General features: G+C 38.3%; 10 protein-coding genes across 10 annotated transcripts; 6 read left to right on the top strand and 4 right to left on the bottom strand.

The window, feature by feature from the left end:
• Positions 1-12,219: 12,219 nt before the first annotated feature.
• Positions 12,220-22,875, bottom strand: LOC140242567 (3-oxoacyl-[acyl-carrier-protein] reductase FabG-like). Its single transcript, XM_072322310.1, has 9 exons — positions 22,778-22,875; positions 20,909-21,042; positions 20,292-20,384; positions 19,519-19,604; positions 18,279-18,372; positions 17,447-17,516; positions 16,055-16,091; positions 13,623-13,686; positions 12,220-13,132 (listed from the first exon to the last, which is right to left on the bottom strand). Exons 1-9 carry the CDS (start codon positions 22,821-22,823, stop codon positions 12,974-12,976), a joined length of 783 nt encoding a protein of 260 aa, XP_072178411.1. The 5' UTR covers positions 22,824-22,875; the 3' UTR covers positions 12,220-12,973.
• A 29,967-nt stretch (positions 22,876-52,842) lies between these two features.
• On the bottom strand, positions 52,843-93,654 carry LOC140242876 (zinc finger C4H2 domain-containing protein-like). The gene is made up of 5 exons (XM_072322622.1): positions 93,593-93,654; positions 61,946-62,117; positions 58,477-58,649; positions 54,226-54,409; positions 52,843-53,495 (listed from the first exon to the last, which is right to left on the bottom strand). Exons 1-5 carry the CDS (start codon positions 93,652-93,654, stop codon positions 53,382-53,384), a joined length of 705 nt encoding a protein of 234 aa, XP_072178723.1. The 3' UTR covers positions 52,843-53,381.
• A 364-nt stretch (positions 93,655-94,018) lies between these two features.
• Positions 94,019-133,871, top strand: LOC140242750 (DNA mismatch repair protein Msh2-like). Its single transcript, XM_072322508.1, has 21 exons — positions 94,019-94,131; positions 96,166-96,215; positions 101,385-101,420; positions 102,928-103,015; positions 104,979-105,124; positions 111,568-111,765; positions 112,430-112,649; positions 116,020-116,078; positions 117,717-117,837; positions 118,929-119,042; positions 119,800-120,053; positions 121,520-121,634; positions 123,291-123,436; positions 124,408-124,579; positions 125,187-125,250; positions 125,682-125,904; positions 126,847-127,014; positions 127,456-127,547; positions 128,495-128,649; positions 129,948-130,132; positions 130,804-133,871. Exons 1-21 carry the CDS (start codon positions 94,098-94,100, stop codon positions 130,963-130,965), a joined length of 2,802 nt encoding a protein of 933 aa, XP_072178609.1. The 5' UTR covers positions 94,019-94,097; the 3' UTR covers positions 130,966-133,871.
• A 3,688-nt stretch (positions 133,872-137,559) lies between these two features.
• LOC140242757 (3-oxoacyl-[acyl-carrier-protein] reductase FabG-like) lies at positions 137,560-148,022 on the top strand. Its single transcript, XM_072322516.1, has 9 exons — positions 137,560-137,605; positions 139,258-139,391; positions 142,016-142,108; positions 143,547-143,632; positions 144,630-144,723; positions 145,304-145,373; positions 146,249-146,285; positions 147,146-147,209; positions 147,864-148,022. Exons 1-9 carry the CDS (start codon positions 137,560-137,562, stop codon positions 148,020-148,022), a joined length of 783 nt encoding a protein of 260 aa, XP_072178617.1.
• Positions 148,023-158,352: 10,330 nt separating this feature from the next.
• On the bottom strand, positions 158,353-177,517 carry LOC140242344 (uncharacterized). The gene is made up of 11 exons (XM_072322080.1): positions 177,297-177,517; positions 175,259-175,365; positions 174,136-174,196; positions 172,437-172,515; positions 170,121-170,182; positions 169,087-169,486; positions 168,858-169,022; positions 168,513-168,701; positions 167,120-167,406; positions 161,573-162,876; positions 158,353-160,094 (listed from the first exon to the last, which is right to left on the bottom strand). The coding sequence occupies exons 1-11, from the start codon at positions 177,337-177,339 to the stop codon at positions 159,987-159,989; spliced, it is 2,805 nt and encodes a 934-aa protein (XP_072178181.1). The 5' UTR covers positions 177,340-177,517; the 3' UTR covers positions 158,353-159,986.
• Positions 177,518-182,013: 4,496 nt separating this feature from the next.
• On the top strand, positions 182,014-202,637 carry LOC140242791 (peroxisomal targeting signal 2 receptor-like). Its single transcript, XM_072322548.1, has 7 exons — positions 182,014-182,218; positions 182,908-183,101; positions 197,126-197,327; positions 198,332-198,441; positions 200,198-200,311; positions 201,372-201,527; positions 202,494-202,637. The coding sequence occupies exons 1-7, from the start codon at positions 182,101-182,103 to the stop codon at positions 202,563-202,565; spliced, it is 966 nt and encodes a 321-aa protein (XP_072178649.1). The 5' UTR covers positions 182,014-182,100; the 3' UTR covers positions 202,566-202,637.
• On the top strand, positions 185,835-191,717 carry LOC140242847 (uncharacterized). Its single transcript, XM_072322598.1, has one exon. It carries the CDS (start codon positions 185,835-185,837, stop codon positions 191,715-191,717), a length of 5,883 nt encoding a protein of 1,960 aa, XP_072178699.1.
• Positions 202,638-232,154: 29,517 nt separating the features above from the next.
• Positions 232,155-241,861, top strand: LOC140242740 (glutathione S-transferase alpha-4-like). The gene is made up of 6 exons (XM_072322499.1): positions 232,155-232,244; positions 233,799-233,850; positions 235,748-235,880; positions 236,643-236,790; positions 237,393-237,530; positions 241,733-241,861. Exons 1-6 carry the CDS (start codon positions 232,155-232,157, stop codon positions 241,859-241,861), a joined length of 690 nt encoding a protein of 229 aa, XP_072178600.1.
• A 2,416-nt stretch (positions 241,862-244,277) lies between these two features.
• On the bottom strand, positions 244,278-252,307 carry LOC140242263 (uncharacterized). Its single transcript, XM_072322007.1, has 4 exons — positions 252,147-252,307; positions 251,342-251,526; positions 249,219-249,361; positions 244,278-246,782 (listed from the first exon to the last, which is right to left on the bottom strand). The coding sequence occupies exons 2-4, from the start codon at positions 251,515-251,517 to the stop codon at positions 246,652-246,654; spliced, it is 450 nt and encodes a 149-aa protein (XP_072178108.1). The 5' UTR covers positions 251,518-251,526; positions 252,147-252,307; the 3' UTR covers positions 244,278-246,651.
• A 2,785-nt stretch (positions 252,308-255,092) lies between these two features.
• Positions 255,093-288,025, top strand: LOC140242543 (WD and tetratricopeptide repeats protein 1-like). Its single transcript, XM_072322283.1, has 15 exons — positions 255,093-255,202; positions 258,819-258,938; positions 264,983-265,066; positions 267,646-267,692; positions 268,995-269,106; positions 270,511-270,698; positions 271,395-271,531; positions 273,169-273,336; positions 276,137-276,358; positions 277,058-277,277; positions 278,687-278,863; positions 279,768-280,003; positions 284,099-284,276; positions 284,874-285,066; positions 287,673-288,025. The coding sequence occupies exons 2-15, from the start codon at positions 258,885-258,887 to the stop codon at positions 287,853-287,855; spliced, it is 2,199 nt and encodes a 732-aa protein (XP_072178384.1). The 5' UTR covers positions 255,093-255,202; positions 258,819-258,884; the 3' UTR covers positions 287,856-288,025.
• The last annotated feature ends 333 nt before the right edge of the window (positions 288,026-288,358 follow it).

Below are 288,358 nucleotides of genomic sequence, written 5' to 3'. Positions count from 1 at the left end.
AGAAAAGAGACAAAAATGAAAGCGATGGAAATAGGCATGACTGGAAATTACAAACACTTCTCCTGTGTCTGTATACATTCCTCCGGACGTGGAATCCGAGCAACACAGTAGGGAACAAATAAGATCCGTCCTTTATTGCAAGGTTCTTTATTACTGAAATGTAGAAATGAATTAAATACGGAAACTTTCATATCTTAATTGGCGTCACGAGAATGTCCTGAAAGAGGTGGGGAAAAAAATCACAAATCACGATTACAAAACTGATCTTTATATATATATATATATATATATATATATAGAGAGAGAGAGAGAGAGAGAGAGAGAGAGAGAGGGAGAGAGAGGGGGGGGGGGGGAGAGAGAGAGAGTTACTCCTTCAAGCAGATTTTCCAAGCATGCAAAGTACGTACTGTTAGCTGGTGTAAGTGATAATTTCCAGAGCTCTCTACACAGATTACTTCCTTGATTTAAATTTATGTTTTGTATCTGAAGGCTACTAGTCATGGCCGGCGGAATGGGGGGGGGGGGGGCAGCGGGGCTGGCCCTCCCTTTTTTTTTGTGCACCATACAAAGGAATACATAAGGTGTCATCACTTTGCCCCCCCCCCCCACTGTTTGTTTTTTTTTAAACTCGGAAGTACGTAAGTGGAACTAGAAAGAAATAGAGATCTTGAAGTGTGAGTTTTTCCGCTGAAGACCCGTTGATTTGTTTGTTTGTTTGTTTGTTTGTTTGTTGTTTTTTTTTTTTTGCTTGTCAACTGAAGAAACCAACAAGTCGAAGGGGAGACATGCATGAGCTGATGATCTTTTTTGTCAAAACTGAAGATATTAGGAAATACATTGTATATGCTTATCAAAAGGGAAAAGGATTTAAAGTATGGGGATGCATATATTTTGATGCCTCGCCGGAGGCATTATCTTTTCGGTTGTCCGACCGTCGGTAATCAATTTTGTAGACAGCGAAACTGAACTAGCTGTTTGAGGTTTCTTTATGAAACTTGGTATATGCAATTCTTATGTGTGAGTGGACGAAATCGTGTCTATCAACTTTTTGGTGCACATGCTCAAAGTCAAAGGTTAAGATCAATTTCTCACAAATCTTTCCCCCATATCTATGAAATGCCTGAAGATATTTTCTTGAAAATTATTTGATTATTCTCTGGAAAAATTGTAGGTTATGGCAGGGGTCAAAGGTCAAAGGTTATGTCAAAATGCTACAATTTAACTTCCTTCTCCATATCTCGGAAATGGCTCAAGGTATATTATCGTTAAATTTAGTAAATATATGCACGTACTGCCTGAAAGTGATTTAATATCGTGGGATTTCTGGTCATGGGGTCAAAGGTCAAGGGTCAAACATCAGATTAAAATACTAAAATTCTACTATGCTGAAATTACACCTTTTCACCTTTGCAGATTACTCAATGTATAATCTTAAAACTAGGTAACGCTACACGCATTACTGCACAATGATTCTCTATACATGGAAACATTTTGGCCGTGGGGTCAGAGGTCAACGGAAAATGTTCAAATGCAACAGTTTTTCTCCCATATTAAAAAAAAAAACAAACTAGAAGATATAATCAATAGAAAGCATTGTCATGAAAACGGAAGTTACCATGCAGTTAATGATTATTTCAAGAATTGTGGGCCAGAGTCTACGGCAAGAGTCAAAGGTCAAGTGAAAAAAAATCAAATCCGAATACCAGTTATCAAATAATTTAGCTCTCCATCCAAATAAAACTAGTTCAAGGAAAGTAAACTCTCAGCACTCTTGTGAAACATGTCATTTAATTTCTTTTTCAATATATATATATATATATATATATATATATATATATATATATATTGTGGAACTACCATCCCAACGTGTCCACTCGCACTCTTTAGAGCAGCTGCTTGGAAAAACCATGCATTGACCATGCAGTGACAACAAAATCGACGTTACCATATATAAATCTGAAAATATAACTATGTCAGATCAAAGTTCAAGCAATTACACAGTTATGCAGGACGTACACAATTTTTGGCTCTCTCTCTTTGGGGGTAATACTTTCTTTTTCCGTTTGAATTTCATTTTTTCTTAACTATTTTTTTTTGCGTTCAAGCATATGTCATACTAAACTGTCTATACACAAACTGTCTAGCATAGGCATGATTACTATAGGGCAATACTAGCATCATCTCTGAAAAGAGATGATAATAATTTTTTTATTTATTTATTTATTTATTTATTTATTTATTTATTTACTTACTTATTCATTCATTCAGTCATGATACGCGTCCCAGCAATACTTATTTTTCTACATCTGATCACTAAAACCGAAACTGTTTCGCTGTTTAGATTTTCCGGACCAGTTAACAAGTTAATTAGCATGAAAAGAAACAGTACGTTTTATAGGCAAAAGAATGAAAGTTTGATCAAATAGGAGGGACGTTTATGAAATTGTGAAGCTCTCTCAATTGCACAAAAAAGGTTCTCGAACAGTTTATATGAATATGATGAGTGAGTTAATGACGTCATCACCTCAAAAAAAAAAATTATTTTCCATTGATTTTGTACACAAAACTACCGAAAAGTTTTGATTGCTTTGAAAGTGTTGAAATGTACGTTATTCTTGGCTGATAAGTTCAAATTGATATTTGATTAATTATCAGCCAGATATGTAAGGGTTTGAGACTTTGTCCCTATGCATTTGAACAAAAAATAAAAGTAGAAATGTGAACAGTTTTGTTAAAAGAATATAAAGAAAATTTTGATGGGATGACATCAACTTTAATAATCATTTGGAAATTCAAATTGACGGCTCAAGAATTGTGAAAATTACCAATTTTTCATCGTTTCGTACCTTTTTTATTCTTACCCGATTTTAATCAAATCTAAACTGTATTATATTAATACTACTCCAGAATTTCCCTTTAAAAGGAGTCATCCAAGTCTTTTTTTTAACTTCATTACACGTACTTTCATTCACGCAGTCGTCCAACGCAATGCGCATGCCATCCGCAGTGCTTAAAATTCTTCCCTCCCCCAATTTTGAGTTTTGTGCAAGGATTTGTCACTTTTCATCTAAGATTATTTCCTTTTCTAGTCCAAAATGATACGTTTCAAACCCAACTCAAGACTTCTTCTCACTTTTCCCCCTTGTTGCTACAAGATTACCTTGAAAAAGGCTTTGCAGGGTTTTTATAGCTATACGTCGTCAAGTCAGTGTCCGATGTGTTGAACATTGTCAATTTACTTTCTCTCCTCGTATTCGGTGAACACTTTTTTATGCCTTATTATGGTTTTCACGAGCAGCCATTGCAGCATATAATTTATATAGGCCTGCAAGATATGCTTTTAGCCTCCTTCCATTTTTCCGCATTTTCAACATTATTCAGTAAGTATCATACATTTAAGCTTCTCTGTTTCTTGTGTTATACAATGTATATCATATCTCGATATAACGAACACGGTCATAACGAAATTCCCCATACAAAAAAGCAAAAAACAAAAATAAGGTTCACAAATCATCTATACATCTCTATATGCTTTCCTAATACGCTAAAACCAAAACGAAAGAAAACTGCCGGTCCAGAGGACTTCGCTACAATGGGAGTGGCCTGTACTGCTTCTTTTTAGCATGATTATGTTTGTACACCCATGTTCTTGATTGAAAATTAGTAATAATTGAAATGAATGAAATAAAAAAAAATTTGCATTGGTACGGAAACGCAGCAGGACGGAAAGTTTGGCTATCGTGCTTGTAAAACAGTATTGCTTACTTGTTTGTTTTCAACACGGCTAAGAACTCGCATTCAGGCCCGAGGCTGTTTTTCACCACGTCATAACATGCTTACATAAATCAACAAAGATTTTTAAAAAATGCAATTTTACAATGGTGACGAATCTAAACCAAAATGAACGTATGCAAATGGATACATTAAACTTGACATTTATTGCTAAATCATTCAGAAAAAACTACACATTCAGCAACATGGGAAAATATAGGATTAGAAAAAAAAAAACATCACTGGAACAGTGAAACGTAACCCATAAACATAAAGAAAAGGAACGAAGCCATAGTAAAGACTAAGTGTTCGGTTACAACTCAAGAACAAAGACAGAAAATACATGCTTTTTATAGGGTCGAGAATTGTGTCTCCTTTCAGGTTTTCTCTGGTAAATTGTTGAACAATTGAGCCTTTAAGTGTGTGTGCGTGTGTGTGTTTATCTTTTTGATTTTTGTTCATTTGGAACGCCGAAACTCCGACGCGAAAAAAAAAAATACTATTGGTGACAAACTAGGAAAATGTGGAACAGTTCTCCTCTTCACCATGTTCACTACTTTCTTAGACAAGCACGTTTTTCTCACCGATTTGTCACCTTGTCACCGTTGGTGACTCATTATTACGTCATGACCGCAAAAGTCACGTGTCTCTATGACGTGTTCAGTGCCTGGCACTGGGTTTCCCCAAGGATACCTCCTTGGTTTCCCATGGCATGACACTTTTAACCACAACCCTCTGTGCACAATCAACACATGTATAGGCTATAACCTCAGTTCAATTCTGAGTGTGGTGACAAAATTAGTCACCTTCAATTACTGGAACTATTGAACAAGAGAGCGATAGAGTCGACGGGAGGTTTAAGAATTGCGTATTTATTAACGTCAGAGAAAAAATAAAACATCAACAACTTACAACATATAAGTACTGTAGCAGTTTTAGGAAATAAAGAAAGACCCTGCCCTCATAACTTGTGGGCTTTTGAAGTTAAGATTCTTAACCATTTCATGCCACTATGGAAATGGATGGAAACTCTAAACAGCAGTTTGTGATACCACTAACAACGAAAGAATACACAGACATAATGATACGAAAAGAACTTCAGAAATTATTCACCCTGTGTCGACGCAGGACACAGTTGCTATACCCAGATGAGGAGAGCAGTGGCGGATCCAGAAAGGGGGGGGGGGGGGTGGGGACGCACCGGGAGCGCGCCCCCTCTTTCTGGTGAGATAATGAGAAACCTCTTATGAAATATGAAAGAGCATGCAATTCCATGAGGAATTCAATGCTTATTTGATGAAAATTGGTTTTGAAATGGCCGAGATATCCAAGGCAGAGCGATTCTAATAAAGTGTGGGACCCACCTTTAATTACGATCGCTTTGTTTTACCTTGTTTTTGGATGTTTCAGTCATTCCAGACCCGATTTTTATCGAATAAACTTTGAATTCCTCTTTAAATAGTATGCTCTGTACTATTTCTTAAGTGTTTTCTTGGTATCTCGCAAAAAGTTTAAAACCTTTATTTACGTCGATGTAGGGCAATTTGTCAATCAGTTGCAATGAAAACATCTCGACGAAGAATTTCATGAATTTGAATAATAAAAGCAGTACCCGCTGCATGCTACTGTATAAGGATTACAACCAACACTTGCTGTCGGGCGAAAGCTCGGTGGTCTGGTTGAGATGACGCCTGTCCGGTGATCAGGAGGTCACGGATTCGAATCCTGCTTGAGTATGTACGCCCATGATTTTTTTATCATGGCTTCTACTAAAACACTGATCAATTAAGTGCTTATTTACGTCGATGTAGGGAAATTTGTCAATCAGTTGCAATGAAAACATCTCGACGGAAGAATTCCATGAATTTGAATAATAAAAGCAGTACCTGCTGCATGCTAAAAGGATTACAACCAACACTTGCTGTCGGGCGAAAGCTCGGTGGTCTAGTTGAGATGATGCCTGTCCGGTGATCAGAAGGTCGTGGGTTCGAATCCTGCTCGAGTATGTACGCCCGTGATTTTTTATCATGGCTACTACTAAAACACTGATCAACTAAGTGCTTATTTATGTCGATGTAGGGCAATTTGTCAATCAGTTGCAGTTCATGATTAGCTGTATGATACCAGTACATTTAAAAGAATTAAGAAAAAACTAGATATATCGCTACGGCGACTGATATGCCTCCGCCATAATGCATGGTTTTCCTAATAGGTCTACAGTACAATGTCTTGACAATGTGTGATGACAGTTTCACACAATTGGCAAAATATTAAAATGACAGGTTTGCCACAAATGTGCTGAATGTTCACTTTCCTAGAACTAGGTTCAATTGGATGAATTATTCAAATGTCAGAGTGCAGGTATTTGGGGAACTGATGATTTTTACTTGACTTTTGACCCTTTTATAAGTTTATGCATTGAGTAATTTTCAAGGTATTGAGAAAAAGTATAATTTCAGTATCAAATGGGAAAATAGCATTATTTAAACCTGGTCTTTGACCTTTGACCTCACAGTTCCACAGAGAATCACTGTTAGGTAGAACATGCATAAATATGTAAGTTTCATGATGATACCTTGAGTTACTTTCGAGATATGGAGGAAAAAGTGCAATTTAGCACTTTCACTTGACCTTTTACCTTTTGACCTTTGACCTTTTGGCAAGAAACTTCCCCAAAAATATATATTGGGTAATACATGCCATACATCAAGTTTTAAAAAACACCTTCAGGCATATTGCATTTTAAGGAAAGTAATGATATTTTGAGGAGTTGACCTTGACCGTTGACCCCCCTGACCATTGAACCATGACCCCCAACTTCCCTAGATAATCACTGCCCATCGGTACAAGCATATATACTAAGTTCCACGAAGATACCTTGAACCATTTGCGAGATATGGAGAAAAACATGAAATTTCAATTTTTTTTCACAAAATAACCTGTGACCTTTGACCTTTGACCCAGTGACCCTAAAATCCACACAAAGTATTAATCCCCAAGGATATACCCTCATACCAAGTTTGATGTAAAACCACCACAAGGTTCTTGAGATATCGACAAAAACAAAACGGGACGGACGGACGGACGGACGGACGTACGGACGGACGGACGGACGGACGTACGGACGTACGGACGGACGGACGACCCGAAAACATAATGCCTCCGGCCACTTCGTTGCGGAGGCATAATAAAAATAAAGCTTTGGAACAACCTAACAGAGTGGACTCAATTGATGGAGAACGTGGGTACGTGTACAACATTGTGATAACAAACTAATTTTTCTTGTCAAGAAGTTCATACATGTATTTTCTTTAAACCCTGATATGACGAAAATCTTAATATATGGCCTAACAAGATTATTTCACTAGTGCCAAAGTGTATTTCATAGTTTGAGGTCACTGTGTTCACCTTAAGAGGCCTACCTCCTACAAATGCACAATATCAAATTACCTGAATTCTTGGTAGATAACGACTATTTCCATCACCCTTCTGATCCTTACATTTCCCAACTTTTTCCTGCTGCTAAGTGCTAGATCTTGCTCATCTGACCAACTTCCTTCCTGCTCTTACATTTCTAAGTATCTCTTGAAATCAGTCCCTAATTAAATATATAGGACTTTCAAGATATGCAGTCGTGCACGAACGAGCACCAGTTGTAAATAATCATCTTCAATACTATTATCATTACTGTGGTCACGTTTTCAACCACAGACTCCGACATAGGATCGAATTGCATTGTACTTCATTGCATCTCCATTAGTTCATAACAAGAAAGACACCTACTAAGCCAGGTACCTTCTCGAGAATTTAGAGAATTCATACTAGTATTGGGGAAGCAGTCTGACCACAAGCTTAATTCAGACCTGGCTTGATTTTGCTACCAGCATTATCACTTTGTCATCATAAATATACACCTAGTCATTTCATTGTATATCATATATCTGAGAAAGACCAGATCAAACAGATTGAACTTATCAAATGCACACAAAATCAGACAAAGATTTAACCCCCTTCCCCTGGAAAAAAAAAGGAAAACAAATCAAAAGAAACATTGCTAATTTGAAAGAGAAACATATTTTGAAGTACCGTGCAGTCCCATTATAACGAACATGGTTATAACGAAATTCTGTATAACGAAGTAAAAGTTCGGGTTTCAACATTATCCACTTGATGTATTTTTATTGCTTATTTGTTCACTTATAACGAAATTTGGATATTACGTAAGAAAACTTCCCATCCCGAGGACATAGTTGTAAGGCGAGTCCACTGTATGTTGCAAATTTAAGAATCGGTTTCAAATCTAGCCATAAAGAGGCTTTCTTTCTTTCTTTCTTTCTTTTTTTTGCAACTGAAAGAAACAATTGTTATACTAGTATAAGCAAATATTGGCACGAATGAAACAGGGTATTACTTTAGTAAATGAAACATAAATATTGACTAGTGACAGTTTTAATACAGTGAATACATGTATCTAGCATCAAACCAAGGAAATTTGGTCTCTTGAACATGATGGGTTAATTGTACATGTAGAAACATTTTACAGATGAGAAGCTAAACTGAAGTCATTGCAGTGTCAGTAACCTTGTCTCATAAGCATGTAAAATATCCTTATTCAAATGCAATCTGTGCTGCAGAAACGAAATTACATTTCATACTCTGAAGTCACTTCACATTAACGGCCAGGTTTCTGGAAGGCTAATCGGTTTGTGTAATAGGGCCTACAATAAAAGTATGTAATCTCAAAGAGCTCTATCAGTACATTTAGCAGAAGTCTGACGGTTAATAAGACTGGAGCCTGCATTCAGGCCAGTGCATTATGACAGATATCCCAGCACTTCCCTTGTCTCCATTACATTTATATGAACTCTGCAGTTAGCACAAGTAGGAGACTATCTCTTTTGTAATACATTGCTGAAACTCCCCTTTGTTCATGGTAGTGTACAAACGAGAATGATTTCTGATTACCGTACATGACCTTGGGTTCTGCCTCTTTATGAAACAGTTTTCCTGTAAAATGTGTAATCCTCTTTGTACCGTAAATTCTACAATGTACATAGTGACTGAATATGACAGATTGTACATTACACAGTGCATAACAAACAGGCATTGACACATAATTACTTCTCTCCTAAAACAACTTAAACCCCTACCATATTTGCTCACTGGATACGAGTTGGGTGTACATGTATATGCCTGCAATTCCAAACTAGGTCCTTATCCTGGAATACATGGTGGTGAGTCTATAGCTCAGTCAGTAGCGCATCTGTCTTTGACCCACGCGACACGAGTCTCACTGAGCAATGTAAGTTGTGTCTAATCATACCGTCCCCTCTAGCAAGAGGCAAAACACTCTGTCCCTCAGACACGGCATAACATGGAGAACCAATTTAACGTGTGAGAGAGTCACATGTGAGAGAGTCACAACTCATGCAAGCAAAAGATCCAGCTTCATTCGTTCATCACAATTCATTTGCTTTTCAAGATAGACTCTCAACACTTGAAACAAATTGCAATTGCTTGTTATGAGTTCCTTCACTAATTGTATTTCTTTTCTATGCATTCGTTCATGTTGGGTATATTGGCGGTGTGGTCTGTAACTGATCAGAGATACAAGCGTGTAGTGAATATTCGTACATGTACCTGTACCTGTACTGAAAAAAAAAAAAAAAAAAAAAAAAAATGTCTAAAATGTCATGATATTGTACAAGATTTCATTTTAAGAGGTGTTACGAGCTATATTTGAGATACACTGTATATTGTCAAGAAGAGTTTGTGATGTAGTCGAAACACAAGTTGCATTGGTGACGTGCAAGTGAAGGGTACATGGACAGAGGATAGGCCTTCAATGTTTTAGCAAACTTCTGTGAAATTTTTGTTCGTATCCATTTTCAATAGATCAAATTGTAGTGTAAGAGATGCACTTTTTTCTTTCTGAACATTTATTTTTTTTCAGTTCTCATGGTTGACGAGTGGTCCTGAAATGATTTCAGTCAACGGAAGGAATCTAAGACCATCTCTAAGCAATGTTTGTAATACAAGTCAGATCATTTTTTAATTAAAAAAAAACCAAAGAATTGTACAATAAAAAAAATGCAAAGATACAATTAGGATATGTTTTTATTTCATGTTTTATCATAAGTGAGTTGGATTTGCCAAGGAAGATAACACAGTACAGCATTCAAAATAACATAAAAGCCATTTTACATCGTAGTGGCCACACCACATACCATCATGTGAAAAGGTACATGTACAACTGCAAAGGGCCAGAAATCTCATCACGTCCAATTTGGACATTGACTTAAACAGGCCTACATTTTCAAGTATCTCTTGAAATCAATCCCTATTCAAATATGAAGCAGTTTACAGATATGCCGCAAGAAACATCAACAAAGTTCCATGAAACGAGAAGTTGTTTTGAGGAAAATACATACTAGTACTGGATCTGTACTTGTACTTATGACCGAACATGCTGTGTGCAGAGTAAAAGAGTTGGACTCATTCAATTCAATAGTAGCCTACTAATTGTAGTCTTCATTTACATTTCATTTCATCCTACATTTCTAAACAGAGCAATGTTACTGTCATTTGGTTGAAGATGGTCTTTATATAACAAATGCCCAACGAAGAGAAATTCTTCGTATTGGTGAGATTTGCATATCCGGTCATAATACAATGAATACAAAATGTATAATATATGTATTCCCATTAGATGGTTAACCGATGTCTTTTCCACTCTCTTTCACCCTCTTCTCTGTTTTGATTTCTGATCCTTCATTCTTCCTTACATTTTTTGTCTCTATCTCTATATTTTCTTTTTCCTCTAAATCCCATTTTCTTTCTTTTCATTCTTTCTTGCCTGAGCTTTTGCCTTAAACGTTTGTTTGACGTACAGTGCCACTCAAATAGTTCACGGCAGTATCAAAAGTGCCTACTCACATGTTTTACTCAGAAATGTTCATGATTAGTTGTACGATACTAGTACATTTGTAAAAAAAAATAAATAAATAAATAAATAAATCATTGCTTTGGAACAACCTAACAGAGCGGACTCAAATGATGGAGAACTTGGGTACATGTACAATACTGTGATAACAAACTCACTTTTCTTGTCAGAAACTTAATATTTTCTTTAAACCCTGATATGACGGAAATCTTGATACATCAAGATTATTTCACTATTGCCAAAGTGCATAGTTTGAGGTCACTGTGTTCACTTACACAGGCCTACCTCCTACAAATGCACAATATCAAATTACCTGAATTCTTGGAAGATAATGACTTTTTGCATCACCCTTCTGATCCTTACATTTCCCAACTTTTTCCTGTTGCTAAGTGCTAGATCTTGCTCATCTGACCAACTTCCTTCCTGCTCTTACATTTCTAAGTATCTCTTGCAATCAGTCCCTAATTAAATATATAGGACTTTCAAGATAATATGCAGCCATGTCTCACGTACGAGCACCAGTTGTAAATAATCATCTTCAATACTATTATCATTACTGTGGTCACGTTTTCAACCACAGACTCCGACACAGGATCGAATTGCATTGTACTGAATTGAATCTCCATTTTAGTTCATAACAACACGAGGAAGACACCTATAAAGCCACTTACATTCTCGAGAACACAATTTAGAGAATTCATATTAGAATTCAGCCAGTAGTCTTAACACAAGCTTAATTCAGACCTGGGTTGATTTTGACATGAACATTACCATTTTGTTTTCATTAAATATGCATCTAGTCATTTCATTTCAAACCTTATACCTGAGAAAGACCAGATCAAACAGATGAAACTCATTAAATGTATACAAAACCAGAAAAAGATTTACCCCCCACCCCAGAGGAAAAAAGAGAACATTTTCAACAACAAAAAAAACCAAACATTGCTAATTTGAAAGAGAAAAATATTTCGTAATATGTTGCAAATTCAAGAATCAGTTTCAAATAGCTTACCATCAAGGGACATTTAGAAATTTTTGCAACTGAAAGAAAAAACTTTTATATAAGCAAATACTGTCACAAATGAAAGAATATTACTCTACCTAATGGAAACATAAATATTGAATAGTGGCAGTTTTAATAAAATGAATACATGTATTTAGCATCAAACCAAGGAAATCTGGTTTCTTGAACATGATGGATTAATTGTACATGTAGAAACATTTTATAGATGAGAGGCTAAACTGAAGTCATTGCACTGTCAGTAACCTTGTCTCATAAGCATGCAAAATGCCCTTTTTTCAAATGCAATCTGTGCTGCAGAATAAAAAAAAAACATTTTATACTATGAAGTCATTGTACATTAACTGCCAGGTTACTTTTTCTGGAAGGCAAGTCTCTCATATTTAGAGGGGGGGGGACGCATGGGGTGCCTGCCCTCTCTTAATTCTTTTTTTTTTTTTTTTTTTTTTTTGTAAAACAGAAGACATAAAAAAAAAAATGGTGGCACATGCATCCCCCCCTTAATTTTGTAAAGGTGACTCCTCTTTCTGGAATTCCTGGATTCGCCCCTGAAGATCATACAGTACAACTACAGTGCATAACTTCTCTCCAAAAACAACTTACACTGTACAACCCTAGCACACTCTCGATTGTTGCAGTGAGTTTGGTGTATATCTGCGATTTCAAACCAAGTCCTCACACTGGAATATAGTGATTATGTGTTTACTGCAGTCGTGCAGTTTTGATCTTGTTTCTTTTTAGTAACACATAGAACTGTATACAGTGTATTATCTTTTTGTTCAGCATCATGACAGGTAATAGTCTAAGCATACTTGATCACACAAGCTGGTGGGGGGGGGGGGGGTGGCAAACGGTTTGCTCTCTTTGCTACTTATTACGTTGCCATTCATTCGATTACAGCATAGTTCTGTGTCAAAGTAGACAACTGGACGCAATTGGTCACCTCAGCTGGATGATACGCTGTACTCCAAAAAACGACATGGCATCACATACAAATAAGTATCCAAAGCTCACTTTGCTTTCCCAGGACCCAGCTAACAGATTCTTTGTTGTTTCACATCAAGCAGGCACATGCAACACATCAAACCTCCAAAATCTCCCAAGACGAGCTTCTGATGAGATTATGTCATCCTCCGTCCTTCCAATACATAACTCCATTGCTTCCCTCATGGCACAAAAAAATTTGACAAAATGGCTGGCAGCACACATAGCTTTTGTTTTGCTCTGTTTTGCACTCCTTATCGTGGACACATAGCATGTCTGCCGCCATCTGCAGGCAAGGTGACTCCGGTGACAAAGGAGGAGGCGTCAGAAGCAAGAAAGGCGATGCACTCAGCTATCTCCTCAGGCTGTGCTGGGCGCCCCAGGGCATGCGTCGTTTTGCTCCTTTCCAAGAACTGATCATTGAGTGCAAAGAAAAAACATACAGTAATGCGGTGTGAATGACACTGAACAAACTTTCTTTTGAATAATCAAAGAAAAAGAAAACAAAAGAACTCAGGATGCCTTGCTCGCATAAGTACAAGAGACTGAACATATATAGAATTATGATGAAGCAATACTAATAACCAGATAATTGTATACCCATTTAACAAGAATTTGAAAGAAAACCACATAAATATGAAGAAACAATAACAAACACAGAAATGCTATCCTTAAAATGAATATGTCATATACACTTTGTGGCTGCTCTTTAAGATATTTGGGAGTATGTGTGGAAAAGAAAAATAGGTCATGCAAAAATGAAGACTATATCACAGATGGGGAGGGAAAAGAGAGTCTTCCTATTATATTTGACGTCTATCAAAATCCATGGATTTGGTGTTGTGAAAGATTAGGACCATCACCCTCTCCTACTTGTTCTGTCCTCTTCCAGAGTTTACTCACACTGGTGTAGGCTTCTTCACTGAGACCACCTCTCTTCTGGAGCTCGGTGATGGTGACTCCAGGGCTGGGGGGAGGAGGATGGTTTCAGAGAGACACACCCATTTATAAGCGGTGCTTTACTATAGACCAGGAGTGATTTATTACATCATCATCATCAGGATCACACCTCATCATCGACAGTGACACAAAAATGACAATATCTTAAAGGTCCTGTTTACCTTTGGGAGCAGTGATTATAAATATGCATATGTGTAGGTCTGTTGTTTCAAAAAACATTCTACCATCAAATTTTTGCAATAAAGCCTAAAATATAAGGAGACATCAGTATTTTTCTCATAAAACCATAACTGCAGAAGGTTTAGTGTGGAAACATTTTCATTATAACTGCAGCATTGTTCACATTTTGTGTATTTAACAATACTTAACATTGATTATATGGATTCAAATTCTTAAAGTGGTTGTTTCTACCCCCAGCTCATAATTTAGAACTATTTTAAAGCACTAATGCTGGGTTTTTGTTTCTTCTGCAAATGGTAAATTATGCCTTTAAACATACCAATGATTACTCCCACCTTTTGATTACTCTATTATGTGGACTAAAACACAAGAATCATGTACTCAGCATATCACTTTTTCTCCATCTAGTAACTCTTTATGTGCCATGGTGAAAACCCCCTGTTTGCCACATTATTCTGAGACACGAAGGTAGTCATGATTTGAGAAAGAATTCTGTTTTTCCAATTTGTATAACTTCTACAAATTTCTGATAATAGTGAGCAAAGTTAAAGAGGAATTCACATGTCAAACTTTGCTTCTATATACCATGTATAACAATTCTATTTTCAATTTTTCTTTTGAATAACCAGTTGCTACATTACTGTAAAGGCATGACTTTTGCACATAAAATAGTAACAGAAACTTAGAATGTACACGCAAATCTAGTTGGGAACACTGCTTGATAGTCAATCACCACATAGAATGCAAGCCGTATGTGAGAGGAACAAAAGCGCGAGAAACGCTTTGATTGTACCGCGGGATTAGCGATTTATCGATCGGTTTTGGCGGCTTTGTTTGTTGAGCAGAACATGCGTAGTTGGCAGGCCGTCGACTGAGCCGGACGTGCGAACGCGGCACATAAAGAGTTGATAGTCTATCCCATCGCACCTGCTCATTGATGACACTGTACTCCCTAATAGATCTCCACACTATTCTTCATTGCCTGCCTTCATGCATACAGAAGTTACAAGTAACCTTGGTACTCCTGGAGGCTCTTTCAAAACTCTTCATGTGCCACGTTCGCACATCCAATGCAGTCGACAGCGTGCAAACTTCGCATATTCTGCTCATACCCACAAACCCACCCAAACTAATCGAAAAGTCCCCAATTGCCGCAGTACAAAGAAAGCTTTTCTCCCGCTTCCGTTCGTCTGACATATAGCTTGAATTTTATGTGGTGAGTGACTATCACACAGTGTTATCTGTTAAATTTGCGCGGAAATTCTAAGTTTCTAAGCCATGCCTTTACAGTACTGTAGCTACCGGTCATTTTAAAGAAAAACAATCATCGATCTGTCATACAATTTTCATCAAAGCAAAGCTTGGCATTTTCTGTACAACTTTGCTTACTACATGTCCAATTTAACAGAAATCTAAATAGAAGTTACATAGATTTGAAAAACAGAATGTTTTCTCAAATCATAACTACGTTGGTGTCTCAGAATAATGTGGCACACAGGGGGTTCACAACATGGCACATACATTGTACATTGTAAAGAGTTAATACAGGTGAACCCCGTTATGACCCTCACAGATATGACAAGATTTGTAAGTATGAGAGGAAATTTCTGGAAAAAATTATCATTATTGCCCCTACTTACTTTGTCTGTCCTCATCACATCTTGTTGAGATTAGAAAATTATTGTGGTCTCTCCTATCTTGTTATAACTATAGGTTGCTATCTCTCCTTGTCCCGACAAAGGAATATTTGAGCCGCTTTGATTTTGAAATGATGATTGCCCACTGAGATGCATGTCTACACATTAGTATCTCCCTGGTTGCTTTTTGGAATGTCTCTCATTCTAACACATAAATATTAGCAGCTCTCGAGTAGAATCAAGAGAAGTGATTTTCTTTAGGCAAAACTGTTCTTGACATAAATTCTGACGAGATAAAATCTTCTTAATCTTCACTGTTCAAATAAGATTTTCATTTTCCCTGAGCACAAAACACATTTTCTGTCATACAGAGCAGTGGCATTTAGCAGGCTCTTGTCATTGAAATTTCCCACTGTCCACATTGATTTATACAGCATTCTTTTTTACTTCACATCTTCCTGCCTAACATCAGAACTCCGTTGCAATAATTTTCCAAACTAGTCATTAGCACTCGCCATCTAACAAGATATATTAAGTGTGCATTGAAGGGGTTCTTACTTCACAGAATTGACACGGACTCCCTTTGCTGCCAAATCTGTGAAAAAAAAGGAGAAGAAAAAAGAACAGAGGAGGATTAGATGTTGGCATGAGCCTAACTACACAGATGAAAAAAAAAAATGTGTTTGCTATTCCATTTTCAACAGTCACATCTGTGAAGAAGACTTATCCTATAAAGCAGTTCACTGACATAACATTATGCAAATAATTCACAGATGAAAGTGTGTTAGTGGAGACGTACATTGTAGCACAATCTACGCATTTATAGCTGTGCAACATGCATGAGGCTGAGTCAAGTTCATGTTGCCCAATACTGTAAATACTATAAATATCCATATTTTCATGCAATTAATTTTTCGCGCAGAGCGGCTCAAAAATATATTTGTGGGTTCTTGAATTCGCACTGTGCAATTGTCAACCCATTCATGATATGCAGAGAAAATTGTGAAGGTATTTTGGCAGGTTTAGAATATGTGCTAGCTAAAAGTAGAACAAAGAATTGAAATTCACCTTTGTACCACAAAAATTTCACATCTTCACTAACATTTTTATGCATTATATGCTTTATAAAATGGGTTTATGGACTATGATATCAGCTGCTAAAACCCTGTATTGTAATACCATGAGGCTGCTCTTTGATTGGTAGTGCAGACGACCATGTGAATCAAAGCAATCAGTAATCTGCTACAAGATAACATGCTGCTGTGAAGTTATAAATATATAAATGCTCTTTTTGTCACACATTTTGCACTCACGTGCATTAGCCAAAAGAAAAAAAAATGAATTTATACAGAGAGCATACATGACTCATTTAAGCACTTTAGATTGGCTACATTCATAAACCCATTACTAGTACATAAAATGCATTAAAGGGGATGGCTAGTAACTGATCAGTGGTAATCAGTGGGAATACTGGGGATGATTGTTCCAATTCTTGTGGGATTCATTTAAGATTACATTATATATCTATTGTTGAGTGAAAATTATTTGCTTCAGAACGGTCTCATATTCAAGTAATGTGTAGTTTAATGCCCCGTCACTGTACAGGCATGCTAACCTGGAAACATTAAACTGCACATTACTTGAATATTAGACCATTTTGAAGCAAATGATTTTCACACAACAATAGATATATAATGTACAACCTGTACTCTTAAATGAATCTCACAAGGATTGGAACAATCATTCCCCAGCATTCCCACTGATTCCCACTGATCAGTTACTAGCCCTCCACTTTAATGACAGTAGCCGTGGTGAGCAAGTAGCATTCTCATAATTCATCGAAGAGACTTCACAGTAGAAACAAGATCGTGCATTTCAAACTTTAAAAACAACCAACCAAGCAAAAAAAAAAAAAAAGGAAAAAAAAAGAGAGAAAGGATTGTAACTTACCAAGAGCACAGCATCGTGTTAACTGATCCAGGGCTGATTTGGACACACAATAACTCAGCACACCTGGGAACTGAACAGAAACAAATCGCTGCAATTAGTACTCCAAGAATGAAGATTACAGTGATTACAAGGAACTCTCCTTATAAAGAAGTCCTCCGGACCACAAGTTTTCCATCGTTATATCGAATTAATAGTCAAAAGGTAAAGTGTGCGAGAGGTATAATTTTGGGACCTGAATTTTGACTTTGTTGCAACGAGAATGTTGCTATAACGGTGTTCGTTACAACAGAAGTGCACGATGTAACAACAACAGTGACAACAATAATGATGATGATGATGATAATAATGATATAATCACAATAACAATAATTATCATAATAACAATAATGAAATTGAACTGGTACCCCACATTCTTCCTATGGAGAAAAATCCACGGCCAGAGTCATGCAATATAAGATTAATATACATACATTTGGATTCCACATCTAACCATACCATGTTGAAATACAAGCAACTTTTTATAATAAAGCATGAGATTGGCCCAAAACTTGCATACCGGGTAGTCAAGTATTTACTTATGTCAGCTATGACTTGTAATTTTCTCTTTTCAAATTAACTGTCACTGTCATTTTTATTTCTCCATTTGTAAATGTAACATTGCAATTTCTAGCTGTATTTTTCTTTCTTTTCACTTCGACTCTAGTGCCAGCAAAAAAACTTCTATGGCCAGACTGCAGTTAGTTTAGAATGACTCTTGACCCTAGGACCATACTTATTTCTTTACATTGAATTCAATCACTGTTTTTCAATGAGCTGTTGATTTGATTCTTACAGATCTGATGCCGTTGACACTGGACACATTGACTATGTTGCCTCTGGTTTTCAAAAGATGAGGAACAGCCAATGTTGTGAGATGGAAGACAGACCTTTGAAAGTGAAGTAAGAGAGAAACATTTTCCCTCATATTATTATAAACTTTGTTTTATGGTAAGTTTATGATGGTAAGGTACTGAAAAAACTTTGTTTTAATTGCAGTAAAAATGTTAATTTTTCGATTATTATCATTATAATTATCATTATTATAATTAGTAGTAGTACTAGTAGTAGTAGTAGTATGGTAATAATAATAGCAGTAGTAGTAGTAGTAATGTCTTTATACTTTTCTTCTCAAACATACTGTAAAACCACAAAATTCATTTGGTAGGCGCAGGTTCTTTTCATTTTATTGTCAACTTTACGTTTGTATTGATATCTCGGTCCCGTTGCATAAAACTTTTTTAGCAACCTTAAAAAATTCAGGTTGGGATTTGCCCAACCTGAATTTTTTAAGGTTGCTAACCTAAGAATGTAAAATCCGTTGCATAAAAACTCTGGTTGGGAGCTTCCAACCGGAATTTTGTGATTTCAACCGGAAAAAAATCCGGTTGGAGTTTTATGCAACGGGCCTCTTATATAACTTAGGGCAGGAAAACTAATACCAGTAACACAGTAATAATGATACAAATGACAGTTGCAAGATATCATATCAAAACTTTGAGTACAAATCAGTCAAAAGCGCATACTGTTATTACTGCATAGCAATGGTCTTGACAAACTTTGAAGTTATATGAACATCTTTCTCATGCATAATTCGTTTCACAGTTCCACAAAGTTGTTGTTGTTGTTGTTTTGTTTTTTTTTTTGGGGGGGGGGGGTTATCTACACACATACAGAAAGACATATAAGAAATAAATCATATATTCTCTTCTTTCTATCTCTTTTTTTTTGGGGGGGGGGGGGGCAGCAATGCAAGGAGAATGTAACTAATTGTCTGCATCAGTTATCATTGAACATTTATTTACAAAATTAGCTGAGTCACAGAAAGACATCAAGTTTGTCAAACACCAGGGGCCCATTTCGCTGAGCAGTTTGTACTATTGCAATAATTGTGGTCACCATGGCAACTACATGTACTAGAAAACAAGCAATCAAATGTGAGCATTCACAATTTTCCTGTGGCTACTGTGGTGATAGGAATTTGCAACAATTGTAGATCTCCCTGAGAAACAGGCACAAGATTTGAGACTACCCACCTCACATTGACATTCATCATGGTGTCAAAGTCCTCCAGACTGGTGGTTTCTATGGAACCCAAAGAAATGATGCCTGCGTTGTTCACCTGCATGGAATCATTGGAGCACAAAGCATCAGTCAACTTTTGTACAGAATGGCCATTGAAATCCAATTGGCAAAAAATACAGACGCAGCCTCATCTTAAATCAGTTCTTCTTAAGCGACAATTCAGCATGTGATGCACTACTGACTGTAGCAACTGAAGTTACTTATCAGACAAATTGTTGACAGATTGACTTGAGACACATGTGTAGGACTTACACATTATAACTAGCTTACTGATTTTTTTTTTTTTTCAATTGGTGTACAATTTTTCAACTCCAGTTGTTTTATTTATTTCATTTTATTTCATTTTTATTCTATTCTATTTTTTTTTATTTATTTATTTATTTTTATTTTTTTACTTTTTTTTTTGGAGGGGGGGTTGGCTTTCGTTTGGCCTTTTTTTTTCTTTTCTTTTTTTTTCTTCTGTTTCTTAAACAACCTATAGCACCATTGTCACCAGAACAAGGTGCCTTTACAAAATTAAAGGTGGCTCACACAACCCCCCCCCCTCCTGTTTTTTTTTTTTCTTTTTATTTCTTTTGTCTAGTTTACAAAAATAAAGAGGTGGCGCGCACACCCTGTGTGCCCCCCTCTGGATCCGCCACCGATATTTTGTATATGCATGCACAATTTCATTCATACGTTTAAAAAAAAATTGGTACTAGCTGGAAGATGAAAAGCTATTTACCAAGATGTCCAACTGTCCATATTTCTGCACACACTGATCCACCAGGTTCCTTCTGTAAACCTCATCTGTCAGATTGCCAGTAACTGTCAGAGGCTGACAAAGAGGAATACACCGAGTATAAAGATAGGACATCACAACATAATATCACAACCACTTCTACAAAAACAGGTACTGCACCAGCTATAAAATCAGAACCATCCATGATACAGGCTAAGCGGTAAAGAGATGATCCTCAATCAACATAGTATATATGACTTTGTCAACTATGAACATCTTTCTGCCAAAAAACAATTTAAAACATAAAACAAATAAAAAAAAATGTGGTTTCCTACAGACCTAGTACCCCAGAAGCCACATTGCAGATATGTACGTATAGGACTATATTTTCAATGTACTTTCCCCTTACCCCCTTTTTCCTAATGCTCTCTAGTACCAGAGAAAAAGATCCATGGTCTAGATGACACCAATGTTTATTGTGTCCATTTACAACAAAGTAAAAGGCACTGTCAGTAGTTTGGTCCCATCCTCTCAATGTGACAAGTAAGTTTTATTGCGAGAATAGGAACATATTTATTCAATACATGTATGACAATAAAAATATCTTGAATTGATCTCACCTCTTCAGCTCCATTCTCTTTGCAGGAATCTCGAGTTTGCAGCAGGTTGTTCTCCTTCCTACCAGCCAGAGTGAGCTTAGCTCCCAGCTTGGCAAAAAGAACGCTTGTTGCTGCCCCAATTCCTGAGCTGGCTCCTGTTTCATCATCACCATCATTTAATGACAAGAGTATTATTAGTCATATCAATGAACATCTCTAGAATTAGCCCGACCAGACGCTGTTAATACGCTACGCGAATACAGCGTCTGACCAACGAGCGGGCACCTACAAAGTGGGGAACCACAACACAACTACAAAACTTATGAAAATTTATACGTTCTTTATAAACAATGTACACGTTACCAAACGTTACTCACCTTAAGTGCATGCTTGTATTACAGAAGGTTCGTAAGTCCATTGAGAGCCCTCGTGATAAGTCCGTGGAACCAAAAAATGATACTTTCTGGCGGATTCCCTAACACCGTCAGGGTTCATCGTTGCAGAATTCAAAATGGCGCCTTGATCTCTGCGGAAATCTTTTGCGTGCGTGCGATGCGCTGCTTGAGTGTTGGTGTAGCAGCACGGTCGACAGCGCGACCTTTTGAAAGGGCATTCAGATCATGTGACCTCCCGGATATTGGAAATGGCCTGGCGTGAAAGACGATGTACCGTTCGTGAACCGTTCACACATGCTGCATATAACCATCATTTTAGGTAAGTTATCAAATCTAAATTTCAATATTCATAGCATAGATATGAAGTCTCATTATCATTTTGTTCGTCAGATGAGTTTGAAGTGACAAAAAAATGATCTAAAGTATCAAAATTCAATCCGATCGCATGCTATCGTTGGACCCTCTTCGTGTTTGGAGCTTCGTTGGTACAGCCCTGTCGCGCTACGTATGTACAGCGGCGACTGGGCTGTGTATAGTTACTCTAGAATATGCATTAATACACATTACTCTACATCCACTATTAATACATCTAGATACATCATACATAATATTTTGTGCAAACCAAAGTGCTGCAGCTAGACCTAGGGCCTAGATCTGGGTCTACACTGTGTACAGACAGTGTTCTATGCCTGGGATGGAGGTCATGCAAAGTCAAATTACACACACACACAAACACTCTGTTAATAGTATAGTGTTTAAATAGACTGTTAACACATACATGTACTATGTAGGGTATTTAGTATACGTAGGCCTACAGTACCGGTACCAAAAGTTCTAGGGTATCTACATCCAAACAAAGCCAAAGAACAATGTACTGACAAAAGGAGAAACATAAAGATTGTTTCTTCATTATCTTTAATTGTATGCTTATTTGAAGAGTTTGCTACTACTTTCAAGACCCGATGTCAAGTAAAATGATTTGCCCTGCAACGTTAAACCAAGTGGAGGGATGGATCCATTGATCCAGGGATCACTCCTTGCTGTACTCAGTCATGCATGAAATTCATATTTTCCACTGCAGTGCAGGTGCAAAGCCTTTTTATAATGAACTGAGAAGGCCTGCCACAAAAATGATGCGAAACGGTTAAAGTCTAACGTGCATATCACCGCTTTTCGCCTTTTGGTAAATTTTAATGCAAAAAAAAAAAAAAATGGCTTAGGCACAATGACGCTTTGAAGTAATTGAATTGCCGTGATTTGAACTGCACGGCCTGCAGTGATTGCCCTGCGCCGGAGATTTTCCACACACGTGTGCTCAGTCCCATCTTATTCAAATATCTGTGGGTTCACTCGGAAGCCGAAGATAGTCGCCACGCCACTGATTGTGAAATGCAAACCTGAAACCTCTGAAAACGATGACGATAAGGAAATCTACTGAAACCGTGAAGTGGCAGTCAAAATGTCTTTTAATACCCAAGCTTAGAATGACTCTTACCTGTAATAATCGCGACTTTCCCCGATAGAGACGTGACAGAAGCCATTGTGACTGCAACACTGAACAATCGGCTTGACTTGGATCACATGCATGCTTACCTACACTAGCTGCGCTGCTGCTGCATATGCGCTGGCGGCGATCGACGTAACCGCGCGCGGCGGCCGCCCTGCTGGCAGGGCAGCTCAAGAAGAAGATGCGCTGGAAGAAGCGTTGTGCCAGGCGGGGAGGCGGGCAGACTTCTTGGCTTTGAATGTCAAGATTAAAGCAATGGTCCTGTTCCTGTTTATGTGGCGTATCAGAATGTTATTTGCTAGTATTTGCAGAATACTTGATGAAATTGTGTTGAGGAAGGATAGTATCAACATCCATGATGGTTCGTTTCACATTACAGTGTAAAATAGATGAGAAAATTACGAATTTAGTACATAGTAATTTGCTGCAAGAAGGCAAAATCTTTCCAACATCTATCAGGATGACCGTTACCTACAGAGCGCCACCTGCCGTTTCCATTGCAATACGATACTGTCTTTGCGTTTTGCGAGCCAAACTCCAGCCACCACTCCTTCCATTCCACGAAGGCGAAGCGACATGCCCTCCTGACCCCTTGACCGAAACACATCTATTTTTAGGCCTTCCTAAGGTTACACTCTGCGAGCTCCCCAAGGACTCTCGGCAGAATCTCTCTCCCCTTCTCCCAACTCTCGCCGTTCAGGCCTACACACACCACTTCTCCCAACTCTCGCCGTTCAGGCCTACACACACCAGAGAGACACACACAATACCCAATGCCCAGCCACTTGCTTCATTCAAAGTGTACGGTGGAACACACACCGGTATCGTAACCCCATTGAACGTGTTGGGTCGCCGATACCAGTACCCCTACCTACCTGGTTATGGAAATGATCCAAATGTCTAGTCATGTACAGCTCCATCCATTGAATACTATGTATTCACGGTTGTGCCATTGGGTACTAAACTTTGTGAGTCCGAAGAAAGTTGGCACCGACTGTAGATATTTCACGTATGTCTGTACTTGAGAACCACCGGCATCAACGATTTTATCATCTATTCGAACATGAAAGTTTGAAGACTAGATACACGTGTACTAGCTACTACACACATAGAGAAAAAAAGATCCTAGATGGATTTCGATTGAATTTTTGATGTTCAAATCGCCAGCGCAGAGATACGTTTATACATGTATTTACATGACTGTCTTGACATAGGCTTGATCAGCGCATGTGAGGCACTATTGAATAATCGCGACCATAGTCACCCTATAATTCTTTCGGACACAATTCCCAAAAGTAGGAAAAAACTCGGTAACTTCCGATTTTTTTGGAAGACATTTCAGAAAGTATCCAAACAGATAGACGACGCCAATGATATTTGAAACGCTACACCTATATTGCAGGCTGCAGCTTCACACAGAACATGAAACGATATAGTTTGCATCAAGATTTCAACCTCCAAATGAGCCAAAATACATTAGTATAGACACTACATCTTTATAGAAATTAATTGTGAAGTTACAGCCCCCCCCCCCAAAAAAAAAAAAAAAATATGCTGGGGTGAAATTCAGGCAATCTATCGTCCGCTCATTTATTATCATTTTTAAAATCAAAATTTACCGCATACACTCACCTCCCGTTACAACTGCCGAAAAAAAAAGCTAACGAGCGGATATTTGTTTACGTGAATGACCCATGCATATTACGGGCAGGTATCACGGAGTACCTCCTTGGTATCACCAGGGAGGTGCTCACCTCCCTGGTATCACAACGTTTTGTACGTGAAGTATTTATAGAATATAATAAAGACAACACTTGGTTTCTTATCATCAAACGATTATTATAGATTTAGTGTTAATTTACTGTTACGGAACTATATTGTGGCAAAGTCTGTATTGTCAATCACGTCATGAATAATATGACTTACCTGCTTGACAAATGGTTCATTCTGCTTTACTCTGCTTAGCGCGTGTAAACAAAATAAGTAAACACGTACCGAACGCGATGTGATGAATCATTTGAATCAAAAATATTTTAATCAGAATTATTTTTGGTACAACCCCCTCAGTGACTTGGTTACATATTTATGTTGTATTATACTTCATGGAAACTTCTAGTTAGAATGCTATATATAATATCAATTGTCAGGTTTTTGTCACCGATGGGATCGTATGTTTTGTTCAGTTTTGTTATAATTATAGTGGCCGAGATTTCACTGATTTCACTGTGCATAGCATACAAACTGACTTGCCCATGCCATGGATCGAGCTACGAGAGCTCCATCGCCGATATTGACAGAATGGAGTTATGGTTCACATTACACAAATCTTACTGAGCGTTATATTGTTATAAAGTTTATACATTGTTTAACAATGTATACGTTGGAGGCGATGTGATAGAACCATATACAAGTTTCGGTACGGAGGAATCAACAATGTTTTAATCAAATAATTTTTAGTAAGACCCCCTGAAAGACATTTTATTTGATTCTATATTTAGGTTCATTAATTATTCTTTATGGAAATGTCGTGTTACCATTTCAAATCAATGATAGCTTTTGTTACCAATCGTATAATTCGAGGCCGAGATTTTTGTTTTATACGTGAATGACCCATATTACGGGCAGGTATCGTACGTAGTACCTCCTTGGTATCACAACGTATACGTGAAGTATTTATAGAATATAATAAAGACAACACTTGGTTTCTTATCATCAAACGATGATTATAGATTTAGTGTTAATTTAATGTTACGGAACTATTTTGGCAAAGTCCATCACCCCTTCGAGAGTGAATATTTTCACTCGATTTTTTTTTTTTTTTTTTTTTTTTTTTTTTTTTTTTTTTTTTTAAGAGAGCCTATGTTTGATAATAATGAGTTATGCGACATAATTGTCATTTGAAAATCAACGACACTGCAATTACCGGCAGTACTTGAGTTTCTGAAATTCAAAGTTTTTTCTTAATCATGTCTTCTTAAAGATGGAAATAAAGAAATTAATAATTATTATATTGAATTGAATTAGAGAAGGAAAATATACACCATTTATTGGCTGGTTCCTTGATTTGGACTGCCAAATCGGTATATTTAGCAACTAAGGGTCATCTCTATAGGTATGTTGATATTTCAATCTCACTGCTGCTTCTGAACTGTATGAAATTCATGTCCGAAATCATGCGACAAAATAGTAACAATACACGTTTGTATGAATGAAATCACTTTTTCTTATAGCTGTGTCTGATACACATACAGTCACTTCCCCGTTACAACTGCCGAAAAAAAAAATAAGAGCGGGGATTTGTTTACGTGAATGATCCATATTACGACCAGGTTTCGTACGAAACGGTTTGTACGTGAAGTATTCATGGAATATAATACAGACAACACTTGGTTTCTTATCATCAAACGATGGTTATAGATTTTGTGTTAATTTACTGTTACGGAACTATTGTGGCAAAGTCTGTATTGTCAATCACGTCATGAATAATATGACTTACCTGCTTGACAAATGGTTCATTCTGCTTTATTCTGCTTAGCGCGTGTAAACAAAATAAGTAAACACGTACCGAACGCGATGTGATGAATCATTTGAATCAAAAATATTTTAAACAGAATTATTTTTGGTACAACCCCCTCAGTGACTTGGTTACATATTTATGTTGTATTATACTTCATGGAAACTTCTGGTTAGGATGCTATATATAATATCAATTGTCAGGTTTTTGTCACCGATGGGATCGTATGTTTTGTTCAGAATAATTATACTGGCCGAAATTTCACTGATTTCACTGTGCATAGCATGCAAACTGACTTGCCCATGTTTAGTGGATCGAGCTACAATAGAGCTCCGATGTATACCTATATACAAGTAAATTCGACAGGATCATGCTGGAACATTCAACTCCCTAGCAGTTATCATGATGTACATCTCTCAAACACCCCACAGTGAAATTCGACTGCAAAACTCGAAATATATTGACAGAATGGAGTCATGGTTCATATTACACAAATCTTACTGAGCGTTGTATATTATATTGTTATAAACAACGTATACATTGGAGGCGATGTGATGATCCATAAAAGTTTCGGTACGGAGAAATCAACAATGTTTTAATCAAACAATCTTTAGTAAGACACCCTGAAAGACATTTTATATGATTCTGTATTTAGGTTTACATTATTCTATAATAATATGGAAATGTCGTGTTACAATTTCAAATCAATGATAGCTTTTTATGATACCTATATACTCACGTATGAAACAAGGTGTCTTGGCTCATCTGCAGGTTGAAATCTTGGCTGTATATGGAAGAGTGCTGTTCGTTATTCCGAGGGTTCTTTATTCCGAAGGTTCGTTATTCCGAAGGTTCCTTAATCCGAAACACACAAATTCCCTATACCTAGAGGTTGGTTAATCTGAAAATGAAAAAGGGTTCGTTAATCCGAACATTTTCCTAGCGATATTCGGAAGGTTCGCTATTCCGAAGATTTTGTTAATCCGAAAATGAAATTCGGAATAACGAACCTTCGGAATAACGAAACTTCGGACTGAAGAGCCTTCGGAATAACGAACCTTCGGAATAACGTGCTGTAACCGTATGGAAGACGATGCCGTCAAGCGAAAACTCTTGTCAATTTATCTCCACAAGCAAAATCTATAACATGCAGTGACCATCATATATACATTATCACAAACAGTGTTTGACAGTGTTCATACAGAGATGTTTGTACATGTGTATTTCAGTGTTGTAAATTTTGAACACCGCTTGTATATTCGCGTGTCTTTTCCCATTCTTCAGAATAGAACTGGAAATTTGAGTAATTTCGAGACAGTTTTACACATATATATATATATAATATATATATATATATATATATATATATATATATATATATATATATGTATATATAATACTTGTATACATGTACCTACGTAAACCACACCACATAATTTTTTTTTTCAATCACAATTCTGAGAGTGCTAAACAATGTATCTTGTTTGATATGGAAAGGTAAGTAGTTAAGAAACAAACCTTATAATAAATAATGATAAATCTGTTGATCTTATATACAAAAACATTGTAATATATAAAAAAATGCGTGTATTATGGTAAATAATTTTCACATATATGTAGTATAAAAATATAACGATAGGCCTACAGACTGCAGCAATTCTCTTTAAATAATAGCAAGACTCTTTTGGGCTATTTTGGAGGGGAAAACTATAAAGTATCAACATGGAGACAATTCGCAAACCATAATACAGATGAGACATTGGTGTGAACTATAGATACATGTATCATTTTATAGATTTTGTATACATCACATCCACCTCATTTTGGGCATACACAGATACATAGATGTAAAAGACAGTGTACCAAAATTTTGTGTAGGAATAAGATGTCAATATATTCCTGAAAATACGCCTGTCCGGAGATCAGGAGGTCGTAGGTTTGAATTCTTCTCGATTATGTACATCCGTGATTTATTTTGTCAAAGATACTTCAAAAACACTGATCAGATTTCTAATGCTTATAAACGTCGATGTATAAAAGGCAATTTCTCAATCGGATGCAGTAAGACGAGGGCTGAAAATGTGCGGCAGTACACCTCCCCGACCATGGATTACATTCAAATCTTTTCCGACAATTCTGATGTAAAAACTGAAACAAAACACCACGGTAAGCCTGAAACTAAGGTCAGAAAGAGAGAGAGAGAGAGAGAGGGAGGGGATATCTTTCCATTCACAGTTCCTTGCTGAAACATGAGGTCGACAAAGCTGTGAACTTGACGAACATAACAAAACAAGGTTGATCTTGTCAAGGATTATAAACTCGGTTCTAGTTTAGTTCAGTCTAGTTTTATTCACCATCATTCCAGTACAATGAAGTGCAATAAAAAGACACTAAAAAATAATTGAATTAAAAAATAAATAAATAAGAACAAACCAAGAAGAGTTGATCTTGAAGGTGAACCCTATATACATATTTTCATATGCTTTATATTCCCTGGAAGAGCATTTCAATTGTGGTTAATCAAGTTCCCTCGATTGTTTACAGTTAGTTAGTTTCTCATCAGTGTATAACGTTTATCTTGCAAGTGCTCTGGATCGGCATCTCGCTTTATAATTATCCCTCTTGAAGCTAACCGAGCTAACCAGTATCAACGATTATTGCACATTATGACCTCGGACAGAACCGGAGATGGTGATATCGGACCGTACATACCAACATTTCAAGGGAAATGTAAGTACAATTACAAAACGAAGTGTCAATCACTTTTCAAAATGAATATTTCTGTGATTATTCTTATCAACTCGTATAACAGCTAATGAGGCCAACGTGGTTGCGTGAAGTAATCAATGCACTTAACTTTTTTTTTTTTCATCAGTCACAAACACGCAGTTCGTGGTATTAAAAAAAGATCGAGGCTAACTCCTGGAATTGGTATTGCTGCTTGAAATTGTTGCCTTTGTTGTTACCGTTTTTTATACCATTGTAATGATTATCATGAATACTGTACTATTATCATCATCACAAATAACTTCATTCTCTGTATAAGTTGTCATCACAAACCTCCTGAGAACCTCTGTTTTGATTGAGGAGAAAATATGTTTTGTCAAGATTATTTTGACGATGCTCATAACGTCAGAGTACGTGGAATCCGTTCCAGTTAGTGCTAATGCTATCGACCACGTTATCTGATATCATTTGGCTCCCAGCCATTAGCCTCTTCACGATTCGCGAGATATAGGCATATATAGCACACATACAAAAAAAAAAACAAAACAAAAAAAAAAACCACCAATGACCAGTAACAGGAACAACAACGATGGCGAGACATAATACTAATAATGTGAATATTATACAAAAACGAATTACACTGAGAATACTGAGCAGTAACATGTGAATTATCATTATCTTCGGTTCGACAGTGTTCTTCCCAGTCGTATTCAATATACGTGTATCACCTATAATAATTCCACGTCAAGCATATCGCTGTGCTTGAAAGCGCAGATTTAAACTTCTCTCTGCCATTATTTCAAAGAGGTGCGAACATTGCCTGTTTGTTAATATCAAAATTTACATACTTACCGATGTAATAGATTATTTATAAGAAACTTACGGTCGATCCACATATTTGCAAAGAAAATTCATACAGGGATAATTCACAGGGATAATACATTGTATGAGAAAAGGAAGAGAGAAAATATACCTTCGACATAAAAAAGGAAATGTCTGAAAATCAAGCTTATCCGAGGTACTAAAAAGGACAGATTACGAACATCTTGTGGGAATTTACCAGCAGGCCTGTACAGCGTTTTGCACTACCAAAGAAATTATTAACCAGCATACATATAAACATGTGTGTATACAATGTGTGAACTAATGATTGATCGTCGAGTCAATGTTTTTACTGTTTGAACATCACAGTACAGTGTAAATTAGGCCCTACGTCCGTGTGACGGGGGATGGGCATTCAGGGTAATATCTTTGGAGTGACTGTTGCGTAGGGTATACTGAGTATAATATTATTATTTTGCATCGTAATTTGTTGTTTTGTTGAATATGACAAGGGCAATAATAAACAAACATACAGCCTAAATAAAATAAACATGAAAAATAAGTGAAAACGCGCTGGCATTCATTACCCATCTATACACGCCTATAGGGGGATTCACACGTATACAAATTACTGGGTAACAAAACGAGAAATTTGTAACCCGCTAGTAAACTGAGTTCTTTGCACGAGTGGACAAAAACCCAACAAATAAGCGCGGTCAGCATCGCAATGCTAAACCCAAGAAATCTTGCTGTTATTATTAGCGCGCTAATCTTTGGCCCGCAGATACGTGTGAACGGTCAACCACAAAAACTCGAATCTTTCATATCCCATCATTCATAGCGCACGCCACAACAGTTTGCACTCGACAATGTATGTGAGGTTCAAGAACAATGCTTGTAGTTTTATCAATTTATCGATAGGCAATTAGCGGGTTACTAGTATTTCTGTGAGGGAGAAAGGCTGCAAAAATAAAAACAGGCAAATAAAGAAACACACAAAAAACCCAACAAACTCTAGTCTCCGAGCGCATACCAACCAATTAATTTGGAGCGTGTCAATTAACGGTTTCAATAAAAAACAAAGAAAGCAAAACAAAACAAAATAAAAACTCGAGTTTCGGGGAGCTTGGTAACCCGCTATATTATGGTACGTACAAACGCGGCTACTAAGTAACACTCGTAGGCCTTATACGTACAATTTCCTTCATAATACCCTATCAGTACAATGATACAACATGCGCTTGTTCACCCGGATCGTTCGCATTCATTAATATCATGCATGTATTGATATTGTGTTTACTATTTTTCCATTCTGTAGAATACCTACGCGCCATTAGCCGGATCTACTACCCATCATTCCTTTCATAGCGGGATGATGACAGGAAGCATTTTTTTTTTTTTTTTGACACAGTTCTCCGATGGAACCGTCAAAATAATTATTATAAACTGTTCAGAAGTTCGGTGGTCTGATTTCATTTTCAGAGGTCCCGAGAAACCACTAAAGTGCCATTTGAGATGTAGAGTATCCATCCAGCCTACTTCTTGTTATGATGAAAGTGTAAAAGGAAAAGACATTGGTTGCATTCATAACCGACAATCTATGAAAAATTATACACACATTGTTCCCAGGATGAATCCCTTTGAGAAAAAAAAAATACATCTGAAGATTTTTTTTTTTTTCTCAGAAGGGATTCATCCGGGGAACATAACCATAACATCCTAAAAAGTTTATCTTTCCCTTCTGTAGAATATCTACGCGCCATTAGCCGGATCCACACGTATAACAACATGGCGGGATGACGACCCAGGATGACGATTGAACTCCACATCTCGAGATGTTTCCCCCTCTTCACGCGTTTGCATATACCGACAATATTTACGCAGCTGTCACACAGTAGTGTGATGTTGTCATTTACCCGTTATTGTGATGCTCGCTTGAATGATGGAGTATAAAATCTGGAGATTAGTAAAGTATTTTCGGTCAACCGTTTACGCGGTCACCGGGAGCAAATCAGCGCACTATTTCAGAAATCAAGTGCAAGATTTTTTTTTTTTTTTTTTTTTTTTTGTACCGTCGCGATGCTGATCGCGCAAATTAGTGGGATTTTGTGTGCACATGTGCAAAAATCTCGAAATTACGATGGCCATGTAAATCTCGAGATTTGTATCCAGCTTTTTGGTATACGCGCGAACCCTAATAGTGGCTCTTGTGTTTGTGGGGATATAGTTGTGTGCAAAACTTAGAACAATGTACAGTACACTGTATTAAAAAAAAAAATACGACCTAATAGTACACCATGATCTAGTCTACTGCCGATTCCACAGCAGAGTAGACTACCAAAGAAACTGTTCACACAGTTTGAACAACCACCGTGGATACTCGCTGTGATGCCATCAACGTCGTTCCCCAATGTTCAACTCTTCAGACAGGTGGGCTGTGGGTAGCAGCGGGCCAGATGGAATGACAGGCCTCGGGCTACATGGTTTTCGCCAGGAACGTTCAGGCTGTGAAGGGGCTCGGCCGAACTTCGGAGAGGTGGAGGAAGAAACTTTTCAGGAGCAAGACAGATGGATAAAGCGACTGTCTCTGGCGATACTTCGTGGCCGGGCATAGAAAATCGGCATGTCCGAACCTCTCCAATTCTTTTGGTGTTTTTTTTTTTTTTTGTTTTGTTTTGGTTGAACACATCTGCCTGTGTAATAAAGAACAAAACAGAAACATTTTCATATATAATTTTATTACCATGGTTCCATGAATAGACATTTTCTTCAACTAATATACGATTCAATCGCACATCCTCTAGTTTATGTACCAGAGTAAAATGATATTCACACAATGCCTTTCATTCTGACTAATAAGAAATTCGCGGAATAAAAATAAGCGTCATATAGGCCGATATAGGCCTTACGCGTTTTCACAATCTACAGACAAAAAACAAAAACAAAACAAAATAAAACAAAAACACAAATACACATGCACACACACAATGCGAAAAAGAACAGGTCATGTTTGTTTATATATTTACTAGAATAACATTACCTTTGGTGACTGTCTTCCAATGCGCATTCCTGTCTTTTCTCGATTTGCTCCTGAGATCTATAAAAAAATTGATACAGTGGAATGAAAGATTCATTCTTTTTTCACGCGTGAACGTATATTGAAAGAGTAACGTCGGGTATAATACAACGTATCTCATTGACTACCATGATTCATCGCAATATCCCGCGTTCCCTGTTAATGGAATCAATTGAGTTTTCACAGCTTAATTCCGAGACAAACTTCAGTTTTATTTATTTATTTATTTATTTTTGGTGTCCTGTTCGTATCGCTTACAAAAACGTTCAATTCGAATTTTGATGGCCCGAAAAAAGAAATGAATCGTGGCCTACCAATGAAAGGAAGCATTTTTTTTTTTCGACACAGTTCTCCGATGGAACCGTCAAAATAATTATATAAACTGTTTAGAAGTTTGGTGGTCTGATTTCATTTTCAGAGGTCCCGAGAAACCACTAAAGTGCCATTTGAGATGTAGAGTATCCATAGCCTACTTCTTGTTATGATGAAAGTGTAAAAGGAAAAGACATTGGTTGCATTCATAACCGACAATCTATGAAAAATTATACACACATTGTTCCCAGGATGAATCCCTTTTGAGAAAAAAAATACATCTGAAGATTATTTTTTTTTTCTTCTCAGAAGGGATTCATCCGGGGAACATAATCATAACATCCTAAAAAGTTTTAGAACCTGACATCAAGCTGCTCCCACTGACTGTGATAACAAATTATGAAATGGAATTATGCAACCTGCAAATCATCTTATAGCTTGTCAAATTAAAAAAAAAATCATATTTCCATCTATTATAACTTTCATATTATTCAGCACACTTCAAAGAAAAGGGCATATCAAAGCAAACAGCAATTCATCATGATGGATCTATGTACAATATGTATACGATCTACATAGATGGACAAAACTGACACAGTGAATGAACAACCTACAGTCTTCTACGTCAATTTAACAATTAACAAACAGTAATTGAAGAGCTTTGAAAACAAAAGCAGACAAATCAAAATACATATAAAAAAGTATATAGGATACTACGCAGAGAAAATTGAATGAAAATGATACGCAAACACACGCACATAATCATGATGCATCGGACCACTGAACCTCCGCCAAACGGCCATGTTAGTCGTTATGTTGCAGGTATTGTATACTTCATTTTTATGATTATGATATGACAGATTAATTACATCATAAGGCTGAGCTATGTAATATGATGTAGAAACGGTTATTATAAATAGGGGCTACTCAAAGGTAGGGAAAAGAAAATGACACGACGAGGGTGTAATGCTGCCGCGCCATTGTGTTCCCCTGTTTCTGATACTACCTAGTAGTACAGTGTAGATCATCCCCTTCCAAATCTCATGTAAACTATACTCGACAGAAATTATAATCACCCCTCCCCATTCTCTTTGGGCACATATTATTCACTTTTAGAATTAATAACGAACATTCCTTCATTTTTGACTAACGAATCTCCTTTTTGGAATAACGAGCTTTATTTCGTTTTCGGATCGATACACATAATCTTGAGAATACTATGGACGCTTCAGAATAAGGAAATTTATTTCATTTTCAGATCAACGAACCCTCGGCATAAGGGACCCTACTTCATTCTCGTTTTGCCGATTACTCCTTGCGAAATTCATTATTTAGAAATCTATTTTTCTGAACTTTTTACACGCAAAAAACCTTGAAAATCAAGGTGAAAAAATAAACTAATCAAGTCTTTTGTGGGTCGTCCTACATACATCTTTTCTAGCAGGCACAGGATATTCTTCACGAGATAAACTTCAAGCTCTCACATCATGCACTTATACGGATAAAGATGGGTCGGACTGACTAACTTCTACACTCAATGCCTGTATACACAGTACTCACTTTTTCACTCAGGACATCGCGAGCTGGGGTCGGTAGATCCAGGTGTCGCGTCGGTTCATTTCTACGGGATGAAGGCATGCATCTTGTCCAGTTTCAATAATCGCGATCCCTTCGTTGTCCCTTACGCCTCATTTCGAAAGGTTCTACTATATTCTTTTGCGAGATTTCTGGGTCGGAGACGTATGTATACCTCGTCTTGCAAAACCTAATTGTTTTAGTTGCTCTCGAGTCGCGTCGGAATCCGTAGAGCTCTATACGCAGCATCACACCGAGGAAAGGAGACTATGTGCCCTCAAGTAAACAAACGGAACGACGCGACGGCTGATATACATGTATAGCGCAGTGCGATCACAGAACTCCACACACACGCGACGTGCATACAGTTCTGCAAATGTGCCATGAACCCCCATGATTACGCAATATTCCCACGCCGCGCCGTCTCTCTCCCAAATTCACGGAGGTGAAAAGGTCATCCTCCCAGACCAAGCCGTGCGGTACACATCGCTCTCGTGTGCGGAAGATAACGGTTGAAAAAGCCCAAGCCCAATGTAGTCAAATTCAAACGGTAGAGGGAGGTAAGGTCGTATCACAGGGAAAGTGTGGGACCCACACTTTTAATCGGACGACGTATTTTTGCATTTCTCAGCCATTTCTAGACCAATTTTTGTCAAACAAACTTTGAATTCCCCATAAATTTCAATGCTCTTTCATATTTCATAAGTAGTTTCTCATTATCTTGCCAAAAAATTTCATCCCGACGTGCCATCATCAACCAGAACAGGACCTCCCCTTTTTAAAACCCTCGAGTCGTCACCACATTTTATAGACGTGTACACACGTGTACAGTTGTGTGTGTGTGTGTGTGTGTGTGGGGGGGGGGGGGGGGCAAAACTTCTACATGTAATTTGCAGATAAAAGATGTTTACAGCAATTTTGATTATAGTGATGAGGATAAAGATGATGAGGGTAAATATGCATTACCTTACAGGTGAAACACTAATATCACTGCCTGAAGTTCTTATGGTGCCATTTACGCCTACACCCATTTACAACTTTTAACTCCGAAATAAATTACTGGTATAGGCCTACATATGAATTTTGCCAACAGGAATATAAATATATCCGCACTTAGTAGTAAGTTTTTTCATTCTTTGATTATGTTGTTGTTTATTGAAAGAGTGACAAAGTTCAAAGTTTAGAAATAAAGCCGTACCGGCCGTCTTACAGTGGACTCGTTCCAACGAAGCTAATTCTCGGGACCGGCAGTTTTCTTTCGTTATATTGAAATTTCGTTATAACCGAACAAATAAACAATTAAAAATTCATATAGAGTTGATAATGTGACGGCATGAATTTTCACTTCGTTGTAACCCGAATTTCGTTATAACCGTGTTCGTTATAACGGGAGTGCATCGTAATAAAAATTGTATACTGGAGTATGCAAAGGAAGAAAAGAAAAAGCTGCCGCATAGGGGGATATTTAGGTGAACGTTATGAGAATATTCAAAGTAGGCACGTCAAAGGTAAATTTAGCAAAACAACACGGTAAGACGGTGATCCTCTCCCCCCGACCCCCCCCCCCCCCCCCCCTCCGGCGGGATGTCAAAATATGATGAAGAAAGCAGTGTATAATATGTCAGGAATCATATATGGTATTGTTATTTCTTTTAAATCTTGACGATATCTCCAAGGCCAGGAGTTCACGGTTAGCGCATTATTGTAGTGTCTCATTATTTTGACCCATATACACCACGGACTTCCAGATAACATGGAAATGTTTTGTGATGACGTATTCTTTGCTGAAGCTTGCTATCTTTGCTGAATAAACCTCTTTTAAGACCTTAGCAATATCGAACCTATACTGTAGTATCTTATTTTCGGAATTATGAACCTTTGGAATTACGTTTTATAGAGTACTTCTTTCATTTTTAGATTAACGATTAAGGAACCTTCGGGAAAACGAACTGTAACCGGTTTTATTACGGCTAGATTTATAGTTATATTTCTCTTAATCTGCAAAATCGGTATCTATTTTTACGACATGAAAGTGGGGAAGGGGCAATTTGTCAATCGGTTTCAACAGCTATACATCCGTGGCCTGACACAAGAATAATTAATTTGAGTGGATACTCAGTACCCGCGCTGCTAAAAGGGATCAAATCCAGCATTTGTTATGATCAGGCGGCCAAGCTCTGTAGTCTAGTGGATATGACGCCTGTCTGATAGCAGTCATCACTCATCAGGAGGTAGTACCGGTTCGAATCCCATCCGAGTGTAAGAGTAAAATTTTTGTCACGGCTACCCCTTTCTAACACGGCAGGGTGCGCCCCGCTGGATCCGCCACTGAGTGGTGTTTGTTTATGTCGATAACGGGCAATATGTCAATCAGAGTGGTACAAGGAATGATATATAGCCAGTGATATAGTCATTAATGATATCAGTGATATACAATCAGTGATATAATATATATATATATATATATATTTATATATATATATATATATATATATATATATATATATATATATATATATATATATATATATAATTATGTAATATTATGGAAGTTACAAAATTAATAACACCCCCCCCCCCAAAAAAAAGGAAAGAGTTACAGTGATAAGGGCCTACATCATGTTCTATCAGCTCATATCAAAATAACTATTTCCGTATATGTATGACTATCATGATTGTCAATTTAACAAATTAATGCTTATGATTTTCATCATCATTATTATTCTGTTCAAATTTAATGCGACAATAAATAACCCTGACAATGTCAAAAGGAACAGCAAGCAAAGGCTTAATTATTGGTTGTCTTATGTATCTGGCACGAGGGCCCGGTGCACAGTGAAGATCAAGATAATGATAATTCAAGGGTGCATAGAATGTATGTACCCCGTATGCGCAGTCATGTTGCTTTAAAGCCCTTTTCAAATATCTTTCTTCAAGTAACTTTACCGCTATCGGACAAAAAAAAAAAAAAAAGAAGGAATAACGACATAGTATAATAATGTACGAAATCATGCATTGTCTTTGTATGCGATTATCATTAAACCCATTACACCACTTTCATTTTGTTCGATTGGTTCTTCTGTTTGGACTCCAGACCTTGGAGAACACAAGAGATGAGCAGATTGATAACAGATAATACTACAATGTACCCACCAGACACAAGACCGAGAAAATCCCGTGCCCGTCACCAGTTTAAAAGAAACTCTAGGTTTGGAAATGTTGTATTGTGTACTTGTGATACTGAACAAAATCTAGTTTTGCGAACACTATTCAAATTGCCAATGATTTTCTTTTAATTCGTGTATTTGAGGTCATCTGGAGTCAAATATCACTTTGAAAATGAAATGTCCTCATTGCCACCAAATATATACCTCATTACTCATCTTGCAGTGTTATATTTTTTATAAGTAAAATCTAAATATGCCGTTTCTGCGCGTGTCGTAAAGTTACAGTGACCTGAAATGTCCATATAGATTTACTAATGCACTTTCTACCTATAAGACACGAAGTTTGTAAACTTTGCTGTGATAAGTTTAGTGGCCGGAAATACAAATGTATGGTAGTGCCCTGAAATGAAATGAAACACAACAGTCTAGTTTGAGTCTTAATGAGTGCCCGTTTGGGCAACCAAATTGTCTTTTTGAAAATTTGGTTGCCCGCGACATCATTGTTTTAGTGGCCCCGGACCACCTCTGATATCGAGCACTGCTTTAAAACATGACTAATGGGCCAGTCACAAATCAGTTGCGATGCGTCGGCGATGGGTAAAACCCGGGAAATTTTAACAAAATCTTGAGACAGATCTCACGATTTTGCACCCGTCGGAGGCGCTCTCCGGACGCCTGCGGCTTGTCGCAGATTTTTTAGGCATCGCCACACCAGTCGCGGTCCCTAACTTTGAACTTAAAATTGCAAGATTGCTCGCAAGATTTTTCACCCATTTTTGGCATCCCAGACACAATATCCGATGACCTACGATGCCCTCCGATTAATCGGAGGCGTCCTCCGAATAATCTGAGACTAGTCGCAAGATTCTGTGTGGGATTGGAAATTCAGGTTGAGATTCAATGTCTGCGAGTAGTCTCCGGCGCCCTCCGACTGAATCGGAGGCGCCCTGCGACGATTCGTATGCTTTCTGTGATTGTCTCCGACGATTCGTACGGTGGAATCGTAGTAAATCGCCGTGTATATAAGGGCGCCTCCTTTTCCCCCACATTATACCCAGGGGGAAAAAATTAAAAGAAAAGACGATCGCAGATATCGTCTCCGATCGCCTCCGATGCAATCGGAGGCGATCGGAGGCTAATCCCACGATTTTTCGACAAAACCGGGTCAAAATCCTTGAAAAAATCTCAGACAATGTGACTGCTCCACTTTTATTAGGATTATTGCTAGGATAGTTCAAGGATTCTTTATTTTCTACGACGACCCCCGGCCAAAACTAATCCCCGACAGATCGCCGACATTGTGACTGGGCCATTACATTTTTCTTTTCTTTTTCTTTTTTTTTAACACCATGGTTATAGCTTTACTTATAGTGTAATGTGTGTGCTGTGTATATAGGATTGTGTGTGATGGGATGGGACTGATTTTCCCCATTTCTTTTTAATGTCATCCAACATACCTAATGTAATTATTCAAAAATAAATTAACCTTTTTTATCTGAATGGTAACAAAGCGACAAGGCCAAAGCATCCCCTCCCGTATAACCCCCCACCACCACCACCACCATCTCTTCCTTCCCACCGCCCTCTCACCTCACATCACATGGCACCCTGCTCACATCAAAATCTATGCATGATATATAGGTATACCATTAAAGTCCATCTGCAGAAATACTTGAGGACAATATACTAAGTAGATAACGATTCATTCGAGTCAAATCATGGCTACAGCCAATAGCAATTGGTGTTAGTTTGTTTGTATTTCTTTTTTTTTTTCAAGTCCGCTTTGTTTGGAGGATAGTTCATAAAGTCATAGAATAAAGCCACTAAGGTCCTTTTAAATGTTTATCTGCTAGTAGGGATATGCTCAGAAATCTCTTGGAGTGAAACAAGCCTGAGGTCCCTGTAGGTCGTTCCAGCTGTGCCATGTTCAGTCATCGGTGGTCTTGCGACAGGAAAAGTACCTCTGCACCTTTTGTCTGTAACTCTTCTTCAGAATCAAGAATATCACGGCGTTCATCCATGCGTTCACCTGTGGGGGCCAGGTGTCAAAAAGGCGAAGGGTCAGAGGAATCCCGTCAGGATGTATAAGCAAGTAGGATTCAATGATGCTGAATGGAAGCCAGCAAAGGCTGAAGGAGCCGGTGACGATGATCATCAAGGCGATAGACTTGGTCCCCGTTGCTCTGCGGTGTTTGATTGGTGGAACATTTTCACCGGGACGCCGGAAGCCGTGCTCAGCATCTGGCGTTGTTGGCGCCATAACCGCATGCTGAATCTTACGCACGTGCCTGAATGCCACGCGCACGATTTGAACATAGCCGACACTGAGAAGCACGGCCGGTATCCAGAAAAAGAAGGCAAATGTGGATACCGTAAATGCTACGTGTCCCCTCGGCAAGTTGACAGAGCACATGTGTGTCTCTTGAAACGTGACTATACCGTCAACATGACAAACGATTATAAGAAAGATCAGCAAAAACACAAGCGTCATCGAGGCAAATCCTGACACCAATTTCAGAGCTCGTCGCTCCGTCACCCACTGACGGTATTTCAGTGGCTTGAATACTGCAAGAAAACGATCCACATTTAGAAATAGGAAGAGACATGACGAAGAGACGGGAGTGATGATAATCAACAATCCGTGCATCATGGGCGTTGCACGCGATCTTTCCGAATATCCATTTTCTCAGAACGGCTGATGGCACCAAAGGCAAGAGTGTGATAGCTACCAATAAGTCGGTGATCGAAAGACTCACATAGAGCACCTTTTCGACATCGCTGATGTCGTTAAGCTTAGGGAGGACGACCAAGTTTACCACATTACAAATAAACGTCAGCAAAATATTCACCACCACACCAGATGCATACACCATTGATATCATAGAAGCACCCGAACTGCTCGTCAAATCTACTTCTGTTAGGTTTGCCATACTAAAGGAAAACTTCATATCCAGCCGAGATTTATGGCGGTATAGGCATCGCTGGTGTCGAATGGAGCAACTACTATAGTTTCGCTTTTCTTAATTTATCTACAGGAAGAGATGTACAATCTTTGTGTTGTTGAAAGGTTGACAAGAGTGGCCTGTGATCTCTTCTCATCTGTGGAACACTGCAAACTGGCTGAAATCTTCTATATTAGAATTATCATTATCAACTGCGATCGTGACATAGTGTTTTTGTAATGTATACACTTATCACACAGTCACTATTCGCTCGTACTCCTATGTATGACAGCGCTTATCATTTCGAAGTTTATTAGATGGCGGGTAAGAGTGTCAAACAGCGCGTTATTGGGGTTATCGGTTGGGGTGGGGGAGGTTGCTTGTTGTGGCAGCAGATTAATAACCCCGCCTGTCAAATTTGATAACGTGCCTTTCATCTTTGCTTGTTGCTTTAAGGTTCGTTAGAAGCTAAGACACGGGAGGATCACTATTTCCGTCTTGATGATTGGCAGAGGAAATCAGAAACTCGTTATCAAATTATCATTTCGTGTTCACAAGAGAGTTCAGTACATGTATTTTCAGCTTGAAGAAAGTATAACGACTGACAAATGACTGAGATCTTAAGTCTATCACGAAGGATAAATTAAACCGATGTGTGGACCTCTCTGAAAACCAGCCTTTGGCTGAAGAGGGTGTTCCACTCCATGAGTGACAAGTAATAATTGAATTGAATTGAATTGATTTGAATTCAATTCAATTCAATTCAATTCAATTTAATTCAATAAATTGAATTGAATTAAACTGAAATGAATTTAATTCAATTCAATTCAATTCAATTCAATTCAAGAGTAACCAATCAAGACCAGCAATGCATTGAAAAAGAAAATCATGAAAACATACACACAGAGACACAGCTACACAGACACACACAGACACAGACACACACACAAGAAACTATACACATACCCAAAAAAAAAAAAAAAAAAAAAATCCTTCATACATCACGGATGCCGGGCATCACTCTCATTTTGTTATTTTCTTCAGCTTGCATCGTTGTAAACACTGCAAGATAGGTAAAGTTTATATCTTGGCATGTTGTTTTCACTTACATTGCTTTCCTATTCATGGCGCAATACAAACATTCGAGCAACTATGTTTAGATGTCATCACCTAGCTGATAAAATAACTATGAAAGAAAAAGTCACACGTTACTGGTGATACATTACTTTCGAAGACGTTATTATTGTCAATGGCCACCACCATAAGTATTCATGGTTCTTAGCGTACACGACATGACATGGTGGGGCATGAAAAAAAAAAGACAAAATAAAGATAAAGTTGTCGCTTATTATGAAGAGTTAATTTTGTTCCTTTCTTATTAAGCATGCACCGAACAGTTCAGTGGCGGATCCAGAGGGGGGGGGGGGGGGGGGCGCAACCGGCGCACACCCCCCCCCCAATTATTTTTCGTTAAAAACAAAAGAAATAAAAAGAAAAAAATGAAATGAAACCCGGAAGTGGCACCAGAAATATTAGTTGCGCCCCCCCCCCCTCCCCTTTACAGAATTCCTGGATCCGCCCCTGCAGTTTCACAAAGTTTTCTCTGTGGCACAACATGTTATGTGCTTTAATATCTGTCAAATCCATGTAATTGCGTGAACAAATTTGCTTGCTGCTTCTCCCGGGAATATTTGGTCATCACTGTGATTAAACTGATGAGTACTGACAAATGAATCGCAATCAAGTCGTATGAGGCAGTCTGTCTGTGAATTTATACCTGCTCGTGTAATGAGAATTATCCATGAGAGTCTGTCAAGTTCATGTCAAGTCTTCTCATTAAAAGATTGACACTTCACGTTTCTGTGTGTATGCGTGTCGGTCTCATGTGTGTGTTTGTGTGGGTGTGTGTGTGTTTATGTGTGTGTTTGTGTGTTGATTTGTTTACAGTGTATGTGTGTTCTTTTGCAGAGGGATAGCAGCACTTCACGACGTCATGAGGTCTTTCAGATTAATGTCTACTTTTGGCTGTATTTTTTGTAATTCATTAGTTTGAAATGTAATGAAATGACTGTTATAATCCTACATGAGCATCATCACTGTTTTTATTTTGTTTGAATTTCTACCACTAGTTAACTGCTGTGACTATAGGAACGGGTCGGAACTCTACCAGTCATTAATCAACCCCTCCCTCATTATAACCTTTTGTCGCATGGCGCTCACTCGCCATTTAAATTGCATATACTTCAAAATGACAAGCGCTGTCATTGGTGGTGAAAGGTAAAACCACGTGACAACAGGGATATGTCAAGATAACAAGTAATTCGTGAAAGTGTTAAATAATGTTATATATGTCAAAATGAGGAGAGATCACTGATTATCTTTTCATCAGCATCAACGTTTAACATCTCTTCCATTCATTACGAAAAGCTGACTCCAGCAGTTTCACCACTCGGCACCTGCAAAGAATACCACCATTTAAATCTCTTGTAGATATGAAGCTTCCCTTCAGTATGGCAAACCTCACGGAAGAAGATTTGGCGAGCAGTTCGGATGCTTCTATGGTATCAATGGTGTATGCATCGGGTGTGGTGGTGAATATTTTGCTGACGTTCATCTGTAACGCGGTAAACTTGGTCGTTGTTCCAAAGCTGAACGACATCAAGGATACAGAAAAGGTTTTCTACCTTAGTCTTTCGATCACTGACCTGTTGGTTGGTATCACACTCTTGCCTCTGGTGCCATCGGCTGTTACGAGAAAATGGATATTTGGAAAATTTGCGTGCAACGTCCATGGAATATTAATGACCATCGTTCCCATCTGTTCTACGTGCGTCTTCGTATTTCTAAATTTGGATCGTTTCGTCGCTATATTTCAGCCAATGAAATACCACCAGTTGGTAACAAAACGACGTGCTGTGATGTTGTTATCAGGATTCGCGTTGATGGTATTTACTTTTCTTCTAATCTGTGTTACATTCGTCTCCCATTTTGATGGTATCATCGTCTTTCAATCAGAGACATTAGTGTGCTCTGTCGTCTTGTCTAGAGGAAAGGTAGCCTTTGTGCTAACCACATTCGCCTTCTCTTTCTGGCTACCGGCTGTGCTTCTCCTTGTCGGATACATTCAAATCGTGCGCGTAGCGTGGCAGCATGTGCGTAAGATTCACCAAGCGGTAACTGCGCCCAAAACGCCAGATGCTGAGCGCGGTGCCCGGCGTCCCAGTGAAAATATTCCACCGGTCAAACAACGTAGAGCAACGGGGACGAAGTCTATCGCCTTAATGGTCGTCGTGACGGGCTCCTTCAGCCTTTGCTGGCTTCCATTCAGCATCATTGAATCGTACTTGCTTATACATCCTGACGAGATTCCTACGGCCCTACGTCTTTTTGCCCACTGGTTGCCACAAACGAGCTCTTGGAGGAACGCAGTGACATTCTTGGTTCTTAAGAAGAGTTACAGACAGATGGTGCAGAGGTGCTTTTCCTGCCGCCAGCGTACCAGTGACTGATCATGCCATAGAGAGCAACGTAAAGACACCCCTATAGGTGGTTTCACTTCTGGAGATTGCTGAACCTCTCTCAAGCAGACAAGCATGTATAGTTGCCTTGATATAGTACGAATGAATTTATGAACCATTTCCGAACAAATACGAACTTGAAACAATTTGGACAAACAGACCAAAATGATTTCTAATCACTATTCCTAATCATGATTTGATTCAAATCTGCAGTCATCAAGTCCAAAGTATAATAGAAGGTAGTGTGGAATTATAACAATGATTGTGACATTCATACTAGGTGCTACAAAAAAACATTTCCCACTTTTGATCCTTAATAGTTCAAAAACTATACATCCGATAACACTGACATTGATATGTAGAATAGCTGAATAGTGTACAATTTTGTTGGAGGCAATTTCAAAATAAAAGCATGATTCAGTTTCATTAAATTAAACATTGATTTTTCAGTTAGGTTTCAGATTTTGCTCTATTTTCAACCCTCTGTACAAAACTTTAACTTTGCACAGAAGTCAATTGGTGTGTATGGGAGTGTGTATAGTTGACACCCAGACAATGATCCTGGAAAATGAGCAGGATTTAAATGCTCCATTTTATTTTATTACTGTTCATGAGGAATTCCGCTTTCACAACTAGTCTTTATTCATTCTGAAATGTGGTGTATGCAAGCACATGGAAACATATGCCCGAATTCACGAAGGTGGTACAAATGAAACCATGGTTTAAACCATGGACAAAAACCATGGAGCGCCAAGTGTCGCATGGAATATTTCGTTACGAAATCAGTCATTTCGTCGATGAAATGATTATTTTGTAACGAAATGACAACATTTTGAAACTAAATGAATATTTCGTCCACGAAATGATAATTTCGTTATAAACAAAACCGTCATTTTGTCGACGAAATGACCAATTTCGTAACGAAATATTCCGCGCGACACTTGGCGCTCCATGGTTTTTGTCCATGGTTTAAACCATGGTTTCATTTGTACCACCTTCTTGAATTCGGGCCATTGTGCTTACTTTTTTTTTTCATGTGCATGCATTTCACCCTTTGCCATGAATTCAGACTATAGCAGTGCCCAGGGCAATCCATCATGAATGATTAAGAAAGCATTCATGTGCCTTGGAGCAGAGCTCTGAACAGGTGGTATCCATGTCCATTGTTCACGGTCATTGTAAGTACACACTCACACACACATCATTATTTCCTACGTAAAGTTCAGGTTTTGCACAGGGGGTAAAATTTTGACCAAAATCTGGAACCTAACTTTGAAATTAATCATGGATTTCATGAAACTGATATAGATTTTCATATTCAAATCACCTCCAACTAAATTGTACACTATTCAGCTATTACCCATATCAATGACAGCCTTATCTGATATATAGTTTTCGAACTATCAACCATTAAAAGTGGGAATCTTTTTTTTTTTTTTTTTTTTTTTTGGTAACACCTACTACAACAATATTCACATTCAGAAGGGTACACGCTAATTATGGAAATGATAAACACTATAATCAGAATCAGAATACCAGGTAATCGTTTTCACAATCATTATTATCAATGTACTTAGTAGTCGTTACCGTTACTGATTATCATCGCCATTTATCATAATGTAATTGTGAAAATATCAATTGGACAAAGACTTAATAGTCCATAACAAATAAGGATTTGGTGAATTGGGAATTCAAATTCAAGCGTCATCGGGTTGGAATAATAATAATCACCGGCAACGTGTTTCCAAGGAGAGTTGGTAGCTGTCTAGGATTGAAGTCAAGGTTTTTTTTTTCTCTCCCCCTCTTTTATTTTCTCTCTGTTCTTTGTTAGTTTGTGCAGGCCCGCTTGTAGCGTGTGTATGTGTGCGTGTGTGTCAACTTCTTTTCTGAGGACCTACCTCTCCCCCCCCCCCCCCCATGATGCTTTTCTGTAGGTTACCCAACACATTATCCAATTTTGAATTGTATTCAATTTCACTCTTTATACGAGCTCTCAGAATTTTGGTCACTATTGTTTGATGTGCAGGTGTATGTCGGGGTTTTGATTTGTAATATAGAAAATCGAGAATGAAATAAAATAAAGTCATCATGAAGTCAGACACCTCGGCAATGCACTTTCGTTTGCTCTCAACATGCGCCAAATGTTCGTAAGAATGTCTCAAGAAGTACGCGAAGAGTTTGCGGATATGTCGTAAAATGATCGGACGAACTTCGCTGCTTTCGCGAAACGTACACGATACACACTCCAAACTGTCAGGACCTGTTTGGGGTTTCACATACGTTTCGCAAAAACACCGCGCACGTCTTTAGTAGGTCGTGTGCATATGACGAAGCTTTCAATATATTTTCGTCGAGAACAAATCAGAGCAAATCACGACCTATGATGATACTGAATTAACCTCTTTTTTTATTATTATTCCTGCCAAGCTAAAAACGACATCCGCGAATAGTTGATGACGCTTCCGAATTATTGCGCCGATTTGGTGATCTTTTGCAGACTAAGATAGTATACTAGTGCTGGAATTTGCGATTTTTCGACTTTCGCACCCGTCGTAAATCGTTCGCGAGTTCATTTTGCCCTTCGTAAGACAATCGTATTGGCATCTCTTCAAACCGTTCGTCTTTACTACGTGCCATCGGGCATTTTTCGCCCCACGAAGATAATACGAAGGAAACAAAAAGCTGCCCTATGTCTTAAAGAAGAACGCGACCGCGATAAGGCTTTCCTAAGGCTGGGGCCACACTGTCCTGAAATGATAATGCAATCAAATGAATATGGAATTTTCAATTTCTCGCGATGTTAGCCCCGAACTCGGCTAAAAACCGATCAAAATCCAGGCGTCACACTGTCCCGAAGTTCAGCAAAGATCATTGACACATCTTTAAAAGAATTGTTCCAATTCGGCTCTGATCGTACATAAACATCTGGTTATTCATGAGGGCATCTGAAAGCATGGAGTTTCTGAGGTTGCTAACAAAATATCGTACTTACTTTGGCTTTTGATCAGCTCTTCACAAAGTTTGGGGTTAACTTCGCCTAAACTTTAAAATGCTTTATTCGTATGACCATCTTGTGTCAAGTTAAGGACAGTGTGACGCCAGCTACGTCACATGGTGTGGATTTGCCCCCAAAACATGCACCAAACTTTCATGAGAATGTCTCAAAAAGTACGCGAACAGTTTGCGGATATGTCGTAGAATAATAGGAAGAACTTCGCGGATTTCGCGAAACAAACGCGAGACAATCTACGAACGGTCGGGATCTGTTTGGGGTTTCACGAAGATTTTGCAAACATCGCGCACGCCTTGTGAAGGTCTTTCGCATATGACGAGGCTCGCAAGATATTTTCGAGAGCAGATTACGAGCAAACCACCACCCAATTTGCGGAAACCGATCGCAAGAAATTTCTTCTTCTTCTTTTTCTTCTTCTTTTTCTTCTTCTTCTTCAAATTACCACCAAACCCCTGCTCCGGTTTGGCGATCTGTTGCCGAATAGAATGCTAATGTTGGACTTTGCCATGTATTCGACGTTCGCACCCGTCGCAAATCGATCACTTGCTCAGAAAAAAATCAGCTCTTCAGTTGCATACAACTGTCTAGACACATTTTAAGTGCACTCCCGTTATAACAAACACGGTCATAACGAAATTCCGGTTACAACGAAGTAAACATTCACGCCGCAACGTTATCCACTGTACGTACTTTTATTTGTTCGGTTATAACGAAATTTCGATATAACGAAAGAAAACTGGCGGTCCCGGGAGTCCACTATATAAGTAATACATGTATTGCATTTTTGATGCCTTTAATTGTGTAGGCCTCAATTCCCTTTCGTGAAACTACTCATAATGAAGTTACTGTCTACACCTATACCTGCATATCTAATTTTTCGGTCAGCGTGTGCTCAGACTCTCTTCCTCCCATCCATATACCCCTCTTTTCTTTGTCGCCTGTTCATCTATCTCGCCTTCCGAACACTGTCTGTATCTATATCTACTTCTAATGGCACTTTCTTTCTGCCGCCTTCCAGTGCACTTGCTCCATTTGCAAAGTTCGCATCTGAACAGACACATAATCCGAACAACGATCTACACAATCTTCTACGTAAATCCTGTTTACCACCAAGTCCGTTTTCCCAGACTCGTTTCTACCCCATCTGACCCTCTCCCTCTCTATCCCTCTTGATCCATTAATACGACTTCTTCCTCTACGTGTTACGGTGTTTTTCTTCCTCCTCTCTTCCTCATCCTGTCTTTCAGGGGGGCATTTCATGAAGTATTTTGGTCGGTTATTTCTCTGACAAACTGTTAAAAGCTACTGAAATCCTTGCATCTGACTGGTTGAGAGAAAATTCGTCCGACAAATTTGTCGGACAAAATGCTTCATGAAATGCCCCCCAGATTTTCCTCTCTGCCTCCTGCTCTTATACACCACTCAGTCCGTAAAATTAATTTCAAAATTCCACCTGCGAAGTGTACATGTACATGAAATCAGCTGAAAAACCAACCAAATCTATTTCCTCATTACTATTTACAATATTTTATCAAGGACTCTCACACAGATTGATGCACAGATAACGATGAAGAGAAATACATTTTAGACTCTATGGTTAAAATACGAACATAATATGCTACATTTATTGACTTCAAACAAGCAGGCGTTTTTTGTTTGTCCATATATTGCACAATTCAGCATAGCAGTTAGTCTTATCAGAGATCATCATGTATGCAAACTGAGGTAATAAAAGAATGCATTTTACACACACTCAAACAAACAATTTTCTTCTGAAGTTTTATATGACACTGCCTCAATATAACTGGGGGGAAAAAAAGGAAAGAATCTACTTTTCTTGGTCACGCATGACGATACATTGACATTTGAAAACGTTGATCAAAGAAATATCAATAATGCAGCCATTCAATACGGAGCCAAACATTAATATACTGTACATTGAAAGAAAATTGTGAAAACAGCTTTCAAGAGGTAAAGAATATATGGAATTAAAGTACATGTTCTTTCCAGCAGATTTTTAAATTGTACAATGTATTGTCCATCTTTATTCAATTTTTTACATGTGAACGCTTGAACTCGGAGAGATTGTGAAGTGCGTTTGTCACTTTCCTACTTCATACAGGAATTTTCTACATATTTAGTAAAATTGGTCACTGAATTTTCTACCACCCCCCCCCCCCACAAAAAAAAAGAAAAAAAAAAAAGAAGGCAATCATGATAATTCCCTCTCCTTGCAATATCCGAAATGACCAAGATAGCAACTGACATGTGGGGAAAATACCCTTCTAGAACTCAACTGAAAGGTACTGGGTGATTCTCTGCATGGGTGCCCTCCTACCCCCCCCCCCCCCCCACAAAAAAAAAAGAAAAAAAGGGAAAGTAATTTTCCTTCAGATTCGATCAACAGCTTTTCAACTTCAAGACAACCCTTTGATGACACCATATTTGAAAGAACATTATTGAAGATATGAAAACAAATGCAAATACTATTTGCAGACAATGAACATGCACAATAACAATCCCCTTTTAAATTGAACTGCCTCTGGATGATTCTAAATCTACTAAATATGTATATTATGAATATATAGTTTGCCTTACTGAATTTGCCTCGCATGCTCCTGATGCCGTGAGATTTGCATGTTCTAACCAGAAATCAGGTACCGAAGCACGCATTTCAAACATGTCATTATTTGCACAAGTACCAATAGTTGACTTAACCCATTCCATACTGAATTCTGAAATGCCCATAAATTTAACATGCGGGCCACCAGGTTCCTGTACGGAACAGGTTAAGTTTGGCTAAACCCACTATGCGACAAACACTTCATCACCTCCTCCCTGCACCATACTCCACCAAATGAGGGTGCTGCAACTAACAGCAGCACAATTTTTTTTTTTTTTTTTTTTTTGATTTGACACTCTCTTACTATGAGAAGGATCTACAATCCGTGACAGAGGTGGGGGGGGGGGGGGGTGAAGGGGGAGAAATTGGTGCTAACGAGCCGATTAGACTCAGTTCGATCAGATACTGCACAAGGTTTCCTTCATTAAACTGTTTCTTCATTAACCTGCACTATGCTGCACACAAAGGCCGCATTAAACGTGCTTTCTTGCTCATATTGTCTAGTTTTACAGAACTATTGTTGCCAAAAGGTTACAGTATTTTGCTCTGATCAGACACTTGACACTTTACATTGTGATGGAAAAATCAGAAAATGTTTTGCTGTCTCTGACATCTATGGTGTGCAGGAAAAAAAAAATCAATAAATAAATATACATAACTACAACATGAATTTTTTCATCCATCATATCAGATATTCCATGTATGTACAGTTACAGGAATCATCTCCCAAGAATAATATATTTACAACAGATGGTAGCCTTCTATGTACATGAAAATAGTATTTACAAAATTTACATGTCATATTTCAGAATCAACTGTTTGACTGTAGCCCAAAACAGCTCTAGAGCATCAGAGCAAGCTCCAATATAATTCTTTTCCAGCATGATATAAAACCCTTGATTTATATACGTGTGCATGCACAGTTTGGATCTGGTGACACGTACAGTACCATGTCCTGAATCAAAATCTAACAAGGAATGCATCAATATCTGGAATAAAAAGGAAACCAACTTTGGCACCATTGTCATACATCAGGTCAAATATATCTAATATCTTTTAAACACTTTCTAGCCCTCTACTTTAAACCTAATTCATTCTGCTTTAGTTTTGGTTGAGATTGGGGATACAGATTTAACTTTCTGTGAGATAATTAGAAACCACTTATATGAAATATTAAAGAGCATACAATTCTAAAAGGAATTCAAAGTTCTTTAATGTATTTGAAGACAATTGGTTTTGAAATGACCAAGATATCCAAAATCAGTAAAACAAAGTGGACCTAATAAAAGGTGGGTCCCAATATAAGTCACTTCAAAACCAATTTTCATCAAATAAATTTTGAATTCCTCTTAGAATTAAAAGTGGGTTTTTTCCAATTTCATAGGAGGTTTCTCAGTATTTCTTTGAAAAGTTGGAAACTTGATATCTCACCCTAACCAAAACTATACCATCTCTTTAACTGGCATATCAAAATCATCTACAACCATTTGCAGCAACAATATATCTCATGTCTTACCTCAAACTCTCAATGGATTTAGCTCTGTGAGATATAAGCGTAATTCCATGGAATTCAGTTTGTCATCTTTAATGTTCAATACGCCTAAACACTGATATGAGACTATAATGCTAACTAAATGGTTGCCAAAATATGGAAGCTACTGAGGAAAGTCCATGGGAACTTAAGAAGAAACCAATCTTGAAGGGTAGGGGTAATATTTGGATATGATTCTACATTGACACCAACAGTATATCATCTATTAATATATGGATCAGAGCAGTGCTTCTCGGACAGAACTCTGCAACCCATGTACTGCAAAGTTCTTGTTATCACAGGACAGATATCGAAGGGGGGGGGGGAGAGAAGTATCACTTGTGCAAAATTCCATCATAATTCTTTCACTATACATGCTTCCTTGCTAAGTTTGGTTTGACTTTGTCTCCCTAGTTTTCATCACTATATTTCACTGCTTACACTCTTGTGAATGTATTGATGTAGTTTGCTATCATATTACCATCAAAACTTGCCTGTGTCGGTTTGCATTTTTATAACGAACAGAAACATTGTGGCGAAACAATAATTTTTGACTGACTCCATTAAAAAATGTAAACTGCACATTTTTCTTTTTAACCTGCGGAGAATGTCAATTGCAAGATGAGGCCAACCCCACTTTCCCACAGGGGGTTGAATTTTAAGGCCTAATTAAAATTGACAATCACTCTTCCAAAATCTTGTCTCATAATCATACATGGAAGTCTATAAACAAGAAAAGGAGTTTCAAAAACTTGTAAGAGGCTCTTTATATTTATCTATCTTGGAACATGACTGATGTTTTACTAGTTTATTTATGAGTCCCAATTTAAAGCCATTCAGTCAATGAGGTGAGTTGTTGTATACACATAAATGGCTTCATTATTAATGCAGCTTTTTTCAACAATTTTACTGCTGAAGTTTGACTAGGACATGGGCCGCGTTCACGTGTCTGTCCAATTCAGTTAATCCACGATGATTAAATGAAACTGTTTAAAGAAAAAAATAAAACTGTTTATGTAACACTTTCACCAAAAGGTTATTTTGATATTCACCTGGTAACAAAGTTCCTTATTTTCATTATTCTATTCATATTTTCCTTCATTTTCCTTCATTTCCTTTCTTTTAACCCGTTGAGGACGAGTCCCGAGTATACTCGGGCAGGTGTCCATGGGAAATGCGTGTTGTAGCAAAATCAGGTCAGTCTTCAATGGGGTAATTTATTTCACCTAATTGTAAATTTAACAACATGCTAAAATATTAACTCAAAACCAGCATGAATGTGACGTGCAGGCGTGCTTTTCTCTGTTCATTACAGTACTCCCTGATTACAAATTCAACTATTCATGAAATTGCTGGAAAGTCCCAATTGGTGAAAATCAGATTTGCTGAATATGTGGTTTTTGCACTATCACCTTTCTCTGAACATATTTCATTTGTGTAAAGAAAAAGAAAAGAGAAATGAGATTGAAGAGAATGGCAGCTACAGGCAAGCTTCACCTGATAACAGAATCAGGTTGATCAATACTGTTTGTTTTAGCCAGTACTGTTTAAAGCTCCCCTGAAAACAATCTGTATGCACTCAGTGGTGGCAGTAATCACAGAGTACAAGATTCATAGGCTTTCTTTGGTCATGAACAAACATAAGCAGAAATAAAAATAGAAGGAAAGAAAAGGAAAAACATAATGAATAACTGTACAGTAGGACCAAGTTAGACCATTCCTTTCCATTGGTCCAGGACATCTATCTATCTAGCAGAACCCCAACCAGTCCCTCATTGCTCATGTTTTCTCTTGGTCTTCTTTGGGTTCCTGGACCTGCTCTTGGCCTTGCAGAGAGGGCAGATGGGGGCATTTCTGTGGATCTGCTGGTGACATGACAGACAATTCTGGGAGAGAAAGAAAGGACAATGTGATCAGTAAATACTATAATTATCATTAAAGGATGGTATACTTCTGGTATAGATGGGATTCAGGTTTTAACTTTGCACAAGATAATTAAAAAATTCTCATATGTAATATCAAAGAGCATACAATTCTGAGAGGAATCTGTTTGAAATCTGTTTGAAATGGCTGAGATATCGAGAAACAAAGAGGCCCTAATAATAAAAGGTGGTTCCCACCTTTTATTTGGACCACTTTGTTTCATGTTGTTTCACTTTGTTTCACGTTGTCCCTTTAATGTGCACTTTAGAATCAAATCACTACAATTAAGGAGCAGACATATGGGGAGAGGAATCCCAAAAGACAGTGCTAAATATGTTCAGGCTTACAGACTAACTTCGGCAACTAACATACTCTTTGTAAAGACAAACACAAAGAAAAAAAAAACCCAACTAATACCCTGTACCAACAGAGGGAATTAATCCTAGCTCATAATGGAAAGATTGAAAGCCTTGCAACCTTTTTCGCAACTCTTGACTGACACAAGTTTAGTAATTATGGCACACTGACCATCATCATGTACATGATTCCTGGGGGAAAAAAAACAGAATACAAAAGAAATACACTGATATTAATGTTCCCTCATGAATGATAATTTGTTCTACTTTAGCAGTCGATGGGCTTTTTACATACAAAGCAACATTTTCTGAAGGAAAGGTACTGGGGACCACTCACTTTCATGGGCGGTGGCTGCTGTTTGAACGGTGGGGGAGGAGCATGCATCTCTTTGCTGTGACTGGTTCCCGGGACCTGGAGGGGTGTGGGCTGTTCCAAGGGGAGTGGCATGGCAGGGTTGCTAGGTGACGGAGGATCTTTCTTCTCCTGGTCCTGCCATTCTGCTCTCCTCTTCCTAAGTAACCTGCAAAATTGCAAAAACAGAGAAATACTTCAAAGGTGAGAAAAGTACTTCCACAAAAAAAAGTCTAAGAAACAACATTGCCACAATTTATCACTGGATGTCATTACAACAACTGTAAGTTCTAACCCCTGAGGACAGCCTGATTTTGCTTTAACACATATTTCCCATAGACACCTGCCCAAGTATACTTGCAACTAGTCTTTTTATAATCTTCTTTTCAATCGATCCCTATCTTATTTGTATATTTTATATTCATACTTTATTTCAGTCACAGAATTATCAAATTCCTCTGAATCCCAGTATTTCTCACTAATCATCAAATTTACAACACATTTCAGGGAAATCAATATTGATATTACTCTTTCAAACTCACAAATCGGTATGTTCTTTCTCTGCTTTATGCAGAAATAACAAAACTAACCAGTCTGAAATGGTCCTTCTCCAAAGTAGGATGCCAAGCAAAAGTTCAGTTGCCAATTTGAAAACGACAAGACTATAATTTCTGCAGTAAAATTGTCCCAGGAATTAACAGAATGAGCACAACTCTGAACATTCTCTCAGAAGAGTGCTCACCCTAATACATTATGATACTCTCGACAAGGCTAAAGGCAAGCATAAACTGCTCTAGATATTTAGATGCTCTCAGTCAGGAATGTGGGGCTCAAGAAAGTGATTAATTATCATCATTAATTTAATCACTACATCATAAACTTCTCTCATCCATGAAATATGTGAATGCTGACATGACCTACTCTCTTAAAATTTGTTTTCACTACAGAGATGATGATGATAATACATGATTACTTTTGATTTTATCATCACTTTTATTATCACTATCAGCATTCTACTTTGCTGAAGTTCACAAATCCACCATACCAAAGGGAAAAAGTCCTCATAAGTTAAAAGTGGAAAGCACTGGAAAGTGGAATGCTCGTCTTCCTCACATAACAACCGGCAGGTTTTTACAATATGGCATTCACCTTGGTATCATTGCTCTTATCCAAAGAGTAAGAGGAAAATACTGACAAGAACATAAGTAAGGGACTATGATTTTTCTAACAGCCTTGTCCAAGATGATGTTATCAGAGCAATACCCCCTGATAAAATAGTCAGCAGAAGAACAATAACTGTTCTTCCACTGGAGTATCGCAAGGTGAATAGAATAGTAGGTTCACAATAAATGAGGAGTGCTTCAAATGCAAGTGACATCACAATCATGTGACCAAGATAACAAAGGGCTATTAAAGGACAATGCCAACAATAAAAACAACGGTATCAAAACAGTGATAATGATAAAAGTAAAGGTAGTAATGTCGTAACTTCAACATTACTGCTGAAAGTTATGATGATGATAATGATGATAACAATGATAATAATAATAATAATAATAATAATAACAATAATAATAATAATAACAATAATAATAATAATAACAACAATAATAATGAAACATTGATATGTTTAGAGCAATAAAATATGATTAAGTTCAAGATAGAGCATCATCATCATCCTCAACATACAATGCATACCTGCCAACCCTGAGACTTAATAAATCTGAACAAACAAAGAAAAATCATTAAAAAATCTGAACTTTCATGAATTTCATTTACTTTACTACTACTACTTTACTTTAAAAAATCAGAACATACTGAAATGAATGCATTTTCTCTCAGTGAAAAATCTGAATATTCAGATTAAAACTGAACAGTTGGCGGGTATGGAATTAATGAAGTACACATACCTTGTACTCCCCTTTCTTATAAGCAAGCTGTGCTACATTAGCACGATCAAGATGGCAGGAGTCATCCCTGGATACATACCAAACGGTTCACTGGCATTTTAAAGACTTTGAATTTCGCCAAATTCCTCAATATGTCATTGATTAGTTGTTTTACATTGAGTCAGTGCTTTTAGTCTTTAAATTAAGTCACTTTCTGAATGTACCTTCCCACAATATTATTCATGCTCTGTACAGACAGCATGTACAATCACACTCCCATGATCTTCATCATCGGTTTGGAGATTGTACAAATTTGAGGGGAAAAAAGAACAACCTAACCTGTCAATATGCAAGTTTACCGTATACAAGCCTGTACAATCATGTTGTTCAGCTACATACGAGGAAACAGACTGGCTCAATTAGCATTTCTAAATGCTTCACACACTCTGCGATACGCCTCGAAAACATGAGTGCATCTGCAAGAAACTACATGTATTGCTTACATTGAATACTTGCCTTGCTTTTTATACTATTCAAGGGAGGACTCTTCACACTCCGATCATGGCTTACACTTAGAAAAGCCGGCAGGTACTTAAAGCTCTTTGGAAACTGGAGGAGTTGGATAATATGAGCTTTAGGTACTCAAAATACTAATTGGTTGCAAACGCTGCATTGTTTGTCTTCATGATGGAAGGAAAAGGGTGGCAAAACCAGTTTATCTTTTTATACTTTTAAAGGGGAATTTCGGATCAGTAAAGAATTACTGTGAAAAGAAAGTAAAATTTCACAAGCACAACAGTGGAAATTTGATCACAATTGCATGAAAATTATGGATGCTATGAAATTTTAAACATTAGCCAACTTTTTCAAAAGAGTTCTTGAGCAGTTGATATCCAAATAAGTGAGCTGATGATGTCATCACCTCAGTTTTCCATTGATCATATGCAAAAAAGAAAAAGAAGAAAAAAAGATGAAAATTCAAGCAAGAAGTACAAAGCATGAAGTTATTCCTGGCTAAGGACTTCACATTAATGATCAGTCAGATAAATATGCAGTGCATTCCAATTCTAACGAACACGGTGATAATGAAATTCCGGCTACAGTGAAGAAAAAATTCAGGCCGCAACATTATCCTTTCTATGCTTTTCATTGTTTTAATCAGAATTTTTATTGTTTTTTTTTTTTATTGTTTTAGTCAGGATTTTTCTTGATTGTAAATTGGCAGAATGATGTGAGGGATGGATGACTGTGGATGTAAAGTGCTGTCAAAACTGAAATAATGAAAACATATGTACAATACTTATATATGTGACCTCCCAGCTCAAAACCCACAAAACGTAGACTAAAATGAATTTCTACTTTTCTACTACAGTAAGTTTAAAACAGTTGTAGTATGCTTCAAGTTTTCAAATGATAACATGTTTAGATTGCACCATCCAAATCCATTCAAAAGGGGATTGAAATAAATTGTAAAAGAGTGAGGAGGAGTAGTTTCATAGAAAAGGGAGAAAATAGGATTAAAAGATAAGGGTCACTCAGACGTGCTGTGCAGAAGTGTCAATGAAGACAGGTTCTACAATTTCCCAGTGAAAATAGTGCCTTTCAAAAAAATACAAATTGGCCGAGATAAACTGATAATATCTCAATTTTGATTTTGTTTTAAAGGTAGGGAATCCCATTTGCATGCCTTAAATGAAGAGTTGTATAAATGCAGTGGTATGTTGAAGAGAGTATCATTTTAGAAACTCCCATAAAGTATTGAAAGTGGAAGGTAACATTTAGTACAGTTTCATTGACCGTTAGATTTTGAATCGAATTTTTTTCGGGGCTCACCGTAAATTCCAAAACATTACTAGGCTACCTTTGCATACCCATGCAGTGCATGTGTTTCCATCATGTATATTTTGTGAAGAAAGTTCATCAAAACTTACAAACATTTCTATATACATTCTTGCCACACACTCTATATGTTATTACATCAGCTCTTATACTTTTAGATTTGTGTTTATAGATTAAAAAAATACAGAAGACTGCAACAAAAAGGCTTAAGTGTGGCTGACACACAGAACTACTGAGTAGTTGAGTTTTGTGCATTATTCAAATTGCAGATAACTGTTGACTTCCAAATTTCTCAGCAGTGGCCTAAACAAGTCCCCTGAGGTTCATATTTAATGTTTTGCTGCATTTTGGGAGGTCTGTAAAAGGTATCCCCTATCTTTAATAAACAAGCAAAATAGTTTCAAAATGATAGAACACATCAATTCCATGACAAAACAAACAAACAAAATTCATTGGAAGAAAACAAGCATCCTTCCATTCAAGATCACCACCACACACAGAGACTTACTCTGGGTCCAGCCTTTGGTCATCCTCGGTCAGTTCTGGAACCCGGTCGAGGCCGATGGACATTCTCTGTGCATTGATCTGCTCCTTGAGACAGACATACTCCTGGTACATCTTCCACGCTGCCTCAAAGGACTTGTTGCGATCGCCCTCCGTATTTTTGATGACGCTCTCAATCTGTGCAAATAACAAGATGTGGTGACATACTCATTTAACTAAAACACATCAATGAAAGTTGAGCAAAATCAGACAATCAGTTAAAAAAAAAAATCACTTCCAAAATATGTATACTTTTAATGTAGAATAAAGATTTACGGAATTTCTTCTATACTTTGTCTTTATTATCATTCTACCTTTGTGACAAAGGTTGAAAGTTTTTTTTTTTTTTTTAAGTTTTAGGTGACACCATCACTGGATGAGAAGATTACTTCAGTTCATGACATCACATACAATGTACACAGTATGAAAAATGATAGTTACAGTAATAAGAAAATAAAGAGAATTCCACAACCTTTATTTTTTTTTTGGGGGGGGGGGGGCGGGGGAATGAAAAGTACACATTCCCCTGACTTGTTACTGACACACATTTAACAGGTATGTCAAGGGTGTTTAGTAATCCCCTGTCTTTTTTGCAAGAGGTAAGTCAAATGCTCTTTCATAAAGCCAAAAACTGAAAATATATTGAATGTTGAACAAAATCCAAGGATGATAATAGTACACTGTACCTCCTCGTGGATGATATGTTGCTGATAATGGCTGAATATCAAATAACTCAAATCTGGATCAATAATTAATGAATTTAACTTTAAGCTGCATCTGCCTCATTATCAATGTTTCCTGATAAAACACAACTTGGAGCAGAATAATCAAAATGTAAAATGTACGAATTCAGATAATCATGATTATACTTCGTTATATTTTTATATATTATGTACATTCTAAGGGGGGATTTGCAAAAACATTAAAGGACAAGTTCACCTTCATTAACATAAGGATTGAGAAAATGCAGCAATATTAGTAGAACACATCAGTGAAAGTTTGAGGAAAATTTGACAATCGATGCAAAAGTTATGAATTTTTAAAACTTTTGTGTTGAAACCGCTGGATGAAGAGACTACTAAGGCTCGTGATGTCATATGAGTACAACAGTATAAAGAAAATGTAAAGAAAATTCAACATATTTTCACTTTTTTCGCATAATAAAAGAGCACTTGACTTGCCTCTTTCTAAAGGCAATGGGAATAATATTACCCATAACATATGTCAGTAACGAGTCAAGGGAATGTGTACTTTTTTCAAAAGATGAAATTTTGCAAAATTCTCTTTATATTTTCCTTATATTGTTGTATGCATGTGACATCATACACTGCAGTAATCTTCTCATCAAGCGGTGACTGCACAAAAACTTCAAAAATTCATAACTTTTGAACAGATTGTCCGATTTTCCTCAAACTTTCAATGATGTGTTCTACTCATATTGCTACATTCTCTCAATCCTTATGTTTATGAAGGTGAACTTGTCCTTTAATGTGGCTTCAGCTTGAGAAAAATATTATTGAACACTCAGTGATTGTTTGGAAAATATTGGACAATTTGTGTACTGCCCTCTCTAGATGGGAACTCTTCAACAATTTATAGTGATGTCACGAAGGTAGAATGATAATAAAGATAAAATATAGAAGAAATTTCATTAATCTTTATTCTACATTAAAAGTATACATTTTTTTTGAAGTGGTATTACAATATGTACATGCAAACATTAATACTTTTCTCCTTGCTTTCTGAGGGAGTGAAAAGGGCAACATTTTTTGTGTCCTAACAAATGAAATTTAATGAAATTTAATGAAATTTCTTTCATACATCTATGTGTCCCTTCCAATTCACCACTGAAACATCACCAACTGTTGTCAAGTCCCTATCTAGGTAGGGAATGTAACAAAAAACTTTGGCATTCATAAACATGAACAGATTGCCTGACTTTCCTCAGTTTCACTGCGTTTCACTAATCTGTCTGCATTGCTTGATGCCACGTCAAGATGGGGAGGTTTACTTTTTTTTCTGAGACCAAAGTTGCATGGATGAATAAAACTTAGGCTGGCGCAGCATTATTGTGAGGTCAACTTGTACAATATTGTAAACAGTGTGGCATACATGACACAAAGGTGGGGTGCATACAAAACTTACTGTATAGCAAAGAGCATGTTTCAGTAAAATTGCTTCTTTGAATTGATAGTAGAGTTATAGACAGAGAAATGTCTATACTCCGCTGGTGTGCAACTGCATATCTTACGTTGTTATCATTATCAGTAAAAGAGAATATTCCCTCTAGAAATAAATGGGGTCCTTACAAAAGAAGAAACAAACAAACTTTAATTTCTTAGTAGTATTAATCCCCCGTTTCCCTGCTATTGTTTTATAGGATATTCCAGAATCCAAAATGAATCCCTGTGATTCTTTACGACTTAACAACTTCAGGTAAAAAGCGAGCATGAAAGTAATTCAAGCTTCTCAACAATGCGTCTGTAAAAATCTAACCAGACAGGTACAAAGTAACTGCTGCAAAGGCACAGTAACAAAAGCACAAAAACAAGTGTAGCACATCCATGTTTCAAAGGACACCCCCCCCCCCCACAGAAAAAAAAAATAAACAAAGAAAAATAAAAAAAAACACACACACACACACAAAAAAAGAATCTATCTGACTTTATCTTCTTCACTTCTCTCTCTTATAGCCACGATGATTCTCCCATCTTCCACCCCCCTTTCCTCTCTCCTCAATGCTGCATCCTTCTCCTCCCGATGATTTCCAAACCCTTTGCCTGATTCTCACTCTATTCTTCCCTACAACTCTCCCTGTCTCCTATTTTCTCGTCTCCGCTGGTGCAACTTCAACTTCCAGCTCACTGCTGCCCCTCGACTGTCACTGTTTGGCTCCCTTACATTCTCCCTATGTTGCTTCTCTCCTCTTAAAAGGCTCTTCTTTTGCCGAGCAACGGTCCCTGCAAGGTCTAAATATATACACATGGTGATACTGCAAAACTCTCTTCCCCTAAAGCACATGGGCTCTGCAAGGAAGTCACATTAGCTGTGGTAACACTGGCAAAAACATATTTTCAAAGTTTTGTCAGTGTGACTGCAAACTTCCTGAAAACTTCTTGCATTAACTTCCTGCTCCAGCTACTGAAAAATTTTGCCAACCCCTGCCAATCTTCTAAAAGTTTGTGCAGTCTGAACGCTCACAACTGAAACTTCTTGAAGTTTGTCATGGGACACAAACACCACCTGTTTGCAGGTGGGGCCTCCGAAGTGCACGCTCAACAGGATGTACATGAGTGCATTGTTTCATCACAATCATCAGCTGTCTTCAATGTGACAAATGTACACCAGTGACCCTAACATCGAGAATTTAAAGAAGTTTAATCAGTGTGACCACGGGCTATGGGGTTGGGGGGGGGGGGGAGGGGGATCATTACCGTGTTGATATCCGAGTGGATCTGGCGGAGTTCCTCGACATGGGCCAGCCTCTCCTGGTTCAGCAGCTCCAGCTCGTTGCGGTACTCCTTCAGCCGCTCCTCCTCTTTCTCCGCCTCCTGCATGTCCACCAGAAGTCGACCTTTCATCTTCTCCAGGTGGACTGTCTGTGACCTGATGGACGGACAATTGATCAATAAACTGATATCCAGTTCATATCTAATGCATACCCAGCACCTGTCCTCCATGAACAATTACACACTATACTTTGTCCTTTTTTTGGGGGGGGATTAAATTGTGTGGACATACTAAACAGCTGTGTGGTCTCCACTTGCAGTGGATTGAAAATCTTCACACAATGAAGAGTAAACTCTTCCTAAAAGTAGAACTCTGTTCCTAGTATCCGGAAAGTTTGCCAGAGGCTTGCACAACAAAGAACATGTATATAGGTGTACTGAGTGCAAATCTTGACTGCCTTGAGGGTCATGGCTAAAATGATTTGCCTAGAGGTGATTTCTCAGGGCATACACATGTAGCACTGTTGAGAAATTCAAGAGGCCAAACAGTTTTAACTGTGATCCCCATATCGGATCCCACTAATTTAACCCTAACTAGGCCGGGCTATTCAGGTAGATGATAGAGCCGGGGGGGGGCCTCCCAGGCCCCCCCTCCGGATCTCGGCCGTCGACCGCGCGATCGCGATGAAAATTGGCACACGCATTGCCTATGATGTAATCTAAAGTACCATGAAGTTAATTTTTTCAAAAATTATCATTTACACTAAATTATGCTAATTTATGCATAATGATGCATGAAATCAGACAATTTGGTATAAATCACTAAATAAAGCTCAAAACAGGCACATTTTTTGTGTAAATATTCTTTTTAGTGTCCTTAGCAAATGTAAGAGAAAAAAATTGCGCAATCAGAAAAAATTTCCTAAGTATTTTATTGTTTTTTGAATTTCTTATGTATTTCTTTGTTTTTTCGACTTTATGTTTTTCATTGTTTTTTCGATGAAATTTGTCTGTGACATTGTTCCGAACAAGAAAATGCGTTATTAATTGATTTTAATCAATAAAACCCAAAAATAATCATGCTTTTATGAAATTTGCCTGGAAACACAGTTTGCATTGAAATTGTACACAAATTCACGTTTTTGAGCAATTTTTGGTCTGACATGCACGTGCATATTTATGTGCAACTTTGAAACCGCACACCCGGGCATCGCAAATTTGGTGTCAAAAGATGCGGGAGACTCGAAAGAAAAAAGTCATGAAACGTCGCGGCAATAGCTTCTCGCGATAGCGATTCATCGCGCGAAACGTCGAGGGGGGGGCCTCGGAGGCCCCCCCCGGCCTAGTTAGGGTTAAGATATATATTCATGCTATTAAGGTACTGAAATGACCTTGTCATGTTACCAGTCTCTTAGCTGGCTGCCAGGCAGTATAACAAAAACTAGTGACTGCCCCTTTGACCAATATCAAAATTGTGGATTTATCAATTGGGTTATATTGAACAACTAATATTTTAGTGTTAAGGAAGAGATAATTTGAGTATGAACAAAGTGGATTACTACCCTCCGAGTGGGAAAAATCAAAGTAAAAAGTGCATCAGGATAAAAATCAATCAGTTACTGAGAGAAACATTCTCGTTAAAAAAGAAAGTATCTATATAGCAATTGCTACTCTGGTCAAGACAGCTATAGCCAAACACAATGTACATGGCAAGCAGCCTGAAATTCAACGATTGCAAAAAACATCCCAGACTTAATTTACCAAGTCTGGTTTAACTACAGCTCAGGTATTCTTCAAGACAGACAAAAAAAAACCCTTCCCTCCTATAAATCCTAGTGTATCTACCATGTGTCATGTTAACAACACCTTCAGGCTATAGTTACGTTCAGACGGCAGACCCTAACCTCGAGGTTAGGAAACCTCGAGGTTTAGCTCTTGCCCCCTAACTACGACGTGTGTCCACATGACGAATCTTAACCTCGAGGTTAAGCTTCTGCCCCCCCCCCCCCCCCCCCCCGTAACTACGAGTGGGTCCCACTTGATGTTAAAACCACAAAACCGAAAGTTTCAGCCCACACTGCTAACAAGGCGTCTATTTATTCTTTAGTTCAACCCTGTCGGACTCGCTTACAGGTACTCTTTTTCTCTGTCATGGTATGCAGAGATAGCACTGCACTGATGACTTTATGCCTTTATGAAGACATTCGTCGAAAACATTTTTTTTTTTTTTAGCGTCGGAGAAGAATATAGAATACAGTAGCGAGTTTGACGTGTTCAGTTTCAGAGATCAAGCGCATGGGAAGAAAAGATGATGTTGTTGTGTCGTGCGTCATAGGTTTTTCACGTGTAGTGTATTTGTGGTGTACGTTTGGGAGGTTGACCCGGAAGCAGAGGGAAATTGTGGGGGATGGAGTTTACGGCGAGGTCACTCTTAACTTCGAGTTCGTTGTTTTTTGTGTCCACACGGTGCTTAACTACGAGTGGGGACCCCCCCCCCCCCCCCGCGGCTCGTGGTTAGAGCGCTAACCATAAGATTTCTCGTGGCTCGAAACATCGAGCAAACCTCGAGGTTTGCTAACTACGAGTGCGTCTTCACGGTCCCTAACTACAAGCTCTAACCTCGAAGTTTCCTAACTTCGAGGTTAAGGGCTCCCGTCTGAACGTAACTTATATGATGTCAACTCCTGGTTGCTCAAACTACCATACAAGTTGTATGTGTTAAGTGACTTCACACGTGCACACAATGTAAACAGTGCATCTCTATGCAAGATTGCCCAAAACTATTGAAACACCCCAATTTTCTCGTTTGCTTTGCACAGAATAAAAAAGTGATCAGTCAATCCCTTCAAAATATTTTTTCTCCATCAGTGTACTTTGGATGTATTGAGGATACATTGTACATCAATGCAAATTTTCTTAGGTAGGCAAAATCTATTAAAAAATATAAACTTTTTAATAGCACCCGATCAAATGAAGGATTTAAATTTACTTTATAGGAACAATGATCAATGCAGCTTCTTAACTTTTTTTTTTTTTCAATGCATTAGATAATTGACATGACTTGTTCAACAAATCTCTCTGAACTTTTGATAATAGTTAATACTGACTTTGTTTTAAACCATTCTCTTGGAGTTTTGTGTGCCAAGTTACTTTTTTAATAAAATTGTTCCTTGGCCTCATAATTACCTCCAATGTCGATAGGAATATTAACACAGTAATCATTTTCTACCATGGTTTTATATGCAAAGAAGTGTATTCATGCTGTTTTTCTCAGTGTCCTCTGAATGTGCAGTTCTAAAAACATGTAAAGATAAACACATCAAACAACATAAATTTAACGCAGATTCGAAATAAGTTACCTTTTCAGCAAACATGGCGAAAGAATCCATGCACACACAAAACATGACAAACATTTTTATGTATGATTTAATTGTACAGTACTGTACTTCTTAGCAAAACCAAGTCTACATGAATTCAATTCAGCAAAAATATTTTCTAAGCTTAAAAGATGAAAAGAAAGGTATGACCACATGCAGATAATCATACATTCTACCCATTTGGAACTTAAATGGCTCAGGATGTCTTGATCCTAGCAAACATTACACTGTTGCACAAATATGCCTGTAACAAATCTTCACAATACTAGTATCACTTGTAAATCAATTAAATAATATCCACACATCTTTCAGGTGCATATCCTTACAACAAAACTCCGTCAAGTCTGCAATGGCACTGCACATGAAAGAAAACGACAAGAAAACACCCCCACAAAATTAAGAGAAAGCCAGACACTGACAGTGTGTTTTTAAAGTTACAATTATTGTAGTAGTCCTCCTTTGTAAAACATTCTAAAGTGTAACTCTAAACCATGTGTATGATGACTTTTAATAAATAGAGTAAAATTGAACAAGCAGAATCGCAGAGGTTTCAGCAAAATTGGACGCAAAGTAAAAAGTGATGGAGACTTTCATGTTTTCTTCAAATAAATGCAAGTATGGAAAGAGCCAATAATCAAATCATCCATCTCACAATCCTCCTTCGGTCTGTACACAAACATATTACCAGAATCATATTCTTACAGCTCTGTAAATGATTAATGATTAAAACTGTCAGCTGAAGTATGTGTTTGTAACTATTAAACTAATTTCACTGAATGGTGAAAACTTAAGAATTTAAGAACTTTCATTTTTTGGTGTAATTTTGAGATGAACCTCTACAATTCTGCTCATTCAAGTTTTCTCCACTCATTATCACCAACTTCAACATGGAATGGAAACTCCCTATAAGACAAACCCTTTACATGAAATTGGTCTTAGCAATAAATGTTGTCCTCATTTATTCTTGGTATTAACACCGTATTTAACAAGATTTCTCTGCTTTTTTGAATTTCCTAAAGACCATATCTTTTAGTGGACTTACCAGGTCGATGTAAGCAACAAGTTAATTATTCCCCATTTAAAAAATGTGTGGGATCACAGGGCTTTTCACTAAGGATCTCATAATCCCTATTCTTGGACAATACCTAGAATGACATCCTGGCAGATTGCAGAACAAAGCAATTCAGGGGAACTGCTGATTGGCGAACAGGGTGTAGAAAGGCAAATGAGGGAGGCATATATACCCTTACAGCACTTTGCAACACTCCTTTCAAGCTCATAACATCATAGCCACAACACAAGTATTCTATCTAAATGTTGCAAATCTGGAAGATGTCTTAAAGTTTCAGCAAAATTGTATTTATTTTTTTCTTCAATGATGCTTTTGTCTGGAATTCACTCTTTGAAGGAACTAACTCTCCTTGAAAGGAATCCATACATTACCTGTTGCTAGGCAAAAGTATAAAGAGTTGAAATCAAACGCCACATCTTCAATGTCCCATTTTCAAATACAACCAAATGAACTACAGGACATGCAATATGGCTATTTGTCCAATAAAGTATTACTGAAATTTTGTGCAGGATTGTTACCATGGTAACAAGACACCAAGAAAAAAAAAAGTCATCACAAGAAGAAAAAGAAAAAATGTGAAGGGTTTGGCAGCACTACAAAGGAGAGACAGAATGTGTGATAATAAAATAACAGATTTCTTTAAATCTGGATGCTACAATGGCCGACGACTCACATACTGGATAGGTGCCTATTTAATGCTATTACACTCAATTGTCTCTGAAAGTGTTCTGAAATACATTATACAGATCCCTGATTTCCATAATATGAGAGATGTCAGTTTGTATTTGCTTGATTACTTTTTTGTTGTTGGTTTGTTTGTTTGTTTGTTTTTGTATGTTCTTTGGTTGTTGTTTTTTTTTTTTTTGAGAGAGAGAAGCTTCTACTATGATGAGAAGAGTTGCAATGAGACAGATCAATGAGATTTTGAACTTAATGAGATGACTCTAGCATGCTATAGCAGTCTAAATGTCAGTAGGCCTACATCATCTACTGCATAACATGCCATATGCTTCATGAGTACATGTATATTTTGTGAACTGGGACTCGAGACAATTTTGGGAGTGGTTGAATTCATGACTGAAAACCACATTAAACATGAAGTGTCATCCCTTTTCGAGAGAAAAGTTAGGAACTTTCCATCTAGGATCTATGTTATGGGAGGCAATTCATCTTGAGAATATAGGTACTAGCAGACTCTCAAAATTAGTGACAACGACATCACTTTTCCTCTTAAAAAGTGGAAATAAAGTCATTGCAAAATATCCAGCAAATACAGCTTGTAGTCATACTACATGAGCACACACTGTATTTTCAGTAAGTCTGCTTGAGAGCCATCCATCTCAAAACTGAGGCCTACTATAAAGTCCACACACAAACCTTTTTAGATTTAATTTAAATCAGAGGCAGCACTAAATGCAAGCACTTTATTTTATTGGATATTAACCATAAGACCATGTACTGTACAGCCGGTGTATTGGCTGTAATAATAACTGAATTAAAAAAAAAAAAAACACAGGGGAAAAGGTTCATGAAAAACAACAGATGTTACCTAGTAACATCTGCTCATTAAGAAAAAAAAAACAATAGAATCCAGAGATATCTTGGACAATCAAACAAGCACACAAATCAGAAAAAGAAAGTCAGGAATATTAAGAAGATATTTTCCTACCAGCCGCATCCATTCTGCCACCCTTACCTCAAAACATTGTCAAGTAAGTGAAAGCTCATCTTGCTACTAAGAAGTCGCCAGCGCTGAAAGAGAACAATTGGAAAATGGTCGGCAGGAAATCACACGAGCAATGCAAGCAGCGAGTGGGACATCCAATAATCATTTCTCCTTCAGAGGGGAAACACTCCCACGACAGGACACGACGTAGGATCGGCGTCGCAACAAGAGATATCGCAAGACTGCACTCCACGTCCGAAGAGCGGATGCTTGTCCAGTGGAGAGAGAAGGCGCTGTGCATGTGGTATGAGGGAGTGGAAACAAAAATCTACACTGCACTGCTTTTCCCCCTTACCTTAGAATATTTTCCAGCGACTTCATGTTCATCGTGTTCCTTGCTACACTTTCGGCTGAACTGAGCATGCCACGTTCCTTCTCTCCCCCTCTCTCTCTCTCTCTATTCCCTCCCGCTTTTGCACTCTTCAAAAATCACTTTAGGCCGACAAGCCACTTAGGCCCCCTCTTACCCACTCAAGTAGTTGCTCTGAAGTATTACTCCCCCCCCCCCCCCCCTCCTTTTTTTTTTTTTTTCTCCAGTATGCTGATAATTCCTTTCTGTACATACAACCCTTATAGACAAGAGGCACACGAAGTGGGAGGAGCTAGTGACTAGAAAGAAATCTGGCTGGCTGGCTGCATTGACTTTGATAGTCTGCGCCCATCAGACCCTATACGGATTCAGACAAGAAAGGGATTAAGTTTGTATTAGAGGTGGATACCCCCAGACAATGACTGCTCAATTGACTCAATTAAAGGCAGGCGGCTAGCCTAGATTGTCCCCGAATAACTGTGCTATTGAAGACTCTCATGCAGATCGAGGGAGAGAGAGAGAGCAAAAGACAAATGAGACTGAAGAAACTTTGCAGACAGTAGAGGACTGGTATAGAACTGATCAGCAAGAAATATGTTAAATGAGAAGTAATGACCCTTTGAATGTTGACAAATTACTTAACTTTCACCATCGTTAGTTTTTTTTTTTCTCATCAGCACTATCATTAGCATTATTGAAATTTATAACCATTCTTGACTTATCATTAAAGAACAACAAATTCAAATTATTCCCAACCCCCTAAAAAGGAAAAACACAAAAATGGAAGATCTTCTTTTAATATGGCAAAATTTACATGATAGCTATTCCACTTGTACAGCATATGGACTTCCAGCACATCTGAAAGCATTAAAATTAAACCAAAAAAAAAAAAGAAGAAAAAAATTAGGAATTAAATATTTCTGAATCTAGGATGAGTTTTATGGCAGGGGAACAGCAGTCCATAGTTACTCTGTTGCCAACACGTTAGTTGCAGACACGCAATATCATCATTGTCATGGGCATCTAGTCATTTTGAGTCTTGTATAGACAGACTACAGCTCAAGCGCAACAGTGGGTAAAGCGGGGTACTGAAGGAGCGAATACAGGACGTACGTAAGTAGAACTGCGTTTTACAGGCTGCTCCATGTGTACACACAAGAGGAACACGCAGGCGCGTGGCAAACGGAATTGTCAGAGGGCACGAGGAGAAGGAACAGTGGATTCAAATTTGCCCGGAGGCCAGAATAATTGATGGAGGTGTTATCCGCCTGATTGGGGGGCATTTAGTTCTGCGTAGTTGGCTGGGCTGAGAACCTAGCCTCCTGGCCCACTGGCTTAACCCCCACAGCCCTCACAAATTGTATCCAATGAATTCTCCCCCTCCCTCCCTCTATCTATCTTTGTGTCTCTTTATCTCTATCTCTTCATCTTTGTCACTTTATCTCTCCCTCTCTCTCTCTCTCTGTCTCTTTATATCTTTCTCTGTCTCTTTCTAATATCTCTCTCTCTCTCTCTCTCTTCATCTCTGTCTCTGTATCTCTCTTTCTGTCTCTCTCTCTCTATCTCTCCATCTACTATGTCTCTTTACGTGTATCTCTCCATTTATCTCCATCTCTTCATCTAGGTCTCTTTTTCTCTCTTTTGGTCTCTGTATTTCTATCAAAGACGCTTAACTAATAAGACACGAAAGTGCGCGCTAATCCTGTACAAAACAAATGGACAGCGCGCGGTCCTCAAGCGTATACGCACATCACCTGAGACGCGCTGCCTTGACGCTTGATAAACAGCAGCTCTGCAGCGACTTCAGGTGATGTGTGTCTTTGCCTGAGACGCGCTGTCTTTGAAGATGTTGTTGTTGTTTATCAAGCGTCTTTGACTGTGAGATCATGTTGTTGCCAAATTTTACCTCCACGAAATAATCCTTATTACTCTAAAATCTCGTTCTTCAAAATAATCCCCTTAATCGAAAAAAAGCTACGACTATAATTTTTAAATCTTTTTAAGATAATAAAAATACCACTACCTTTTGAAATGAGTGATGTTCCTAGGTGTACTGAGTTTGTACTTAGCTCTCTTTTGTATCGTCATGTAGGGTAGCCATTTTGTGTCCATTTTTATCGCGCGCCTTCGTATCTTGTTATCTACTATCTTTGATTTCTATCTTTCATCTCTGTCTCTTTATCTCTTCATCTATATCTTTATCTCTGTATAGAGAAAGTTGTCCATGTGTTGGTGTGATAATATCATCAAAAATAAAACTGAAAATTTGTGTGCCAAAATAAACTGTTGGTGATTACAGTGCGAAGTTGGTTTCAGTTTTATTTTTGATGATTTTATCTCTGTGTAAACATATAATCTTTCTGTTTCACAGACACTGACACACACAAACCCTATTACATGTGAAAGATACTTTCATCTGTATCATATGTCATAGACTGCTCTACACTGCTTGTTGATGACTGCCAATGTTTCATTTACTCAAAAGAAAAAAAATAAGAAAGAAGTTACATTATTTTTTTATGAAGTATTTGTGAACATATTAAAGAACACTGATCACCACTACACCTTCTTGCATGGAGTTGTACACATGTAAATTTCCTGACTTTTATTTTAAATTCCCTTTTTCAAAATTATGAGAATCAGCAAGCAGCATGGGCTTTGATCATACTGTGCCTCTGCAAATTCCTTCTCATTCTCTTTAAGAATATAAAACTAGAGGTGACGATACAGTTATTGAATGCAAGAGAATATTGTAAAGCAGAGGGGTGAAGGTTGAGGTGTGAATTTTCTTCAATTTGGTTCCACCTTTGTAGAGGGAGACAAATTGAAGAAAATTCACACCTCAATACAGTTATTGTTATCATTCATTTCTATGAGTGCTGCGTTGTTAATCTTCAAATGCTTCACATGAGACATACTAAACAAGCATGCCAATGGCTACAAAATGTAGAACAGAAGAACTAGATGTCCACCCTAGTTTTACACATAATTACATGGCAGCCTCATGTCATCTTTTTCCCCCTCTCTCTTTGGCACAGAATGGTGCAGTATTTTTGTACTTAATGTGAGCTTCAGGGCCATTGCCATACATTCTAAGAACTGTTTGACTCCAATTTCTTCTCCTGTACAATACAACTGATATCATCTAGTTGGGCCTTCACTCCATCACTTGTGCAATGCTATTATATCCCCTTCAGGCCTCACTGAAATATATTAGGTGACAGGATGGTACATAAAATGCACCTTCATTACACTCCATGAAACACCTATAAGGACAATCTAGACAGTGGAATGAAACCACCAATTATCTTGTCTGACCCCAAAAGCAAGCCAGACTATCAAAGAGACTTGCACAGCAAAACAAAAGGCTTTCAGAGTACAGTAACTGCCATTTTAAAGCTAAGAGAACAATAAATAACTGCCAACCTAAACAGCTGGGGGTGAGGATAACAATAGGGTACCAAGGATTAAGGATTAGATACCTGGTACACCTTAGGTGTGATAATCCCTTGGATAAATCTGTGAAACTTGGCCTCTACTCTGGAGGAAAAGTTTCAAAACCACTGTGAAGTAGGGTGTAATTCTCCTTATCCATATGATAGCGAGACAGGGGTATTAAAGAACTAGACATCAAGCAAGGTTATACTGGGAAATAATGACCAATTACTTTGATGCGAAAGTGCCAAAATAAATCTCATGTAAAATAATCACTTGATTTGATTGAAATATCCTCATCTACTTTGACGGAAGTAGTCAAAAGGCGCCTAAGCATTTTGTTGAAAATACAATGACATATTTTATATAGAGAATACTCAAATATTTTTCATGGAAATGGTTCAAGCAATGCATCAACTACTCCAGTGTTCTGTGAATTAAAAAAAAAAAAATCAATGGAAATATGCCAAGATGTTTGCTGAAAAATGTTGTCATTATAGTCCGACCTCTCCTATCCGGACATGTTGGGACCGCCGCTCATCCGGACAAGGGATTTGGCCGGATACGAGAGACTCAATGTTTAATGCACGCAGCTACCTACCCAATGGTAGCTACATGCACATGTATTAGTTTTATAAACGTGAACATGTCACGTCCTTGTCAGCTGGTCTGTACCATGCCCTGATATAATGAAAAGGTTTCTGTCCATGTTCTTGCGGTGATCAGTAGGGATAGTATACGTCTGAATGCATGTTATTTAGATGAAATTTAGATGTTAATGTATGTTAATCATGTTTGGAATGATATGTAATTATGTGAGTTTGTGTAGGAATTTTTATTTGAATTTGAAATCCCTAAGGTTTCCCGTAATTATCAGATTGGGAAAAAAATTCACGCCGAGATCGCACCCGGATAATAGAGAGATTCGTATAAAGGGAGGCCGGATAGGAGAGGTCGGACTGTATTTGATTAAAAATTTTCACATCAAATACATGTAGTAGCAAAGCATCCGGGAACATTTCAAATGTAAAGGTAAAATATTTTGTTTGAAAATGCTCCAATAATTTCATTGAAATTTCTCAGATAATTAATCAGAAATCCTGAAAGCATTTTGATGAATAACGCTAAAAGTATTTTATTGGAAAGTGTGGAGATGATTTCACAGCCAATACTGAAACACTTTACATTTCTAATTACCGTGAATAGAAGCAACTAAATGTGTGCCCTGAAAGTCATCACTATTGAATCTTCACTTAATATATTTACAGAATAATTATTTACCAGTACTTGGCAGCATGAGTTTTGATGTGTTTTAATGAAAGAGCGATAATGGATGTAACCAATGGTAGGCAAGGTAGCAGAGGTCATGATGTCAACAAATGTCCCTACAACACTCAAAAAACGCTTAAAAATAGTACAGAAAATCAGATTTTACATGTAGGTTGATGATTTTAAAAAGTATCAGAATTCCCCCAATAGTCACCATTTCTAGGGTACTTTAATTTTGCAACACAGCAGACATTTAATGCCAAGGAGACACCTTTTTTCCCTCAGACTTTCATAAAAAATAAAGCAAAATCAACTTCACATTTAAATTCACATGTCAGGGAGACACTTGCAGCCCTTTGACATTTTTAGCCAACAAAATTTGCATAGATGGTTGCTATCAATAACACTATTTCCTGATAATATAGATCTGGAAATCAACTCATAACACTCCCATTTACTAGCCAGTCAAAAATATAAATAAAATCAGGTTTTAGGTTGATAATTTACCAAGTATTTTAATTCCCCTAATAGGCACCATTTCTAGGGTATCATTGACACAGAGCAATCATTCAATGCAAAGGACCAATCTTTTCTTTTTCTCAGACTTTATATCTATTAAAAAACAAAGTAGAATAAACTAAATTCATAGATGTGCAACATGTCAGTAAGACACTTGTGGCCCTATGACATTATCATTCAGTTTTACAATGTAATTTGCATGCATGGTTGCTATAATTAATGCAGCTATTTCCTTAAGGTATATGAAATTTAAAATTCCACAGGTTTCTCACTTATCTCTACAACTATTTCATTTCATATTGCAACCAACTTGAACATGCCGTTGAAAAGCACTTTGAAGAGGCTCGTTCTGCTCATCGTTGGAAACGATGAGCAGAAAATTTACCTCATAAACATCTCAATGCAGACATGATAAAAACGATTTTCTTCTCTTTTTTACTATGCTCAATCTCGCAGAGGTGTTATTCTAAAGGGTTCAGCCATATTTACACAAAATGCTGCCCATCAATATATGAAATGATGTCTGCATAGCTGCCGTGGAAATAAGCGAGTGCAACAAAATATGGCTACAAAGCACCTTCCTTCCCCAATCATCTGGGCAGGGCAGAAACCGAGACATGTGTTCTGTTCACTCGGGCAGCAGAGATTTACTCGGTTGATACTGTATTGAACACGGCATATCAACCCAAGAGTTCCGCTTCGGCCTATCCATCTTTTGAGAAAATAATCCCCAAATTTCATTTTAAAAAAAACCCCACAAATTACCAGAAGGGAGGGAACAGAGAGAGTGAGAGCGAGAGAGCGGGGGAGAGAGAGAGAGTAGATTAAAAACGTGAATTTGACTGGTGTGTACAAAGCTTCTTGAAAATGAGAATGATTTGGTTTCTGCCTCCCTGCAGAGCTTCTCTCTTGATTGATTTTTCTCCCTTTTTTTTAAACCGGTTTCTTCTATTTCTCTCTCTTTTACTTTATCCCTTTCACATCTACTCTCCTTGTTGCATTCTGACCATGCTCCAGTTATATTGGGGAGGAACAGTGATCTAAAACACCTAGTTCTCTCCTAATTTGTGTATGTGTGCGTGATTTTTCTTCACTTTTTTTTTTTTGCCCTCGCCTGTAATTGAAACAGTCCACTTCCACTACCAGAGCTGTGGGAAATGCACAAGTGTTTAAACAGGTTCAGACGATGATTTCGTGCATGATGTATCACCATGTTGTGTTTATAATGGTGGTTATAGACCTTCCAGTCAATGCAGATTAAAAGAGAGATTTAAAGAAGAGATAAGAAAAAGGGAAGAAAGACTTTACAGAGAGAAAGGAAGCCAGCAAGCTACTGTGAGAAGAAAAGGAAGAAAATGGGAACATTTCCAAAGCAACAATAACTCCATATCACCGCCTGTAAAATGTTTGATTTCTTCAGGTCATCACATTAGCATCTCTAATCGCAGCAATTTTCCAATGCAATTGCACGCTTTACTCTACATAACAATTGATGACTTGATCTATCCCTTTCATGTAAATTGGCACTTTTGTCTTCTATCAAACGGATTCATTTATATTTTAGCAAATTGTATGAAAGACAAAATGTTTACTCTTGCTGCCTGTCCATAATTTTTCAGTCTGTCCATGAATAACTGTTACTAGGACCTCTCTATTCTTTGTCATCCATGACTACCTACGTGCATCAATATGATTGCATGCATCAGGTCAACTACCGACTCGATCAAAACCTGCCCAACTTGTCAGATGCATTTCATGAATTTCACTCCCTCCTCCACACCCGACGGTGGGAATTGGACAGCCCGAAAAATTGTGTCATAACCGTCCGTCGGTGGCTGGCGCGGAAGCCCCGAGAGTGTCGTTGGCGCGAGTCTCATTTCGGTGCATCTTCAGCTTTATTCCTTCATCTGCCATGGCCCTCCCCGAGGAGGGAGACCTGCAAAGAAGAAAAAATGGCAAACTCTGCGCCGGTGGCGAAAAGTGCAGCTCAGCAACTGCTCGCGTCCCGCATCTCCATCTTTTCCCTCCGTCCACGGGTGTACTCATGACAGCGGAGATGATGTTAAATGGAGAGGAGTAGATGCGAGGTAATCGGTAACATATAATTGCCTCACCACTCCTATTACACCCTCCGACGATTTCACGTTCTGCGGGACGGTAACACTAAACCATCCCTTAACAGATCGCGTTAAACTTCCACGACTCAGCGCGTTTTGGTTATTCAAAAGACATTCCGTGGTGTTGATTCTTCTGTAGCGTGTGTCATCTACTCTCCCTCTCTCTCTTTCATCTCTCTCTCTCTCCTCTTTCTCTTTTTCCCATACTTTTTTTTATCCTCCTTGTATCCAGGCACAACGGCTCTACAAGGAAGTAATTTAAGAAATTTGCACAGAAATGCCAGATAATTAACATCTTGATTGAAAATGTGTATCTGGGGAAGGCGAGATGTTATCTTGTCGATGGCGGAACGATTTCGTTAGCACTGTGTTGTTCCTTGTCGGCGAGCGTGGTTTTGGCAGGCCATTAGATCCTGATGCCTCGGGCCAGAATACAAAGGAGGAGCAAGTGAACTGTTCCATCAAATGGCCCGTGTTTGTCCAAAACTGTGCGGAAAAAACATCTCGAGGGAACAATCGTATGCAAAGAAGAAAAAAAAAACGAGGACATAAAGAAACGTCGAGGAACGCTTAAATACAAAGTTTGGGAAGAAAAAAAGAAAGTAGGGAGAAGAAGAAGAAGACGGGAGAAGGGAGAGGCAATGATGGATGGTCCTCATTTGCTAGTAAAAATGAAAAATATCAAGTATACATCTTAGAGACTCTGCGGGGAAGTGGGAGTGAAGGATCTTGCTGAGCGTAAAACAAAAGGGAAGAGGGACAGTGCAGCAGTTACTTGTGGCCGGGAAGAGGCCGTCATTTCCATCTGGGTTAACAGGATCTGTAAGACAATGCGCAAGAAGTTAATTTCTTCCTCAGGCAAAGGCGGATTTTCGAAAACAAGACTTCAGTCAGATTTGTTGAAACTGATGCCAAAGAGACAGGTAGAGAGAGAAGTGAAATGGGAAAGCGGGTGGGGGGGGGGGGGGGAAGGTGAGTGACGGAAAAGGTGAGAAGAGATACAGCAAGAGAGAGAGAGAGAGAGAGACGGAGGCAGCAAAATAGGAGAGGGAACTAACTACAAGTGGACAGGTATCAGAACAAAACAGAACTCAAATTCTTTGAGGCATGGAGTGAAAAGTGATGGTAACTTACAAGAGGGACAATAGCGGAACAAACAGACAAACTGCATGAGCAGCTACTAGGGGTAGTATCGATACAATACTAATAAAAATCTGTCTTCAGAAATACATATAAATATGCACAAGTGCAGGCAGTATTTTCCGATCTATCAAATAAGAAACAATGCCGGCATTTTCTGTTCTGTACAACTGTGCAAAGGCTGTGAAACATGCTTGTATTCATTTTTTCCACATCATTACATTTTCAATCATACTCAAAACAGTGAATAATTGTTTGGTTTTTTTTTTTTTTAATTCCTAGTCTGTTTCTATTACAGGCTTTTGAAATATGGAAAATTACTAGCTTTGCATTTTCACTGAAAAGTACTGCTGGTCATAACCACCCCTGGAGGTAAACTAGGAGAGGCCTCACAACTCTCCCATTCATGGTAAGAAAAAGATCTTAGAATTGTGCTTTTCATTAGTGATTTAGCAACAAAACAACTCCCATTTCCAACGAGGCATCAGTACCTGCTTATATTCAAGACTATTATAATTAGACAGAAATGATGTAAACTTTTTTCTTTGTTTCAGCTGTTCGATAAAACAATTATTCTTGGATACATTTTGCTTCACAGAATGTTATTACCAGGCTAACCCGAATACAATACAATTAAGGCAAGTCCAATTAATGTGTAATATGCCCTTCCCATGAGGCTTAGAGTGCTTTGAAAATTGCAGAATGGAAGATTTCGTCGCCGGTCACATGAACCGACGAATCCCTCAGGTTTGCGTAAGAATGACAATTCGAGAAAATCGCGTTTGAAGTTAACCCATTTTTGACTTATGGTTGCTACACTTTCATGTCTATAATTTCCAATTATTTTTGTAGTACATCAGACTTCAATTCTTGCTCTAACTTGTGAAGTTTTTATCGAATTGTATTGTTAACAAATAAGCGGGAAATCATCAAAGAGCTGCATGCATGTATTTTTGGTCTGCAAAGAACGTTGTCATTTTCCATGTGTGTGCGTACATTGAGCATTGTCATTGTCAACGCATGTATTACATAGTACATTGTACGCGCACTGTGCGCGCGGTCAATGAACTGTTGAATCTCAAAAACTACACGCAAGTCAATGCGCACTGATTCGTCGGTTCGGTGACCGCGCGTACTAGTACGCGCGGTCACCGAACCGTCGAATCGCCTGATTGTTTAACACACGCGTCTATGGGGAAAACAAATAATTTTCACAAATGGAATTACATACTTCTACAAAAGTGATAACTACGTAAAAATTACTCCGAATTACACACTGAGAATTTCAGAATATGTAGTATGGAATGTCTACTATCGAAATGAGTGAAAATCTCAAAATCGAAAATTTGACCCAAAATCGAGTGATTCGTCTGTTCGTGTGACCGGCGACGATTTACACACAGAATTCAGAGTAAATGAGAATCATTGGAACACCATTCAAAATAGAATAGGCTGAAGACACTCTGCTTTTTAAAGATCTATGGAATATGAATCATACATCAGTTATACACCACAAAGGAAATGAAAGACCATGTTTGATGTGACTAGATCTCTATCTACATTTGTACATTGTACATCATACTGTACAGCATGGAACATGCACAATGTACCTCATACCTGGTACCCTCTTGCTTAATTTGATACTGTGTGCATGATGCTGTTCAATGCAACGGCTGTGACAATAAGATACTGATAGCCTCATTGTACGATGCAAAAAACTCATAACATCACATTGTGTAATATGCATATTCCGTCCCTTTGCACTTTTTGATGCGCTGTTACTGTTTCAGGAAAATGAAACACCGATGTGGACCAGATTTGCACAGCTGCTGTCCCGGGCGGTTATCATTACTATCTCACGTTTACAGATATTTAATCTCTGCAAACACTGCCCCTGCTTGAAAGGAACACAGACCGTTACAAATATTGCACAGAAAAAAAAGTTTAAATGCAATTAATTCATCTGCACACAATATTCCCGGAGGTTTGTACTTTTTGTTCAATATTTGCTGTCTAGCTGTTCTGTGTTCAAACTATCAATACTTGACACCTTCATGCGATATGACCTTGTGATATTGGCTCGTGATGACTCCCTTTTATATTAGGGAGATGATGATTGGATGGTAACAGCAACCCAAGTTCAGGCAAACTTTTGCCATTAATTGTGAACCAGATGTTCCGAGGATGATATGCATATATGAAGGTGAAGATGGAAATATCAAGGCACTCTTTTTATGCTGTTAATTCTCTTGATGTGTGCCTTTTTATCGAGTAGTTAAGAAAAACACTTAGAAATCTATTTGATAGCTGGTCACATGGTTTCCAAGAAGACACTAGATTCTATAGGCAGGGCTTAATGTTAACAGTGGTGGCCCAGCAGCCCAGACCATTAAGAATTTATGTCTGGCCACCAAATTTCCAAAAAAGAAAGGTTTACTTTTGGTGGCCTGATTGGGCAACTTTGTAAGACTCTAATAAACAAAACCACACACACAAATAAACAAGAGACCCGTGGGTCTAGCGCTCACCCGAGTATCGCAAGTTCACCTTTCACGCAGTCACTAATCTAAATTATTCACAGCTCTACTAAAATTTGACCAGGCATTCTCAAGTAGAAGATGAAAATGTACAATAAGGGCCCAAATTTTTTAAGATTCCTTAATTTGGGGGGATTGGGGCCCCCTGGGGCCCCCTGGGGCCCTCTGGGTGGGGCATGGTGCCCATTTTGATAAATTGAGATCCTGACCCCCTGGGGATGCTACCTGCCAAGTTTGATGAAAATCCATCATAAGGTTTTCAGGAAGAAGATGAAAATGTACAATTCAGGCCCCCATTTGGACCTTCCCAACTCCCCCCCCCCCCCCCCCCCCAAGAGGGGCACCCCTGGATCTGCTATGAACAAACTTGAAACTACAGTCATTAATGTACTCACTCATAGTATTATCTTAGCTCTATAACTTCTGATTCTAGAGACGATTTTTAAAGATTCCTTCATTTTGGGGGGTTTGGGCCCCCTGGGGGTCCCCTGGGTGGGGCATGGTGCCCATTTTAATGAATTGAGATCCTAACCCCCTAGGGATGCTACCTGCCAAGTTTGGTGAAAATGGGTCATGGGGTTCTCAAGAAGATGAAAATGTACAATTTAGGCCCCGTTAGGACCCCTCCCCACCCCCCTCCCCAGGGTCCCGAGGGGGGCACCCCTGATTCTGCCATGAACAAACTTGAAACTACAGTCATCAATGTACTAACTCATAGTATTAACTTAGCTCTATCACTTCTGGTTCTAGAGAAGAAGATTTTTACAGATTCCTTAATTTTGGGGGGTTTGGGAACTTTAAGCTTCTTGTATGTGTTTCCCATTTCAGAATCAATTTTAAAATGAGCACTGGATAAGCTCTGAAAATTATTCAACCAACAGAAATCATTATGTTTGAAGAACAAATGGATCAAATGATATGGTTTTGTTTACACTACAATAATAATAAATACTTGAAATTTAGATAAAACATTAGGATGTCTAACCACATGAATATGATCTTTGGGACTTTATGAATTCAAAAAGTAGACTTTTCCACTTCTGAGGTAATCTTCTCAATAATGCTTTTAGAATGTATATCTACAGTATGCTGTGGGATCAACAATGGAAGCAGAGACAGGATGTTTCTAGCAAATGCTGTTAGTAATGCGATATCTCATTCAGTGGGAAACCTGTCTGGAAGTTTACAACTGCATAATGATGTGTGTGTAATGCCATTTGGAAAATTGATTCATTATTTCGTTATTATCAAGGCTTTCAATTTTTATCAGTTCTCTTTGCTTTGCTCTAGACAGTACTTTTTTATATGTTTGTTTATTTTGGCTTTCAAACAATAAGAGTTGCATGCCGGTTTTCATCCTTTACCTACTTGCATGCACTAGCAGTCAAATATAATTTTTTTTTTTACTAAAAAAAAAAAAAAAAGAGTGATTAATTACTCAAGGATATTTCTAAATCAAAAAATACTTGTTGTACTCCTAACAGTGCATTGATCCCTCTTTCTTTTGCTCAACAAGTGCTTTGTTTGATCATCTCAAACTTTATACCAAAAAATAATTTTCATAATTTATCAATAAAAATCAATAGATATGCTCTACACAGAAATATTCTCCAGGTGCATACACTTGCAGTTTCACAAGTGTACACCATAATGAATATTGACAGATATGATTATTACCATTGATTTTCAAGGAAGATACTTTCCCCATTGATTTTCAAGGAAGATACTTTCCCCACCAATCATTAGCATGCATTTCCAATAGAGTTTACTGGGCAAGAGTGAAACAGACTGTTCCAACCAGGTAGGTGGAAAGGAGACCTTTCACCTTTCCATTCCAACTAAACCCTATCACTGCCTGAGGCATGGCATCTGTGTACATAATTAGCAATGAGAGTTTGAGACAGTAGTTCTGTTTAGATTAACCGTAATTCTTTTTTTTTTTAAATAAAAGTTGTAACATTCTCCTTCTCCCCCACCCCACCCCAAAGAAACCACACAAATATATCCGAAGGGGTGGAGGGGAGCCATATTCTCAGTTTTGCATGAAGTACAGCACTGCAGAGACCCTTGTCTACAGTGTAGTGACTGCATCCATCCATTTCATAAAGTCTAGCCTTGACAATTAAAAACCACTTTAATTTTGTTGAACATGACACAAGACAGCTTTCATACTAGTGCTACAAGTCCCCTGTGAATGCAATGAAATGTTCATTAAGCTTGTCTAAAGCACTCAGCCATCAATTAACTTGTCTACAAGTCAGTGCATTCTTTTTTGGTCTTAAGTGGGATGCAAACAAAGGCACCCAACAAAGATTGACCAAGAGAGTATTTTATGATCAAGACGCTAGCAAAGTCCCCTTTCACAGGTGTGAAACTCAGGTTTAACCAAGTGTGAAGACTCCAGGAAGACTTGATCGTTACAGGTGAGGATATGGAACATGTACTACAGCAAGTACAATAGTCTACTGAGGGCAGACTGATTTTGCTACAACACGCATTTCCCATAGACACCTGCCTGAATATACTCGGGACTCGTCTTCAACAGGATAGTGATGGCACGTGTGTGTCAATGTGGCATGTGTGCCATGTAGGGGAGGAATACCATGGTACAGTGGAAGTCACAGACATGAAAATTAAGGATTAAAAGAAGTTTTATGTTCAAAGGCAAGCACCCCTGCCTAAACACCCAAGTAGTAATGTGCTGTTACAATTTCCTGTGACAAAAGGGTGGGTCCATTGGGTAGTAGCAATAATAATGCAGCTATTTGGATGTTTTATCTCACATACCAAATTTGTACCAGGACACACATCTTATCAACAATCTAATGTAACTTTTAAAGTGAGGCAGTCCTCACAAATTTGAAAAAAAAATATGTTGTTGTTGGTACCTCTAATGAACTACTTTCACCAAAAACAGACATTCAAATCACCAAATAAGCTCGTAAATTTTGGTTGAAAAAGTGTGAAACTGCATGGTGAATATGCTAATGAGCAAGTCTTGGTGGAGAGTCAGACGTCACCGAGGCACAACTCTTCCCAGCCGTGTTCTGCTTGTTATGCGTATGCTCCCTAGTTACCCGGATGCATAAAGAAGGCGATGGCTACTAGTATTTGACATTGTTTTTACGTACTGTGTGTACATGTATTGTGTATTGTATATTCGTACAGTACACATGTGGACGGTACAACTAGATCTACGGTAGATACCCCGGTTTGCCCTTCGCGCGTTTTCAGTCTATCACTGTACAGCTAGCTGCAGCCCTGTCGCCGCGTATGCAGTTAGCTGTTTATGTTCTCTACTACGTACGTACGAAGAAACGGTTCTAAACATTTATTTACTCTAGAGGGGCGACCGCATTCGGCGGCGTCTGGTCGGGCTATCTTTCATCATGCCGTTGTGTCAAGCAGTATTTTGCTCGAATCGTAGAGAAAATTTCCAAGGAAAATCGCTTTTTCTATCCCAGACCCAAAAAAGGATCATGAAAGGTGCGCTGTATGGCTGAGAAATCTTACAATAGAGTCAAACATAAAAACTTACAAGGATTCTCGATATCGTGTCGTAACATTAGGTCTATGCGAGGACCATTTTGAGAAGCATTGTTTTGACGGGGACAGGCAGGCTGTGGCCCTTGGTTGGGCAAGTCCAAGATAACGCGCGCGTTACGTATGGGACATTCAGAGACTTTTATGACCTGAAAAATAGTGTTAATGGCCTTTGATCATATTGAACTTTTTCATGGTGATTGATATCTAGGAGAAGTATAATCATGTAAAAAATGGAGCAAAATGACCTTCACAATTATATTCTAGAAGAGAAAATATGTGCTGTTACGTATGGGACCAGAAAAATGTTTTTTTGAACATTTTTTTCAACCTCAAAACTCTCTGAAAGTATTTTATTCTACAACTTGTAACTCACTGTGATGAAGTCATGTACACTCAAGATTATGAGAGGTACCTTGGTAAGTTTCATGTCATGAGGCAAAAAGCTCTAATTACAGGTTTTAATTAAAGACAGACATGACGTGTTACGTATGGGACAGTTACATATGGGACACTTTGTCCCCCATTCGTTTCAGTGTGTGGAGAACCATGTTTATGGGTATTTTGCATAATTATTGAAGTAAAATCAGGTGAAACTACTCAATACTGATCCAGATTGTCAAGGAAACAATATTCCCCAAATATTTACCATCATAATCATATTCAATCATATCTTTATATTCTTATGACCAACCTGAGTATGCATGCCCTTTGTCCCCCATTCGTTTAGTGTGTGGAGAACCATGTTTATGGGTATTTTGCAAAATAATTTTGCAAAATACCAATAAACAAATTTTTGCATAATTATTGAGGTAGAATCAGTTGAAATTACTCAAATACTGATCCAAATTGTCAAGTGAACAATATTCCCCAAATATTTACAATCATAATCTTTAATCATATTCTATATTTTTATGACCAACCCGGGTATGTATGCACTGTATTTTTATCAGGATAGTCACTACTAAAAATTGAATAGTAAAGTGTTTACAGTACTTCCATTGATGAAGGACAGTTTGCCAAATCAGTTTCAATAAAAACAACTTGACACAAGAAATATGAATTTTCATAAATATGCAATACCTGCTGCATGGAACCCCAGTAATCGTGTAGATGATGTCTGTCTAACAATCAGGTCATTGATTCGAGTCACATCTCAGTATGTATACCCATGATTTTTGTTGTGGCTACTACTGAAAACTGAATAAGGACAATTTGTTTATCACTCGCAATTAAAAAAAAAAAATTATTCAAAAAACACTAATTTGAAGTACAACATCTTCATTATCATCACATACATGTGTTATACAATGCTACAACGTAGCTAGAGCTCTACATTGAGTGGTGAACATTACCCAATCTACTAGTAGTTGAACTGCAATTTTTCAATCTGCTTGTATATATAACATTCCATTTCAGTACCCTTTAAATCAGAGGTCTCTACTTATCAAGGGACTGTATAGTTCTGGTTCAGATGGGAATTCTGATTTCAACTTTTCCAAGATAATTAGCACTTCTTTTATGAAATATTTAAATAGCATACAATTCTAAGAGGAATTCAAAGTTAACATGACAAAAATCTGTTTTGAAATGGCTGAGATATCCAGAAACATGGTGTCCTAACAAAAGGTGGGTCACATTTATCATTAGGACCACTTCATTTTACTTTGTATTTGTTTATTTTTTTATATCTCAGCCATTTCAAATTGGATCTCCATCAAATAAACTTTGAATTTCTCTACTCTGAGATTTGTATGCTCTCTAATAATTCATATAATTGGTTTCCAATCATCTTGTAAAATTTTGAAAACTGAATCCCCATTTCTACAAAAACTATACCATCCCTTTAATGCTGATTTTCATTGTGTATTTTGCCATCTCCCCCTCCCCCTTTCTGAAAATTGTTCAGTCAAGTACATGTATTGTTTCAAGTGTCTATAACTCAAAAGTAGCTGCAAAGTTGGAATGCTTTCTTCAGGATGATTGACCATTTGTGTACTGAGAGACCCTCCCAGCTACACACATAGCTACATGCATTCACATGCAATATGTATGATGATGTCCCATACGTAACACATTTGTCCCATATGTAACATTATTTAATTCCCTAATAAAAAATATTTCTTTTACTATTTTTTCTTCTTTCTATGGTATTTAACTTCTCTAAACAATAAATTAGAACTTTCCAAAAGGGCATTCAAATAACCTTAGAAATTTCAGAGTAAACCTAAAAAAATGACCTCAATTTGTTTTGGGACATCTCATGATAGGACACAAGCTAATTTACATAATTATTTGCATAATCCCTAAATTTTCATACCAAGTTAAACTACTTGATGAACTTCTTATGTCCACATATTAATCAAATATCATTTGCTTTCCTTTGAATAAATATGAATTTTTATAAATGTCCCATACGTAACGCTGTATTTCACATTTATGCAAATGAAACCCTTGAAATTTGCATAAATTTATCATTTTTTCCTCCATGGAAATCAAAACTTCAACTCATAAGCTTCAAAATGATACCAAACATGTCAATATTGAGCAAAGATGAAATTTTGCCTTCTGAGGGGACCTTATCTTGGACTTGCCCGGTTATAAACTGAGAAAACTCCTGGGGGGTGTTTCATGAAGGTTTGTCGGCGCTGACAACTTGAATCACCATAGTAACAGTCAGTGACCAGAGCATCTCAGCCAATCAAAACCAAGGATTTTGCTGAAATTGGCTGACAAGCGTTGATGAAACACCCCCCAGAAGCTAGATGCAATCCCGACCATATTTGCTCATATGAGTTATAAAACAGAAACATCTCAAACATCGACTTGGAAGAGAACCGAGGAAAGGAAGCGTAGAGAGGTAAGGAAAGTGACTAGCTATTTTTCATTTAGGCCTGATGGTGGGGCTGCAATGCCACTGCCAGTGCCGACTGGACCTGCATGGCAAAGTGGGGTGAAATCATATCCCTGCGTCCCCCTGTTTTTACCCTGCCCGGTAGAAGTCATATTCGTTTGATATCTGAGTACTTACGGAAATATTGAGATAGAAACAATATTTTCTTCATGAAGAATTTGAGTCTCTTATCCCCAGGTAATGTTTGGTTTGAACGCCAAACTCAGTTAGACTGAGTATGATAAGAACGCGCGCGAGAGTGGTTTGTACGCAAAGAAGCATGCATCACAGACGGAAGCTCGAAAAGGACTGTGCCTATTTGATGGTATATTTGATTTTGAAATATCTAATTAAAATTCATGTTTACAATTTTATTTTATATTAATGATAGGTAGATAAGCTTGAAATATTTTGTTTAAAATAATAAAACCATGTATTATTGTCACATTTTATGACAAAATCATATACGATCATTTTGAAAACTTAAATTGGTTTTCTGAGGCACGACTGCCAACTTGGTGAGTTGGGCATCACTGGCGTTGCACCTTTTTGCAGGCTCTTACACGATCGCTTGTAGGAATTATTTTTCAAAAATCGCGTACAGAGACAGTGTTTGATTTCCACACATATAAACTGGTGAAAGGTTACATTTTTTTACTCTTCTTAATTATCAGTACAGCGAAAATTCTCAGGACTGCCTCCCTTTAAAGGATGAGCAGCCAACACATCCAATGAGTGATTTTCACCTCCACACAAAGGTCTAGACTCTGTAATATGAGTTTAACATGTGCTTACCACATAAATTACTTCCTTTTTAGCATGCCGAGAAGAAGTGATGCAATCACTATCAGACAGGAGTCTCGGGATCAAAACTGCTCTTGCTTACACAGACTAGTTGCAATAATACCAAAGATGAGTACACGTGTACAACTGTTCTCCTTCTTGAGATCTCCAAGCAACTGAGGCTAACAACTCCAGCCAAAAGTACTAAGATATCCAGAACTTTGGATCAACTTGATAGCCCACTCACTTCTGATAGTTTGTGTGAGAGTCAAAGTCTTGAGCACATGCACTGTGTATGTGACTTCACTTGAACACTAAATGTTCTTTTTAACTTCAACTGTTGACAATTACCCCATTTGTTCAGCAAAACTTTTGTAAACCCACCAATACGTCATGGGTTAACCCGTTGAGGACGAGTCTCGAGTATACTCCGCCAAGTGTCTACGGGAATTGCATGTTGTAGCAAAATCGGTCCATCTTCAATGGGTTAATCTAATGCAACTTTCAGATGAATGGCTGTCCCAAAGTTGACGAGATATCAGTGGGATTAACCTGTTGAGGACGGTTTGATTTTGCTACAACACGCATTTCCCATAGACACCTGCCCGAGTATACTCGGGACTCATTCTCAAGGGGTTAAAGGATTCCTCTGAATGGAAAAGTGGCATCGTGTACTTGTGCCACTACCAATGAAAGTGGCAATAAATACCAGCCTATCACACCACGCTAACAGAAAGGGTTGACGGGGAAGCAATGGGGAGCATTTCCTGATAGCAGCAGTGTTGTGGATCTCAATGGCAAAGCCATGCATGCGTGCATGCTGGAGCCACTTTATATTGGAGTTGGTGAGAGCTTCTTGACAAACTCAAAGCTGAAAGCTTCTTCTGGTTTGACGTTCAGCAAAACTGCGTGATACTTCTCAAAATTCCAAAGAACTTTAATTATCTCAGAACCGTGAAGTTGCTCTGATAAATTTTCAGTCTATTTTATGATCAACGGTCATTTGTTTTCTGCTTGTAAAAGACACAATGATTCCTTTATCGAACATAAGCTACATGTACGTATGTATCGCATTCAACCAAGCAACACACACACACACACACACACACAGCATGCCTTTTGCACATCGGCACACACACAGTTGGTATGTATGGATTATACAGAACATGGATTATCATTGTAAGTAGCAGAGTGACTGATTATGGTACAGGGTAAAGGAAACTGGAATATATACAAATTATGTTTACAAACCAAAGGAAAATGAAAATGCTTTAAGAAAACACATATGTAACTAGAAATGTCGCTTTGGCGACTGGTATGCCTCCGCCATAATGCATGATTTTCCCAATAGGTCTAGATAGTACATGTGGACAATGTGTGATTACATTTTCACAAAATTGGCAAAATATTGAAATGACAAGTTTGTCACAAATGTGTTGAATGTTCACCTTCCTTGACCTAGGTTTAATTGGATGAATAGGAGAGCATGTATCTAGGGATTTAAGGACTAAACTTGACTTTGACCCATTCATACATTTAGGCATTGAGTAATTTTCAAGGTATAGGTGTGGAGAAAAAGGGCAATTTCTGAATTGAATAGTAAATTGTTACCATTTTCATCTGGCCCTTGACCCTGAAATTCATAAGATAATCACTTTCAGGTAGAACATGCATGATATGTACTAAGTTTCAAGATAACTTGAGCCACTTCGAGATATGGAGGAAAAAGTTAGTTCAGCACTTTCACTTGTTCTTTGACCTTTTGACCTTTGAGGCAAAAAAAGAAGAAAAAAAACTTTCCAGAGAATTTCTATTAGGTTACACATGCATACACCAAGTGTAAAAAAATAATAACCCTGCTGGCATTGCATAAATATGAGGGAAATAGTAAAATTTTGAAGTGTTGCACTTGACCTTTGACCCCTGACCTTTGACCCCATGAACTCTACATTCTCTAGATAATCACTTCCAGTCAGTACATGTATATGTTCCATGAAGATACAGATTCCAAGGCACGGAGAAAAAAAAAGAAGTTTTGATATTTTTAATTGACCTTTTGACCTTTGACCTTTGAACTCATGACCCAAACTTTCACCAGAGAATCTTAATTGGGTAATACATATGTATACACTAAGTTTCAAGAAAATATCTTCAGGCATTGAATAGATATGGCGAAAATAGTGAAATTTCATGTATTTGACCCTGACCTTTTGACCTTTGACCTTTGACCTCATGACGCAAACTTTCACCAGAGAATCTTAATTGGGTATTACATGTATACACTAAGTTTCAAGAAAATATCTTCAGGCATTCAATAGATATGGTGGAAATAGTGAAATTTTATGTATTTGACCTTGACCTTTTGACCTTTGACCTTGAGCATGTGCACCCAAAAGTTGATAGGCACAACTTCACCCCCTAATACACATACATGCCAAGTTTCATTAGGATACCTCAACAGGTTTTGATAGTTACCTTATCCACAAAATTCATTACGGACGGACGGACGGACAACCCGAAAACATAATGCCTCCGGCACCACTTCGTGGCGGAGGCATAAAAATCATTTACCATATTTATGGATGTGTGACATTTTTTTTTAAATTGTATTTTGTATCAAATCATATCACAAACATAACCAAATCATTTACAAATGATTTGTAATGATTAGAAAAACATATGAATAAAACACGAAAAAGAAAGGAAAAAGGGTGACAAGACGTTGAAAATAACCTCCAATATCTAATAAGCAATACACGTACGTGTACCAAGCCACCGACACAACAAATAGACTGCATACATAAACTTAAACAACTAACACAAAAAAGGGTTCTTCAAACTGACACCGTACTGGCAGCCCTAAACTAAAAATTAAAGGAAAACAAAACCTCAATCTATCAAGGGTCAATGAAATCAGGACACACTCCACTTGCTGAAACACATATTCGATGCACTAATACCACACATTAAAACCAACCCTACTTCTCGAACTCTGAACTCGTATTCAAACACAAACAAACATTCAATTGTAGAGCACGTCCTGACCCCAGTGACCCAAGGGGGAGAGAAAAAATAATTTATGGGCCCAGAATTTGTAGCTAATGTAGGCCTTGTCAAGGCCAAAGCAATAGTGTTACTCCCACTGGAAAATCACGGTGGCATGGTACTGTACAAGTATAATCTGTATTTCATACAATGCACTGCACAAAATATATCAATCAAACATAACTTTAAAGCAATACAAAAAAAAAGATACTAAGACTTTAAGAGGAAGACAAACTACAATGTAGCTTCTACATTAAAATCATAAACTGAATCTCCATTTTCCAAAATGCTTAGGGAGCTTATTGTTCTTCTTAGCCAAGTAATATTATATTTCCTTTTGTTTGGTAACAAATGATTTAAAGGCAGTCACATTTAAGTAACTCATTTTTAAATTTGCAAACATATATGTAACATTTCACCAATAAAATATAAGATATGTTACAAATTTGTCTTTAGAAACACCAAAAAGTTTTTCAAAATTTGTAAAAATGAAACTGGCATCATAATGTTGCAGTCATAAATCTTTAAAAGGCTTTCCAAATAGAAGAGACCTTGTCACACTCACAAAATAGGTGGACCATAGTTTCTTCTTCTCTATCACAAAAAAAAAAAAAAAAACACAGTTTGGTTAATCTTTCCGATTAATTTTATGCAAAAATCCATTCAAAGCTATGGATTTATGAAATATTTTAAAATAAAATGAATGTAGCCTAGTGTCAATTGTACAAAGAGAATTATTTTTAAATGTATATCTTCCCATATGATGTCCACAGGGACTGCTATTTTTTTTTTTCCAATAATCATATCTTTTATCAGGATGATATTGAACATTCATTAGTTTATAAGCGTGAGACGGTACTTTTCTTGTAGCAATCAACTTTGTAATTAAATATCTTGAACAAAATTTTGACTCTGGCGTGCATAGTGTCAATGTTTTGTCCAACAAAAAAGTGACTGAGAGGTGCATCAAAAACCATGTTACATGCATGGTCATCCAAAAACAACCATTACACACCCATGTCCAGGGGTAGTGGGGTGGGACTTTAAATTGACAATGGTGCATTATAATTGATTGGCGTACTATCACAATGTAGTGATGGAGTTCAAGCTGTTGACGTCCAATCTGGAGTGCCACAAGGGTCAGTCTTTGGGCCAACCCTTTTCCTGGTGTATATTAATGACATCTGTGATGAGATCTCTTCACCAGTCTGGCTCTTTGCTGATGATTGTGTGGTATACAGATGCATCAGATCGAAGGATGATCAGGATCTCCTCCAAAAAGACCTTTTAACCCTAACAAAATGGGTAGAGATATGGGACATGGCCTTCAACATCAAGAAGTGTGCACACATGGCCATCACCCTCAAGCGTAAACCAATGGCATGCTCCTACACCATGCAGAGACAAGAGGTACAAAAGACAAAATCCTACACGTACATAGGTGTCATGATTACCAACGACTCGAGTTGGGGTGTACACACGCAGAAAACCCAGGCTAAGGTCTCCAGAACCCTTGGCATCATTCCGAGAACTCTAGGCAAATGTGACAAGAAGTTGAAGGTAGCTGCATAAAACCAACTCGTCACACCTCAGCTTGAGTACGCAACTTGCACTTTGAATCCACAAACCCAGAAAGACAGCCTGATTATCCAAAACATATCCAGCACCATGCAGCCTGGTTTGTGTTCCAAAACAACTCAAGGGAATCCAGTGTCAGTTCTTTGCTCTCTTCTCTCGGCTGGGATACACTACAGCATCGTCGCATCCTCCATCAGTGCGAGAAGTTGAAAAAGATCCATTTTATGGTTTTGTCAACATAGCCATGCAAGAAGAAATGAGCATAGCGCAAAACAACACAAGGAACCACAACCTGTCACATTACAAACCATACTCCAGAGTCAACTGCCACCTTTACAGCTGTTACCCCAGAGCCATAAGAATTTGGAACACTCTCCCTGCCAAAGTAGTAACACCAGTTACTTTGATGACCTTTATAGGGGTGCAGCCCTACCTGTCATTACACAAATGGCGCCGCCCCCTACCCTCAAGATGCTGCATTGAGATGCACGATCTGCACGGAGCACCTGCACCTGTGGTACAATTTACAGCCGCACTGGAGCTCACATCACCACAGGCACATGCTACAGTACATTGCACAGCACAGCCCTCTCCAGGACAGCCAGCACCTTCGCTTTTGGGAGAGTACTCATTCAATGTTCAAGGTTTCTAGGTTATATACCTACATTGTACATGTTGAGACTTGGCTGCATACAACACATGTGAACATACATGTGCATTTGAAGTTTGTTGTGCATTCTCTCAAAGATTACCTAGCCATGTGTTTTGTGCGATTGTTTTTTTTTTTCTTTGTTTTGTTTTGTTTGTTTGTTTTTAATGATTGTACATGTACAGCAGCTTGCAGCTATGCAGGGTATGCATGGCATGGTAGTACTATCTAGCCGCACATGTGCCAGCATTGCTGCTGCTGCTGCCAGCCATCAATCATGAAATCAGAACGGACACAACCTTTGGAAGTTGGGATAGAAACATAGACACCAAGATCTTGCAGTTTGAAAAGCAAACAAATATCTAGGACAAGACCCCCCCCCCCCCAAAAAAAAGGGGAAAAAAAGATGAGAATGAATGGACACCATTTTAAGAAAACAAAGACTCAAAGTTGTCTATAGAATGTAAAACGAAAAATCAGGTTAAAAATTTTCATTGTAATGGCGGCGCGGTGTCTGATGGACACTACTGGATTGCGTGTTGATGTGGCTGTATGCGGATGCAGCCGTAAATTTTATATATTTTCATACTCCCATCAGCAGGCTACATCTACGGTAACTACATGCAGCCGCTGTCGCGAAAGACAGCGGCTGCACCTCTATTCCTTCGCAGACGTTGTCATTTTCCAGTGTGGTTGTGCGACTCCTTCATGAATATCTTTATTAATCGTGGAAAACTAAAATACAAGGAATTATCATAATCTATGATAATCATTCAATAATCGGTATGCGATTTTTTGTTTAATTACATCAAAAACTCACCGAAATCTGTGGCTGAAATCGGGTCTGTAAATGTCCTTATTGCTTCACTCCTCATCTGCGTGTTATTTGAATGGCATTCACTTTCGTATACTCGTACTACAACGTACAACGTAGGTAGTCGGAGAGGCGCCCTCTAGCTCTCCGACTACTTACGTTGTACGTTGTAGTATACGAGAGTGAATGTCATTCAAATAACACGCAGATGAGGAGTGAAGCAATAAGGACGTTTACAGACCCGATTTCAGCCACAGATTTCGGTGAGTTTTTGACGTAATTAAACAAAAAATCGCATACCGATTATTGAATGATTATCATAAATTACAATAATTCCTTGTATTTTAGTTTTCCACGATTAATAAAGATATTCATGAAGGAGTCGCACAACCACACTGGAAAATGACAACGTCTGCGAAGGAATAGAGGTGCAGCCGCTGTCTTTCGCGACAGCGGCTTATGTAGCTACATCTACGGATACTCCACAGTCACACAAACCCCGGGGCGCTCCTTCACACAGTTTACTGTGCAAGTGCCCTGAGTCAACAGAGTAGTGTCTCGTACGACAAAAAAAAAAGAAAAAGAAACACAAATTTAACGCACGCCGAGAGGCTAACTAGGTTACAGTACCCTAAAAGATGTTACATGAACTAACATAACATAGACCGCCGCGTGTGGGACTAAACAATCTCGCTACACTACAGTCAGAGCTGAGGCTGTAAACATGATAACGAAACGTAGCAGGGAAGCTCTTTTGCGTTTGTATACCAAGGGCCCTTGTGATTCTGATTGAAAAAAAGAGGGGAACATCAGCATGGCACTCACCGAATTTCCTTTATTTGCGTTAACTTATTCATGACAGACGTCACATCATCTGCTGATTCCATGATATCCAGCTCAATCACTTACGTTGCACATTCTGTGTGATGTGATATGTGATGATTGAGGATAGCTGCCGCGAAACGGAACCGTGCATGTTGTACCCTGGATGGTAGAGCTCAACCATTCCAAAAAAGGGGATAAGTAGTGTAAAATTAAGAAATGTGCTTACATCTACAAGGTATAACAGTAGAAAATGTAATAAAAATCCATCATATCATAAGCAAAATTTGTTTACATTGATTCTGCTATTGTAATCACTATTTTCTTTCAGTTTTTATATATATATATGTTGCAAATTGTGTATAATAATTACACTTTATTTTAATGGAATAGTCTAAAAGAGCACGTGTGTGTCACTTCGTTCGCGCCATTGGATTGAAAAACCAAAACATTATAAACCGAGCGGACTGGATGTCTAAATTTTCTGATACTCAACTGCTTGATTATCATGGCACTGCAGTCAACTCATCAACTTTCTCTTGGTAAGTTCGTATGTACGTAGAACAGAAATATGAAACAGTGATTGCGAGATTGTGTTGTTATCTAGATGGAATTGATGCTCCCGGTGATCCCGTGCACACACAGTGTCGGGGGGTGTGCTGGTGCTTTTGACCGGAGCAGATCAGGGGAGCTCAGCGGTGGTGCGGTGCGGGTCGTCGCTGGTGCACATGGTGCCATCTAGGCATGCTGCCCCGGGATGGTGCAGATGTGCGTATGTGTGGTCCACCCGCGCCCGCGGCCCGCTTGCTTCTACTCACACAAACATTTTGTGATTGATAAAACTCACAAGTATTATTAGTTTAGCACTGCGCTGATATCCAGATATTTGCTAGCATTTGGCATTTGCTATAATGGTGCTCTTTTGTCAGGGTGCATATCATTTACCTGTATTCAGTTTGGTGAAGATTGGTGGCGTGACACGACGTGCGTGCTCCTTCAGTGTTCAGCTGCGACAATCACTGACAATTGCTCCAGTCTTTTGCTCTAATATTTTCTCCAACGTTCTAAGGTCAGGGACCATTGAGGACTTGACATTGGGTTACAAAATGGTCCTCAAAGGGTTTAGGGTTATGATAGGGTTTTGCTTTTCCAGGTTTAGTTTGATGTGACGATTAGTGTTATGTTTGTGGGTAGGTTTAACCCCGGGGCCCTCCTTCTCGTTCACACAGTTTTGTACTTTTACTGTCGGAGTGCCCCGAGTCAACAGGGTGGTATCTCAGAATGATGAAAAAAGAAATGCAAATTTAAGCCCCTCTTAAAGTGTCCTATTTTACCAGCAAATGGCTGACAGAGTTGTATACATTATTATAACATACCAGGGGGATGATACATAAACTCACCATGTATTGAGTTTCTGAGAGAAAATTTGTGTTGATGTGTAGCCTAGGTAGGGCTAACTTAACTGCGACCAGCCCCAACGTGCAGCGTTGGGGCTGCGCCGTTTTCGCATTCAGATCTTAATGTTGTACAAAACGGGTGCCGTTGCGGCGCTATATTTCCTTAATTTTTCAACAAAAACTACTAGGAATACTTACATGGGTCGATTAAACCTAAATGATTCAAATCGGCGACTTTTTGATGCATTTCGTTGCTTATGATGCAGAAAATGTTGTCTTATAAGGCAAATTGTCTTCAGCTCGCCGATGCTCACTAACGTTGCATGCTAGCCTTTGGCAATTAAGGCCCTCTCGCTGTAACGGACGAGCGAACGGACGAGCGAAGCGAGTCGCGCTACCTTACTCGGCTGGGCTCTCTACACCACGCAGCGAGAGGGCCTTGACAAAAGGCTACGTATTACTCGCTACATGCGCAGATGCTTAATAAATACACGTTCAAAATGGTAGCACGGCTCTCCCACTAGGGCAGGCCGCTTACTCCTAAAAAATGTGGAAAATTTTGCAGTTTCCAGATAAATTCGTGAAAAGAACCAAGGCAATGGGGTAATGTGTATTTCATTTTTTATTGTCACTGTGTTTATGATAGAAATTTACCCATGATTTACAAGTGTACTCGTGAAGTCGCCGTATGTGGCAATAGGGAGTTGTTCGTGGTTCTCACTTTAGCGAAACTGCGAGGTAGCCGCCAGGACCCCGCCGCATAGCGGCGCGGTCTCCGGGGCTAGGGTTAACTGTGTCCCCTTCTACATGTACAGTGTATAACGAGGGGAACTCGGCATTGTTGCAGATCTAGGTATCAATGTCATCATTATTGTACCAGTACAGATGTATAGTCATAGTATTGCTCTCACTTTTAGTAGTAGCAGTAGAAACATTTCCACTGGAGCAATGCTGATTGTGGTGATGACATGAATGTGTAGTATTTTTTAATGTTATTGCCATATACATGAAAGTTATTCTGACAGTACTGTTATCAAAATCATCCTCAGGAGAAGTCATAATCAGAATTTTATAAGCAGTAGCAGTCGTGTCTTGATGATTTAATTGCTGTTCCTTGTATCAGAAGTTATAAACACTTTTATCTGTATATCATTCCCCCCCCCCCCCCCCCCATGACAGATGCATCTCAGGAGCAAGGTTTCATCGCTTTTCTTCGTTCAATGCCAGAGGCAAGTACAATGTGTATATTATGTAGATTATGAAATTGTAATCACAGCCTACACTGTATGTTGGATTTGACATTGAATTCCTCTGCACAACAATTTTAACAAGTACCAGTTTTGCCAGTTACCAGTCACAAAAAAAAAATAAAGAATTAGATAAATACATGGGTGTAAATTTTTGTGAGACTTGGTTTAAAAGAACTAAATGAGTGAAATTATATTTTTATTGATTAAACTCAGAGACACAAACATTTATGTTGCAAAAACTTGTAGGAAGTTGTATTTAGAGATACCAGAAAAAGAAAAAATATATATATTTATGTAGGATTTAAAGGGTGTGTACAGTTCTGGTCGAGGTGAGGATTTGGCTTTTAATGTTTTGCGAGATATTCAGAAACCACTCTATGAGATGTCAAAGTGCATGCAATTCTAAAGGGTATCAAAAGTTTATTTGATGAAAATCGGTTTTGAAGTGGCTAAGGTATCCAAAAACAAGGTGAAACAGAGAGATCCTAATAAAAGGCGTGGCCTTTCACCTTTTATTATTATCACTTTTTTGGATATCTCCGCCATTTGAAAACCAATTTTCATCAAAAAAACATTGAATCCTTCTTAAAATTACATGCTCTTTCATATTTCATAACAGGTTTCTCATTATATTACTTATGAATGTTCAAAAACATGAATCCCTACCTCAACCAGTACATTACAATCCCTCAAGTTGAAACATTTGAGCAAGACAGTGACTTTTGTTAGTATTTCAAGTATGTGTTATGAATACAGGTATTCGATCTACTTGACTCAAATTGGCATTGAATACAAACTGATTTAATATTGATAATTATAGCCATGACTATGTAGAGCCTTGTTGAGAATTGAAATCCTGTTTGATGTTTGGACATGACTTAATTTAGGGAAACTGTCTTGCAGTGAAGTTTACAGAAGACAAGAATTCCGCTTAACAACTACGATGTGAGCATCTAAAAAAAAATCAGGATCATTTTCGTTGTGAGTACGCATTGTGGCATAGTGGATAAGACTCCTGACTCCCTACCAGACGATGCGAGTTTGATTCCCACCCGGTGCTTTCGTTCCTGGACAAGATATTTTACCCACCATGTCCCTCTTGACCCAGGTGTATAAATGGGTACCTGGCAAAGCTAGGGTACCAATAATGGCAGGGCCCTCTGGTAGAGCAATAGGTAGGCAATACATGTACTGAAGAGGCTACCCTGGATAAAGAATGCTATTACGAGTGGCTAGATTTACACTCATGGAGTACAGTAATGAACTGAGAATTTGTACACATGCACGTAGCATTCATGTTGGGATCAGAGTTGATATTTTAGCATGTTAAATTCCCTAGCACCTGACTCTCAGAATTTGCGGAAAGAGAACCCTCACAAAATGTCTGGCATATGCAGTAAGTAAATCTGTGTGAAATAAAAAATAATTGTACTAAAATTTGCAAGTCTGTAAGATAAAACAAACAGACATTTGAATCTCTTAAAATGTGTTTTCAATTTCAAAGGTAGTTATAAAAATTATAGTTTCAGCAGTTAACCTGTTGAGGATGAGTCCCGAGTATAGTCGGGCAAGTGTCTAGATGAGAAATGCGTGTTGTAGCAAAATCAGCCTGTCCTCAATGGGTTAAGAGGCTTTTTAGCTCCCAATTTCTTCTTTGAGACTCTTTTATGAACAAAATGAGTAAGGGGTGTTTTTTGTCAAATTTTATTTATATATTTCCTACATCAGATGTAGCGATATGGATGCCTAATACATTTTCCTCAATTTTCCCTTTGAAAATTACATTTCTACAGCAAACATTAGTTGTTGGTTTTGGGTTGTTTTTATGCCTCCGCCACGAAGTGGTGCCGGAGGCATTATGTTTTCGGGTTGTCCGTCCGTCCGTCCTTCCGTCCGTCCGTCCGTCCGTCCGTCCTTCCGTCCGTCCGTAATGAATTTTGTGGACAAGGTAACTATCAAAACCTGTGGAGGTATCCTAATGAAACTTGGCATGTATGTGTATTACTGGGTGAAGTTGTGCCTATCAACTTTTGGGTGCACATGCTCGAGGTCAAAGGTCAAAAGGTCAAGGTCAAATACATAAAATTTCACTATTTCCACCATATCTATTGAATGCCTGAAGATATTTTCTTGAAACTTAGTGTATACATGTATTACCCAATTAAGATTCTCTGGTGAAAGTTTGCGTCATGAGGTCAAAGGTCAAAGGTCAGAAGGTCAGGGTCAAATACATGAAATTTCACTATTTTCGCCATATATATTGAATGCCTGAAGATATTTTCTTGAAACTTAGTGTATACATGTATTACCCAATTAAGATTCTCTGGTGAAAGTTTGGGTCATGAGGTCAAAGGTCAAAGGTCAAAAGGTCAAGTAAAAATATCAAAACTTCTTTTTTTTCTCGGTGCCTTGGAAAATTGTTCAAGGTATCTTCATGGAACATAGTATATACATGTACTGACTTGAAGTGCTTATCTAGAGAATGTACATTTGTAGGGTTCATGGGGTCAAAGGTCAGGGGTCAAAGGTCAAGTGCAACACTTCAAATTTTTACTATTTCCCTCATATTTATGCAATGCCAGCAGGGTTATTATTTTTTTACACTTGGTGTATGCATGTGTAACCTAATAGAAATTCTCTGGAAAGTTTTTATGCCTCCGCCACGAAGTGGTGCCGGAGGCATTATGTTTTCGGGTTGTCCGTCCGTCCGTCCGTACGTACGTCCGTCCGCTTTCGTTTACGCGATAACTTGAGTAATATTTACTGGAATTTTACCAAACTTGGTCCAAGTATGAAGTATGATGGGGCAATTATTTGATTAGATTTTGGGTGAATTCGGCTGAAGGTCAAAGGTCAAAGGTCAAATCATGAAATTGTATCCGTTTACGCGATAACTCAAGACTGGATGGAGCAAATTTCACCAAACTTTGTTGGAGGATGATGTATGATGGGACAATTACTTGATTAGTTTTTCAGTGAAATCGGACAGAGGTCAAAGGTCAAAGATCAAGGTCAAATCCTAAAATTTATCTGTTTACGTGATACATGTAACTCAAAACTGGATGAAGCAGCTTTCACCAAACTTGGTCCAAGGATGATGTATGATGGGACAATTAGTTGAGTAGATTTTAGTGACATTGGCAAGAGGTCAAAGGTCAAAAGGTCAAGGTCAAATGCTACAAATGTTGCAATTTCCCCCATATCTATGCAATGCCTGAAGGTATTTTCTTGAAACTTGGTGTGGACATGTACTACTGCATAAAGATTCTCCAGAGAGAGTTTCATGTCATAAGGTCAAAGGTCAAAAGGTCAAAGGTTAGGTGAAAATGTTGCAATATTACTTTTCTCTCAAATGCTTCAATGTATCTTCGTGGAACTTGGTACATATGCATGTACTGTCTGGCAGGGATTATCTAGGGAATTTAGGGGTCATGGGTCAATAGTCAGGGGGTCAAAGGTCAAGGTCAACTCCTCAAAATTTTACTATTTCCCTCATATACTAGTATATGCAATACTTGCATTATTAGTTTCAAAACTTAATACATGCATTACCTAATGGAGATTCTCCATGAAATTTCCAGCCAGAAGGTCAAAGGTTAAGGGTCAAAGGCCAGGTTTCAATGCCCCCCCCCCCAAGAAAAAAAAATCTATTTTGTACCGTCATCACACTCTTTCTTCGTACCTTGGAAATTACTCATTGCATAAACTTTCCCAAAATTCCCCAAATATGTGTACCTGCACTCTTAGAAAATTATAGCAAACCCAGTTCAAGACATTTCTGACAAACCTGTCATTTCAATATTTTGCCAGTTATGTGAAACTGTCATGCATCACACATTGTGAAGACATTGTACTATACGCCTATTGGGAGAATCATGCATTATGGCGGAGGCATCAGTCGCCATAGCGACATTTCTAGTTTTTTTTCTTTTTTTGCCTCAAAGGTCAAAAGGTCAAAGATCAAGTGAAAGTGCTGAACTAACTTTTTCCTCCATATCTCGAAGTGGCTCAAGTTATCTTGAAACTTAGTACATATCATGCATGTTTTTTCTGAAAGTGATTATCTTATGAATTTTAGGGTCAAGGGCCAGGTGAAAATGGTAACAATTTACTATTCAATTCAGAAATTGCACTTTTTCTCCACACCTGTACCTTGAAAATTACTCAATGCCTAAATGTATGAATGGGTCAAAGTCAAGTTAAAGTCCTTAAATCCCTAGATACATGCTCTCCTATTCATCCAATTAAACCTAGGTCAAGGAAGGTGAACTTTCAACACATTTGTGACAAACTTGTCATTTCAATATTTTGCCAATTTTGTGAAAATGTAATCACACATTGTCCACATGTACTATCTAGACCTATTGGGAAAATCATGCATTATGGCGGAGGCATACCAGTCGCCAAAGCGACATTTCTAGTTTTTCCATGTGATTGCTGTAACTACAATTCAACATTCCTGGACATGTACAATGTAATATGCCCAGCTTTTATTAGCTCATTTGAGCTGAACGGCTCAAAGGAGCTATTTGCAATTGTTCACTGTCCAATGTCCGTCGTCCATCGTCCATCATGTGTTTTTCGTTGTGCATGTGAAACTTTTTCACATTCTCATTGTCTTTGTGAAAACAGGGAGCAGGATATTGACGAAAGTTGGCATGAATAAGTGGGATCATAGTTTTTACCTAGTACATGTATGATGGTGGTGCCTCCAGGTGCCCCTCAGGTGGGGCCCAAATGCCCCAAAGTAACACATTTTCTTGGGTATTTTGTTGTCGTTGTTGTATCTTTTTTTCTGAAAAACCAGGGAGCTAGCTGGATTTTGACCAAACTTGGCAGGAATCAGCAAAGGGAGGTAATCGTCATTTGTACAAATGGTAGTTGTGCCCCTGGGGAACACCAAAGGTAGGGCCCAAATGCCAGACATTAGGTGGGTTTTGCTCAAGATTTCAAAAAAAAAAAAAAAATTAAGTTGCCTCAGGTACACTGTCACGAAGGCAAAAATGCTACACGGGTGAGTGCTAGACCCACTAGTCTTTTGTTGCAAGCCCTAGCAGTTTTCCATTACCTACAGGTATGTGAGAATGATATGCATCTGGGAATCCAAAGAAAAACTGCGTGATGATTTTCACCTTTGTTCCTTTTCAGAAACCGGAGACAACGTTCAGAGTGTTTGACAGAACGGTATGATAGTCCTTTTCCACTGGCTCTATGCATTTTGTAATGGAAGCATTCAGTGCACCAATATTGTGTTGTTTTTTTTTCTGTGTCATTTGCTTTCCATTTGAATGATTTTGATAGAATTTTGTTAGATTTGTGTCACCTATCACATGCTGCAGTTATTTATATCGCTTGTCGGTCAGTTATGGAAACTTATTTGAAATTCTTCTGCTTTTGGTGGCTTGAAACTCTTCACTTAAAAGTAGTGATATGCAAGCTTTGTCAACTGCGTTTGATATGAGCAAACTCCAGCAGTGGACTGCCTTTTTCTTTTCTTTTTTTAAACTCTATTGATAGCCACCCACCCCAAAGACTTGACCTTCCGTTACCGTGATCATCCCCTTTACCCCCCTCCCCCACAACCACCACCCGAAGAGGATAACGCTGCAAATGATCTGTGTCTCTCCTGACCAAGCGTAACTCCCTCCCTCCATCCCAGATGCCTCCGACTTCCACTCCGGTGTCCTCCCAAATCGCTGTCTCTTAATTGATATAGCTGGAGGGGATGTTGTATGGATTCCGCTCCGCGGATTGTGACACCAAGATGGATTTAAATTGCGCATCCCACGTGCGACCAAAAGTGGTTACTGTAACCGGTGTCGTGTCCACGTCCCGATTTGTTTCCCAGCAAACCCTCCAGGCTAGAGTGATTCCACTTGCAAATTGAAGTAGTTTGTTTTGTTTTGTTTTTCTCCCTAAATCTCTTCTTCTTTTTTTAATATTTCATATACATTTCGCCCCACTCCTGCTCACACTTTCTCCCTCTCTGTGCATTTCTATTACATTCAGTTTGTCAAACTTTCTTTGCTTATTTTTTTTTGTTTAGTTTCTTTCATTTTCCAGTCTTTGTTTTCAAATGACTTGATTGACATACACTGTAGGTATTCAAAAGTAAAAATTGCCCTTTCTGTCACAAGAGAGGTGGAAAGAATTCTTAGCGATGTGTTGTACAGAGTAGATTATTAATCATATTATGAGACTCACCTGGTTGCCAACGTGAGATAGCTGTCAACAACATCAGATGTAACAAGTGGATCTGAGATCAGGCTGTTGATTGTGTGTGCTAAAAACACTGCTCTAAAAAAAACAAAAACAAAAATGATGATAATACAGTGTATCAATAGTGATCAATCAAATATTTTGCTGCAATATTTCAATCATGATATGTTTCAAAGTGACAAATTTTAGGTAATTGTTGACATTTGCGTAATTGAAATTGTACAGACATAGTGGCTGGAATTACTAAAATAAGTTAAGATAAAAGACCCCGGATGAGTACATGTATGTACATAGGCTGCTATGGATGTGCATTTATTGCTTGGGTTACTTTATTTTTGGTTTTATTTCATTTTTGTCATACAGTACAGTGAACATGTGCTTAGTCTTCAGATAAATCATTAAAAGCACAATGTGCATACATGCAATTTTATTTCACTTTTTGAAAATGTATATTTGCATTTTTCTTGGAAAGGATTATTACACTGTTCATGGACAGGATGCTGTCTTCGCTGCAAAAGAAGTTTTCAAGACACACGGTGTTATCAAATACCTTGGATCAGGTATGCAGGACATCACATTCTTTCTAAAATGTTTACAGGGTCCCTCTTCTATCCCTTTATGTAGCTCCCACTATCTCTGTATTATGGAAATTTACAATTATAGTCATTGTTTCTGTGCAAAACAACTGTATGTGATGTCATTTTACATTCTGTGTTCACTGACAGTGCTTTCATTGTGTATTTATTATATACAGCTGTATCCTTGAAAATGTATTAGAAAAAGGCCTCCCCCCCCCCCCCCTTTTTATGCCTCCGCCACGAAGTGGTGCCGGAGGCATTATGTTTTCGGGTTGTCCGTCCGTCCGTCCGTACGTCCGTCCGTCCGTCCGTACGTCCGTCCGCTTTCGTTTACGCGATAACTTGAGTAATATTGACTTGAATTCTACCAAACTTGGTCCAAGTATAAAGTATGATGGGGCAATTAGTTGATTAGATTTTGGGTGAAATCCGCCAAAGGTCAAAGGTCAAAGGTCAAGGTCAAATCATGAAATTGTATCCGTTTACGCGATAACTCAAGACTGGATCGAGCAAATTTCACCAAACTTTGTCGGAGGATGATGTATGATGGGACAATTACTTGATTAGTTTTTTAGCGAAATCGGACTGAGGTCAAAGGTCAAAGATCAAGGTCAAATCCTGAAATTTATCTGTTTACGTGATAACTCAAAACGGGATCAAGCAGCTTTCACCAAATTTGGTCCAAGGATGATGTATGATGGGACAATTAGTTGAGTAGATTTTAGTGACATTGACAAGAGGTCAAAGGTCAAAAGGTCAAGGTCAAATGCTAAAAATGCTGCTATTTCCCCCAATATCTATGCAATGCCCTAAGGTATTTTCTTGAAACTTGGTGTAGACATGTACTACTGCATAAAGATTCTCCAGAGAGAGTTTCATGTCATAAGGTCAAAGGTCAAAAGGTCAAAGGTTAGGTGAAAATGTTGTATATCACTTTTCTCACAAATGGTTCAATTCGATGTATCTTCATGGAACGTGGTACATATGCATGTACTGACTGGCAGAGATTATCTAGGGAATTTAGGGGTCAAAGGTCAATAGTCATGGGGTCAAAGGTCAAGGTCAACTCCTCAATATTTTACTATTTCCCTCATATGTTAGTGTATGAAATGCTTGCATTATTAGTTTTCAAACTTAATATATACATGCATTACCTAATGGAGATTCTCCAGGAAATTTCCAGCAAGAATGTCAAAGGTCAAAGGTTAAGGGTCAAAGGCCAGGTTTCAATGCCCTCCCCCCCCCCCCAAAAAAAAAAAAAAAAAAAAATCTATTTTGTACAGTAATTACACTCTGTCTTTCATACCTTGGAAATTACTCAATGCATAAACTTATATAAAATGGTCCGTCAGAATTCAAGTAAAAATTCTCAATTCCCCCAATATGTGTACCTGCACTCTTCGACAATTATAGCAAACCCAGTTCAAGGAAAGTGAACATTCAAGTCATTTCTGACAAACCTGTCATATCAATATTTTACCAGTTATGTGAAACTGTCATGGATCACACATTGTGAAGACATTGTACTATACGCCTATTGGGAGAATCATGCATTATGGCGGAGGCATCAGTCGCCGTAGCGACATTTCTAGTTCATATTATCAAGTAATGAGATGGGTCCTGTGGTTCTAAAGTTTAAATATTGGAATACTTTCACCAGCAGTATGTTTCTTTTTCATTTTCATTTTTTTTTTTCGGCGGGATGGTTTGTATCAAATTTTCAGTCCTTATTTGAAATTCAGCTTGGTATTAAAATGGTGTTTGCACTATATTGAATTTGCCATGTTCGTTTACACCATGCATTTGTGCTTCAGTTTTATCAATTTAGTGAGGCTAGGTAGCCCAGTTATCAACATTTCCACTTTTAAGCTTCGTCTTCATAACTTCAATAAAAAAAAAATGTTTTACTCTGTATATTCATTCTTTTTTTCCTTGTATGAACAAGGGTCAAACAAAATTGAGTCTGTCGTCCTCAGTAAGATGAACTTTGAGTCAGTGGTGCGGGATCTCCTACTAGTCCGACAGTACCGGGTTGAGGTCTACTCCAACCAGGCCACTGGTAAAGGGAACAACTGGACACTATCCTACAAGGTCAGATTGCTGTTATTGTGATTTGTCCCTTTAGAAAAAAAAAAAAAAATTAAAAAAAATAATTGAATCTTACTTACTTTTTGAAGTATAGTTTGTTCTTCATCCGTAAAAAGAAAAACAAACACAATCACATGTTCTTTACAACAGAGAACTTAGTATCACTGATTAAAGTGAAAACAAAGTTCTGGTAAGGGCTTGAGAACCCGTCTGGCACCATTTCATATTTGCTTGCAATATATCGAAAGAGTCTACAATTTACAAAGAAACTTACCTGGCTGACGCGGTTTGCCGGAATGATGAGTCATTTTGGAGTATTTTGAGAAAAAACATAAAAGTCTGAAAACCGACTTTTATTCCAGTTAACTCCAGACTAACTTGGTCTCAGGGAGAACTTGACCCTATTTCAGACAATTTACACGCAGTTCGTGATCGCCTTATTCTACTGTATAATACCAAATGAGCCCTAACTGAACAGACAGGAAAGTGCGTGCTAATCCTGTACAAAGCAAATGGACAGCGCGGTCCTCAAGCCTATACGCACATCACCTCAGTTGCTGAGATGCGCGGTCTTTGAAGTTTTTGTTGTTCAGTGTTTATCAAGCGTCATTGATTGTTTTTAGAGGTGCTTGATAGGCGCACACTAATTTTGCATGCGCGCCAAAGAGGTTTTGATGCGCGTGTTGTAACAACTCAGACCATTATAGTCTGGGTGCCAGAGGCTGAACCTTGTTTTACCGTCCACCCAATGTTTTTTGATGGTTATAGCCTATTTCGGGAGTGCTGAATCCGAATCTGGATGATGCAACTCTTGCATCCTTGAGGGTTTTGAAATATTCAAGATGGCCGCCAAAATGGCCACCAAAACCGAAAATTCCCACGTATTTCCTTCTAAAAGGTGTGAAATTGAAAATAATTGATGATTCTCCCTAGTTGGAAGGTGCTGAATCCGAATCTGGATGATGCAACTCATGCATCCATGAATTCTTTGAGATATTCAAGATGGCCGCCAAAATGGCCGCCAATTAAAACTGGAAATTCCCATGTATTTCCTTCTAAATGTTGAGAAATTAAAAACAATTGATAGTTTTACCCTATTTCGAGGGTGCTGAATCCGAATCTGGATGATGCAACTCTTGCATCCATGAAGTTTTTGAGATATTCAAGATGGCCCCAAAATGGCCGCCAATTAAAACCGAAAATTCTCACGTATTTCCTTCTAAAAGGTGTGAAATTGAAAATAATTGATGGTTTTACCTTATTTCGAGGGTGCTGAATCTGAATCTGGATGATGCAACTCCTGCATCCTTGAGGGTTTTGAGATATTCAAGATGGCCGCCAAAATGGCCACCAAAACCGAAAATTCCCACGTATTTCCTTCTAAAAGGTGTGAAATTGAAAATAATTGATGATTCTCCCTAGTTGGAAGGTGCTGAATCCGAATCTGGATGATGCAACTCATGCATCCATGAATTCTTTGAGATATTCAAGATGGCCGCCAAAATGGCCACCAATTAAAACTGGAAATTCCCATGTATTTCCTTCTAAATGTTGAGAAATTAAAAACAATTGATAGTTTTACCCTATTTCGAGGGTGCTGAATCCGAATCTGGATGATGCAACTCTTGCATCCATGAAGTTTTTGAGATATTCAAGATGGCCCCAAAATGGCCGCCAATTAAAACCGAAAATTCTCACGTATTTCCTTCTAAAAGGTGTGAAATTGAAAATAATTGATGGTTTTACCTTATTTCGAGGGTGCTGAATCTGAATCTGGATGATGCAACTCCTGCATCCTTGAGGGTTTTGAGATATTCAAGATGGCCGCCAAAATGGCCACCAAAACCGAAAATTCCCACGTATTTCCTTCTAAAAGGTGTGAAATTGAAAATAATTGATGATTCTCCCTAGTTGGAAGGTGCTGAATCCGAATCTGGATGATGCAACTCATGCATCCATGAATTCTTTGAGATATTCAAGATGGCCGCCAAAATGGCCGCCAATTAAAACTGGAAATTCCCATGTATTTCCTTCTAAATGTTGAGAAATTAAAAACAATTGATAGTTTTACCCTATTTCGAGGGTGCTGAATCCGAATCTGGATGATGCAACTCTTGCATCCATGAAGTTTTTGAGATATTCAAGATGGCCCCAAAATGGCCGCCAATTAAAACCGAAAATTCTCACGTATTTCCTTCTAAAAGGTGTGAAATTGAAAATAATTGATGGTTTTACCTTATTTCGAGGGTGATGAATCTGAATCTGGATGATGCAACTCCTGCATCCTTGAGGGTTTTGATATATTCAAGATGGCCGCCAAAATGGCCACCAAAACCGAAAATTCCCACGTATTTCCTTCTAAAAGGTGTGAAATTGAAAATAATTGATGATTCTCCCTAGTTGGAAGGTGCTGAATCCGAATCTGGATGATGCAACTCATGCATCCATGAATTCTTTGAGATATTCAAGATGGCCGCCAAAATGGCCGCCAATTAAAACTGGAAATTCCCATGTATTTCCTTCTAAATGTTGAGAAATTAAAAACAATTGATAGTTTTACCCTATTTCGAGGGTGCTGAATCCGAATCTGGATGATGCAACTCTTGCATCCATGAAGTTTTTGAGATATTCAAGATGGCCCCAAAATGGCCGCCAATTAAAACCGAAAATTCTCACGTATTTCCTTCTAAAAGGTGTGAAATTGAAAATAATTGATGGTTTTACCCTATTTCGAGGGTGCTGAATCAGAATCTAGATGTTGCAACTCCTGCATTGTTGAAGATTTTGAGATATTCAATATGGCCGTTAAAATGGCCGCCCAAAACGGAAGTTCCCATGTATTTCCTTCTAAATGGTGACAATTTGAAAGCAATTGGTGGTTTTTATCTTATTTTGAGTGTGCTGAATCCGAAGCTCAGGATACAACTCTTGCATCCTTAAGGGTTTTGAGATGATAAAGATGGTCGCCAAAAATGACCACCAAAGTCGGAAATTCATATGCAGACCCCCTATTTCCTTCTAAATGGTGTAAAATATAAAACAGTTGGTGGTTTTACACTATTTTGAGTTTGCTGAATTTGAAGCTCCAGGATACAGCTCTACCTTCCTCGAAGGTTTTGAGATAATAAAGATGGTCAAAAACGAAAATTTCCATGTAAGCCCTATATTACCTTCTAAATGGTGTAAAATTGAAAACAATTGGCGATTTTACTCTATTTCGAGGGTGCTGAATCCGAACCTGGTTGATGCAACTTTCGTATTCTTTTTTTAAGGGTTTGGAGATGTCCAAGATGACCGCCAAAATAACTGTCAAAAATTGGTAAATTTTAGGCCCTATTCAGCACCCTCGAAACTTGGTTGTTGAAGTTCGTCCATTCTTTAGGGTTTTTAGACGTCCGAGATGACAGCCAAAATAAGTGGCAGAAATTCCAGTGTTAATATATTTTTTCTTAATGGTAAAAATTAAAAATAAATTGATGGTCTTACCCTATTTCGAGGGTGCTGAAGGTCTTTGAAGGTTTTCGGACATCTATAAATGTCCTGTATGAACGGAAACTCCTTAACATTTTCTTATACTGAAATGGTGAAGTATTGTGCTCTAACGGGAAGCGGGGGATTAAACCCATGCAGGGTGAAAAGCAATAATTCGTATTCTTAAATTCAACTCAGCTGAGCGAATTTGTCAAATCAGCCAAAAGTTATTGACATCCAAAATGCTTGTCACAATAGTATTGTAATATACTGAGATATTCTGATATGTCTCAAACGGAACTTTAACACGTACTGGAAAAAAAGAAGTGATATTGACATCATACTGAAACGTACAAACACATAAGAAAGATACAACTGAAAATTGTTAGAAAATAATGCTTGTGGTCGCCAATAATATGGCTCCACAGATGTGAAGTTAATCCTTTTCGACTATCAATAGAGTAAAATTAAATTATGGCATATTGGTATTTGGTGTTGAAACTTGTCTTGTATTCTGACGAGTCTCGCCTCGTATTCTTATAAAACTTGTCGCATATTCTGATTAGGTCATTGGAAATGGTTGCATGCATGACCACTATAGTAGATATCAATAAGGGTAATTTTAAAAGCACTCTGCGCGATTATGATATTCGTAAGTACTGGATTATCAATTATTACCTTCCATGTTGTCGTTTGTTTTTTTATTCAGTTTTTTTTTTTCACGGCGCGTTACCTGTGATTTGTCCGTCCCCTCGTGTGTGTTTGTAATAGATTATATATACATATATATTATATATATATATATATATATATATATATATATATATATATACACATATACACATACATAATGTTACATCGTATTGAAGAAAAAATTGAATCATAACTATAAAAATGTCCCACTCATGTCTTCAACAATGTCATCAAGACCACCAATATAAACCACATAACCAATTTGAGTGTTCATGGATGAAGAGATTAAAACTGCTCATGGATTAAGACAGGTAATGTTGGGTAATTTCAGTACACTTCTCTGGCATCACTATCACAATATGATTTAGATGAACATGTCTTGTCCATTTGTTGTTAGTGTTCAAAACTTATCCATTAGAAGAGGAAACAGTGTAATCTTGCAATTATTCAACCGCATCTGTAGTCTTGAAGGGTTCATTGCTGGCACACTTGTATCGTACCAACTAAAAGATATCCGGCAGAGCTGGTTTCACTGTATATACAGCAAGTTCAAACTGTGCCATTGACGAAAACCTGAAATCTTTCAGTCAAAAAAAAAAAATGGGGTAAAGCCATCAACTGTTATCAATTTCTCACCATTTATAAGAAGGAAATACATTAGAGTTTCCGTTTCGGCGGCCATTTTGGCGGCCATCTTGACTATCTCGAGGTGCATCATCCAGATTCGGATTCAGCACCCTCGAAATAGGGTAAAACCATCAATTGTTTTCTATTTCTCACCATTTAAAAGCTAATACATAGAAATTTCCGGTTTTGATTGGCGGCCATTTTGGCGGCCATCTTGAATATCTCAATACCCTCAAGGATGCAAAGTTTGCATCACCCAGAGTCGGATTCAACACCCTAGAAATAGGGTAGATCCATCAATTGTTTTCAATTTCTCACCAATTAGAAGGAAATACATGGGAATTTCCGGTTTTAATTGGCGGCCATTTTAGCGGCCATCTTGAATATCTCAAAACCCTCAAGGATGCAAGAGTTGCATCATCCAGATTCGGATTCAGCACCCTCGAAATAGGGTATAACCATCAATTGTTTTCAATATCTCACCATTTAGAAGGAAATACGTGGGAATTTCCAGTTTTGGCGGCCAATTTGGCGGCCATCTTGAATATTTCACAACCCTCAAGGATGCAAGAGTTGTATCATCCAGATTCGGATTCAGCATCCTCGAAATAGGGTAAAACCATCAATCGTTTTCAATATCTCACCATTTAGAAATAAATATGTGGGAATTTCCGGTTTTGGCGGCCATTTTGACGGCCATCTTAAATATCTCAAAACCCTCAGGGATGCAAGAGTTGCATCATCCAGATTCGGATTCAGCACCCCCGAAATAGGGTAAAACCATCAAAAAACATTGGGTGGACGGTAAAACAAGGTTAGGCCCAAAAAGTGGCTTTGGCACCCAGACTATTACTCCGAGTAGCCAGAACGCAAAGCGCTACAACGTAGTTTATACAGGCCGCTCCCATAGAACATCACTGTACAATCCAGAGGGACAACCAATATAACTCAGCCCGCCGTCAAAGCAAGGCCGAGTTATCCCCGAGTCCGAGTTTAGCCTGACCCCGTTCGGGTAAGTTCTGAGATTGAACCTTTTTGGTTTATATTTCGCATTTTCGTCATTACCCATCGAATATCTTGTTATTACAGCTTTATTCCGCACATTTCCTAGACATACGTTCACATTTGGGAGCGAAATTTGACAACTTTTACAGGCGTACCAGAACTTTGTTTGGGCTTTAAAAGTTTTATACACCACGTGGATGAACGAGTCATTAGTGCATCACACGTTCAACTCTTATGTTTAGATATAGAATGCTGATGCATGTATATTTTGATCATTGATGAAGTAGGCATGATGTTAAATGTTTTATCATCTGGACAGGCACATAGAGTATGTGATACTGTCTGATAACATCTACACAATTGAGTCTTTAACATTTTAGGAATGTCACTGTACTTTATACAGTGCACCAGACCAGTCAGGCAGTATGCTGATGAACCACAGGTTGGACTGTATTTCAAGTGAAGAAGCAGAATTTGTCATGAAAAATGTGTATTAAAAAAAAAAAGAATCCTGATAATGAAGGCTCGCATCACCCACTACCTGATGTGTTTCTATTCAGGAAAAATCTGTTGTGTTTAAATACCTGCATCACCTCAAATTTTTATCATTCAGTAAAAACATGCTCGTTGTCTAACAAATTCCTCTCCAGGCCTCACCTGGAAACCTGACCCAGTTTGAGGAGATCCTCTTTGGCCACAATGACATGTCGACCTCGGCCTCGGTCATCGCAGTCAAAGTGGGCGGGGAGAGTGGACAAAGGGTCGTCGGGGTCGGGTACGCCGACGCCACCCTCAGAGAGCTGGGCGTGTCTGAGTTTGCCGACAACGACCAGTTTTCAAATCTGGAGGTGAGTGGGAAAATTGGAGCTTATTTCTGCCGACTTGAAAAAGTAAGGCTTCTGTATCACAAGTTCAAGAGGATGAATATGATGTCTTCAGCTGTCATGAAAAGTGTTCAGGGAATTTAGCCTTGCTGGAAATAAAAGAGAGAAAAAAGTAGGAACTGTAATAAGAAAATATCAGAAAAATCAGAAATTCAGTGGCACTTTGTGGGTACTTGTTGAAGAATCAACAAAGTTTTCTCTGTACTTATTCAGATATCGGGAGTATTTTAAGCCGTTGAGGATAGGCTTATTTTGCTGTAACACTTATTTCCCATAGACACCTGCCCAAGTATACTAGGGACTAGTCTGCAGTGGGTTAATACCCAGAACACACTGCAGGCATGATCAAAATTGTCCTGTACCACATTTATGAGATTGACTCTTGTGTATGACATGCAATGGGCTATAGAAAAAAAAACAAAAAACAAACAAACAAACAAACAAATATTCCCCTGAAAACAGCAGGAACGTTCATGGTTCTATGTTTCTGTGGCAGGGAGGCCAGGCATTGCTTTCTTGTTTCCTTGAATGATTCAGAGATTGTATCCTGGAGGACTTGTATTAATCAACTTGTAATGAAATTGATGAGTGAAAGAAAAAGGTTTTGTTGGTTTACTTTGTGTCCCAGGCACTCATGGTCCAGTTGGGCCCCAGAGAATGTCTGCTGCCCTCTGGTGGCGACCCCAACAACCCCGAGTTTGCCAAGCTGAGGCAGGTGGTGCAGCGAGGTGGTGTGCTCCTCACAGACAGGAAGAAGGCAGACTTTGGTACCAAGGACATCGTGCAGGACCTCAATCGGTTACTGAAGGCAGGCAGGAATGAGGAGCAGATCAATGCTGCAGCCCTACGTGAGTAGATCGCCCTGTACAGTCAGAAACATTCACAAGAAAGTTGAAACATTATAGGAGGACATACACTTTGATGGCCTGAAAGTGAAATAAGATTTGGTTTTCGTTTCACTGTTGTGTAAAGATAATTATTGTTTTCATAGTACACCTGCAAAAATAAAAAGACAACAAATCCATATACAGTCAAACCTGCTTTAGCAGTCACTTTTCTGTAAACATCATTTCTCTCCTGCAAGTGTTTGTTACTGTTCATATTGTTCTTAAACCTGTTTATAAAGATGTCTTTAAATGAAAAGCACAAATTATAGACATTTTCCCCCTGAACAACATACAGTCAACTTCGGATACCTCAAATTCGTCGGGACCGAAGAAAATGGTTCGAGGTACGTGAAATTCGAGGTACGCGAAATTCGAGGTACGCGTACGTACGTCAAATTTTCTTTGACTTATCCGACGTTTATCGATGTTCAACATGGTATCTGTTATAGTGCCTACCGATTGTTTGCATGCTTGTCAATTGGAATTGAATCGACTTTTATGTGAATGAATTGAATGAAAATCGGAATTGAAATCAAAATGTCAGAAATGAAGATTTTGGTGGCCCTATCGCGCCACCAAAAAAAGTCGGATGCTTGCCTTTACTTTTGAAAATGAACAGCGGTAACAATCGGCTCCGTAAGATACTAAAATAAATGTCGGATGTTTGCTCATACTTTTGGAAATGAAAAACGATAAGACTCAGCTCCGTATGGTGCTAAAACTAACGTCAGATATTTGATTTTGCGTTCGGAAATGATTAAGGACAACATTCGGCTCCGGAAGACGCTGAAATAAATGTCGAATATTTGCTTTGACGTTCGGAAATGAAAATCAATATTCAACTCCGTACGATGGTTAGATAAGTGTCGAATGTTTCCTTATACTTTCGAAAGGAAATAACAATAACATTCGGCTCCGGAAGATGCTGAAATAAATGTCAGATGATCGCTTTTATGTTCGGAAGTTCCAGTAACATTCTGCTCCATACGATGCTAAAATAGCTGTCTGATGTTTGCTTTTAAATTTCGAAATGAATAACAGTAACATTCAGTTGCGTTCATTGGTAAAATTAATGTTTGATGTTTGCTTTGACGTTCGGAAATGAGTAACAATAACATTCAACTCCTTACGATGATAAAATAAATGCTGGATGTTTGCTTTTACGATCGAAAGTAAATGGCAATGACATTCAGCTCCGGAAGATGCTAAAATACATATTGCTTTTACGTTTGGCATGTTTGAAAGTGAATAGCAGTAATATTCTGCCCCATATGATACTAAAAAAAAGTATTGGATATTTGCTATTACATTTCGAAATGAATAACGGTAATATTCAGCTACGTTTGATGGTAAAATAAACGTCTGATGTCAGCTTCGACGTTCAAAAATGAAAAACAGTAACATTCGGCTCCGTACGATGATAAAATAATATTGTCAGAATGATTCATTTAACTTTCGGAAGTGGACAGCAGTAAAATTCGGCTCCGTACGATGATAAAATAAATGTCTTATGTTTGAAATGAATAACGGTAATATTCTGCTTCGTACGATGCAAAAATAAATGACAGATTGTTGCTTTTACATTTGGAAATGATTAACGGTATTAATCCGCTCAGTTAGATGCTGAAACAAATAGCGGATGTTTGCTTTCACGTTTGGAAATGGATAAGGATAGCATTCACCTCCGGAAGATGCTAAAATGAATGTCGGTTGTTTGCTTTTACATTTAAAAATGATTAACGGTAATATTCGGCTCCGTAAGGTGCTAACAGACTAATAAATGTTGGATGATTGCTTTTACAATAAGAAATGAATAACGGTAACTTTCGGCTCTTTACAATTCTAAAACAAATGTCGGATGCTAACAGATGTCGGCAAATGCTCCCACTTTTTCATTTCAAACGTAAGTTTTGACCTCCTAAATTTTTAGGTATCAACTTTTATAATAATCTATACGCCTATTTGCTAAATCTTAAAACACAAAATAAGATGATTGGATTTTCTGATTTTAATTTCGAGTAAATTCGACCACCAAAAAATAAAAATCAGTGATACTGGTGGCCCGATAAAAGTATTATGGAGCCCTGTCTATTCTATTCTTCATTATGCTCGGCCTATACTTCCACATCATATTCCACAATATTTTCATAATCGCATTGCTGGAAAAAAAATCAGTGCTTGCGTTCTCGGGGAAGAATAAATGAAACATACTTCGTGAAAGGCAAAAAAATAAAAGTTAAAAAAGGGCACTACGCAGGAGATCGATGTTTGGACAGTGGACCGTGATTAATGCCAAAGATATAACTGATGTCAACACCCAACACCTACGCAGGTGCGCCACGACGGTTTAGAAATCTACGCGCGCGGTATGACTACTAGTATCATGATCAAGAATTAAAACACAGTGGTTAAAGAAAAGAAGACGATGGGCAGAGCGTAGTGCTATCGTAAGCACTCCATTGGCAAGGGTGCTATGTGCATACCGTGTACGTATGTAGGTAGGTGTTGGGGATTTTTCTTGTCAGCTGTGTACCGGGTATTTCTTTGGGCGCGCGATTGTTCTGGTCGGGAATATTTACAGTCGAGTGTGAAAAGATTTGTGACGTCTTCTTCGCTGTCCACGCGCGCTTAATCGGAGATGCTGAGTGATGTTGCAATTCGATTCGAGCTACATGCTGGGAAAAACAATCAGTTAATTAAGATCGGGGCAGTAGATTTCACTTCGAGGTAACCGAACTTCGAGTTATTTCTTCGAGCTACGCGAATTTTAATACACGCAAACTCCATAGGAACAATCGGGACTTTCATTTTGCCCCCGAGGTAAGTGATATTCGGCTTATCCGACGTCGAGGTATCCGAAGTTGACTGTATTTCCTTTTTCCAAATTCCCACAGATTTGATGGTCGATAATGAATACAGTGGTTAATGTTAACAGGTACCCGCAAATTACAAGCAAGCCCGAAAAAGGAATTGTTAGAATCAATACAGCCTAGCACACAAATTTTATGATGATGTAAAAGACGGTTGTTAAATATGAAAAGTTTGATCACAAAAAGAGTTAACTTCATTCTTGTAAATTTGAGATATTTGCGATTAAGCCTGCTAAAAAGCAAAATGATAAAAAAAATGATATGGGACTTTTTGATAATAACTGCAAGGATTGTTCTACATTTGCATAATGGCTGTAAGCGAGGTATCATTACAAAAGTTTTATTTCACTCTACTTGATTATGGACTTTTAAACTGTTTGAAAATGGCACTTAATCTTTTTTGCCATCAACCTCTTCTTACTGAAAAACATTTTTCATTTCTTCCCATTTGATGTTTCCAGCTGAGATGGAGAAAACGAATGCCATGAGTGCGGTATCAGCTCTCATCAAGTACATGGAGGTGAGGTTGTCAGCGTCACTCTTTCACCCATACACGTACATGAGCATTGATTGTCCTGGGAGGTGTCAAGTTAACTCTTTATGTGCCATGGTTGAAACCCCCTCTGTGCCACATTAATCTGAGACAACAACGTAGTCATGTTTTGAGAAAACATTCTGTTTTTCAAATCTATGTAACTTCTCTACGGAATTCTGTTAAGCTGGACATGTAGTGAGCAGAGTTGTAGAGAAAATGAGAAGCTTTGCTTTAATGAAAATTGTATGACAAATCGATGATTGTTTTTCTTTGAAATGACCAGTAGCTACATTACTATACAGGCATGACTTTTGCACATAAAACAGTGACAGAAACTTAAAAATTTACACGCAAATCTACTAGGGAACAACGTTTGATAGTCAATCACCACATAAAATACAAGCTATATGTTGAGAGGAGCGGAAGCGCGAGAAAAGATTCCATTGTACTGCGGCATTTGAGCAGAATATGCGAAGTTGGCACGCCGTTGACTGAGTCGGAAGTGCAAACGTGGCACATAAGAGTTAGGAACCTTTATCAGAAATAGATTTAAAAGGGGCCTGAGCTTTTGACCCTAGCAGAATCTTTGTCAGAGGCAAAATGTCAAATATGTAGGGAAAACAAGCACATACATGTAATATATGTACTAAATGCAACAAGCACACTATGAGAAGGGGTAGGGACACATAAGAAAGAAAACAATAGTGTTAGATTGAGGATTCAAAGGCAGGGAGCTAAACAGGTATTCAAAGGCAGGGGGATTAGAACAAGGGGGAGGGGGGTGAACAGACAGAAGGCAGAGGTGGGCCCACAGAACTCTAGACACAGAGTGTAGAGTTCTGTGGGTGGGCCAGTGATAATCCCAGGGATCATAGCAGAATCTTTGTCAGAGGCAAAATGTCAAATATGTAGGGAAAACAAGCACATACATGTAATATATGTACTACATGCAACAAGCACACTATGAGAAGGGGTAGGGACACATAAGAAAGAAAACAATAGTGTTAGATTTAGGATTCAAAGGCAGGGAGCTAAACAGGCATTCAAAGGCAGGGGGATTAGAACAAGGGGGGGGGGGGGGGTGAACAGACAAAAGGCAGAGGTGGGCCCACAGAACTCTAGACACAGAGTGTAGAGTTCTGTGGGTGGGCCAGTGATAATCCCATGGATCATAGGGATGAAGATGAATAGGGAGGCAACATCAAACAAGATACGGATCCACACCGCCGAGCGCCATGGTTGGTTTAAGAGAACCTTTTTTTTTTTTCTTCTTCTTCTACAGGTTTAGACTCATAGATAAAAGCTCATCTGGTCAATATTTAGCTACATGTATCTCATGTCAAATAATAGAATTTCAATGTTTTGCCCATTTTGTAAGATTTCATATTACAATCCATGGAAAATCAGAGCATTTGTAATGTAGCATTCATTCCTCATCACCAGGCAAAGTGGCAAGTATGATTTCAGTCATGACGAACACTATGAGTCCAGTCAGTTCATGAGTATTGGACACTGTAGAAACTAGCAGGACCAACTAGAGAGGGCGCACTGCACTTCAGATGCGATTTATAGACAGAGTACCTTCACATGGTTTCATCCTCCCTTTTATCATTTTCTCCACAGCTGCTCGGAGATGAGACAAACTTTGGTCAGTTCAAGCTGAAGACCTTTGACCTGACCCAGTACATGAAGTTGGACTCAGCAGCAGTGAGGGCTCTCAATCTTCTGACGACTGGTTCGGACAGTGAGTACAGGTTGACAGCTGGTCTCTGTGCACATTTTCTGACTCGTCATTAAAGCTACCATTGTCAAAAAAGGAAGAAGAGATACCTTGACTACTGCAAAACCAGAAATATTTGAGTGCATTTTAATTTCTTTAATTTTGAGAAATTGAAATGAAAAGGACTCTAGAGACATTAAGTTGGAACTTAATGCTTTATGATGGATAGAGGGACTTCACTTGGAGAATGTTGTCTTGATGTATGTTATGTGTTCTTATGACTTGATTTAGGAAACTTTCACAGTGGCCAAAAGGAGGTTAGATTGAGCGTGTCGGGTGCAAATTTTGACAGCTTGCAAGGTTACAAACTTGAAATCCTGCATCCCATTGAATGTGCCATGGTACAAGTTGGCCAAAATTGCATCTGATGAGAATTCAGTCCTGATGCAACTGAAGGAATGAATCAAGATTTTTAAGGAAGAAAGAAATACTGTAAAGCATGATATATTGGCAGCATGAAATTTGTGCCAATTGGAGCCAATGGCCTGGCTTTTTCACAGCATGAAATTTTTGTGAAATGCCACTGGCATTCAATGCATATACTGTAAAAGTGGAAATTTTCGCGCATTTCGCGCAACCAGAAGCTAGTGCAAAAATAAAAGCACGCGAATACATGTATTTTTGCGTGCCATATGTTCCAGTGGTTGATGTCTTGATTCCACGGAATAAAAAACACGCGAAACTCTTCTACCCCGGCCAAGCGCGAAAAATTAGTCGCGCGAAAATATCCGCTTTTACAGTGCTATAAACAAGAACTTTTGTGTGCATTTTAATTTTGCAAATCTTGGCTCTTGCAAAATTCACTAAATCAAAATGGACATGATAATTTCTGGTTTTACAGTAAGCATTCACTGCTGCATGATTATCATGAAACACAGTGTTTACATTTGGAGTGCTACTTCATAATTATCTTGTTACAAGATGAGGAGTTGATAGCATAAGTTGATGGTTAAGGAGTTGATAACATAGCAAACCTATGCATCCATACGATTGTGTGAAAAGTGTACATGTCTGAACGTGCTCTTGATTTATTCCTTCAATATTTACCTTGGAAGATGCCACACGTGGAGTGAGTCTCCTGAACCTGCTCAACAAGTGCAAGACAGCCCAGGGACAGAGACTGCTCAGCCAGTGGATTAAACAGCCGCTGCTCGACAAGAATAAGATTGGTGAGAACTTGCAGAAGATTCAAATTCAAACATCGATGTAGGGCCATTTGTCAATCAGTTGCAGCAGAAGATTGTTACAAAAATGAATTTGGATTGCTGTTGTTTATAGGATGGCCTAAGACTCTAGACACTGTACACTAAAAAATCATTGGCACTAGAAATTTCTTGAATATTGCATTCAACTAAATTTCGTGAACATAACAATGGGCACATGTTTTAGGAAGTATAACATTTTATGTAAAACGACTCTTTTCCAGAATATTAGAAAAAACTTGGCCCAACACAAAAATTTCCACCTTTACCATCGTAAATATTCTCTTTGAAAGGAATTCTTTGGGAGGGGGTGGGGGAATCCCAGAAGTAGTTCTTCAGCACAAAAACAAAATGTTACGCAGAAAATAAATGTCCAAATTGTCAGATTTCAGCTAAACTGTGAAATGAATAGTAAATTGCCCATCAAAAATCAACTTCTAACTACAAATAGCAACTGGTAACAGTAGTAAATAAACTGCAAGCAAGACATTTTTGTATATTTTCACAGTGAGAGACTTTTTTTTAAAAGTACATATCCATGGCATTTCAGGAATGGTGATGACTCCCAAAGGATAGGCTAAAAAGATTTCTGCAGTCTGTAAACTAGATCACCTCAATATGTCGTGCATAGAGATATGCATCTAGTCATGTTCATGACAGGGACACAGTGAAATGGTGCTAATGTTTAGTCTGTTTGTTTGTTTTTTCCCCCTTTGTTTATCAGAGGAGAGACTTGATTTAGTGGAAATCTTCTTCACCGATCTCGAGTTGAGGCAGACGCTGCAAGACGAGCCGCTGAAGAGGATACCAGACTTCCAGCGGCTGGCCAAGAAATTCCAGCGCAAGAAGGCCACCTTGCAGGATTGCTATCGGGTGTACCAGGCAATCGACTACCTGCCGAACCTCATTGAGGTGGTCGAGAAACACGACGGCGCCAAGGCCAACCTGCTGAGGGAAGTGTTCACAAACCCACTCAAGGTGTGTTGATCCATGGATGCATGTCGGTAGCGCACAAAGGGCATTGAGGTAGCACATCTGCCTTGCAGTTAAATGGCTTGGGTTCAATTCCCAGTGAGTCTGGCTGAGCAATGTTGTTAAATGGCTTGGGTTCAATTCCCAGTGAGTCTGGCTGAGCAGTGTTGTGTGTAATCATTTCATCCCCTCTAGTAAAAGGCAAAAACACACTGTCTTTTGGATAGGACACCGAGGAGGATCCACGTGCGGGGGAGTCATGACTCATGCACATATTAACCCGTTGAGGACGAGTCCCGAGTATACTCGGGCAAGCGTCTATGGGAAATGCGTGTTGTAGCAAAATCAAACCGTCCTCAACGGGTTAAAATCCCTCTTCACTTCCTCTTAAAGAGAGAAAAGTGGTTTATAGCACATACCTACACCAGAAAAGGGGCGAATGATACCAACATCTCATAATTCGCCCCAGATGAATTACAACTTTCAGTAAATGGCATCAACCAAGCCCATCGTGTCACACAAAGAAAGACATTAGCACACAGCTCACTCCGAACTTCATGTACAGTGGACTCCCGTTATAACGAAGTCCTCGGGACTAGCAGTTTTCTCTCATTATATCGAAATTTTGTTATAACCGAACAGATAAACAATAAAAATACATAATGTGGGTAACATTTGGCCTGAATTTTGATTTTGTTGTAACCGGGAATTCGTTATAACTGTGTTCGTTATAACGGGAGTGCACTGTGTATAGGATCTGTCACTTGTTTCTTTTCCCCCCTGAATTACTACCAATTGGCACACACAATACCAAAGCATTGTATGCACTATCCCCTGGCACAGAAAAAGCTAGGTGTCAATGAGGAACACATGTATACTGCAGACATGTCTGGACACATTACTCCTTGCTTGGTTGATCTCTTCAGACATTAGAGATTTTTATATGGAATGTTGACTCTGGGGGGAAAAAAAAAACAGTGAAAGATTTGATATGCATTTGTTTGAGCATTTTTTGTTACAGATTTAATCGTCGCTGGGGCGACAAGACCGCGTATCTCAAAAATGTCAAATGTTCAGGAGAGCCAAAAAACATGGTGGCCAAAGCACTATACTGAATGGGATAGCCGTTCCTTTGACATGCCGTGGTGGCTTCATTTTTGGGGTAAGACAGCTGGGATTTGGACATGACATCACTTAACCGATTATTTGACCACTAATGCAAAAAAGTCATTTTCACCAAAATTTGAGATACAAGGTCTTGTCACCCCAGCGACGTACGTAATGTTTCTCTCTCTCTCTCTCTCTCTCTCTCTCTCTCTCTCTCAAAAAAAAAAAAGGAATTAGTATGAAATATTTTTCTTAAGGATAGAAAGTTGCCTATACATAAATTCCAAGTCAGGAGCATTTGGTGGTACAGACTGTGTGATGAAAATTATTATAATTATTATTATTATTTCATGCATATGTTCTAGGAGCTCCTGATGGACTTCTCCAAGTTCCAGGAAATGGTGGAGACGACCCTTGACCTACAGCAGGTGGAGAATCATGAGTTCCTCATCAAACCGAACTTTGACGAGAACCTCATGAGTGAGTCACGTGACATTGACACAGCCACTTTGAAAGTCCATGTTCTTATCGTTGAAATTTTAGTACCTTTCTTCCATTTGATGAATCTGATATCTCCATTTGCTCTTAACCTCTTTAACGACGGGTCCTGAATATACTCATGCAGGTGCATGTCTATGGGAAATGCGTGTTGTAACAAAATCAACGGGTCTTCAGCGGGTTAAAGGGTTACACAAATGAAAAGTTTGTTCCTTTTCTTTCACCTTTTTTTTTTTGTTTCCAAGTGAAAGCCATAATCATTAAATATTTGTACAAAAGGACAAAAAATATAATTTATTATAATGATAGGTGCCTCAATTTCAGGTTAAAAATCTATCAGCTAGTGATGGAGCACACAAGCTAAGATTGACTGCAATTAAATTGCTTGTACAGAGTATGTCAAAAGAAACAGGTGTCTTATTATTTAGCCTTTTCTTTGCCACAATATGTTTTGATGTTATAGAAAGGGAGGAGAATATTGTAGGGGATATTGAAACACGGTAAGAAATACTCCTGTTCAGTGAAATTATGAGCAAACAATGTTCACTGCAGGAGGCCCTTCATGAGAACATGAGTTGTGCAAATCCCATATTAACAGTTGACCTCAGCTTGGTTGAATCCAAAGCGACTACAAGAAAATCCTTCAATTTTCTTGAATTTCACCTCACAAAATAGAATTAATACATGTTTAGATCCTTCTGTGGTAGAATATTTCTTTGAATTAGCCACTTTTTCGGCTCAAGAGAGGTCAACATAGGCAAGATTAACCGTAGTTGTAGGAGAATCTAGTGTGTAGCATCTATAAAGATGACACTCCACTTTGTTCACCATCTTGTCACATGACATTCTTCACCGTCTTGTCACATGACATTCTCCACCGTCTTGTCACCTGACATTCTCCACCATCTTGTCACATGACATTTGCCATCATCTTGTCACCAAGTTATTCAAGTGATTTCATGGTACCGATACATCTTATAATATAGCATTTTTGTTATTCAAACACTGCGAGATTTGTATGCAGTCTGGTTTGTGCGATATCTATGTGGTTCATTAGTTTATTACTCATCGATTTTTCGTACTGGTGTAATTTTAGTTGGTCAAGACAAACAAATCCGTTCTCCGTGTAAAATTATATGCCTATGAACTCGGGAACCTACAGTTTTACAAGCTTTAAAGCTTTTATGTAGGCCCCATCATATTTCTTATACTTACTAGAGACATTTTCATACAAAGTGACCATGTACATTTGTGTCAAGTATATTTTCTTTTTCTTTTTCTTCTACAATCAAAAGACATGATTGTATATATTTTGTACTCTTGTTTTGTCAATAATTTTGTAATGTCATCATTGAGAAAATGGAAATATGAAATAAATTTGAACTTGAACTTGAACTTGAACTTGAACATGACATTCTTTACTGTCTTGTCAAATGACATTCTACCACCTTTTCACATGATGTTCTTCACCATCTTGTCACCTGACATTCTTAACCATCTTGTCACATGACATTCTCCATCATCTTGTCACATGACATTCTTCACCATCTTGTCACATGACGTTCTTCACCATCTTGTCACCTGACATTTTTCACCGTCTTTTCACATGACGTTCTTCACCATCTTGTCACATGACAGCTCTGAGAACGAGGATGGACGAGCTGGAGGAGGACATCAAGGCCCAGATAAACCGTGCCGCCCGGGACCTGGGACTGGAGGCCCACAAGACCATCAAGCTGGAGTCCAATTCCCAGCTGGGCTACTTCTTCCGGGTCACAAGGAAGGTGAGTTGGGAAGGATGGAAAGGGGACATAACAGAATATGTGTCATTGAGAAGAGATAAAAGCAGCCTAGATATCGAGCAAGATGAAGACACACTTGTAGATATTTATAGAAGCACTCTCATCTGTAAAGTCAAGCTCACTTAAAGGTAGGGAATCCCATTTGCTGATTTGCATGCCTTAAATGAAGAATTGTATAAACACAGTGGTATGTTGAAGAGAGTATCATTTTAGAAACTCCCATAAAGTATTGAAAGTGGAAGGTAACATTTAGTACATTTTTATTGACCGTTAGATTTTGAATTGAATTCTTTTCGGGGCTCACCGTAAATTCCAGTACATTACTAGGCTACCTTTGCAGACCCATGCACTGCATGTGTGTCCATCATGTATATTTTGTGAACAAAGTTCATCAAAACTTACAAACATTTCTATATACATTCTTGCCACACACTCTATATGTTATTACATCAGCTCTTATACTTTTAGATTTGTGTTTATCGATAAAAAAAATACAGAAGACTGCAACAAAAAGGCTTAAGTGTGGCTGGCACACAGAACTACCGAGTAGTTGAGTTTTGTGCATTATTCAAATTGTAGATAACTGTTGACTTCCAAATTTCTCAGCAGTGGCCTAAACAAGTCCCCTGAGGTTCATATTTAATGTTTTGCTGCATTTTGGGAGTTCTGTAAAAGGTATCCCCTACCTTTAAATTTGAGGGAGAAAGGTTTGCGGTGACACCATGCGTACGTAGTCCTAGCAGGGAACTTTGCTTGTTAGAAGAAGAGCCTCGAAAGAGGAGAGTTGAGGAGGGAAGTGACTTAGGGAAAGTGTATGAAAGGCAAATCACTTTTTATTGATTTGTCATCATAATATGTATCTTTAATACTCTATGTAGTCAGCCCCATCTTTATTGCATTCAGAGTTTGAAACTGGCACCATAAACATTTTGATCTTGTCCTGCCATCTTCAGGAAGAGAAGGCACTGAGGAACAACAGCAGGTACTCTACCATAGACACAAACAAAAATGGAGTCCGCTTCACAAATTCGAAACTCCGTGGCTTGAACGAAGAGCACATGGCAGCAAGGGACGAGTACAATGAAACACAGAAGGCTGTCGTGGAGGAAATAGTCGGCATCGCAGGTGGGTTGCCGTGGCAATCAAGCATTTGCAATTGTTCCCCACCATTGGGGATAGCAACTGTTCAAAATAAACCTTTTGGTGTGTCACTAGCAGATTAGATCAACATAATATGAAGAGGAGTCCATTCAAACAAAATGAAGGATGCAGAAATACAAATGCTTTCAACAATCTGACATTGTGCACAACATCACAGATAACATTGTTTTATGCCAAATGTTGAGCTTATCTGGATAAATTGATAAATAATGTTCACAGCCTCATGCAATTTAGTCTAAGCATCATTGTACATACTTTTTCCTTTTCTGTGCTTTTGTACACAGGTTTGTTACGTTTTTGCCAGTGTCGCCATGATAGACATTATTGAGGGTATATCATACATAAGTTATCTATTACAATGTATATGTACAATAATATACTGTTAAACTACCTATTTTGCTTGCTATGTAAATCATTTGATTTCGAATGGTATGATGCTCCTTGTACCCTAACTTGTGTGTGGAGTTGGCTTCCTATATATAATTAACATGAAAACTTAGAAAAAAGAAATCAATTTTATCTTCAGTGTAAGACTCATATTTTCCCTAAAATGTTTTGTTTGTATGAACAGCGGGATATGTGGAGCCGATGTTGAGCTTGAATGATGTCACAGCTCAGCTGGATGTCCTGGTGAGGTAAGTTTATAATCATGATGTCATGTTGCTTATCTATTTTTGTCAGTTGTCACCAATATGGTAGTCATCAGTGGCAGTCACAGTAATGCAACTTTAGTATCGTTGGAGGACATTTCCTTGTCATGTGAGGGAGAAAAACAAAAACTATGAAAGAAATAGGACCTTCACGATTGTCTTGTTATATCAGGCATCTCGCTGTATCCGACATCATTATAACAAGGTTCCCCCGAAATAACAAATATGGTCATACAATATAGTCAGTACAGTGCTGATCTATGAAAGCAATCATGCATTAGCTTTATGATGAAGTGCATTTTTTAGGGAAACCACACTGGACTAAGATTAAACAGAGCCTGAAACCAAATGTTTTTAGTTTGAAGCTTTTATTCCATTCAAATTCCTATGAAGTACTTCCTTTCTATGTTCCTCAGCTTTGCCCATGTGTCGGCCAGCGCGCCGATCTCCTACGTGCGTCCCACACTGAGGGCACAGGGGGAGGGCCTAATGAGACTGGAGCAGTCACGCCACCCCTGCCTGGAGGTGCTCGACGACGTGGCCTTCATTCCAAACGACGTCGCCTTCGAGCGCGAGAAGCAGATGTTCCACATCATCACTGGCCCAAACATGGGAGGGAAGTCCACCTTCATCCGTCAGGTAGGAACGACATCTTGTCCAGAGTGGCAACAGAGCTATTTAGAGTTCAAAGACTCACTTTTAATACCACAAAGATCCCATCAGTGCTATGAAGTTCCATGAGTCACTTGTAAAGACTTTGTAAGACATTGCACCATGTCAGTTATGAGACTGTGGTAACTGCAGGTAGCCTACTCTTGAAAGAATAGTATCAAACTGTATATTCTCTTCAAGAAGCAAGGGAAGCTTCAAGCAACAACAAGGGGCTAAGATAAACTGTCAAAAATTAGAATTATCAATACCAGGAGGCATTTTAATCACCCAATGAGCACACCTCAGAAGTTCTCCTTGTTTCAAGGTTGCCTTATAAAGATATGTTAAGTGTTCTATCCGAGAAAGCACAGAAAGTATTGTCTTTATTCAGTGAACAATGAGAGTGATCATGATTACAATCGCTGACTCTGCTTGAAGAGGACGGAGAAGAAACTACATTTAGCTATATGTTATTCACTAATTGCCAACAACCATGTCAAATTTTGTTAATTTCTGAATTGTTAACAATAACTGTATGTTTTACTACTCTTCCTCACAACATCTATAAGTATCCTAGGTATTAATGTATGGTATTATGGTATCTAATCATCTACAAATGTTTAGACTATTTGTCCTTTATATTTGAACCTGGCCAAAAAGATATAATGAGTGTCTACATACAAAATTCTTTGCTATTGTGCACCTGGGCAATGTACATTGATGTGCTGTTCCCTCTTCTAAAGTATTCAATCATAGTACAGTCATCATCTTTTTAGCGTGATTTTTTTTCCTGACAAATCGTCATTGGCTAATAGACGGAATGAAAACAAGCTGATATGGCAGATACAAGAGTAGAGTGGAGAAAGTGGGATGTACAGTCTACCTATTGCCGGACTAAATTTCTGAGGCTCCGTCTTTATACCGTTTCAGGTGGGTGTGGTGGTACTCATGGCCCAGGTGGGCTGCTTCGTGCCCTGTCAGGCGGCCGAGGTGTCCATCGTGGACTGCATCCTGGCCCGGGTCGGGGCCGGCGACTGCCAGCTCAAGGGAGTCTCCACCTTCATGGCTGAGATGTTGGAGACAGCATCAATTCTGAGGGTAGATAATTGTGATTGTACTGCATTGTTGAGTATTGTGCTTTTTAACCCGTTGAGGATGAGGCCAGAGTATAGTCAGGCAGGTGTCTATGGGAAATGTGTGTTGTAGCAAAATCAGCCCATCCTCAACAGGTTAATGTACAGTGATGACAAAGTTTGGGAATTCCGAGATATTTCATAGTCGGAACAGTCATGAATGTTGAGGGTAATGGATTTTGTTGAAAGCCATAAGCAGTTGGTGATGGTGCATTATTGTAGACAAAATGTTGTGGTTGACCTGTTTTAGACAATGGGAATATTAGCATTAATCTGTTCCATCTCTGCAGAAGAATTTAGGGGATACTGCTTTGTCCCTCAACCTACAAAAGAACACATCTTGTGAAATGCAAATTGTGATTCTTTTTCTTTAGCTTTCTCTTTTGTCTGTCTGCACTCATTTCAGTCAGCCACCAACAACTCCCTTATCATCATAGATGAACTCGGGCGTGGTACTTCAACATATGATGGTTTTGGGCTTGCCTGGGCAATTTCAGAGTAAGTGCAAATTCTTTGTGAAGATTGCTCCTGCATTTTTGTACTTCATTTGCATTGAAAATAATTTTAAAAAGCGATCACCTTTTGACCCTGATGAAGATTCAAACATTGAAGCCAATCAAATAGTAATATGAGATGGTTTTCGTGAAAAGGAATGGATTTTGTTATTGGTTCACAACTTGTAAATGTGATGCTTTAGCTACCTCAAGTACAGATTTGAAAGTCTATGAATATTTTAATAGTTTGAAACTTTCTGTCTTTTATGAAGCAAGTACTTAGTATTGAATCTATATATTGCTTTTGGCTGTCCGAAAACATGCATGCTCAACTGTATTTAAGCTGCATGCCAGTTTTTCCAAATATGCATTTCTCTGGGGGCAAGCTTTCTTACCACTTCTTTGGTAGGTTTTATGAAATAAATGCGGGACAAATTATGTGGCATAGCAGAGTATGGAGAATACTAGTATGAAAATATCCATATCAGGAAATCATTGCAACTGTATCTGTTTTTCATGTTAACAAGTCTCATATGCATTGTGCTACATCAATCATTGAAATTAGGAGATTAGATTTCTGAAGTTCTTACCAATTTTTCTGTTTGTTTACGCTTGTTTGTAGAATATGATATATTTCAAGCTGAGCGCCACAGTACAATTGACATTCATGTAGTTACGATAACATAATTTCTAGCCTAGGTATCACTGCTATTGTAGCTCTTCTGCAGTTTCAAATTGAATTTCCTTAACCATGAACTTCAGAACATATTGAATGTGTAGCAAAAAAAAAAAAAAAAAAAAAAAATATGCTGCTGAAAACTGCTTATCCAATAGTGGCGAGCCAATATTGAATGTAGTAGATCATTAGTCTATAAGAGCAGTAGCTTTCACAGATCTGTCCCATATAAACTGTATGCTGACTGTTTAAAAAGCAAATTCTGCATTCCGTAGGTATATAGCCACCAAGATATGTGGATTCTGCCTGTTTGCCACCCACTTCCACGAGTTGACTGCCCTGGCTGACGTCGTCTCTACAGTCAACAATCTCCACGTGACCGCTCTGACTGCGGACGGACAGCTCACACTGCTGTACAAGGTCAAGCCAGGTCAGTCCAGCCAAACTCAAATCTTTACTTGTCGGCGCAGGAAGAACTTTTCATTTGCTTGGCAGAATGAGAGGTGTTTTTTAAAGAGATTGAGGTTCTAGATTTTCTGTAAAAAAAGATCATTTATCAAATTTATCAAAGTGTATTTCTCACTCCTTTCTAATATATGAACTATTCCCACAGTATATTAGAAGTCCACTACTGGGAAACCCTGTTGTAACAAACTTGCTTACAATGAGGTACTGCTTGTATCGAGATGAATTCACCGATCTTGGTTTACCATTTCTATACTTTGCTGCTATCTTTTTTTATCTCTAGTATGTTTACAAGGAGATAATAGATATAAAGAGGTAAAACTGGTTGTCCTGGCAACCTTTTCATCACATGGTTTCCATGCATTTTTCAAGGCTAAGGGGAAAAATGGTTAGTCAAAGGTTAGTGTGGTATCATTACTGGTGGATGTAGTGTCTGACAGGTGTTGGTGAGTGTATGTGATAAAACCTTTAAAGGGACTGTACAGTACTGGTTGAGGTGGGGATTCATGTTTTGAACATTCCTGAGTGAGATAATGAGAAACCTCTTATGAAATATGAAAGAGCATGTAATTTTAAGAAGGATTCAATGTTTATTTGATGAAAATTGGTTTTCAAATGGCTGACATATCCAATAAAGTGATAATGATAAAAGGCAAAAGGCCACGCCTTTTGTTAGGATCTCTTTGTTTCACCTTGTTTTTGGATATCTCACCTATTTCAAAACCGATTTTCATCAAATAAACTTTTGATGCCCCTTAGAATTGCATGCTCTGTGACATCTCATAGAGTGGTTTCTGAATATCTTGCAAAAAATTAAAAGCTAAATCCTCACCTCAACCAGAACTGTACACACCCTGTGTTCTTTCACAGTGTATGGTGTAGGATTGTGTCATAATGATGTATAATGTAGGTGTATGGAAGAAACACTGAAATGGCCTGCATTTTCGCAGAATGTAAGCCTTAGCTACATGTAGCTAATACCCAAGTCACACTGTGTTCTCTCATGAAGTGTGATTTGTGTTATAAAAGCTGTAACTGCCACATTGTCCATGGTGTATGATGCCGGTACACTGTATGTCTCATAAAATTCCTGACTGCTCTTTATTTCTCAGTGTAAGATGTGTGTTAGTGTTAAATCTGCATCCGTAACGCGTGAAACACCTCAATTTGTGTTGTGTTTTCTCATTATATGCGTAAGATACACTGCAGATATGTGAGTTAAGCATCCCACTGTACTGTGATATCTCGCCGTACATGATGCAGGTGTGTGTGACCAGAGTTTTGGGATCCATGTGGCCGAGCTGGCCCACTTCCCTCAGAAGGTCGTAGACTTTGCCAAGGAGAAGGCCGCAGAGCTGGAGGACTACCAGAGCATCGCGTCGTCATCGGCAACCAGCATGGAGGGTCTGGATGAGCCGACAGCGAAGAGACGGAGGCAAGACAAGCAGGTGAAGGTTTTCCCTGTACATGATGGCTGTGTTCACACTCTAGATTTTGTATCTTTGGGAAGAGCTTTTGTATCTTGACCCGTTGAGGACAAGTCCCGAGTATACTCGGGCAAGTGTCTATGGGAAATGTGTGTTGTAGCAAAATCAGTCCGTCCTCAGTGGGTTAAGAATGTTAAGTTTTCAAGAAAATTGATGGGAGGAATTTTCTTGCAAGAATGCGCACTTCACCTATTCTGGCAAGAAAATTGAAAATGCCAGAAACTTTCCTGAGATTTTGTGAAAACATTGCTTACAAAAATTCCATTTAACTTGTTTTTACACTGTCTATTTTCCAGAAGATTTGCTCAGTGCGAGTGGGACTTACATGGTTTTATGATTTAGGAACAATTGAGGTGGTGTCTAGAATGCTTACTTGGAAACTAAGTCTAGATGTAGTATCTTAAATGAGATGGTGCATGTAGGAATCCAATAGAAGAAAACTTATATTCTATGCTACTGTACTGTAAGTACCAGGTATTCAAAAGCTTTTCTCATCTCAACCTGCTGCATGCCATAATCTTTAGTGCAAAAATATCTTAAATGGCATGGTACATCACAGTCAAAATCAGCATTATTTTACTCTTTATATAATGCTCGCTTTTATCCATTTTTTGTTTTTGTTTTTTCTGTAGGAGGGTGAGGTGATCATCCAGGACTTTGTGTCAAAGGTCAAGAAGCTGCCAATCGACCAGCTGTCCGAGGATGAGCTGGCAAAGCATCTCGAGGCTCTTAAAGACGAAGTGTCGGCGAAAGGCAACCCTTACATCCAGGACCTGCTCAGTCGTGGAACATAGAGGGCAGTGTCACATTCTTTAATAGTGTGGGGGTTTTACAGAAGTTCAGCATGTTTGTGAAAGAATGAGGAGAAATTGAAACTTGTTAGATTCACTTAAACTCCCTCTGTTCTTTTCTTCTTCTTCTTTTGCATATTGCTATGAACATCCACTTTCGACAGATGGTGCATTTGTGTCCCACCTGAAGGCTTCAGTAATGCAGTACTTGATTGTAAATACATCTCTTGTACTTTGGTAATGAATGTAAAGCAAATGTGACCCGCTACAACAAAAGGATGCGAAAGTCGGGGTGGGACAATTTTCTGAAAATGGTATGACATTAGGCCCTTACTCTTCTACTTTAATTTCATATACAGCACAACCCATAAAAGTACTCGCTAGCAGAGATATCGATGATTTTATTAGCACATGTCAAGTGGTTGAAGAAATCAGAGTTAAGAGAAAAACGCCTTCAAAGTTTTCCTTCCGACGCTATTATGATCAAGGGGAGGCAAGACAGTTTTCACCGCTTGACAATAGAAGGCATGCTCCGCTAGCGACCTCCGCGATGTTCATTCAAGCTTAGCGCCAGCGGTCTACGCACGACCAATCAGTAATCAGGATGCCACTCACTGACCAATAAGATCACTCCCTCGTTGCTAGGGGCGGAGTCTAGCTGCAGCGCTAAATCCAAACCTTCTGACACATTTCTGTTACGTTGAAAGTCGGAAATCATGGCCTAGAAAAACGCTGATTTCTTGCCTTTCCTTTAATCATTTAGCTTCAAAATTTCGGCAGATGATAGACAAAACATTAGACTACAAAATTATGCCAAAAACAGAAATTCGATTGTTTTGACCAATTTTGATGATGTGACGTCAAACTCGATTTTCTCGGCTCAGCCGTCAGCGACTTTAGGATCCTTTTGTTGTAGCGGGTCACAAATAGTCATAGTGTTTAACATTATGTAACATATGTGCCAAATTTGTGTGTGTATGTAGTGTGTGTGATACGGAGAAAGGCTGTCTTCTGAAGGCAAGGAAAATGTTAATGGATTACACTCTACACTGTACATGTATAGTGAGGTACCCACGCCTTGTCAGGGGCCCGAATATCATCACCCTGCATAAGATTGCTACAAGCGCACTGAACAAAAATTTACTCCCTGGCCTGTGTTCAGTACGCTTGAAACTTTGCAGGGTTACCACAACCAAAGAATTTAAGGTGAAAGCCAAACGGTTTTTCTTGAAAATCTTACATTTATGTAAGGAATATGTGTACATGTTATCAGTATCATCACGGTCACCCGCACATGTCTTTTACATGCTTTGTCTGTGGGAGAAGCGGGGTGGCAGGTGCGGGCCCCTTCCTTACAATTGTAGCGCACATGAATTCTGCATCGTTCACGTTTGACAATGATAGCTGCAAATTCCAGTATTGATCATTGAACTTGTGGTTCCACTTGAATCTTCAGCATTTTTCCTTTATGTTAGTGGGATTTCCTACAATTTCAGTAACATAGTGTGATTGAAACATGCATAAACATTAACGATGAAGAGGTGCAGGTCACTCAAGCATACCAGTAATTATTTGAAGATGCGACAGAGACATAAGTAATATCAGTAATGCCATTATTAATAGTGCTAACCAAAATATAATGATAACACTGTTGATAACATGAGGTGGTTTTAATGATGGAAAAGTTTCTTTCTTTTTTTCCTTTATTTTCTTAAAAGCACTGTTACAGAACATCATTACAACACTTTGCTATTTCTATGGACTTTATACAGGACCCGTGTAGTTCTTGTAACCAAATGACTGATTATCACATTTTTCTTGGAACAGCACTCTAACTGCTAAAGACTATTTATAATCCAAGTAAATCCCTTCCATCCAAACAAATTGTTTGTCACTTTGTTAAAAAATGTTATGAGAGCAAATTTCTTGCATACAGATATTACAATTCAGTGACTGTAAAACTGAGAAGATAAGAGTTGTATACCAGGTACCTAGTATTCTTTTTAAACATGAGTCCTTAACTCTTTCCCATGTACAGTAAAGTGATTTCTACAGAAAATCAAAAAGGAGAAATGTCTTAGCATCTTAACATATTATGTTTTGATATTTTTAGGAATCAAGGAGAAATGAAATCTTAAATTTCCGTACTGACGTGTTGATGATAATTGAAAAACCTTGCCAGAGAAGTTTCAAACATACAACAGTGGATTCTCATTAGAACAAAGTGGAGTTGGACTAGGGGAATTGCTTTTTTTTTTCAAATACAGGGAAACCTTGTTTTAACAAGCTGCTGGGGAGCACTGAATTTTTTCTCGTTAATATTGGGTATCTTGTAATACAATGTATCATGGACTTGCAAAATGACCTTGTTTCAGATACAATGTACCTTGCTACAGTGCACTCCTGTTAAAACGAAGACGGTTATAACGAAGTTCCGGTTACAACGAAGTCAAAATTCAGGCCACAACATTATCCGCTCTATGTATTTCTATTGTTTATTTGTTTCAGTTATGACTAAATTTCAATATAACAAAAGATAGCTGCCAGTCCCAAGGACTTCGTTATAACAGGAGTCCACTGTATGTCTGACCTCATTAAAACAAGGTTCCGCTGTACAGTGAACCCTGAATGTGCTCAAGAACCTCAAAAGAGCCACACACACACACCTGTGGGGTTACATCTCTAAAAGCAATTCTCGGGAATAAGGGATTGTGTCATATGTTGCACACGTTAGCATGTGTACATGCAATTAATGTGTACATTTAAAAACCATTTACCCTCGGTATTCTCTAAGATCCTTGTCTTTACCTCAGTATTTCGATTTGCATGTTAATCACCAACAGTATATGTTTACATTACCTTGATTTGTAAAGCATCACAATGTAATAAATTTTTTCTAACAAAACTCAGAGAAGAGTATATCGCGTGTCCTGTTGTCATTGCACCACTCAATCTCTAAGACTGAATTCACATCTGAGATATGAAATATATAGTAAGTGCTATATTTAATTGTGGATTATCTCCTTCCAGTTGGTTTTATTATTCCTGTTTCTTGCCTTGTTCTTCTTTTTCTTTTTTTTAATTCTTTCTTCTTCCTCAGTTTTTTTTTTTCTTTTACAAACTGTACTTCTCTTTCTCATCTTCTTCTACAGTACTTCTTAAAGGAGACCTCCGGATGATTTTGAAAATTTTACATTTGAACATATATAAGTTAGTTATACTGGGTACAGAGTTTCAGGATTTATGACGATTGGGATGAAAAATAAGAATGTTTTCGAGGTTTATAACAAATTGCAATGAACAAGGATTATGACATGGCAGCCTCACCATAAGAATGCATGAGATGTGGCTCAAGGAAGCAGCTCAAAAGAAGAAGGCATGCATAGATTACACACAGGTGAGCTTGCAAGCATGCGGTATTGTAATGGAATGACACTGCTACATTTCTGAGATATGTGAGGCTCCTATGTCATCTTTGTTCAGTGTAATTTGTTTAAGGTTTTTGGAAGTGCTGTTTCTCTGCTCAAGAACCACAATAAATTCTACAAATCTATACATGAAGCTGTTGATTTATGTACTACATGATGTGAAATTATGAAAATCGTCCGGAATGCCCCTTTAATGTTCTTCTCTCAATTCTTCTTCTTTATAGTCATCTTGGGCATGCTTTGCATGGCAAGACCTAATTAAACAGGGCATGTTGATGCTGTGTTAGGGGAAATGGATTGGAGTGGTAGAGCAGGTCACTATCCATTGTGATCAGAACATCCCAAGAGCTATTCAATTCTTATGCATTAACAAAGTGCCTACTACATGTATTGACTCTCTATTGACTTGTGCAACTTCACTCAATAGTGAAGTTGCATGAGCCAAAAAAAACGCCTCGCTCAAAGCCCCTTCCACGCACACACGCACGCACACACAATAATTATATGTATACATATATTTCCATGCATTCATGTACGTGCACACACACACACACACACACACACAATCAGTTGTGTTGAATATCAGATAAGTTGGAAGAAGAGAATTCAGTCCCTTGCACTTGAAATGCGAACAGTAAAAATTAAAAGCTCGAGTCGAGGTGGCGGCAGCCGCTTCCCGTAAATTTCACAATGCACCTTTTCCCTGGCACTGCATCGAGAGCTACATACAACCATGGAGCTACGCCCAAATGCGCCCTCCTTTTTTCATTGAGTTATATGTGTCTGTTTTGACCATGTTTGACTAAAACCAGTCCCAACTGAAAGCCTTGGGAGTTGTTTTATTTTGTTTTGTTTTAATGGGTGTGTGTTCGTGCGCCACCATGAAGTGTGACGTTCAACATTAATTTTGTATGGAGTTATTTTTTCGTGCCTTACTCGTTGATTCTTATCATAAATTCAGTGGCGCCCTGATGGTTGGGCTGATCATTGGTGGGTAATGTGGGCAAGCAAGTGTGGTATATATGTATATATATGTACAGTCAAGGAGCTTTTGAAGCTCCTTGATACAGTCAACCTCGCGTAAGTCGACATAATTGGGACTGAGCAAAACACGTCGACTTACGCGAATGTCGACTTACGCGTAAGTCGACATTTTGTCGACTTATAATTGAAAACTAATTTCCCCTGTACAGAGTAAGATTCGGATCACGATGCGGATCTCTACCCAAATATTACTCCTTTTGCCGCCAAAACATGCCTACTGACATCAGCAACGAAAATGTTTTAGTTCATGCATAACTTTCGCGCGAGTTAGTAACGACAACGCATAATCCCGAATCTCTAGAGAGATTTTGAGAGAGCGGGATCGGAAACCTAGGCCCGTTTCTAGACACTTTACGTTTTAAACTTAATATGAAATATCAAACGCAAATTCCCCAAAATTGCATTATACTTTGCGATTTAAATTCAAGTGCGTTGCTGCGAAGATATGCGAGTGATTTCGCATGAGTCTGTCGAGATAATTTTTCAGTGCCGACTGAGTTGAAATATGTGTGATTTTCCTTCCGTAAGTCGCCATATTTGTTTTGCTTAAATTTCTATTGCCATACTCTGAAAATGAATTGTTCTCACGCTCCGGTACGCAACATTACCGCTCTGTACGGCGCGGGCCCGTCTGAAATAAAAAGAAGAAGAAAAGTTTGTTCATCAGAAAATGACATCTTTCGGATTAATGACCTTCGTAAAAACAAACCTCTTTCCATTGTCGGACTACTTTTAACTTTAGACTGAAATTTAAACCTTTGGCATAGCGAACTTTAACAATAATTCGTTATCATTTTTTCATTGACATTTCGTGAAGCAGCATGCGTTTCGGTAGTTTGAAACGTGTAAATGTTGCGATGTTTTTCCCCTGCAAGTGCAGACTAAGTTCGGTCACGGCGAAAGTTCCGTTACAAGATAACAATATTTTCAACAATAACGCACTCCCGTAAATTTGTATGCGTTTAAACGCAGTTTCTAGTTTCGAACAGAAACCGCAAGTCTTTTCTGCAACGCTCTTGCGTTTTAAATACAGCGTTGCTTGTGACTTGATGGATTTGCATTTGATTTTTAGAGTTGCGTTTAAACGCAATGGAGTTTAAATTTCATACAATTTTCTAGTTTCGTATGATTATCAAACGCAAGTCTTTTCAGCATTCCGTGTGATTTGATGGACTTGCATTTGATTTTCAGAGCTGCGTTTAATTTTTAATTTTGCTTACGAAATAAAAAATAATGCAAGTCTTTTCAACAATAACACACTTCCGTAGATGTTTAGAGATGCGTTAAAACGCAGTTTCTTATAGTTTAGTACAAAAACCGCAAGTGCTCTCTGCAACGCTCTTGCGTTTAAATACAGCGTTGCGTGTGATTTGATGGACTTGCATTTGATTTTTAGAGTTGCGTTTAAACGCAATTGAGTTAAAAAAAAAAAGTTCCCTACAATATTCTAGTTTCGTATAATTATCAAACGCAAGACTTTTCAGCGTTACGTGTGATTTGATGGACTTACATTTGATTTCCAGAGTTGCGTTTGATTTTTAATTTTGCTTACGAAATAAAAAATAATGCAAGTGTTTTCAACAATAACACACTTCCGTAGATGTTCAGAGATGCGTTTAACCGCAGTTTCTTATAATTTCGTACAAAAACCGCAAGTGTCAATATTAAAAGCAAGAATTGTACATCTATGGACCGAAAATCGTAAAATATTGATCTTGCAGCATGGGGGAGGGAGTAAAACAGCAAACAAAAACTGTGTTCCTTACAGAAAAGGAATGAATGATAAATAAATTTAGCTGAAAATCATGATTTCCTACTTTGGGGTATTTTTTAATGAACTCGTTTACTGTCGCGCGCAGTCGAGCGTGCCGCATACTGAGCGGATCGAGGGACCAAGCGAGCTACATGAATGGTACTCGCCCGTTTTCTGACGCCGTGCATGTACAGTTCTTCGACACACTACATTGATTAGTTACATGCTAGACAGATCAGGCTGAAGTGAATCCGCAGGAAGCTGCTTCACACTCACCTCTAAATCGGAGCACTTGGGTTGTCCTCATCCAACCAGTCTGTCGTTTGCTACATTTTTGCTTTCTCAAATAATTTGCGTTATTAACAGGACCCAATGGCTTCTCCCATCTCGTTGGCAGGAAAAGTCGCTATCATCACCGGTAAGACCCTATCTCGTCCGCTCTCTTTCTATTGATATTTTCCACTCTTCTTGATTCTATTTTATACGTCTGTGATCTTTCCTTATCTTATACTTCGAGAATCATATCAAACATCTTATTAAGATGCCTGATCAGAATCACGGCATTACTGTAGGGCCTATAGTTTTGTTAGTCACCAGTGTTCTTAGAGGGAAGGGGAGGGGACACACTAGTAGAGTCAATCAAACAAACAATCAAGTAAACGAGAGAATATTAATGACCGCCAAATTGTATTACTTTTGACCGATAAACACGAAATATGCGCTGCAAAACGGATAAGATTTCAACCAAAGTTTCAATACATCTCCAACATAATAAGGTATTATACAGTTATGAACAAGAGTCTAATCAAATAGTGTTTTGACTGAGACAAATTCCATTCCATTCACATATATTTAATGCACAATGCCATTCACAAATATATCCTAATATGGAGTAAAAATTGGAAAAGCTAGCTGCATTATCAAACAAGAAATACGTGTTGTCTTTACTGCACACCTATAGGCCTATACTTGACGCAGTGGCGCTCATTTTAGTTAGTTTATACACAAAGAAACATTGATGGATATTATACCAGACCTTCTCAGCTCTAAACCGCTGTCAACACGTGGCCAGTTCTCAGATGACAAATCGATGACCGCGCTAGCTTAGAATAGGCCGAGAATCGGATACCGGTGCACGAGATGAAAGGATGATAATCGATTTTTTACTCTAACCCCGCGAACTTTCAAGCATGTTTAAAAGTCTTGTTTAAAGGAAAGAGTGGAGTAATGAAAGAAAGTGATCAGCTGGTAGGACAATGTTTCATGCTAGCTGTTCTCCCACGCGAACAGCGCTCTTTGACCATGTGTACAATATTTTTTTTTAATCTATAAAACGACTTCGATACATCCTCAGACAAGCTTATAAATTTCTGATGAAGCAATGCCTTCTCGTAGTGTACATTTCCACTTTATGTTTCCCTTGAATAGATACTACCCCCTTTCTTTCACTTGCCTTTGTTCTTTTCATACTCGCTGTTTCTGTGTGTGCTTTCGAGTTCATTTGATTGTGTGTGTGTGTGTGTGTGTGCGTGTGTTTGTGTGTGTGTGTGTGTGTGTGTGTGTGTGTGTGTGTGTGAGTGTTGTGTGTATTTGTGTGTGATTTGGGGGGACGAAACCATTACAATTATCATTTTAGATTGCTCTTTTGTAATATCTTTTAGGATTTATTCTCGAGATTTAAAAAAAAAAAATCTAATTGTTGATAGAGTGTATAATGAATTTCAAAGCAATTTTCGTTTTTCATCATCACTAACCTTGTACGTTGAGTACTTGTTTGTCTCATAAATTGTTAACTTATTTGCCATAGGAGAGAAAGAGAGAGATCAAAACTAAAAACAACCACACATAACAGTCGAATTCCTAACATCCATACTGCCTATATGTGTATTATTTTAACGACATGCACAGAACATACAAAAATATTCATATTGAGAAAGAAAAAAAAAAGATATTACAGAGAGATAGAGAGAGAGAAAGGAGGAGATAAAAGAGATACTTATGTGCATAATGTAATTGACGCATTTAGTACGTCATTACACAAGTACATATCATGTCATAATGTATCCGCAGGAGCAAGCTCTGGAATTGGGGCTGCTACCAGTGTCCTGTTCTCGAAGCTCGGTGCGAAGTTGGCCCTGTCTGGGCGAAACGCTGACAATCTGAAGGAGACGAGTGACTCTTGTAAAGAGTGCTGTCAGGAAGAGGTAATCATGATTTGTGTTACCATCATATTATTGTATGTATTTGTGTAATGTAATACTGATGATGATGATAATAATAATAATCATAATCATAATCATCATAATGATAATAATCATCATCATCATCATCATCATCATCATCATCATCATCATAACAATACATTTATATAGCGCATTTTCCATAAACGTACATGTTCAAATGCGCTTTACTAGTGGATTATTAACATTATAAGTGAGTCTCCTCTATTATTACCTAAAAATACCACGAAATGATCGAGGCATGCATTTAGTTGTGTACAGGTGTGTGTGTGCTCGCGAGACAATGAGCCTATATACTAATAATGACAAGGCATTATGTTGCAGGATGCCAACTGGATTAGTTGAAGCTTTCGACACTTGGTCGTCTTCAGCTTTATTGTTTGTACACAAACATAGTGTAGTAATAATAATAAAAAGTAACCATAATATACCGAGATGCATGCATGGGATAGAAAGATTGAACATAACATGAAATAATTTGTCACGATTATATTACAGTATGATGTAATAACGCTTATGATATTGTTACCGGAGTCTTGTGTGCAGTTATAAAAGTTAATTAGAATAATGTTCCCACTGTTATAACCTCAACACACGTCGGTATAGCACAGAGCAATGTGTACTGTATAGATAGCTTTTCATAATCACCCATGCAGCCTACTTTTCATCAGTTATTGATATGGGTAAGAAAGCAACACACAAAAACGTTTGCAGCGATAGTATTATGGTCGTCTGTAGATTATTGATAATCATCATATTAAACCCCCAGCAGCACATACATTCCTGATCACTGCGTTCCCGGATACTCTACGTTCTCCATCCAAATCTGCGACTTTATCGCCAAACTCTGCGAGTTTATCGGCGAGTTTATCGCCAAACTCGCGATCTGGGATTTAGTATACAATAAGAAAGCGCCCTTTTCTCTCTCCCAGTGCAGCCATCTCTCATTCTCTCTCTCTCTCTCTCTCTCTCTCTCTCTCTCTCTCTGTCTGTCTGTCTAGCTATCTATCTATCTACCTATCTATCTATCTATCTATCTATCTATCTATCTATCTATTAGATCATTATCTCTATCTATATCAATCAATCTATCTATCTATCTATCTATCTATCTATCTATCTATCTATCTATTAGATCATTTCTCTATCTATATCAATCAATCTATCTATCTATCTATCTATCCATCTCTCTCTATCTGTTTATATCTGTCTCTCTCCCTTCCACTCCCTCTTCCGAACCTGTATCTCTCCCTCGATCTTCATGCTCTTTCGTATAAGTTGCCCATAGTCCACGTCCCTGTTTAATCAATATTATTTGCTTCTTCTTTCACTACCTGATTACATAGAAATCTTAGAACATGGTTTTTTATACTGTACAAAGATTCAAGCCTGTGAAGAATCGCATGGTGTACCCATATTCAGAAACCCAGCAACAACAAATCAAAGCGAAATGGCCATGCAGCGTGGAACATCCGGATTCTAGGATGCGTTTATTTGAAACTCGAGAAAGTGGAATAACGTTCGGCGTTAGTGATACATTGTATTTACCCGAGAAGTATAACCGTGGGTTTGGATTAGTGTGTGTGTGTGTGTTTGTGTGTGCGCGCGCGCGTGGGTAGGCATGACATACTGCTATATATAAAAAAATACTGCTGTATTTTATCAACAACAAAAAAAAAAATACTGTTGTAGGACAACTAACAAAAGAAATTCTGAGGATAATGGTCCCACAACTGCAAACAATAGATTTTGGCGTTATTTAGTATACGTTTGTGGGACGAACTTACTGTGGGTGTCCTACAAGAGTATGCTGTGACAAGAATGTGTGTGTTTGTGTGTGTGTGTGTGTGTGTGTGTGTGTGTGTGTGTGTGTGTGTGTGTGTGTGTGTGTGTGTAAATTTCTTTGGACGAGACATCGAGACATAGGGGAAAAAATGGCGCCCGCGACATATTCGATGTACCAGCCTTATTTTCAACATGGCATATCAAGTTCTGTAAAGGGATGGCGCCTATAGTTTTCGAGTGCCTGCATTGCCATAAGATAAGGATGGTAATACAGATATGTTAATATAACCGATATGGTTGTATTGATCTCACGAATACTACAGACAGGACTATGGTTAATGTGCAAAGAGTAAGGCTTTATATAATACATTACTGTACTGATTTATGTAACAATAATGACTGTGATTGTTCATGATAATAGCAATGGTCATAACCTTAGAGGATAATTACCATTTCACCGTTCTTCTGTATCTTCTCAAATTGTATTCAAATTGTATTCAGTACAAATGTTTTCATTTATCTCGTTTACAAAATATCTAACAAATGCCGTACGGTTAGCAGGAATGCATCGTATATATTGCTTGTCAAAATGTATGCAGTAGATAGGTTGACTCAAAACAGTGAGTGCGATCGGCAACATACTACTGGCAAGGCATTCGCATTTCCCCATCCAAACACACAGATTCTTTTTAATTTGTTAGTTGCAGTGAATATCCGTGAGTAGTCTTTACTGAAGTACATTGTATTCTAACTCTCCATCTATCTCCATCTCTCTCTCTCTCTCTCTCTCTCTCTCTCTCTAGCCATTGATAGTCGTCGGTGACGTCACGGCTGAAGGCAGTCGACGGGACCTAATCGATCGCACAGTGGATAAGTTTGGAAAAATCGATATCTTGGTGAGTACATGGACCAGCTTGAAAACTTCGTAAGGGCTGCAAAACTATATCATTACATGTATAAAGCATAAGGCGGGTATATCCCCGTGGGGTGTGTTGAGTGTTGATTGGAACAAAAAAAAAAATCCCATGTAGCGTTGTGCACGCTGTCCAAATGGGTCATCCTACGAGTCCGACACCCACGAGTCATACGACTCACGAGCTCGACATTGGAAAAAACGTTCATGAGTCAAACAGCCCACGAGTCATGCAGCACATGCGCTCGACACTATAGGCAAATAACAGCCACGAGTCCGACAGTAGGAAAACAAGGCCAACTAGTCAGACACTAGGCAGGAAAAGACCCATAAGCCTGACACTATGCAAACGAGGTCAACGAGTACAGCACTAAACGAAAAAGGTCCATGTGATCGACACTGCGTACATGTAACTGCGTGATGTAACTAGTGTCGGACTCGTGGGCCTTGTTTGCCTAGTGTCGAGCTCGTGGGATGTATGACTCGTGCATGGTATCGGAATCGTGGCGTGCACCCGTCCAAAGTCCCTGGATTAAGGCTCCGTAAGGGGATGGTGTCACTCAGTGGACAAGAACACAGAATCTTGATCTCACCGGTTCGTTCTTGCAGTCAGTGGTTGTGCCTTCTGGAAAGACACTTTAAACTCATCGCCTTGTTATTTGGAGGGGACGTTAATTTGTCGGTCCCACGATTGCTTGCTTTTAAAATCAAAAATCAAATCTGAAAAAAAAAATCATAGATAATAAAACACCGAAATAAGCAAAGTCTTAAACAAAATAGCAATATAGGCAATTTTCTTTATTTCTCTTTCCCTCTTGTTTACTTCTATTAAATGTCTTGTCAGAAAGAATCATCAGGTCAGCAGGTGGCAAGAGGGCTGACATGTGCGCCCCGCTTGCGACATGACACATTATAATAATTAAAGAAAATTTGGAAATTGAATAGTATTGACATGCGGAATATTATATGAAAATGATGCTTTGATGTCAGTTCAAGTCATCCGACACTTTCATTTTGCATATTCAATGCCTTGTATAGTTCACGTGACGTGAAGTCATGTCCATTATTATCCCTGATGTGTCATTACACTTTAATTCATAGGCCCAATGTCCTTGCTGAAAGAAGTCTGGATACTTTTGATTGATTTCCTTTATAATATACTGCTCATTAACGTAATTACTCCAATGTTTAGTTATTTTCTGATTAATCCATGTCTCCTTACAAGTGCGTATGAAATAAGAGACATGGATAACAATGGAGCCAATAGATCAATAAGAACAAGAATGTTAAGCATCAATGCCCAGACTCATGAAAAGTTGATTATTTCAAATACTGTAAATTCGACATGCGAGCGATTTGTGTGTGTGTGTGTGTGTGTGTGTTATCCTTGCATTTACAAATATGTTTCTTCCCACGTTTAGATTAATAATGCGGGTATACTCACCACCGGAAACATTGAAAACACGACTCTTGAAGCCTACGACAACATAATGGATACAAATGTTAGGTAAGCTTGCATCGTTCTCTCAACGTCCCTTGATGGTGAAATATGCAGAATTTGTGACGATTATGTGGTGATGATAAATCTTTTTGATCAGTTATGATCAGAAAAACTCAGTGAGTGTGGAATGAAACGGAGGATTTCACACCCATTTCTGGTGATGTTTTATACTTGCGGGTAGATGCAAAATTGAAGTCGTATTGCAAAGATTTGCTCAAGAATTTCTATAATCAGAAATTTCAGAGAGCGTGTTAATCAACAAAAGAAGAACTAAAATGTTTCATTTTGAAAGCCTTGAAATCCCATGAGAACTGGAAAAGGCACATCGGCTTTACGCAAGGAAGGTCGATGGAAACGAAGGTCAATATATTGACACCGAGGGGAGATGATTGTCTGTTCTGATACGATATCAAACACAGTGAATGATAGGTCAGACAGAGTCCACGTTTGGTACTCATTCAGATAGTTAAATGCTTTTCATTCATTCTCGTGTCATGATTATGTCGCGTCATTGAGATCAAAGAGTTATAATAGCGATCTGCTGATGTTTGTATATAGTCATTTTGCTGCAGGGGCGAACGAGGTAAATATAATTCGCTAACTGTGTGTATGTTAATGTGTGTGTGTGTGTGTGTGTGTGCGCGTGTTATTTATGCTGTTTATGTTGAAGAGAGATTATTTGCAGTATGAGTTGAAAAATGGATTTGTTGTGTTTTGAATTGTATTTGTATTGTTTTTGTTTTTGTTCATATATTACACCCAGAATGAGTTGATTCATGAATGATTTGAATGAAATCAATAAATATCAAGGAAAAACAAAAAAAAATGTGCAAGTAAAGGTAAACGCTGTGCCGAATGGCACTTTCAAAGTCATAATGTCTTCCGTTGCTTCCTGATTAATTTTGTGTGGCTATATTGCTTCTTAATCCACTGGTAATGGACCAATCACTTCAAACTTTAATCAAATTGTACACTGTTTTATGATGTGTCCTGCCTGGCATAGGTCTGTCTTTCACCTGACCGCCCTGGCCGTTCCTCACCTCATTCAAACGAAGGGGAGCATCGTCAATCTATCCAGCATCACCGGCATCAAAGCGGTATGTTAAACCTGCATGGTGTCATTTTCATCTGTCGCCAATCGGCTTTGTCAAGTTACATTTCTATCCCTTACGTAGTTTCATTCACCATAGTCTATTTATACGAGTATATGTGTGGAGGGATCGGTGAGTGTGTGGTTTTCCACACAGTTATAATCAAGTATCAATGGTGAGTAAGTGTTTCAAATGTTAATACACTCTATTAGTGAACGTTATTTCCCGATTGTTGGTAATCACCTACTGTATAATGTTGGGCTATATACGAAAAAGAAAAAAGACAGGTTGCGAATATTGTAGTTGTTTTCCTGTCATATTGACACTTTTCAATAAGTGAGGCTGTCAGCATATACAAAAGATGACGAAATATTGTATCATAGTAAGAACACCGTCATACGAATGATCTACTCAGCTATTTAGCACATACAATAATTATAGCGACAAAGGCATCCACGTTGTATACATATGCACGGCATACGAGATAAGAGGAAGTTTCCTAATTTGCCCTCCTCCCTGAATGCCCTGTATATCCGTGTATGTATAATGTCCATATAAATGTTGTTTTATTTTCCCTCATTTCTAGTTTTCTGGATTACTGGGCTACTGTTTGTCAAAGGCAGCTATCGACCAAATGACCAGATGTGTTTCACTCGGTAATGATTGAAAGTTTACATGGAAGGCAGTGGCCTCTATCATTGTATGCTCGTCTTGACAGTACTATACTCCTTCTTTGTAATTCATACATGAAAATATTAGAGTAATAAACTGGAACTGAGCTATAATGTCCAACAGGCGATTCCTCTAACTTTTTTTCTCAGATGATTAAAAATGATGTAGGTGAAATGACATCGGAATTCGCTCGAAGGACGAGGAGTGAAGAACTGCCGATGTTATGTAATTAATCTTTCTCAACGAGTTACCAAAATCATGTCGTGAAGAAAGAAGAACCTGAAGAGTTTGAATGCAAAAAAAAAAAACCCCAACGATAAACGCCATTGTCAATGTTTTTTTTATAGGTCATCATCAAATGCAGAAAGTTAAATCTTATCTTTACTCGTTACACTGCAAGAAACATTTTTGAAGATATAGCAATTATCATATAATAACAATCTTAATTATGTTCTGTTTTTCGGCAGCGTTAATCTCAAATACCCCAAGTTGATAAAAATGGATATATCGTTTGTTTTGTTTTTATTTGAAATATTTCAATTAGCGCTTTCTTTTCCCGTAAGGCGTACTCATGCTGCTTCTTGACTACTCAAACATCATCGCCTGAGTGTAATTTTTAATCATATTTTTGCTATGTTGATTACAGTGTATTTATAAATAAGTCTTGTAAACTGGGGCACAATATAACGGTCTCTGTGGTAAATTACTATGTTATTAGTATTATAACTCCTTTGATTTGGACATATTTTATTAATATGTACATAATATTTTCGAACAGACATTATGTACTATCATTGCTTTCATTCTTGGTATAATCTTACTAAACATCCCTTTTTCTTCTTGTTTTGTTATTCTCCAGACCTGGCTCCGAAGGGAGTGAGAGTCAATGCAATCAAGTAAGTTTGTCGAGATGAAAGGAGTGAGAGTGATTACAGTCTAGTATGTTAGTCAGTGTGAAGGGAGGAAAAGTCATTTCTGTAAAGTAAGTTAGTCAATGTGAAGGGAGTAAGAGTCATTTCTGTTAAGTAAGTTAGTCAATATATATGAAGGGAGTAAGAGTCATCATAGTCGAGTAAGTTAGTCACTGTGGAAGGGAGTAAGAGGCATTGTAGTCAAATAAGTTAGTCAATGTGGACTTAGGTAGGGAGTAAGGGTCACTACTGACAAGAAGGTTTGTCAGTGTTGATAGAGTATGACTCACTAGTGAAGTATAAGCTTGTCAGTGTTTTTTTTTTTTTTGTGTGTGTGTGTGCAACAATCTGAATGTCCATCTAACCATCTATCCTATCTATTTATATACATGTATATCGTTCTATTGATCTGTCTTTCTCGTTATATCTCCATCTATCTACCTACTTACTTACCCATTTTACCATTGACCGTGCATTCTTTACCTTCAAATCATAATCAGTTCATGTTTATCCTTTTGCCTATCAGTCTTCCAATTAAAATAACAGGTAGCTATACAATAACGGACAATGAAGTAAATATTCGCGGCACGTACATGTACGTGTTTCTGGATCTTGCATTTCCAAAATGTTTTACTAGTCAGAAATGATCTACAAATTAAAAACAAAATGGTGAGAGTTCGTGCATCATAAAGTGTCAGTCATGATTCAAATCTGTAACCTATGTCTCCACAACCATTTCTTCATATGGTTGCTCTGAGAAACACTTTTATACAGACAAACAATATTCCTTCAGGTGACTGTGTGTAACCTTTCATTCTTTGTCCTGTTTTGTACTTTCATAACAGCCCTGGTGTGATAGTCACGAACTTGCACAAGCGAGGAGGTCTAAGTGAAGAGGCATATGCTACGGTAAGACAATATTTCACTAAACTCTCGCCTTTGATATTACGTAGTATGGATGATATTTCAACATTGTCTTTCCAACATTTACTATTGCAATTGAAGAGTTTGTTTGCAAAATCCGATAAGTCCATATTTGCCAAATGGAGATATTTGCGATTAAAGGTCAAGAAAAATAAAGAGAATAATAAGAAAATATTTGCTTCTTTTGACCATTACTTCAAAAATATACCTTTATTATGTAGTGACCAATATATCATTTAAAAGGTATTATTTTGTACTTTATGACAGAGATCGTACTTCAAAATCTTCAATAATGGACTTATCGGTTTTTGCAAACAAACCCTTCAATTTTTATTGACTATTTTGTGGAGCTGTTTTGGAGTACCAAACTTTGCTTTCCGTAGAAATGCAATTTGATTTTCTTTTTGGATGCGCTTTAAATATTTTGATTTTGATCGTGTGACAAAGTTAAATTTCCCTGTCATGTGTTTAAAAAGCAATTGGACGAAACATAGAAATGAAGTAAAATCAAATGAAAGGAAATTCAATGAAATTCAGTGAAATGAAATGCTAGGTCTATACTCTATATTGAAGTCTAACTTATTATGACACTTTGAATACTGATAAGTCGCATATTGTCTTGTTATGTTTTGTTTTCAGTTTCTCGAGAATTGTAAGGCCTCCCACCCGCTCGGTCGTCCTGGCGACGTAGAAGAAGTGGCCAATACCATCGCTTTCTTGGCTTCAGATGCTTCCTCCTTCATTACTGGCGTCTCATTACCAATAGATGGCGGCAGACACAACCTTTGCCCACGATAAAGATACTAAACTTGCATTGCCTGAATGTGTGTGTGCGTGTGTGTCTTTATTGTTGTTATCATTATTTTGTCACTTTTTGTAAGAACATCATTGCTTCATCCCAAAGCGGTAAAGCATCTATTCTCAATTTTTTTTTTTTTTTTTGTTATTTGAATTTATTTGGCGTTTATCATTCCTCGAGGAATATTTACATTCCTCGAGGAATATGAAATCTATTCTCAAGATTGTAGACAATGTAGTCTTTAGTTCAGTCGTCCTTTAAAAACTTAACATCTCATCCAGAATCACACACATGTATATCTCTATCATGCTCGTTGAATTTTAAGCACAATTATCTAATGAAACAGCCAATATGAAAGATGATTATAAAATCAAAATCAAAATACAGCCCTCAAAAATATAATCAAATTCCAACCTAAACCAATAAAACAAAATGGTATTTATTGCGGTCATGAAAGGGCTGCGTAAAAGGACTGAAATGGAATCTTTAGCACATTATTCATTTTTCAGCAGCCACGGATTTGATAACAGAGACAATGTTATTTTCCGAACATAAGGTGTGCATGGGTTTTACATTTTGTGTTAAAGAATAACAATCGTGAATTATAAGAATTACAACTTTGTTTAACGCACCTTCCTCATTTTACGACGATAAAACAACAATGTTGTTAACGATGTCAAGGGATGGAAGCAAAAACCATTTTTGAAGGATAAGTCCATTTTTGAAGATTTTGAAGTACGATCTCTGTCATAAAGTACAAAATAATACCTTTTAAATTATATATTGGTTACTACTTATAAATGTACATTTCGGAAGTTATGGTCAAAAGAAGCAAAAAATTTCTTATTATTCTCTTTATTTTTCTTGACCTTTAATCGCAAATATCTCCATTTGGCAAATATGGACTTATCGGTTTTTGCAAACAAACTCCAGTAACTTTTACCGTGTGGAATCGGAAGAATAGAGTATAAAATAATTCTCTTAGTGGGCTAGGACTTGAGTTTTCTCTTACACATTCACGTAGGTTAATGTTTTTGATTAGTCATCTAGGTATGATGTGAAAGTAGTGTAGCACTAAAGTATCCACCATTTCTTCATTGTTGTTTTAAGTATTTTAGATAAGAGTAGATAACTGCATTCCATGTATTTTTAGAACTTTTTCTTTTCTTTTTCGATTTTCATTTGAACTGTGAGAATCTTACTTACTGTGAAGTGATAGCAGACTAGCTTTACACGTATCTACGACCTACAGTTTACATCTGATATAGGAAGCTCTGTATATTTCTTGCAACTTATTTTTCTAAGAAACGAAACTATTTTGAGGATCTGATTTGCGTATATTTTTCAGAGTGTGTCGTAATATAGTAGGATTCGTTCATGTAAGAATTTTTTTTTGCATGTTAATAGCACAATATTTTATTCATGTTTACATTTCTTCAGGGAGGTGAGGTAACTCACCTCCCTGATTTCTTGTTGTCCTCGAGATTATGAGAGATGGATTATTCGTCGATGATCTATGTTCTATATGGATGCCGCAGAAACGGCTGGGGACCCCACCCCCAAAACAACAGCAAACAAACAAACATATAAGGCAAAGCACAATATCTCCTCTTTCTCATTTCTGTGGTCCTGTGCAAGTCAATTCAAACAGCATGTGCACATACAGCAATCAGTACAATGTTTTACATGTATGAACCAAACAATGGGATCTCTATACTAGGGACATAAGCTCCAAACATATCATTCCTCAGAAATGACCCAAGTCAACAAACACATTCGTGAGCGTAACAACGAAAAACGGGAAAACAACAAAGCATGGCGACAATCATACATTTTACCTGTGCCGCATCAGTCATGTCACAGTGAGAGATAATTTAAAAAGCGAAGTGAATGTCTGCCTATAGTTGCACACCGTGCACAGTGTATACTGTAAATAAATGTCAGGTAGTGTTATTTCTCTCTTCTTTCGTTTTTTTTTTTTTCTTGTAATGGCCGTGTTATCACTGCACAGTATTCAAAATATGCATGTATCATGTTCCAGCTGCACTATCAATCTAAAGGTTCCAATAAATGGTAAATTTACGATTTTCACTCTCATGGCCGAGGCTTGTCTTTCCAACCTGATGGTGCTAAACTATTAACTTTCAAAACAAATGCAAACAATACTACTTACACAAAGTTGTCACTTTCTGATTATGTGCGTGTGAGTGTGTGTGTGTGTGTGTGTGCTACGCGTGTGTGTATTATTCACGATAAATTTGCTGAAGTTGTCTCTCCTACACCAATCTTCTCTGGGAGTATGGAGTAAAATACCCAATATGCGGCAGGGTGCCTAATTCTGGCAGGGGCACTTTCATTCATCAATATAAAACAGCTCTAGCGCATGAACATAATGTGTACTTAGTCCCACAAAATACACAAGCAGGAGTTACTCATAAGTGTTATCGGAAGTGACACCTGATTGGGCCTTTCAATCAATGAATGAAACGACCATTGCCGCAAATAGGCATCCTGTACTCTAGGCCTATTTATAATTAAACACGCTCAGTGCACGAGATGGCCAGCAGTGGTGTATTGGTATATCCAGACATAAATCATGCTGATGTCTAACTAGTGATCCACTCATCCATTTCTTCTTATTTTTAAAGGTTTCAGTTTTTCCTTTCATAACTAGCTGTTAAAAAAAAAAAAAAAAAATTAATGAAATACTGTGCGAAATTACAATGCTTACATATCTTTTTTATATATGGCAATTTTGAACTATTTTGGACTATATGTAGGCCTATATATTGTAAATGTATATACACAACTGTAGGCCCTATACATGTACACAGACACAGATAAGCACACACACACACACACGCATATATATAATAGATAGATAGATAGATAGAGTAACCATGAAAACCATCTACATTTGCAATTTTTTGCCAAGGCTATTACGGCACATACATCTTGTATTTGTATAACCTCAATACAAAGTTTCAATGAGTCTTACTCTGTAACTGTAGACAGAGAGTTGCAGAATCTGTGAAAGTTATGAATTAAATATGAGGCAAGGCGATAAGGTAAGGCTCCACACTAACTTTTTTGGGGGGTGGCCCAATGGGGCCACCAAAATCATCAATTTCAAATTTTTGGTGGCCCGTGAGAAAAATTTGGTGGCCCGGAAAAAAAAAAACGAAAAAAAAATTAAAAGTCTGGGTTTTTTTTTAATGAGTCACACACTCACTGCATGCATTTATGCATTTCCGGCGCAAAAAGTTAAGAATTTATTGACATACAGTGTACTTTTCAAAAAATATTGGTGGCCCAAGGCGGGCCACCAAATTTGCCCTTTTTTTTTATTTGGTGGCCCGACTTTCATTTTTGGCGGCCCCGGGCCACTGGGCCACCGTTAGTGTCGAGCCCTGGATAAGGTATGCTTTCTTACCATATTAAAGCAAAATACAAACACATGTACAACATTCCATCTCTCACACAATCGAGCAATACAAATATTAAAAAGGATGCAAATACGTCAAATAGGTGAGAAATAATCATGTAATCATGTATTTCATGAAGGTGTACATTAAATACTTGTTTATACATTGAACACTGCCTTTTTCATCATTCAGTGGACAATCTGATTCAGAATCTATACTGAATTATCTCTGATGTCTTGAGAGAATAGGGATATAAAATACAAAATTCAGTTACAGAGCAACAGCTAATAGCTGACAAAATTAAGATATTGTGCATTTTTTTTTAATTAAAGGCAAATTTTATGTGCATGTAGATTTAGTATTTCTAAACGAATTCCCATACTGGGTCATTGCAAATACAATGTACTCCACAGTTGACCCTACACATGCCCTCAATGGCGGTGGCAGCCATTTTCAAACAGCTGACGGCTAAAGTAATTGTCCTTTACTTTTCAAAACAATTCTGCAATGAATTGTGAAACAATATAGAAGGTCCAACTAATTATGCGACACAAGTTTTATCAGGTGCTTTGAATCCCTTTCAAAACGACAAATCGTGGGTTCGTTGCTGAAAGAGTTTTAGACTGTAAGAAGCTGAACAAAAACAATCCCACAGACATCTTTCCTTTTGCCAACTAAAACTGACTGGACGCTGCTCGCCAAGAAGAGACTTGAGATCAACTCACATGTCCGTTAAACAGACAAACGGAGACATTAGTATACATGTATTGTGGCTGTCGTTACTACGCAGAAAATTTGGTAAAATGTTATCATCACAAAACACAGTCGTAGAGCAGAAAAGAGAGCACTGTTTCATGAATGTGTTGAAAGCAAGCGCACAATATCCAAAAACGTGGACATATTAAGGATGAAAAGGTCAACAGTGTCCGATGTTGCATCCCATTCCACCGTAGAGACTCCGGGTTCTGATGCTGCAAGAGCAGCTACAAGTGGCAGCGCATGTTGCCTTGATGTGGAAGAGGGAGAGGCAATAGGGATGCCACGACCAAGGAGATGGCGGGTTCGCCCATGGATCGAAACGCTATTCCAAGCGTTACAGCATGAATTAAGCGGGGATTATGTCGGATACATCCAAATTGACCCTGAGCTCTTCACCGAGCTCCTGCTCCGAGTGACCCCTTGTAACTACGGGACCAAGGTCAGAGTCTTCATTTCTACCATAATAAATGCTTGGTTTTGCTTTATTTATGCTTGTCTTATCATTTTAGGAATATTAATTAATCCAGCAATATTAATGTCTCTATCTTACTTACCTTTAGCTTGCTTATTTTTGAGATATGGCACATTATTGCATTGGTATTCAATAGCAGTATACTGTGCTAGTTTGAGCACCCTTAGTTAAGAAAAGGGAATGGTTTATAAGTGAAAATCATGCCAACGGACTTGCCATTTTAATGTATTATGTTTCAGGAGTCACCACCCTATGGAGCCTGGCGTGAAGCTGGCCATCACCCTTCGCTTCTTGGCGACGGGGAGCAGTTATAGGTTCCTCCCCTACGACTTTCCGGATGGCACACAACAGCACACCCATGGAAGACACGGAGGAGATAATTATGTTCACCATGCCCTCAACAAGGGATGAGTGGAAAACTGTCACCCGCCAGTTTGGAACGCACTGGAACTTTCACCACTGTTGTGGAGCTATCGACGGGAAACACATCGCCATCAAGAAACCCATGAAAAGTGGATCGCTCTATTACAACTACATTAGCGCTTCTTTTCAATGGTGCCCCTGGCCGTCGTGGATGACAACTATTTCTTCTTGTGGTGCAAGGTGGGGGTTAACGGCTCCTCCTCAGATGCGGGTGTGTTCAACCAGTCCACCCTGGGGGGAGGGAGGGGGGCACTGGAGGACAACACCATTCGATTCCCAGCATCGGATCCACTTCCAGACAATGAGCAGGATTTTCCCTACTTCATCGTGGGAGATGATGCCTTTCCCCTGAGAAAGTAACTCATGAAGGGCCCACCAAAGTTTAGCTACTGCACTGCAGACCATTCTAAATATGTCTATTTAACATATCTCCTAGTGCACGACATGAAGAGAAAACAGTGGAAGTCAAAGAATAGAGAAATTATGATAATCGACAACAAACCAGTCCCCAGTTTCACTCCTGGGCAACTGTGACGAACTGGAGTTACAAAATAATGATTATGATGTGTTGGTATTTGTTTGTTCCTTGCGACATAGCTGCACAATGTATAAGTATGCTCTCTAATCGAGGAAGGTGAAATAACTCGCCTCCGTGCTCTAACAGAAGTCAGAGCTAGCTACTAGTAGGTTCTATACGATCTTATAATCATAAACTATCCTACATGGGCCAATTTTCATCTTAGAGGCATATGGCTAACTATGGCAATGAAACACCCAGAGGAAGCCAAGCAGTTCAATGCTGGCATAACTTTGGAGTAAAGAAGACACAACGGGTGTTCTCTTCTGTCCCCACGTTCACAAGCAGAGCAATGCCTACATTAGGGCTCCACACTAACTCAGTAGTAACAAACAAAGAATATTGTATGATCATGCTTTGATGGCACATTCGTCTCTCTCATGAGATAAAGATGCACCATTTCTACTACAACAAGGAAATATTGAAGTTTTGATGTTGAGGTGGTAATACATATACCGTATCCTCACAAAGATCATTACAGCAACTTTTTAGTTATTTTGGAATGTGTGCAATATGTTTATACTGCAATGCACATAGACCTACATTCCTAATTGTTTAAAGTTTTGATTTGAATAATGCTATTTCCTTCATTATATCATGTGTGAATGTTCAATAATTTGTATTCGTGTGAAAGTTTGAATTTGTTTATACAGGTACATCTTAATTAAGGCTACACACTGTTGTGTGTAGTCTGTTGTCTTTTTTCAAACGTAAGTTCACATGAATTTTTCCTTCTTTTCAATGTCATCTGTGTCCTCATTTCATTATTTCATGACATATTTAATGATTACTATTTATTCATTTAAGTTTCTTTATACTTTTCTTATATCAAAGACCTCACAATCTCTTGCGTGATTATTTGTTAGCTGGTTTGCAGTTTATATTTTATTGCAAGACTTTTAAATGTTGACATATTATTTGTAAAGTTATTTTATATGCAATTTATCCCCTGGGCTCTGATGTACGACATGAATAAATAAACCTTTCAATTTAAAAAAATAATAATAACAAATGTTATCTTGTATTTGGAAAATGTGTGTTCTTAATGTAAGTTTATGATCATCAGTCATTTAAATTTTCAGCTAGCTGTGAGCAAGATGGGTACTGATGCCAGACTTTAAACAGTGTTAGTGTCTATGTCCACAGTGAAGCAGCATTAAACAATTGTAATGAAGCACAGTTAATGTACTTTTCATAGCATTTCAGTGACCAATACAGGATTATAGGATTATACACGCCTAAGCTTTCTACAACCATGTCTGTACATCTTTACTAATTGAAATGGTAGCTGATATCTCGATTATGGCCAAGATCTTTGCAAGAGGGCCATTCCATTACCTTAGAGTCTTAATTGATTTAGTTTGTTATGTATGTATGTTATATATATATTTTGCCTAAGTAGTACAACGGAGATGGTGGAGTTGCTGGTCTTGCGGAGAACCCACAAGCCCTTCGACGCTGGATGGTAGCAGGACCAGAAGTTGCCAGGATAATCAAAATGGTCGACATGGCGATAGAAAAGTGGACATACATCATCACGACCAGACATCAAGTGTACAATCATCATTTCATGAAGATGTCAGTGCACCGGTCAGTGTGATTGAACATCATGGACATCCCTTTGAAGAAGATGAGTATTACACTTCTCAACCTCCTCAGCAGACAACAAAGAGTAACATATCACACAGACGTGAGGGCAATCCAAAGTGTGAGCAAGATCGGCCAAGACCAGTTCAAAACATTCACTACATGTCTTGGAGAACGATCAACATCCACCAATACTGCCAATTATAAATAACAAAACAAAACTGTTCAAAATTCTACAAAACAAACTGGAAGCAAAGTAGGGGGTGAACGGCCTCACTAGAACAATGACATAAAACAATGATGTCGCACTCTTCTCACAATACCTACATTGGCTATCAGACATTAGATGGGAATTTTGAGCCCAGACAGCTCCCATTCTTATGTGATCATTCCCTCTTCCTTTTACCATCTCATGCTCCTCTTTGCTTATTGGTTGATTTACTGAATTAGACTCCTCCACTTTATTATAGTCCTCCATTTCATTTATGTCCATTGGTTGTATATAATAGGAATACATATATGTAAATATTGTTTACGTAAATTATATTCAATCGGAAGTTGGCCAAGGGCGAGTTGCCTTCAGAATAAATCAGAGCACTACAAGACTTCACTGACTTCAATTCGACTTATTTGCATCATCTCAGTTCTCTCATATTAAGTTATCTCCCCTTTTACAAACAGATTTAAGTTACAGGATTGAGCATATATCCTAATTTTTTTCAACATCAATTTCAACACACGACGACTGGTGGCAAAACCAGTATGCTACTACTGACTGGCTGTGATTGGTGGTAGGCATATTGAGCTTTGATGGATACGGCAAGAAAATGGAATGGGCATTCTGTGGGCATTTCCAAAACTTACCGACGCACTGAAAATGTTTTGCCCACCAAGTGACAAACCAGAATGTGTTTTGAGGTCCACTGAAATAATTATTTGTCATCCTGCATGCTCAGTGACAAAACAAGCACATACACAGACATTCAGTCTAGATGAAAACTCTTTGCAAAGAGAAGGCAAAGAGAAGCGATGTGAAAAAGATTTCAGCAACCACCATGCAGCACTGGTGCAACATGTTAAGAGAGCGGTCTACCAGGGTGGACACGTCAGTGACCCACCCCAACTGACAAATCCTGTTCTTTCTCCAATCAACTATAATATAGCACTATAGTACAGGGCTGGACAAAGTCAGAAAATGGTCTCTATGAACTAATAAAGTGGATATCCGTGCCCGAAGTCCGGCTTATCTATGGATGCGACTTGGGCCGAATACCATGCTTGCTTGTGATAACATTACACTCTTTAATATCCTACATTAATTTCAGCCACAGCATGTTATGTAGCATCATTATGCTTGCCTGTAACACCAATACATGGGTTTATTTAGGTAATTTTAATGTAGTTTGATATCGTCTTAAAAAACGTTTTTTTAACTAGTCATTTAAAGTACTAGAAATTAGAACAGATCGATGCTTGTTTTTGCGGTCTTTATTTGAACCAAAGTAATACTTTAAGTACCGTTTACTATCAGCCTCCACTCTTGACATGCTGTAAATAGAACATTTAAACCAACATTTTTGTTCATTTTCTTTAAATATCATAATATCATTGTAGATGATATGATGGTTGTGTACAAATATTGATTTGTCTGATTCTTCTGGGATTAGCAAATTTTCAAGAAAAAAAAAAGGTAACTTTGTTGAAAAATGGCAAATGGCTGCAATGGCCATTGAGGGCACAAATTAAGATGGCCCATTGCCATAATCTGTATGTAAAGGTGACTGTGAAGCCTGAGCAGCATCAAATGGCAGAGCAGTCTACATGCTACATGGCTACTAGTCACAACAAAAGCTATTAAGCAAATAATCAACGTTGGTGAAGGTGATGGGACAAACTATCACTTCCGAGGCGATCTGGATGTAACTATCTTTCCGAAGCACAGCTGATGAGGAAAGAAAGCGTACACATTCAGATCGCCGAGGAAGTGATAGTTTGTCTCATTGCCTGAAACTGAAAGTTGATTATTTGCTTTATATTCCACATCTAGTGTCCTAGATATTCCCATTTATTCCACATCTGAAACTGTGTTAGCTGTTTTTATGTATCCTCAGGGCTTAGGCTACGTAGTTTACTTTAGACTTATGCGCGTGTAGATAACAAAACAACGCATTTGCTCCGCTCCCCGCACATGGCACCGAAATAAAAGTGCGTTGCACTGTGGTCTATCACTTGACCCAGGTCAAATGATAGACCACAGTGCAATGCACTTTTATTTCACGCGTACTCAAAATTGTAAGTTATATCACGCGTTAGGACTGTGTGGACTAAGAGATCAGCGAAACCAAATGACTACCGTCATAGGGTGTAACGAACTTTTCTTCTCAGGTGATGTGATGGGCAAAACTACGCTTTATCACGTGATCAGCTCTTACCCAATCCTATAGCAAGATTCTTAGTATGTGGAATATAAAGTCAACTGTGCTGGTTGTAGATGCATTGCCCTGAAAGTTATTTTTCCCCCTCCCCTTCTTCTTTATGCTTTCTTTTTGTTTTCTTCTCTTTTAAAGCTCACATAATAATAATGAAATATTTTATTTGCAATGATCCAGAAGAAAAGTGTATGATGTGCAGTGGGCAAATGCGTTCTTAATGCACACCTGCCAACATTTCAAGATGATATCTTACTCGTGGATTGCAATTTTCTTATTTTATATGCAAACTGAAGTTAAAAATCTTACTTTCAGTCAAATCTTCAGAAAATACACATGAAAGGTATATCTAAATATTTTTTAAAATCTTATATCTCTGACAGAAAATCTTATTTTGCTATTTTCAATGTAAAAAATCTTACTGAATCTGATAAAATCTTATTAGTTGGCAAGTATGTTAAAGTTTTACATCTGGTTGATTTGTTGACTTTTGTCATTTGAAAGTATTCATTTGTTTTTGTTCAGTTGTTTATAGTTATACCCAAAAACAAAATGATTTAATAATTATGTATGAAGCTAATGAATAAGTAAAAAAAAAAACAAACAAAAAGAAAAATTACTTTCACCAGTCCAACTACAATGCATTTTGATGCCCAGGTCTAGACCAACAGTGTCTGTCCAGTTTATTCAGGAACTTTTCATTTAACAGTGTTGATAGGTCTCACCTAACATATTATGTCAATGAAATTGCAGATGAAATTGCAGCCAAAATATGTACTGAGAATACACTTTTGATCACATAGGGTCATCAGTATGGTGTAAGGATATTGTTTACATTTTGCTTGTCAATATCATTATGCATTGTATCAGGGTAATTAAAAGTAAACCTGACAAAGTTTCCTTTGAACAGAATTTAAATTTCAATATATATTATCATATTCATATATATGCATATATATATTCATTTATTTATTTACTTATTTATCTATTTATCTGTGTAGAGGGAAATTTCGTTCACTTCATCTGATGGCATAACTTATCACAAAAATAAGGCCTTTGAATCTTACAGCTACCAGTGAAATGCTCAGTCTTCTGAGTTGAGATACAAAATTATTTCTGGGATCATGTGACTACATGTAATACAATCTTTGTAGGTAAAACTGAATACAGTATACTGTGATTTTGTATCACACCGTTTGTAAATTTGATTTGAATTGACTTGACTTGACTGAGACTTACAGTGACACAGAAACACAACAAAGAAACATAACAAAATCACATTAATGCACAAGGTGAGTCCCCAACCCCACATCAAGTAAAACAATCACCGTATTAGCCTGTAACAATTGTGTTTGGACACAAAACTCTCATACAGATGAAGAATAACTTTGAATGCCTTGCTGGAAGTTACAGCTCATCAAGACATAGATATGAGAAAATATGACCGTATAAAGCAGCTTCACACTTGCCAAAAGACTAAACAGTAACACCCATTTGTTCATGTCCTTTGAAATAGAGTTCCTGATACTTGAGTTTAAATAGTTTTGAAAGTCTGATTCCAGCAAACTTGAATCACACTTCTTCCCAAAATCAATCACATCCATGGTGGTCTGGAGACGTTTTTTTTTTTTTTTTTTCCATTCAAGTTCTGCTCGACCACGAGTGGGCATTTGAAGTCTAAACTGCCCCACCTCTAGAAACGGTTGAGGAGGTGGAGCTTAGCTCAACCTTGAATTACTGTAAAGTGCATTTCGCACAACCAGAAATAAGCACAAAAATAAAAGCAAACCAATATTTCTGCCTGCTGTATGTCCCAGTACCGTAGTTATTCTCTCAATTCCGTGGAGATTTAAACACGTGAAACTCATCTTAATTGGACGAGCGCAAAAAAAATTACTCACAAGAAAACTATCCACTTTCACAGTACAGTATATCATTTTGCTATCAATGGTACATGTACTTGGATATACATATGCTTGACTAGTTATGGAATTTGTGGAACAGTTGTTAAATGGAAAATCGTTTACAAATGGGGGGAGGAGGTTAGAAATCTGATTTCAGTGTCAGAACATGACTTTGGGAAACAATTTTTAAGAAAATAATGTGATTACACGACAAGTTCTTCTGTAATGCAGAAATCCCTTAACCACATCCAACTTATTCTGTGCGAGAAACCATCACCAAGACATTCAGATTGTAATCCACATAATTCATATTGAATTTGTTGAAAAAAAGATGACTGCCCGATGAACAAACGGAACAGAAGAAGATAGTAAGAATCGTCTCCTCCATCAGCTTTCATAATCAATCTGTGATAAAAACTTGTCCACATCCAGATCAAGCGGGAATCCAAAGTTGTCTTTCTTCTTTAATTTACCTTTTTTGGTCTTCTTTGAAGCCTGCACAACAGAGCAAACACAAAAGCAGATGTCTTGATAATAATACGTGTATAGATGCACAGTGCAGCCTAAACCCTAAATACACTATTAAAAAAAATCTATATTGAGAAATCAGGCGATTTTCAGCATACGTATGCGTGGAAATTACTGATCTCTACGGAAGAACAAGCTTAGGAATAGTGGTGGAAATGAGCTGCTTGGCAGAGGTCTGTGCTCTCAGAGTGCTTTTCCAGTTAACATTTGGATATGATTTTTCTACAGTATGTCTCCCTGTGCACAGTAAGATTGCAACTGCTGATATACTTTGTTACAAACATGTCAGAAAAGAGGAACCAGTAGATAACAAACCTGTCATCTACTGCTTTCTGGGCAGTGACTCTACTATCAGGCTATCTCTGGTAGCCAGTAGTGATGTAGCAACCAGGGATATGCTGGTAATGAATCGTCTGCCCAAAAACCAGTAGATGACAGGTTCAATTCCCTCTGGTTCCTTTTTTTTTTACATTTCATTTGTATAGAGGGAGATACATTGAAGAAAAATCCCCCCCCCCACCCGAACATCTTTACCACTCTCCTTTAACCCATGGAGGACGGACTGATTTTGCCACAACACGCATTTCCCATACACACATGCCCGAGAATACTAGGGACTAGTCCTCAACGGGTTAATAATAACCTCTTGCTCTCATCTTTAAAGGGACTGTACAGTACTGGTCGAGGTGGGGATTCATGTTTTGAACATTCCTAAGTGAGATAATGAGAAACCTCTTATGAAATATGACAGAGCATGTAATTTGAAGGATTCAACGTTTATTTGATGAAAATTGGCTTTCAAATGGCTGATATCCAAAAAAAGTGATAATAATAAAAGGCGACAGGCCACGCTTTCATTAGGATCGCTTTGTTTCACCTTATTTTGGGATATCTCAGCCATTTCAAAACCGATTTTCATCAAATAAACTTTTGATACCCCTTAGAATTGCATGCTCTTTGACATCTTATAGAGTGGTTTCTGAATATCTCGCAAAACGTTAAAAGCTAAATCCTCACCTCCACCAGAACTGTACACACCCTTTAACATTGTTTGTATGGTAAATCTCCATATTTGGGAAATAAAACAAAAACATAACTTTCAACTTACTCCTGGAAATGAAGGGATAGATACAGCAAGCCCATGACTACGAATAAATAGTAGTTCCCAACAGTGTAACATTAAAACTTTATCTCCAGTTGCATTAATATATTTGCACATGCTCCCGCAAAAGATTTCATCTTGCGCCTTAACCCGTTGAGAACGGACTGATTTTGCTACTACACACATTTCCATAGACACGGGCCCGAGTATACTTGGGGACTCATCCTCAACGGGTTAAGAATTTGGAGGCTTTGTCTTGTCTAGCTCAATTGAACCAAATGGTGAGCTAATAACAGATAATAATTTTTATGATCCTCAACCAGGCTGCCAACAATGTACTCACCTTAACTTTCTCTGCACTCTGCCGGGAGCGTTTGACACCTTTCTGAGTTATCTTATCTTGGCTTCCATCAGGTGGAGTGTTTACACTGCCTGTGCTGTCTGTCCCATCAATACTTTCTGTTCCCGTGGAGTTGGCGGGAGAAGCGAGGTGTGCTGCTAACTCAGCAGATTTTGTGCTTTTCTCATCAGAGTTCCTCTCTTCCACAGTGACTCGACTTGTAACGCTGACAGCAGTCAGTCCGGGAGGTGTGCTTTCACAGCCCCCATTTACAAGTGATTCTTTTCCATGTGCAGCTGCCACACCTTTGTCAGATGGGTCGCCCCTAGAAATGCTACCCGTAGCTTCGTCACCACCACCAACTTTTACTCCTCCTCCTCCTGCTCCCCCTCCTCCTGCACACTTTCCTGCTACATCTTGCCTCCGCGTCTTGATGATCACCACTTTTTTCGCTTTGAGTCCCATTTTCATCGGCGACTGTATCTGCACCTTTGGTGGCGTGGAGGGCAGTGTGGTCAACAGCCGTGCCACCACTTTCTCCTTGGGCGAGTAGACCCTGGTGACAGCGCAGGGTGTGGTTACCTTGGACGGAGTACTCTCATTGGTGTGTTGGCGCCTGCCGGTGCTGTTGTCATTCCTTCCTCCATCAGCGACCTCCACAGATCTCTCCTGGCAGCTGGTGGAGCTGGGTGATGATGATGAAGGCTTACCGTGGTCACATATTCCTTCCTTCCCCCTTGACAATCTCCTATCTGGGCTTTGGCCACTGGTGAAAGACAGAGACCGAACGTGATGGCCTGTCTTCAGATCCGCAAAGGTCTTTACAATTGTCTTGTGCCTTCGTCCAGAGGAAAGACCTTGGGGAGTCCCACTGAAACGGGGACTGACCGCTCCTTTACCCACTGAGTTTGACTTTTCTCTAATACTTCCCGCCATATCTTGATGATTTGTACAGGCCTCGGGCTGACTGCGTGTGACCACTGTATTTGGGAACTTGCTACTGTCCAGCACAGAAAGGGAAGAGACCTGTTCGCTATCGGAGATGGTAAATAAGTCATTCTCCCCGGACAATTTCTCGCATCCGATTGCCTCGGTGACCTCCACTGACCCTGTGACCATGACTGACCCTGATCCTCCTGCACTGGCACTTGTTCCTGCCCTTCCCCCTTCTGCCAGCAATTCGGTTGCAGTTTGACCGTGTGAGGAGGTAATGTCCATGAGGGGAGAAAGATTCTGATTGGGCGATAACATGGCACCTGGAAACGACACTGATCCATCGGCAGGCCTCACACAAGAGTCCATATCAGCTGCAAGAACAATGACAATTTGAGTTTCATAATTACCACTGCAGGCTTTAAAATGACTATGAATAAGATCAACACTATAATAAACTAGAGATTGTAATTTGTCATTACTGACAAATTAAGGTGATCCGATTTTTTTTTATCAATGATTCGAGTCCTGATCGCAATAGGCATGACCATACAGGTTTCATCTTTTTTTAGAGACATTGGCCGTGTGATGTTTGGATTCTCATTTAGAAAAGGGAGTTATATCTGCCATCTTTGGTACCAAAGTCTGTATACACTAGATAACGAAGATACAGCAACAAATATATATGACCTTTGACCCACCTTTACACTCCCCAGATGGCATGTGAGGAAAAAGTGGTTATTTTGTGAAATGATTCTTGCGACATCATCTATACGTGTGCAATATATGGGAAAGATTGGACAGGTATTCACCAAGATACAGGATGAAACATTTATGACCTTTGACCCTAATTTACATACCCAAGATGGTGTCTGATCAAGTAGTTTTTATTTTATGAAATAATTTACGTGACATGAACTAAACATGTGCAAAATATAGGGGTGATAGGGGCTGTTTTATTTGAGTTATTGCAAAGAAAGTTGTAGAAAGAAAGAAATATCTTGATATTATACATCGAAGATAAGCTTTAATTTCAGACAAAATTTTTAACGTCTTCCTGACATCACATGAAAAAATGAAGGACAATCAAACGATAGCGCAAAGTCTCAGCTACAACATATTAAAATCTGGGAGATTTTCACAGAAGGGTAAGTGAGCTAGTGCTCGATAAAGACAATCATGTAAATTTTCACATCTAGAAAAATTCCCACCCATAGAGATAACACGTCATCACGAAGATAAAGAAAAAAGTACGTATGACCTTTGACCCCAAGACAAGATGGCATCTGAGCGAAAAGTGGTTATTTTGTGAAATGATCCTTGTAACATGGTCTTTACGTGTGCAAAATATGGGAAAGATAGAACATGTATTCACCAAGATACAGGATGAAACATTTATGACCTTTGACCCTAATTTACATACCCAAGATGGCGTCCGATCAGGTAGTTGTTATTTTATAAAATAATGTACGTGACATGCACTAAACATGTGCAAAATATGGGGGTGATAGGGGCTGTTTTACTTGAGTTATTGCAAAGAAAGTTGCAGAAAGAAAGAAATATGAAATCATCAAAGTTAAGCTTTAAATTTAACCAAGTTTTTTGACGTGATCCCGACATCGTATGAAAAAACGAAGGGCACACGAACGATAGCCCAAAGTCTCACCTACAACATATTAAAATCTTGGAGAAATTCACCGAAGCATAAGTGAGGTAGTACTCGATAAAGATAGTCATGTCAATTTTCATTTCCAGAAAAACTACACTCCCATAGAGATTACACGTAAACTGGTCAAATTTGAGAAGATTACATTCAATACATTTTTACGAGATGATGATGTCATCCAATCAAAATGTTGTTATTATATTAATGAAAGAAAATTTAATAAGCTACAACATACTGAAATCTGGGTGAAAACTGGCAAAGCATTAGTGAGATACGCTCGAGTGAACTTGAAATTTGATGACGTCATTTTGAAAATTTACTTTTTTAAATTTATTAAGAAATTTGATATCTTTTAATCATTTTTCCAGCATTGCCAACCCATGAAATGATATGTACAACTCATCAGCTTTCAGAATATGTAAAGAAAATGGGGGGTCACCGTCCATCCTGACGAGTAAAATTGGATTTAAAATTGGCGGTTTTCTGGCATAGTTGCACTGTACATCGCCATTGACGCGCGCGCGGAATTTCAACTTTGACGGGCCCGTATGACGTCATATTGAGTTGGATTGACTTGAAACTTGGTATAAGTATTCCTTGACATTTCAGACATCCGATTCGTGTGAAAAAACGGGAAATTTCTATTGTATATGAGCTGTGCGTGCGTATATGTGCGCGCGCGTACGCGTCCGTCCAATTTTTTCAATTTTTCAAAAAATGCTCCAAATGGTCTGAAACGTGTGCAAAAAAATTTTGAGCTCGATTGGAGTATCAAAATATTTCAACGCGCGCGTCTTAAGGGTAGATATGAATTTTGAGAATGTGAGTAGAATCCGCTTGACTTGGAATATATGTGACGTGAATTTCATTGAAGAATTTCATTCCATTAATGAGATATGAATGAAAATGTGTTTTCATATAATGACGTCATCGTGACGTCACGGTCGACTGATCACTATGATACATTAGATCTGTCATCTTTGCGACATGATACATACATGGTATGAGTTTGAAATTGATAGGCAGAGGACTTTCTGAGCTAACCTCTACACAACTTTTGCGGAGAAATAAAGAAGAAAAACAAAGAATCAGTACAGATACAATAGGTGATCCGAGAGGATTCTCGGATCACCTAATGAAAAATAAGTTGATAAAAGCTCTGTTGCAGTAGTACTTGCCTGGCGGGATAGAATCTTTGTTAACACAGTACTGGCCAAAGGCAAGACTAGCAATGGCAATTTTGAAGTCACTGGACCTTGACATAAGAGGGTTAAGAAAAACTGTAGCATACTTTATAATCCACAACAGACATATCTGATAAATAAGCTCCTGTGAGCGAACACGTAAACAACCTATTGAAATTCATGCTGCATGGACATTTTTGTCTTGCCTGACTTTAATGCCAGTGGATGTTATTCAGGACTGAAGAATGTAGTGGCATCTCATAGATTTCTGGAGAGACCTCTTAGTCCATGGACCAAGACCCGAAAAATGGGTTATTGGTACCACCTGAGGTGGCAAAACTTTTTTGGTGTCATTTTGTTTGTCGGACATAGATATGCTTATCAAGCTATGATAGCATTTCCAAATGAGTAGCTTAGTCATAATAAATGAATTTTTAACCAATTTGGTCTCGTTTTCATATCCCTATACTTCTGAATCGAAACTAACCGCTATACAAAGAAGAGCACTGTCTTCTGTATGTCCACAGGTGTTCTGTTGCAAGCGCGGTGTGCTTAGTCTTTATTCAAGACGGCGAAGGGAATATCCAAAGGGTTATGATGTCCACAGCTGTCACGCGGTGCGCTTAGTCTTTATCTAGAACAATGTACCGTTATCATATCTAAAGTTCCTAATAAAAGGGATTATCTATACTGTTTTTCTACTACCCTCTCACAAATACATAAGTTTTAAACAAAAATCACTCATTTATTTCATTTATTTATTATTAATTTATTCATTTATTATTAATCATTCATTTACAACATTATTCATTATAATGTATTGTAGTGTACCGGTACATTGTTTTTGCATTATTTTTCATTGTTGGATGGAAATAAAGCGACAATGGCGTGGTATTAGCGTTGTCACCGTAGCGTTTTCACTGGAAAATGATAAATAATACAGTAAAATTCATGAGGAATTGTTTTTGTTGTTGTTGCTGTTGTTGTTGTTGTTGTTTTTAGATAAAGGGATATACACTGTATCATAAGCTTTGGATATTCCCTTCGCCGTCTTGAATAAAGACTAAGCGCTGTGGACATCATAACCTTTGGATATTCCCTTCGCTGCCTTGAATAAAGACTTAAGTGCACCGCGTTTACAACAGAACACCTGTGAACATTGGAACATACAGAAGACAGTGCTCTTCTTTGTATAGCGGTTAGTCTCGATTCAGAAGTATAGAGATATAACAACGAGACCAAATTGGTTAAAAATTCATTTATTATGACTAAGCTACTCATTTGAAAATGCTATCACAGCTCGATAAGCATATCTATGCCCGCCAAACAAAATGACACCAAAAAGCTTTTGCCACCTCAGGTGGTACCAATATCTGGCCTGGCCCATGGACTATCTTTCTATTGCCTGTATTGCCTAAATCACTGGGAATCAATTACGTAATTGAGATCATTGTGGTATGCATTGACTTGGGAATGGCCACTAATACTTTAAATATTGTGACACTTGCACCTCCACACCTTTATACAAATCCCAAAGTGTGACTAAATTCCAAGAAAGCCTGATACAATCACAAAACAAATGGTTTCCGACACTTCAGAAGTGCTACACTTCTAAAACTTTGTGCTTTCCAGTGACATGTAATGCATCCCAACTTTATTTCATCGACTCATGCAGAAACAAAAAATAAGCCAGCAACAGCTTTCAGAAAGTTGCATGCAGACCAATCTATTGATGTACATTGTAGAATATTGTGTTGTTCTGCATACCCTCTCCATCCGGCGGAGTCAGAGAGAGCTTCTTGCGCTCGTTGTTCAGGAACCTGTCCCGGTCTGTGTTGAAGAGCGAGAAGAGAGAGTTGAAGGCGGGGTCGTTGCTGGTCATGTCCACAAACTCCTCCAGCACGTTCTCCGCCATCATCCCCGAGAGGAGGTCATCGATGGCCTGGCTGCCACTGGCAACAGGGGTGGACTGCTCGCCTGGATTCTCCTCTGCGGTGGGGCTGCTGTCATTCACCTCGTTGCCAGGCAAAGACTCCATGGGGGGTGATGATTCCCTAGCAACCACACAAAAGCAAAAATATCTAGCTGACAAAGATGAATGTTTTTTTTTTTTTTTTTTGAGCTGATATAAAAAAGGACTACTGTACATGCCATATAATGCTAAGTGAGTCTCATTTTTCCAAATCAGGACTGTGCAACAATTTCGCTTCTGTTTAAATTTGTGATTATTGAGTATAGTGGTACCATGCACCTTGTTCATGTATTGTGTACTGTATACGGTACCAGTACACGTATGTGTGAGATAATATTTGTGCATGTTTTTATCTCTGTGAACATTGAATGACTCACAAGATATAATGCAGAAATAAAAAACCCACAAAACATATGGCATTTACATTATCATTATGATTATGATTATCATTGTATTGTAATGACAGGCTACCTATCAAAATTCTTGGTATGTGATGAATGAGAAGGAAAAAATCACATAACTTGAATGTCACAAGGCTCAAGTGAAGCATTTCATTCCAAGGTTCATGCCATGTCACTGACATAAATCATAAAGGATTATCTTGCATCTCATCTTTATCAAAAGTTGTAGTAACCAATTAAGAATTGAATCCATTTGCAAATGAAGAACAAACTCAGCCAGTCGGTGCTCGGATGCTGCAAAAGTATATTCCTACTGGACATTGGCACTGCCCGTAACTATAGTTCTCACTTGGGTGATCATGAATCAGAATAAGCACCTCATCAAATGACACATTTCATTATTTTACTGAGTCAATCAGGCTAAGTGAAAGGGTTCACTCGAATACACACATTGCAAATGAAGTGCATTTAACACAATTCTACACACTTTCATTTAAGGCACTGTTGTCCAAATCCTCCATTTAAGCAGGATATTCTGAAGTGTTGTATTGCTAACGAGTCCCATATGTTAGTTTGCGTGTTTGCATTTAGAAAACAAAAGCTACCCTGTAGGGTATTTCCATGCCATAAACATTGCATAAAACTGACATTTTGAATGAGGTGCTGTTTAAGAAAAAAAAAGAAGGATAATGGAAGAAGCACAATCTACATCCACACCACCAACAACAAACTAAAATTTGAGGAGTTCAAAGCAAAAATCTCTTAAAAACTCTGATAAGATGCTTACTGGGAGGGTAACATCTTGTTGATGTTCTCTGCCAGCTTCTCTACCAGCTCCCTGTTGTTCACCACCGATCCCCATGGCGATGGCAGGTCTCGCATCTCGTCCGGGCCAAAGGTGGAGTCGACACCTGTTGATGTCATCGTGTGCGTCTTCTCCGTCATTGCACTTGTGAGCTTTCTCCTGGGTGGAGCACTGCAGATGTTGGAGAATAATATTGAATGAATAGAATGGGTAACAGGCCCCTGGTAAAATTCTGTGACACATCATTAAACAATATCGCACACTGCATTGCACAACTTTTTTTCACAACTCCCATCAGACTGAGATGTTAAATTAATCAGGACTAACCTTTTTCTCTTGGGTGACTTTCCGATAATCTTTTCATTCTGAAGATGACTTTGGGAGGATTTGCTCGGAGTCAGGAACTGAGACTGGGTGCCTAAAAGACAGAGAAAAAACAAACAAAATCTTACTGCATCAGTTTGAGCAAATGAGAAATCACAGGTAAAACAACTTCATAATAGCACAAGTGTGAATGTTGGATAGAATCATCCCCCTCCCCCTTCACTGAAAATACCGCACAAGAGAGCACGTAAGATACATACTAGAGACATCCTGTGGAGGGGATGGTTTTTCGCACGGCAGCATCTGCGACGCTTGTTCCGAGAGCGGGGTGGCAACCGTGTTGTCGCCTGACCTTTGACCCAACGGCCGGTTGCCTGGCAGGCTCTCCACGGTGGTGTATTGCACGCTGGATTGTGGAACGGTCTGCTGGTGGACTTGTTGCTGCAGTTGTGGCTGCAGCTGTTGCGGCTGCTGTTGCTGCTGATGTTGATGATGTTGTTGTTGTTGCAGCTGCTGCTGCTGCTGCTGTTGCTGCTTCTTGATGGCGGTGAAGTTGGCATTCTGTTGAGCCTGCTCACGCTCCATCTGAAACCGTTCATGGTAGAGCCGATTCAGGCTGTACCGACTCCTCACTGAGAGAATGAATCCAATCATTATGGGGTTAATTCATAGAGTGATCTAGTAGTAATTCAACTTGATTTACACTTTTTTTTCATTTTTATGGACATTAACATACATGTAATATGTAGAATTTCAGTGCAGAATAATACTTCTTTATTGGTAGGTGAATAGAGAAATAAAAGCTACACAGATGTCAACAGCCAATGTCTTTTTACTGTAATGTCAGCATCATCCCTCATCTAACTTTCACACAGATACATGTATGACCAACATCACTGTTGCATGAAATTATGTGGTGGTGTAAACTTCCATCACTCTTGCTCTGTGTCAAATTTATATGACACTTTGACCATTCTACTTGGTTGTGCTTATCCTAGCCACTAGTTGTTAGGTTTTTTTTTTATTGTTTTTTGTTGTTTTTTCCTGTACCAGAGATTTTGGACAGTTTGCAAAACATAATGGGGTTTCTGTGCCAATCAGCACTAAAAGCAGACAAAGGGTAGGTTTGGAGAGTCCATTTGAATCTGGATTACACATCATTTAAAAGCTTGGAGTCTGCTCCTTTAGAATCTGCCCTTAGCTAAAAATCCATGTCTGGTGTCTTTTTGTTGTTAAGTGATGCAGGGTCACATATGTACACATTACCTGATTGGCTTGGAAGTTCACCAGTGAAAGTTGTTATGGCTCCACTCCCCTTGTAGTGGTGCCTGAAATCAGACACAATACATTTCAAAATCAATGGTCAAGATATACATGCATATTTTTTCTACCCTTTCTAATTCTGCTCACTGACGAAAACTCTATAACAAAGCCCAAGAAGAAAAACACCCCGATCAGGTCTTAAGTTCTGTCTCAATCTCAATCACTAAAACTACAGTTAGTACATCTTCATTTCCTAATGACAGCTTTTCTACATCACTAAGTTCACTTGTACAAATGCACTTGTTCAACTTCATCCACCTTTGTCAGTAAATACCTGTCACCCCTTCAATTTTAGTACACTGATAGCTTTTAAAGTCAGACCTTTCACCCCCCCCCCCTTTTTTTCCCCCTCAAGTATACTGTGCCGATGGATTATTTTGAGGTGTGAAAAACTGTTAAAATTCAAGCTCTATAAAACTATGGTAGAAACATTGTGCAAATATCTGAGACATACTGCAGGATATACAGGCAACTCCCATTATGGGGAAGTCCTCAGGACTGGCAGTTTTCCTTGGTAACATTGAAATATCGTCATATCCTAACAAATGAAGTGTATAAAGATACCTAGATGATAATTTGGGGCCATGAATTTTCCTTCGCTGCATACAAAATTTCACTATCGAAAAGTGTTCGTTGCAACAGGAGTGCACTGTATGTACAATCATTCCTTCATAGGTGAAATTAAAAGCAAGTCAATTTCACTGATGAAATTTGGAAAGTGTGACAAATAAGTAAGAAGTTTCCACTGCAGCAGTAGCCAGCTGTGAATCACATTCTCCATGCTTAGCTTGACTGTTAATGTCCCATCATACCCATCCATTGCCCCTCATAGCTCAAGATTTTGTGCACAAAAAGTCTAGATTGGGCAAAAAGCTTGATAATTCTATGATGTCATTTATTCATATTCAAAGACTATTATAAAATGGGCTTAGAATCTCTGCAATCTTATTGGTAAATTATCAAGCACTGATTTTTACTGATCCAAACTGAACCATGCATCTGGTAAAATCTGAACACTCGGCTCAAGCCTTGTACAGATGTACCAGACCCACAAAGTGGAAAAAGGTTGAATTTGATGAATTTATGGGCCCATTTTATAAAACATATGATGCACAGGCCTAATTTGTGGATTGGTGAGAAATGGACGCTCTTGTTTAACTTTGTAAACAGTCTAAAACCCACTTGCCGCACTAGTGAGTTAAAACAGATCCAAAGTTAAACTCGCACATTCAATTCTTACCGATCCACTCCATCCTGTACATCATTTGAATAATTACTATTATCATTGTCCTGAATGAGTGAATCCTCAGGTATTCTTAACCCTAACTAGGCTGGGCTATTTCGGTAGATGATAGAGCCGGAGGGGCCTCCCAGGCCCCCCCTCCAGATCTCAGCCGTCGACCGCGCAATCACGACGAAAATTGGCACACACACATTGCCTATGATGTAATCTAAAGTACCATGAAGTTAATTTTTTTTTTTAATTATCATTTTTGTTTAATTATGCTAATTTATGCATAACGATGCATGAAATCAGACAATTTGGTATAAATCACTAAATAAAGCTCAAAACAGGCACATTTTTTGTGTGAATATTCTTTTTAGTGTCCTTAGCAAATGTAAGAGAAAAAAAATGTGCTATCAGAAAAAATTTCGTAAGTATTTTATTGTTTTCTAATTTCATATGTATTTCTTTGTTTTTTCAATGTTATGTTTTTCACTGTTTTTCCAATGTTATGTTTTTCATTGTTTTTCGATAAAATTTGTCTGCAACATTGTTCCGAACAAGACAATATCGTCGGTTGAGAATGATAAGGGCGTTAAGTTGCCACTAAACTCATAGTGTTCGAGACAACTTAACGCCCTTCTCATTCTCAATAGACGATATGTTATTAATTGATTTTAATCAATAAAACCCCAAAATAATCATGCTTTTATGAAATGTGCCTGTAAGCACAGTTTGCATTGAAATTGTACACGAATTCACGTTTTTGAGCAATTTTTGGTCTGACATGCAGGTACTTAATTATGCACAACTTCGGAACCGCGCGCCCAGGCATCGTAAATTTGGTGTCAAAAGATGCTGGAGACTCGAAAGAAAAAAGTCATGAAACGTCGCGGTGATAGCTTTTCGCGATAGCAATACATCGTGCGGAACATCGAGGGGGGGCCTCAGAGCCCCCCCCCCCCCCCCCCCCCCAGCCTAGTTAGGGTTAAAACAGCAGTCAAGCATTTATGAACCTGAAGATAGCTACTCACTTGATTTGTATCAGCAGGGCATCAAATCTTGTCCAGAGCTTGTATAGAGCATCATTAGCATTTTTCACCTTTCTGGCATCTGTGTGGAGAGAGCGGAATATTCATATGTCATTACAACAAATTCTTTTTATTTCCCAGTGACATCAAGTGATACAAGAAGTTGCTCAACACTGTCCAATAAAGCACAAACCTCAATTTATTGGTTATCTGAATTTTCTTTTCTTTCTATTTCTATGAAACAAGTGACTAAATGTATCTTCACAAAGCTAGTACTTTAGAAGATACTGTCTGCTTATAAGCTGCTATTTCATATCACACAGACTTATCAAAAATGACTAACAGCAATGTATGCAACAGGATAAAGGGAAGGATCATTTACTCTATATCCACAAATATATTTAATCAACACCCTGCAGAGCTAATAAAAAGTCATCTTCTTGTATGCCATCTAATGGTTTAAATTGCTTCACGTTCTATGCCATATGTTCCGTTCAAATTCATGGTGCAGATCTATTGTTAGGTTTCCACAGAATATTCTTGAAAGACGAGAGAAGCACAACTGAAATGATTGCACTTAACCCTATTCCCACGTTTCGCGTGATTATTCTGCAACGCGTGATGCTCTCACCACGACATTTTATGACTTTTTTCTTTCAAGTATCACGCAACTTTTGAGACCAAATTTGTAGCTCCCAGGCATACCATTTTGAAGCCATGCCCCTTTGAAAAAAATTTGTCAATCCAAAAATTGCTCAAAAACATGATTTTGTGTACAAATCCAATGCAAATTGTGTTTTTGCAATTAATTCATATAAAAATACACATTTTTACTTTCAATGGCTGATAATGATTTATTTTAACCTGATTATGCTTTAAAAAGTATCTGCGACAAATTTTTACATAAAAAACACAAACAAAACGTAAAAAAAAGAAATGCATAAGAAATTCAATAAACGATAAAATACATAGGAAATAATTTGTCGCTTCAATATTATTGTTGAGGATATTGAAAAGAATATGTTCATCAAAAATTCTTGGAGCTTTATTTTTTTTTATGTATATTGCTATATTTTTTCATCTATAGGCAAAAAATTATTTTTTGCATAATTAATATAAAATACATAAATTAAAATTTGAAAAATATAACTATACAGTCTTGTAGATTACATTGCCTCTACCTCTGCAAGTGATCCACGACCGAGATCTATCTGCCCCCCGTGGTTTCAAGTCCCTCAAAAAACCCGGTGGGGTTAGTCAATTACCAATTATTCGTCATAATTTATATTTTGTATTGGTAAGTGGCCTTTTTCCCCCTTTTTTTTTTTTGTTTTTTTGTGAGGGGTGGGGGTGAACCTTATATAAAATACTAAAAATTGCAGACCTAGTGCAGAATTCTATCTGTTCAATTATACTTTAGAATTAATATTACCGCAATGTTGCCTGTTACCTGTTGCATCTTTATTAAATACATTTGTTACCTGTTGCATCTTTATGCATTTTTTTCTTGTTTTTTTTTTCCTTTTTATTTACCAATTCTACATCCATGCTACTATACCTTTCAGTGCCATGTTGCAGGGACTTTGGACAGTGTGTACAACACTATGAGGTTTTCTGTGCCAAACAGCGCTCAAAGCAAACAAAGACTTAACTTTCTACAGATAATATTCTGCATGATCTATGAGCAAGAAAAAAGACTTACCTTGTGATATCAGCTCGTAGTATTCTTCCACAATTACTTGCAGATTCTTGGCTCCAAGGGGCTGTAGAACACAGATGCAGACAATGGGAAATTATGATATTTAATTAAAAAGTGATGAAATGAAATAATAAAGTTTACAGCATTCTTGCACCATCAAAGTGATGAAACACTACACATCATTCCCTTTAAAATTTCTGTTAAGAGTTTCAATGCAAACTGAGGGCCTAATTTTTTATTCTGTGCTATATCTGCAAAGCTGCACATACAGGGACTCTCTCTAGCTCTCTCTCTCTCTCTCTCTCTCAACAACAATTGCAAAAAATACAATTAAACAAAACATAACAAAAAGATAACAAACATACATCAATGAACCACCATCAATTTTACCACTCTTCCTACATGTCAAAAGAAAAAAAAAAAACTGTTAACAGTTTTAACAAGAAAGTCTTGCAATTACAATCTAAAATTGATCACAAATGATTTATTTTTTTTTAATTTCATTACAGTCAAATTAGCAACAGCGAGCAAATATTAATGATGGTAGATTTTGCAAAAGTAGAAGTCTCCAAATGTAAAATCAAATTTTGTGTACACACACAAATCATTTGTACAAAAGCCATGCCTATTATTCATTCTTCTTTACACTTTCTTTTACAATATGCAATGTTGTATTTTTGAAATTTTTGTTACTTTCACTTACAGCTGATTTCAGAAAATGGATTTCATTTTTTTTCATTGTATATTCACAGACGTTCTTGGTCTCTAAATATAGGGCCTAGATACTAGCAGTGTCTACTCTACAGACAGCAGGTCTACTGTTCATAGACATTTGCTTGTATACATGTAGAATAGAAAGAACAAAAGCTGGGTTCCCATAATAATGGTGCTCTTCTTACCCCTGTTCAGTTTACTGGCAGATCTACATTGTGTGCTCCTGTCTTAATATTTGGTAGGCCTATATCATAATAAATCATGCAGACACCTCAATTGTATGATTTGTGTGTCTGTGTGTGTGTACAAGGTCAATGAAGGTACAAATTATAAAATTGGAAACGATGGTATGACAGAGGAATCAAATTTAATTGAATTGACAACAATGCTAGCTAGTCCATCTCTTTCTTACCAAAATGCCAACTGCTGCTGATGAGATGTTGCGAATCTCCTCAAGATGAGGACTCTCATGAAGGAAGACGTCATAGCTTTCCTGAAGACCCTCAGAATGCAGGTAGTCTGGAGAAAGAAATAATTATTATTAACCCATTGAGGACGAGTCCCTAGTACATTTAGAACTCTGTAACAAAGTTACAATAGTACGTTAAGTAGAATCTACAGATTGAGTGCTGGCAGTGGTATACTTGGGTGACCCGCACCTCGTCATAGTTAATGTTTGTGCATATTTGAATCACATTTCGTCACTGAAATTCTATAAAATCCCACTCACATACAGGGAAAATGCTGAAGATTCCAATGGAATCACAAGTTCACTGATCGATATTGAAAATTTGCAGCTATCGTCGCCAAACGCGAACGATTCGGAATAGTTGTGCACTAAGGAAGGGACCCGCAACTCGTCACCGGCGCTCCCACAGACAAAGCACGTAAAGACGTGTGCGGGTGACCGCAATGATAGGCCTATTATAAAATAACACATATTCCTCATAAAATTTCAGATTTTTGTGAAAAACTGTTCGGTTTTCACCACAATTTGCTTGGTTGTGGTAGCCCTGTCAAGTTTCAAGCGTACTGAACATAGACGTCTAGTCCCGGGCTTACATTTTTGTTTAGCGCGCTTGTAACAATTTTAAGCGGGGTGACGGTATTCGGGCCCCCGACGAGGTGCGGGCACCTCACTATACCTGGTATAACATACCGGTAGTTTACTACTAGCCGCTCTAATTCTACAGTACAGCCAAGGATAGCTTCCAGCGGCCGCAGCGGAAATTTCAGAGCTGTAAATTTAATTACATCCTTGTTTTCCTTGGGGGGGAAAAAAAAACACGAACATAGATCTGTTTCTAATATTAGATACTCTAGATGTGGGTCTATTAAACGTTAGATCTAAATTTATAATCGACTATAGAAGTTGAGACTTTTTTTGTTTTTGCTATTCTATAAATTTACCAACAATTTTAGTCACACTAACTAACCGCGTTAGGCCTATCATTTCTAGAGTTCTAATTGTAACTCAAAGGAAATTTTCAACTTGTTTTACTTAGACAAGAGCTATTGATATCTGTCATGTATGGTAAATGTTTCACTGAAGTTTTATTAGTTACATAATGCATAAATTAATAGCAAGTATAGTCGCTCGTCTCCCCATGACCATGATCTGATCACATGAGGTGAGTTAACTATACACAGCCCAGTCGCTGTACATGGTACGTCGCGACAGGGCTGTACGCGCGCGACCACCAACCACTAGGAGAGCGACGTAATCGTATCACGATAGCTTTGAATTTTGATACTTAACATAATTTTTGTCACCTCAAACTCATCGAGTATACTCTTCAATATTTACTCTACATCTGATGCTATCAGTATTCAAATGTACGCAATGAAACTTACCGAAATTGATCATCATATCCAGCATGTCCACACGGTACACAATCTTTCACGCCAGGAGGGTGTTTCATAAAGCTGTTCGTAAAGTTACGAACAGCTTACGAGCGACTGGTGATCAGTTCTTGTGGTGAATTATGGAAATTCTGATAAGTATAGCACATCAGAACTGATCACCAGTCGCTCGTAAGTTGTTCGTAACTTTACGAACAGCTTTATGAAACAGGACCCAGGCCTAACTATACACTTGAACACAGCACAGTCGCTGTACATGGTACGTCGACGTACCATGGAATTGCGCCAGAAAGTGTCATTTTATTTGTTCCACGGACTTATCGCAAGTGGTCTCCATGGACCCAGTGTGGCGAACTATTCTTCTGTAATAAAAACATGCATTTAACGTGAGTAAAGTATTCTGTTTAAAGGAGAAAAGTATACATTTTCCTAAGTTTTGTAGTTGTGTTGAGGTTCCTCACTTTGAGGCTGCATGCCGCGCTCGTCAGACGCTGTTTTCGCATAGCGTAACAGCGTCTGGTCGGGCTAGAGGTGAGTGAGAAATGGCTGCGCAGCGCAATTCCTCACGCCTGTGCGCCCGAACTTACCCAGTACAAGACGAGCGAGATCCGAAGGAAGTGCCCGAACCATCGTCCTTTACAATATTACGTTGCGTGAACGAGGAAGAGTAGGAACTGCGACAATTTGATCTTTAGCTCGCCTTTAAAAAGACGTTGTGCTTCCTGCTGGGAACTTGGCGAGTCAAAACTGACAAACGAAACATATCTTTGTTGGATCAGAATCTATCTATGAAATACTCGATCCCTTGTTGTGTGTTGCGTGTGCATGCATGCATTCTCCGTGTGTTCATCGTTCATGTTATATCGTCCATGTATTTTTGTGTAGACAGGACAGTCATACAACTCCCGCGCGAAAAAGGCGCTTTGACAGCTTCCGGTTCAAGGGTGATAGCCTGTTGTGATTACATAATTCAAGTTCTTAGTATTGACGAATTGGCGAATGCTGAGAGAGGTATCGTATGATCGTGGATGTTTTGTGTGCTGTGTTAGCGCTGTTCTTTCTCTGTCTCCTATTCTTTGAACAAATTTAGGTAGCTAGATACAATCTTATTCATTTTATTTATCGTTTGTTCCCAAAAGATAAGAATCAAGCGAGCTTGGACTGCTCGGACACCGAAAACGTAAACCACGGGCCCACGGCATGCTGCCGGGCTGCGAAGCGTTGAAGTGATGTCGGGTCGGGCCGCGCTGCGCCGGTGCGGTTAGGATAAGCGGTGACTGACGTGTGTTAATAGCAACACAACTGGTTAGCACGATAGCGCGTACTCTATCCCCTAACGTTATAGATCTAGACATGATATACATATGATGTAGGCATCTAGTACTACGGCATTCTTCTTCTTACTGTATTTGCTTGATTTCCCCCAGTATGGAGAACTACGAAGGTTGCATGGTTGTCTGATGCCCATCCATATTGCACATGTGACATGACTCGATGTACATGTATGAGTATGTATTCGAGGCCTTTCACGTTTGTCCATTTGATTAAGTACAAGAAATAGGCTTGACCGAAAGATCAGTCTGCATCTGGCCGTCGGGAAATGTTCCGCGGAGACTGCGTCTGGCTTCCACGGATCCCCTCTGTATTGTCTACGGAGGAGAGCGATAACGTGAAAAATATAAAAGACTCTTCCGGACAGACGGATCTTTCTGTCTACAATTTACAAATAGGCCTACTACTACGTACTAGATGTCTAGTTACCTCCGCCAAGGGAGGAGGTTATGTTTTCGTTACCGTTGGTTTGTTTGTTCGTTAGTTAGACATAGTTAGTTTGTCCATGTGCAAAATAACTCAAAAAGTAGTTAACTGATTTGAATGAAACTTGCAGGAAAGGTTGAGAATGACACAAGTAACAAACGATTAACTTTTGGTAGTGATCCGAGAACTTTGGGGGAATTTATGAATATGAATGATTTTTTATATTTTGGCAGGTAGGGTCAATGAACTTGGGAGTTCAGGCTGCGCGTATTTGAGGTTTGCATGGGCGCACTAAAGTGCATGCTACTTTAAGAACGGCTTTGTGAAACACCCCTGGGGGGTGTTTCACAAAGCCGTTCTTAAAGTTAAGAAGGACTTAAGTGCGACTGGTGATCAGTTCTTGTGCAGAATTATTGAGATTCTGATAAGTACAGTAAGGGCACCGGTTTTCGACACTTTAGCACATTTCCTTGTTTACCATCAATACTGCATGGTTTTACCTCGGAATTTCGATATGAAGTTGAGCTACAAAGGCCAATAATAATATGCCTTAAACGAATTCCCATTTGAAATCACTCGCGTTCAATTTTTAAGCGATTTCCGTCACGCCGTCGCTGGCATCAGATTTCGACACCCAGCATCATTTTTCAACACAATCACGGCGCGCATCACACAGAAATCACATGGCGCGTACAGTACGCGTACACTGCATTGTGGACGCAAACTAGCAATCATACCGGCGCAAGAACTTGTTGTTTCCTCTATAACGTGTCTTGATATGGGAATGTCGAAATCTGGTGCCACATTCTCAAAGCCAACTCTTTCTACAAGTTTGCTCATTTATCACGAATTCAGCCATGAAATTACTAAAGACGGTTTACATCAAGATTTGGCAAACAAACTGATACTAAAGCAAGATAACCGGCACGGGTGAATTTAATTTTACGGCGATGTATACAAAATGCGTCATATTGTTTTGAACCCCTAAAAATGGCTGACATTAACATTTCTGCTGACACTGTGTTGCTTTTCTCCTAAATATTCTACCGTCGGATTATGATGACAAGTGACAAACGGTGTTTATATAAGACTAGAAATGTGATTGATAACTTGGTTGATTGCTGAAGTCAGACATTTGTATTGAGTATAAAATTTTATGAGAATTATCTGCTGGGTGTCGAAATCTGGGTCCTGTTGAAAACTGGTGCACTAACGGTATAGCACACAAGAACTGGTCACCAGTCGCACTTAAGTCCTTCTTAACTTTTGTGAAACACCCCCCAGTTTCTGCTGGGGCGAGGCGCGCCGTGCAGCTGAGGGTTTATGACGTAACAAAGGCTTCTAGAGTATATTGGGAAATCGGGCGGCTTTCAGCACAGTGGCAATGCTGTATAGGGACCTACAGGTAAGTATAACTATAAGCATGAATAAGTGGAAATCACTAATATCTATGGAAGAACAAGATCAGTGGTGGAAATGAGCTACATGCTTGGCGGAGGTCTGCGCTCTCAGAGTCCTTTTCTAGTTGACCATGTTGACACTGTCATATTGAAATGATGATTGATCAACAGATCAATGGCCTAACCATCTAAAAGATTCCAGTTGTAGAGTATTATTTACACTATTTACAGTCTAGAACCTCCAGTACGTTTGGCATGTAATAGAGTCTGACTCTCGGTCAAGAAGAAAACTAAAAAGGCGTAAAAGAGGCTCTCCTCTTTGTTCTATAAGTATACCTACTGGTTTTACTGAAACAGAGGGGTTAACGGTTCTCCAGTCTGAGAGGGAGATATTTCATGAGTTACAGGTACACTACACAGTACAGCAAAAACCAAGTAGACAACCTAGATCTAAAGTAGAATGTCACTGAATGTCTAGATTGAGAGTAGAGTCCATGTGCAGGGGTGGTTCCAGGAATTCCATAAAGAGGGGGCGAGTTTACAAATTAAAGGGGGTGCACGCACCCCTTCCCCAGTTCTTTCTTTTTATTTCTTTTGTTTCATCATCCCAAACAATGGAGTCATTGGGACGAAAAACGGAAGTGATTTAATCATCACTGATGCGGGGGAAGGGGAGGGGGAAGTGGAGTTGCTTCCAAAGTGAGAAATTGCTAACTTTGTTTCTTAAAAGGCTTCTTTGCATGAAGTCTTACGAAGGTATTCAGGTATTCACTCTTATTATTACAAAGTGCTCAGGAGTGGCAGTTTTCTTTACTTTGTATCAAAACTTTGTTAAATTTAAATTTGTAACTAAACAATGCTAAAGTATTACAAAGATATTATAAATTTAGAGATCTTCACCCACCGAATAGATGGACTAACATGGTATTCATTATCATAATTACCTCCGCAAAAGGAGGAAGTTATGTTTTCGTTACCGTTGGTTCGTTTGTTAGTTAGTTTGTCTGTGTGCAAAATAACTCAAAAAGTAGTTAACGGATTTGGATGAAACTTGCAGGAAAGGTTTAGAATGATACAAGTAACAGATGATTAAATTTTGGTAGTGATCCGAGAATATTGGGGGAATTTATGAAGGATTTTTGATATTTTGGCAGGTAGTGTCAATGAACTTAAATTGGGAGTTCAGGCTGCGTGTATTTGAGGTTTGCATGCGCGCACTAAAGTGCGTGTTCTAGTTTCTGCTAGGCGAGGCATGCCGTACAGCTAAGGGTTTATGACGTAACAAAGGCTTCTATATCGGGAAATCGGGCGACTTTCAGCACACAATGCTATAAGTACGTATGGGTGGAAATCACTGATATCTCTGTGGAAGAACAAGATCAGTGGTGGAAATGAGCTGTATGCTTGGCGGAGGTCTGTGCTCTCAGAGTGCTTCTGTAGTTCTTACATTCATTCTTTCATGTAATATTTTAAGAGGAGTTCAAAAGAAAGCCATACAGCCATGTTACCAATTAAAATGCTAATCTGTGCAGAGTTCTTTCCCACACATTTACAATGTACAGTGTCATGGTGTGAACAAGTCTTCTGAGAGAAAAATAAAAAGAAAGATAAAAACAAGATTAAAAATACCTGAAGATTGTAGATTACTTTATGTTTACAGTTAAATACTTAACAGTAAACATCATGCTTAGCCAATATGGTATACATCTATAAAAATAGACCTGGGAATGATATTTATTGTGCAATAATTCTTGTCTGTGATGTTTGATGTCATGACTTAGTCAATAAATGCCCTATAAAATGTATATAAATTCCAAACTGATGTGCAAATACAGGGAACATTTTCAAATTAGATAGCAAGACAGTGGCTGTATTTAAAGATAATGCTTCCAGTGCTGGATCTACAATATAATGTCAGTATGTGGATCCATGTATTTATTGCCTGTAACAGTTAGTGCAGTGAATTGGCTCAATGAGCAAGGAATCAAATCATTGGAGACATGGTATTCTAGTTATGCTTGTTTTTTTGTACTTGTCTTTACTTACAGATGACTAACCACCTTTTGTGAAGATTACCGGTAGCAAAGAGTGTGCTCCTGTTCCACCCCATAGTTCTTATAATTATTCTGGTGATGCATTTAAAAATCCACGATATGCTCTTGTAGAGGACGATCACTTTGAAGATGATGTAGTTTTTGACAAGAGCGGGCTTCGTGAACGTCAAAATTCAGACATGAATCGGCCACCTGTCGCCTTTAAATCTCCTGGTCGCCATGGCTACGCTGTAGAATTTTCACCATATCTACCACAACGGCTTGCAGTCGCAACTTCCCAGCATTATGGAATTGCAGGTAATGAAAATATCGCATACAAATCATTCCAGTTTAAGTATCTGTATAATTTTTTTTAATTTTCAACTTGATTCTGTTTTGGGGAACATTAGCTCAATATTTATTTTTGTTAGAACTCACAGTAGATATTTTAGTGACTAAACTGATAAATGTCTAAACTATACAATACACACAATTTGTATACATGTAGGATCAAACTTGTAGGATTCTGGACATGAAGCATGATGTCAAGTGTTTGATGGCTTTAAAAAATATGTGTGCGTGAGAATGATTTTCAATACTTTTTATAACATACAGTGTAAGATTTTAAGATTCTTCCACAGAGATATAGGTACTGGAGAGTGCCTGTTTCTTTGTCCTGCTGAACAACATCAATATCCAGATGATCAAGCCGTGCTTGTTATTTGAGTGTGTTTTTACATGTTAGCTGTGGGAAGAGACAGGTTTGTTGTTTGATGTTTTGATTGGTTTTGTTTGGTTTTGTTGTTGCAAGAGAAAAGTTACTGGTTCAAATGTTGTGGCATGATAAGATTTCAAGTAGTAGTATTGGTACACTGTAGTTCAAAGAAGTTATATCTACTTCAAACATACAACAAAGACCAACAAAATATTGTCAATGTGAAGAAGCCATTAGTACATGATTCGATTGGCCTTTTGTCTTCAATTTTCTTGAATGATTTCCCCTGCAGGAACTGGCACCCTATTTCTTATCGACATCATGCCCGCTGGGGCAGTGCTGCTTGGCACGTTCGACTGGAACGAGGGTCTCTTTGATCTGACATGGGCGGAGAACAATGAAAATCTAATTGTCACGGGAAGCGGGGATGGATCTATCCAGGTATGGAACCTCAACCAGCAGAACGGCCCCCTCAAGTCCTGTAAGGTAGGTCAAAGGTCATGCTCATTAGTTTTGACTGGCTGTATTGTCACTATCAGAATCATGTTGTGGGGTATTTTGTTGGGTGGGGGAAGATATCTGACGGCAGTTCTTTCAAATGCTCATAGAGTGCAGCAAATGCTACCCATATTAAAACCCTTCATGTAACTTTTTACCAAGCTTTTTGTTTATCAGCATTCAGTCATCCAATCAACGTTGAACTTATTGAAAAGTTACAAAGGTGTGTTAGCAAACCCACTCAGGCGTAGCAATGTGTCTCAGCCCATCTAATACAGTAGATCATGGTGGCGCAATCTGGATGAAAGGGATTACTTAATCTCCATTCATTGACAGTTTGATAGTTTCCAGATGTCTGCACCAATCAGCGAAGAAAGCTCCCCAGCTTGTGTACCAGTCGGCAAAAAGAGCACAGTTTAATAGGGTTAATGAACAACATTGAGTAATGGTTCCTTCAGTGCAGCAAAGTGTTTACCAGCAAGTCAATTTGGCAAAGTTGCATTAGCTGCACAATAATGTTAGTGTTATACCTGACTGGGCTTTTTTGATATGGGCAAAATCTGTTTTGTATCTATTCTTACAACTATGTTAAAATCTCCCTGACAGAAGTTATGTTGTGGAAAACTTTAAGTCCACAACCATTCGCCTAGCACAACCTATAACTGATTACCACAGCATTTTGCCTATTGTGGTATATGCCAAAAGTGAATGTACAGCTACCACTGATATTGCATAGATCTGCTAAATGACTGAAATGTGTGCACAGCCATTGCATGCAGGCGCCAAAGAAAAATTCATGTGTCATTATTACATTTCTCACCAATGATGAGCACAAAGTCCATACATTAATGACAGTTAAACAGACATCTACTCGTGCCAGGCGGTGTGGTTGATACATTAATAATACCAGGTACATAATGATTGAAAATACTTTTAATGTACACATGAGACTGCAATATCTGAATTATATATATGAGATCACGTCTGTTAGATATTGATTTTTTTCTTCTTTTTTTTTTTAAAGTGCTTGAGTGTATTTTACAGTATTACATGTACGTGCCACATATATTATAATGTATGAGGAAGCTCTAGATTACCTTGCTGTCAAGATCCTCATTTAACCCTTTCTATGCCAAGGAGGTTGAACAGTGTGTACAATGCTGGGGGGGGGGGGTTCCTGTGCCATCAGCACTTAACCCTAAAAAGACTGGGGGGGGGGCCTAAAAGGCCCCCCCCCCTCGACATTTTGTGTGATTTCTCTGCAACACGCAATGCTCTCGCCGCGATGCTCTATGAAGTTTTTCTTTCGAGTTTCCCGCACATTTTGACACCAAATTTGTGACGCCCGGGGGTACGGTTCTGAAGTTACATAATTTTTTGTACATGCACGTGAGGCCAAAAATGGCTCAAAAATGTGATTTTGTATACAAAGTCAATGCAAATTGAGTTTTTTCACATGGTTCATATAAATATGGTTATTTCTACTCTCAATGGCTAAAATTAATTTGTTTTAGGAGTATTATGCTTCAAAAAGTGTCTGCCACAAATTTTGTTAAAAAAACAACAAAAACAAAAGGTCGAAAAACAAAGAAATACATAAATTCATAAAAACAATAAAATAAATAAGAAATTAATTTTGATACCGATTTTTTTTTCAAGTACATTTGCTAAAAATGCCACAAAGAATAATTAGACCAAAAATGAGCACTTTTGGAGCTTTATTTACTGATTTAGATCAAAGAGTCTGATTTCTCTCATAAATTAGCATAATTAATCAAAATAAAATAAAAGAAGACTATTTTGGAAAATTTGAATATACGATCTTGTAGATTACATCGCACACTACCATTGTGCAAATTTCCGCGGCGATCGCGCAATCCACGGCCGAGATCTTAAGGGGGGGCCCTTTAGGCCCCCCAGTCTTTCGAGCTACCAAAATAGCCCAGTTTTTTTAGGGTTAAAGTTTCGGTTGAGATGGGGCTTCAGGTTTTCAACTTTTTAATAATAATTTTTCAGATAATGAGAAACCTTGATAAAACATGAAAGAGCATGTAATTCTCAGAGGAATTCAAATTTGATGAAAATCGGTTTTGAAATGGCCATGTAGAGATAAGATAAGAAAAAGAATGCTCATTGAAGGACACCATAGATATAGAGAACCAAGATTACGTGAATACACAGGTTGTACGGTACTTCGGTCACGGAAACATGGCAGTACGGAGAGGGTCCAGCCCCAGGATAGTGAAACTTTTGTTTTACCTACAATGCTACCAATGACATTAGTGATTTGTACCTTGCATTGTTGAGTGTTAATAAACGAAAGTATCCAGCCAGCCCGAAGTCTGCAATGAATTATAATGTGCCTCCACATTTCGTAAAACAAAAGTACGTCCTATCACGACGGATCAAGGATCGCCATCAATGGCTTGGCGCAGTCAGACGGCAGCGGCACTGCGTTGATTTATGGTACATGGACATCACATTGCATGCACGGAGCCACGGCTACAGTACAGTGCTGGTGTAGCGGTATTCACCACCGCGCCGCTGCACATTATGTTACTTGCGATGTGATGTACGGCACGACGCAGTGAGTAACGTAACGTAAACATTGAAGTGAGATCGGACTGAATTTGCCGTTTCTATCGAAAAGTACTCAAAGAAAAAATCATGGATAAAGAAGATAAAGCAATGCCCCGCTTGATGAAGGAAGGGGGTAGAACAATGGAATCAAACAATGAAAGTGAAAGTTCTGAAAGTAAGAATGGTGGAAAGAAGAGCCAGGGCATATTCTCAGAATGGCCAATAGAGATGCCTAGTGCCACTGCTAGTAGAGTTCATGCAGAAACAAGAGATGAAAGGGGCAGAACCAGAAGTAGTGAAGCCCAGCATGAAAAACTAGACGTAACAAGAATGAATAGAGATCCAAATATGGAGAGAATGGATCATGAGGAGTATGAGCATGATGAGAATGAATCCAGTGTATCATGTGGATCATCGGCATCTTCTATGGCTAGGAAGAAAGAAAGACAAAAACAGAGAGAGAGGGAGTTAAAGGCAAAGTTAATAGCACTACAAGAGACAACTGAACTTGAAAAGAAGCTAAGATCATTGAAAATAGAACAGGAAATCCAACAATTAAGAATGAGTCAGCGTATCAAAGAAGAAGAAGCAGAGCTTGAAAGACAGAAGACAGCCATAGCGTTGAAAACAGAATTGAAGCTTCTGCGGGATGAAGAACTACAAGAGAATGGTGAAGAAAAACCTTTTCATCATGACCATGAACAGGGGAAGAATACTACACAAGGTGTACAACAAACCCAAGAGTCACAAAGTGTAATTAAGGATCCTCTGTCTCATGCACAAACTGAACAACATCATATCAGAATGGAACATTCGCAACCTGATGAAGGTGGACAGAAACCTGTCTCTCGTATGAGGAGTATGAGGAATGAAGCTTTGGAACAACAAAGGTCAAATCGAGGTCAAGCAGAGGAAGTTCCTACGCTACAACAAGAGAGGGTTGAGTTTAAAACTGAAGAAGGAATGCTTCCAATCGTGCTCAGGGAGATGATGAAATTCACAGCCCAAAATAGCCTGCCAGTGCCAGAGATGGAAACATTCAGTGGAGACCCCCTTGAATACCTGACCTTCACAAGGAACTTCGAGTACGTTGTAGAATCCAAAACAGACGATCCTGCGAGGAAGCTAGAATTACTGCTAAAGTATACCAGGGGTGAAGCATACGATCTAATCCGGGAATGTCCACATATCCAGCCAAAAGAGAGAGCCTTTGAAACAGCAAAACACATGCTACAACAAGACTACGGGCAACGAAGTAGCATTATTAATGCTTATATGGAGAAGGCCAAGGCATGGGAACCCATCAAGACAGGGGATGGACAGGGATTGAGGAAATATTCCATTTTCCTCAACAATTGTTCCTATGTACGAGATGCTGGAGAGATAAGAGAGATGGATGCCCCTGGTTTCTTGCGAATCGTTGCCAGCAAACTCCCTATCTACATCCAGCAAAAGTGGATATCAATAGTTGGATTTACAAGAGATGTGAGTAACAGAAGTCCCACCCTGGAAGACTTGGTACATCTTGTTACACAGACGGCGAGGAACCAGAACGACCCGATGGTAGAAGGTCTGGGGTACAAGAAGAACGCTATCTATCAGAGGGACAAACCTGCAAGAACGAAAAGCACTGCAAAGGTTTTCGGAACCAGGACTGCAAACCAGAGTGGGGATGAAAACAGCACAAAACCACCAACTTGCTCTTTCTGTGGTACAAATACACGACATAATATAAACGATTGCAGAAAGTTCAAAGCACTGACAGTCGAAGAAAGATCGGAGCAAGTGAGAAAGAAGGGACTGTGTTTCAGGTGTCTAAAACCAAGACACATGAAGCGGGAGTGCAAAAGCCAAGTGGTCTGTGAGCTGTGCAAAAGGAAGCACAACACGCTGATGCACGACTCCAGAAGAATCAAAGACAGAGATGGAGCTGAGACAGATGAAAGGAAAAATCAAAATGATGCTTCAACTTCAACGGAGCTGCATAGTGAAGCTACTAAGGTCTCATCAGGATCCACCAATGTCAAAAAAGGGATTGGAGAAAAAGCTCAACCAACATCGACATGCATGACAATAATTCCAGTTGTCATAAAACGCAGGGGAAGTGAGAAATGCATATCAACTTATGCATTCATAGATAGTGGATGCGGAACAGTATTCTGTGATACTGAACTGGTAGAGAGACTGCAAGCAAGAACCAGAAAGACTAAATTAGTCATCAAGACATTGAACTTGGAGGAAGTAATCGACACAGAAGTCACGGTAGATGAAATGCAGATAGGTGGAATACAAGAGGAGGAATATATCAGCCTTCCACCAATGTATGTAAGAGATGGCATACCAGTGACCGTGAAAGATGCTCCAATGCAAAGAGATCTGGAAAAATGGAGACATCTAAAGGACATAGAGCTACCAGAACTAAGTGGCAAGAACACTCTCCCGAGGGTGTCACTCATGATTGGAGCCAATGTTCCTTCAGCAACAATGCCACTGGAAATCAAAGTTGGTGATGTTGGAGAACCTTATGCCATCAGATCAAAGCTGGGATGGCTGATATATGGCTTACACACACAGGTTCAAGCAGACAAGTTCAAAGTGTGTTTCTGTAAGGAGCAGGAGGTGACCATCATTCCACGACAAGATGACTTGGAACGGAAATTCAGGGAGTTCTGTAACATGGAGTTCACCGAGAGACTCAGTGAAACAAGGGCTGGTCCGTCAGTTGATGACAAACATTTCCTAGATATAATGGAGAAGTCCACGACAAAGAAAGGCAATCATTATCAGATGGACTTACCTCTGAGACAGAGAGATGTGACGATGCCCAACAACAGGAGCCAAGCTGAAGGGTTCATCGAAAGACTTGGACGAAAGCTGCTAAAGAATGAGGAAATGCATCAACAGTACACCACATTCATGAATGATCTGGAAAAACAAGGATATTCAGAAAGAGTACCAGAAACAGAGTTGAACAGAAATGATGGGAAAATTTGGTACATACCGCATCATGGGGTTTACCATCCACAGAAACCTGGGAAGATCAGGGTAGTCTTCAATTGTCCTATCACCTACAAAGGGAAATCTCTGAACCAAGAACTCATTCAAGGACCAGATCTTACCAATGGATTGATAGGTGTTCTCTTCAGATGGAGAAAGGATGAAGTTGCTGTAATGGCTGACATTCAATCCATGTTTTATCAAGTCAGAGTCACGCCAGACCAATGCGACATGCTCCGCTACCTGTGGTGGCCAGATGGGGACATAGCCAAGAAACCTGTAGAATACAGGATGTTGGTGCATCTTTTTGGAGCAACGTCATCCCCCAGTTGCTCTAATTATGCACTGAAGAGAATAGCAAAGGACAACCAAGGATGCACAAGAGAAGCAGTGCTAGATGCGATAGAGAATGACTTCTATGTTGACGATTTCCTCAAATCGGTACCAACACAGGAAGAAGGAATCACTCTAGCAAAAGAGATGAAACAAGTCTTGGCAGAAGGAGGTTTCAAGTTAACCAAATGGTCAAGCAACAACAGGGAAGTGTTGAATTCCATTCCGAAAGAGGATCATGCTGTCGAGATAAAGGACCTGGACCTGAAGAAGGAAATTCTTCCTACTGAGCGAGCTCTTGGTGTACAATGGGACCCAGAAAAAGATCGGCTTGGCTTCAAACTGAAAGAAAAGTCCAGAAAGGCTACTCGACGAAATATTTTGTCTGTGATGAGCTCAGTTTATGATCCGTTCGGAATTGCAGCACCATACGTTCTGAAGGCAAAAATGATTCTTCAAGAATTATGTCAAGCCAAATTAGACTGGGATCAGTCTATTCCCGAGAAACAGAGAAAGGAATGGGAACATTGGATGGATGAGCTGCATAACCTGGAGCAGGTTAAGATCGACAGGTGCCTCAAACCAAAGAATTTCGGGAAGGTGACAAATGCACATTTGCATCATTTTGCAGATGCGAGCAAGAACGGATATGGCGTTGTGACCTACTTAAGACAGATAAATGAAGACGATGAAGTTCATGTGGCATACGTAGCAGGAAAGGCGAGAGTTGCACCTCTGAAACCTCATACTATCGTCAAGATGGAACTGACTGCAGCTACACTAGCAGTGAAACAGGACACTATGATAAGGAGAGAAATGAAAATGGATCTGGACCAGTCAGTGTTCTGGACGGACAGCCAAACGGTACTGAAATACATTTCAAATGAAACGGCCAGATATCCCGTTTTTGTGACGAACCGGCTGAGTATCATCAGGGATGGATCAGAGGTAATCCAGTGGAAGTACATTCCCACAAAGTTAAATCCGGCTGACCATGCGTCCAGGGGACTTGATGCCAGTGAGCTGACCAAGAAAAAAGAGTGGCTTGAAGGACCAGAATTTCTGAAGGAATCTGAAGAAATGTGGCCATCTGATGTGAAAGTTACTGTAGATGAGAAAGATGGTGATGAGCCACAGGGAGAAGTGAATGAGATATACATTCACACCACAAGGACAAATGAGGAAAATCCTGTAAATGCACTCCTGTCACATTACTCTGACTGGAACAAATTGAAAAGAGGAGTTGCCTGGATACTGAAGCTCAAGAAAGGGCTACAAGACAAGATGAAGGGAAAAGTTGGCAATTCAGAAGAGGAAAGATTCAATTTGACGTGCAAAGACATTGAAGAGGCTGAACTGGCAATAATTCAACATGTACAGCTTGAATCATACCCAGATGAGATGAAACGTCTTGCTCATGGGAAGGGATTGCCAAAGAATTCTACTATCAGCAGCCTGGATCCAATGCTAAGTGATGGGCTACTCAAAGTCGGTGGAAGGTTGCAACATGCTCAGATGCCAAGCAGTGCAAAACATCAGTACATTCTACCAAGAAAGCACCATGTAACCACTCTTGTGATGCAGCATGTACATAGGAGAGTTGGTCATCAGGGACAAAACCACATGGTAGCAGAAATAAGACAGAAGTACTGGATAGTAGGAGTCGGAGTATTAGCCCGAAACATAGCAAAAAGGTGTATCATCTGCAGAAAGGCCCAAGGAAAAGCTGGTTATCAGAAGATGGCTGAGCTTCCAAGCAGTAGAGTCCAGGGTGACGAGCCGGTATTCACCAAAGTTGGCATGGACTATTTCGGTCCTTTTGAGATAAAGTGTGGAAGAAGCATGCGGAAAAGGTACGGTGTAATCTTCACATGCATGACCAGTAGAGCGGTGCATATTGAAGTTGCATCAAGCCTAGACACCAGCTCTTGTATTGATGCAATTCGTCGTTTCGTCAGCCGAAGAGGACCTGTGAAGGAGATGTTCTCAGATAATGGGACAAATCTGGTAGGAGCTGACAAGGAATTGAGTGAAGCATTAAAGGGCCTGAATCAAGAGCAAATGATGAATTTCCATGCAAGCCATGGCATGAAGTGGCACTTCAACCCCCCAGCTGCTTCCCATCAAGGAGGTGTATGGGAACGTCAAATAAGAACAGTCAGAAAGATACTAAAGGCAATTCTGGCAGAACAATATCTAAAGACGTCACAGAACGAGGAACAGCTCAATACACTCCTATGTGAAGTGGAGGCCATTATTAACAGTAGGCCTCTCACGAGATGTTCTGACAACCCCAATGATCTGGACGTAATCTCACCAAACAGCCTACTGACGATGAAGACTTCAATGATGCTGCCCCCCGGGACCTTTGATGTCAAGGATGTCTACGCGAAGAGGCGCTGGAAGCAGATGCAATACCTGGCAGACCTGTTCTGGAGGAGGTGGATAAAGGAGTATCTACCTTCGCTACAACAACGGCAGAAATGGTTACAACCTGGTCGTAACCTCCAAGTTGGTGACGTCGTACTCATCGCAGATGAAACAGCACCTAGATGTTCTTGGTCTATGGCGCGTGTCCAAGAGGTTATGCCAGACAAGAAGGGATTCGTCCGCAGAGCGAAGGTGAAAACCGCGACGTCAGTGCTGACTAGGCCGGTGACCAAATTGTGTCTTCTTTTGGAGCAGGAAGCGTGAATGAAGACACCCGCGATTGATATGCTGGAAATGTGAATAAACCAATCTGGTGTTTTCAAAAAGAGCTATTTGTAATGTTAAGATGCACATTTGCAATAAACGTGCGATGTGCATTTTGATAGCAGAGCTAATGTGAATATGGTGATATGCGTTTGGATCAACACTCAGGAAAGCGTGTGTTCGCGATACAAATTAACCACAGATCAAGCGATATTTGACGCGTTTTAGCATTCGTACGTGTATATTCATGAAAGCGATAAAAGAGTAATATTGAGCTACATACTGTTGTGTGAAATCGTGCATTATGGAGCCAGGATAATGGAAGACTCGAAGTGCTCGGATACACCATTAGCAGAGCGTCCAGGAATGCCAGCAATTCACGAGGTAGATTGCCACCCGCAATTATCTTACAGCGAGTTGTAAGGTACGCAATTCACGATTTCAAAATGAAAGCCAAGGACAGAAGCACCAGAATTATTTGAAGAGTGAGAAGATTACTACAGTAGACTCAAATGAACTTGAAAGGACATGTGGACTCAAAAACTGTTTTCAAGTTCAATTTTGTTTAATGTTATTCACAACATGAAAGTGTAGCAGGTATTTGATTATGTTTTGCTTGTGAAACATGAGACAATGTCTAGTGAGAATTGTATGATGCATACAAGTTTTTGATGTTCATGATTTTTATTTAGATTAAGGTTGATAAAATTTCATATGTAAAGGGATTCCGAAAAAGGGGGTTTTTGATTTGAATAATTTACTGAATTACATGTTTTGTGGTAAAAAAAGGGACGAAGTTATACACTGCACAGTCTATTTCAAAAAAAAAAGGGGGGGAAAGAAAATGTATATAACTTGTTTTTGTTGTAAGTTTTTTTGAGAATAAGTAGAATGTTTTTATTGTAAACAGATTGAATATGTAATAAGGTGGTTATGTTATTAAACATATTGATATGTGCAGTATACAGACACACGTTGTATCATGCAGTACACTAACAATACTGAAGATTAGTTGTTACCATATTCGCCAGTATATTTGTTGTTTGTATTTTTGCAGACCATGACAAATGCATGGATTTTACACTCAAGTTGGTTGACATTTATGTTTGCACTTGAAATTTATGTTAAGTGTTTAAAACATGATATTAATGCAAAAAGGTTTCATACCAAGGAGGGTGATTGATTGATTATGAATTCAGTCATGATATGTGTATGTACAACTAGTACATTTGTTTGGGTAGTTAAGTACAAGAATTGTAGAGATTTATATGAATAAGTGTTATGATAAACAGGCGTTATGATAAAAAGGAGGTTACAGTAAACCAGTTTGATTTGGACAAACAGGTTAGTAGAAATAGAACCAAAGAAAGGATTCTGAGTTTGAAACAAAACTGTAAATTATTTCTCTGTAAATATGTGTGTTAAGGCATATGATTAAAATGCCAAATTTGTGTTGTGTGTAATACAGCAGTCTGGAGGAAGGTAGATCTGTTGTATTTTTTACAACCGGATGATTTAAGAGTCATATTTTATGTTTAGGATTTGTATTTTGTGTAACTATACTGCTTCAACTTCTCAGTGCAGTACCACATGCTTTCTAGAAGTTAAACAAAGCACAAATTTGTACAGGAGGATGAGTATGTTCAAGGACATCAATGTTTTGAGGAATTTTCAGTTATTGACCCATTCATTTTCTTGTTTTTTAAGCTCATTTTCCCTCTGTTTTGTTTTGTTAAATGAGTCACTATGGAGCCAAAGCCATAGGAGTTGATTAGATTCATCATAGGTTTTTTTTTTTATGTATGTTAAGTGCACAAGTGGTGCATCAATGAGTTTAATGTTTAATATTGGAACTTAGAAAGATGTTTTCATACATGTATCTCATCCATTTTTTTTTTCTTGAAAGTTTATAGAGATATGTGTAAACGATATACATGTATGTACTTGCTGAGGTTTATTGGGTATTGGTAATTGATTTAGTACAGAAGCCAGAAGGTACATAAAAATATTTGTTTAGCATTTCAGAAAACAGTGATGACAATTAATAAAGTTACATGTAAGTTATAAGTAAGATGAGTGTTTATTATGTATAGGATGGGTATCCACAGTGTTAATGAAAGTTTTTGAGTTGTAACCACAGGATGCAAATTTGTTGAGTACAGTTGATTGTATATTGTATATTACCCCAGATGACAGCAAAGGTTTGACAATCAAAACACAAGCACCATTGCTTCAGAGTTCTGATGCATTTAATAATGTCACATAGAGTTATAAAATGTATATATATGTATAGTTCATAAGTTGCTGGTTAAAAGGTTGTTTATTATGTTGATGAATTAATATAAAGTGGTCGTAATGGTAAATGATATAAGTTTTATCGTTGCATCCTTTTAAAGGCTGCAACTGGGGGGAGGAATGTAGAGATAAGATAAGAAAAAGAATGCTCATTGAAGGACACCATAGATATAGAGAACCAAGATTACGTGAATACACAGGTTGTACGGTACTTCGGTCACGGAAACATGGCAGTACGGAGAGGGTCCAGCCCCAGGATAGTGAAACTTTTGTTTTACCTACAATGCTACCAATGACATTAGTGATTTGTACCTTGCATTGTTGAGTGTTAATAAACGAAAGTATCCAGCCAGCCCGAAGTCTGCAATGAATTATAATGTGCCTCCACAGGCCACGATATCCAAAATGAAGCAATCCTAATAAAGGTGGAACCCACCTTATTAGGATCACTTTGTTTTACTTTGTTTCTGGATATCTCGGCCATTTCAAACCCAGTTTTCATGAAATGAACTTTGAATTCCTCTTAGAATTGTATGCTCCTAAACATTTCATGAAATGGTTTCTAAGTACAGTATCTTAAAAAAAAAATGTTCCAAGTATCTTGAATCCTTACCTCAGCCAATTCTATACCATCCCTTTAAAGCACATTATGGTTCAACTTGTTCATGAAAGATCACCCCTATACAAAGACAGTTGCAGGCAGGCTTGACTGCATTAGATGGTCAATGGTGAACTTTGTGTCACTTGCGTGGTAATAACCTGTTGAGGACGGTCAGACTTTGCTACAACACGCATATCCCATAGACACTTGCCCGAGTATAACTCGGGACTCGTCCTCAATTGGTTAAGGATAGTGATGGGGTAATTATGGGTACTGTGCCCATTTTTGCTATTTACCTCTTTACTTTATGTTGAGTACAATGAAGGACACATCTTTACAAAGTATTTTCATTCTTTTTGTTTTTAAAAGGTATCTAATGGAGCAAGTTCGCTTTATGATGTTTTTTTTTTCCTTTTTTATTGCATGATGTATGCTGTTCAAAACATTTGAATTTTACAATGTACAAAGCTCTCTCCAACATCTAACATTAATGCTGCACTCAAAATGTTATGTCTTGTCTTGTGAGACAGAAATTGGCTCAATGCTGCTTACTATCCACATTCATCTAGTTTATAATTATGCCAACATTTCACTGTTCAGCCACATTTCAACATTTAATGAAAAACTCAGTATCAGTGTCATTGACATGTGTGCGTGTGAACTGCTGAGTATGGCTGTCTGTATACCATATTTCTGTTCTTTGTTTGCTGTTATTATCAGAGTTACTAAAGGTAGGCAGGTGGGTTCAGAATTCCAGAATTGTACAGCTCTGAAAAACACTTACGTTTGTCAAACTTGTTCAGGATTGTTTGGTTTTCTGACTAGCCAGCAAATACCATTACAATGCCCCTTTCATTGCCTCAGCCCGGTAAGTTGATTCAAAAGATAATATTGAGAATTATAGAGTCAGTAGTTCTGTTTGAATATATTAAGGGTTTGTTCGCAAAAACCGATAAGTCCATTTTTGAAGATTTTGAAGTACGGTCTCTGTCATAAAGTACAAAATAACGCCTTTTGAATGATATATTGGTCACTACATATAAAGGTACATTTTTAAAGTGATGGTCAAAAGAAGCAAAAATTTTGTTATTATTCTCTTTATTTTTCTTGCCCTTTAATCGCAAATATTTCCATTTGGCAAGTATGGACTTATCGGTTTTTGCAAACAAACTCTTCATATTCATATCATATTATTTGGCGTTATTTTTCTTATGATGCGAGAGGAAGCCAGATTTTGCTATCAATAATAAACATCCTTATCACACATAGTGGGTCAGGTCATATGCACGACTGATCTCGTATAAACATTTTGAAGTGGCAACCTTGTGTATGCAGTAACTATAAAGTCATTATTTCTGTGCCCCCATTGTTTCACTTGAACTGAATGTTTTATGTGATAACAGTTAAGATATGCTGTTCACCAATGAAATATCAAACATGAATGGGGTTTTTCCTTTTGTGGGAGGGGGATAATATGTACATATACTCATATATATTGCATTGTTCAGAGCAACGGGCACTGTTTAATTGATTAGAAAGCAAACACCAATGTCCATGTGTGTCTCAAGATTTGGAGATACCTGGGGATTAGAAGATCAAAGTTCCATGCTATTTTGCTCACAGTTAAGGTTTTGAAAAGAAGTTTTAATAGTTGATGTTTATTTTATGGGACCATTTTACGGGTTATTGTGCATTTATACGGCACAAGCACATACAGTGCATTGTCCATGGGATGACAAGACCTCATATTTCATAAAATCATGAATTTTCAACAGTGATTTTTTTTTTTCAACATTTTCATAGAATATCATCAATGTTGACATCAGATACGTTGATACATTTGTAAGGTTTGAAAACTCAAATCAGTATTTTTTTTTTTCAAAATTGAGTCATTAGGTTTTTCGATAATGTGCCAATTGAGACTGGAGGTCTTGTCACCCCTGGGATTTTGCAGAAATAGGGTTAGTGTACGTAAAAGTAGGTACGGACTCAAAGTTGAAGCTGATTTGAAAACCACACTATCACAATTTGTTGTCTTGTTTTGTGTAATGTAGCATTATAGATGTATTTGGAAAGAAGGTTTAATGCAGCCTCAGATTATCTGTACCAATTGTGTATTTGTTGTTGTTTTCAACGTATTGTATTAAAATATGTATCTGTAACTAAGTGTATATATACACAATTTACAATGTATATACACGCATACAAACTGAAACATTGTACCTCTTATCCATTATGTTATACCAGTATTCTATTCGTATGTTATATATTCCGTGGTATAAGAACACAGAAAGGAGATATGCTGTGTGAGCTGAAGCCATTTGTTCATTTGTTGTTTTTTTCTTTTTTGTGTGTGATTACCATGTGTAAATTGTTTTATTTGTTTTATTACATATTGTATCATATGTAATATACTTGTATGGTATATGAACTTATACACCAGTCCTATAATCCATATGTTACATTTGGTATACTATATATTTCATTAATATGTTTGTTTTCCATGATATAGGAACACAGCAAGGAGGTGTACTGTGTAAACTGGAGCCAAACCAGGGACCAGCACCTTGTTGTCTCCGCCTCCTGGGATAGGACCGTCAAGATCTGGGACCCAAATCGGGACCACTCCCTGCGGACATTTGTTGGCCACCGCCACAACGTATACACGGCTGTCTGGTCCCCCATCGTGCCGGGATGCTTTGCTACTTCCTCAGGCAAGAATGCATTTCTTTGAATTTTTTTTTTCTTAAAAAACTTTGGAGTGATAAGTAGAGAGCATATTACATCCTTCTCAGACTCCAGGAATTAATATGAGAAGAAATTAATGGGCTTTAGGAAGAGGGAGTAGAGTTTACTCTGCTCGTCTTTGTCTGTTTGTTAGTTCATCCCATTTTTTTTTTCCATGCCTGCTGGTAAGCGCTATATGCCTTTTCTTCCCTTGGGAACCACAGGAGTGTACATGGAGGTAGCACAGAATAACTTGCTAGAATTCTTCTGTGTTTTTTTCTTTATTTTTGTTTTTGTTTTTGTTTTTTTAAGCTGGTGTTGATACACTGTATTTCTAAATGAAAGAGAATGATGATATGGTACTGATTGTAAGATTGTAAGATTGTAAGATTTTATTTACTCTATCGACCCCATCTTGGGGTATGAGAGTACAAACATGTTTACAATATATGAATACAAAAATATAAGTGATAATGTACCTGTACATTGTAAGTACATGTGAAAATAACAGATATAAATAGATATGTTTACCAAACAAGGCATAAAGGACGTTTAACTACTCTACCACTATATGCACAAACACTTACATCTACTGATAATGATTCAGTAAAGTGTAAAGTATAGTGAGTTAAAACCATTATCATCAATATTGTCTTTATCATCACCATCATCATTATTATTGTATGTTATCATCAATCACATTAAGAGCCTTCCAGTTCCCTTTAATAGCTTGAGGGCATTAGTTTTCTGACACTCATGACAATGTATAACCATGAATCAAATGACTGTTTATGTGCACAGCTGTCCGAGACCTCCAGCACTGTTTTGCTAAGGACAGCTACTACTCTCACAGGAGTTGAATAATGTTTGTAGGAATGGCAGACACCAATAAATACACCCTGTCAAGACACAACCTTGCACCATGTAACCGAGATGTTCAGTGCAGTGATGTTTACGATTGTCATGGTGATTTTCCTCCTCCCGTCTCCAGGCGACGGCTCGCTGTGCGTCTGGGACATCAACCGACCCCAGAAGCCACGCTTTCTCATCCCCGTCAGCAAGGCGGACGTCATATCATGCGACTGGTGCAAATATGATCAGGTGAAGCTTCCTATCAATAATTATACTGTATGTGCCATTTACAAATGTAATAAACGAGTCTAATTTTTTGCGAAATCGGACTTCCCAACAATTTCACAAGTGGTTTGCGATTGTGGAGTGCAGTACTGAACAGAGAAATGTTTGCGTGCTCGTCACATTCATGTCGGGATCAGAGTAATTATTTTTGCGTTTTTTTTTTAAATTTGCAAATGGCACCCAACTCGCAAAATTGTCAAAAATAAAAACATCATGAAATATTTGGCGTATATAGTATGTGACTGTCCAGCTCAAAACCCACAAAAAGTCACAGATTAGGGTTCTCTGTAAGTGACCAAAATATGTCATTTGGATTGACAGACTCAAATTATTAAAGTTTGTCTTACCTTGAAGAGTACTCTTTTCGTTACCTTCTTTTAAACTTTGGTAGCTTTAAATAACGCAAAACCAAAATACAGATATTCAGTTTTTCTGGGCCATATTTTTTCGGACAAGTACTGCTTTCACTGACAAATACAATACATTTTCATTGATTCTTCTGCACAGAATGCTCAGGGGCGGATCCAGGAATTCTTTAAGGGACTAATATTTCTGGTGCCACTTCCGGGTTTCATTTCCTTTTTTTTTTTTTTTCTTTTGTTTTCAATGAAAAATAAAGGGAGCGTGCGCCGGTTGCGCCCCTCTCTGGATCCGCCACTGATGCTTGAGTGACTTCACTCATTGAATCCAATTTTTTCCCTTTTCCTATCAAAGTGCAATTCCTAACTCTCTTATGTCAATCACTTTTCTCATGGGTTAGGATGGTCAAATTTTAAGAAGTAATATACCATTCTAAAGCTTAGAGCTTACTCCTGTAAACTGTATAGAAAAGTGAAAATTCATTTTGGCCTACTTTTTGTGGGTCTTGAGCTGGGCGTTCACACACTTGTATATTTTTTCATCCTTTCCTTCTCCCACCAATGAATGTTATCAATGTAGAATAGCACCTCTTTGAGAGGCTGTCAGGTTGTGAGTATTTCATGATTTTCTCACACTATCACGATGATCCCAGAATATCTCCCACTTGAGGGGGAAAAGAGATGCACTCGGGTAATATATTAGTGTAGATACCAATAGCTTATCAGAGCTTGACCCTCTTGTGTTGACAACCAAGAATGAATGTACTTTGATTTAGGTCGCTGGGCAACTCTTAATCAGATAAGATTAGAACCCCATGCATAGATGCAGCTGTAAGTCTATTCACCCAATGTATGCAGAAATAATTCCCAAAGTGAAATACCTGATTACATATTTTATGGTGAAATACGCGAAGTTACCTCCGTACCTAACATATGCAAATTATGCATGTTCAGTGTGCATCTGGCAAGGGTCTTGAATTGCATGGGCAATCTGAAGAATTTTTTTTTCTCAGTGTAACTTGGTAAAAGAGTTTCAGTAGAAGTCTGTTCCTACAAAAATGTACTTACCTTTTCTTCTCCTGAAACAACAGACAACCTATCCTGGAAGATGTAATTTTATCCGTGTACAATCAAAGATGAATGTTACTTGCAATCTCATTAGGTAAAATCTTAATTGTATGGTTTTGTTTGTTTGTTTGTTTTCAGTTTCCATCTTTGCAAGACAAGATGGCTGATAACCCACTATCATAAAGCTGCTGGTCTATCATAGAGACTAGTTGTGTGAATTTTGTGTACTTGGGGCAGACCGCTCCCTTTAATTGAGTCTCATGTTTGTGTTTTTCTATTTCATTGTTTTGCAGAATATTATTGTTGCAGGTTCTGTCGACAGCAAAATCAGAGGTTGGGATCTGAGAAACCCATCAAAAGTACTTTTTCAACTAGGTGGGCACACTCATGCAATACGTAGACTCAAGGTAAGAAGAATCTTATTGTGAGTTGTATTGTTTGGTGCTCTTGTTCTTTAGTACACTGTAGTGTATGTCATTTCACTTTTAAAGAATGACTTAAAGTGTACCAATACCCTGAAAATCAAATTTGTGTACAGCTAGAATACACAAAAATAGTCATAATTCACCTGTAATAGCCCCTGAAAGTATACATATTTCGATGAATCAGACCATATCTCTATAACAATTTGGCACTTGTGCTCCACATGTTAAAATTCTGCTTTGTAAGTGCCAGTACTTATGTGTGCACGCTCTAACTATTCACATACATTTTTATGAATGATATCGAAATTCCGTGTCGATTGGTTAGCTGATTGCATGCACGCATTGCATATCACTGTTGTTCAAGACATATTTGGAGGAAAAAAAATAAATATTGATAGCAGGATCGTTTGAGTGAAAGAATTTAGTGATTGACTAGTATATATCAAGTCGTTTTTGTTTTTGTGTACTCTTTTAAAATTAACAGTTAAACCCCAATTAATAAAAATGAAATTGACAAAAAATTCTAATATTTTGCAGAGGGCATGCCTCAGGTATATTCTACAAACATAACAAACAAAATACTCAGGGTATACAATCTGTAACATTATGGATTCGATTTTACTTTTGATGAAATCTCAATATTTTTTGGCAAATATTGGAAGAAAGCATAACTGTAAATTGTCTTTCAGAGAAGAAATGCTCATAAATCTCATGGACCTCCTTTCCAGACTCATTGCAAATTGACACTAAGGATACTGGGCTACTTGCATCAGCAATTTGCCTGGGCTCGTTTTTCATGTTTGAAGTGATTGACGACGATGGTGATGATGATGATGATGATGATGATGGTGATAATGATGATGATGGTGATGGTGATGGTGATGGTGATGAAGATAATAATGGTGATGATGATGATGATGATGATGATGATGATAATGATAATGATAATGATAATGATAATGATATTGATATTGATAATGATCAGACAAGCTAGGTTATCCTGCTCTCAATTATTAGACATTCCCTGGTTCTATATTTGCAGTGTTCCCCCCACCACAAGTGTGTACTCGCATCGTCTTCATATGACTTCACCGTTCGGACGTGGAACTTCGCCCAGCAACCAGCACCGCTAGAAACAATTGAACACCACACAGAATTTGTCTGCGGACTAGATTTCAACATACATGTTCCGGGCCAGGTATGTTTAACTATAGAGATTTATGAACCATTGGATGTTTAATGTAACTGTGTATTAACCCACCAAAGGTATTTTCCCCACATTGGTACTGAAGTTTCTGAATGGATGGGATCAATCGGTAAAATGATAGGGTTCATGTATATTAGAAGCAGAATTGGAAACAAATGAACAAACCCTAGAAATCAGAAACAAAATGTCACTTGGAAAGCAGTTATGGGATTTTCATTTTTCATTGAGTTTGGCATCTTGACAGTCATTGATATTTAAAGGACAAGTTCATCTTCATAGACATGAGGGTTGAGTGAATGCAGCAACATTAGTAGAACACATCAGTGAAAGCTTGAGGAAAATCGGACAATCTGTTCAAAAGTTATGAATTTTGAAGTTTCTGCTCACTCAAGACTGGATGAGAAGACTACTATAGCTTGTGATGTCACATGTGTACAACGATATAAAGAAAGAATAAAGAGAATTCAACATATTTTCACTTTTCTCACATAACAAACGAACACTTGACTTCTCTCTTTCAGAAGGCAGGGGGAATAATATTGCCATTAACATATGTCAGTAACAAGTCAAAGCAATGTGCACTTTATTCAAAAAGTTAAGTTTTGTGAAATTCTCTTTTTATTTTCTTTATATCGTTGTACGCATATGACATCTTACACTCTAGTAGTCTTCTCATCCAGCAGTGACTGCGCAGATACTTTAAAAAATCATAACTTTAGAACAGATTGCCCGATTTTCCCCAAACTTTCAGTAATGTGTTCTACTAATATTGTTGCATTCACACAATTCACATGTATATGAAGGTGGACTTGTCCTTCAAATTGAGTACAAAAAAAAATTCATTACAGATATGATACCAGAGTTTATGAGCTTGCGTTTCTCTCTAATAATGCGTCAAATTCTATCTTGTTGTTGCACTCCTCTGTGTTTTATATTCTACCACTCTTGTCCATCCAGCTTGCGGACTGCGCTTGGGATGAGAGAACGGTGGTCTACACCCCAAAGTCCATAGCCCAGAACGGCACCTGATACAAACACGAGAACGCAAGTGCACCGTGTATGTATGACACGGCCATCACATGGAGAATTCCATCTCTCTAACCCGGAAGCAGTGTCTTTTTTTTTCTTTTTCCCCCCTCTGTTTCAAGGAAGGAGAAGACAAGAAAAACAAATTTAATGAAGAAATTGTAGACACAGACTAGTACTGTATATGCCGAATATTTCGCGAGGTTTTTATTTTTGCAAATTTTGCAAGTCAGGTGCTATTCGCGAAAGTAAAGACACGCAAAAATATTGACTCTGATTCTGATGTGGGTGTGACGTATGCATGTCCATTTCTCTGTTCAGTATAGGACTCCACAATCGCGAATTTAACCACTCGCGAAATCGTCGGGAATTCCCGATTCGCGAAATATATGGTGTTTACAGTAAGTGACTGTGAAGATTCTGGGTAAGGACCTTAACCCATTGAGGACGTGTCCCGAGTATACTCTGGCAAGTGTCTGTGGGAAATGCGTGTTGTAGCAAAATCAGCCTGTCCTCAGCGGGTTAAAGGAATATGCGAGGAACTGAAAATTAGATACCATCATCAGTTCTGTTTGAAGACACACTGCTCTGAAAAGATTGACAACCAAGTGAATATATGACCAGCTTCCTGAAAGGTACTCACTCACACACATTTCAGAAGACTGTTGAAAGATATGTGTGGCAGTTTTAGAGATATGAAATACGTAGCAATTGGTGACATGATTAAAATGATTATGGGAGGCCCATGAATATCTTGCCAGATTTTTGCCAGAATGACAGGGGTGCAACATGTTGCCTTAAAATTTCGTCAGGAAGTACATTAATGGCAGACAATCCACTGTAATACGGTGTATATACAATATTATGTAATGATAACAACTATTTGTGTGCTATCATACTTCTTGCAGAACAGGTACAACATGTAGACCAGTGCCGTAATATTAAGTACAATGCACTCCTGTTATGATAGCTATCACAGTTACAACGAAATTCTTGTTACAACGAAGTAAACATTTAGTGTTCCAATATCATCATCTAAAAATTTTTATCTTTACTTTTGACTATGATGAAATTTTGACGTGACGAAAGAAAACCGCCAGTCCCTAAGACTTTGTTATGATGGGAGTGCACTCTTATGTCATTATTATACTCTTGTCATGTCACTTTTCATCATCTCATCAACACAAGGTGTCCTCAACACCAGACATGGCTACATGTAAGTGGTTATATATATATTTTTTTTAAACATAATGCTTCATAATTTTTTTATGCTTTGTTCAAACGGAAGGGCTGTGCTCATGAAAATTCATGTTTCTTGGCCCTGGTCCTTCAAAGTTAACACATTATGTATAACCCTGCCTGCTTGTTGGCCAAATTGTGTTTGACTATGTTTTAGTCTTGCAATCAATGCTGGTTTATCAGGAATCAAGAAGGTTTCACATATCAAATTTTCATTTGCTAGATGCAGCCATTTATTATGTGATTTCATGATTAGCCGGCTGCTGAGTTCAGGTGCCAAATCTAGTCTCCATTTTATCCCCTCAGTCTCCAGTCACCGGCAATTCTAATCTCCCACAAGATTGTTTGCAGCTTTTCCCTCATAGATCTATGACAGTTAGTTGACAGTCCTGATAGATAGAGTTCAGCACATGTGATCAGACCGAGATAAACTGAGACTGTCTCCTTTGAAGGCAAAATTAAACATCACGCATGCTTTCATGAAATGACCACTCAGAATTCAGCATAGAAATGATATGCTTGACTTCAAAACATAATGTTCCTTGGAATTACTGGATAGGGAGTATTCTGGGTTAAATCTTTGCCTGTTAGAATTTTATTCTGGTTTGTTTGTTGTTGTTGTTTTGTTTGTAATACTGGTTACAGTATCAGATTTTCATGATACTTTGTTTACATGTCCATACATCCAAAGCAGCATTTACGAAATGGTACTGTGAATGTGTGTGAAAGATTTTCGTATGTGTTTGTATGTCTTTTGATGTGTATTGTACATGTTTGAAACTTTAGGTCACAACTCATAGCATGTGTATTTAACCATGAAGTATGTCCACAGAGTGTCTGGTATGACTAGGACAAGAGTGATTAATTCATCATGCACGTTCATTTCTCATAGGAATTCATTGGAGCTACAAAAGACTCCCCCTCTACGATTGGAGTCATCTTTGTTCATTTTTGTTATGTGTGTGTGTTGTTGTTTTTGTTTTGTTTAATTGTCAAGAAATGACTAGCTTGATTAGAGCTACTAAGTGGTATGTTTTTCCTCACCCCCTCACCCCAAGAAAAGCAACAGGTTCTGAAGTGTGATTTGGCATTCTTAGTAGTACATGTGCAATTTGAATTTTTTTTCCAAGCAATATATAATTATGCTTTTTGCTTGCAGATATGTTTGTTCTGTTTCTTCTGGTTTTGCTGTTTCTTTGTTTCTTACTTTGTGTCAGCCCTCTTTTCTTTTCTTTTCTACAGCAGTTAGTGGCATCCCTGCCTATAATGAATAATAGATATGTCACCACAAAGCTTGTGATTTGGTGATGTGACAAGTAACATGCATATAGTGTGTCATAATTATTGTATGAATGTATGTATATTAGATCAGCATAAGCCAATTCTCATTCAAACTAAATACAGATTCAGCACTGGAGAAATTATGTCTGTGCATAAAGTGCTCTGTAATGTAAAGCTCGCACTGCCTGGTATAAGAGAGTAAGCTGTGAAAATGGAAAGGAACTGAGGTTTTGTTTGTTCCTGTTTTATTCATTGCCGTATTGAGTTGGTTATGAGAGCCACCATTATAGGATGGGAATAAAGTCTAAGGTAAATGTTACCTTCTGTATCGTTTCTTATGCATGATTAGATGGTGAACATTATGGATTATGAATTCTTGCTTCAGCAAGCATATTCCTTTTTGAAACAATTTTATTGATTTGCAAATGATGTTTTCTACCTGAGATGTGCATTGTATGATTATGTAAATGGTGAAATGTTGGGCATTGGTTCTGTTATTAACCATTCACTGGCTAATGGATTCAGATTCAACAGTATTACAGGTGTATTACACCAGAAATACACAAACAAGTAGATGTGCTAGATTCATATGCCAGCAGAGGGACTTTTTGTGTGTGTTGTTGTTGTTTTGTGGGGGGGGGGGGGTTCATTTCTGAGCAATTTAGTGTAATACTCAAGCTGGTATTATAATCATTGTTCTACGTTGTCATTGGAATATTGTATGATGTAGGGAGATATTGTTTTTATCTTACTTGATATGATTAATGTAATGCCATGCATAGTCATAGTCATCCAAGTTCGTTGCACTTTGATTACGGTTTGGAGAATGTCTACCAACTGATAGAACTTGCACACAGCCGGAAAAGATTTGATGGAATATTGACCATTTTGAGTCAGATAGTTTAAAAAATATTTTTGAATGATCAGAATGTTTTATTGATTCAGCAGAAAATAATCTACTTCTTTTGAACTTAATTCTACACAAATTGAATACATCTTACACGATAGAGTTGATTTCTATTAAGAAGTGGATAATGATTTTATTGATGTAGAGCAATGGTATAAAATGACATTTGTATCGCAAGAACTGCTCGGGGTTTTTAAAGTCAATTTTCTCATTAAATGTCCTTGTACGTACCAAATGAAGTAAAATCTTCTTTCTTTTTTTTCATTTTCACCTTACCGTTGTATAGGAATTCCTTTCTGTGGAGTTGTTAATTGTAGAGAATGCCACATGATATGTATATGTACTTTGGATCACGTGCCTCAGTCAGCTTAATTTATCACCCAGAGTACTTACCGAGTGTGGTCTAAACGTGACTTTCACAAACTGTATGAATAAATGTGATATTGAGCAGAACTTTTGACGTAACGGAATTTGTTTAATCCTTTAGTTTGTGTACTCCGATTAATGATGATAATAATAGCTAGGTTTTATATGTTTTTGTCGTTGTTTTTTTTTTTTTTGGTTTTTTGTAGCGCATATCGCACTTGTTCTATATCTCAATACGATTATCAACCAAAACAAAGATTTTCCGTCATATCCATTCGTGAAGAGTTTAAAGTTTAGCCGTGCAATTTCTTGTGGGTCGCAAGTCATAATTTGTAACATGGAAAGAAAATGACATTTTTGACGGGTAGAATGAGGGATTTGTCACTAAATAGATTATTTGAAGAAAAGAGAGAGAGAGAGAGAGAGAAAAAAAAAAGGAAATATTCGAGCGTACCCACGAACCAGGAGTTCACAGTAGCAGAGAATGTCGCGCTCAGCGTGAGCTGATCTCCGCTTGTATAACCAGGAGAGTAAATACCGGTACACATGTACATGTGCATCCCGCAAATTACAGAAGTACATGTATTCTATTCCATAGTTTAGACCAGAAGTTATTGTCCCCGCCGAACGAGTTCGAGCAGGGGACTATGAAACGGGCTCCGTACGTGTGTGTGTCCGTCCGTCCATCCGTCCGTCCGTCCGTGTGTCCGTCCGTGTGTGCGTCCGTGTGTGATCAAAATCTTCAATTTGCTACTTCTCTGTCATTTATGAGCCAATTTTGATTCTGTTTGCTTTATATGATAGCACTACATGGGCTTTGAAACTTCTACACAGAATTTCAGTCGTGACCTTTGACCTTGACCTTTGACCTATATTGTACATTTTGCTACAAAATGCTACTCCTTCGCCATTTCTAACCCGATTTCGATTCCGTTTGCTTTATGTGATGGCACTAGGTGAGGGCTTCACACTTCTACACAGAATTTTGACCTTTGACTTCTTTGACCTTTGACCTTGATTTTTTGACCTGTATTGTACACTTTGCTACAAAATGCTACTCCTTCGCCATTTCTTACCCGATTTCAATTCTGTTTGATTTATGGCACTAGGTGAGGGCTTCAAAACTTCTACACAGAATTTTGACCTTTGACCTTTGACCTTAATTTTTGACCTACATTTTGTTGTACATTTTGCTACAAAATGCTACTCCTTCGCCATTTCTAACCCGATTTCGATTCCGTTTGCTTTTTGTGATGGCACTAGGTGAGCGCTTCAAAACTTCTACACAGAATTTTGACCTTTGACTTCTTTGACCTTTGACCTTGATTTTTGACCTATGTTGTACATTTTGCTACAAAATGCTACTTCCGGCGGGGACATATATTACGCACCGCGTAATTTCTACTTTTCCTTGTTTGTTTGTCTGTTTATCTGTCTGTCTGATGTGTGTTTACGTCAAGTTTGTCATATACCGTCTTTCACGGGTCTAAAGTAAATGATATGCTCAGTTATAGCTGCGGTGATAATAGATTCACCGTTCTTAATGATTCAAGTACCTCGATTAATTCCCTTTGAGTATGAAAATTCATTTCGTGGACGGAATACACTGATGGCCGTCATATACCAAACAAGCGAATCTGTGAAAGTTTCATCTAAATCAGGCAAAATTTAATTAATACGTTGCACACGAGATTTGACAGTTACACAATCAGACATGCATATTTTGATACGTTCGATGAGGTGAATTTAACTCAAATCGGCCGTTCGTTTGCACAAATATCGGCACTGAACTTCCTTGTTCTCCACAAATTCGAGAACAAACAAAACAATATCACAGCAAATTGTACTAACGATCGAACAATAATTTCTGTGTTGAGGGGATAGGGTTATAGCTCTACCTGAACTATGGTCCAAAAAGTTTTTATGCATTTTACATGTATTTTTTTCCCTCTCTCTCTCTCTCTTCATACATCTAGCGAGAGTTTGGAGTAAATATTATTTTTCGACACCATGTATTACTATTTTGCACATCGAAAATGTACAAATCTATACATTATACTGTAGTATGTCGCACGAAAATACGTAATACATGTATTTACAGCCTACAGCCTACATGTTTCCAAAACTCGGACAACCTACGGGGATCGCGCCTTCCTCCATATGGCTCCTTCACTTTGGAATAAACTTCCGGATAATGTTCGTAACATGCAGCCTAGATACTTTTCAACGACATGTCAAGGCATATCTTTTTGCTCAATCATATGATTAGGGTTTTTTGTGCATGTTCTTTTTTCTTCTTCTGTTAGGCGTTGTCATTGTATTGTATTGTTTTGTATGGTATTCCACTGTATTGTAATGTATTATTTATTTGTACCTTTTCTATTTTCTTAAGAGAGAGCAGAAAGCGCTTTAGTTTGTAACTGGACATAGTGCTTTATAAGACATTACTTATTATTATTATTATTATTATTATTATTATTATTATTATTATTATTATTATTATTATTTCAGATTGTAATAACTTTTTTTGATTTCAATATAATTCATACACCTGTTTTTTTCACAAAATAAGTGTAGAATGTTAGCCTAATTTTCCTATTGCTTGAAAAAACATTAATCAAAATGATTCTATTTTGTAGCTTTTTTAACTCTACGATAATGATTGTTTTTGTTGTTACATTATCTAAATTATTACCTTAACTTGTATGTAAAGCGCACAGAGAATGGATTAATGATTGTGCGCCATATAAACCGCAATTATAATCATGATTACTATATTGTTTGGTCCATAACCAAAACAAGGGGGAGGAAAATGAACGTATTTGGATGAATTCAAAATACACTGTACACTGTTAAATAGTGTTAAATGGAAGCGTTGAATCTCGGGTGGTGGACGTCTTTGGTTTGGTTTGCCTTTGCCATCGAGTTGATCTTCGAGAAGAAAATGCTTATCCTCCGTCGCACTTCATCATCCTCCTCCTGCTGTCTAGCCCGTCTCCTTTCCGTTATCTCCCGCTGTCGCTTCTCCTCGGCCGCAGCGGCGACATTGTCGATGTGGGCGAGCTGGCGGAGCTCCCGCGTGGTGCGCCCGTGCAGCGAGATGTTGAGGTCGTTGATGGATCGCACCTTCCCAGATACGGAGACGCTCCCCTGAGAGAGGGTTAGGTACGATGCCGTGGTGCTTCGACGTCGCCGCTGCGTATCCTTTGATGGCGGTGTCGATGGCGACGTCGATGACAAAGGCAAAAAAGAAGATTGACGGCGTAACGGCAGCGTCGTATTAAGCAATGATGGTGACAGTGATGGTGTTGGTGGTGGTGATGGTGGTGACGAGGTTAGAGTTGCTTTGTGTAAGTTTGGCAAGTGTGTCGTGGGCGTCGTTTTCTCATATGTAAAACACGGTAAAACCTGGGTGCGTTTTTGTGGCAGCATTTGTTCCGTAGTCGTTCTTGATTCCTGAGGATTTCTGTCGCTATGGAGCACTTGACGTCTGACTTGGCCTAGTTGTTTTGACCCCATTTCTCTGACCTGCGACGCAGGAAAGGTCTTACTTCTAGCCCTTCTTGCGGCACGAGTGGTCGGACTGGTGTCCGCAGCATTGTCTGACATTGCGAAATCAACTCCATTTCCTTGGTTGCTGTGGTAATTCACAGATATGTCACTTGCAGCATCGCTGACGTCATCGCGGCACATCGACGAAATATGTTTTGGCGTATCGGAATTGTTACTTTGCGCATGCGCAGATGTTTGTTTCTGAGTAAATTTGGTATGAGAGTTTTGGAAATGGACATGGGTTTCGGAAACGCCGTCTTGCAGCTGATCTCCGGAGGATTCTGCCTTTTCCTGGAAAACGGAGAAAAATATGTCAGCGAATTGGTATCAACATAGAATCCGAAAGAGACTATGACTTTGACTTTCATTTTCAACCACGGTTACCTCTGAAATGGGAATTATCCTAAACATAATACTATGTGGATTCAATAAATGCAGAAATAATAGGTGAACGTATATGATCAGTGAAGTTTGAGGAAGCTTGGACAGTTTTTTCCCTTCAATTATGAATATTCTTGTGTAAGAATCATAGTTACAATAGGTCGTGCTGTCACAGTATCAAAGAGTGGAATGACGAAGAAAAAGATATAGAAAACTCGACAAAAACTCATTTTTCATGAAATGTTCACAAAACCCTCGATTTGTTTGTTTTTTTTTATTGCATGCTCGGGGGATATCATTTCCCCATGTCTTTAATGTGGTAAGGGAAAATCCGGGCCAGTTGCATAGTTAGTCCGAAATAACTGTGAGTTTGATTAAAATCGGATTAAAAAAATATACGGAGGTTATGAAATTTTGAAGTTTCGCTCATTTTTGTTCTCGTATAAATGCAAATGAGTGAGCTGATGATGTCATTACCTCACAATTTTGTCCTGATGCTGTATACACAAAACCTGAGAAACAATTCATTTTTTATATAAGCCTATGGGTATACTCTTGGCTAAATAACTTCAAAATAATGATCATCAGTCAGATAAATTAAAGGATTTGAGACGGGAGAATAACCTTCGTTTGAACAATACATGCAGAAAATGGGAATTTCAGATTATGGGGTTACAAAAGTAGGCCTATGTAGCGAGCTGTGAGGTGATGACGTCATCAAATTTATTATTTGCATTTTTATATTGACTGTTCAAGAACTGTTTTGTAAAATTTGGCGAACCTTCACAATAACATAATTACCCCCAAGTCTTGTCAGATTTTTGCACAAAAAAAAAGAGAATGATAAAGAATTGAATTAACTTTGACGTTACTTCAGTACCATGTGAACAATATTATATACTGCAGGAAAACGTAATTAATGAGCGAGTGTAACCTCGAAGTCTAATGCCAAGTCAATTTTCTTTTGTTTTCCTTTTTTTCTTTTCAGACAAACTTAACTGGACTGGATTTCCCCTTTAAGTGCCCTTTAACGTGGTAGAAAACTGAGAAGTATGCGGAATTCTTTATACAGAATTCTTTCTTCTTTTTTTTTTTAGATCGTTCCTCATCCTGTGTTACGGTTACTGTCTTAGCCTTCTTATTCACCGATGACGGCGTATGGATTAAACAAGAACCGTCAAAATCGAAAAGTTGGTGTGACTTTGGTGGGTTTTTTAAGTACCATATCAATATTATCAGTTAAATTAAAAACTGAAGACAATTGTTGAGCTATAGTGCCGCTCCTTCGAAATCTAATCAAAATCATTCAATAAAATTGCATTTCCCTCTGTACTTTATGTCACGTTTAATAATGTTTTTGTTGTTCATGTCGGTAGTGTGAATTTACCTGGATGTTCTTTGCCCTTGTCATCTTCAACATGTTGCCAAATGCCACTTTGGCAGTTGTCATGGCAATAGCCCTCTTCTGCGACTCCAGCAACCAGCATTCCCGCCTCAGCTGCCACATTTCTTCGTTGCGGCGGTAGTCTCGGAATGTTCGTAGCTTCTTATTACCATGGTTCTCTTTGCTCTGATTGGTCGGTTGGTTGCGCGTCGCAATGAGTATGACGTCCTGGTCGTCGTTCCCGCCCATTTGGATGAAAGGGTTTACGAATCTCGACTCGTGGTTGTACGTGGGTTGTGATGGCGCCGCGATCTGCATCCTGACGCCCTTCGGCGCTGCGGTGTCGCTCCTTTGTGACATGGCTTTTAAGTCTGCACAGGGAGGTGGCCTCCCTGGTCTATTGCATCAGGGTGTCTGCCATTCAGATTTTGACAGTAAAGTAGCAAAGTTTCGCTGACTTCAAAACCGACCCACTATCGTCACTTATTTCGCGCTGTCTGTGTAGCCCGAGTGCTGAAATAAAGAGTGGCATCGCCAAGAGAAAAAACAAGAGAAATGAAATCAAAGATTTTGTTTGTTAATGTGATGTGTGTGTGTGTGTGTGTGTGTGTGTGTGTTTGTGTATGTGTGTTTTCTTCAACAATTACACAATACAAGTGACGAGTGCTGCAGCTGTGCAAACACTACAAACAATCGTTTTGTACAGGTCAATGATAGTTGACGCATACTTGTAACGCTCGAGTTCATATCGACATGTGTCTACCCATGTTTCGGTCGGATGTTGAGAAAAATCAATCAACTGCGATACGACAAATTTGAAGGTATAGATAATGAAAATAGAACAAGGAAAAAAATGTTTCAGACAGACATATCCTTGTGGGAGATGATATTAATGTCAACGAACAGATATTTTGGGCGCAAGCTTTTCGGAACCATTCATACCCCCCCCCCCCCCGCCCCAGAACGACAATTTTGTGACACTCTAATAAGCCAGATCGAGGTTCCACTTTGCGCATGAGTAGAAAAGGCTAATCTCTTTTGTACCAGGATTATGTTGGTTTTTAGATTTCCGAGAGAAGCGTCTGTGATATAATGATCTTCATTTAAATCCGTGTAAATGGTGCTTGCCAGCACATCTGCCTGACATTGCATTTGGCATTTGGTAAAATTCATAGAAAAGGTTTGGTAGTATGAATTAAAAATAATAATGTAGATGCTTCCCCAAGTTTTTATTGACGGACCATTCTGGTCACGTGGTCAATCTTTGTTTGAGCATGATTGATAAATTCCATGAATACATAAATAAATTGTTACGTCGGGCAATGCATTACTGTATGTCGCTTTGAAACAGAGTGAAACCGGACCTAACAACTGAGAAAAATGAAAGATCATTTGCATAAACTTCATAAATTTTCCAATAAACCAATGCTGCAAATGAACAAACTCTGAACTGGCATATATTATGCTGGTTTGTACCTATTTCTTTGTGGTATGTTCAACCATGCCATATTTTAACAAATTAAGTTACAAACTTAATTTGTTTAAAATTAAGTATAAAAATAACAAATTGTATTTGTATAAAAATATCAAATTAAGTTACAAACACCCACACACACATACACGAAAATATTGGAGATAAACTCTTGGGCGTAGCATTATGGGGAGACGAGAGTGAACAATGTAGACATGTGACATAGCTTCATGATATTATGAGCTAGAATATGAAATATAACATTTTCATTTTGAATTACATATATAAATACATGTATATCCATATATGCCGCCACCTCCGTACGTTGGCTCATTATCTGAAGGTAAGATATTATGTCAAGCTTCAGCATAAGAAACTGCATGTGAAAATTACTTCCTTCATTCTTTCTTTTTGCTTTGTTTGTTTGATTAACTATTCGCAGTCTTGGAAGAAAGTTCAGTTACGACTGATTTTAAACTAAAGGCAAGCATTGTTATCTTCACAACAATCACGTACAATGAAGACAATTTAGTATTTTGTTGGTCGCCCAATTTATATCTATACCAACAGTGTATAGGGTGTTACGTAATAATCCGGGTTCGAAGTTATGTTACAATTGTATAGTTGCATATATATATATATATATATATATGTACATATATACATATATACATGCATAGTGTGTGTATGCGTTTGCTACTCAGTGTGCCGTTTCCTTCTTTATTTTCAACAGACTAGAATTTTATCATGATCGGCTGAAATAGGGTCTACTTATCAAATCATTGCGATGGCAAAATAATGTTTAGTATCTATTTTTCCCTTGAATTATCCAATTTGTACATATGATGCAGGGTTTAAGGCATTCGTTTCGTTAGAATTCAGTCGTACGTTAGTTAAGAATTGGACAAACCGATATGTTATCCGTATCTCCTCTTGTCTAGCAGTGCTATAAAGTTAAGACCATTAGAGCCTGTGTACTGGATACGAGACGTTGCCACGTATGCACGAAAATTTGTCTTTGAACGACAGATATACGGGATCCTATATTTGCATAAGTTATACGTATAAAATAATGCCCGTTTGCTTTCATTTTGCAGTGTTATCAGAAAAAAAAATGTTGGATATTTGAATTAATCATTAAATCTGTTTTAACTGTCCGATTCAAATTATACTGTGTTCAATTAGTTCGTTTAATTGACTTTGTATTTCATTTATGTATGAAAAAGAAATTAAGAAATCAATTCAAAATAAAAATAAAACGGGATTACAATTTTTGATGGATGTTGCATTTAGGCACTTACCGATCATCGAACACACCAATGAAGCAGAGATGATGACGCTGAACTTCAGGTTTTTCTTCCTCTTTACCGTTGCTCTCGGTCATCACCGAAAATTGTAGCCAGATGGAATCGAGCAACCAGTTGAGACTTACTGTTCTAAGCGAATCCTGACATTTGTCGTATCGTCACTGATAGCGAAGGGTTTTTACAAGTCCGCGGACCGTCAGAAGACACAGATCAATGCAAGCTTAAACTTGATCGCGATTGAAACTGTTCCATATATTGGCTGCCGGATCGTGTTTTATCGATTACTATTTTCTGCAAAGCAAAATTTCACAATTTTTTTTTCCTATGTGTGTGTGTCTGTGTGTTAATCAGGAAGTATCGCAATTATTCAAATGACTCGAAAACCAAGTGGGGTCCCAACGTCTCCGTAGGCAAGGCGATGCTTACCATTTATCCCTGATATTTCTGTTTTTCCAAACCCAGTAGTTTTAACAGGGCCAAGCAGTTACGCAAACACGGATACCAAGGGCTAAAGTAACAAAAGCATTAAGTTGTTTGAACGAAGGTAGAATTGTCCCCCTTGGTCCTCGTTACCTTCGCACAAATTTTAATAATGCTCCGGGATTTACCGATGATGTCATGTTTGCAAAAGCGTGCTGCTACAATGATCCGGGGAAAAAAGGGTTTTTATCCCATTGTTGACTTGTCGACTCTAATCGGCAAGGTTTATGCCCATAGTCTTGAGCTAAGTGGACAAATGTCAACGTGACATCCGGATAAAGGGCTACTTCAGGAAACTGAGAACTGTTCTTCAAACTTTTATTCTGTCATTTTAAGTGTTTCCCTCCCACTTAATCCTTCTCCAACCTCTTTTCACAACGAACACACACGCGCGCTTACAACATTCAGGGCCCAGAGAGATGCAGTTTAGATGGGGACAGAAAGAAAGAAAGAGCAGACAGACAGACAGACACACACTCAGACACACACACACACACACACACACACATAAATACACACACACACACACACACGTATACCTCACAATCAAAGTTATTAGGTTGAAGTTGAAGTTAAGGTTTGCCGTCTTAACGTAACTATTGCGTATTTCTGAGGTCATTATCCTCGTCAAGCACCTGCTTATGATATGATAATGGTCGCTTGCATTTATATATTACACTTCAATTTGCTTTTGCGATCATTTACCTGCTTAAAATTATTTTCACTGCTAAATTCAAATATTACTTCATATAGCCTGGGTCACACTGCCAAAAGACCGAGAAGTTTAATATCGCGAAGTTACTGACCGCGCTCCTAATAACGTTGTTAAAAAAAAAAAAAAAAAAAAAAAAAAAAAAAAAAAAAACTTTTGTGATATAATCTTGCAAGGAAAGGGAATGCAGAAATAAAATCAAGTGAAGGGGAATAAAAAAACACTTGGGGGCTTATGGAGCGATCATGCATGGACAAATTACACATGTACAATCAATTTATGCACCTGTTTCTGTCAAAAGCGTCACAGAAATATTTCAACGCTTCCCTGCTTTGAGCTCGTCTTCACCAGCCTGGATGAAAACAAGGTGGCGCTTTGAGAAATTAAAAAAAAAAAAAAAAACAGGCACAGAAGATAATCACTCTCTAAAATCAAGAAAAACGCATGGTGTGCAGTTGTGTGAAGATATGAAAATCATCGCTCAATCAAGTATTTTCATTTTTCGAAATACAGATACTTGATGCTTTTTTTCCCCACATTTTCGCAGATTCCTTCAGAGTAAACATTTACAGTTACGGTAGACTAAAAGTGTGTCTTATTATACCATAAAGCAACTTACATGCACGTCTGCAAGTGTATACTGCAGTAATCACTAATGTTGTGAAACAAAACTGGTCACGTTTTGAAGTTTGCTGCTCCCCGTCAATTGTGTTTATTCAAAGGCAGTTAATCCTGAAAGGCACCTCACCCAAATAAGACCGAAATGAGGAAAACAGTTCGTTTTGTCAGTGACGATGAACGATTACACAATCGCCATTGTCCAAACATTTGAATGTACTCATTAAGATGCACACCGTGATAATAGTGGCGGCGGTGATGATGGGATCAAAGAAACACCTCCCTTCGTAGTCCATAAGTGTATTTAAACGTCCGTGGTGTGATCATGGAGCTAAGAGCTCCATTGTGTGATACATCTAAATCGTTCATGTTTAAGTATTTTTATATATACCTCGCGGTTAAGGCGTTGGCGTTCCATGCCAAAGACCCGGGTTCGATTCCCGGCGGAGACCAATTTTTCAACTCTTGCGCTTTTCCGAAAAGGAGGAACAGTAAGAGGAATAATAATGTCAAAGCTACGCACCGACTTCCCCTTCCTTTCTCATATTATCTCATATGTATATGTATATATATATATATATATATATATATATATATATATATATATATACTGTGCGAGAAGAAGAGCAATCATGGACGTAGCTAGTGGTCAACGTGCGTGTTTATTGCCGAGCTTTCGGTCTCGTTAGGACTTTCATCAGGGCTTATTAATGGCGGATGTAAAGGCTTGCGGTGGTGTCTGGTGTCTGTGTGTCTGTGTGAGTATTATATATATATATATATATATATATATATATATATATATATATAATGCATTTTGCTGTTTCTGTTTACCATTCGATATTTTCTTTCTTAATTTCGTCCGGACATTTTGATTCCATGTTTTCTGAACCTTTTCTCGCATTAATCTATCTCTTCTCTATCTATCTATTTATCTATCTATCTATCTATCTATTTATCTATCTATCTATCTATCTATCTATTCATTTATTTATCTATCTTTCTTTGTTTTCCTCTTTCTTTCCCCGCTTTTCCACCCATTTTACTTTTCGACAACAATTTCCGACAACATTCATGCGAAATATGAGACACCACAGTACAAGAGTGTAATGCCAATAAACACAGTTTGATATTTTTTTTCATCAAAAGGCACAAAAAAGCGAAATATTTCTTTTATTTACAGCACAAAAATTGTATTCATCCAACAACAGTGGGTGATTAAGAAGTATCAAATAATCCAACAAAACATATCCTTAATTACCTTACAACCTGTCCCCATAATACATAGGAATTGAGTTTTTGTCTCAACGTGGCATTGTGGCATAGAGCATGGAGCCTTGGCAAGAAATGATATGTCGTAGTAACAAAACTTTGATGCCCCTATACAGAGAGTTGTGTCATCTACCTCTACACACGAAAAGAAACCCTTCAAAAGAAAAAAAAAAAATGAAACTCCCAATATACATACATTTATCAAAAAGTCGGCTGCGCCTCGTGCATGTTGCACCTTTGTCAATACTCTCGAGTGCGCCGCACCTTTACTAACGCACTCTATCCTGTGCATCATTTGTATACAAGTCAATATGCCTTTGCACTCCAGCGTTCGTTTGAATACTAGTAACTTGAAATGCTTGCTGAAAATGACAAAAAGCAACTGAAGGACCGGTTACAATGTACACTTCTTATTCACCAATGAGTGTGTAACTTACGTTTGTGTGCGTAATCACGCGCTTGCATTATATGTGAGAATCTTCCCATTTTGTCACCAACACCAACCGCGTGAGGAAGTGCTTCAGATAGACATATAGTGTGCATGTATCATTCTCTCATCTTCTAAATGTTGATCTATTTTCTCTGCTACATCATCATCAAGTTGCAACTGATTGACAGCACTGCTCTTCGTCAATGTAAAGAAACACCGATAATTCAGTGTTTAAGTAGCAGCCAATGATAAAAGATACAAGTGTGCATACTCGAGTGGGTATGCCGAGTATACATCGGCGTACATACTAGCGTATGGTATGCACATGATCTTTATCATGGCTTTACTACTCAAACACCGAATAACCTGTGTTAAAATACGTTGATGAAGGGCAATATTGTCAATCAGTTGCAATGAAAACAACTCGATGCAGGAATGATTAGTTTTGATTTCATTAGGTTTACTGTTAATAATAAGAGTACAGCTTTAATAAAGATTGCCACTAGCTGCTATACATAAGGATGATGATCCTGACAGGGACAAAATACATATACAGAATAGGAGAAATTGCCGGTGAATAGAGGTCAATTATTTTCGGAAAATCCCAAATTACAGATGCGGGTAACTGGATCGATAGACTGTTGAAGCTCGATAAGAAAAGGGAACTGTAGATTTTCGCGACGCGGACGTTCAGAGGGAAAAAACAACTGTTCTGTGCATGCGCAAAATGGCTATTCAAAATCGATGTACAGTGTATTTATATCTCGCGTCATCCGAGTTTTCACTACGCGTTCTGGGCTATTTTGACGTCCGCTCAATTCATGACGAAGAGAGCTACTTGATGCACCATATGGGGCGCCATTTTACTTTGTATAGGTTGCACCCTCGCGTAATCTAAAGCTATTTTACAAGACGACACAGTGAGAGAGTAGGACGCCCAACGCAGTCGTCGTCACAAACGTCCCGCCGCAAATCTGAAGCTCCCTATTGTCACCTACATGACGTTGCGGAGGTTGATTAGCGAAGAGTGCGACAATTCTCATGGCCGGCGGAACCGGGGGCCCCTACTTTTTGTGCACCATACAAAGGAATGCATAAGGTGTTATCACTTTGCCCCCCCCCCCCCACACTTTTTTTTTTAAACCGGAAGTACGTAAGTGGTACTAGTTTGCTTGTTAGCTGAACAAACCAAGAAACCCGGAAGTGGAAGGGGAGAGATGGGCTGAGGACCTTTTATCTTATTATTTTTTATTTCTTTTTTGCTTGTCACCTGAAGAAACCCGGAAGTGAAAGGGGAGAGATGAGCTGAAGACCTTCTTTTTTGTTTTTGTTTTTTGTTTTGTTTTGTTTTGTTTTGTTTTGTTTTTTGCTTGTCAGCTGAAGAAACCCTCCGCCGCCGGCCCTGATTCTATAACCATGATAACAGACACGCGCGTTAATACTTTCACTACAGGAGACAGTTCTTATTATCTGTGTTGAACATAATTGCATAGGCAGCTACAGTTTTCAGCTGGTTTTACTTTATGTATATTGGCGCATCTGTACAAATTTTACTCCTTAGTACCAACGCAATGTTCAGACAACACAATAACAATCCACCACACTATTCACATAACTAAGTTAAAGGTGGCATCTCAAAATCAGGTGCCTGCTTAAAATGGCATTGTCCAAATATCAATTGATATACATAGATCACAACGGGTACATTAGTCTTTCCACACCTATGATATAGGCCTACCAAAGATTGACTTTTGGGCCTTGTAGGCCACTGTAATAATTAGTTTGATTCAGAGAACAAGACGATGACGGGATCCACACTGTGTGGTGGTCCAGAGGAGGGCTATTATGGTGATAATCATAGCTCAAGGCATAGAAGACTCGAGAAACTTTCTGACGCGACCCATCATCTCTCGGTCGTGCTTGGCCAAGTCGATCTTCTTCTTGTAGAAACTCGACTTGGCGCTGATGTGTGCCGCAGAGTAGACGTTGAGTCTGCCCTTCCGTCGGGTATCGATGTAGGACGGCAGACCGACGGGATCTTCTGTGCTGCCCAGGTTCAGGGAGCTCTTAGCCCGCTCGTCCTGGCGGCAAGTCTCTTTCCACTCCGCCTCAATGGCCGAGATACGCCGCACCTTACCATTGTTATCCATTTCGAACTTCTCCGGAGTGTACGGGGCGCCCTCGCCGCTAAAGGGGTCATCATCAATCGCTGCCAGTTTGAAGCGCGAGTGCGACCTGGATCCCCGCGAGGACATCTGTTGTCGCTGCTGTTGCAGTTGACCGAATGTCGGCACGACATTGGTCCGACGTCGAGGCGGCCGGTACGACGAACCCCTGGTGTGGGCCCGAATGAAATCTAGAACAGACATTCGACTCGTGTCTGTCTTCTGCTCTTGCACGGCTTCGGTATTATTACACGGTGTTTTCTCCTCTGCAGCCGCTCCATCAGCCTTTGAATCCTCGGGTTTTGAGCCCTCCGCAGTTTCACCTCCTTTCTTGGCACCGTGTCTCCTAGAGCCGTCCGACCGTCTGGCACCCTCTCTCTTTGAGCCTCTTTTGCGGAGGGGCGCCAGTTTCACGCTTCCCGTCCTCGTTCCATCAGGCTTCGTTTCTTCTTGCTGCCCGTCGGTGGCTAGTTTCTCGCTCTCTACCTTCCCATTACTCTGCACTACAGCTTCCTTACCACCGCTTTCCTCTATTTCACCGGTCGGTGTCGCCTGCTTCTGGCTGTTGGAGACAGTTTTCTCACCTTCTTTTCCCGCTTCTTGTTCCTCTTTCTCCGCCTCTTGTTTCTCCTTCTCCGCCTCTTGTTTTTCCTTCCCATCAGCTGCATCGCCATTCTCGCTCGGCTCCCCGCTCTCCGAGATTCTCGACAACGCCTTGGACAGACAAACGGCCATTATGGCGGACTTGAATCTACTCTCTTGGGTGAATTCAGCTTTCTCCATTGCCGAGAGTATCGCTCTAGTCGTGTCCAGCTTCCTCCGCGGTGGCATCCTCGGCTGATGCTGCATTTGCCGCGTCTGAATCTTGCGCCACGACATGACTGGCGCGCTAGTGGCGTCACTAATCTCTTCCGGCGTGAAGGTGTGCGTGAGGGCGTCTTTCTCAAGTCGCATGTTCGACAGCGTCCGCTGCAGATCGCGGATGTCGGAGTAGCGTCGAACGCTCTCGAGATGTTCTTTCCGTCGAAGGTCCTCGAGTTCGACGTCGAGATCATGGTCGTATTGCCTGTTGATCTGGTAGACCTTATTCAAGCTGCTCGTCGTCTTGGGGTTGGATCGCCTTCGAGGGATCTCTTTCGTTGGGCCCGACATCGTGATATAGATTTACCATCAAAGCAATACTGATGCAGATAGATGAATGGAACCCGATTCTCTAATGTCTAATGAATGTTGACGATCCTCCCTTGTCAGCTAAAGAAGTCAAGAAATAACAATTTGGATAGAGAGTCCATCCTCCGTAATGCAGTCGTTACGTTATTTTCCTCCGTTAGAGTTTTCCGACCTGTTTTTTTAGAGATCGTAAAAAAAGGGAAAGACAGAGAAATGATAAATTAACCTCCACACAAAACTTGCGCAACTTGAAGCAGACAAGAAAAACAAACTTCGCAGATTTCAGTGGACACGAGGCAAGACAAACGTCTAGCATGTGCGACACTAAATGACTGAACCCGATCCTTTAATAATATTATCATCATCATCATTATCCTAATTATTAGCAAATATTGAACCAATATTTGTCCTTCTGGCATTGCTCTCTTTGGCAAAAGAAAAAAATACGATTAAAAAAAAGATTGAAAAACAAGTCACATTGGTAACAGTTAAAGAGAAGAGAATAAAGAGCTATTATTGACACATTTCTCTCTGAATACACTGTACCGGTACAGGATGGAGCGTCAGTCATGGCGTGTGGATAATAAAAATGTACAAATGACAAACTCTCGTCTATTTTCAAATGACATCTTGAGAAATTGCACTAAATAAAAACGATTCGGTCTGAGGGGGATGACGTAACATCCATATCATAGTTTGTACCCGTCTCATGCAGTGATATATAGAATGGATCCTGATCCATTTCATGCAGGACATTGTAAATGATTTTTGACTTCTGTAAATTGTGTTTTTTCCCTCTCACTAATGAAATCGAACAAGGGAATTTCAAAAACAAATGAAGAGTTTAGTTGCAAAAGGGGCTAGATCCACTTTTAGTACTTTGGAGAAAAATCGGTTTGTTTGTGAGAATTTGTACACAAGTGTATGGAAAATCTAAATCTAATTTTGCGATGATTCCTATTCAAACGGTTGTCTGGAGTTGAAATTTTCAATGTAACTAACTCAAATGGAATTCTGTTGGGTGATGCTAAAAAACTAAATTTTCATCAAAAATGGATCTAGCCCTTTTTGCAAATGAGCTCTTCAAATATCATCGGAAGAAATTGTGCAAAACAAAAGGTGATAAGATAAGATACTCAAAGTAAGTCTCAGTAGTAGTTAGTAACAAGTAGGAAAACGATAGTGTGAATAGCCTTGATGGGTGAATAAGCGACCTGCGGGTTATCGATATTGCGTTTATACAGTTGGATTCGCTCGATTAAAAGTCGATACAGTGCCAAGAGTTTTGTTCTCCGGTGTCACGCCTGAGCAAGCAGCACGGAGTATCAAAGGCCAGAGGTTCAGTGTGTCTCACTGATACAGACGTAAAGGTGAGCTAGACACACAGGTAAAAGAGAGATATATAGAATTGATAGATAGAGGCTGACAGGGTGAAACAGAGAGACAGACAGACAGACAGACCTACAGTCATACAAACGGCAGGTGCATTTGTCTCGACTCGTGGAATCTTCGCGTGTCCAATCCTGATCACAATCATGCTTGCTAATTAATTTGCCTATGTATAATTATACTGCAGCTTATAAACCAATAGTATGATGTACATACCTGAACATATTGTACACAAACATACACACAAGAAAATGCTTTAAAGGAATCGTATACTAGTAGTTTTGGTTTAGACCTACTTGGTGAGATCATGAGAAACCTCTTATGAAAGAGCATCTAATGAAATGGGTTTGAAATGGCTGAGATATCCAAAACAGACCATTCCTGATAAAAGATGGGACCCAGCTTTTATAAGGATCGCTTTGTTTTCCTTTGGGGGTTTTTATGTCTCCGCCATTGTAGAACCGATTTTCATATAATAACCTTTGAACTCCTCTAATAAAGGTATTCTCTGTATTATTTTGTAAGTGGTTTCTTAGTATTTTTTTCTCTTTTTTCTCCTTTATTTGGAACTAGCAAAGCTTGATGATGTTACTCGGTATTGATCGAAATACCTTTAAAAGTTATTACGAAGCAGGTGGTAATCTTTTTGACGAATTCCAACACAACTATAATACAAAGATAAAGATTCGGTGACAAATCTCCCCGGATTCCCTTTCTGGAGTGAAGACAAAACATATAAACGCGTGTTCTCTCTTAGCGCAAGGTTTTCAAATATGTTTTCTTATACCATCGTAGGTAGTAAGTCTGCTAACAAGATATATATATATATATATATATATATATATATATATATATAAAATATATATAAAATATATATATATATATATTATATATATATATATATATATATATATATATATATATATATATATATATACATATATATATATACATATATATATATATATATATATATATATATATATATATATATATATATATATGTATATATATATATGCATCTTCGAGCTCTTTGCAAACATTAACGCACGGTCTTCGACTTTTACATTGTAAATCTTAAGTTCGAATCTGATATTCTAGGATAAACCTTCTAAAATTGTGACTCCAATCAGCACAAACGCTTTGCGACTTACTCTATTAGTATGTTAGAGCGTCAGAATGACATTATGGCCTATATGGCTTCAAGAGCGGAGGTACTTCAGAAAATTTCTACTTCTTTGTCTTTTGAGCACACTTCTCTCAGCTTCTATTTGCAGTGCGTGACATGCGGCACAATGTATAGAATATAACTGAATCGTTTTGATATAACCTTAATCCACATATAAGGGGAAACAAATTCGGCAAACCCTTTGATATCTGACTCAGCCGATGATTACAAAATCGGACGATTTTGAAAATAGGTGAAGATATGTCAAAATGAAATCAATTTAGGCAATGTGAAAATTGGAGGGGGGCTTCAGGCTGTGAAATTACGGTTCACTTATGGTATAGGGAAGTGTATACAGACATATCATTGTGTATGTGCTATGGATGTCTACTCTAAGAGAAAGTGGAATACTGAGAAACATATAATAACGCCAAGAAAAATAAGCATAGGGGTTCGGAGAATCTCCCGAGGATTTGTAGTCACGCGTGAGCGACTTGACTTCGCTGGGAGGGCGACAGATTTCTTTGTTTATGTTTGACAGGGTCGCGTGAAAATACAATGAGAGCATATCGACACACTCTTTTCTGCATTGATATCTAGATAATAATGAAGTCGATGCGCCTTTCATGGATCCTTTTTTGTGTTTCTTTGTCAGGCGGGGCGAGGGCCAGGCTCTGGAGGAATAGGTGAAAAGGTGCACCAGCGACTTTGAGTAAACTTAGAGTGGGTGCCAAAAAAGTTCGACAGGGCTTTTCATTGTCTTTAACGTGTGTGTGAGTGTGTGTGCGCGCGTGTGTGTGTGTTATGCTGATTGTGATAACTAGAGTTCTTGTGTTTGTTTGTTTGTTTTTTACACTTATCTCTAAAATCTTGCGCTCGATGCATGTGGTCTCAATTGGATATTATTCCATTATCCCTTCTGGTACGAAAAGATTTTAAGTAACAAAATTCATAAAATCGTCTAGCCAATAATTGTCTATTTCATAGTGATGTTAATAAGGCATGTTCCAAATACGGTTTATGTCTTTCTTCTTCTTCTTCTTCTTCTTTTTCTTCTTCTTCTTCTTCTTCTTCTTCTTCTTCTCCGTTTGCTGAGTTTCCATACAGAATTTATGAATTTGCGTTTTTCTTCTTAGGCCTACCTTACGGGTATACTTTCAGAATCCATGAGAATTGTCAAAATGTATAGGGGTCTATGTCATTTATATATTTTGTCTTTTGGGATAAAGGGATGAACTGAATTTCATAATTTTGTCTAAATTGTTGATATATTGACTGTTGATTTGAATTTATTACCTCTTGTGTTCACAGTAGTATGAATCAAACGTAACTGAGTAACAATGAATATTTCAATTATTACTATGCAATAATATTTTGCCCTTTTGAAGTAGGGCCTACAAAAATAATCGAAAAAATAATACATATACTAATAACATCACTTGTCATAAGAACCAAAGTGGGGGAGACTGAATCAAAAACATAGCTTGTGTTGCTTAGGCCTCCCCCCCCCCCCTAAAAAAAGAAGAAATATATGTCGTAAATTATTGGATAATTAAGAGCAAAACGATACCCGTTTATTTCTGGTTTCTGAAGTGCATAGACGTCTCCCATGAGAGTGTTTACACGGCAATTAAAAAACTGAAAATGGTCGCAGAGAGAATTTAATTCTTTTCTATAAAGTGCGATTTTATAGTCCCACGTTCAATTAAGTTGAACTTCTTCAAATTTAGAAGGAAAAAAAAGTAAAGTGTGTGTAGATTTGGCAGAAGATATAACAAATCTGGGGGGATATTGAGCTTTTACAATAATATACGTTGCAAAAATGTACACGCAAATGGAAATTACATGAGATGTATATGATCTCACTATCTCGCAGGTGTCCAGAGTCGACTCATACCGAAAAGTGCCTGTACTGCACCTTTCGCATCAAATTTGAATATCGATGTAATTAAGCAACAACAGAGAACGATTTTTGTGATATCTTTATGTGCGTTCCGATGGGAGATCACATATATCACTACTTTGAAAAGAAGTGAAACTTTGTACACCCAACTTAATAATTTTTCCTCTCTTTTTGATGAAATCTTACTGCGAGTTAGATCTTTTCTCACGTATAACGTGAACATGGAATGGATATTTAGTACTTTGGAAGTTACTTTATAAGTACATGAGTCTATACTTACAATACTTCCTATACACATTTTCTCGAAAAGAATTTAATGAAAATGAAGTTAAATCACATATATTCAAGGGCGTCAGAAAAAAGGACTTGTAAAATTCATTATCTGCAACCTTTTTGGGCTCTTTCAATAAGAGGAATCAAAATGTGTGCAAATTCTGTCTTTTAAAGAAAGTATCATGCATAGTAAGCAACTGCTCATACATGGAGAATTAAATAGACCCTTCAAAAGGCTGACATTATGCATAGTTACTTATTGTTCTCTTTCTGTTTACATCGGGATCTTTTGTGACTGCCGAAAATGAAAAACTTAATCTTTTAAGAACTTGTCTCAAAATAATATCAATTTGAAGGTCCCAACAATTGAACGTCTAACATGTCTAATGTAAATAATAGTTATGGCATTGTATTCCTCAATATCAATCCGCAAAATCAGTGCAATTACCACAAACAAACAAACAAACAACCGCTCACCGTGAAAGCGCTTTGGATTAATCCTCGGATTCCTTGTCGGTCATGGGTTCACTAAAGGCGTATAGGCCTATGGAGAATTGTGCGAGTTTCATTCAAAACCTCATCTCGAGTGCAGCCTCCCGCTGCTGAAGGTATCACCAGAGCGCATTACTTATGCGTCACTCCCTCTTCAAAATATTCAAAATTCTTCCAAATCTTATAAATTAATCGTGCCTGCGGAACAGGCACCCTTTCCGGACACTCCCTAGTGACAAGAGGAGACACCTGAAAGTACGTTGAGCGGAACGTTCGATAAGACCAGTTGCGAAGTTTCCTTGAGGTCGGCTCGATGTTTGGACGCAGCTGATCGATATCCCTTTGATTCGGTGGACCGCTTATCAACACCCCGATGGGCTAATCTGTCTCAATGATTCCGCCAACAACAATGGCACTCGTAAACACTTTGCTTGGTTTCCAAAGTTTGATGAGGAGATTTGAGATGCCCTCCATCGCATCAGTCCATCTCATACTCCAATGACAGAAGAGTAAATTAAGCCAAAGAGAGGCAGATGTCTACTTGAGGATCATTCCTGGGCTAAATTTCTACAAATAGCAAGTTATCACGTCAGGATACACCTGTTGTCAAGATTTTGTAGCTGTTAGATCCTCTCCGCTGAAGAGACTTCAGGCCGTTTCGATGACTGGAAATCTTAACGTCCATGAAAATGGATTGGCTCTATCCACGTTAATGGATGGGAGTAAAAATGTTCCCTGGTGGGTCGTTTCATTATTGATTTTCCTTCTCCATCTATCACGGCATAAACATTACTCTGTTGTCATTGGAACTCATTCAAAACATTTGAAAATGACCTCACGTGAGAGGGGAATACATACATACGTAAACACGCATGCACATATTTTTATACACATATATTATACACACAAACATATACACAACATTGGACATTAATAAGGGGCCCCTTCCCATAATTCAATTCAACTCAATTCGCGTTTATTTCATTCAAACAGATAATACATTCAGACAAGGTATATAAATAAATTCAAATTGACAATACAAATGTAACAGAATGTGGAGACAGGAAGAAAAACAAAGTTTTATGAGCAGCTGCCACCATAACAAAAACATTTATAACAGTAAAAGTCATATTAAGTCGAATAATGTTCATAGCCCTTACGTTATGGATTATATCAAATACAATGAAATTAATCAGTATGGATAAAAACATATACAGTAGATTAAGTTAACCGTACATAATCATAAACACAATAATGACCTGAATTCATGAAGATTGAATAGAAGGTGTGAGTTTAAAATTAAATCTGTTGAGACATTATCCATCGGAAGTGTCTTTGTTTGGATTGATTGAATGATTGATTGATTGATTGATTGATTGATCGATCGATCGATTGATTGATTGATTGATTGATTGATTGATTGAGGTTTATTTAACACTTCGATAAAAACATAACAGAAGCAGACGGCATTACAAACAATAGGACATATATTATAAAAGCATAAGAATATATAACAACATTTATGAGACATACCAGAAATCAAAATAATTTGATAGTGTTGGAGTTTTTCATCAGGAGGATGTATTTCGACTGATGGATAGGGGAGGGTATAAAAAAAAACATAAGTGGTAAATGTTCATGAACATTGACCACTTACAGCTCTGGTTCTAACGCATTGTGTAATTAACTGATTTTGCTGTAACACAGTCCTTCATAATTGTGTAGAAACACGTTATTGGCTGTTTTTCATGTTTATATGTATATGATTACCAAAAGATGGTCAGTCTAAGGGAATGTGTATTCCATGTCTTGTTAATCATAATATACTTTGCAGTGAGAGAATGATGATGTCACTGGCGGAATCTTGATTTGGAAGTAGTCTCTGAAGAAGAATAGTATACTAGACAATATTGCTAGACAAAAATGAAATATACGGCACGTCTTTAGGTATTCATTAGACCACATAAGTGATGTTCGGGTATTATGAATCAATTCATGTCAACATGCATTTGTATCGCATAGTTCCTTTAATAAAGGGGCAACAGTTTTGGTTTAGATGGGGCTGCAGGTTTCCAGCTATATGTGTGTGTATGTATGTGTGTGTGTGCGTATGTGTGTGTGTGTGTTTGTGAGATAATGAGAAACCTCTTATGAAATATGAAAGTACATGTAATTCTTCGCGGAATTCAACGTTTATTTGATGAAAATTGGTCTTGAAATGGCTGAGATATCCATACAAAGCAATCCTAATAAAATGCGATGACTTTTATTAGGATCGTTTTGTTTTATCTTACTTGTTTTTGGATATCAGTCATTCAAAATCGGATTTTTCTTAAATGAACTTTCACTTCCCCTTAGAATTGTATGCTCTTTAACATCTCATAATGTGGTTTCTAAATATTTCACAAAACGATAAAGGGATTGTGTAGTATTGATGGAGATAAGAATTGGGCTTTCAACTTTTTGTGAGATCTGCACTTATACAGAACACACCATTTTAAGAGGAATTCAAAGTTTATTAGATGAAAATCGGTTTGGGAATTGCTGAGACACCCCAAAAACAAAGTAAAACAAAGCGATTCTAATAAAAAGTGGGCCCCTCTTTTTATTAGGAATGCTCTTTTTTCTTTTTTTTTTTCTTTTTTTTTTTTTGATATCTCAGCCATTTTACATGGCCAGCACCGTGCACGTTTTCAAAAGTGGGGAGGGGGCCACTTCAGACTTCTGGTGCCACTTCCGGGTTTCATTAAGCGAAAAAAGGGTCTTCCGGATTCTTCAACTAACAAGCAAAAAACAAAAACAAAAAACAAAAACAAAAACAAAACGTTGAGTTCCTCTTGGAATTACATATCATATTTCATGAGAGGTTTCTCGTTCTCTCACCAAAAAATATTAGAAACCTGAAGTTAGGTCTCAACCAAAACTATACGCTCCCTTTAACAGCTGAATCCTCGCCTCAACCAGTAATATACCATCACTTTTTCTTCTAGAAAAGACTGCTGAGCTAAAATTGGAAATCTACCATTTTGCCTGTGGCGTGGGCTAACAGGTCCTACGGTCAATAGATTAGTTCCAAGAACTTGGACCTTTTTTCCCATCTCCCTTTCTTTCCTCTCACCAGCACTCTTCATTCCAGCACCTCCCCTTATCCTCAAGTCAAAGTTTCCCAATAACACCCCCCCCCCCCATCCCACAAACATACGACATACGCACACCGCTCAGTGAGCAGGGTGGTGAGTGAACCACCGTCTTTCATGGCGCCACTTTGCGGGGGTTTTGCACACGAAGGAATCGGTGGACGCAGTTTCCTATAGCAACAGACAATGGACCACCTGTGGATTATTGACCACCTTTGGCTACACTTGATTGGGTGCCGACGGTTGACCTTGGACAGACAAAGTGGTTCCAATGTATAGGACCGTCAGCAGATGATGAAGACTATACAATAATAATAATTGACTCGGACCAGCACATAGCTAACCAGGAGCACGATGAGTCACCAGCAGCCACAGACTCACCAGCAGCCACGGACTCACAGAAGAACAGCCATTGGCTGAAGTGAGTGACCCGTGGTGAAATAAAATAAACTCAAACCCAATATGTTCCAGAAAAAAACTTTTTTTTTGTTTTTTTTTGACTCTTTTTATTTAATGTCTTGCCCCTCCTCTTCCAAAATCATCGTTGTAAGGTCCTATGTACGTTCTTGACGTCTCGTTTAATCAGTCAAGTTGGCGGATCCAGAGGGTGGGGGCACATCGATTGCGCACCCCCTCTTTATTTTTTGTTAAAACAAAAGAGATGAAAAGAAAAATAGGGGGCTCGTGCGCCCCCTGTAATTTTGTAATTAGGCACCTCCCCTTTAAGGAATTCCTGGATCCACCCCTTGCTAATGTAGGGTGGGAAGAACATGTCAATGAAGGTTAGTGGAACAGGTTGCTGCTCTCCTTTAGCAATAATACCAAAGAGCATACCATACACTATTAGGTATAAAACAAAGTATTCGTTTGAATAATGCACGCGCACAGAGGAAAATCAAAATATATCTAACTGAATACTAGTAACTGAACCTTACCCTCTGTATCAGCTTGCATGCTGTGTGATTTGCACTTAAAGTTACACATTTTGTTGGATTATAAGAATAATACTTACAGTGTACTTTCTTCATGCGCATCGAAGTTTGTGAGAACTTAATCTTTTTGCTTTCTTTTATTTGACGCATAAAGATGGACTGATCTATGTTAAATTTAGTTTTCCGTTCTGATGTCTTGATATGAATACTTGATAGAGGGCGTGGTTATTTCTTGTATAGTATAGGAAGAGTTTACTGTACCTCTTTGGCAAATCAACCGTTACAGATAATGGTGGTGCGTTTTGAGGTTATTTTAGGATCTTAAAGTATATGAAATATATCAAAAACGAACCATTTGTGGATCTGATTTTCAATCTAGCTGAGAAAACATTACTATTATTTTTTGTGTGTATGTGTGTGTACGGATAACAACTAAGAAGATCATTCTATGTAACTGATTATGAACTCGTAAATTTGTTAATATGTTAAAGGACAAGTTCACCTTCATAAACATAAGGATTGAGAGAATGCAGCAATATTAGTAGAACACATCAGTGAAAGTTTGAGGAAAATTGGACAATCGATGCAAAAGTTATGAATTTTAAAAATTTTTGTGTTGGAACCGCCGGATGAGGAGACTACTAAGGCTCGTGATGTCATATGAGTACAACAGTATAAAGAAAATGTAAAGAAAATTCAACATATTTTCACTTTTTCGCATAATAAAAGAGCACTTGACTTGCCTCTTTCTAAAGGCAATGGGAATAATATTACCCATAACATATGTCAGTAACGAGTCAAGGGAATGTGTACTTTTTTCAAAAGATGAAATTTTGTGAAATTATCTTTATATTTTCCTTATATTGTTGTACGCATGTGACATCATACACTGCAGTAGTCTTCTCATCCAGCGGTGACTGCACAAAAACTTCAAAAATTCATAACTTTTGAACGGATTATCCGATTTTCCTCAAAATTTTAATGATGTGTTCTGCTAATATTGCTACATTCTCTCAATCCTTATGTTAATGAAGGTGAACTTGTCCTTTAATGAGTCATTATCTACATAATGCAAAGTTAACTGTGTAGGCCTGTGTAAATACGTACTACATAATTATATATCTCTCTTTTGGATTTTAATATTTCCACGCCAACAGCTCCAGATTGAGAATACGTGTGTGCATACGTACATGTATTTTTTTTTTTTGTACTGTATAGATACTGTATACAGTACAGTTGTACACACACACACACACACACACACACACACATTAAAACATATGATTTTACATAATAGGGAGAGAGATTTATAATCTATGTATATGTGTATATATATATATATATATATATATATATATATATATATATATACTGTGTGCATAATGTGTGCGTGATATCCACACAAAAATGCAATGTCATCTCTCGAGTACTCGGGTTGGCAAATATCACGCCGCAGCTTGTCCAAATAAAATGGAGGTATATATACTTCGAACTTCATACCAGACTACCAGAACGATTCCCTACGGTTGTTCATGGTTTGAAGCGGTCTCACCTGCAGTGATCATGGCGGACAACAAGCCGAAACTGACGTATTTCGCTGTGCGGAGTCTCGCCGAGGTTATTCGCCTCGCTCTGAGTGCAGCGAAAGTAGAGGTTAGTTCTGTATACCCACTCATGTCTTCTGCATTATTTTGTGTCTGCTTACATGTCTTTAATTTCTCGTCTTAACGTAAATTATGTTTTTCTATCGCTTGAAATGTACAAAGTCTCTTATATGTTAACCTTAATCACTACTGATATGCAATGATGACTACCATACATTTTTGTTAGTGTGATTGTGTAATATTGAACTAGAAAATATCGACAACTTCCGAAATATCAGCTGCTCAGACCCGAACACTGAATACAGTGCAGCTTTTCAAACATTTTACCCTAAACTGGTCGCAAATTCGAAGCTTATTATTGCTACATACAGCTAGAATCAGAATAGCGACAACGACGTCATCCTGTGATTACCCACAGCATGCATATTCCGTTTTTATTTGAAGCAACTTTGATTCTGACCAGTATAAGTCATGAATTGCAAGCATTTCTGCCAGAATCATTGACATTGATTGAGACTTCTATTAAGCCTCTCTAGCTGCCTCTTTGATCGTTCTGATTCTTCACGTTTGTAATCCGCCGTGTTTATAACACACGAAGACTGAATAATTTGGAATTCATCATACTCATTGATGGAGCTATGTCATATCCTCTTTAATTCCTTGTCATCAGTTATTGTAAAATTTCTCACTGTATCTGTAAATGTTTTCAGTAGACGTAAATCAAATGAGTTTTTTTTTCATCTTTTAATGTCTCTATGATATAATATACTTTGTATGGTAAGTGTGGTATACCAAAGTTGAAGAACAGTTGTATTTTGTAGCTCCGTTTCCTCGTATTCATGTATTTTCTTGTATAGTTTACATTCTATTTGGAAACGAAAATAAAATCAACAACAAGGGGTCGTAGAGCCTGCTGCAGAACCACCCCCCCCCCCCATTTTTCACGTTTGTGTAATTATGCTTTGTATCATATAGTAAATGTGGGACCCTTAAGGGAATAAAAAAAAATTATTTTGTAAATACGGCTGAATGGGTGATCCTTCGGTTCTTTGCATTGTATATATATTTTCTTGCATATTGTTATACTTTATTTGGATATGGAAATAAAGAAAACCACAAAGGGACGCAGAATCTGATGGGGGAACTATATACAGAGTCCCCCCCCCCCCCCTCCACACACAATTTATTACGATCGCTTTGTTTTACTTTGTTTCTGGATGTTTCAGTCATTCCAAACCCGATTTTCATCAAATTAACTTTGAATTCCTCTTAAAATGGTATTCTCTGTACTATATCATAAGTGTTTTCTTGGTATCTTGCAAAAAGTTAGAAGCCCAATTCTCATCTCCACCAATACTGTACTATCCCTTTAATACAAACCTCATTTCTGTCTGAGGATTCCGCAGTGTGTGTGTGTGTGTGTGTGTGTGTGTGTGTGTGTCGGGGGTGGATGGGTAGGGGGTAGGGGTTACATTGAACCTTGACCACCCCATCCCACACTCCCCCACCCCTCTACCCCTCTCAAAAAGAAAGACGTTTTGCGGCTCCCTTGTCATGCTTGTCATCATGATTGTGCATTTTCTTTCCTTGCGACTCCCTTCAGTACGATGAGGTCTATTTGAGGTCCAGGGAGCAATTTGTTCAGTTGATAACAGGTGAGTGTTTAGTTATCACCACATCAGGATATCACCACATCAGTATGCATGAATTACAAAAATTATCATAAATCTTGCAAATCATGCACGTAATACAGTCGACACATCTCTCTCTCTCTCTCTCTCTCTTTACTACCATAGTACTTTACTGTTCTTCACATGCTAGTTAGTAAAGTATTCAGTCTTTTTTGCCCATGGTAGTTATTTTCAGTCTGTCAAAGGAATATTTCGCTCCTGCAGGTAAAAGCCAGCCTAATAGGAAAAAGTACAACGTTGGAAGCACAATTATTAACAGTCAAAATATGATCAAAATTTTGACGTTATGGAATTGTGACGTATCGTTAATTTTCACTGACAATTAGACAATATGATTAAGTCTTCAAAGCAGGAAATTTTAATTTCCTTCAGTTTTGCACACGATCGTTGGAGAATTGTGAGGGGATGAGATTAATGGCTCCCTCGTTAGCATTTCATAACCTCCTTTTTTATGCAATATTGATCAAGTTTTCACTGTTTTATTGTCTTTGATTGTACTGTGTTTTTTTTTTCGTAATACATTCCTGCATACTATTTTTATTAGCACATAAAAAAATACCCTACCCTGCTAGTAAACTCATCGCCATGAATGCCTGTATAAAAAGAATAATATGCAGTAATTCGACTTCATGATCTACTCAGTATGATAGACGATTATTAAAAGGAATGAATGAATAGATAACACCAGCCTCGCAAATTCAGTCTTTGATATGAGAATATGTTAAACACACCTAAAAACAGTGATGAAATCAATTGAAAGGTTATTGTGTATACAATAAAATATTAATCTATTGACGGTATTTGAATATTCTTAATATTTGAAAAACCGAGCTTCACCAGTGACTTAAAGGGACTGTACAGTACTGGTTGAGGTGGGGATTCATCTTTTGAACATTCCTAAGTGAGATAATGAAAAGCCTCATATGAAATATGAAAGAGCATGTAATTTCAAGAAGGATTCAACGTTTATTTGATGAAAATTGGTCTTCAAATGGCTGAGATATCCAAAAAAAGTGCTAATAATAAAAGGCGACGTGCCACAACTTTATTAAGATCTCTTTGTTTCACCTTGTTTTTGGATATCTCAGCCATTTCAAAACCGATATTCATCGAATAAACCTTTGATACCCCTTAGAACTGCATGCTCTTTGACATCTCATAGAGTGGTCTCTGAATATCTCGCAAAACGTTAAAAGCTAAATCCTCACTTCGACCAGAACTGTACACACCCTTTAACTAAAAGTTTGACATAAATGATCACAGTCAACGACAGTCAGATATTTCTTGAATAATGATACTGCTTCACTTACAATGTCATTCCTGTACGAAGTAACCCTTTGTACCACTGTTTTCATCCGTTATATAAATACAAATATGAATACTAATAGAAATGTGTATGTTTACATAAATATGTATAAACATGTTTATATAATTATTACGTATGTGTGCGTTGCTGATAAAATACCAAACATTTGCCTTCTCTGTAGGCCTATATTTATTCCGGTTCTGGATATACACACTTTAAGAAACAGACAGAGAGAGAGAGAGAGAGAGAGAAAGAGAGAGAGAGAGAGAGAGAAGAGGAGCGGGAGGGATTGACGTTAATCAAAGAGATGAATAATGTATTCGATACAAAGAGCAAGGTTCGCGTAGACGTACTTGATAAAAATCTTTCTTTAGCGTTCATTCTCAGATTCCAACTTTCATAGATCGACCAATATGTTTTCTATGTATGTCTCCTATAGCTGGATATCATGTTTTATTTAATTTTGTTATATTTGATGTATTTTTTTCATCGACAAAATATGAAAATTAAATTGAAATTAAACTGAAATTAAATAAAATATTTTTCGTCATGCAGATGGGAAGCTGATGTTCAAACAGGTTCCCCTCCTGGAGATCGATGGGAAAACTCTGATTGGCAGTGATTGCACCCTCAGATACGTGTGTCGCACACGGGGACTGATGGGGAAGAACAGTGACGATCAGACCCTGTAAGAGCAACGGCCTAACTAAATTAGAGCATACATTTTGATTCATTTTGCCCCCATTTTCGTATTTCTTTTTTCTTGTTTCTGTTAATTATTCTTTTCATTATAGAGAATTGGGGTGAAGTGAGGGACAAAAACCTAGCGATGATATTTCTTTTTCTCTTTCTCTTTCTCTCGCTCTTTGTATATGTATAAATATATATTATATTTATACATGTTTGAATTAATTTATTTACTAATTTATTCCTTCATTCATTCATTCATTCATTTATATAGTAATAATCCTCTTTGTCTCCTCGAAGAGTATAATCAAGCAAAAACGTTTAGGTACTTGTAATCACGACCGTTTTGTTTTTCCATGGTAAAGTCACTTTATAACTGAAAATTCAAGTTTGTATTCTAAATTGAATATTATATATATATATATATATATATATATATATATATATATACATATATATATATACATATATATATACATATATATATATACATATATATACATATATATATATACATATATATTGAAATGACATTGAAAATTTACATGCTAAAAAGTAAACATTGAAGTGAAATCATAACATTCTTACAAACGTCCATCAACAAAGAACGCAAGATTGAATGACTGCCTTAGAGTGTCTATTTTTACCACCTTGTCCTCCCCCTATATAAACTTAAACGTTTTATTTTAGGCAGTAAATTTGAATCGCTCCTCATCATTGAATTTAATTATTGTTATACATGTATCCTTGATGTTGTCTTTAGCATCGACATGTTGAGCTCGGGGGCGAGAGATATGTTCAAGCTGGGGATCTTCAATTACAAATTTAAACCAACGGAAGAGGCACGGGCGGAGTTCCTGGAGAAAGCAACCAAAGAATGCCGAGAACGTTACCTACCAGTGTTTGAGAGGGTAATTAACCCCTTTAAATACCAATTACTGTGATTAAGAAGAAAGGAAGAAGAAAAAAAAACCATTAAAATGAAATGAGTTAATAAAACACTGAAATACTCGTAAACAATTATAATGAGAAAAATGGCAAATTTGGCGTAGATGTTCAACATAAATATCCAATATCAAATTGAGGTATGATTTTCCATGACACTGTATACATATTCATTAAATGATTGCATCTGAAATAAGGGTATATAACTACTTGTATTGTTGGAGATATTTAAAAAAAAAAAAAAGAGAGAGAGAAGTAAAATGTTAAAAAGAAAGACACGTTTTATATTGGCCCCATTCATTCATTCATTTGTTTCCATATCCAAATAATACATCTCAAATACTAGTGATCCTACATCAATTTCTCCTGGCCCCAGGCCACAGAGCTACCTTCGACGTCGAGCCGAATTTGGATACATATCAATAGTATGTATTCCCAGCGATCAGTGTGAAAATGTGTATACTCTCATTTAGTAACAATATTGATACAGAAATTAATGAATGAAATGGAATTGAAACAAATACGACAATAGATATTAAGATGATACGCCAATGCTCTTATCCCCCAGATCCTTACCGGTAGCAAGTCCGGCTTCCTCGTTGGAGATACGATGACAATGGCAGACATCATCTTCTTTGACGCCGTCAGCTACTTACAAGAAGCCCCGAACCTCAAGCACACGTTGGCAGAGTTCCCAGGCTGTCAGGCAAGTATCTTTAAAGGGATGGTATAATTTTGATTAAAATCGGGATTCTGGTTTTAACTTTTTTCGACATGATTACAAACCACGTACATAAGATGTTAAATTCTAAGAGGAATTGAAAGTTTATTTGATGAAAATCTGTTATGAAATGGCTGAGATCTAAGTATCCAAAAATAAAGAGGTCCTAATAGAAGGTGGGACCCACCTTTGAGGACCACATCTTTTAGGATCACTTTGTTTTATTTTGTGTTTTGATATCTCAGCCACTTCAAACAAATTTTCATCAAAACCTTTGAATTCCTCTTGGAATTGCATGCTCTTTGATATTTCATATGAGTGGTATCTCGCAAAAAGTTAAAACCTGAATCCCCAACTCACCCAAAACTATATGCAATCCCTTTAACAATAAACAACGCTTAAATCTCTGTTTCCGAGTGTGACAACCATTTCCAACGACTAAAAGCAACTTGGCAAGTAGTGTATCACTAGAAATCTATATCATGTAGCTCAAAGTACGTGTATTATTCTGAATCCTAATTCATTCATATTCATATCCATTAATAACCAAAAGCAAACCATGCGTGAGTCTGTGGGAGGGATGATTTTCAATTTTAAGAATAACTTATTAATGTATCGTTTGAAACCATGGCGTGTGATATTATTTAGATTTTACATTCAACAATCCCAGTGGGAGGAGATTTTTTTATCTATCATATTCGAATAGTAGACTTGCTAAGGGGGTAAATGCTGCATTTTTTAGTACAAATGTCCTACTTGGCAGAGATGTTCCCTAGGGCAATGGAAAAATTTTCATGTAAAGAGACACTCTGTATCTATGCAAATAAGCCTTAATTTGCGTAATATATGCAGAAATACATACGAAAATTGTAAAAAATTATATTTGCATCCAGCAGAAATGCCTAATTTGGTAGAAGTATTCTATAGAGTAAGTGGAAACAACTCCTGCAAAAATTAATTTCATACCTATGTAAATAAATATAAAATTTGCATAATTATGCAAGTTATTGTTCAAAAATCTGCATTTTTGAAAGAATTTCTAATCGATTAAACACTGGACCTTGTAGTACAAAGTTTGAACCTGGGATGGATGTCCCTTGGGTCAAACGTAAATGAGTCATCTAAGGAGACAAACTGTCTCTATGCAAACAACCTGTTATTTGCATAATATGCATATCAATACCTACATATAGATAATCAGAACAAACAAAATGCAATAATGTGACAATGTCTTAAATCGCTTTGAACTTAATATCCAAAAAGCTAATAGGATAAGACAATATTCTCACACCAAGACTTTTCAGTTGCTTAAATTTTTTCCATATTATTTAATTAACTTAGGCATTTAATGCATAAATCATGAATAAGTATACAAGACGTGAAATTTTGAAACATATTGATCTTTGAAATAATTTTTACTATCAATTTTCCCTCATTGCATAAATGCTTTGCAGGGTGGGAAAAATAGCAATCGGTAGTGACACTCTTTAGATATGATTATGAAAATATAACAGTAGGGCCTACATAGCAACAGATGCAAATCGGAACAATATTGCTTACAAAAGGATTGTTTTCCCCTTTAAAACAGTACACAACTGAGGTCATGGTTGGAAAATCATTGCAAAAAACACTACCATAGTGAAAGTGTGAATTCTGATTTTCATTGTATTTTGTAGGCAACCAAGCGAATAAGAGGCTTTTTACATCAAACTGATTATAAACCTGTGCAAATTATGCGGATGTAAGCCTCTAGGGTATCTGCACACATTAAGAACTTACAAGCTTGAGTTAGAAACAAAGTCTGTTTCTGAAAAAAAAAAGTTCCCTCAGTACTATGAGCTGCTATGGCATGGAAACTATGCTGGGAAATTTTTACACAATAACATTTTGGTAAGGCAATAATTTATGCAAATATTGTCATGTGAACAATATAGGAGATGGTATACTTTAAGTCAAATAATCTTAGTCTCTGACTTAAAATCAGTCAATTTCTGCAGTAAATCAATGCAGAAATAATATGTTCATAGCCATAAAAGAGGATATTAGATGACCTCTACAATTTTTAGGATATGATTTGTCAACAGATCGTCACATGCTACTGTTATTTATGAGGATCGTTAATGTCATATTCTCCCTGGTTGTCATTGTTTTCCCTTGGGATAATGTAACTCCCTGGCGGTCTAAAGAATGTTATATTCCACCACAGACCCTGTGTAGATGATCATGACCTACATGATCTTGCAGCTTTTTAAAAAAAAAATAATAACTTGGTTAACTGGTTTTGTGTAAAGATGTCAGAGGTTAAAATTAAAAACAAAAAAATACACAGGTAAAAATGTAAAAGGTAAGAATGTCAGAGGTTATTGTGTGCATCAAGATTAACTTTCATGCGACCCATATATCAAATGCAATGACAGTGATGACTATGCCATGTCACTGAATTCCATGTCCTTTCCTGCTTTTCAAGAGGAAACAAAAACACTTGAGAGGGGAGGGCTTAACATTTTCCGATAATCAACAAGGGTATCACTGTCAGGTAGAACATGCACACATATATGTACTAAGTTTCATGATACCTTGATTCACATTCAAGATATGAAAGAAAAAGTGAAATATAGCGCTTTCATCAGAGCTTTGACCTTTGGCAGGAAATTTCCCATAGAATCCCCATTAGGTAATACTTGTATATATTAAGTTTCAAGAAAAATCCTACAAGCATTGCAAAATATGAGGGAAATAGTGAAATTTTGAGGGCCCAATTGACCTTGATCTTTGACCTCTGACCTTCGACAAATGACCGCTAAATTCCCCAGAAAATCCCTGCCAGTACCAGGTTCCATGAAGACACCTTGATCCATTTGCGAGATACAGAGAAGAAAAAGTGAAATTTTAACATTTCCACCTGACCTTTGACCTGTGACCTCTTGACCTCAAACTCTCTGGAGAATCTTATTTTGGTAGCACATGTAAGCAGTCACTAAGTTTCAAGAAAATACCTTCAGGCAATGCATAGATATGGGGGAAACAATGAAGTTTTTGTATTCACCTTGAACTTTTTGACCTTTGACCTCTTGCCGATTTTACTTAAAAACAGATTAATTAATTGCCCATCAAACGTCATCCTTGGACTAAGTTTGGTGAAATTTGCTTAATCCAGTCTTGAGTTATCGCGTAAACTGATACAATTTCTTAAGGCGACCTTGACCATCGACATCTGCTACGTTCGGGCTTTAATATGCACAATATGCTAATTAGGTGGTATTTGCATAGAGAAATAGTGTTTTGTTATTACTAACCATTTTTTTTTTTACTAACAAAGGATATGCATACTACTTTGGTAGTTTTTATCACAAAATGCAGTTCTTATAGTGTAAGGAAAACGTTAAAAATAATGTTTTTACTTCATTTTCTTTAGTAATTATGTAAATTAGCTGATAAAGATGGTTCAATTATTATTCAAATTATTTTCTCATTTTGTTTCATAGAATTTTTCTAACGGGTTATGTCTATCTAGGATGAGCTTTAAGGGGGGTTTCATTGTTTACAAATCAATTTGCATAGCTCCCATAATTATGCAAATTTTATGTTTATTTACATAGGTATGACATCAATTTTTGCAGGAATTGTTTCCACATTTTCTATCGAATACTTCTACCAAATTAGGTATTTCTGCTGGCTGCACATATATTTTTTAATAATTTTTATATGTTTTTTTGCATAAATTATGCAAATGAAGGCTTATTTGCATAGATACAGATTGTCTCTTTAGATGAAATAATTCTATTTGTACCGAGGAACGTGTGTGCCAAATAGGACATTTGTACTATAAAATGCAGCGATCAACCCTTTTTTCGCCCTTAGCAAGCCTACTAGAAGGAGGATTCTATTTTGGAGTAGTTTTGCAACTGAAGCCGATGAGAACAAAATAAAGATCGATCGATTAATTACCAAAAAAAAAAAAAAAATGAGGACAGTATAACATACACACACATACACCTGTGTGTGGGTGCGTGCGTGTGTGCGTGCGTGTGTGTGTGTATGGGGTGGAGAGAGAGAGAGAGAGACAGACAGAGGTTATGAGATAAACAGACAGACAAGGACAGACATGATATAACTTCACTTTTAGACTGCCATAGCTGTTTCATCACAGGACCAAACATTTTCCGTTTCTTGACGCATCTCTGCAGGCTTTCATCGCACACTTTTCTCAGCAGCCGGGAATCAAGGAGTACCTCGCCAGCCCAAGGCGGTTGCCCCACATGGACGACGACATGGTGGCAGAAGTGAAACAAGTAGTCAACATTGGAAAACGTTGAGAGAAAAAAATCCAGGGTAAAGGACGTCGAACTCCAACATCGTGATGAGATGGCTAGAGGGGGATTTATGAAGATATAGGCAGGGTAGATTTCATGTACTTATTTAAGCCACAATGTTCAAGTTAGCCACTTTACCCGTTTAATCAAAATTTAATCAACGTATCAAAATTCAGTAAGAAAATAAAACGCCAAAAATACGTGAATTATGCCTCATTAATTGATGCATAGATAAATAGGGATCAACGTTTCCCATTATGCGCCAAAACCAAGCGTATAAAATCTATAAGGAAATGCGGTAGAAGCCGAGTTTGGGGGTTATAGGGAATGTAAAGAACTGACCTCTCAAATCTTTGCATGCTACTTTAACAGATCATGGAATTCATTTTCAAAATCTAAATATCGGCAGTGCTAAAGGATATTGGACGCGGTGGCAGAAGTAAAGCTCGTTGTCAACTTTGGATTATGTTAACAGAGAGGGAAAAAAATGGTATAGGGGACGTCAAACTCCAAAATCGTGATGGAGTGGCGAGAGGGGGATTCATGAAGATACCCGAAGGGTAGATTTCATGGAATTCGTCTTGTGTATTTAAGCCATAACGTTCAAGTTAACCACTTCACCCACTGTTTCGACCTAGCAAAGTTCGATATACGGTAGTAAAATGAAAAGCCAAAAATACGTGAATTATGCCTCATTGATTTATACACACATAAATCAAGCTCAACGTTTGTCAATAATGTGTCGATACCAAGCGTAAACTCTGTAAAAAAGAAAAAAAAAATGTAGCAGAAGTCGAGTTTGGGAATCATAGGGAACGTAAAGAATTCGACTCTCAAATCCTTGCATTGCTACCGTAACATCACATATTTCATTTTCAAAATCTAGATATTTGCAAGGATAAAGGATATTGGGTAGTCCTGTTCAGTAGAAAAGCAATTCAAGTTTCCTTTCCACCGACAGATGTCCCACAAAGACATCCAACAAGAAAAAACAGGAACAAAGCATTGATCAAAAACAAACAAACAAACAAACAAACTTGTGGGTTCCAATACATAGAATATGTATTGAAAGGCCAATATTTATTTTTAAGAAAACATTCAACAAAGGAATGGTAATGAGTATGCCGCACTGAATGATATTGAACCAATTATGTGACTAAAAACAAAAAAGAAATAACAAATAGTGATTGCATGGGTATAGTACTTAGATGTTTGTAAATAATAATTATGTATCTTTAAAACTGCGTCATTGGCCCTTTGCTGTTCTGCTAAATGAAATCACCTCAGTACTGCAGTATTGTAATCTACATAATGGATATCGTGAGACCATTATCTATATCCTTTTCGTCTCTTAGGTAGGGTGTAATAAGTCACGATGGTGACGTTGAGGGCGTGATTAGTACTTCATCATTTTCATGATTGTGATGGATTAACCATATGTCTTTTCTCTCGAATGGACAAAGAAAGAAGTAGATTTTGTTCGCATAATGTTATCATCCGATTGTTTCGATATTCATAAAGCATTTTCATCATCCTATTTTAGTCTTGTTCAATTAGTGTAAACATGTTGTGTAGTGAGATGTGTATAGAGGAGCGACAGAGAGGAGAGAATAGACAACGAACGCTCTATACATTTATGATCTGCTTTATTTCTGTGGTATCATAGAACGTATGGTTGGTGTACGCACATTGCAAACGACAGTATAATATGTATACCTCCACACACACACACACACCCACATACAAAGAATGCACACATACTGGTAATAAACACACACCCTCATAGTCATACCAGGGAGGGGAGACGAAAACCTCCCTGATCATAACTAAACACACAAATAGGTCTACGTGCATACAGTTACATACACCAACATACACATGCACACGCATGTGCTTGCACAGAAACATTCAAGGTTAAAGTATTCAATATTCCTTCCAAAAATGCTGTGTCAGGTGACATGGTGAAAGTCGAAAGAAATTAAGATAAAGCGGTAAAGTGCCGAAGCATTCTGAAAAAGAGGGTATATACTGTCTCCATATACCGCTTGCGTGGTTGGCACTTGAGAACATTATACAGCACGAAGGTACCACGTGAGACAATAATTATGAAAACAGTATTTCATCTCCACCTTGACAAAAAAAAAGTGAAGTGAAACAATCAGAACAGCGAAACCTGCCTAAAAGAAGGACGGAATCTCGCAGAAAACAGAAACATCCCATTTTTTACAAGGAGTGATACCATTCATTATCACTTTTGGTGATATGAGAATTGAATAAAGCAAGGCCACCGCCTCACACGTTTTTTACTTGTTTGTACATAGAAAACATTATAAAACTCATTTAGGTTTAATTGTAACCAACCCTCGGAAAATGAGAAAACCCAACACACCGAAAAAAAAAGAAAAAAAAAAACCAGATGTATTTTATTAACTTTCGGTTTTATTGAAAATACAAGTCATCAGTAAGTATCGTACTTAGAAAAAAAAAAGAGAGAAATATGGACAAAAATCAAGTCATCAATCAGTATCGTACACAGAAAAAAAAACCCCGAATAATATAGACATTATGGATATCAAATTCAAAACACACTTTTGTTTTAAAAGATGTAAAAACAAATTAAAAACTGTGGTAAAATAGATGAACGCTGGAATTTGTTACATGTATTTAGAAATTGAGATTTGACTTGATAATGTACGTACTTGTTTTGAACGTGTTTGACTTTATTTCCTGTCTTTTCTTTGGGAATAGATAGCACATAGAAGGAAACGGGTCTCGGGTTTAGTTTCCGTGCACGGAACTAACTTTGCGACTGAGCGCGCGAAGTTGTAATAACCCGACCTAACTTAGCTCTCATGGTATAGAATTCACTGTGAATAGATACCTTTACGAATAATCAACAGTCATCCATGAAATAAAACAAAGTATAATACTAATGAAAATGTTAATAATCTTAGTATTAACTACATTAACTTTGATAACACTAATAATGAACAGTCTGCCTGTTGCGCTGTTCATGCACCTATTGTTCCACTCGGTTATCGAAACTCTCGCGCGTGACAGCTGTCGGTTACTATGGTCACACGGAATGCTTGGTTTTAGGACCCATGCTGGAATGTTACTTCTGAGCTTTCGGTATTGTTTACATTCACGACAAATCTCATTATCCCACCTTCTACTTATGTATTTATGACATACAGTTACGCCATTTTCTATACTCTGCAACACACCCCTTGAATCTCTGCAGTTGTTGTTCACTGCTGCAACATGTGACCTTTCTGTTTTCTGTTTTCTGTTTTCTGTATTTTTATTTAGTGACATATATTTAATTGGATTTTTTGTTTTGTTTGTTCTAATCGGTTTCCCCAGATATAGTTGGTCTTAAAAAAACATCCGTACTTTAAACTTCCCCTAATCTGATTACTCTCGGGACCTGCGGCTGTACAAGCTAATGCTTTTACGCAGGCCCCATCATATTTTTTTCACATTATGACCACAGTGTAATTAGCATGCATACAGACCTCGTGTTTATACCAAATCAAACTTCTGTACATTCTGATGAAGTCTTATCTGAATTATGTTTTGTATAATTTTCGTATTCATATACTTTATTGTGATATATGTGAGAAATATGAAAATAAATTGAAATGAAATGAAATGATAACAATGGTAAGTTCTTATGTACCTGGGATAGCTGCTTCCCCCCCCCCCCCCGTGTACGCAGAGGGCGCCCTGTCTATCTCTCTAACCTGAGCATTGTGAGGAATATGAAATGTACCTTGGTCAAGAGGACATGTTTAAAAACAGCGTCTGATATATCCAATGATGTAAGCACAGGGCCGTTAAGGACTGCCAAATTAACGTTCTAATTTCTCATTAATTTTCTATCATACCACTCTCCTTCCCCCTATAATACATTGAAGATAAAGGCTGATTGTGAAAAAGAACAATTTGATAATGAACTACAACATTTCGGCAGAAAGATTAGAAATGAAATTCACAGGTCTCACGGAATCTGAAACTCAATTTAGTAGACACTTAAATGGACGGTGTTGCATTACAGTATTTCATTTTTATGTCATTCATATGCGTATAAGCGTATATGGTGGCCTTGAAAAGACAAGGAAAATTTATAAAAGAAAAGTAAACGACCGACTTGATAAATTGATTTTAATGATTCACTTTGGCAATACACGTACGTGGTACAAACGCTTACACTGAAGGCAGTGGAAACAAACATTTCCAAAGTTATTCTTTATTATAGCAAGGATTGTTACTTTGCGTTATATTAGTTTCACAACGTTCATCACGAAAACCAAAGTCAAAGCAGAATGTAACGATCTAGGGAAAAGTGGTCAAAAAAATCCCATCCTGCATTTCAAGCAAATCCCATTCCAGATATCCCCTATCCAATTCTGGGTCTAATCATCATTTTGAAAGACAAGCGATCAGTGGAACCTGATATGAACGAAGGTTCAGGAAAGGATTTAGAATAAACAGCTTCTATTTCGTTTTCGAAAGAAATTTTCGAAAGAAAGATTTGCCATCATTTACTGTTATTGATTGTTTGTAATACCAAATTTACTTTAAAAAGAAGAAGAAGATTACAGCATAGGGGCCTTCATCTGTTTTTTCAAGATTCCAAAATAAGAATAGAATTGTGTTGAAAACAATCATGTAAGCATCAGCAATCGCCATGAACTAAATTTATGTAGGAATGTGACATGCGATGTTAATCAGTACAGGCTAGTCTCGGAAAGAATGAGCGAAGATTGATGGATTAATGATACAATGTACTATAGGCAGCGAGCGTGGCAGTCCTCGCAATCCGTGCCGAGGGTACACAGGCTGGGCGAGACGGACCCATGGCCTCCATCTTCACAGATACCGTTCTTGCGGCTGAAACAGATGTCCGAACACTGGATCTCTGTGCGGGATCGGCAAGCGGTGAGGAGGAGGAGGGGGAGGAGGAGGAGGAGGAGGAGGAGGAGGAGGGGCAAGAGGAGAGAGGAGGAGGAGGATCGAGAAAGAAGTGGAGGGGAGGAGGAAGAGGAAGAGGAGGAGGAGGAGGAGAAGGAGAAGGAGGAGGAGCGGAGGAGGCGGAGGAGGAGGGACAAGAGGAGAGAGGAGGAGGGGCAAGAAGAGAGAGGAGGATCGAGGATTGAGGAAGAAGTGGAGGGGAGGAGGAAGGGGAAGAGGAAGGAGAAGGAGGAGGGAGAAGAAGACGGAGGAAAAGGAGGAGAGGAGGAAGAAGTGGAAGGGAGAAGGAGGAGAAAAAGGAGGAGGAAAAGGAGGAGGAGGAGGAAGAGGAGGAGGAAGAGGAGGAGGAAGAGGAGGGGGATCGAGGATAAGAAGGAGGAAAAGGAGGGGAGGAGGAAGAAGAGCAGGAGGAGAAAGTTTAGAAAGAGAAGGGGAAGGAGGGGAAGAGGAGAACGTGAGAAACAATATTGATTTTTGATAGTTGAGCCAACTCGCGTACATGGGCGCTCTATAGGTCAGTTGGTCAGACCTAAACACATGACCAAGAAATGTGCTTGGCTGTTTTGTATTCGTAATTATACGAAAATTTGAAAATTTCGCAGTCAACATTGAATGTGTATGATCTTCCGTGACAAACTTTCCCGATATTCTCTCCTATCACCATGATATCATCATAAAATGTGTTTGAATTCTACCACAAGAAGAATGAAAACAAGCACCCTCGTATACGCATGGATTGGAACCAGCACGGCATGACCGTCTGGCGGAAGCTCGGTGGTCTACCAGATATTCATAAGACGCCTGTCCGGTGATCAGGAGCTCGTTGTTTCGAATCCAGCCCGAGTATGTATGCCCATGATTATTTAAAAAAAAAAAAAATCATGGCTATACTATTATAGAACATCGAGTACCACGGTGCTTATTTAGGTCATAACCTGTTTTAACCGGACTATGATTTAATTCAGTGATTACAGATCAAGAAAAGATGTTTCACAGTTTATTAGGCCTATCTCTTGTTTCATTTGAAGTTGAACCTTGATGAGCAAACATAATTTATGCGGAAACTCCCATACATCATACTTCTTTCAATATATCTTAGAGATTCAAGAATTTGAGTCTCACCTGTTCGAGGCGGCCACTCAAAAATGTTTACATAATATACAACTTGCCAAACTGGTCCTGCCTTAAGAAAAACAATTGATTCATAACTCATTGCATAACGACCAGCCCACTCTCTCACGAAAGTATGTCTTTATACATGTAATTACTTTTCGTCATCCCTACTTTTATAAAAGATGAGAGCTATATAATAAAAAAAAAAACAATATTTCATGGGGCTGCGCGAATAGAAAATGAGCAAAGATTGAAGAAATAATAGTAAAAATACATTGTAACTCAACCGGGACGCGTCCGAGTGTTAATCTGAAATATCGATTTCTAAAGAACTATACTCGAAGATTACAAAATATTAGATTTATCGTCGGAATTAATAGGGAATGTATTAAATTCGGCTTTCCAGTAGGATGTAATTTCAAACATCTTCACAACGTAAAGCAGGATATTGGGGAGGGGTGTTAACCCCCTCCCCTTGGGCTGCCAAGTGAAAATGAGATTCGTATAGAAAACGCCATCACGTGTCCAGATCCACACAGTATGTCCCTCGAAAGAAAATTCCACAGAAAGTGATTTCTTGTGAAAAAGCACACATTCCCTGGATCTGTTGCTGACATTATTGTCAAGGGTAATAATATCCCCCCCCCCATTTTCTGAAAGAGTTAAGTCTATAGTGCTCTTTTATTAATGCTAGAATAGTGAAATATGTTGAATTTTCTTTAAATTTTCTTTATATCGATGAGCTCAGTGATGTCATAATCTGTAGTAGTCTTCTGATCCAGCGGTCTCTCACAAAAATTTCAAAAAACTTATAAGTTTTGAACGGACTGTCCAAGTTTCCTCAAACTTTCACTAATCTATTCTACCAATCCATGTTGCATTTACTCAATCAACAAGTATTTCTGTGTTTCATTCTCCGCTAATGGTATAAAGTACTGACATGTCGTCTACCGTCACTCTCCATGTTTTATACTCTGGAACAATTTTTGCGAAAAATGGGGAAAAAACTTTACCATTTACTATCAACCTGCCAAAATATTTGCTTTTTCTGGCAAAGTACGCGCATTTAGCAAAATTGGCTGAGCGCTGATTTCCCAATATACACAGAACTGCACATGCATTTTTCTTGATTTGAGAGAGTTATTGTTTCCTGGGCAGGTAGTTTTTAGGTTTCTCAAAACACCGTCTTCTTTTCTTTCTTTCCTTTCAGGCTGCATGGCTGTCGGCAGTCATGATAAGATCAAAGCAGGAAAACATGTTAACAACGTACCGAACCCTTCGGTGGAGTTGCACACGTGGCATACATCACCGTCCCAGTTGTCCATACACTCGCACTCGAAGTCGGGAACGGCGGAGCTACCCGAGCCGACTCGCACGTCCACACACTGGCCCCCATTGTGGCACGGACTCGAACTATAACATAAGTGATAATGGTGATAATATTGATATGATAATAACTGCATAAAAATATATGGATACGTCATAAAAACACAAATGCATACAACGAGATATTTAGCATTAAACCTGAAAATGCATAGCAGCAGTGAACTTCGTTTAATCGTTGGGACTGCATTCGCCTTCAGTCGTCGTGTTTTCTTCGTGTTGAAGTGCGAATACAGTCCAGTGTCTTCGTAGTCTTCCTCCGTGAAATGCGCCCCACACAAGGCACTGGAATCTGTTGGCCCATTCCAATTTGCTCTCGTGATTCTTACACTTGTGTCCAAATTTTACGTAATTTGGACCCCGAGGAAGAAAGTGCAGGCTTACTCCATCTTTTGAAGTGTTGCTGCACCCAGCAACAATACAGCGAGTAGGCATTATGCCTTTCTCGACAGGAAAATACTTCGATTCTTTTAGAACTTTCCAAACTTTTCGATGACAATAGACGTAGACAGGTGTGTAAAACAATGCGATGATGCGGGAGAGCGAGTCCCGAAGGCAATCGCAGCGCTGCCTTCCTTTGCCGACCTCATGCGGTCACGTGACTTCGGATTATCGCACTCCCAAACTTTCGCTATTTTTAAGGGGGCTGGGCGACAGTGGTGTCAAGGGAATAATTCGAGCTGATGGTTGCGGCTATCAAGGTCATTTTCATGGCTCATATCATGGTAATCGGCATTAGATAATCCATAGGAACATGTTATTTAAGCAAAAGTTTGTGTGTCACCGGTCCTTCAACGCATGCATTGTAATAATCACATAAAGGTATCTTTATCTATTTTCGAATTGACGGTTACAGTTTGTTATCCAAAAGGTTCGTCAATCCGGAAACTAAGAATGATTAGTTATTCCGAAGCTATAGTTGGTTAATTTGAAAATGAAATAAGGTTTGTAATTCCAAAGGTTCGTTAATAAGCAATCTTCTTTTCGTTTTCTTATTAATGAGTCCTTTTCCATTTTCGGATTAACGAACCTTCGGAATGACAACCTTATTGTATTTTCGGATATTAATATGTTTGAAAATATTTTGCAATATTCATGGCCTACACTAATAAGGGGTTTCACAGATCCACTTTACATGGGGCGGATATGAGCAGAAAAACATGTCATCATTTTTTTTTTTTTTTTTTTGTACAATCAGGCAGGTTGGTATTTGGATGCACTGAGATAAGCATCTGTGATGTAATGATTATTATAATCCTTATAAATGATGTTTGCCATAGCACAGCTGCCTGACGCCAAGCCTAATACTTGGCAATATCAATAGAAAAGAGTCGTTGATGCATTCAATGCAAAACAGTGAAATGGCTGTCTGCCGAAATGTCAATCGACGGTCCATTGTAGTCACCTGATCTGGAACAAGCACGTTCATTCTTAGTTTGAACATGGATTCCAGAAATCGTACGTAGGGCAAGATCATGCATGTATTATGCCGCTTTGAAAACGGGTAAAGTACCTAACCGAACAAGATAGAGAGAGAAAAAAAAAACCCCCAAAACCAAAGGTCATTAGATTTGCCAATGTGCACCTGAGCTAACTGAGCACTAAAAATGATTGGTACCTTGCGCACGCAAGGGGGCGGCATTTTCCTCTTTGTATAATGAAAGTGTGTTTCCTATAAGCTACTGCTTAGGAAACACACTTCTTTTGGGGCACATTGTTAGCACTTCTAATCAGACGGTTTACAAACTGTAACTATTATTTTTTAGCAATAACACGACTTTCAAATTGGTGAATGATGAATAAGGGACATGAACAGAGGGGAAAAAAGGAAATTTAGATAATGCATCTATGTTTCACATCTAAACGAATTATGATGATCTTGATTTGAAGTATCAAGGGACAAGAAATGATGATGATCATGGGTCACAGCTAACTGTGCAACCTTGACATTGTTCACGGTTTGTACAGTAATTCACCTGTCCAAAAACAAATTCACATGTGTATACACACCTGCATGGACACACCCTGAATGGTGGTGTCGGGGCGGGGGTGTGTCTCTTCGTAAGAAGTGCGGACCGGAAAGTGCGCGTGGCTTGTGTTGAGGCGTTCTGGGTGCTGTCCAGCAAAAGTAAGGAGCCGAACACGGCTACAGCGATACTGCTACACACGGCAATGCGTACGTCCATGTTGAGAGACTTTCAAAGCAACGCGATGTGTTATGGACGTATGGGTATAATTACACAAAGAGGGTAGAGTTATAGATACACAAGAAGCATAAAATTGCACCTTTATTAAATTAACGCACTTTGCGAGTTGATGAAGGAAAATGCAAGTCAACTCGTTGACGTCTAACAACACTAAACTGTTATAATAACAGCAATTAAATTACCACTTTTAGTTAAATTTTACAACATTCTTTCTTGAAATCAAAAAGATATTCATCGTATCGAGGACTAGTAACAAAAGTAAATATCGTCATAATATGCTTATTTTAACGCTTTGACGACCGTTACGTTTAGAACTACATATCGAGTCTTGGCAGTTTAAGCACATCCATTAATCCGTGGGTCCTAAAGGCAACACGAATAATATAAAAACATGTTCAGCTCATTCCAAGACCTATAACTTAACTTACTATTGGGACAGTAAAGTTAGCTTAGGGAAGAAAGGTCTGATGCAACGTAAATTTAACTCTTAGTTTATATTGGTAAATGATAATTTTCTCTTCAGGAGAATGCACGTAAGCTATCTTTAAAAAAAAAAGCAAAGTGAACAAGTCACAAGCCTTGAACATCAAGACAATTCAAGCTCTTACCAGTGTTGCTGTTTGTTCTCTATGGTGTCCCACGCACTCTTTCTTCAGTGTTACCAGGGAGGTAAGACGAAAACGTGGTGCCTTAGTAAATGGCCACACTTTGCCTGAAAGACATGCGCCCGCCACACACTGTAACAGGATACAGGAAAATGACGCGATTCTTCGTCAATTAAGACACGTCAGTCATCCTGACATCCTTACGTAATAAATTCCTTCTTTCATTCAAATCATATTCATATTACATGCAAAATGTATACTGAGATACTGTATTATTTAAGCACAACGTTACGCCGGATGGGAGCGGGTGGAGGCAGTGTGCTTTAATTTCAAATAGACCTGTTCAGCACGTTCAGTAACATTCAACTAAGTGCATACTTTCTGACAAAGATTGTTTCTGACAACCAGAATGCTTTGGCTGAGGCTTCCCTATAGCATGGCGTTAAACAAGTTATGTATGCAGAATTTGGTTTCAAGTCCTGAAATGTATGAGTAGAAACAGGTGAATTGAAAAATTTGTTGGTATACAGGACCTTAAAAAAGGTTATTTTCCTGTTTTCATCGTCAGGATGCTGTTGGTAAAAATGGGGAAAGGAATTTTGTTTAAACTGGATTAAGCATGGCACCCGAAGCCATGCATGCACGTGTTGAAGCTCAACAAACTATGCATCACTCCCCAACATGAGGAAATAAAACCCCTGTGGTTATTTCTCTTAATTTATTTGTCATTTTTGGACAACCCATTGTGCAGTCGGTCGTCCCAATGAAAGCAGTGATAAAATAAAACGAAACAACTTACAGAAACTTTGTTACATTGAACTTTCTTGCACTTTGTGGTAATTCCACTAATAAAGCGGATTGCAATGCCGATTATTACGAGGTGAGCATTGTAGACCTACTACAATCTGATATGTAGGCCCGATTCCGGTTGAGGGGCTGGGTGAAACGCACGAGAAAACCAACCCTCGATGAAACAGGAGCAAAGATAAATACATTGTAATACCATTTCAGAAGAGTCGTATAACTCCGAAAATGAACCTAAGGTTCGTTAATCAGAAAACGAGATAAGATTTGTTTTTCCGAAGGCTCGTTGATCCGAAAATTAGATAAGGTTCGTAATTTTGAAATGAAATAACTTTCATTTAGTGACAAAATACGATGATGTTGTAATTTAAAAACAAAATGGTAGGATTCGCAATGAAAATCGAACGCTAAGCACGCGCGCGCGCGCGCACACACACACACACACACACACACATACATACATATACACACACACACGCGCGCACACACGGACAGACATGCCTAATATAAACACAGGCAGGCACACACGATATTGGGGCACATGCTTTGGTAGTGACTGACGAACTAGAATACAAGTATTTTCTCCTCCTCGACCCTTCTTCCTCTTCTGTATCATCAGGATGAGACATTCTTTGCCACAAAATATTCAATTTTCGGAATAACCAACCTTATTTCATTTTCGGTCTAACGAACCTTAATCCAATTCCAGATTAAAAAAACACTCGGAATAACGGACCCTATTTCTGATTAACGAACCTTCGGAATAACGAATTCTTATTTCATTTTCAAATTAACGAAGTTCGTAAAAAGGATTTTTAATTTCATTTTCAAATTAACGAACATTCGGAATAACGAACATCATCCGTTACGCCACCCTATATCTTCAAGCAACCACTGTGTTCATATCAGATGCTAGGGTTACGTACAAGTTGTTTAGATCCCATTTCCATGGCGACGAATGGTTACAACGTCACATTTCGGTACTCAAAGATCCGTTGGGATTGGGTGTTTTTTTTTTAATGATAATGTCTATTTCAGTCATGTTCAGTTTGCCTGTTAACAATAGTTGATCTATGCACAAATATAGCAATACAACTGGATTTATTGCAGATTATATACAGCACAGGGGATATTCTTTTTTTCTTATTCTGGAAGCCCCTCCCCCCCCCCCCCCAGTTGTTATGGCCGACGTAAGCTATATAGTGTTTTAAAACCAGATATAGAACACACAATATATTTCAGGAGAAGAAAATCTAAAACTGGAAAATTAGTCTTTAAATGAGTCTTTAGATAAGTCTTTTCATTCGGAGCAAGTTTGAAAGAAGAATTAGATCCAGTGCTCGGCAAAGATGGGATGCTGCGTGCTATGTTTGGTGAAAATCTGTCACTATAGTGTTCTCAAGAGGCAGCTGAAAACGTAAAAATTTGCCCTATAACCCCCCCCCCCCCCATCTCCGAACCCCTGATCCGCCATTCAGTCATTAATGTCTTCATACTTCACAAAGTTAGCTCTACCGTTATTGGTTCTAAAGATGATGAAAAATCTGTACTTTAGGAAGCAAATTGAGATCCTATCACCCATAAAGATGGCAAGTTTGGTGAAAATCCGTTGTTGGGTGTTCAAGAAGAAACTGTCATAGAATTTTCCATGGAAGGTGCTTAAAATGTGTAAGTCACGCCCCATTCCCCCCCCCCCCTTTTGCAGGGTGTACATTATACCTACGGATCCGCCGCAAGCAAACTTTAAAGGGATGGAATAGCTAGTATCGGTGCCATGGAGATGAGTCTTAAACTTTTTTTTTTTGCAAGATACCAAGAAACAACTTATGAAATAGCAGAGAGCATAGGCCTACCATTCTAAGAGGAATAGGCATACAGAGTTTATTTATAAAAATCGGTTTGGGAATTGCCGAGACATAAAAAAAAAACCAACAAAGTAAAACGAAGTGATCGTGATGAAAGGTAATTCACGCCCTCCAGTTCCAGTTACAACATCGCGGCCGCAACCCCCAAATGGTGATGTGCCTCTCTAGAAAGGTCGCCCTCCGAACAATCAGCTGGCAGAAAGCATTGTTGTCTTGTATGTGTACGTCTGAATTCCTTTTAATAGGTCTGAGCATGCGCATTTGCTCTGTTTTGCTATCCAGACTTTCGGAGAGAGCTTGAGCGACTGGACTGAGGGAACAATACGTGCAGTGCTCTGTGGTGGCAAAAGTGGAAATAGACTGAATTTAACAGTTTTCATGAAATTACCGGTAAGGTGGAGAATCAAAACGTATCACTAGGGAGGGCATGACCTCTTGTTTAGATTGCAAAGTTTGACAATTCATCCTTTTTGATTGCTTATTGTCGTTTGGTTCGTTCTGGAATTACCGTCGGCTAGCCAGTCCTTTCTGTAGGAACAGTGTAGTGAAGACGGACGTGTCTAGGCACTACTGCGGGAACAGCTGTGATACGGTAATGGAAGCCAGTTCAGTGTCACCGCGCACCCTGCCCTGTGTGGTGGAGCAGTGTATGCATGTACACGGACTGTGACGTACTATGAAGTGCATTGATTGTACATGTGTCATGTATTAGATCTAGAGTTAGTAGACTAGTTCTAAATTGACACTTCATCACTAGAATCTATGTACAGCACAACAGGCAGTTAAAAATCCGGATAGTTTAGGGGCAGGAAATCATCCATTACGGACTCTATTGTAAGTATCGTCTATAACGTCTACTTTTGGCTTTGCTTTCAGAATTGGGCCCCCAGAATCAGTGATGTCTGTGATGTCATATTCGTGATGACATCAAGAAGAAGAAGAAGAATTCAGTCAATCAGTTTGTGGCATTAACGTGTAAATTTATCTTTCTTTAAAGTAAGGCACCAAGGTAAGATTAAGAAGTTCATTGCATTGATCTTGTTGATCAACAGCTTAATTTGGCCAGCACAAGCAAACATAGACCCTACCAACTTTTAGATGAGTCTAGATGATCGGCATTATTTTCTGGCTAGTTCTTGAAAAACATTTAAACCGTTTCCGAAGGCAAAGCAATACGGCCAAGGGCAAGAGGCACCTACATAAGATTGGTACCCTGAAGCTTGACATTAGTGGTCTTTTGGGACCATCACTTTTTAAGAAATAATGGGTTTTGGTGTCCCAATCAGAAAGATTTTTGTGTAGTTTGAGTACATTGTTTTTATGTGTCTCTCATTTAGAATAGGGATCAATATAAACTCTTGGCTCCATACTTGATGACTGCATGAATTTCAGCTATCTGCTGCAACCAGGGTTGCTAGATTGTCACACTTCATGGACAACTCCACTATACTGTACAGTATATGCCATATATTTCAGGAGTCTAAATTTTCGTGAATCGTGACTTCCCGACAATGTTTATGCTGCAGTTCAGGGCAGTACTGAATATATGCTAGACTTGGTGAACTTGTCACACTCAGTACAGTATAAGATGAAACCCTTTGTCACAGTACTCATACTGTACATATGTACCTTCCAGTTTTTATGTAATTGTCATTTTTCATGATAATTTTAATGTTTTATTGACTATCCAGGTTATAGCATGCAATATTTTTAGTACTCCATCATACAATGTACCGTATATTACATAATACTATAATGAAGTACATTGTATGTATGACTCTGCAAATTTTCACATTGTCACAGTTTATTTTATTATTTTAATTGTTTTACAAAACAATTTTATTGCAACTAATTGCCAAATTGCCCTACATTGAAGTAAGTAAGCACTGAATTGATCAGTGTTTTAGTAGCAGCCATGATAAAAAATCATGGGCGTATATACTCGAATAGGATTTGAACCTACGACCTCCTGATCACCGGACAGGCGTCATCTCCACTAGACCACCGAGCTTTCGCCTGACAGCAAGTGTTGGTTCTATTAGTATAGCATGCAGTGAGTACTGCGTAATTATTCAAATTCATGAAATTCTTCCGTCGAGATGTTTTCAGTGCAACTGATTGTCAAATTGCCCTACATCGACGTACATGTACATGTAAATAAGCACTGAATTGATCAGTGTTTTAGTAGTAGCCATGATAAAAAAAAATCACGGGCGTACATACTCAAGTAGGATTCGAACCTATGACCTCCTGATCACTGGACAGGCGTCGTCTCCACTAGACCACCGAGCTTTTGCCCGACAGCAAGTGTTGGTTCTAATCCTTATAGCATGCAGCGGGTACTGCGTAATTATTCAAATTCATGAAATTGAACAATTTCATGAATTTGAACAATTTTATTCTTTTATGTTTTCTTTATTTTTGTGGGGCACCCGAAGAGAATGAAATGTTATGATTTTTGGCCCCCATGAAAAAGGTAAAAAATGTCAAACCATGCTTATTAATGTACCCCAAGACTATGTAATAAGCCAGTTCGGGGTTCCACTTTGAGCATGAGCAGAAAAAGGTCATCAGTACTGGCAGAGCATGTTGGTTTTTTATTCATTGAGATAAGCATCTGTGATGTAATGATTATTCAAGTGATCATTATGAGTGGTGCTTGCTAGCACATCCACCTGACAGCAAATGCGGTATTTGACAATATCAATAGAAAAAGATTGTTAATACATTCAATGCGAAGTAATGAAATGGATGCTTTCCAAAGTGCTAATTGATGGATCATTCTGGTCACCTGGTCTACTCAAATTCATTCTTTCTTTGAACATGACTGATGAATTCCATAAATTGTTACGTCGGGTAAGCTGAAATACCTTCTCTCGCTTGAAAACTCGTTTAGTGCCTAATCAACTGGGAAAGAAGAAAGGTCATTTGTACCGATGTGCCCATGAGCTAACCCCGAACTGGCTTATTGCATTTATCTGGCTGCTAACAGGAAGAAGTGAGAAATGATGTTGCTCTACATGTACACGTGCCGTTAGTCCGTCTGCACCCTTTAACTTGACGCACCTGGACCCTGTCATACTAAACCCCGCAAAATCAGTTCTGCAATTTAAGTTTGATAAATCATGCTTCTCTTATGAAGGCATTAATATGACATCATAAGAAAGCTTGAGTAATTACATTGTATCTTTAAAACATGACATTAAACTTGCTTTGATTGGGTGTTCCTGGAATGTACAAAAGAGCTGAGTGTTGGGACCGATCAAACGTGAAAAGTTTGATCAAAGATCAAAGATCAAAGATTGTGATATGATGTTGAGTGTATTGATGAAAGAAAGCTACTGGAATGACCAATTCATGCTGAAATGTGAGCTCTTTAAAAAAACTACCATTTCCTACCTGTAAACCTTATGATTGTTTGGTCAACCTTTAATGTTTGATTCTAATCTGCAAATACTGCTGCAGTTTTTAATTCATGGATAAAGCTTGGACTCAAATGACAATCCTGTTACGCATTCTTTTCAAGCACATGCCTCCCCAGGAAAGACAAACCAAATGGGTCTGTTGGACATATTCACATGTTTGCTCCATTTTGCAACATTTCAAATTTGCCCTTTCCACATACTCAGTTGTACTGTGCATTCCAGGAATGCGTAATGTAAACAAGGGAGTTGTCATTGTAAAGAAGACTAATCAGGCTTTCTTATCATGTTGCATTTGAATGAAATGATGTTTGAAATGATCTTTGTAAGCTGTAAAAGGTGAGCCACCAGGAAGTATTGCTGGTTCTGTGTAGAACTTAGAGTTTAAAGACCTTACAAATGTATCATGCTCTTTAACCTGTTAAGAACGGGCTGATTTGGCTACAACACGCATTTCCCATAGACACATGCCAGAGTATACTCGGGACTCGTACTCAACAGGTTAAATTTGTAAAGGGATAAATGATTGATTATATCTTTGTTCTCCTCTTTGTCCCCATTTTCTTTTGAATCAAACCACATAGGGCTTCGGCCGCTCGGTGGATTTCTTCATGTCATTGTGAGGGAAAGAGGGAAGAGGCGCAGCAAACATGAATAAAAAGCCCACCAGCGTCATCCACCACCTCAGGAAGAGGCAGATTAGAGTGAGTCCATCAATCTCTTTATCTTTATTTACTCTTGCTGTTGCTGAACATTATTATCAACATTATTTCCATTGGTATTGTAGGCTATGGTATTCAGAGTTTTAGCACAATTTTTACAAGTTGTAGATTTGGTATGCAGAATGTACAGTGGACAGTGTTGCATGTGTACAAAAGATACATTTTGAATTTGTAATGACCATACATCAAGCAGTATGGTCAATATATTTTATTAGAAGGGAGCTAAAATGTGTTCAGATGTTTAGTCTCAAAAATATTCATCTATTCTCTGTCTATCCTCACTTTTATATAAATGTATGCATTATCCGATGTGATGAAACATTGTATAAGTAGATCAATAAAGCAAAGTCTTGAGCTACAGTGAATGAGTACAATATGTGGAACTGACAATAGCTATACATTATTATTTTTAACAAACATACAGCCCAATTAAAATTAACTTCTTTGTGTTTACTTAGTTTTGTTGTTTTATGCTATTTATGTTACCTACTCTTTAATTTTTTTTTATTTTTTTTTTTTTAGGGGGGGGGGAATTTTGCTGTTCTCCATTAAACTCACAACCTTAGACTAATGGAATGTAATGAATACTCTTGTATGCCATATTATATATTTCGTGACCATAATATTTGACAAAATGGGATATTAAAGTTGGACAGTTTAATTGTGATTAATGGTAGTTGAATTGTCGATCCAGAACCACTTTGGCGGAAGCACATCCCTTTTCAGGAGGAAAGTGAGTGATTTTCTGCATTGGTGACAGTATGCAGTGTATTTGTTTCACATTAGCCTACATTTTTGTGAGTTGCTAATTTTGTAATTACCAGTTGTTAAAAATCGTGAAAATAGCCCGATATTACAAATGTGCTTCTTCATGAGCTCCAAAGCAGCCCACTTTGGAAATTAGCCTGAAGTTGTCACATGCGTACTTTGCATCATTACTCGATCCAGCTCGGTGTACTGTTTCATAGTGCTTTCCCCAGAATTATGGAATCAAGAAAATTTTTGGCTGATTGAGAGGCAACCCAAAAAACATGCTAATTCACAAATTACCGTGCTATTTCACAAACTAGACCCAGATTTTGGGGAAATTGTCTCGATCAAATGCATAGACATTGCACAAATGGGGAGTTAATTTGATATTCAGGTGAATTTTCTAACCAGAAAATACCACGTTATTTGGAAACTTCTGTCTGATAAAGACAGGCCTTTAGAAGCATGACGTGTAATAGGGCCTACTGTGTGTGCATAGAAAAAACAAACTCATGGACTGTATAAATTGTATACCAGTAGACTTGGTCTGCACATAGTATACATTGTACATGTACTGTGGTCGGTAAGCAAATAATCAACGTTGGTGAAGGTGATGGGACAAACTATCACTTCTGAGGCGATCTGGATGTAGCTATCTTTCTGAAGCGCAGCTGAGGAAAGATAGCATACACATTCAGATCGCCGAGGAAGGGATAGTTTGTCTCATTGCCTGAAACTAAAAGTTGATTATTTGCTTTATATTCCACATCTAGGGTCCTAGAAATTCCCATTTTATTCCACATCTGAAACCGTTTTAGCTGTCTTTAGGTATCCTTAGGGCTTAGGCTATGTGTGTGCGTAGATGACAAAACAATGAATTTGCTGCGCGCACTGCGCGGCACCGAAGTGAAAGTGTGTTGCACTGTGTACTATCAAGTGACCTAGGTCACGTGATAGTCCACAGTGCAACGCACTTTCATTTCGCGCGTACTCATCTTGCGTTAGGACTGTGTGGACTGTGTGGAGATCAGCGAAACAAAAGGGACTATCAACATACAGTGTAATGAACTTTTCTTCTCAGGTGATGTGATGGGCAAAACTACGCTTCATCACGTGATCAGCTCTTGACCAATCCTATTGCAACATTCTTACGAATGTGGAATTCATATAATACATCATATCTGGCTTCTCTATCGTTACAATGTAAGATAGTAACAGAAGCAATGACATGCACACAAATTTGAATAAAGTTTCTATTGCTCAGTCCATGCTGGCTGCCTCAATGGTTCCACTTTTAAAAGTAGATCTGAAATTTACAGAGCGATCACATGTACATTACAGCATATTTGGGGAAAATTCCACTTCACATGTTAACACCCATGCAAGAAACAACATGCACACAAATTTAATAAACAGAGTTTCTATTTCTCAGTCCATTCTGGCTGCCTCCACATTTGCACTTTATCAGGTGGAAATGCACAGGGTGATCACATGCACATTACAGCAAATTTGAGGAAACTTCCACATCACATGTTGATTCAGTGAACATGCAAAATAGTACTATTAGAAGTAATAGAACAGAACTGTGAAAGTTTCAGGAAAATCGGACAATCAAAAGAATTACAGTTTTGGCACTGTCATTGCTGGAATGGATGAAAGACTACAACAGTTTGTAACATCACAACAGAACAATGATATAAAGAAAATGCATGTATAAAGAGAATTCCAGCAAAAAAAAAAAAAAAAAAAAAAAAAAAAAAAAAAAAAAAAATGAGAAGGCTAATATTATGCCCACTACTGTCTAATTATACTGAAAAGAGGTTCTAAAACAAGTCAATTATATGATACTCTCATATTGCTAGATTTGAAATAAAAAAAAAATCTGGCATTTTCTTTAAATTTTCTTCTGTTTCTCTCATCTTTGTAAATTGTCTTTTCTTCTTTCTTTCTTTTTTATGTTCTGTTTAGCAATTTTGAATAGCAAAAGCATAAACTATATGGTTAAGTGCATGGATATAGTTTTTTTTTTTTTGCCTTTACAACTGGATTTTCTCATTTATTTGTTTGTTTGAGGGGAGGGATTTTAAATAGAATGTAATACGTACATTGCGTACCTGTACTGTCTTTTTTTTATTTAAAATCTTTTCGTGCACATACAGTATGCAGCATTGTACTACATGTATTATCTCTTTGAAACATCTACATAGTGCAGTAGTGGCTGTAGTATAGCACAGTATTCAGAATATCAGCCTTGGAATCTTGAGTTGGACGGTTCAGCGCCCATACTGATCAATGTTATGTGGAATATGTACATTAATGACACCAGAAGAATTTCTCCACACGTGCAAGATTTTTCCATACACAATACCTGTGATCCAAAACTACCGGTCCTTGCTTCAAGGATAAATCTATTCAATTCATACAGGTACTTTTAATCTTTAAAAAGCTGTACATCCATTTATTAGCAGTGTTCAATACAGTAGAGTGTACTGTACATGTATAGTATCGGTAATCCAGCTATCTAGGTGTATTTACGCTTCAGAACAGTGTTTGTTAATGCACCACAAGGTCATAGCACCCATTTGCAAGGCATTTAGGGGCTGTGTGCCAACTAGAACTGAATTTTATCTGCACATGAATGGCACAGAATGATGGCTCATGTTGTTCAGATTGTACACCCTCTATACAATTAATGACAATGATAAAATCTTGCCATGGTTTTAAAGGGAAAATCTATCCCAATATTATGTTGATTTGTATATGGAAACAGAAGAATCAGAGTACCGGTACTTACAGTAAATCAATGAAAATTTTGGAAATAATTTTTTTTTTATTAAAGGGTGTGTACAGTTCTGATCGAGGTGAGGATTTAGCTTTTAACGTTTTGCGAGATATTCAGAAACCACTCTATGAAATGTCAAAGAGCATGCAGTTCTAAGGGGTATCAAAAGTTTATTCAATGAAAATCGGTTTTGAAAAGGCTGAGATATCCAAAAACAACGTGAAACAAAGAGATCCTAATAAAGTTGTGGCATGTCGCCTTTTATTATTAGCACTTTTTTTTTTGGATATTTCAGCCATTTGAAAACCAATTTTCATCAAATAAACGTTGAATCCTTCTTAAAATTACATGCTCTTTCATATTTCATAAGAGGCTTTTCATTATCTCACTTAGGAATGTTCAAAACATGAATCCCCACCTCAACCAGTACTGTACAGTCCCTTTAAACTAAATAAACTTAAAAGAAATAAGCTAAAAGTGTATATTGAGTGGGCGAGTGTGGTAAGAATGTAAAGAGATTTTATTGAATTTAAAGAACACATCTAATTGTTCACTGAAAGACCAGGAAGAAGTTTTTGTCAGTTTATAGGATCTGGAAGTAATACAGTGACTAGAGTGTAAGAGGCACTGCATTTGCAAAACAAAACAAAACAAAACAAAACAAAACAAACTAAACTAAGCACAATCAAATGATGAGATCTTCCTTATGTGCGAATCCCTGCTTGAGAAGTGTAATAGTATCCTTTGACCCAGGTGTAAAGAATTGGTACGTGGTAATGCTACTGTACATACATGTAAATGGTGTAGTACATGTAATAAAGAATCCTTTAGTAGGGAGAACAGTGTTCACAGTGCATAGGGTACTCTCGGTGAATAATGACACTATTACCGTTTCTTGTGTTATTACATATTGTCTCAATCATTATTGTCATTTTTGTGGATTTTAATATGAGCATCATCATTATTAGTGGTGTTTAATAGTGATAATAATAGTTGTAGCTATTTATACCCCCGCCAAACGAAGTTTGAAGGGGGTGTATAGGAATCAGCGGACGGTCGGGCGGTCGGGCGGTCGGTCCGTTGCAAATCTTGCGTCGCGAACTACTTCCTCAGTTTTCAACCGATTCCCATAAAACTTGGCACAGATGTGTGCCTTGGGTTGTAGATGTGCAAGACGTATTTTTTGACAGTACCCAAAAGTACGTTGGCATGGTAACGGCAAATTATGGGCAAAAATGGGTACAAATCTTGTGTCGCGAACTCCTCCCACCGTTTTTGATCAATTTTTATGAAATTAGGTACAGATGTTCATCTGAATATGTTAATGTGCAAGACACATATTTCCGCAGTGGTAAAAAGTTCGTTGCCATGGTAACGGCATGTTATTGGTAAAATATAGGGCAAAATGCTTCATGGCAAAACTGCTTCATCAGTGTTCTTCCAATTCTCATGGAATTGATATTGAATGTTTGTCTTAGGATATAGGTCAGGATGACACATTTCTTGACAGTGACAAAAAGTATGTTGCCATGGTAACAGCTCACATATTATGAGCCAAAATGATGGAAAATTTTGTGTTGCAAACTACTTCCTCAGTTTTTGCCCAATTTCCATGAAACTTGGTACAGATGTGTGCCTTTGGTTGTAGATGTGCAAGGCACATTTTTTGACAGTACCCGAAAGTACGTTGCCATGGTAACGGCATATTAATGGCAGAAGATCAAGGAAAGATCTTGCGGATTTAACTACTTCCTCAGTTTTTTGACCAAAGCTTATGAAATGTGGCACACACCTTGATCTTGGTGGGAAGATGTGGAAGACATATTTTTCGGACGTGTCGGAAGCTGCATTGCCATGGTAACGGCATATACACGTAAATGGCAGAAGATCAAGGAAAGATCTTGCGGATTGAACTACTTCCTCTGTATTCGACTAAAGCTCATGAAATGTGGCACACACATTGGTCTTGGTGGGAAGATGTGCAAGACATATTTTTTGGACGTGTCGGAAGCTGCGTTGCCATGGTAACGGCATATTAATGGCGGAAGATCAAGGAAAGATCTTGTGGATTGAACTACTTCCTCAGTTTTTGACAAAAGCTTATGAAATGTGGCACACACAATAGTCTTGGTGGGAAGATGTGCAAGACATATTTTTCGGACGTGTCGGAAGCTGCGTTTCCATGGTAACGGCATTTAAATGGCAGAAGATCAAGGAAAGATCATTCCTTGGGTAAGACTGTCGTCACGGGGCGGGGGTATTAATCACCTTCAGTGATATTTCTAGTTTAGTACTTTTTATAATCATTATTGATATCATTATTTATCATGTTTTCCAATAGATCTTGTGTCTTGTATTATCCTGATATCAGAGTCATAATAACTGAAATTTTGAGAAATTTAGATCTGACTTTCCAACTTCCAGCACGGGAAATGCTATATTGACCAAGTCGTTGACAAATTTGTTTGTTGTTGTTTTTTTTCCCCGCCTTCAGGAAATGTCCTCTAGGCGGTTCCAGCAGCTGCATCATGTCGATGAAACCTTCATAAACCGGCTTGGCCTCGAACACGAGTTACAGGTATGTCAAGATTAATAAAGCACTTTGGATGCTGCCGTACAATATTTGATGTACTGTGCATGTACAAGTTGTATAACATGTAATGAATAATAATGTGAGCCATTTTAGAGTGCCTTGTTAAGATAAATTTAACCCTTTGAGTGTCAGAAACCATGTTTCCTTGGTTTGGTGCTGTATCTGTTTGCTACAATTGTATGATTCTGTTTGTTTTAACCTTTGTTTGTTTATATTTTAGATCTAGTTATTCTGTGTTTTTATACAGAATAGTCTCTTCAGCACATATAAACTGCTTTGCAAGAGAGCCCTGTATAAAACAAACACTAAAATTACAGTTAATATTTTGAAACAATTTTTGAGCATTGAAATGTAAATTATGATCCGTAACAATATAAAAGTGAGGATAGGTTCAAATATTGGATAAAAAGGTGGAATCGACTGAAAATCTGTAACAAAACCATACAAAAGTGAGAATGGGTTAAAGAAATGTCTAATTGAATATGATTGAATTCATCTAGGATTATAAGATTGCATAAAATTGATGCTTACCTCATACTTGAGAAAACAATTTAAGGTAGAGTGAAGATTTTACTTTACTTGAGCCTTTTATTCTTCATATACAACAATTTGTCTTCAGAATTTTCAAAAACCTCAATTTTTAGATTCATCCCCTACTATGCTTAACATGGCAGCATGTTACTATTACTGTAACTGTACAATGTATATGAAAAGGGCTATCAAGTTCTTGATCTCTCTCAAATTAGCAATTTTGTTTCTGCAGTTTGAATCCAAGTAGTCCTTCGTAATTTTCTCAAATGTGAGATCTGCGGTACAAATTCAGAAGCGCCAATTGAAAAATGATGATTTCTGTAGAAAAGATTCCCCAGATGCAACCATAGATGTCATGCTCAGACTTTTGATAAGGAATTGATTTTTTATGTTGCCCTCTCTCACTCGGAACTCAGAACTGAGAAAGCGAAAGAAAAGATGACTAATTCATATAGAGGAAATGATAATCCATTGGTGTGTTTGCCAGATGTTGGTCATGGTATTTTAATATATTGTACAAATGTACATCTGTATGTGAAAGACTGCACCAATATGTCACCTACAATTATACTTCAACAGTAAATATAAATCAGTACACATTTGAATATTTCAGGGTCATTTTCATATAGTCTAGCTAATAAAGTTAGAGTTCAAATATGTTTCATTTTCTTGCTGGAGGTGGGGAACAAACTGAAAATTTATAATGAGTGAGAGTGAAATGTTAGTTAATTTCTGTCTGTCCTTATTACCTTGAATAACAGAGATCTATCTTGGAGGATGGAAGATCTCCCCTGTAACCATAGTCATGAATTGTGCTTGCCCATTCAGACAATAGAAAAAAAAAAACTAATTTCATCTTTATAAAATATATTTTGTAATCATATTTTGAGTTATGGACCTTTCAGGTGCTCAAACATAAAAGACATAACCCTTTCAGACAATTAAAAAATTATCTCGTAATCATGTTAATGAATTGTGATTGTAATCTTGATTTGAGTTTTCAAGGTACAAGCTTTCATGACCTGTCAATTAAATTCGCAAAGTGCGCACTAGCTAGTGCAGTGCTGACAGATTGCATGACATTTCATGTGGTCTGTGGGTGTGAATAAATGAAGGGTCAAGTCACTGTTAAGCTCTGCCTCCCCAATCATGTTTTGGAGGTCAATCCTAGAGGGCTGGAAGTGCGCACCACGAACTGAGCAGATCAAGATGCTAGAATCATGATTACAATAATCTGTTTTTAGACGCAAGAAATATCTTTATTACATGTATGCATAATGCAGTCACAATTCTTCTAATAGAGATCATAAGTATGTACAGTGTCAACAAAAGGGATTTTTCTACAATCTTAAAAGGGGGAGAGTGCCTGTAATATGGAATAACCTTCTTGATCATTTGGTAATGGTACTGTACTTGTTTGAATATAAGTAGAAAACTGAAAACTGTATCTTGACATGATCATACAATGTGCGCAAGGATACAAAAAAAAAAAAATTAAGTACCTTTTAGGCTTAAAGTTTGATATGAATGTAAAGGGAAAGACGTAAAATAATGAGAGACGGAGAGTGTATGCTATATGAAAGTATTCAAAGAATTTTAGAAATATTATACATTCGTAATTCAACAAGGTATTTTGTGTCAGTAGGGTGAAAGATGAAGAAAAAATATCCATGCAATAACTCCATCTTCCATAGATAGCATGATGCAAACAAAATCACACCGCCATTTACAGTCTGAGGTTAAATATTCTCTCCACATCTATGTAAGCCTACAGCAATGCATTGCACAATGAATCAGTGCAGAATGCGATGTCGTGGTACAAGCAGGGTTTGTGCATCAGTGATAGTTATCATTCAATAAGGCTGTCTTTCATAGAAGCACATGACACTGAATGCTAAATGGAGATAGTCTCTGAGCTCTTAGCTGTGGCAGAGTCATATGATAGGTTTAACCCTGAACCATTGTCACTTCAAGCATCAATTTTCTGAGAAATTATTGTTATTTTTTTCTCTGTATGTTTCTTTTCTGCCAAGGGCCACAATGGCTGCGTAAACTGCCTCGAATGGAATGACTCGGGCACGTAAGTACACAGTCGACACTGTAAATAGGATTTTAATAGCAATATGTGCCACAAGCTATTGTGTCGTGTGTGTGTGTGTGTGTGAGGGTGTTTATGCATATAATTTATGTTTGTACAGTATTGATTATGTGCTCCAGCCCTGCAGAAGATTTTGGAAAAAAAAAACAACAACAACTGAGAGCGTTTTGCTATCTAGGAGTAAATCACAATCATGGAGACTAACATCCAGAAAAGTAGAGTGTGAATCTATCAATATAATGTAGTCAGTTTTTCCATAATGGAATCTGTCTAATGTCATAGTAGGCTACAAGGTATGCATCAAATATTGGCACTTCACTGTAGCACCAATGATTGTGAGGGGCCAAACCTAGGTTGCGTGATCAGCTATCCTTTAGGTTCATGTCATCAGGCCATTTTTTGCCGCTTCCCCCCCCCCCCCCCCCCCCCCCCAATCCTGCTGGATGATTATCTAGCAGAATGGGGGGAAAATAATATTCAATCAGAATATTAATTTGGTACAAAAACTCAAAGTACCATGATAAATGCTTTGTACACAATTACATGGTAAAAAGCTGTAGCAAAGCTTTTCATTTTCATTTCTGCCAACCATCCCCCCCCCCAAAAAAAAAAAAAAAAATAGAAAAAAAGAAGAAGGGGAGAGGGTGAGAGATAAGAGAAAGTGAGAAATAAAAGGCAAAATGATTATATTTCTGCTTGTGCACTGACACAATATTTATGTAAGTATACAGACCTTTCACACGGGCAGTTAACTCGGTGCTATGTATGTACAATTGTACATGTAGTCACCACTAGGTGTGAAACAGTATAATAGATCAAGCCAGAATGATGATACACTGATATGCTTGACCTATACTTGTGACAAGGAAGCAGGCCAGTGTGCAAGACCTTCTAGATTTTTAACTTTTAACTTTCCAAGGCTGCCTTTTTCGGTTATACTGTACATGTATAATATTAAGTTTACAAATGTTTTTGATAATTTGATTTGTTAATTCGTTCAATACTTCAGCAGCTACAAGTCCCTCTTAAATAACATGTTGATCCCTGTAGGGGTAATTGGATATCTAGAACAGCCTTACGTGTTGTAGTACATCTATAGCACACAGAGTCAAATCTGAATTACAGGTGGACAAGTTGTGTTCCAAGAACCCACTTCCCTTCCTTCCCTAACCCCTCCCCTTCCACTCACACACAATATCATTCAGAGGTGTGATCTTTACGAGCCCTGTTTTCAAAGTGTGGAGTTAACTGTTTGTGCTCTTTTGCCACTTTGAACTGAATCAGGTTGCTAGGGACTGGTTCCGATGACCTAACTGCCGTTATCTGGGACCCTCATCGGAGGAAAAAGTTGACGACGATCGTCACAGGCCACCTTGGAAATATATTTTCCCTCAAAGTAAGCTGCGGGACACTCACTGCTACTTCCAAATTTTGTTATTTTTTTTTTTTTTTTTTAAATTTTGTTTCAGTTGTTTCTCTATTTCAAATGCTATCTAGTTCTGTGGGGGGGGGGGGGGGAGGGGAGCAGATGGGGAATTTTCTCTTTCATATGAATAGTGCTTTGCTTTTAGGTGAGTGCTTAGCATTTAGGTGTAAAAGACAAAAGATGTTGAATTTATCGAAGAAGGATTACAGTGAGACTATGACAACAGTGATATGATATGTGTTTAATAGGATTCTTCCAGAGAAATACAATTTGTGGTTTAAAAGCCATATTTGTGTTCAGGATACCACCTACCATTTTGCAAAATAATATCCAGTACCTTTGAATGTTGCCTAGTTCCTGCAATTGTGAAATATTTTGTGGCTTGAACGTTGTGTAAATTTTGCACTCCACGATAAAACAGTGAAAAATAAGAGTGTGTGAATATTTTGGATGGGTATCAAAAGTGTTTGCAAAAATACTCTTAGGTGGGAAATTAACAAGGAGCAATTAATTCACCGACATTGGTCTGGCAAGAAAACAAAAAATGAACAAAACACCTAGTTACATTTTCTGCAGTACAGTCTAGGTGTTGATTTACTCATAAAAACCTGATAGCTTCATTCACTGCCCACAGGGGTACAATTAAAAAGCACGCATAGCAACGGTCAGCCAATACACTGCACATGCATCGATGCATATGCCCATCTGTGACGGTTGACTCCAGTCAAAATTCTTTGGTTCATGTGTACTTGTCGGTGTGGGTACGATGTGGGTACATGTCGGTGTGGGTACGCAATTTCACAGGCATTCTTGAATATATCTGAACCAGTCGGAGTCCAGCCTTTTCACTCTTTGATATCCCCACATTTAAAGGAGACCTCCGGGCGATTTTCAGATTTTTACATTTGAACAACTATAAATTAGTTATACTGAGGACAAAGTTTTAGAATATATGGTAATTGGGATGAAAAATAAGAATATTTTCAAAATTTAGAACAAATTGCAATGAACAAGGATGATGACATCGCAGAGTCACCATAAGAATGCATGAGTTGGGGCTCAAGGAAGCAGAACAAAAGAAGGCGGCATGCATAGATTATACAACGGTGAACTCGCAAGCAAGTGGTATTGTGATGGAATTACACTGCTACATTTCTGAAATATATGAACCTCCTATGTCATCATCCTTGTTCAGTGTAATTTGTTAAAGATTTTTCAGAGTATTGTTTCTCTGCTAAAGAACCACAATAAATTCCAGAAATCAATACGTGGAGTTGTCGATTTATGTACTACATGATGTGAAATTATGAAAATTGTCTGGAATGTCCCTTTAATGCTCCTCCTGTGTCTGGTTTATGTCTCTTCTTCATGCAGTTCCTGCCAAACTCGCAAGACGAGACGATAGCCACTGGGGCAGCTGACTACAAGGTGCGGGTCCACAATGTGCCTCGGAACGAGACCTGCCATGCCTTCAGCTGCCATGCTGGGAGGGTGAAGAGGCTGGCGGTCGTGCCCAACCTGCCCTACATGTTCTGGAGCGCGGGGGAGGATGGTACCATCAGGTATGTAGCCAGAGTATGCATGGACCTTTAAAGGGATGGTACAGTTTTGGTTTAGCTTGGGGCTTCAGGTTTCCAATGCATTGTGGTGATGATTTAAAAAAAAAAATAATGATTAATCTCTTATGAAATATGAAAGAGCATACAATTCTAAGAGAAATTCAAAGTTTATTTGATGAAAATTTGTTTTGAAATGGTGGAGATATCCTGAACAAAGAGATTGTAATAAAAGGTGGGACCCACCTCTTATTAGGATTGCTTTGCTTTACTTTGTTTTTGGATAGCTCATCCATTTCAAAACCAATTTCCAACAAATAAACCTTGAATTCCTTTTAGAATAGTATGCCCGTTAAACATTTCATGAAGTGCTTTCAGAGTATCTCGCAAAAAGTGTATAGCTGAATCCTCACCTCAACCAATACTGTACCATCTCTTTAAACCTCCATGTACATCAAATGCTACATTTCGCAATTTGAACAAGTCTTGCCAAATCATGGACTGTAGAACTGCATTCTATACGTATTTAGTATCATTATACCCCAGCCAAATAAAGATCTGTTTGGTATGGGAGCTGTGTTTAATGTTTCATGTGTATTTCAGTCATACTGTAAAATTGCTGTGCAATACCAAGAAAATTATTTCCTGCATGGAAAATTGTATCAAGTTAATATTTGTGTGGTTGGTTCTGGTGGCATGCAGGCAATTTGACCTGAGGTCACCCCATGTCTGCAGCGACAGTTGCAACAACGTCCTCATCAACCTCAACTACTACATCGGCAAGAATGGAGAGTGCAAGTGCCTGGCCATCAACCCATTCAGACCGGAGCAACTGGCAGGTGAGCCTTGCGGTGTTGGTGTTGGTGTTATAGTGTTCAGTGTCAAGCCATTTGCAAGTGTAAACATCTGTTGATGTCATGTGGCACCTGATATATTCACTCTCTGTGTCAATGTTATGTAGAAGTGTATATGACACCAGTGTTCAAGTACATCAAGCTACAGCTGCTGTTGATGCCTCACAATCTTGAGAATAAATTATCAATATACATGTACATGCACTTGCTGTTGCTGTGACACAACGTATGTGACCCACCACCGCAAAACGACCAATAAGTCGCAATGGGACTTTTCATGTAAACAGCTAAAATAGCCGAGTTGGGGGTGGAAAAGTCCAATTTTTGTTTCAGGTATTTTCTGAAAGTCCATTTATCGATCTACCACCTGACAAAATTTTAGGGTCTAATGTTTATGAGAAACATTCAAAATAGTTCTTGTCATTGATACACACCAGCTCATACTTCAAAGTAAACCATTCGAAAAAGTCTTGATTTGATCACATTGAAGCTTTGAAACAGCTATAAGCATAACTCAAAAAGTATACAATATTAGGTCTTGAGATTTTCGATTGTTTGAGGAGTATGTCTTTTTAAGAGTTGTACCAAGTTTAATCCTAATCCGATTAGTCCTTCCTAGTGGTTGCTAGGGAGATTTGATCCAATCTTTTGTCCCCCGGACAACAGGACACGGTTCTGCGCTTCTGAATGGTCACAGTTCTTTAGAGCCCGTTTTCTCCACTATTCTGGTATAAATTACCCTGTCTGACATCCCCACTTTCTCATTGTATTTTCAAAGGGTTTGCTTTGTCCATACAAGGTGTGTTATATATCATTTTAAAGCTTAGAATCTCAGCTTTTTGATTGTGTTGGAATCTAAAAAACAACAATTTCCAACTTATTGTTCATTTTGTCTTGGTGGGTCACATATTTGCATTCCCAGGCATGTCATTTGAATGCAGGCATGTCATTTGAATGCAGGCGTGTCAATACCAAAACAGTGTGATGCAGTAGCAGTTGTACATTATCTTATTGCCATCAAAGCACAATGATCACCTGCAAGCCCTGTATAATACATCATTTGTTGGAGATAAGTAGTTGCTTAACAATTGACCAATCAAGTCAGACAGCATGGGGCTGTAAGACAGGTCTTGAGATGTTTTGCTTAAGTATTGAAAAGAATTGAAATATTTAAAAAAGGATATCTATGTGCTTTTCACAGTTTAAAAGTAAGTCGATGAGCTTAAATTCAGTGCAGATATGTGCAATCCTTTGACTACTAAGCAACTTGGGGGAAGATTTCACATTGGAATTGTAGAGGAGTTTGCAAAACAGGGCTACTTCATACTTATCAGTCATAACCAGGTTATTTTGTATTATGTCATAATCTTCCACGACTATAAAACATGATATATTCGCGGCATTAATTTTTCGCGAATTGGACCTGACAGCCTTTTTTGCGGCATGAAATTTTCACGAACTGCCACTGGCATTCAATGCATATAGTGTAGACAAGAACTTTCGCGTGTATTTTATGTCATGAATCTTCATGAATTCGCGAAATTAAAATGCACAGGAACATTCCTTCTTTTACAGTATGAAGAAGGAATCGCTTCTTTTATTTCTTAATTCTGTGTTGGTAGTTGGAGCCAGTGATCCTTACATCAGACTCTATGACATTCGCATGCTGAACCCGCATGCGGTGCATTTTTCACGGGAGGACATCATGCGGTCGTCATGGCGACCACCTGCGCCTGAACCAGACATCCATGGTGAAGTGCCGAAGGGATGTGTGCAATATTTCATCGCAGGTTTGTATGCCAGCCATCAAGTTCTTTGGAGTTTTCCTTTTTCCATTTTTGTTTTGTTTTCTTTTTTTTGTGTACCCAATGGGTTCGTCCTGGATCTACACAACTTCTGTGATGTATGCATAGCTCACATATCAAATGTTTGCATATTGGTATTATTCATAGAGCTCTATTATACGTACTAGAGTGCGGACTCGTCATACGCGCACACGTTAAGGCTCTGTGATCGCATGGAGCACGATCCGCCATTACTGAGAGTGGCAAAACTTCAGTACAGTGCGAATCGCTTGTGTATTAGCAATGTACCGTTGCGATGACAACCGGGGTTGACAACGCCGGTTTTGCTCCTTTGCAAGACGTACACGCGATGAAAATCAACGATTTGAGTGATAATTTGATAATCTCATTCACAAAACCACGCGTTACGCAATATAATTGCTATTTTTAATGTAAATTAAAGCTAAATAATTATCTCCTCAAGTGTATCAATTTCATACGCTGAGCGCTGATTGTTCATCGCGGACATTCAAGTGCAGCTACGCAGCTAATTATCTCTGATTGATCGAGTGGTGAACGCGACTTGGAGATAACCCCGGGGGCGGGAATCAGTGGAATAGCTAGGATTTCTCCAGTAGGGGGCACTGGGGGCCTCGCAATTTTGTAGGGGGCACCCTGAACTGCTACTGTGATTATTTTTTTTATTCAGCATATTTTTTTTTTGAGGGGGTGGGGGTGGGAGGCACATGCATGGTGGCATACAATTTTTTTTTAAATTTATTTATTTTTTTTTTTTGGGGGGGGGGGGAGGTCTCCAATACCTCCAGCCCTGGGGACATGCACTGCCATTACAAGTCCTGTATTAAACAATGCGTGTAAAAGAGGTTGTTTTTCACGGACGGGTGATGTACGCGCGTATGTGAAAAGGGTAGCAAAATCGCTGAAATCAGAGGAAAAGGCCATACTTTTACAGAAGTAGCTAGGCTATTTGAAAAAAGGTAGCTTCAGAGTGAATTTGGTGTATTTTGAGATCAAAGGATCATGGCTTGTACACCCACACACACACACACGCGCGCGCGCACGGGTGACACAAACACACACACACATACATAACAAACATAAATACACACACATACACATCCATAACACATCCATAACAAACACAAGGAGGCTTACACACACACACATACACATCCATAACACATCCATAACAAACACAAGTAGGCCTACACACACATACACATCCATAACAAACATGGCCCAAATACACACACACACACACTTACTGAAGGCCCCCACCTCAACCTTAATTAGAAATACATGTACAATGATTTGAATGGGACATAGTGAATATGCCTGCACACACAAACACACACACACACACACTCTCTCTCTCTCTCTCTCTCTCTCTCTCTCACACACACACAAAGTCCTGAACATATCACACAAATGAATACATGTACTACAGAGTATTATATTCTATGCATTTAATCTTGTCATGAGATATTAATTCTTAAATTATTCGACATAAATCATAAATGGCTGTTAGAAAATCTGTAATACAAAATAAAAAAATTATTTAAAGCCCAAGTACGCACTGGCAATATCGTCTGCATGCACAATTTTGGCAGATGCAGTGCGCGTGCATATGCACTTGCCACTCTCACTTGCCACTCTTTTAGTAATGGCGGCGAGCTCTCCATGCGATCACAGCGATTTAAATGAGTACGCCCTCTAGCGATATGTAAATACAGCTCTATGGTATTATTATATTGTACTCTTAAACCATTCCATGCTGAATTCTGAAATCTCCATAGACATAATACACAGGACACCAGGTTCTGGTATGGAACAGGTAAGTTTTAATTGTGAAATGAATGTTATTTTAATGTAGAAGTAAGGTGGATAATTTGCATGAAAGGCATCTATTACAGGGATTAATGAAATGAGGAATTAGGATCTCAATGTATTCCTCTAGGCTAAAAATAGTAATATTACCATTACAAGGTAAATTCATTCAAGAATGTTTGTAGAATAGTCTACAGAACAACTTGCCATCTCAGTCCATTCCACATCAGTTTTCAAATGCTATAGATGTGGGCAGGCCCTATATCCATTTCAATGTACTGTACATAGCTTGAAAGCTGTGTTCTTTCTAGTGGGCAGTAGTGGAGTTGGTGAAAAGAACTTGTTTTGTGGAGAGGGTGTACGTACAGATAATGCGAGTTTTTGTTGCCGTTGCTCTCAGTGAATAAGAATATGTGCTTGATTTCTGTTATGAAGTATACCACATGTGTCATGTGAAATAGAAGGAACTACATGTATCCTGGAGATTTGAACCTTGTCACATACTGCTCACTGTGCAAGGGTACTACCACGTAGCTGAAGCCAGTTCATGGCAGTGATGTGATGATGTTTGGTCAAATACCCACAGGGATGCCAGTTTTCAGGCAAATGCCTTAATTCAGACCGTGGTATAGTCTAAAAATTCAGGCCCTCCTGTGTTCACTGTGTAAGTAGCTTCATGTAGCTGTATTTCAGGCCCTTTATGTCATTCTAACTGGCATCCCTGTACCCAATGCCTACCTTTCTTTTATTCTCTCTTGGTATACATGTAATTTGTATTTTTTTTTTAGCCTCCAATAAGATTAGTTGCAAAAATGAAGGGAATTTGTCTGAAGGGAATATTCAATAAAGGGAATATAGATTGGTATTGCTATCATGTGTAGTGTGTATCCATTGGTGACTTTAATGTGAACAATGTTGAATGCAATGCCAATACGTAATGCTGGATATTCGCTTGCAGGCCATTTGCCTGTGAAGGAGGATGAACGGAAGAGGCGTTACCGATCTCTCGTGGCCACCTACGTGACCTTTGGCCCCACGGGTCGCGAGCTCCTGGCCAATCTGGGCGGGGAGCAGGTGTACCTCTTTGACATTTACAACCGGCAAACGCCCAAGATGTACAACGTTGGGGATTATCTTCCAGCGAACACCAACGGCGTTTGCACTAATGGTGTTTGTAAAGGTCAGTGGTGGCTTGATATTCTTATAGTGCAAGTTGAATAAGCAATAATCATTTTGGGATTTTTTTTTTGTATGTAAAACATTGCCTTCATAATTTAAAATTTTGTTTCAAATGACTTTAAAGTAAGGTTTGCTTTTGCAACTAGACAGCTCAAAATTCATACTCTCTTACCTGTGCTTTAAGGAAGTTGGATATCTTCAGTGGATATTGCTTTGTGCTAGAGTGGAATATGAAGAAGCTATGGATGGTGACCCAGTGGATAAGACATCAGACTCTCAGTCTTGAGGTTCCCCAGTTCAATCCACTAGCAGCAGCAGTAGTGGCTTCATAAATGGGTGTAGCACTGTAGCCTCATTGCCTGGTCCTCTGGAGAGGACTTGAGAGCCATATGAACTTTGTTTACTTGTTCATAACCATATATTGTATAAGCTGTTATTTTCACAAGGTTGTAATTTTGGAAATCACAATTAGAATGCAAATTTAACAACATGGCAAAATGTTGCTATGTGCTAGGGAAATAGTGCATTTACCGGTGTCAATGTGTGAAAGCAACATCTCTCAAATATATCCTCTTTTGTGAAAATATCTGTATGCGAAAATAATATCTTATACGGCAGTTGCTTCCTTAGTGGCCACTTTGGAGCAAATCCATTTTAATGTCCATTACTCATTCTGCCTATTGTTTCATGCTCTATGCAGAAGTGCAGCAGCATGTTGCTGAGGCGCTCTCGTCAAATGGGACGTCGATAGACTCACCGAATGGCATGAAGAGTCTCTTTCCCACTACCAATGGCAGGAAGAAGGAAGAGGCTGCGGCTGCTGCGGCTGCCTGCCACCAGATGGCCGGCTACTCTCAGCCATCCACGTCCAGCGAGCGGTCAGGCCGGAGTGGGGACGGGGCTGGGGTAAGGCGGAAGAGGTGAGTGTAGAATCGAAGGCGTGCAACGGCATTCCTTTACTCTTCATGTGCCATGGTGGAAAACCCCTTTGTGCCACATTATTCTGAGACACTAACGGTTTCATGCTTTGAGAAAACATTCTGTTTTTCAAGTCTATGTAACTTCTATAGATTTTTGTTGATCTGGACAAATAGTGAGTAAAGTTGTAGAGAAAATGCCAAGCTTTGCTTTGATGTATTATTGTATGACAAAGCTATGATTGTTTTTCTTTCACATGACCAGGAGCTACATTACTGCAAAGGCATGACTTTTGCACACAAGACAGTGACAGAAACTTAGAAATTACTCTCAATCTAGTAGAGAACACCTCTTCATAATCAATCACTACATGAAATGCAAGCTATATGTGAGAGGAACGGAAGCGAGAGAAACGCTTTCATAGTACCGCGACATTTGGCGATTTATCGATGGCATTGGGCGAATTGGTGCGTTTGAGCAGAATATGCAAAGTCGGCACGTCATCGACTGAGTTGGACGTGTGAACGTGTCACATAAAGAGTTAATCAAGTTGACTATGGCATACACAACCAATCAAGCAAACATGAAAATTCAAATAAAAAACAAAACAAAACACACACACACACACACACACACACACACACACACAAAGTTGTGGAATTTGAAGTCACCAAACAGTGTAATCAGTCACCGTCACATAAGATTACAAAGATAAGAACTTTTCCAGCAGCATGTTTAATGCAAAAATCTTGAAATCACTTTTTTTTTTTTGTCAGTAAACTAGTTACTGAAACCCCCAATGAAAAGCTTCATCAGTGCTTTATCATTCCAGTGCAAAGCATATACTCTTTTGTCTCTTGTGGGTCAAAACAAGAAAAGAAATTGAGTGAATGTTTGTGTCATAACCAGTGGTAAAGTTGAGAGGGCATGACATCATCGCTTCATCCAGTTTGTATCTCTGATTTTAATCTATATCGGCATTTCACAATTTTATAATTTTCTCATTTTGTGCAGTTTCAGCTTACTGTTCCGTGTGTGTAATGCCACCTGTTTTACATTTTGTTGAATCTATATTTTTATTTATTTTAATCAAGTGGAAAACATATCGGAGATCCATTTTAGTCAAAGTCAAAGATTAAAGAAGCCTTTTTTCAACAGTTGAAGAGATTTTTAAATGAACATGGGCCTTATTTCACAGATGCTCATAAATCCAGTACTAAACTGGACTGAAGTACTGAATATGCCTACACCCTTCATAATGTCTTTCTGTTGATTTAAGCACAGGTCATTTAACATCAGTTTAATGGATGATATTTGCAGGTATGTACAATATCTTGATTCTTGTAGCATCTGATAATGTTGAATTCATTTTCGATCGATTTTCGATGCCTCATGGCCGTCCCTGGAGCAGCGTTACCAAGGAGCTCCCACCTCGCATTGAGGGCCTGAAGCATGAAGCCAACAAGCTGTACTGCGACAAGAAGGACTACACCTCGGCCATCCGGCTTTATAACCAGGCCATCAGTCTTTGCCCTGACCATGCCATCCTCTATGGGAACAGGGCGGCCGCCTACATGAAGAGAGGGTGGTAAGAGCATCAAGCTGTGTCATCTGTTGACGATGAGCTGATTTTGCTACAGTTAATTCCCATTATAACAAAATCATTGGGGGGTAGAAGGCTTAACGGTGCACCAGGTATTCTTTCTAGGGTATCATGTGTGTGTGGTGCACCGTTAAGCCTTCTACCACCCAACGTTCTACTGCCACGAAAGCCATCAAAGATTTCAAAATCATTGGGACTGGCAGTTTTCTTTCATTATATCGAAATTTTGTTAAAACCGAACAAATAAACAATAAAAGTACATAGAGCGGATAATCATGTTGTGGCCTGAATTCTTACTTTGTTTTAACCGGAATTTCATTGTAACCATGTTCTGTTATAACAGGAGTGCACTGTACGTGTGTAACATGCATTTCCCGTAGGCATCTGTCGCAATATACTTGGGACATGTCTTCAACGCGTTAATGAGGGTGAAACCCACATGTACATGTAAATTAAGTGAATGCAGCAATGTTAGTAGAACACATGGGCAGAGTTTGAGGGAAATTGGGCAATCTGTTGAAAAGTTATGAATCGGGTATCATTGCAGCTATCACTGTGTTAAAAGATTGCTACAGTTTGTGCTGACACTTGCAATTTGTATGTACAATAGCATAAAGAAGATACATTAGTATAATGTAAAAAGACTTTCACAAAATTTCATTTTTTATGAAAAATACACATTTCCTCAACTCATCCTGACCTTATGGTGCATGTTGATGGTAATGTCATTCCTCCTGCTTTCTGAAAGAGGTAAGTCAAGTGCTCTTTTATTATGCTGGAGAAGTGAAGATATGTTAAATTTTGCATATATTTTCTTTGTATTGTTGTCCGTACACGACATCACAAAGTATATACTTTGCCGTTCTACCACTACTGCCACCTTTTCCAGGGATGGAGACATCTATGCAGCCCTGCGAGACTGCCACAGTGCCTTGACCTTGGACACCAAGCACCGGAAGGCCCACTTCCGGCTAGCCCGCTGCCTGCTCCAACTGACCCGGGCCAACGAGGCCTACGAGTGCCTCCAGACCTTCAAGACCAAGTTCCCCGAGTACGCCAAGTACACAGAGTTCCAGGCCCTTGAGCGGGACATCAACACAGCAGTCTTCTCACATGCAGAGAAAGGTATGCAGTTAATGTTTATTTTCTTTTAAAGGGGAAATCCACTCTAAAAGCAAGATTTTGTGAATAGAAGTGAGAAAAAAAAAATTGAGGAATATGAGACAGTGGAAGTGAAGCAAATTCTGGTAAAAATTAGGGAAGTTATGATTTTTAGCTCAAGTAAGCTAGTGCGATCATTCATACAGCTGTGTGGCCTGTGTCTCCAGTCGTGTATCATGCGTCTTGAGTTGTAAATTTGCAAATATGTTGCAAATTGAGGCCCAATTTTCATAACTTCTTCTTTTTGAAAATACATAGTCATACTTTGTGCAAATTTGACAGGTATTATTGCCAATGTGATAGAATATGCGTGTACAAATGAGCAATATGCTCCCCTGGGGGCCCTCAAAGCCCCCTTCCCCCAATTTTGCTGTGTTCTTACCTAGGAAATAGTCTGACAAAAATATGTATTGAAGATGAACTTGCAATATCCACTTGAGGGCTAGACACCCATTTCTTGTTTTAGTTTCTTCTCTACAAAGAGCTTTGTCAGGTTCATATAGTTTTGGGAGTAAAAGAAAAGAGTAATGTTCTTTTGTTCAAGGGAGAGAATGTGATTCTACAGGTGTGGGGGATATCAGATATCAAACAGGTGTTATTGTTGGCAGACTTACTTCAGTAAACAAAACAAAGAGAGGAGTAATGTTCTTCTGTTTCATTTGATGTAAACAGCTGTGTTCATTCTGAATATTTATAGTGGTAAAACAATGAAAAGAATGTGATTCTACAGGTGTGGGGGATTTTAGATATCGAACAGGTGTTGATTGTATTGTTGGGTGGACTTAACTTCAGTAAACAACTGTGTACATTTCACATGCCACAGGAAGTCAAGAATTGGATTACTGCAGGTCATAAGTAAAGTCAGCGACCTGACAGATATCACTCTTGATTAGTTTTTTGACCACTGATAAATCTAATACATAGGACTCGAACACAGGTCACCCTGAATAAATTTGTCGACCTACTATTAGTCTGACAGCATCAATCCATGAAAACCTAGAAACAAAATTCCCATTGTTTAGTGCTTTATCTTTTTATTATGTTGATTTAATACTACTGTACATTGTATATGTCATATATTTAGTGAGCCTAAATTTTTGCAAATTGGGACTTCTGACCATTTCGCGAGTGGTTAAATTCGTGATCGTGGAGTACTGTACTGAATGGTTTGTGTATGCATATACGTTCACGTCACATTCATATTGGGATCAGAGTCAATATTTTTGCGTGTCTTTAAACCCATGAATAGCACCTTACTTGCGAAATTTGTGAAAATAAAAACCTCACAAAATATTTGGTGTGTACAGTATTCCCTGTATGTTTCATAGGGTGAAGTAAATAGGTGTTTGTGTCCTCTAGTGCCATGCATCATCTGTTGTGTGGCAAATTTTCACCAAACTTGGAAGCATTCCCAGGGTGAAAGGATCTCAATTTGTTCAAATTGGCACAATGCTGCTCCCCCCCCCCCAAAAAAAAAAAAAAAAGAAGAAGGAAGGAATGAAGAAAGGAATCTTAATTTGAAGATCGTCTTCACTAGAACTAGAAGTGTTAGGTAATTAGGGCTCAATATTTTCATCTTATTTTGAAAATACTTGGTCAAATTTGTACAACATTGGCAGGTATTATTGCCAGTGTGATGGAGTATACAAATTAACACCATGCTCCACTGGAGGTCCTCAAAACCACTCTCTCCACCCAAGTTTGCCATGTCTTTAGGTAATAGTGTGCAAAAATGCCTAGAAGATGACCATGTTATATTCACTGGATCGGTAGAACCCCCCTCTTGTTTTTAGTTTTTGTCAAGTTCATATGATTTAGGGTGTCAAACAAAGAGAAGAGTAATGTTCTTTTGTTTCTTTGATGTAAACAGCCATGTATATTCTAAAGGGTTGAAACAATGGAAAGAATGTGATTCTACAGGTGTGAGGGGATTTTAGATATCAAACAGGTGTTGGTATTGTTGTCAGACTTAACTTCAGTAAACAACTGTGTACATTTCACATACCTTAAGAAATAAAGAACTGGATTTACTGCAGGTCATAAGTGAAGTGAGCGACCTGACACACATCACTCTTACTTAGTTTGTTGACCTCTGATAAGTTTTCATCCTGAATAAAAGTTTGTTGACCATGTACTATGAGTCTGACAGCATCAACCCATCAGTCCAAGAAAAAAATTAAATTTCTGTTATTTAATAGTAGTTCATCATTTTAACATGATTATTAGTAAGTTCAAATTCATTGAATGCATTTCATAGGGCAGACTTTATGATTTGCTTTCATTTTAGCAATTGGAATCTCTTTGTTTGAAGTTGTGATCATTCAAGCAGAAATTGACAACTCAGTGATGTACATGTAGCATGTGTGTGCACCTTTCATTTGCCCTGTGCATGAAATCCTGCAAAATCTTTCTTTTTCCATTATTGATGACCAAATATATATTTTGCATGCTGGGGTTGTACACAAAAGTATAAACAGTGATTGTATTAACCCTAAAATGGCCTGGAAGGGGTTGATTCAACCCTCCCCCACCCCCATGATTTTTTTTTTTTTTTTTTTTTTTTTTTTTTTTAATGATAATTGTAAAACCGAAAAAGGTTTTGCCTCCACCTTTCATGACTTTTGAGCCACGAGTCTTGCACATCATATGATGCCAAATTTACCAAGTTTGGAACTTCGGTTCTCGCACATCGTGGTATTTTACAATCATGCATGCAGCAAAAAGTGAATTTTCCCTATATCATAGCGCATGAAAAAGCATAGTATTGGATGAATCATGCATGTATGCCAGATAGTTATAGTTATCAAACACATACAATTCAACCCCCAGCCACAGAACAGCCAAAAAAGCCCAGCCTGGTTTATAGGGTTTAGGGTGTATGTACGAATGGAAATTTGCTTGATGATAAAATGAAATTTTCTTATTTTACAGTACAGAGCAATGGGAGATGAGCATGCATGAGACATTTCAGAATTGCCAGTCTGTGTTGGATTGATCAAAACTTTAAAAATCATAACTTGTGAAGTTTTGCAGTTTTCATCAGGTGTGCTTCACTGCCTTGTTCCTCTGATTTTTCTGCTTCTACGCACACAAGCTAATTTCAAAATGGATTCTCCCTTTAGACTTGAATAGCAGTACTGACTTTTCACACACTGTGGCTGGATTTTTGTACAAATTTAAGAAGCAACAATGAGTGGAGAGATGGTGAAAATGTTGTAGGAGTATTCCTTTTCATCGTTCCTCTGATTTGTCAAATCTTCTGGTAACTAAAGAGCAAAGGTCTATAGACCAACGGTCTATGTTGATCACCCACAAACTGAAATTACTGCTTTATGTTGTGTGTTTGCCTGTTGTGAAATTGTCAGAAGTTCAACATTTCCTTTATCGACCGTCTTTGAACAATTATCATTGACATTCTTTGCTCTTTAGTTACCAGAAGATTTGACAGCCAAAACTGTCGTTAAAACATTACTGTCTCAAGCATTTGATGGTTTTTGTTTGACAAAGAGATATGAAATCCTCTTGAGTAACAGGTGATGATCTGAGAATACACTGTATGTTTCATTTGAAACCGTTGTATGTATATTAACCTGTTCCTTACGAGAACCTGGTATACAATGTACCAGGCTCCCATGGCATCAACTGATATACAACTGTACAGTACGGGAACCTTGTATACCAGGCTCCCAAAATGAAGACAAGAGTGGCCTAAATTCATGTTTATTTGTGTTATGCTTCCCAGAAAAGTGGCTTAAAAGAAAGATTAGAGATTCTTCTATTGATACCTGCTATGTTTGAATGTGTGGTCTTGAATAGTTGTTTACTGAAGGTGAAGAAAATGACCAGTCTACAGTGTATCAAAACTCTAGGCGATATAGGATGCAAAACTGATTTGATCATCACACAGTACAGTTTCTACCCACTGCTCATGATGCGGAGCCCTCGGTAGGTAGATTTGGAATCATATCCAGATAGATATGCAGGTAATTTTTTTTTTTTTAATGTCCCTTACGGTTTTCTCTTCCAATGACTATCTATCCCTCATTGTCCACTCTCTAGAAGCCCCCAGTGACCCTGAATGGCCAGACTCCCCTGCTGCCCAGTCCCGTCTGACTGGCTCAGACCCGGTGTGTGCAAAGGAGAAAGAACTTCGCAACGACGCCTTTGACTATACCGAGCGGTTCTGCGGCCACTGCAACACGACCACTGACATCAAAGAAGCCAATTTCTTTGGCAGGTGAGTTGGGTAATAAATCAGGGATATCTAAGCCATCCAGTCTTGTGCATGACATTTATATTACTGTACATCAGAAAACAAAACAACATACGTACACCAGAAAGCAAAACAGAACAAACCATGACATTTCTTCTTTCATTATATGTAAATTTCAGTATGCCGTAACGTGATTTAACACCAAGAACAAACAACATCATGTGATTATTAAATACGACACATACATTTCTCTATTAGGCTTTGTGAAATTTTGACGTACGTATCTGAAAGCTGGTAATATGTGGAGATATATTTGCAAGATAGTGATGTATACCAATTGCTCCTGCGGTAATTTCTTTTTAGGTGCTGTGGTTTCACTTTGCTAGGTCCAGTGCATCAAATATCGAGCTCTGTGTAACAGTTGGCTGTCAGTCATACTTGCTTTCAAGGAAATGATAACTTTTATTTGTATCAGGGGGAATTAATGTGCATACAGTGTCATCAAGAGGATTCTGATGCATAATTAAACCCAAAGATATGATAATACATGATAATCCATGATGGTGCCGAGCATGCCTGTGGAGACTTTATCAAAACCGTCATCTTCACTTCACCCATCAGCAATGGTCAGTACATCATGGCTGGCTCGGACGACGGCTCCTTTTTCATCTGGGACCGGAAGACAACCAACATCGTCCGTGTGCTCCGGGGGGACGATTCCATCGTCAACTGCCTCCAGCCCCACCCTTCCCAGTGTCTCCTAGCAACCAGCGGCATCGACCCCGTGGTCAGGTTATGGAGCCCAAGGCCTCAGGTAAGGCGATGTACACAAAGAGAGGATTCTGTAAAACCAGAGACATTCTCACCATGAAACTTTTGCAAATTGGGGCAGCCGGCCTTTTTTGTGCCACAAAACTTTATTCGCGAATCGTCACTGGCATTCAGCACATTGTGTAGACCATCAGTTGCATGCATCATAATTTTGCGAATCATGCAAAATTTCCATAAGTTTCATTCACAGGAAAAATTCTGATTTATAGTGTTCTGGAGAGAGGCTAGTGATGCGAGGATGGCCACAAAGGCCACACCCACAGCCCTTGCACCCCTTAGCAGTCCCCTGAACTCCAATTCCATGTTGATTTTTGTGAATGTGAAAGGACCTGCACCACAACTTCAGGAACTGTTTGATCAAAATGGTTGCTGATTTTTCATTTTTCTGCACCCACTGAGCTCTCCCCCTAAAAGAGATATCTTGCCTACCTTTCATGATGTCATCAGTGGTAAAGTCAGCTCAAAAAGATGTCACATTCATTGCCTAATGATATGAACCTTCCCTTGACTAGTGCTGACACTCACAAAAGAAAGACAGATCTAATGAAATAACATCTCAGAACTTGTTAATTAACAATACTTCTTGCTATGCTTTAAATGTTCCAGGATTTAATTCTGTGCCAAGAAAAGATGTCAAATGATAATTGCTCTAAACTCATCTTGCCCTTGTGAGCTTGTGCGCTTGGTTGTTGAATTCAGGGATGCCACGTTTCATGCAAGAGCCTGAATTTGGGTGATGGTGGAATCAAAGTTCAGGCAATTTTGTGTACAAAGTAGCTTCCTGTAGATGTATTTCAGGCCCTGTCTTTAATTCTAAATGGCATCCCTGTAAATTGAACATGCTTTTTCAAGCTGACTTTGAAAGGTAATAAATATTTTTAGGGATCAAAATTTGCCAGTGCAGAGAAAAATGGTGAAATGATGACACATTTATAGTTGAAGTCTTGAATTTGTTTTTGAAGTCATTTTTATGCCTCCGCCACGAAGTGGTGCCGGAGGCATTATGTTTTCGGGTTGTCCGTCCGTCCGTACGTACGTCCGTACGTACGTCCGTACGTACGTCCGTACGTCCGTCCGTCCGCTTTCGTTTACGCGATAACTTGAGTAATATTTACTGGAATTTTACCAGACTTGGTCCAAGTATGAAGTATGATGGGGCAATTATTTGATTAGATTTTGGGTGAAATCGGCTGAAGGTCAAAGGTCAAAGGTCAAGGTCAAATCATGAAATTGTATCCGTTTACGCGATAACTCAAGACTGGATGGAGCAAATTTCACCAAACTTTGTTGGAGGATGAGGTATGATGGGACAATTACTTGATTAGTTTTTCATTGAAATCGGACAGAGGTCAAAGGTCAAAGATCAAGGTCAAATCCTAAAATTTATCTGTTTACGTGATAACTCAAAACTGGATGAAGCAGCTTTCACCAAACTTGGTCCAAGGATGATGTATGATGGGACAATTAGTTGAGTAGATTTTAGTGACATTGGCAAGAGGTCAAAGGTCAAAAGGTCAAGATCAAATGCTACAAATGTTGCAATTTCCCCCATATCTATGCAATGCCCGAAGGTATTTTCTTGAAACTTGGTGTGGACATGTACTACTGCGTAAAGATTCTCCAGAGAGTTTCATGTCATAAGGTCAAAGGTCAAAAGGTCAAAGGTTAGGTGAAAATGTTGCAATATTACTTTTCTCTCAAATGCTTCAATGTATCTTCGTGGAACTTGGTACATATGCATGTACTGTCTGGCAGGGATTATCTAGGGAATTTAGGGGTCATGGGTCAATAGTCAGGGGTCAAAGGTCAAGGTCAACTCCTCAAAATTTTACTATTTCCCTCATATACTAGTATATGCAATGCTTGCATTATTAGTTTCAAAACTTAATACATGCATTACCTAATGGAGATTCTCCGGGAAATTTCCAGCCAGAAGGTCAAAGGTTAAGGGTCAAAGGCCAGGTTTCAATGCCCCCCCCCCCCAAAAAAAAAAAAAAAAATCTATTTTGTACCGTCATCACACTCTTTCTTCGTACCTTGGAAATTACTCATTGCATAAACTTTCCCAAAATTCCCCAAATATGTGTACCTGCACTCTTAGAAAATTATAGCAAACCCAGTTCAAGACATTTCTGACAAACCCGTCATTTCAATATTTTGCCAGTTATGTGAAACTGTCATGGATCACACATTGTGAAGACATTGTACTATACGCCTATTGGGAGAATCATGCATTATGGCGGAGGCATCAGTCGCCATAGCGACATTTCTAGTTTTTTTAATAGTAGAAGTCAAAACAAAATTAGATTTCAAAAGAACATATACATGTAGTTCTCCACTGACCGTGTATTCATGCCCTCCTTTAGCCAGAAAGAAAAAACCACAAAATAGTGAAGAAACGTATTATTCTTATGACAAAGTGTGAAATAAGAAGTAGGTACTCTGCAAATAGGGCAACAAATATACCTCCCTGGCCCCCAAAGCAGACAGACAAACAAACAAAGAAACAAACAGCACATGAACAGAGTACATGTATATTGTATTGTATTGCATTGATTCTATCATAATTTGAATTTAATTAATTCATAGGATGGGAGCAGCAATGACCGGTGTATTGCAGAGCCAGACTCGGCTGCCACTGCCAACCAGCGCCGCATGAAGGCAGACCCCCTGGAGGTGATGCTGATGAACATGGGCTACCGCATCACCGGCATCTCGTCCGACGGCTCCGACGAGGAACCCGATGCGCCCGTGCCGTGTCGACCCAGCTAGTAGCAGGCCGAGCTTTGTTTTTTTTTTTATATGCTGGTGAAGTTTTATTTTTGTTGATGTCACCTTCTCTCAAAGAGACTGTAGCCAGTTGATGCCAGGTACTGAAAGATGTATCTTCTGCACTTACCGGTTAAATGGGTCCTCAAAGATGCCGCCACTCAGAATCTCATACCATTTTCACCAGGGCATGTCGGTGGCTTGCCTTCGATGTTAGTGCCCATCAGTGTGTGTGTGTGTTGTGTGTGTGTATGTGTGGGTGTGCAGTTTGTACATTTGGACAAAATGCACCAGACCCTCTGAGGTGAAAGTATCTGATTGTGTAGTACACCAAGTGTAGTACACCGAGCGTCAAGGGACCCATGTTTCACTCCACATGTGAGTTTTGTGGTAGAACGTGCCCCCTGGGAAATCCATTTCTGTATTACTTTTTGATTGCAGAAGCTAATGCAGAGATCATCATGTTGAGTTGAAGTACAAGAATGCTATTGAACTCAGAGCATTGT

Source organism: Diadema setosum, chromosome 19 (assembly GCF_964275005.1).
Source record: "Diadema setosum chromosome 19, eeDiaSeto1, whole genome shotgun sequence".
NCBI lineage: Eukaryota > Metazoa > Echinodermata > Echinoidea > Diadematoida > Diadematidae > Diadema > Diadema setosum.
The sequence above is the reverse complement of the archived record's forward strand: the minus strand, read 5'-3'. Positions and strand labels throughout refer to the sequence as shown.

Coding starts and splice junctions, on each gene's coding strand:
- LOC140242791 (XM_072322548.1), top strand. CDS start 182,101: ATGAATCGGCCACCTGTCGCCTTTAAATCTCCTGGTCGCCATGGCTAC. Junction 182,219..182,907: donor CCAGCATTATGGAATTGCAG/GTAATGAAAATA, acceptor TTTCCCCTGCAG/GAACTGGCACCCTATTTCTT. Junction 197,328..198,331: donor ATGCTTTGCTACTTCCTCAG/GCAAGAATGCAT, acceptor TCCCGTCTCCAG/GCGACGGCTCGCTGTGCGTC.
- LOC140242567 (XM_072322310.1), bottom strand. CDS start 22,823: ATGGCTTCTGTCACGTCTCTATCGGGGAAAGTCGCGATTATTACAG. Junction 21,043..22,777: donor GAAAGTCGCGATTATTACAG/GTAAGAGTCATT, acceptor ATGATGAAACAG/GAGCCAGCTCAGGAATTGGG. Junction 17,517..18,278: donor GTGTCAACGGCATCAGATCT/GTAAGAATCAAA, acceptor GTTTCTGTTCAG/TTCCCAGGTGTGCTGAGTTA.
- LOC140242876 (XM_072322622.1), bottom strand. CDS start 93,654: ATGGAATCAGCAGATGATGTGACGTCTGTCATGAATAAGTTAACGCAA. Junction 58,650..61,945: donor TCCACTCGGATATCAACACG/GTAATGATCCCC, acceptor TTATTTGCACAG/ATTGAGAGCGTCATCAAAAA. Junction 54,410..58,476: donor GACCAAAGGCTGGACCCAGA/GTAAGTCTCTGT, acceptor GCAATTTTGCAG/GTTACTTAGGAAGAGGAGAG.
- LOC140242757 (XM_072322516.1), top strand. CDS start 137,560: ATGGCTTCTCCCATCTCGTTGGCAGGAAAAGTCGCTATCATCACCG. Junction 142,109..143,546: donor TTGGAAAAATCGATATCTTG/GTGAGTACATGG, acceptor TCCCACGTTTAG/ATTAATAATGCGGGTATACT. Junction 144,724..145,303: donor GCATCACCGGCATCAAAGCG/GTATGTTAAACC, acceptor CCTCATTTCTAG/TTTTCTGGATTACTGGGCTA.
- LOC140242740 (XM_072322499.1), top strand. CDS start 232,155: ATGGCGGACAACAAGCCGAAACTGACGTATTTCGCTGTGCGGAGTCTC. Junction 232,245..233,798: donor TGAGTGCAGCGAAAGTAGAG/GTTAGTTCTGTA, acceptor GACTCCCTTCAG/TACGATGAGGTCTATTTGAG. Junction 233,851..235,747: donor ATTTGTTCAGTTGATAACAG/GTGAGTGTTTAG, acceptor TTCGTCATGCAG/ATGGGAAGCTGATGTTCAAA.
- LOC140242750 (XM_072322508.1), top strand. CDS start 94,098: ATGGCACTGCAGTCAACTCATCAACTTTCTCTTG. Junction 123,437..124,407: donor TCTTCCGGGTCACAAGGAAG/GTGAGTTGGGAA, acceptor TGCCATCTTCAG/GAAGAGAAGGCACTGAGGAA. Junction 127,015..127,455: donor AGACAGCATCAATTCTGAGG/GTAGATAATTGT, acceptor CACTCATTTCAG/TCAGCCACCAACAACTCCCT.
- LOC140242847 (XM_072322598.1), top strand. CDS start 185,835: ATGGAATCAAACAATGAAAGTGAAAGTTCTGAAAGTAAGAATGGTGGA.
- LOC140242543 (XM_072322283.1), top strand. CDS start 258,885: ATGAATAAAAAGCCCACCAGCGTCATCCACCACCTCAGGAAGAGGCAG. Junction 258,939..264,982: donor TCAGGAAGAGGCAGATTAGA/GTGAGTCCATCA, acceptor CCCCGCCTTCAG/GAAATGTCCTCTAGGCGGTT. Junction 280,004..284,098: donor CTTCTCACATGCAGAGAAAG/GTATGCAGTTAA, acceptor TCCACTCTCTAG/AAGCCCCCAGTGACCCTGAA.
- LOC140242263 (XM_072322007.1), bottom strand. CDS start 251,517: ATGGACGTACGCATTGCCGTGTGTAGCAGTATCGCTGTAGCCGTGTTC. Junction 249,362..251,341: donor TTCAGGGTGTGTCCATGCAG/GTGTGTATACAC, acceptor CTTATGTTATAG/TTCGAGTCCGTGCCACAATG. Junction 246,783..249,218: donor CAACTCCACCGAAGGGTTCG/GTACGTTGTTAA, acceptor GATCCCGCACAG/AGATCCAGTGTTCGGACATC.
- LOC140242344 (XM_072322080.1), bottom strand. CDS start 177,339: ATGGTTCGGGCACTTCCTTCGGATCTCGCTCGTCTTGTACTGG. Junction 168,702..168,857: donor AAGTCACCCAAGAGAAAAAG/GTTAGTCCTGAT, acceptor CAACATCTGCAG/TGCTCCACCCAGGAGAAAGC. Junction 162,877..167,119: donor GACTCCGCCGGATGGAGAGG/GTATGCAGAACA, acceptor TTGTTCTTGCAG/CTGATATGGACTCTTGTGTG.